Source organism: Polypterus senegalus, chromosome 9, assembly GCF_016835505.1.
Source record: "Polypterus senegalus isolate Bchr_013 chromosome 9, ASM1683550v1, whole genome shotgun sequence".
NCBI lineage: Eukaryota > Metazoa > Chordata > Cladistia > Polypteriformes > Polypteridae > Polypterus > Polypterus senegalus.
Window position 1 is genome coordinate 104,577,545 of NC_053162.1, and position 247,506 is coordinate 104,825,050.

General features: G+C 38.4%; 1 protein-coding gene across 2 annotated transcripts; it reads left to right on the forward strand.

Moving 5' to 3' along the window:
• The first annotated feature begins 34,213 nt into the window (after nt 1-34,213).
• Nucleotides 34,214-241,494, forward strand: LOC120535610 (granule associated Rac and RHOG effector protein 1-like). Of its 2 annotated transcripts, none has more exons than XM_039763556.1 (14): nt 34,214-34,386; nt 135,713-137,217; nt 171,805-172,017; nt 182,869-183,009; nt 184,291-184,386; nt 189,612-189,773; nt 208,991-209,149; nt 220,729-220,826; nt 223,101-223,226; nt 233,002-234,047; nt 234,472-234,637; nt 237,318-237,455; nt 238,544-238,622; nt 239,902-241,494. In XM_039763556.1, the coding sequence occupies exons 2-14, from the start codon at nt 136,711-136,713 to the stop codon at nt 240,235-240,237; spliced, it is 3,267 nt and encodes a 1,088-aa protein (XP_039619490.1). In that variant the 5' UTR covers nt 34,214-34,386; nt 135,713-136,710; the 3' UTR covers nt 240,238-241,494. The 2 variants fall into 2 exon arrangements, with proteins under 2 accessions (XP_039619490.1, XP_039619492.1); XM_039763558.1 differs by lacking the exon at nt 34,214-34,386 and adding an exon at nt 134,533-134,553.
• The last annotated feature ends 6,012 nt before the right edge of the window (nt 241,495-247,506 follow it).

A 247,506-nucleotide genomic window follows, 5' to 3' on the forward strand; every position in this document is an offset into this window, starting at 1 on the left:
AAAAGGATTTGATCGATCTCCTTCACTGCACTACCAGTATTGGAGTACCAAGTCCAATGATGTAGCTCAGGGCGCTGGAACAAGGATCCAGCAATTCGCAGCCCCTGACAATTTGAAAAGTCAAGGAACATGGAGCCACTTTCACCACAGTCACCAGACCCATGGAGACGGAGGCAATCCTCATAGACAGCCCTATCTGTGCCAGTGGTTGCATTGAAGTCACCCATGACCAGAGGAGTGTGATCTCACAGTCACCCATCAACCACTGAGTGAAGTTTTGAATAAAATGTCTCCTTCACCGAGACATCACTCACTGAGGTCGGAGCATACACCGAGACAACAGACAAGGCACAAAGGCTTCACCATGTTTCACAGATCATGTGGTATTCATTGGATCATAAGCCATTTCTTCTCTTCTCCACACTCTTCTCTTTTTAGCATTCTGGTATATATTGATCTTAGTTTCCTTTGTCCAAAGAAATTTGTTCCAGAACTGTTCAGGCTTTTAAAAAAAATGTTTTCTGGCAAAGTCTAATCTGTCCTTCCTACTCTTAAGGATTACCAGTTGTTTTGCACCTTGTGGTAAACCCCCTATTTTTAATTTCATGAAGACATCTCTTGGTTGTAGAATTTGGCAATGATAGGCCTACCTCTCAGATGGTGTTCTTGGTTTGGCTAAACGTTCATCAGAGTTCATCAGTGTGTTTCTTCTTTATAAGTATGCACTCAATGGTTGATTTGACCACTCCTGGGGCCTCATGTATAAACGGTGCGTACGCACAGAAATGTTGTGTAAGAACTTTTCCACGTTCAAATCGCGATGTATAAAACCTACACTTGGCGTAAAGCCACACACTTTTCCACGGTACCTCATACTTTCTCGTACACAAGTTCTCCGCTCGGTTTTGCAAACTGGTGGCACCCAGCGTCAAAGCAATGGTACTGTTCTTGTGTGATTACTCATTATTTTCATGACGCGGCTTTATAAATACACAGAAACTAACTGCATATTGTTTATTAGTGTAATGCATCTGATTGTAATTAACTCGTAACAATATAATGGTCCAGGGAACAGCCATAGTATTCCAAATGCCATAACTGCTTTAGCGTTGTTACTCTCACTTCTTCTTCTTCTTCTTCTTCTTTCAGCTCCTCCCGTTAGGAGTTGCCACAGCAGATCATCTTTTTCCATATTTCTCTCACTGCACCACTCGGAGTATTTATATCACTGTATCTGAGTGTGAATCACAGCAGCAGCTGATCGGAAAGAGAATTATCGGTATACGGCATTAAGCACACGCTGTCTCTGCCACGCAAAACGCGTTTCAAAGCCTTTCCTGTACGGACCTCGCGGTTCAAAACAGTTTAATCCCAAGAACTTTAAATGCAGCCAATCAAGTGCTCCTTGTAGAACTGTTTGTACTTATAAGTACAATCACCCCACTGTAAACTTGCACTACAGTTATAATATCTCACAACCTGAGCCACTTTATAAAGCGCGTATTTACATATGATGACAATATCATTTTAAGGTGAAATGCAGCAAAATATGTTTGTTAAATTATACAGATAAAACTTTAACTTCATTTAAATAATCTATATTCTTCACTGGGAGTGTCTTTAAGGATAGAATAATTAAACATGTACTACGAAGATATTTCAATGTTCTTTAAACGTTTTGAAGAATCGGCGCTAAGCTTACAGATGGCTTAAAGTGTATTACAGAGCTGATTGTATGGCGATCGGTTACTTGGGGAAAGAAAAGCACTGACTGCAGTGACGGCTACGCCAATATATATTGAATATAAAACAGAAAGATAAAATAACAACACAGCTAAAAACGCAGCGACAAATTACGGCAAAAGTTAAATGCTTGTGTCATGAGCACGAGGCGGCTAGTGTCTGCAACATACGTGGCCATCCACCGTGCATAAGATACTTTACTGACATTGGCGGGCGAAGGAGCCACCGATTCTTCCTCTGCCCAGTGCCACCACAAGCTTAGAGCTGCCCCTGAGTACTGCTGCAATAAATTATTTCATCGAAGTGAAACATGTTTAATAACGTGCTTTAACTCCTATCATCATGAAAATGACATCACGTATACATCTCAGTATTTTAGTTATTCAGAGAGCTGTAATATCACGAATGTAATGGACTCTGTGTCCAGTTGGAGGAAGAGAGCGGTTTAAGAAGCAAGTAGTGATTCACACACATAGAGCACATAGAAGATCAAATACAAAACAAAGCATTTAACGTGCTACTTTAATTACGATGTGATTTTAGAAACTGGTTAATTAAACAATTTTAAGATGAATTTTATGATGTTCTACTTTAATGACAAAATAAACTACGTGATTAAAGTGGAAATGTCGAGATTGAAGTGGACATTTCGTGCTTTTTCCCCACCGTGTGGCTTTTTTCTCTGTACCCTAATAAGCTTTCATATGACACTCAGACAGTGGGCTTACAACTCGGCTTTCCACGCGACTTTGATATGTGACTTCTTTTTATTTCCGCACTGTGCGATTTTGTGGATGTGAGCTTTCATGTTTCTCCAACACGCTATGCCACTCGATCAACTTCCTTTTGTTGATTATACCACGGCTTATTTGAACAAATAGTATGTTTTTCCTTTGCCTCCACTTGGTATTCGCTGAAATTCTTATGTTTCCCCCCGTGCTTTTCCCATTGTCTTTTCACAGAAGGCTGCGCTTATGGGCGATTTATATTGATTTGCATATTCAAATAGGTGTAATTCTGGGAGGATTTGGGGCGTTACATAATGCGCTGCACGAAGCGTTAGTTTTCACGCTGATCGGGATTTATGTAGCGGAAGAACGTGGAAGTTGGAGTACGCACAAATTCCTGTATCTGGATTTTTCTGTACGTAAGCACATTTCGGCTTTTGTGCTTACGCCATGTTATAGTGCGAGTTCTACGCACGGCGTTATACATGAGGCCCCTGGTGTTTCTGCTATCTCTCTAAAGGGTTTGTTTTGTTTTTTTCAGTATAACGATGGCCCATTTTTACGTGCATGGACAGCTCTTTGGACCTCATAGTAAGAGTTCACACTGACAGCTTTCAAATACAAATTCCACACTTGGAATAAATTCCAGGGGCCTCATGTATAACGCCGTGCGTAGAACTCGCACTATAACATGGCGTAAGCACAAAAGCCGAAATGTGCTTACGTACAGAAAAATCCAGATGCAGGAAAGAACTTCCACGTTTTTTCGCTACATAAATCCCGATCAGCATGAAAACTAACGCTCGTGCACGCGCATTATGTAACGCCCCAAATCCTCCCAGAATTACGCCTATTTGAATATGCAAATCAATATAAATCGCCCTTAAGCGCAGCCTTCTGTGAAAAGACAATGGGAAAAGCAAGGGGGAAAACATAAGAATTTCAGCGAATACCAAGTGGAGGCAAAGGAAAAACATACTATTTGTTCAAATAAGCCGTGGTATAATCAACAAAAGAAAGTTGATCGCGTGACATAGCGTGTTGGAGAAACATGAAAGCTCACATCCACAAAATCGCACAGTGCCGGAAATAAAAAGAAGTCACATATCAAAGTCGCCGTGGAAAGCCGAGTTGTAAGCCCACTGTCTGAGTGTCATATGAAAGCTTATTAGGTACAGAGAAAAAGCCACACGGTGGGGAAAAAGCACGAAATGTCCACTTCAATCTCGACATTTCCACTTTAATCACGTAGTTTATTTTGTCATTAAAGTAGAACATCATAAAATTCATCTTAAAATTGTTTAATTAACCAGTTTCTAAAATCACATCGTAATTAAAGTAGCACGTTAAATGCTTTGTTTTGTATTTGATTTTCTATGTGCTCTATGTGTGTGAATCACTACTTGCTTCTTAAACCGCTCTCTTCCTCCAACTGGACACAGAGTCCATTACATTTGTGATATTACAGCTCTCTGAATAACTAAAATACTGAGATGTATACGTGATGTCATTTTCATGATGATAGGAGTTAAAGCACGCTATTAAACATGTGTTTCACTTCGATGAAATAATTTATTGCAGCAGTACTCAGGGCGGCTCTAAGCTTGTGGTGGCACTGGGCAGAGGAAGAATCGGTGGCTCCTTCGCCGCCAATGTCATGCACGGTGGATGGCCACGATGTTGCAGACACTAGCCGCCGTGCTCATGACACAAGCATTTAACTTTTGCCAAATTTGTCGCATGCTTTTAGCTGTGTTGTTATTTTATCTTTCTGTTTTATATTCAATATATATTGGCGTAGCCGCCACTGCAGTCAGTGCTTTTCTTTCCCAAGTAACCGATCGCCATACAATCAGCTCTGTAATAGACGTTAAGCCATCTGTAAGCTTAGCCGATTCTTCAAAACGCTTAAAGAACATTGAAATATCTTCGTAGTACATGTTTAATTATTCTATCCTTAAAGACACTCCCAGTGAAGAATATAGATTATTTAAATGAAGTTAAAGTTTTATCTGTATAATTTAACAAACATATTTTGCTGCATTTCACCTTAAAAATGATATTGTCATCATATGTAAATACGCGCTTTATAAAGTGGCTCAGGTTGTGCGATATTATAACTGTAGTGCAAGTTTACAGTGGGGTGATTGTACTTATAAGTACAAACAGTTCTACAAGGAGCACTTGATTGGCTGCATTTAAAGTTCTTGGGATTAAACTGTTTTGAACCGTGAGGTCCGTACAGGAAAGGCTTTGAAACGTTTTGCCGTGGCAGAGACAGCGTGTGCTTAATGCCGTATACCGATAATTTCTTCCGATCAGCTGCTGCTGTGATTCACACTCAGATACAGTGATATAAATACTCTGAGTGGTGCAGTGAGAGAAATATGGAAAAAGATGATCCGCTGTGGCAACTCCTAACGGGAGGAGCTGAAGAAGAAGAAGAAGAAGAAGAAGAAGAAGAAGGAGAAGTGAGAGTAACAACGCTAAAACAGTTATGGCATTTGGAATACTATGGCTGTTCCTGACCATTATATTGTTACGAAGTTAATTACAATCAGATGCATTACACTAATAAACAATATGCGGTTAGTTTCTGTGTATTTATAAAGCCGCGTCATGAAAATAATGAGTAATCACACAAGAACAGTAGCACTGCTTTGACGCTGGGTGCCGCCAGTTTGCAAAACCGAGCAGAGAACTTGTGTACGACAAGGCATGAGGTACCGTGGAAAAGTGCGTGGCTTTACGCCAAGTGTAGGTTTTATACATTGCAATTTGAACGTGGAAAAGTTCTTACACAACATTTCTGTGCGTACGCACCGTTTATACATGAGGCCCCAGGCCTTTTATCTGTTTAACATTTAATGAAATAATGAGAGAACTGCTTACACCTGCCTATGAAATGGCTTGTCAGTCAAATGTTCAAAAACTTTTGAGCCTCTGAAAATAGAGGGACCATATATAAAAATGTCTATCATTCCTAAATAGCTCATATGATATTTTTGGTAAATCTCATTAAAATAAAGTTGAAAGTCTACATTTTAATCACATAAGGATTTCTTAATTTCAAATCCATTGTGGGTGTGTACAGAGCAAAAATAATGAGAATTGTGTCACTGTTCAAATACTAATGGACCTTACTAAATATATACTGTAAATATATATACTGTACAGATATATTCATAGGTTTGCTCACAATCTGATTGTTTGGGCGGTCATCTACCAGGTAGCGCTTGTGGTTGGTTGGGCCAGTCGGCAAACATCTGCCAGGTCATGCCCTCTCAGCTGCAAGAAACAGATTGTAGGCATGTTACAGAGTACCTGCCAAACCACACAAAGAGTACACAATGCATGTTTCACCCTAATTAAGGCTCTGCTTTAAGAGTGGTATCACCTTTTTCGTCATGTGTGACAAAATATATTTATTTGCATTTTACATAAAAAGGTCTCCTTATTTTCCATAGGATGAGAGTTAGGCAAGGCCAACTATTTGTACGCACACAACTGTAGATTGCACCTAATGAGGACATGACAGTATAAATACACACTTCTTTATAAACAACTTGATGGTCTCATCCTTCTGGCTTGTATATGATCTTTTTCTAAACCTATCACCGAGTTAACTTTGAGGCAGAAATACCACAGGAATATTTCTATGTATCATGTAAGTGTTCTTCAGCCAATATGGTAGAGCAGATTCCAGTTACAACACAGGTACATTATTAATAATTCTAGTTACTGAACAAATCAAGAACGTCACAGTTTGTCTATTTTTAATTACAAATTAGGAAAAAATAATGATTTCTAACTACTGGTGATTATTTTAGCATTATTACTGCTAATCCAGTATTCTATCAACTGCAAATTTTTTTAGTCTCCTTTAAATTTTCTTTATTTCTGTCATCAATTGGATAATCTATAACATTATTGTTTGTGAAATCTCATTCAGTTTATTTTTATTAAATGTTGTTTTTTTCCCTTAAGAGCCCAGCGCACTGAACAGTAGTAGAGTATTGCATTCGCACAAAAATTTAGATTTTGGTATCGATACCAAAATGGAATCAAAGCAAATAACAAATAATCCCCCACACATCCCCACCCCCACCCCATCATACTCCAGCCTCCCTTGTGTGCTGCACATTTGCTCACCTCCCTCGCTTTGAGGAGATAACTGATCTTTACTTCCGATACCAAAAAGCCCAAAATGTATGTTACATACAGTTTTAAAATTTGTGTTTTTTGGGTTTGGGTACTTTTCCAGTACCAGTATACTGCACAACCCTACAGTGCAGTGGGTACAAATATAGTATGGCTAATAGGCATTGCTGCATATATTATGCATCAGCCTCCTTTTATTTCCTGGTTTTTGTGTTATCCATTTTATTGCTATTTTTGTACTTTTGAGTTACATTTGTATTTATGTAAACTTTGTTCATATTGTTATGTTAAGGTATTATTTAGTATTTACAGAATGTATTGTGTGGTTAAGTATGTTCCTTCTTTTTTGTGAATGTAACCACTAGAGGCAGGGCCATCATGGCATCACTGCTGCTGCCCTTCATCTTTATTTTCGGCTCGAAGAATTTATCCCAGTACAGGTTCAATGATTGTCACGGAGTGCTTTTTGTTTCTGAGTATTGTTCTTTGAATTTTTCCGTTTTATGATTATTTTGCATCTGATTTCTGGATTTTGATTATTGGATTTCAATTTGAGCTAGTTTGTCTTATATTGTTTTTTAGGCATATCCTTTACCTTATTTTTGTCTTGTTTTCCCCGTTTTGCTCTTCTTTTGTTTTTATATTTACACTCTTCATTTATAAAATTATTTGTTCATTTTTGTTTGATTAAGCCAGACGTGTTTGGTCATCCTCTCCCTTGAGGAGCATTTTCATGTATTTGGAATATTTAAAGTATTTGTTCTGAGGCCTCAAAGCCACTATTCCTTGTTGGGCCCGTGAAGACCAAAGCCTGCCTTTAGAGTTTGGGTTCAGGATGTTCTATCTCTTTTTGTTACCAGTTCACAAAAGCACAATGGTCAGTGCTTCTGCCTCACAGAGCTAGCATCCTAACCTGAATCGAGCTCCTGGTCATTTTGTGTTGTGAAAAATGTATATTCTTTTACTCTCTCTCTGTCTCTGACTTCAGTGATTTCTCTCTGGGTCCTACAGTTTTCCTATTTCTTACCCAAAACATGTGTTAGTTCTTTTTGGGTCTTGTGTGGATGTCTCAGTTAGAACACCTTATGATGAACAAAGGTCTAATCTAGGGCTGGAGTCTATCTTTTGTGTGATGCCACAAGATTGTCTGAAGAAGCTTCCAGAATAAATAAATAAAAAATCTACTACATATTCTTAATGTCCTTTAAAAACTAATCATAATATTAAAGTACTTAATTAGAAATTTAATGATAGTATATTAAAAAAGAAATGACTTTCATTCCACAGAATGAGAGAGTAGAAAGAAAATTCAGGGATAATGTATTATAAAATTAACAAAGAAATGATGATGAACCAAACATCACTAAATCAAACTGTAATTAAGTATAAATCCAATCTTTAAACAGAAGCCCAAAAATATGTTAAAACAATAAAAGAAAGCAATACGTTAATTTCTACATACTTGAAGGAAATAGTGACAATGAACAAACAAATTCTAACATGACCATGAAATGTTAAAAACCAAATCAAATTTAAAAACAATTTCCAAACCTAAACTCTCAAATCCTAAAATTTAAGGACCATTAAGTAATTCCAAATCCAAAACTAGAGACTAAAATACAAAAGCCTGAATTCACAAATGCCAAGATAATTGGAAGAGCAGAGCCTAAACCCTGAAAGGGGCATAAGGCAATGCCAGAGGTCTGCAATGCTGCAGGACTCTCTCTTTTATTAGATCTCTTCTAGTGACCGAGATATCGGTAAGTATTTATTAACCACCATATCTGCTTAGGCTATGCCTTCAGCAACCAAACATGTAAGGAAGAAAGCTTTACTGATCAAAATAAAATAACTGAACAAAATAAAAAGAAAAAATATGAAGCCATGGATAGAGATCAGGCTAAATTTTAAGACTACTCTGACTGTCAGGAAAGTGTTCATTTATTGTACTTGCATTTGTTTCAACATGTCATTCATTTTTATTTCCCATTTTTTTGTGTTTTTATTACTATTTTGGTGACATCATTACATCAGCATTTAATGTATTTGTTTTGCATAGCATTTTGTTTGTTTGTTTGCATATACACTGACATTTTGTGATGCTAGATTTCATGGCTGACACCCTTTGTATGTTCAGTCACTGTGATGCAGTGTGATTGCTAGGCACATGATGCATGTTCCATATGACTGGTAACATCATGGCAGCCATAATAACATAAGTATGGTATTATCATCTAAAATTTTAACTTATTAAAGGAAAGATCTTTTGAGAAATTTGCTCTCAAGCAATCAACAATAGTACATTTTGAAAAGAATACTGGTATTCACTTTTGTTTTATTTTGACTACATTTGGACTTTGTCTTTAAAGATGATGACAAATACACTAGCAAGGGCGGCAAGGTGGCGCTGTGGTAGCACTGCTGCCTCGCAGTAAGGAGACCTGGGTTTGCTTCCCGGGTCCTCCCTGCGTGGAATTTGCATGTTCTCCTCATGTCTGCGTGGGTTTCCTCCCACAGTCAAAAAACATTCAAGTTAGGTGCATTGGCAATCCAAAATTGTCCCTAGTGTGTGATTGGTTGTGTGGGTGTGTGTGTGTGTGTGTGCCCTGCCTTGCACCCTGCGTTGGCTGGGATTGGCTCCAGCAGACCCCCGTGACCCTGTAGTTAGTATATAGCGGGTTGGACAATGTGAGACATCTTGTTAATATTACAGGGATAGGCAGTGGTCCATTGCAGCCCTGAATTGTATTAAGCAGGTTTCAGAATGTTGAATATTAAAAGACAAACAACATATATGGCAGAATATCACAAACTATATACAAATAAATACACACACATTCAGAGTTTTTCTTAGTTTTTAAAGTCTAGAATGCTGTTTTCCTAGGGCAGCTGCATTTTAAGATTAACACTCCAAATTCAAGTTTATTGTTATGGGCGCAAGAAAGTTCTCACATGCTTGTCTCCCCTAAATAGTAATAGTGATACAATTCCAACAAAAAGACATGCACATTCATATACTGTACATCATAAATAAATAAATTAAAAAGCAGACATAGAGTACAGCATATGTAAAATTATACATACTGTATACTGTCTAATATACACATGTATACATTATATATTTACAAAGCATGTGTACAGAATTTGTTATTATAACGGGCTCTTCGGTAACCATACACCCTGTGGGTAGAAACACTTTATGAATTTACTGAGGCAAGTGTGAATAACCCTGTACTGTTTGCCAGAAAGAAGGAGCAAGAAAAATGGCTGCGCAGAATGGCTGAGGTCTTCAATTTAATTGTTAACCTTCAATCCCGATTGTTTTAGATATCCTAAAGAGAAAGAGCCAGGTACTGGTATTGTTCTTTGCCACTTTAACTACCCCCTTCAGTGCTTTATGACCTTGAGGCCAGCAGGTCCTGTGCTTGTGGTGTGATGCAGCCAGTGAGGATGGACTTAACTGTGCACATGTAGAAGTTTGTTAGAACAGACGTAGAAATCTGAACTTTCCTCAGATGTTTGAAAAAGTAAGGGCATGGGTACATTTTTATGATAATAGCCAAAATGTGTTGCATCTACTTCAGTTCATCAATGATGAGTACAACGAGGTAAACAATTTTCAGAGCACTTCTCCAATGTGCGCTGTCTTGTGCTACCTAAAACCTATGACTAGCTCCATGATTTTTGATGACATTTAAGGTTGAGATTGTTGCCCTGGCACCACTGAATTAGCAAGTAAACATCTTCTCTGCAAGCTGATCCATTATTGTTGGTAAACAGGTTTATTATATTGGTGTCATCATTAAATTAAAAGATGGAGCTGGAGCTGTATAGATGAACAAGGAGTACAGATGGGGGCTCAGTGCACTAACCTGTGGACTGCCAATATAAAGAGTCAGAGTAAAGGAGGTGATGCTCCCTGACTGTACATGCTGTGGTCTGCCAGTTAGGAAGTTTCTTTCTCTTAAATTCACGTTCTTTGCAGTTTACGTTTTTCTCTGGCGCTGCCTTTATTAATTATCTTCATCTATGGTCTTTGCTTGAAGAGGCTATCCTCATGCTAAATTAGAACTCTAAGTTGCTGCAGTCATTAGGGACAGAGTCACCTGAGATGTTTGTAAAAGACACTCGTAGCTCTTTGTTGTTGCATTAGTTAGCACTCACTACTGTACTTTTGGACACTTTACTTCTTGGTGTTTCTCCTAAAACATTAGGTATTATATTTAGGGCTTTATCTCAATTGAGAAATATAGTTTTCCATTATGGTACTTATCACTTGAGGAACATGTAGTTTTGTATTGGTAGTGCTTAACTATTTAGAGAACATTGCTTATTATTTTGAACCCTACAGAGGGTTTTGTATCAAAGTTCCTAGTGGCTTTGCCTTTGCTTTTGTTATTAACAGTTTGCCGCGTCTTAGGAATTTTCTTCAGTTTTTCATTGTATATAATTCTGTTCCCTTTAAGTATTTAAATATTAAGTCTTTTCTTCTTAGTTATTTGCTAGTCTTTATGGCCCTTGCCATTGTTGTGTTTTTTCACATTTTGTATAATTTAATTAATTTGTATTAAATTTATTTCAGTTTATTTCATTATATTTTTTTTGTTCAATGGAAGTTTGGTGATGGGCTAAGAAATTCACTGTCATGGCCTCAGAAATTCACTGTAAAGTTAAATTCAAAAAAACTGATTTGAGCATGATGTGCCTGTGTGTCTGTAGATACCTATGTACAATGAATACAAGTCAAGACAAGTTGTATTGTGTTTTACAAATTATACATGCAATAAAGGGAGATTACAGGACAGCTCATCCATTGGAAACATCAGTAATGGCGTGGCATGATGCCCCACTGCTCACCATTTCTGTGGAAAAGTTTCACATTAAAACATACAGTGCCTGTTATTAGTATCTCTAAGTAGTTGTTGTAAAGCTGGAAGTTGTATTTGGGCAACCTTCACTGACTCTGATGGTATGAATATTTTCTTTGATGGGCCCCTAACAAAAACAACAGCCCAAGATTTTCAGATATTTTAAGGTCAAACCTGCACTTGCAGATGCATGATAATAATATTGTGTTTAAGGAACCTAGTGTGGCAAAATTACCATTAACAAGGATGTATTTAACTATTTCATTGTGTTTATTTTCAGCCTCTCTCACTCCCAGAATTCAGGGGTGCCATATACTGTGTCCTCCATAATGTTTGCAAGCAAGAGCTGAAGGTGGCAGCATTAGAGGCTTAGCAGAGCATCACCAGAGAAGATACTCAGCACATGGTGATGTCTGTGAATCACAGACTTCAAGCAGTCATTGCATGCAAAGGATATGCAACAAAGGAATAAATATGACTGCTTTAATATACCAACTATTGCTATGTCCCAAACATTATGGTCCCCTGAAACAGGGGGACCATGTATAAAAAGTATTGTCATCTCTACATGGTGAGACCGAAATGTATACAAATACCCTTAAATTAATGTCTGCAATGTGTACTTTAATCATATATCTGAATTGTTTGATTTGTAATTTTAAATTGTGGAACAGAGGGGTAAATTGCGGGGAAATGTGTCTTTATCCCAAACATTATGGAGGACACTGTATTCACTTTTGAACCCATATAAATCAATATATGGTATGGAGCAAATTCTGATGGTCTTAGATGCAAGGCAAAATTCATTCAAACCAGGTCTATTCATGGTCATCATCACATCTTTGAGATGTGGAAGCTTGCCATATAATGGAGATGGTGGATCACCTTACCAGAGGTTAAATTTAATGTTCCTTGTATTCAGGTGGTGTTTTGGCCTCACTGCTGTTTTTATACTGTTTATTTTTTCTGTTCTAACAACAACTTTCCTTTAAATACTGCATGCCCTTTTGCTTATCTGTATACCAACTATTGTGTGCTTGTTTTACTAACAAATTCCTCTACTTCAGTTGACTTAGCATGGTTGAGACAGAATCTTTTTCATGCTGTTATAGTCAAGATCAGGGACGTGTGGTCAGGGGAGGCAGGTGAGTCATCATGAAAAGTAACAATAACTAATAATGATAACATAAAATAAATGTGTGCACTGGTCTGTGCTATAAGTTTGTTTTCTGTATAATTCCAATAACGTTGATCATTTTTACAGTCAAAGTCGTTGAACTGGAGCATTTCCTGATCAAATATAAGAGAGAAACGCGAGGTGCGGCAGTGACAAGCTGAGCCTCACCTCAGACTGCGCTATCTCTCACACACTGGGTTGATGCATGCAATTGGCACGTGCCTGTTGCTGTCTATCTCTGTGTGTGTCGCCAAAATAATGTGTGCAGACACATTTATTATACACCCTGACTTTCCACAGTCTGGCTAATATCTTTAATGAATGTGTGTGACATATTAAGTCTTGCTAATTGGACATTAAACCGCAGTGAAAAGGCACAAGGTGAGGCAGACAGTACCATCCTACACCAAAGGGGGCGGATGTGAGCCCAACAGGTGCTCATTGCTGCTCTTCTTCTACGCAGAGACTGTGGGTGCCAATAAGTTAGTGACAAAAGGAAAATAACGAGGACTTTTACAAGAAATTACGGAGATTTTCTTGGAGAAGGATAGGTGGACTTCATCTATACCAATAAAAGGCAAAGCCCTCACTGACTGACTGACTGACTCACTCACTGACTCACTCATCACTAATTCTCCAACTTCCCGTGTAGGTAGAAGGCTGAATTTGGCAGGCTTATTCCTTACAGCTTACTTACAAGAGTTAAGCAGGTTTCATTTCGAAATTCTACATGTAACGGTCATAACGGTCGACAACGTCTGCCATGTTGAACTTTCTTATTTATGGCCCCATCTTCATGAAATTTGGTAGGCGGCTTCCCTGCGCTAACCGAAACCAATGTACATACTTATTTCGGTAGTATGATGCCACTGTCGGCCGCCATATTGAACTTTCCAACGGTCTTTGTTACTTATGGGCCCATCTTCAAGAGATTTGGTACGCGGGTTCCCAACGCTAACTGAATCCTACTTACGTACATATATACGTCCATAGCCTGCAGCTCAGCCACCTGTGAGGTGGCATTGTGTCCCCCATCCCAACGCCTCCCATGTTGTTGGCTGCCTGCTTATATAAGGCCGTCCCTCGCTCCAGTCTCTACATTCCCTTCCTTGCTTCGCCACAGGATTCACGTCTCCCTGCTGATAACTACAGCCTTTTTATTTAATCCACGGCTTCTCCTCTGTTTTATTGTTCATTTATTACGATTATAGTTATTGTTTAGGTATTTTAGACTTACTTTACATTGTTCAGGTACCCATTTCCTTTATCGTTCCAACCATACCCTCATTAACATGTCTATCGAGGTGATCATCATCGATCAAAGAACTGTCACTTACCGAGTGGTTTCCATGCCCGGAGATGGCACCTGCCTTTTCCATTCTCTTTGTTACATATTGCATGGCCATATCAGGCTCACTCTTGATATCCGGCGGAACATTGTGTCTTATGTATTGAATGACTGGGACAGGTTCAAGGTGTGGACTGATGACGATACAGGAGATAATTATACTACACAGGAGCACAATAAGTGTGAAATGCTTAAGCCCTTCACCTATGGTTCTGCATGTGAGTTGATGGCTGCTGCTGAATTGTTCGGTTGTCGCTTTCAAGTGTACCGAAATGGCCGAATATTTTACACCTTTCGACAACTGCCAATGCGGTTCACAGGTGACGATTTCAGTAGTGGACACTTTGATGTTTATGAATGTTTAAACTCTCAAAAGCTGGATGCAAAGTTATCGATGAAACCGGCTGTATGCTTACACCGCTTGACAGATGCCGAATGTCACTTCAATCCAAGTACTGCAAATACTGTCGTAATTGAAACAAAGCATAAAACTCAAACCGATTATGACAGCAGCAATCCAAGCTGTGAGATTTGAAACAGGATTACTTTTCACATGGCCAACTGTAGCCTACGTTGCATGCTCAAGATTAAGCTCAGCGCACAGCTTGGTCATATTAGCCTACAACCGGTGGGCCGAACTGACAACGTGGTATACAAACAGATCCTTAACAAATAATTATTGGTATATTTTCCCTCAGTTTAAAAAGGTTTACTTTTCTTCTTAATAAAAATTTAAAAGCAGTACTACCGCTGCGAAGCGTGGGTATTTTGCTAGTCTACAAATAAAGGTAAGACCATAAACGGTATTAAGGCCAAAAGTGAAATAATTTTTTTTGGTGCACTACTCTGTCATTTAATTTGTATTGAATGAGTATGAATTGTGGAATTGCAATGGCAGATTTAGAACACATGGAGGGTGCAAAGCAAATGCAATCTCTCTGCTCTCTCCCGTCGCTATAAATGTAACGATCTTTATTAGCTAAATATGTACCTTACGTATATGTGTGTAAAGAATGCTGATGTGATATGAAACAACCAGCAGTCAATGTACATACTGGCTGCCAATTAAATAGTGGATAAGCTACTCTTTTGGGTTCATATATTTGTAAATCTCACTCTGAAGGAGTCAGTGCCTTACCAGCTATGAACCTCACCACATGTCACTGGTCAGGATGTAAGTGGTAAAAGTAAAAATTGTTTGAATGTCACTTATAAACACTACTTGCCCAATCTGAATAATTTACATGTTGATTGAACCTCTGGTAGTTAGTTACACTGAACATCATTTACATATTGTCAGATGTCTGTTGCACAGTAGCCTATACTGTGGTCTTTGACTGAAACTGGAGATTTTAAGCAGATTTTAGGCAGAAAGCATGGTTTGGTACATCACAACATATAAAGATTTTCTTGAGCTTTCTAAAATTCAAAATTAGTTATTCAAAGCAAATGTCTAGAAAAATTGATTTTTAGAAAGATTTAACACACAAAGTATCAGAAACAGAACACCATAGAAAAAAAGCTAAAATCAAAGTATTAACCACCGCAGACTGATTTATTTTTATAATAAAGTTGATCAATGATAGAAAGGCAAGTGCTTGTCTCTTGTTACTTATTAAAGGTATCTGATGAAAAACCAGAGCATCACAACTCCTTCAGGATAATTTAAAAGAACATTGATAGTGAGCTGAAGGTATTCAAAGCTGATTTAAACACAATGAAAAGTGTGTAAATTAAATATGCTTTGGATAATTTTTACCTTTGAGTATATACTGTACTGTACTATTTATATATTAAAGCACCCTATCATTTTAACAACAAACATAAATCTATATTTTGTTGTCAGATTTTAAATATGGAGATTACACAAAAAGAAGAATATGCACAGCAAATATTAGTATTTGTCAAATTTACAAGAAAAAAGACAAAGTCAAACCACTGACCCACAGCACTTAGCCTTTATTTATCCTGTTCCATTCTTCTTTACTGTATATTCACTCTCCATTGTCCTGGCCCAGTTTAAAGAGATGACCAACAGATCTGGAATTACTGAAAGCAAGTACAGATCAGGGAGAAATGCGACATAGATGTGGCATAGAAAAAAATAAATGAGAATGTCTCCTAAAAGCCATTGTGATTAAGACACCAGTCATCATCCAACCAGCTCCCAACTAGCTGCACGGAAAACTATATTGGGGATGGAAGATACATTGATATGCCCACTGTGAATGAATTGTTTTTTTGCCTTAAATATTTTTTCTGTTGCTCTAGTGTGGTTTTTTGGAAGCTTCAGATATCAGAGAATGTTCATTTTTGTGTGTTTTGCATTAATTGCTTAACTGCACTTAAGCCAACTTTTATCATTTGTTTTTTACTTGCAGGATCACCATTTTGTTTTGACATAAACCGGCTGTGTTGTCAGGGCATAATACAGTATTACCAGATAGCACACTCTGCCATGTCCCTGTTGCTATCCTTCATACCTCCACACTGTGTTTAGTGTAGAGTTTGAGATTACAGATTCAGATCTTAAACAGCTTCATTTTTTGATTCCTAGCAAATCTCCTTTTGATGTTTTTAATGGTTCTAGGTTTGATAGGTTTCATAACAGTACTCATTTTAATTATCAACTTCATTTATTCATGGTTTAGCATTTAGGGCTATTGTTACAGTTTCCTGAACAAATGTATTTTGTTGCCTGGTAAGGAACTGCCTCATTCCACCTCAATACCAGAATAAGCAGAAAATTCAGATAAAACTAGAAGAAGGAGCTTTCCAGAAATTAACTTAGTCACAGAATCAGGAGGTCTCCATTATGAGACCAATACTAATTTAGCAGCAACTGTACCTACAGAGAATAGTATCTTCTAGATTAAAGTGAAAAAATGAGTAAAGCGGTCCAGGAATATTAATAGAAAAAATGGAAGACAAGTCAGAAGTAGCAGACTGAAAAAAGAAAATGGATTACAATCCCAACACATGCAAAGAAATTAATTAGGGGTAATTTAAGGGATGGACATGACAGTTGGAATCAATAGCTAGATATATAGAATGCAATTTATGAGGAGTAAGACATAAACAATGAACACATTTAAAGTGAATAAGGTGATAGTTTGGGTTTTGAGATGATGAAGAGGTGTCATTAAAGACATCTTTACAACACATGCAGACAGAAGAGAGGTCACACTGCAAGACAGGTGAATGTCAAAAGGGGCATTATGAGTCAATTTACTTTTAAATCATATTTCTCCTGAAATAAGCTTTTATATGTATTTCTGTAAGTGGTTTCAGATGTTATGTCACTATCCAAATAGTATAAAAGCCAGCATCAAAATATCTACAAGAACCTACATTGTTGGATAAACTCTTTGAAACCTGTAAAATTCTAGCTTTTTGATCATAAGCTGACTTTATTTTATTTTCTTTTAGCCTAATATTTGGTTTTGGTTGCCTAAAAACTGACTTCCCAGTTTTGACCCATGCTCTGTCGGCTTGTCATCTTTTGTTTATATGGCAGAACAGGAAGAAATACAGACTTCCAACAAGGGTGAATTTAACACAATTAGAGCAGAGTTACAGTATACCTGTTATTTTGGATTACGAGGGAAAGTGTGTGTGCATGTCTACACGAGGCCAGGTTAGGGGTAGATGTATATGTATGTATGTGTATCAGCAGGGGCAGATGAACTTCACAGCTCTGGGGAAAAAGCTGTCTTTCAGTCTGCTGGTGCGTGTTTTTATGTTTCTGTACCACTTTCCTGAAGGCAGTGGTACAAACAGTCCATTTCCCGGATGGGTGAGATCCGCAGCTATTCCTTTGGCCCTCTTCTGCACCCTTCCAGCATATACAGAGTCCAGGTCTAGGACAGGACTTCCTACGATCCCCTGTACTGTTCTCACCACCCGTGCCACATCCTTATTGTCCTGTGCTGTGCAGCTGCCGTACCACACTGCCATACTTTTACAGAGAATGCTTTCTATAGTGGATCTGTAGAAGTTTGTGAGCAGCCGAGAGGAGAATACAGCATGTCTCATCTTCCTGAGGAAGAAGAGTCTTTCTTGGGCCTTCTTTACCAGGTGAGATGTGTTCAAAGACCAGTTCAGATCCGATGTAATGTGGATACCCAAGAACTTGATGTCCACACACATTCTAGCCTCCTAATGTATGAATATAGGAGCATGTTATGTTCTTCTGGACCTCCAATAGTCCACAATTACCTCTTTGGCCTTGCTGGTGTTCAAGATGAGGTTGTTGGCTGAGCACCATAGTGCTAGGTGTTGTATCCCCTCTCTGTAATGAGTCTCATCATTGTCTGATACGAGATCCACCATGGTCATATCATCCGCAAACTTCACAACCATATTTGTGGCATAGATGGCAGAGCAATCGTGCGCAAATAACATTAAGAGTGCTGGGCTGAGCACACAACCCTGTGGCGTGCCTGTGTCCAGAACCAGTGTGGCTGATGTACTATCTCCAATTCTAACCACCTGAGGCCTGTTGGTGAGAAAGTCCCTGATCCAGAGACACAACGATGTGGACAGACCCAGATCATGAAGCTTTTGTACCAGCTTGACTGGGATTACAGTGTTAAACGCTGAACTAAAATCGATGAATAGCATCCTAACATAAGTGTTAGGGCACTGCAGATGAGTCAGGGCTGTGTGAAGTACTACTGAGACAGCATCCTCTGTCGATCTGTTCCTCCTGTAGGCGAACTGATGGTTGTCAAATCCAGCAGGGATGGCATCTTTGATGTACTTTAGGAGGATTCTCTCAAAGCATTTCATTATTACTAGGGTCAGAGCCAAAGGGCGGTAATCATTAAGGCAGGTGACTGCTGATTTTTTAGGCACTGGTACAATAGTGGAGGATTTGAGGCAGACAGGGACCATTACAAGTTGTAGAGACTGGTTGAAAATGTGCAGAAAGACTCCTGCCAATTGATCAGCACATATTTTCAGTGTCTTACCCGACACCCTGTCCGGTCCTGCAGCTTTGTTGGTGTTGATCCTCCTCAGGGTGGACCTCACTTGGTGTAGTTGCAGGACTATAGGCTGATGTTGCTCCTCCAGCCAAGGGAGATGTACAGTCTCCCTACTGCTAGATGCATCAAAACGTGCAAAGAAACTGTTCAAGGTGTCAGGGAGATTAGGGTCATAGCTGACTTGCTGATCGCTGTGTTTATAATTCGTTATGGTCTTTAAGCCGCTCCTTATGTTCTGTGGGTTGTTCTTATCAAAATACTCCTTGATATGCTAATTGTATCTGTAATTTGCCAGGTTTATTTATTTTTTTAGTTCTTTTCGGGCTTTGCTATATGCTAGCCTGTCGCCTGACCTATATGCAGCGTCCCGGGCTTTAAGCAGGGACCTCACCGTACTGTCCAACTACGGTTTCTGATTTGGAAACATCCTAAAGGTCTTCATGGGCAGGACAGCAACAGTACAGAACTGCACATAGGATAGGACAGATGATGTATATCCCTCTAGATCTGAGCCCTCTTTGAACACTCCCCAGTCAGTATGCTCAAAACAGTCCTGTAATGCTGAAGATGCCTCCTCAGTCCATACCTGTACTGTTCTGGTAGTTGGTTTCATCTTGCAGATCATGGCAGTATGGGCTGGGAGCAGCTCCACTGTGATGTGGTCTGACATGCTTAGATATAGTTATGAAATAGAAAGAGGCAGATTGCACTGATCAGTTTGGGGGAATTCTCCATATAATGTCTGGTGGCCCAAGTAGTGTTTGTCATACATTTGACAAAGAGACAAAGATTCGCAGGATATTTATGGAGTCAAGGCAGGAAGTAAAATTAACAGAGGAAATAATGATGATGATAAGGGTTGGAGATGACAACACAATCAGGAGACAGAATTAATGTCATCTGTAATGGACCGGAGATGAAGTCATGGAGTGGAGTTGGAAACACCAGAGGTTGGGAGGAATCCGGAAGTGGCTTTGTCTATGAGACCAGAACAGACGTTACCCTGGTGGACTTCCAAAAGGTATGTTCCTTAACCTTCAGTTTTTCTGCTGAAGAAGGGAGAAAGGCATTAGTACTTTGTTCTAAACTCCTAGGTTTTGTTTTTTTGCGCTTTGTCAGGCCTGTTGGTTGCCCCCTATTTGCACGTGTGTAACTATATATATACTGTATGTGTGTGGGTGGGTGTGTGTGTGTGTGTGGGGGTGTGCATATATGTTAAACATTTTTGCATGTTTAGGTGTACATACAGCATGCATGTGCATATATACAGTGTATTCAAAAAATATTTAGAACCTTTCACTTATTTAACTGTTATGTGCATGCAAATGGGAAAAACCTTAAAGGCCTGAATGATTGCAAATCTCCACTAAGACAGGAGATGGTGCTGTATAATAACACTCTCTTCTCTTCTACCTCTGCAGAAAGGAAGACTGACACCTTTCCACCTCTGATGTCACTTCCAGGGACCATCCACCTGGACCCTCTTCTTGGATGTAAATCTGGAAGAGCTGCCATCTTGGGCAGTGAACCTGAGACACTAGCCCATGGAAGAGTCAATTTTGCATTTTTACATGCGTTTATTTTTTCTTTCGATCTTTTCAATTACACATGGTTGGGCACAAGGTGCCCCAAAACTTTCATTTTGTTTGTTTCATCTTTGCATCATGTTTAGCTATGTTGTAGCCTTATGAAAAAAATCATTAAATTAATTTTTCCTTTACATTAAGCAATACTCAATACCTCAAAGTAACAAAGTGAAAACAGGATTTTAGACATTTTGGCAAATTCATTAAAAATAAAAAGTGAAAAATCACATGGACACAAGTGTTCAGACCCTTTCATATTTTCACATCATTTAAATATTTTTCCGCACATCAAGCAATTCTCAAATCCCCAGAATGACAAATCAAAAACAGAATTTATTACATTTTTGCAAATTCATTAAAAACACCTGAAATATCACATTGACACATGTGTACTGGCACATTACTCAGTACTTAATAGAAGCATGTTTGGCAGCAATTGGTCTAGAGTCTTCTTGGATATGATGCAACATGCACACCTGGATTTGTAGATGTTCTGCCAGTCTTCTCTGCAGATACTCTAAATATCTGCCAGGTTGGATGGAGACCGTTGGTGGACAGCTATTTTTTGGTATCTCCAGGGGTGTTCAATTGTGTTCAGGTTTGGGCTCTTCCTGGGCAACTCAATGACATTCCCAGAGTTGTCCCTAAAACACTCCTGTATTGTCTTTGCTTTGTACTTTAATGTCATTGCCCTGTTGGAAGGTGAACCTGATGTCCTCAGAGCAGGTTTTTATTAAGGATATCTTTATACTTTACTTACTTTAGCTTTCCCTCAACCCTGTCTTGTCGCCTAGTCCCTGCTGCTGAAAAACAATCCCACAGCATGATGCTACCACCACCATGCTTCAGTGTTGGAATAGTATTGCACAGTTGATGAATGGTGCCTGGTTTCGCCCAGACATTACATTAATCTTGGCTTTATCAGACCAGAGAATCTTGCTTCTCACAGTCTGAGAGATCTCTAGGTGTCTCTTTGCAAACTCCAAGTGGGCTTCCATGTATCTTTTACTGAGGAAAGACTTCTGTTTGGCCATTCTGTCATAATGCCCAGATTGGTGGTAGTGTTACGGTAATGGTTGTCTTTCTGAAAACTTTTCCCATCTCCACAAAGATTCTCTTGAACTCAGCCATCAAGTGGCTATCACGTTCTTGATCACATCTCTTACTATGTAATTTTGGATTTTAATGTACAGAAAAAGTAATCTGTGTCACAGTAGATGCTAAACAATTTGTAGATTCTAGTGATGGCAGATGAAGCTCAAATAGTACAATTACAATTTACAAAAAAAAGAAAAAAAAACAATTTGCAAAAATTGACAACTGAATGTATACGAATGTAATAGTGGCTTACTTTATCTTGCACTAATTTTAACATTATAATACCCAGACATACCCAGTGACAATGCAGTATTGTTCACTTCTAGACTTAACCTTTTAATATTTTTGATTGGTTAGCTTGTACCACTTTAAGTGAGCCTACAGGTTTTTGAAAACACACACCTTCCCCCATAGCATTATAGGACAGAGTTTTGTACCCTTCTACTATCCTCCTGGATCTACAGTTGCACTAAATTAGAAGTCTACAGGGGACTGGCTTTTAAGTACCACTTCCTCCCTCCCTTGAAAGTATCATTTTGCTTCTCTCCTTGTTCATTCTTAAGATACCTAACTTATTCCTAACGTATGTTGAAACTTTTTAAATCCATCATAGCAATCAAACAGCAGCAACAACATCAATGGAAATATAACTGATTGTTTTTTTTCCATTTTATTGGCTTACAATTACCATATTTAGGAGCATTTTAAATATCACTGACGCTATTCATACCTTCCCTAATGAACAGAAACAATTCCCATGGTATGCAGCCTAACTGAATACTCTGTTGACACACTTTGACTTAAACAGTAAGGCGTACCCACAAAGAAATGATTCGAGTCATCTCTAAAAATGTTTTTAAGACTCATATTAATTTAGTTCCACATGTTATTCTTTAACCACCTAGACCCAACTTCAGCACTTAAGAAAGTCCAATGACATTCTCTCCAAAGCTCTTGTTGGTTGCCTCAGGTCTCTCTCTGTATATCTCTCTGAGCCCTAAAATTTATTTAAATAGACACCCCAAATATTTCTGGTCTCTCTGTTTATTTAGTTTTTCCAAGACACTGAAATCTAACAAATAGAGCCTCCTGTAATGGATACCTATGCACTTTAGGCTCCCCATGGAGCTTCCTCTTTGGAGTAAAATAGCTCTGTAAAGTCTGTTGATCATCTTACTCACACTACAAATGAGAAAAGGTGACATCTATAAGTTAGGTGAATCGATGGTTTTAATGAGCTTTTAAGGCCTTTTAAGATGTTTATACAAGTTTTGAAGAAAAGGAATTTATGTAACTTGACTTTTTTGCTAAACATTTTAATAATATATTATAATTCAGGAGTAAATATTCTAACTAAGGGCGGCACGGTGGCGCAGTGGTAGCGCTGCTGCCTTGCAGTTAGGAGACCCGGGTTCTCCCTGCGTGGAGTTTGCATGTTCTCCCTGTGTCTGCATGGGTTTCCTCTGGGCACTCCGGTTTCCTCCCACATGCCAGTTAGGTGGATTGGAGATTCTAAATTGGCCCTAGTTTGTGTGTGTCCTGTGGTGGGTTGGCACCCTGCCCAGGGATAGGTTCCTGCCTTGTGCCCTGTGTTGGCTGGGATTGGCTCCAGCAGACCCCCGTGACCCTGTGTTCGGATTCAGCGGGTTGGAAAATGTTCAGCGGGTTGGAAAATATTCTAACTAAATATAGACTTTACCTAAACTACCCTAACCAAGATTTCTAATGTCAGGAATGTTTTAGTTCAGGTTAGTGCAGTTATTTTATGAATTAGACATTCACAAAAAGTAACCAAAATAAAATAATAAATATCCCAATTTCTAATTCAAAAATATCAAATTCAAATATATTTTACTAACAAATACTCACTTTTTAATGCATTGAGGTTAGGAGCATACACTAATACAGTGTATTGAAAAACATAAACGCTATAAGGCTAGTACATACTTACTCTACTTACCCTAAAGGACTTGCTATTACTGTAAAAGTGTCTCTTCAAATTATTACATTTTGGGAACTCAGCAGATATGAAAATGGTATATTTCTCTTTTCTTCTTAAGATTTCTTTCTATCAATGTCACAATTGCAGATGATTTGCTGCATTAACCAAAGCCAGAATAACTACCTCAGTTTCTGTAGTTGCCAGTCTCAGAAGGTGAAGCACAATATAATATGAGACAACTTCTGTAGCAATTCTTCACAAACAAATTGGAGAACACACTTTCACATTTGTATGTACTGCAAAATATTGATGTCATTACATGGGTTTGGAAAGCATTCACTTGAAAGAAATTTGAAAAAATCTGTACCTTTTCCTTACCTGAACGGAAGGAATGAATCAGCTTGCACGTCACATAATTAAAGTTTATGGGCAGCGTGTTGTGTACATGTTAACACCGCAGGGTTAGGGTTAACACCACAGGATGTTGTTTTTCAGTCTTTCAAATTCTTTAAATTGTTTGTTAAATTCATTCAGGATATCTTGGATATTTGCACTGTATTTAGAAAAGTCCAGTATGTCTTTAGGTTGTTCCATTTGTTGCCTATAGCTTGAAAAATGGACCGGGTTATTTTTTTCTAATGCTGCTTTGAACATTTTTAACTGATTATGACACCAATTTATGTTTCCCACTAAATCTGACACCAGCTTTTCCGTTCCCTGGAGCTTCAGATTGACTATTGATGTTCGTGAGAAATGCCAGCTGTTGAAGAAAGTTCATACGTTGTACTTTGATTAAGGAATGGAGAGATTGATTTTCCAAAGAATCAAGACACATTCAGTAGAACATTCTAAAGATGTAGGACATAAAATAATACAAATGCATGCATTAGAAAACAGTATAAAGTATTTATGATTTTCTATGTGGCCATGATGGTTCAATTATTAGGAAACATAATCTGTGTCTAGTTACACAAGCACTGCCCAGAAAAGGATGTCCATCAAAACTCTCTGTGCAAGCAAGTAGGTGACTTGTGAGGGAAGCCATAGCTTTACCAACAAACACTTTGAAGGAGCAACAGAACTCAGTAACTGAGGCTATAACAAAGATGCACTAGTCAACCATATTAGGAACTTGCGTGACACATGATTGTTTTGAAAGTTGGCAAAAAAGAAGCCATTACACAAGAAGAGGTATCTGAAAGCATAAAATAAGAATGAGCTGTGGTGATGTAAGAAAAGGCTTTGTGGGTCAGATAAGACCAATATACAGATTTCTGGCCAAAGTTAAAAGAAATGTTATATGTGTGGCACAAATGTAAATCTGGCCACACAACAAAATACACCATATATACACTGAAATATACTGCTCAAAAGAATTAAAGGAACACTTTTTAATCAGAGTATAGCATAAAGTCAATGAAACTTATGGGATATTAATCTGGTCAGTTAAGTAGCAGAGGGGGTTGTTAATCAGTTTCAGCTGCTGTGGTGTTAATGAAATTAACAACAGATGCACTAGAGGGGCAACAATGAGATGACTCCCAAAACAGGAATGGTTTAACAGGTGGAGGCCACTGACATTTTTCCCTCCTCATCTTTTCTGACTGTTTCTTCACTAGTTTTGCATTTGGCTACAGTCAGTGTCACTACTGGTAGCATGAGGCAATACCTGGACCCTACAGAAGTTGCACAGGTAGTCCAACTTCTCCAGGATGGCACATCAATACGTATCATTGCCAGAAGGTTTGCTGTGTCTCCCTGCACAGTCTCAAGGGCATGGAGGAGATTCTAGGAGACAAGCAGTTACTCTAGGAGAGCTGGAGAGGGCCATAGAAGGTCCATAACCCATCAGCAGGACCAGTATCTGTTCCTTTGGGCAAGGAGGAACAGGATGAGCACTGCCAGAGCCCTACAAAATGACCTCCAGCAGGCCACAGGTGTGAATGTCTCTGACCAAACAACCAGAAAGACTTCATGAGGGTGACCCAAGGGCCCCATGTCCTCTAATGGGCCCTGAGCTCACTGCCCAGCAGCATGCAGCTCGATTGGCATTCGCCATAGAATACCAGAATTGGCAGATGCACCACTGGTGCCCTGTGCTTTTTACAGATGAGAGCAGGTTCACCCTGAGCACGTGACAGAAGTGAAAGGGTCTGGAGAAGCCATGGAGAACATTATGCTGCCTGTAACATCATTCAGCATAAGCAGTTTGGTGGTGGGTTAATGATTGTCTGGGGAGGCATATCCATGGAGGGTCACACAGACCACTACAGGCTTGACAAAGGCACCTTGGCTGCCATTAGGTATCAGGATTAAATCCTTGGACCCATTGTCAGACCCCATGCTGGTACAGTGGCTCCTGGTGCACAATTATTCCTGGCCTCATGTGGTGAGAGTATGCAGGCAGTTCCTGGAGGATGAAGGAATTGATACCATTGACTGGCCACCACACTTTCCAGACCTAAATCCAATAGAACACCTCTGGGACGTTATGTTTTGGTCCATCCAATGCCACCAGGTTGCACATCAGACTGTCCAGGAGCTCAGTGATGCCCTGGTCCAGATCTGGGAGGAGATCCCCCACAACACCATCTGTCATCTCATTAGAAGCATGCACCGATGTTGTCAGGCATGTATACAAGAACACAGGGGCCATACAAAGTGCTGCGTACAATTTTGAGTTGCTGCAATTAAATTTTGGCAAAATGGACTAGCCTGCCACATATTTTTTTCACTCTGATTTTTGGGGCGTCTTTGAATTCAGGGATCTGTAGGTTGATCATTTTCATTTCCATCAAACAATGTGGCATCCTTTCGTTCCTAACACATTACCCAGTCTATATCAGTATAGATATCCAGGAGGATTTCTTTTTCCCATTGAGATCTGATGTGTTTTCAAAGTGTTCCTTTAATTTTTTGAGCAGTTTATAATGACATCAATCGATTACTATTACAATTACTATTTTAAAATTGCTGTGCACAAGCATTATCCAGTTAACCTATACAATCCGGAGCAAGTCTTCCAGGAAGAATAGATTAGTGTGCAATTAGTGCACAAATCTAGTACATACTTACCCTAAAGAACTTTAAGAAGTTGATTCTTCAAACTATTAATCTGTGTGAAAATGATATGCATCAGTTGTCTTCTTAAGATTTCTTTCTAACAATGTCACATTTTAAAAATAAATATCACAGAAAACATAATTTCAGTATAGAATTTCTTTTCCAAAATTATAGACTTTGCTAAGGGGCTAAATATTTTTGCAGGGAATTTGTATGTATGTAAACCAGAACATTCTCAACACTGCTAAATTCAATGATTGGGGAAAAGGGGGGATGATTGTTGTGGACAGATCTTACACCAACAGAAGTGGGTAAAAGACAGAAATCAACATTAGGCAAACTGTGATTCCATCCATTGCAATGTACACCCCTGCACACACACACAGACTCACACAAAGCTAATTTAACATTTGCAATCAAACTTACCATTCCTTAGTATATGGGGAGAAAGACAAACCCATATAAACTCGAGAAGAACACACTGAATGCACATAGATATGCAGTGACCGGGCAAAGTGACCCAAGACACCAGATCTGTGAGGCATTATCACTAACGACTGTGTCATTATGCTGCCATATATACTTACATACACACATAAACACAAGTGTGCCAGGTTGAATGAATAAAGTGAAATGTGTATTTACAAAGGCTCAATTATGGGGAGGAAGTTAGAGTAAGTAGGACTTGAAAAGGAATGAAGTTATTTAGAGGAAATTTCACTACTATAAGTCTATTCTTTTCCCTGTAATAAGTTTTTTAAGGATGAGCTTTGCCCATGTACATAAAATAAACCTGCCCCTGAATTTCTCCCAGCATCGACAAGATGGATAATGAGAAAAATAAAATATACTAGTAGAGGAGATGAAAAATGAAAAGAACCTCTCAAATTATGTGGGTTGACTAAATTTATTTGGACATTCACTACAAGAGTATATAACTGGTGAAGATCTCAATCCAGGATTATTCCCCATAACAAATGAGGAGAACAGGGTTTACCCAAACTATCCTTAAACTTTAGGTTTGTTTTTATTAATTTCTCTTATATTGTAGAAGATATGACAGACACAGGTAAAGAGGGACATCACTTTGGTGACCCCATATAATTGGATGTATAAACAACAAAAAAAACAAAACAAGCAGGAATAGTAGAGTTGTCTTTGCAGGCAGGAAGTGATGTCAGCAATAGAATGACTATCAGTCTTCTGTTCTGCAGAGGGAGAAGAAGCAAAGGTATTAGCACACAGAGCCAGCCCCTGGTCCAATGGGTAATTACTAACACCAAAGCCCATAAGCTGTGTCCAATGAGCACACTTTTGTAGGTTTATATACTATATATAGATTTATGTTTGTAGCTGGAAATCAAATGAATCACGTATCTTTAAAACAGTGTTTTATTTCTATGTTTTCAGTTAGTACTAGGAATGATCATTAGGGGAAAATTATTAAGACTTACAGGAAACCAATACAATATATAGAAAATAAGGAGGGTAGGATGGATGGATATGGGGGAATTAAGGTTAATACAAAAGTGACAGAGAACTGGCTGAAACATGGATATTCAATAAAAACACCATTAACAGACCTTTGGACATGAACCTGGCAAATGGAGACTTGAAAAGAAGAACATGAAAATAATAAATAAGACTTTTGACTAATACCCTCCAAACCTCATCTTATCAACAACCCTTGGTGGCAGCCCCCTGAATGACAGTGGTGCCTCGGACTCCTGCAGGGCTTCATGGGAGTTGGTTACAGCCCTGTTGGGATCCGAGGGAGCCGCAAGGGAGTGCTGCAAAAATAACTGCTGGGCCCTCTTGGGTGAGGTTTCTGCCACACTTGGAAGTGCTGCTGGAAGTAAGTCAACGAGCACCTGGAGCACTTCCGGCAAAGATTGGGTGCTTTATTTTTGTGTGTTTTACTTATGGTGTTTGATTTGTGTGGTTTTTGCGGGACTGTGTACTGCCTATGGGACACAAGGAAGACGTGCCCAACAGGTGAAGAAAAATAAATCTTTTATTTTTACGTGTGCCTCTGTGTTATATTATAATAGGTGTGGAATGAGCCCCAGACACAGGCAGGCAGACATGTTGTAAATCACCACCATACTTACAGACTACTATTTACAAGTTCAATGCCACACAACCCCAAACTCCCCCAAAGTCCAGGCCTCACACTCTTGCCTTGTCTCTTCACACCACCTCCACTCCTCGCCTTCCAGCTTCGTCCTTCTTCCACCTGACTCAAGCCCTGAATGAAGGGAGGCAGCCCCTTCTATAATCACCCGGATGTGCTCCAGGTGCTTCCCGGCAATCTTCCACCGACACGCCCCAGTGTGGCGGAAGTGCCGGCTGCATCCCCGGAAGCACTCAGGGTGTCCCTGCTTGTCTTCCCCCCACCACTTCCGGGTGTGGTGGAAGTGCTGCGGTCCAGGGCTCCAAAGACATTGGGGAGCCTCCTGGCGGTGACCACAGGGTTGCGCTTCAAAGCCCCGTACCCGTGGCCCCAAAGGCACCAGGGTGGTTACCCCCCCAGCCATCTGTGACATAGGCCAGAACTAACTGCACTTTATTGCTGGTCATTAAAGTTGGAAAAAAATAAAACAAAAATCCCTCAGTGTGAGGAAATTCTGTAAACAGAAATACAATACTGACAACTCTCAAATTTGAGGACCTGAATTTTAGCTTTAACCATCCCACTTATAATGTAGCCATTATGTTTACTATTATCTTTGCATTGGATATGCTAAATTCACCCTGATGTGTGTGTGTCTTTTCACCATGTGATAGGCAGTTGCCCTGTCCACAGATAGCTCCTACCTTGTACCTAATGCTTGTTGGGATAAGCACTAGCTTCCCTGAAACTCTGCTCTGGATAAATAGGTTTAGAAACTAGGAGGATGGATGGATCATATACACATTATTGCACTGTGACCTGTTTTTTTTTTCAGCTTAAAAATATTGTAAACTAAGGCATTTATTCACTGTGCAGGTTAAGATGCAAAAAATTTAGCTCATATATTTATTTCAAGTAGATCTGAATAGTACAATTATTAATTGTAAAACTGTTCTAAGTATTTGATTACTAACCTATAGTTGACAGAGTTTTTTGCAATAAGGATCATAAAAATAAGAAGTACATATATCCAGCTCTGGTACTCAAGTCTTTGCATTGGTTAACTAGGTATTATTTTAAAATTCCCATTATGATATGTATAAAATGGATGGGTTTGCTCTCCATCATCCTACTTCCACAGCCAACTTTGAAAGTGTAAGATGCATGGCTTTTCAGTTCTGATAATATCTAAAGCTACTTCATGTGTTATAGCCTTTAGCTGGAAAGTATCCAAATCCTGAAATAATCTGCTGGCATATATAATCATGTGGCATCTTCTAAACATTTAAATCAAGACTGAACACATATCACTTTAGAACAGTAACATGCTCCTGATAATATACTGTAATTGAAATGGCTATTATTATTGTATTTTTTTCAGCACCTTGGCTACAACTGATTATTTCCACCCAGTGTTACCTGCATGCCAGCAAAGAAAATATGCATTACCAATACCAGACCTCAGCTTCATATATCAGATGACTTAGCTATGGTTATAATACTACTATACACTGTGGAATGTCTAAGGAGAGGCTAGGCTGCCAGCTGTTCTGAGTTCATTGAACTTTTAAATTTATTTTAATGATTTTAAGAATTGTACTCCAATGGGTAAATTACAACTCAGTAACATTTATAAATACTAGATTTTACACAAAAAATAAACTAGGGAAAGAAAGAATGAAAAAGACTTACCTTGAAGTTATCACTTAAACAAATGGAACAGTTCAAAACATAAGCAGCAGTTCAACACACACAATTAATTGAAAAAGGCCAACCAGATTTTAAATAACTTTTGCATGGTTTCTACTAAAGTGAATTAGAGGCTTTTCTAAACATGTGACCCACTGAAGCATGCAATGGACAACATCTCTCACAATTAAGATCTTGACCCAGGTATACTGTATTTTGGATTGTCGGAGTCAAAAAAGATGTGTAGCCAGGAGTATCTTTATTATACTCCTTTTATTATTATATAATATAATATTATATACATATTATTATTTTATACGTGTATCTTTATTGCAGCTAGAAAGTATTATTTTACCAGTAGATCTTGAAGGAGGGTTGGTACATTCAGACAAAATTATTTTAGCAAAATCTCTATTTTGCATACAGAAGATAAAGGTTTTGATGTAAGATAATTTTGAGACACAGTTTTTCAAAGGATGTAAATGCACTGTCAATATACAAATCTGTAAGAGCTCGTATAGTGAAGCTTTTCCATATATTAAAAATGTTATAGTTTAGGGATGGTGGAACTAAATGATTGTCTTCTAAGAGTGCAAATGACAGTAAGATATCAGTTATTATGCGTCTCCTGCCTAAGTGTGTGTAAAAAAACTGAATTTCTACTTAGTTGATAGTATTCAATAATAACTAATACATTGAGTAATGCAAAAGGGCAGGAATTAGGGCAGAATTTCCTCTCTATAGCTAAGCTAACCAAGCCAGGAAAGGTTTGTGTCTTTCTGCTACCATCCATAATCTACCAGTAGTAGAACTGGAAATTAAGTTGCACAGTGCACCAATCTCCATTTTAGATCTCTAATGAATTAACATCTTTTCCCATGGCTTCTTTGTGTTCGTTGTGAATTAAGTTACACAATAATTGTGCTCAATTTCTTAAAGAAACACACATATACACGTTTGTATGCCTGTATAGTAATTGTGCAGTATTGTTATGAATTCAGTGTTATGAAAAAGAAGAAAAATGTAGCAGACCCTTTAAAACATTTCACTCAATGATTTTGTAATTAAATTTTACAATTAAATTGTTTCACTTAATTGCTGATTGAGCACAGACATGCATACAAGGAAATTAAAAAAAAGTTGAAATGAAAGAAACCATAAACTTAAAATAAACAGATGGCAAGCACACCTTTGAAATCATTGAAAACATCAGAACCCAATCAAGCAAATAATTACTCTGAAAATCTCAATAAAACGATAACAGGTTAAACCAAGCAAGCCAAACATCTGAAACTATTAGGGTCAAATAACTCTGGGGAAAAAAAAAATCACATAATAAGGGAAAGCCCCCTGAACAATAAGCAAAACCCAAATTCTTAAATACTAAACAATAATCTTATCAACAAATGTTCTTCTAAATTTATGCAAAAGGGGAAAACCCTAGAAAAAGGGAAAACTCCAATCTTCAAAAAGTAACCATAACTAAATATTACCTTTAACTGATTTTAGTAAGGACAGACCTACTCATTGAAGGGGTACTATAAACAACACAAACTATAACTCAATAGCCCATGAATGAAACCGGGGCTAAGAAAAGCCTTAAACAGTGTAGTCATTGATGACTGAAGGCTCTGTTGTTTTGTGCTGAGTAAATAAAAAAATCAATAAAGCAATTGAAAACATTAAAAAAAACTATTTCAAAACAATAAATAGATGACAATGGAAAATAAATACTTTCTAAATGAAAGCAATTAAAATGAAAAAGGAAACATTTAATTAAATCAATGAAAATAAAAAACAAAAAATTAGGGATAAAACTGTAGTGTGTTCCAAACATCCATTTGGTATTTTATTGTTCTGATTTATATTTGTAACAATTATAATAATGAGAATTGGAGTTTGGTACTTCCAAGTTAACTAATACCAGTTGGAAATTATTATTTTGGTTGAATGTCATGGTGTAATTGTACTTCAAAGTATCTACTTGAAAAATAATTCATCCATTTTCTGAAAATACTTATTTCACTACAGTTTCCTAAGATGCCACAGCTTATCTCATTAGCATCATATACAAGGCAAAAAAAAAACAATCCACTGCAAGACTCATACATACTATCCATACATACATACAGTGGATTCAGAAAGTATTCAGACCCCTTCACTCGTTTCAGTTTTTGCTATATTGCAGCATTGCACTAAATTTCTTTAAAGCTCCCAAAATCCTAAAATGAAAAAGTGAAAACAGGATTTAAATTTTTTTTACTCATTTATTGAGTAACAATTGATCAATGTTAAGATTTTTCTGCATCTTCTTTAGAGTCAACCCATAGTCAATTCAATTGACTGGATACGGTAAGGGAGGTGACCAAGAACTTGATGGCAACTCTGGCTAATTTCCAGAAAACCTGTGGAGAAGGCAAAGATTTCAGGCAAAGGACAACCATACTGCAACACTCCCAACAGTCTGGACTTTATAACAGATTGGCTAGACACAAGTCTGTACTCAGTAAAAAACATGTGCAAGTCCACTTAGAGTTTGCAAAAAGTCACCTAAAGAATTATCAGACTATGAGTATTCCCAGATCTGATAAAACCAAGGATAATGTTGTGTCTGGAAGAAACCATGCACAGTTCATCACATGTGAAATATCTTTCTAGTGGTAAAGCATGGTGGTGGCAGCGTCTTGCTGTGGGGTTGTTTTTCAATGGCAAGGCCTAGGAGGCAAGACAGGGTCAAACAAAAGCTGAAAGGAGCAAAGTACAGATATATCCTTAATGAAAACCAGTTCAGAGTACTCTGAACCTAAGATGGGGCCAAAGTTTCACCTTCCAGCAGTACAATGATGCCAAGTACAAAGCAAGGACAACACAGATGTGACTTAGAGACAACAATGAAAAGTTCTTGAGATGTCTAGCCAAAGCCTAGACTTGAAACCAATTGAACATCTTTGGAGAGACCTGAAAAAAGCTGTCCACTCCATCCACTTTTGGTCTCCATCCAACCTGACAGAGCTTGAAATGACCTCCTTTGGAGAATGGCAGAAAATCCACAAATCCAGGTATGCAAAGCTTGTCATGGCATACCCAAGAAAACTCCAGGCTGTCATACTGCTGGCAAAAGTCCTTCAACTAAGTATTGAGAAAGGGGTCCGAATACTTGTGTCAAAGTGATATTTCAAACACCAGTTTAATCGCTTTTTCTGAATAGACTAGTGTGAGGGCCTTGGAAAGAATGGCATTCTATGTATTTCTGGTGTCTAATTACGAAATTGACACGAAATAGAATATTACAGATTTAGAAGTGGATGAATGTATAATGAAAATTTAAGAAACGAATTTAAATTTGTTTGACTTAAGACTTTAGGCATATAGTATATACATATATATATAACATTTTACGGGGCATCTTTGTGTTGCCATCTGTGTATAAAATTATCCTCAAAAACGTATTTCTTCATTTTGTTATCCTGGTCTTTTCCTTACATTTTCATGATGTGCCTCGGGGATACGGCGGATTTTAATACTGGACGGGCCGCCAGTCCAACGTAAAGCACAAGAACACACCCACACGCAATCAAAACACACGTTAACCGTGTAAGTACAAAGATGTTGTATACGTGCCATAGCTGTGAGTAGGTCTTAAAATACACATCAATTCCGGTGAGTAAAATAACAGTTTTCTACTATGCGTATTTAGAGGAATGCAAAGGCGCAGTTTTCTCGCCTACTGTAACAGCTTCATTGAAAAATCGGGCCCATCGCCCTCCCCCCGAGCGCAGAGAAACTCCCTTTTAGGCCACTTGACCTGGTTGATATGGAGAAACGTCAGTTCCGCCGTACACAGACAGGGATTTGCTGTCAGCGGGGTGGAAAGCGAAGCTGGTAAGAGTGCTTTAAATATCTCATTAAAATACTAGAACTACTACTCCCTCGCAGGAGAGCAATAACGATCAACTTCGGGAGCTGAGGGAGGGTCGACTTGCTGGTGCAGCAGATGTTGATAAAAAAGCAACCAAAAACAAACAACAAGCTAACGATGCCAGTAAAATGTCAGGAAAGCCTGGTGGGAGGCGCGGCGAGGGCGCAGTTTGGAGCGAAAAGTTGTTGGTTTGCGGGGCTCCGGCGCGCTGTGTCGCAGCTCGTCGGGGAATCCAGTCGGGCGGCGTGCCTCGACTCTGCAGTGTGCGGCTTCTCAACTGCACGCAGCTCTGGCTTCTCTCCCAGCAGATCCCCACGCTCTTCCTCACTACCTTATTCGTGCTATTTCTATTTTTGTCGGAGTTTTATCGATGAGAAAAAAGAAGGTACGATGATTTAGTACGTGCGTGTGGCACCTGGCTTCCCAGTTGATTTGCGGTTGCTTCGCTTGTCTGCTGATTCGCGCACCGAAGGACTAAAATGCTCTTTCTGGGGGCACGCGTCCCTTCTTGCAATATGGCCAGTTTCGCCTCGGCAGAACTGTTGCGTCGTTGCCAGTTGCACTAACGGAGATAAGGTCCACTCGTGAGCTACGAGTTATTTTTTGCGGTGAGATAGGAAGGCGTTTTAAAGGTGTTTCGAGTCCTGCAGCGGCGACTACGTGAGTTTCAGTGAAACTGCCAGCCTTCGGCGTACAGGGCTTCATGGCACTTCCCTTCCTGCTACACAGCGATCGGCTGAAGACTCCCTGGTCGAGCAGCTCTGGCGTTGTCGTTTACGGAGTGCGGATAGAGGCCGGGCGGGGTACGGCGGTTGATCTGTCAGTTTAGGATAGGCGCGGTGCGGCCCGTGTGCTGGGGATGCACCCGACTTGTCATGTCGAACCCCCTTGTGCGGCGTAGAGCCTACACTGCGCAGTCAGTTCGAACCATCGAGGCGTTCTGCAGGAGCAGTATTCATGCACACCGCTTACTCACACTTGTTCCGTTATTGCGCCATGAAAACCCGAACTGGAGGAGTAAATCTGGCCATTTGCGGGAGCAGGTGTACGTGTTTTAATACCATCGGTAGTTCCGTTTCATCGATTGGGGCTGCATTTGAATGAAGGCTACATACAGTTAATTAACGCGGCACGTAGCTGGAACTGAATGTTGGGCAATTGTTTCGAATTTTTAGTAGTTTTCTGGATTCAAGCAGTGCAACTTACGTTGTAGCAAACCGAAACAACTTACAAGCTAAGTACTTAAATTGAATCTGTGCAGTAAGTAACGGGGGGTTGGGGGTGGGGGCAAGTGTATGCATTCCATTCATTTTTCAAAAGGCCAACGTAAGTTATAGCTTTGAGGACCGCTGTTCAAAAAATGCCTTTTCTTTTAAATGTCCATAAGCAATTGGAATGCTATGCAGTTTTATTTCACATCTGTAGATTGGATGTATTCAAAAATTCTTTCATCGGTGTATTTTTCAAATTCAGGTCTAGTGTTGCAGTTGGCCTATCCTAGTAACCTGGGTCACAAGGCAGGAATCGGGAATGAAAGAATACCAGTTCTTTGCAAGAAGCAGTTTTCTCACACATCCACACTAACTCAGATTGAGATAATCAAGCCACATTAGTTCTTGCAAATGACGTCAACATTAGCTCTGCAATGGTAGACAGTGAAGTTGTGTTTCATTGTTGGTATTCTTTGTGTTTGCATAGATTTTGTCTTCTGTGTTATGCTTATACATCTCAAAAACATGTATCATTATTTGGTGTCCCTGAATAACAATTATAGGCATTTGTGCCACAATGGCTTTGGAAAATGGATGGATGATAAGGCAGTGCCTAACCCCTTTCTTACAGCACCATTCAGAATCTGTGCATTTTATTTAAATACTTGCACTTATGTTTCCCTTCAGTCTTTTGTTGTTTACATAAATAAATATATAAATGTTCTCCTTTTTAAAAATTGTTTTAATGGAGAACATTTAAGTCAGTGATTAAGAACATGGTTGCAAAGATGATAGATAAAATCAAGACTTATATGGAAATACACCACTATGCTATTAAAGTGTACTATGTAAGTGCATTTTAATGTAGGCAAAAGTATGGAATCTGGCAAGGTTTTTACCAGATGCATCATTTTTGTTTTTGTAAACGGTGTATATCCTGAGAATCGTTTGAGCAAATACTGGAAATACTTTTGCTTCAGCATTCATTTTTTTTTTACTTTACTAGTAGAGTCATTAAAGACTTTGTAACACTATTAATTTAATGTAATGAAAATACTTTATAGCAATAGTTGTTTGCTCACTGTAGAGACGGACTATAGTCAATGTCATTCTTAAGCATTATGTATATAAACAGTATTGCATTTTGCTGCTCAATTTTGTCTTTAAAGAATGTTGTGGATGTAAACAAAATCAGTATTAAGTATCTATAAATACATTTATACATATCTTGGTAGATTTGAGTACGCAGTCATCATTTTTTGAAAGCAAATCCAAAGAACCTTATATCTGTATACAACTATTTAAAATTTGAATTCTAAACAGGGTGTTGACATTGTGTCATAAAAGACATGTCAGGCAGTTTATTTTAAGTTTATCTGGGTAATTTTTATTACACAAATCAGTAATGCATTTCTGTTGTCTGTCTGTAAAATATATAACTAGAAAGTGAAATATTGCACAAGAACCAGTATTTTATTCATTAGTGAAAAAACACAAATGCTTGGTAGATCCAAAACTAGCAGCTGTGGATGAACTACTAGGTAGCAAAAACTACCAGGAGAGCGATATAGAGTGGCAGAACAGCAAGCATCATAGCACTCTATCTCACAAAGTAATTTCATGTGTAGCCACCACCATTTATAGTCCTATTGTTAAATCATTTAAATTTAAATTACATTTGCAAAGAATGTGTTCCAAGACTGGTGAGATGTTGTTTTGGTCAAATATGCGCCCTTTTATTGGTGAAGTCAAACGTTATGAGTGAATGTTGTTTTCAGACACATTACTTTATAAAAAAATAAAAGAGACAGTAATATTCTATGCAATCAAGTCTAACTTGTACATTGAAGAAGATAACGTTACATGCAATCAAGTTGAAATTAACAAAAATGCAACATTCTTTAAAACTGATTTATTTTTAAAGTATAGAAAAAGCAGTCTGAACCAAATAGGGTGCTGAAAAGTTTTACATAATGTAATGTAAGGCTAATTTAGCCAGATAGTGCATTTTAGATCTGGAATATCTGTTGCTCTTCCAGTTTTATGAATCTAGTTGCAGAAAATTTATGCATGGCCACTACAATAGAAACAACTACTATATCTAGTTGCAAGTGGGAGTTTTTTTTAAACCTCCAACATCTTCCTGAAGTGCTATAGGCATGGGTAAAATAAGATGCTAGAAACATTATTTAATGATTTTGGTCCTGACTGGTTAGATATCATACGCATTTTGTTGTTGGCCACACATTTTTGCTACACACCCCCTTTCTATTCTTCCACCAATGTACTCTGTACAGTTGAAATCTGGGGGCTGTGCAGACCATTGCAATATACTGGAGTCGCTACCATGTCTGTTTTAGCAGATTGAGATGACACATGTTTTGTAGTATGGCACTTTTTTCTGCTGAAAGTATCTATTTAACAAAAAAAAGCTAAAGTCTGGCTATTAAGTGATATATATGGTCATCAACAATTCGTAGGTATACCTCGGCTTGAAAGTGATGCTCATTTGATATTTAAAGGCCAAGTGTCTGCTAAGAAAATATTACCCCTGCAATTCCACTGCATCCACCAGCCTGTACTATTGAGACATGATAGGATGGCTCCATTGAGTCATGTGATATATACAATGTTCTGTCTCAATGTTTAGTATATTGCAGCAGAAAATAAGATTAATTAGATCAGCCAATGTTTATCCAATGTTCATTTGTCCATTCCTGTTGGTCAGATGCCTAAATGTAGACTCATCTTCCTTTTCTTACTTAACAGGAGTGAAATTTAGTATTATCTGCTGCTGTCGTAGCCAATCTGTGTCCGTTCCTGACATGCTTTGCCTAGAAAGGCATCTCTGGAAAAAGTGGCACTGTTTTGTAGAGCTGTTATGAGTATTTTGGAATTTTTTTGTTCTCTTGAACAAGTCTGGTCATTCTCCTCTTATTGTTCTCATTAACAAGATGTTTTACCCACAATCTGCCACTTTGTTTTTTATTGCACCATTCTGTGTACGACTGTGGTGAATACGTAAGTTTAGTCGTAATAGTTTTAGTAATGTGGTTTGTATTTTGCAAGGTACAGAGTTGTTAGTAATTTTTTTCAGTAATCTTTAGAAATGCATGTACTTTCAGTAGTACTTCATTTAAAATTTGCTTTAAACTTTGTAATAACCTTCTTCTAAGGAGTGCTGCAGGTAACTGTCTTTAAAAGCTTTACCCAAAATCAAATTGTGACTCCTTAATTTCTAGCGTACTTGTGAGATGACAAATTCTGGAAAACTGTGAAAGCTGAACTAAATTTTAATCATTGCTTATATGTTCACATTACTCACAGCATTCCTTCTATTTTATAAATAGCTTATGCCAAAGTCTTCAGGAAGGTATTTTCTATTCTGGGATGGACGTGATCTGGTGTATTTAAACTTAATAACATTTATTTGGACTTTATAACAAGACCTGAGGTGGAATGGGTAGCAAATGAAAGTCCCTGTCCTCTTACAAGGCAGCTTAGCTAATTATCATGAAGCCATATTTGTTTTATTTGATTATTTCGCCTGTTATGTATTCACTGTCCATAGTCTTTACTATATGTAGAGTAAAAAGGAAGTTGTTTTTAGTGATTTTTATTGCATTCATTTCTGTTTATATTTTTTCATATCACCCATGTCATTGCTTGAGTAAGATTTGTTAAAAGTTGTTCTGGGCCTATCAGAAAAGGTGTCTAAAACTAAGAGAAGTAACAACAAAATGGAAAAATACCAAATTGGCTATCAAAAATAATAATGATGTGACTTTTAAGTAATAGAGAAGATTAAATACATCAATATTCTTAGTTTAAGTGTTTGGCAGTGAACATTCATGTTTAATGTACAGTAGAATAGTTGTTTCATGAATGACTCAGTATGAAACCCTGGGTGGGGTTACTTGGGATTAGTCACTCTTTACAAACATAAACATTGAACTATAGTAGGATATCCAGATAGGTTAAAGTATAATTTTATCAAATTATAAGAGTGAGAATTGACAACTTTAATTTTTCGTTTTTAGTTTTTATGAAACAGTGTAGAAATATTGCCAAATGTACAACTACTTAATTTGTAATTATTTTCCTGTTGCACTTTTCATTACATCATTGAGAGTTTTCTCTTCTGTGTTCTGATTTGCTTGGAAAATAGACTAAATTATTTTATAAAAAAATAAAATTCAACAGTAAGTTATTCTTTTTTTTCTTTCATTGTTGTGTGGAAAAGATTGTCAGTGCAATGAATTTAGTTTTTTTTTCACTGCATTGTTAAAACACTGTGTATTTAATGTTGTAAATATACTTAGAAATTATATTTTATTGTTGAGGTCTCCATCATTACAGTGTGGACATTTAGCTGGTTTTTGTGGTTAGAAAGATTGTAGACTGCATTTGGTGAGGTCATGTGGAATGTATTTCCTGTTTGGGTCATTGAAGCTCGGAAATGTTGGAAATTTCTGCCCTTCCAGTAATGACAGAGCTTTGGTTTACAGAACAGAGCTTGTTGAGAGAGAGAGTGTATATGTGTGTGTGTGTGTGTGTGTGTGTGCGCATGCAAACTTGTCTGTAAACCTTTAGCTTTTTTCTTTTTAACATAAACCTAAACTATTGCCACATTAGCTTACAGTGCAGATTTATTTTAATAGATATTTACTTATGATTAGCAGATTAAACATGCAAAAATTTTCAGGAAGAAAACTTAAATGTACTTATGCGATTCTGTTAGCCTGTGACAACTTTTTTTTTTTTTACATCTGTGCAGAGATGCCATGTAAAATATGCTTTGTCTTTTATTCTGAAGTGCCTGTTTAAAATGGGGTAGCAAAGTGGTGCAGCGATTACCATGTCTGCCTCACATCTCTATAATCCTTTATTTGAATCTCAGTTAGTGTTACATCTGCTTTTCCTGACTCGTATATACATTTTTTTCTCTGGATAGTTCAGTTTTTTCCTCTCATCCAGAACATGTGAAAATTAGGTTTTTTGGTTAGTATTCAGTAAATATGGCTCATATGTGTGTGCACTGTCTTGACATCTTGCCCAATTTCTTATCTTGCTCCTAATGCTATAAGGATATATACCAACACCTTTCAACCCCAAATTGTGTTAAGTAGAATAGAAAATGGATTAAATGACACATTTATATATGTATATTTTAAATGTTGTGTATATGTGGATTTTTCATGTTGTTTTTCTTTACTTACAGATTAAAAAAAAAAAACTGCAAATGGGGCAACAAGCCTTATTTGTTTTATAGCAGTATATATTATCTGTAGTGTTTTGACATTGCAGTATGTTTGGTTAGTTGTGGCATTTTATTGAAGACCCAGTTTTGGATTCTTGAATTGGTTGTGTCTTTCTTGTACATGTGTGTTGCATCAGTTAATCTTATAATTCATAGCGTTCAGTGCTTCAATTTGTAGTTGAAGTTGACATTGTCAGTGCATTTGCTAAGCATTTTGTTATGGTCTGCATAAATACTTGTAATATTTTTGTGGTAGTTTGTAGGTATTGGCCTGGATATTCAACTACTTGAAAAGCTGTTCGTGCTTGATTTTGGTTAAAACACCAATTCAAACCCTACCCCTAACTATCACAGGGAGCCTACACTGTTTATAACACCGGAACAGTTCAATTTCAGTTAGCATCCTTGTTTTTGAGATTCAAAACCATTTGAAGTCCTATTAAGGTTAAGGAGTAAGCGTGTTGTGAATAACAGAGTTATTCAATTTACTCCACGTATAACAAAAGAATAGTCAAATAAAATACACAACTCCTGAAACAAAGTGAGGGTGAGGAATCCAGCAGAAATCATCAAAAAGAGCTGCTGGTTTAGGAGCATTTCATTTGAAAACAAAATGCAGTTTTTTGCCATCACTGTAACAATAAATTAGTATATCATCCACAGCATAATGGCTCTGTAGCAGCATTTAAAAAGACATTTCACCTAAGCCTTACCTAAAAGCACAAGTTAGATTATAGCGGGTTTGTAAATGGATGGATAGATATCTACTAGGTATTTCCTGCTGTTTCATTCTACTAGTGTAAAATAATGCAATACACCTAGACAAATTTAGAACTCTTTACATGCACCTTGAATGTATTCTAACCTAGCTATGATTTGGAAGTGTTTCAATTTGCACACAATAATCAATAAAAAAGTGACCCCCATTCGCTTATTTTCTACTATAGATTCCTAGATAGATTTTTTTTTCAGTTGCCTAATCCTATAAATGAATTCTCATGACATGTTCATTCATCTTAAAGGAATAACCTCAACAAAAAATTACAATTTTCTATATGTTACTTAACCCATGTATGTTTGTCGGTTTTGGATGAGAAAAAAAATGTTAATTTTTATGTTAAAATTTTTTTTATGTTTTTGTGGAGAACAGACTTAACAATGATTCTGGTAGAATGGGTGACCAAGGATGGACAAAAGCAAATGTAACAAAAATGTTGATTTTTAAAAAAAAATAAAAATAAAAAAAAATTACATTACTCATGTTGCATAATCCACATGTCACATGTCCAGTTGTATGCTTACAGTTTGCAAAGCACTTGTATTTTTTGCTAAAATACTGTTAAATTAATACCTCCAGAATATGAAAGCAGTTCACAGGCAGGAAGCCCCTTTGTGCAGGGTTGTAGTTTTAAATTAAAGACCCAACTCTCCCCCTCTTTCATTTGTCAAGAGCCCTGTCTTCAATTTAAAAACTCAGAAACATCATCACTAAAAACTACATGGGGTAAGAAACAAAAAATCATTTGGGTAGAGTATTCCATTAATTACTTTCCCAACTTGTCAGACTTTTTAAAACTTGTTTGACTTTTTGAGCCTCAGGAAAATCTAAATCTGTTTGACTGAGTTTCAAAGAACGTCCTTTAGTTACATAACATAAATTTGAACTCTTTCCATACATGTAAGACAGAGGTGGAATTTGAGATATTTAATAGGAAAATGATGCCCTTTTATTTTAAGCTGAAAATAATCGGCTGAAATGGTTAAAAGCTAAAGCTGACCTGCACCTAATCAAAGTGCATCATGGACAACCTGTTAAACATGGATGTAAAAGCTAAACCTCACCCTTTTTTTACTGGATAAATGGTTTGCCTGTAGAAAAACAGGGAAATGTGACCCTGAGGCAAGACAATCTTTTGCATCAAGTATAACAGTAAGTAAACAAATGATTTTATGCATTTTAAAAAAGCCTTATTTTGTAACGCGCTGGTCAGACCAGGGCGTTATAATATAGATGATAGGATAACATTTTCATTTGAAGAGTCTGCAACTATTTATTTTTAGAGGATGTCTCTAGCTTGAAATGCTGTTTATATATGTTTATTTTCTCATGATCTTTTTACAGTAAAATATTTCAGAGATTTTGAAATTAAGTACCCATTTTGTTCTTTAGTTATGTAATTTATAAACATAAAGGTTTTTTTTTTGGATGACATGGTTAATTAATGAAAGTAAATAGAAACAGAAATATAACAAATGCATGATGTCCCTTTTTGTGAAAATGCACTGTTCGTTTCATTTTAACCTTTTTTCGGGCTTTGTTATTTATCAAGTATATTTGCTTTTTACTGGGTATATTGAACTTCTGTGGCTTGCTTCTACAAGTGTGTTGATGCCCTCTGTACATACAATGATCAATAACTTTTATAGTTTCCTTACTCAGCCTAAGACGCTCAGCCAGTTTACTTCAAAGCTTATCATGTTTCCAAAATCTGGCCTTGTGTCAAATCCCAAAAAATACTTTTGTTAGAGGAAAAAGCTGGCCATGCCTGACATAGCTCACATTGCTGCTTTGATTCTTGGGATTTTAACTCCTCCTACCAGATCATTACTAGACCAGTGATGTCACTGGGGTGCTGTTTCTGGTGATTAATCTGAAAACAGCTGCATTTGTTTATTCCTTGACTCTTTGAAAGTGCCTACATGAAAGAGTAGTTTTTGTTATGAAAAGAAAGAAAATGTGATATTTCCACTTTAAAATCAAGCATAACCTCCATCCTGCCAGAGGTATAACAAATAAGCTTAATATCTTGAATCCCCACCAGCTGATAATGATTTGAGCAGATGTACCTGTGTTTCACGTGACGATCTGTAAAAGTCTCCAGAGCACTAAAAGGTCCCTGATTCATGAGTTTTCTGCTTGGTAAAACCAGCATTAGATAATATTATCATCCCCTGACATTCAGGACTGTGAGCAAAATGGTCTCCCACATCAATAGCATAGCTCTAACCCTAATTAAAGGATTATCATTATTTTCACCCCTTTGGTTATAAACATGTAAAAGCACCACCATAAGATAGACCAGAAACAGAACATATATTTTCCAATAATTATGTAGTGACCACTACATTTTGGGTCACTGTCTTGGTCCATTGGCCATTTCTTTTTATTTTGAGCTTTAGATGATGGACGGGGTAATTTTCATTTCCTTTGTTCCTCTTTGATAGCAGGCCATCTAGGCGCTGAGACAGAAAAGCAACACCAAATTGTGATTCTCCTTTCATTATGCTTTAAGGCTGGGGTATGGTTTTGGGGTCAGTGTGCAGCACTTGTTTTCCATTGTGTTTGTGCACTTTTGTCAAATCTATTCACTTAACATTGTCCGAGCAGCATTGTGCAACGTCTAGGTGTATTCTTGGAAATTTGTGACGTGCTACATTGTTTCTTTTGGTGAGACTAAACTTTTGTACAGTTTTTTTTTTTTTTTAATTTTTATTGCAGGCTACAGCACCTCCAATCTCATCTTTTTGATTGGAACATCTGTTTGAATTTGGATTTGTGTTTGGAATTTGGACAAGTGTTTAGCCTAGCAGTTCACATACTTTTTTTTTTTTGTTTGTTTTTTTAAACCTTGACTATGGATATTTAAATGTTGTGTTAAGAACTAATAAAAAGTATAGTTGCTTGTGTTTCAGTACTTTAAATGGATTGTGCTTGTCTGTGTTTGTTATTGTGAAAGTTTATAATCAGGCCACATTATTATACATGATTAATGCTGAATTCCAAAGAGTTCATGATTTTTTCTTTTGACAATCCTTGTGTCTGAATGGTTCTGTATCTCTCTCCCTCTATAGTATGTATGTATGTATGTGTGCGTGTATGTATGTGTGCGTGCGTGTATGTATGTGTGCGTGTATTTGAGTGAATAACGTTTTTTTGACTTGTTAATCCATTTGCTTATAAGATAAATAATAACTGGCACTGTGTGAATAAGTGATTGCCCCTATTTAAATCAATATAGTTAAAGAAAAATTAGTTGGTTATTTGACCTCAAAAGGCCTTGATTGCAGCCAGCCCTGCTCAATTTAAATCTCACATATTTTAATCCATACCATCGCAGTCAAGTTGGCAGTGTGAAGATTTAATAAGGGCATAATACCACAGTCCAGAAATTCCTGAAGAGATCATATTTGCCTTGGTTTCATTTACTGTAGTAATCATCCAAATGGTTGAGTTTTATAGATACTTATTTTTGTGAAAGATATTTCTTCAATAAACATTCCGATATTTGGTGTTGCTGTCATAATACATAATCATACACTTAAGATTTACTTTAGAGTTGTGCCTATGTGAACATCATTGTTATACTGTAAAACACAGTCCTCTATTCCAGATTAGATTTTATTTCTTCCATTTCACACAGGTTTAGAGATTTAAGTATGATATGATTTTAGAAAAATGAAAAATTACTTTAAAATATGCAGTTATTATTTAATGGGTAAATTCAGCATTCTGAAGATTCTTCAATCTTTATAATTGTTACGTCATTTTTAATTTTCAGGTTATGCTTTGGCATGATGTTAATTGGGAAAGAAAGTGTTGAACACTATTTTCATTTTCAAATGTATATGAACAATATAATGTGGTGCTTTCTCAATATATGATAAAAAGATATAATAGTATTAGATAAATAATACAGTATGTAATAGTATAATAAAGTAGGTGAAAGTGAATCATATATTTTTTTTCTAGTGTTGTGCAGTTTTAGTCATTGTTTTATAAGCATCTCTGTGGTTGCAACCATTAATACTTGCTTTGCAAGAGTATTAAAAACATAGCAAAAATTAAAAAAAAAAATGTATCACTTGCACGTAATGTTTTATAGAGGAGTACAAAAAAGAGAGAATATTGGAGGGATTATAGGAGTTTACCGGTCTTGTCTGCACATGACATGTTTTATATAACCAGGGACAAACCTATGACAGTGTTGTAATTTGTGGTAGGTTCTATCAGTTATCATATGGTACTAGCGCAACTGCTGTTTGTCATTCAGGTCTAGTATTTGCGCTGTCAAGAGCTGGGTTCGTATTATTGCTGTTGATTGAGTCCTTTCAAAGTGGCAGTGGAACTCCACCAAGGGTGTGCCTTATCTCATTTCCTCTATGTAATTTCCATGGATAGGATATCAATTCACAGCCAGGGCTTTGAGAGTGTGTTATTATGAAACAAAAAGTTGCATCCCTACTATTTTCACAGCAAATTCAGCATTTTAACTGGTGCTTTTACATCTAAGAATCCGTATGGGGAAAAAAAATTCCAAAGTATTGATTTGATCCATCTCTGGACGGTGGATAAGCATCACTTCTTCTGGTGTAGCTTTTCAAAACTTTTGTTAATTTACATGTGGTATAAAACAATTGTTTCCTTTTTAGTTTAGCAAGTTACCGCTGTTGTGAGGCCTTTCATATTTTGATTAAATGTCTTGTATGTGCAAATACTATATTAAATCTACTCTTATGACAACTTTTGCCTTAGATGACATTTATCTTAACCAGCTGACAGAAACCACTGTATACAAATTTACTCTTAAAAGTTACTGAAGATCAGGGCAAGACTGTCTGGTGGTGTTATAATTTCAAAAGAATGTATAAGACTGTGGCATTAGGTGAACTCTTTCTTTGTTCTTTTGGCCAGAAATCAACAACAACAACAATATTTATTTATATAGCACATTTTCATACAACAGTAGCTCAAAGTGCTTTACATAATAAAGAATAGAAAAATAAAAGACACAATAAGAAAACAAAATAAATCAACATTAATTAACATCGAATAAGAGTAAGGTTCAATGGCCAGGGGGGACAGAAAAAACAAAAAAACTCCAGATGGCTGGAGAAAAAATAAAATCTGTGGGGATTCCAGACCATGAGACCGCCCAGTCCCCTCTGGGCATTCTACCTAACATAAATGAAACAGTCCTCTTTGGATTTAGGGTTCTCACGGAAGGGCTTGATGAAGATGGTCACGTAGAATTCTGCCTTTTAATCCATCCATCATTGTTGGAGCATCATGAAGCTTTGAGTAGGTGGAGGTGGTGCAGGCCACCACCACAAAGAAACCGGAAAAAGAAACAGAAAAGAGAGTAGGGGTCAGTACGGATTTTAGAGCCACCATGAATAGTTATTATGAGGAAATTGAACATATAGAGTATCAGGATTAAGTTAAATTGAAGTTATAGAAAGGCCATTTTAAAGTAATATGTTTTCAGCAGTGTTTTAAATTGCTCTACTGTATCAGCCTGGCGAATTCCTATTGGCAGCCTATTCCAGATTTTAGGTGCATAGCAGCAGAAGGCCGCCTCACCACTTCTTTTAAGTTTTGTTCTTGGAATTCTAAGGAGACACTCATTTGAGGATCTGAGCTTACGATTTGGAATATAACGTGTCAGACATTCCGATATATAAGATGGGGCGAGATTATTTAAGGGTTTATAAACCATAATCAGAATTTTAAAGTCAATCCTGAATGACACAGGTAACCAGTGTAGTGACATTAAAACTGGAGAAATGTGTTCGGATTTTCTTTTTCTAGTTAGGATTCTAGCAGCTGCATTCTGCACTAGTTGCAAACAATTTATGTCTTTTTTGGGTAGTCCTGAGAGGAGTGCGTTACAGTAATCTAGTCGACTGAAAACAAATGCGTGAACTAATTTCTCAGCATCTTTCAGTGATATAAGAGGTCTAACTTTTGCTATGTTTCTTAAGTGAAAAAATGCTGTCCTAATGATCTGATTAATATGCGATTTAAAATTCAGATTACAGTCAACAATTACCCCTAAGCTTTTTACCTCCGTCTTGACTTTTAATCCTAATGTATCCAGTTTATTTCTAATAGCCTCATTGTATCCATTATTGCTAATCACTAAGATTTCAGTTTTCTCTTTATTTAACTTGAGAAAGTTACTATTCATCCATTCTGAGATACAAGTCAGACATTGTGTTAGTGAATCAATAGAATTGGGGTCATCAGGTGCTATTGATAAGTACAGCTGTGTGTCATCAGCATAGCTGTGGTAGCTCACGTTGTGCCCCGAGATAATGTGACCTAACGGAAGCATGTAGATTGAGAATAACAGCGGACCCAGGATAGAGCCTTGTGGATCACCATATTGGATTTCATGTGTCTTCGAGTTGTAATTCCCACAACTAACAAAAATTTTTCTCCCTGTCAGGTAGGATTCAAACCAATTTAAGACCGTGCCAGGGAGGCCCACCCATTTCAAAATCAAATCAAAGAACACAACAGCTAATTAGCCTGATAAAATAATCAATAATAAATCCATTGTGGAAGATTGATGATGGTTATAATTTTTTAAAATAATGCATTTTATATGGCTGCTTCAACCTGTTTTTACATATATTTGTCATACAACATAACTTTCTCAAACCTGCTTAATATCCATCCATGATACAGGGAGTTGGAGCATGCCCTGGGAGCAACAGGCATATGAACCAAACCTGGGCTGTCTATTGCAGGCCCAGTAATACCCATTGATACTCCTATTCAACACTGGGCCAGATTAAGACAGTGAGTGAACATAACACACAGACAGGTCAAGGGGCATGTAGGGAAAACTTGGACATGAGGACAACAATTGTGCGTGGTATTTGCACGAGAAAAGTGGATACCGTGGTGTAGCAGTGCTAATCAGTGTGATACCGCTACATATTTGTAAGCTTTGGTGTTTCTTTTGTATTGATTTTAATTTGTTTTTATGACTTGTTCTTCCACTTTCTTTGAAATTAAGCTTTGCGTAGGTGTCATTGTGTTTACCTTTTAAAGTGAGCAATTAATTTAAGCAAGTGGTAAACAATTTAATTTCCAGTTTTCATTTTTCATACTTGCAATTTTTGCTTAGTTTTTTTTCTCCTTTTGGAGATTCTAATACTTGGGCAAACTGAATTGTTGGTTGATGTTTCATCATTTATGCTTTCTTTAATTGCAGTGCTAAAATTTCTGAGGAGAGGATATGACACCCTTTAACATCCTACTTTCGAAATGCTTGTTTGATGAACCTGTATATATTTTTTTTGTGTTTAACATATCTTTTAGAAATGATAAGTAAACCACTTACCTCATGAATGGGTTATGCATATCAAAAAAAACTTGGGGCTGGTTCCGCAAAAAAATGTCCTATCGAACTTTCAAATCAATTTAAAATGTTTGAAAGACCACTGCTTCCTTATGTGGGTGGTTTTACTTTTTTTTTATTCCTTTCTTGAATTACATACAGTGACATTTACATTTTAAAAATCCTTAGAAATCTCAAATCTCAATATAAAATCCTTTCTGTAATTTTCCAAAAGGTACTTGTCACTTTTACTTAGATCAATCTGAAATGTCCAAAAATGTTATCACAATTTATTTTTCCATATCATTTGATATAAATATTTATCAATAATTAATTTCCTAATGTTCAGATTTAGGTTTGAATAGTATTTTAATGAACATTTTGGCTTTTTCTAGGTTTGTTATGGTGTCATATAAAGTACCAAGTAATTTTATTATGAGAATTGTAGCCGGATACAATATCATAACATATCCTGAAAACATTATCTGAAGGAGATCTGGTAGCTTCAATGCAATGGCATCATTTGTCCAGAAGAGTCACTGTGAGAAAGAATGAGAGGTTGATCAAAGCAAAAATAGTTAATGAGTACTTGGATTAGTGAGACGTTTGTGATGCCAAAGTCCACTAAGAAAACTCTTTTTAACATTATAAATGGTCTTAAAATCACTTTTAAAACTACATTAAAGTTAAATTTGTTATTTGCTAGTCATTTGCAATGGTTTTAACAAGAGAAGAAACCAGTTGCTGTACCTGTTTAAGTGTTTGCATACAACAAGCTGCTAGTAAGTAAGCAATGTCAATTTGTGTGGTGCCGTAAAAGAGCAGTATTAGATAATACTTACAATGACACAAAAAAATGCGATAATTGATTCTAACAAGGTGTTTTTACTTAATTTAAAAGCATTTGAATGAATTTACAAGCAGGTATTTTAACTGATCAGTTCTTCATAATATAGTCAATCCTCTACATTGGAGCATTTAAGTTTTGCACGGTTTTATTAGTAACCTAATTTTTACTATTGTGTTGGCAACCATGCACATTCGCTTACATAGAGAAAAAGAGAGGCACCATATGTGCATATTTGGGTAGCGGTTAGCATCCCACTTGGTGCTTCACTGGCCTTGTCCACCTTACCATTGTAGATTAAAGAGTTCTCCATACATTTGTTGCATATTTGTTTATAAGTTTGCTTAAATCAATGAAGTTTTGTGTTGCATGTATGCCTCTAAAACCTAGTGTAAAGAAGCCCAAAACTGAAAAATTGCTGATGCGGCTTAGCGCTACAATAAATCTGTTAGATAAACTTTGTGCCAGAATGTCATCAGCCCCTGTCCACTATAACCAGCTGACTAGAGACATTGAGGCTGCCAATCCTGTCATTGATTGCAACCTTGAGGTTAAATGTCAGCTTGCCTCTGCTCTGCCTTAAGGATCTCAAGTGGCGCACAAAGTAGACGTCACTGACAGATTTTTTCCAAGTTGGTGCATCATTCAGTGCCATCTGCCAGCCAAGTATGACAGAGTGTTGGAGGGGATGTTGAGGCCTCAACAGTCTTGGCATCTTCTTAGAGCAGCAATTGAGGGTTTTTTTTTTGGAGATGTTATGCTGTGTTCCATTTGAACTGAGAAGTCAGAAGGTCCTAGTTTTCATCTGGAACACTCCCACAAGTCAAAGTTCCTACTGAGAAATATAGGCCTGGTTTGTCATTTCTGAGTATGTCCAAATTCAGATAATGACATTAATCCAAAATTACGATGAGTTACTCCACAAAGTCTTCTGAAAGATGTAAATTATACTGTTTATTAGCACTGAAGTCTATTTCTCATTAAATCAGTCATACACATAATACAGTCCAACTTCTATCTTTAGATATGTTGCTGCGGTTTTTGGGTGCAAAAAAAAAAAAAAAGTAATGTTATCATCTGGTAATTTTTTCGAAAAACCAAGCACACCCAAGGTTTGCTGGAGACATCCATATTGGTATTCTGAATATTTTACTGGAACACTGTCAACTCAGGTGTGACATCATTCCCAGCTCTTACATCCGACTTCGGAGGTAAATGGAATGCAGCATAAGTACAAAAAGTCACAGTGTTCTACGAAATTACTTGCAAGAAAAAAAATATTCTGCATTTTACTAATTTAATTTTGTGTATTGTATTTTATGTATTACTTCCTGGTTACTGTGCATGGAAAATGCATAGCATCAGAAATCTTTTGTTATAAAGAATTCATAAAAAATCTATTTTGAGCAGCTTCTGGTGGTCTCGGGAACCAAACCCCCTATTTCCTGTAGGTTCAATTTATTAAATTTTACATTTTCTAGCAACAATTTCCCTGTGAAAGTGAAGGACTGACTACTTCACAGGGCAAGATATTATTGTTGGTGCTGTGTGTAAGACAGAAGTGTTTAAGCTAAAGTGGGATGAAACCTTTACAGCACAGGCAGAAGTGGGTTTTAAAAAGAAAAAAAAACTTGTCTCTGACAGCCCTTTATACCAAAAAGAATTTTTCCAAAAGAGAAACACAGTTATTGTTACTGTTAAGTTTAAAATGTTTGATAGTTCTCTTTACTGTATTATTTACCAGCCCTAATCACAATAACTAGTACACTTTGAAATGAGCAGCCTTTACCATAGAAAGCACTTTCCCTTTATGATTATTTTGAATTGGTTAAATTTTTTGTACATTTTCAAACTGTGGATGTCTTAAAATACCAAACTGGCTAAAGTGTTTTTTTTTGTTTTTTTTTTTTAACATTTTATTGAATTTATTAAAATCGAATAACATTCCATACAAGCAAGTAAAATTTTACAAAACTAGATTTGAATCAAATCAACCCGCACCCATGAGAAAGAGAGCTAGGCCCACAGAGTAAAACTTTAATAGTAGGAAAAATAAGTAAATTGATAAATAAAACAAATAAATAGAATAAAAAAGGGAATAGAATCCGCTTCGTCAGTTTAAATTCTTATTCTAAAATGTTATTGATTGGATCCTGTCAGGTTTTAAAAAAGTTTTGCATAGATCCTCCAAGTAAGAATTAGATTTTTTTCCAATTTCAAACAAATAGAACATCACTTACCCACTGACGTAAAAGAGGTGAGTTAGGATTCTTCCGGTTGAGCAAGTCTACGTGCTAATAGTGAAGTAAAGGCAATTACAGTTTGTTTGTCCTTCTGCACTTTAAGACCATCTGGAAGTACACCAAACACAGCTGTTAGAGGATCAGGAGAGATTGTGACTCCAAGGTTGTCTGAAAGGCATTTAGATTTTGGTCCAAAATGATGTTAATTTGGTGCACGCCCAAAACATATGGCCCTATAAGGCTGGAACCTGATTGCAACGTTTGCTAATTGGATCTTGCCCTGGAAACATTTTGGACAATTTTAAATTGAGACAGATGTGGTCGATAGATGATTTTAAGTTGAATAATTATATTTGCACATATGGAGCTCGAGTGAATTATGTGTATGGTTACTTTCCAGTCCTTTTCTGAAATGTTGTGTTAGAGATCCTTTTCCCACTGTACTCTGGAATCTTTGAAAGGGAGGGACTTTAAAATGTTTGTATTAGGGGTGGGCAAGTTAACACGTTATCACTTAACACATCAATTATTTTATTGTGCATTAGCACAGTTTTTGTTATTATTATTTTGAAAGCCTCAGTCTCACAAGTGATTAATAGAGATCAGTGATCTTCTTGTTACAGCACTTTTCGATATGCTTTTGCTAGAAGGAAAGTTAGCTTTGTTGATTTGACCTCGATTCCCTATGTGTGCATGAGTAGCAAAGCGCAAACAACTTCTCAAATGGCATGTGGAGAGATACCAAAGTGAATGCTCAAAGCAAAATAATCCATGGATGACTTTTTTCATACTATCGCTGAATTGGACTCTGATTTGGCGGACTCCGATTTTGATGCAAGTGATCTGGAGATGTAGATTAAAGCTGAAAGTGAGGTACTGGCATCAGCTGATCGGTCCCCAGCTGATCATGTTGTTGAACACGTTTGTGTAGCTGATGCACCTATGGCAACGTTTGCCTGGGAGGGCAAACACTTGCAATGGCAGGAGGTACAAACCATATTGCATCTCACTGCAACTGCCAGTCGCGCACACCTGCCAGGCAGCCAGCCCACCTTGCAAACAGACATTTTATGTTGATTTATGTGTGAAACCATTGCTTTGTGTGCTTTTCAGAAAACTTGAGTTTTTTGGAAAAACATTTTAGCATCAAAAAGTTGCTACTGAACATAGACTATGCTGCTTCCTGATAAAAGAAAATGTTTCTGCTGGTATCTGTTCAGATAATAAAGAAAACAGATTTAGAAATGTTAAGTTGCTGTTGCTCAAATGGTGCCTGTTATAATGTTCTGATCGTGGCTCTGGACTCTGAGGGTAACTTGTTTTTCTATAACAAACTAGATAAAATGTTAATGCCCTGGCATTGGCAAATAGCTTTGATTTTATATTTGATTTGATTACATTAATGTTTAAGTTGAGATTTACAAGAAATATTTTTATTGCTACTATGTAAATTGAATACTACTTTTAAAAAGCACCTTATTTGCTTAGTGTCTGCAAACCAAATACATACAATACACTACTTTTGAGTTCATTATTGAATTTTGCACATAATGTGATTGTTGTGATCGTCTGTGATTAATCTCAGACAATCGTGCAATTAATTACAATTAAAATTTTTAATCACGGCCCAGCAATAGTTTTTATATACAGTAATCCCTCCTCGATCGCGATAGATGAAAATCTGCGAAGTAGAAACCATATGTTTGTATGGTTATTTTTATATATTTTAAGCCCTTATAAACTCTCCCACACTGTTAACATTATTAGAACCCTCTAGACATGAAATAACACCCTTTAGTCAAAAGTTTAAACCATGCTTCATGAGAAGACGGAGATGACAGTTCTTTCTCACAATTAAAAGAATGCAAACGTATCTTCACTTCAAAGGAATGCTTGTCAGGAGCAGAGAATGTCAAGAGAGAGAGCGCGAGAGAAAAGCAAACAATCAAAAAATCAATATGTGCTTTTGGGCTTTTTATCGTATATCATTGAGGAGTTTTATTTAGTATGTAATACATGCTCTGATTGGGTAGCTTCTAAGCCATCTGTTAATAGCGTCCCTTGTATTAAATCAACTGGGCAAACAAACTGAAGCATGTACCATAAATTAAAAGACCCATTGTCCGCAGAAATCCGCGAACCATCGAAAAATCCGTGATATCTATTTAGATATGCTTACATTTAAAATCCGCGATGCAGTGAAGCCGCGAAAGTCGAAACGCGATATAGTGAGGGATCACTGTACAGTGGAACCTCTAGATACGAGTTTAATTCGTTCCAGCACTGAGCTTGTATAGCGAATTTCTTGTATCTAGAACAAAACTTCCCCATTGAAAATAATGGAAATCCAGTTAATCCGTTAAGCACCCCAAAAAATATCAACATAAAAATCAATTTTCCTAACAAATAACACTGATAAATAAGTGTGGATACACTTTGTCTGCTGAGCGTCATGTGATCATAACTGAGCTGATGGTTCTTCTCTCTCATGCGCGTCTCCCTCTCCTTATCTCTCTTGCTCGCTCGCTTGTGCGCCCCCCTCTCTCTCTCCTTATCTCTCTTGCTCGCTCGCCTCTCCCTCTCTCTCCTCTTGAGGGTAGAGAAAAGCTAAGCAAAATGACACCTTTTATTGGCTAACTAAAAAGATTACAATATGCAAGCTTTCGAGGCAACTCAGGCCCCTTCTTCAGGCAAGATGTAATCAAACCTTTCTAGGTAGCTTGTGCGTGCAGTGGGTGTAAAACAGAAGGGGGTCAATACAATACGCAAAAAAGAACAAATCCTCACTACATTATAAGACATCGTCTGTGTACAGATCTCTAAGTGATTTCATCCCGAATGTTTTCCAGACATTAAAAATGTGTCTGTTAGAGAGGGCGGAAAAAGGTGGCTATCATGCAGAGGTGGCACAGATAAAAGCTTCTGTTTTGAAGTACTTACTATATTGGTTCCATACTCTGAGTGAATGAAGCACAACTGGGTTGTTAGTATATTGACAATAACTTGTATTTATTGTGCTACAAAGCAAGGAATATAAAGAAGTACTGCAGGATTTTATTTCTATTGCTGACCAAGCCTGTGTATATTCATCTATTTGTCTCAATGTCCAGGTTTTTATAACTTGTATATTTGCCTCCCAGTAGTAAAATTGAAAGTTAGGTAGAGCCATGCCACCTTTTGCCTTAGGTCTTTGAAGGGTCGCCCTTTGGATATGTGAATGTTTTGAATTCCAAATAAATTAGGTTATGATTGAATCTAACTTCCTAAAAAATGATTTATTGATGTATATTGGAATGCTTTGAAATAGAAAAAGAAGCCTAAGAAGGATATTGATCTTCAATGTTAATTCTTCCAGCTAAAGTGAGATGAACTGACTATAGTTTTATGTGTCTTTACAAACCCTGTTCCACAGTTTGGTCATGAGTTGGAAATGTGTTTCTTCTACAACCCACTAGTTGGGCACCGCTGATGTTAGCACAGCATATTTTTATACAAAATGCGCTGTTCATGTTTAAATTAGGATTTTACTTCATTTTGTTTTCTATAATTTTATGTGGAAGAAAGGGTTTGTAATTCACCCTTCACATTATAAATCTTGGCAGATGAAGATGCAGCATTCTGGCAGACTAGCTAAATTGGAATGTGTCTCCCCATTTCATATGACAAGAGGACAAATTCCCCTCTTTGTCTTTTTTTTTTCTTTTTGTCATTTTCAGCTGCATTGTTCACATGTAACCTTGTAAATCTGTTGTGAGCTATGATTAAGCTTCACAAGCAAATTGTATTTATTTTTGCTTATTTATTAAAATAGGGAATGAGTAGTATCACAGTAAGCTAATTATCATGGAAATCTACTACTTAACACAACAGTTTTACTAGTATGTATGGTACCCCAAATGTCAATTGTGGTCTCTATTGTGTGCTATCAAGCAAAACTCAAGTATTGCCTGTGAAGGAAAAGTAAGTAAAAAGAAAATCTTCTGTTCCTTTTCGTGAGAGTTTTACTGTTTTTTTTAAGTAAATATGTCCAGTACCTCCATATGAAAATGTACAGTATGAAGAATCTAATTATATGCTAGCTTACTACTGCTTGGTGTGCATTAGTCACATTTCATCATGTCTTAACGCAGGGGTGCCCACACTTTTTTGGCTTGCGAGCTACTTTTAAAATGACCAGGTCGAAATTATCTACCTACTTTAAAAATGATATATATATTGTGACAGGGGGCAATATCACTCCCTTGAACCCCTGTCCAAGACTCCAGACACCAGACAAAAGTCCAAAAGTTGACTTTATTTTCACATCACAGTGCTCAAAGCACCTTCTCCTCCACAATACTCATTCAAATTCACCAATACAATAACAATAAACTCTCCACCACTCCCAGACGCGTTGTCACCTTTCCACCCAGCCCTGCTCGCCATCTGGGAGCTCCCACAATCCTTTTATAGTCCCTGATCTGGAAGTGTTCCAATCTCCCATTCATTAATATCCTTATCACTTCCGGGTCAGATAAAAAGTCCTTTTATTCATCCCGGAAGTACGTCACTTCTGCTGTCGCTCTGCCTATGACGCACTTCCAGGTTATAGGGCACATATGACTCTCTCTTCCTCCCTGCAGCGTCCTCTGTTGGCCCCTGGGGTATCCAGCAGGTTTGTAAGGGAAAACTCCATGGTCCATGATTCCCTGCTTGCATCCGGGGCGCCAACATGCTGCAGGGAGAGCTCCATCTGGCGGCCTGGGGTTATTGGCCGTGGTGACATATATATATATATATATATATATATATATATATATATATATATATATATATATATATATATATATATATATATATATATATATATATATATATATATATATATATATATATAAACAGTAATCCCTCCTCGATCGCAGGGGTTGCGTTCCAGACCCCCCTGCGATAGGTGAAAATCCGCAAAGTAAAAAACATATGTTTGTATGGTTATTTTTATATATTTTTAGCCCTTATAAACTCTCCCACACTGTTTATAAATATTCCCCGCACAGTTACACAGCATAAACCCTTTGTATTCTCTTAGATATTGGGTAAGATTCATTGAAATTATGTATGTAAACACACTGTTTATATACAGTAAAACCTAAATATTATTTTAAAGATATCGAGTCTCTCCGATATCACATGTGTTACAGCCATTATGATAGACAGGCCACCAGCAATAAATATTACAATGCAAGAAAAATTGTATACAGTAAATGTGTGTACAGTGACACTAAACGCACATACATATACTAAGTACTGTAAGTAGAAAATTTAATTATGGTTACTCACCAACAATGGCACGATGACTTGTCCGATAATGATGAGTTTAGTTTTACTGAACAACAAAGGAGAGCGTTACAGCTCATCTAAAGGACCCTCTTCAGGCGACTGTGTAGCACCGCCGTTGTTCTTATTCCGGCAGTCTTCAATCCAAATCCCTAAAGCAGATTCCATCCAGACTACTGCATTATTACATCCACTTACAACTCGTTTTGCACCCTTTTTAAAAGGACACTGCGGCTGTAGATCTTATATTCCTTTACTACTTTTTAAATTAAAAGAATCGTAGCCTCATTGATGCTGTAATGGCGTCCTACAGCGGTGTAGCTTTTCCCTTCCTTTAACATATCCAAAACGTTTACCTTTTCGGCAATCGTTAACATCTTTCGTTGGCGCTTGGGCACGGCCCTTGAAGCAGGAGCAGATCGTTTTGGAGCCATAATGAATGGCTTGACTATGCACAAAGATAAACACAAAAGAGCACAAAAGTTAACTCTTTACACAGCGAAACACGTTGATGCTGAATGAGCGAGACAATACTTCCTGGTTAACACCGTGGAATCAAATTCATCGCTCCGTCGCTGAGCCATTCAGCACACAAGAACTTAACTGCATGCTCTGATTGGTTAGCTTCTCAGCCATCTGCCAATAGCGTCCCTTGTATGAAATCAACTGGGCAAACCAACTGAGGAAGCATGTACAGGAAGTAAAAAGACCCATTGTCCGCTGAACCCACGAAGCAGCGAAAAATCCGCGTTTATATATTTAGATATGCTTACATATGAAATCCGCGATAGAGTGAAGCCGCGAAAGTTGAAGCGCAATATAGCGAGGGATTACTGAGTGTGTATATGTATGTATGTATATATATAATATGAGTATACTTTATACATAAAATATATGTTGTTGTACCTTACATAACTGAATAACCTTTAAGGCACAATAACAATTCAATAAATGTATGGTCACTACAGTATTTAGATTTAATAATCTTCATGTGGGAAAAGGCTGACTCATATAAATAAGTAGAGCTCCAGATCCAACTTCAGTTGAATGTCATCCTGTAGTGTCAAAATCTCATCCTCCACTGTAGAGGAGTTTTAGGTGAAACAGTGTTGCAATTTCTGATGTGAGTGAATCACCCTGAACAACTTCCCTAAATGGATAGCACTGAAATGTAGCGATTAGCTCAAGTAAAGCTGAGTCTTGAAACCGTCTGTCAAATCTGACAGGCAATTTTCAATCTGCTCTGTAGCGTATGCTGTCAAATTGCGCCCATGCATACGCTACAGAGCAGATTGAAAATTGCGTCTCCAGCTCTAACGCAAGGTTTTGGATGTTCCCCAAATATCACTCAGAATGATGCTTTGGTGTGTCTGCCTTTGCTTTTGAATTCAGCTGAGTGAAAAATGACGGCTGTCCGATTAACTGAGATTTTAATTCCCTCTCCTTTCTCTTTCTCAGATCGCTTTTCGGAAGAAAGTCAGTTTCATAGTTTTTATGAACAGTTCAAAAGTACCTTTCCACGTTTTCCTTTTTTGGAATAGCAATGATAGATTGATAGATCAGACAAACGCACTTCGATTTTGACATTTGTGAGAAAAAAAATCCTCTTCCAATTCCACATCCAGCCCATACCCTCCCCAAACAATTTTTTTTAAATCCCTTCTTTAGTTGATATAAATTGGAATGCTAACCAGATTACAGCCGGAGTTTTGCAGTAGCTCGTGCGTTTGATCGTGCATGCAGTCTGATCAGCATGTTAGAAGAAAAGAGATCTCAGACTGGCCGCCCTGTATGTCAATCAAGTGGCAAATGCCGTAGAGAGGATATATGATAGACTAACATTTAAAAAAAATTTCTTTGAATGCAACGCGAACTACCTACACTATCTTTGCGATCGATGCATTGGGCACCCCTGCCTTAACGTATACATGTTGAATGAGGTATGTATAAACGAATACATTATACTATACTGGCACATTTTTGTCCGTAAGCATACAATTTCAGTTTTAAAATGCAGTTAAAATAAAAACAGAACACACTATAATAAACTGAAGTTTTCTGCAGAACTGAATAATACTTTTTTCTTTGGACACTATATCCTTATGTGATATTGTATCGTTGAGTCCCTGGGAATTCACACCCCTTGGGATAACCTATTATTTCGACTTTGCATAATGCATTCTTCCAACTATATCTTAATTCACATATTAAACTTGTATGTCTGATTTCTGTTACCTTAGGGACATTCCCGGGTTTGAGCCTATTCATGTTTTTAGTTTTTTATATGTTTTTTGGCAAATGCCACTATGTTCCTTGTACCGTTTGTTTTTTATCTATTCAGTCTGTGCTGCCTGAAATTGTGAAGTAAATTTAGTCAACCCAAATGCAATTTTTACTTTTGGGTGTGTGTGTGAGTGGACTAAGACACAAACTTGATTGTCATAGTCTGTGGTTTCAATATTTTATTTACAGACTAAATTTGGTTCTTTTGAAGGAAACAATCAATTGAACACGTATAAGACAGTCAATTTAGTTGATAAAAGTGAGGATAAAAATGTGTTTTAACTTTAGACCTAGTCTTTTGGTTGAAAAAAATATTAGATTACTTTATTAGCAATTTGAGTTTTATGTTCAGCATTTGCAGCATTTTAATGTAGTAGACTATAATAATTTGCAGTCATGGTCTATTTCTGCATGTCTAAGAGTTATTTTTAGGGATGCACCGAAATGAAAATTCTGGGCCGAAAACGAAACCGAAATTTTTAGATGCACTTGGCCGAAAACCGATGCGAAACCGAAAATGGCTTCATTAAAAAACATGTTTAAAATATTTTCTTTTTGTTTGTATTAAAAAAAACTACAAATTAATTAAGCAATCAAACTTTTATTGATAATAAATAACAGTAATAAGGCTGTTTAACAATAACAAAACTAAATAAAATTTCTTTCTGTAACAAAATTGTGCAAAAAAAATGCTAGCTGCTTTTTTACTTCAATTTTAAATTACTGTACCAAACAACAGTGCACAAACAGAAGAAAAATAAATAAATCCAACCTCTTACTGTAAACAACATAACTATACACACTAAATTGGTCTGCTTTTAATTTAAGCAAAAGAAGCAGGTTTATCTTTATGAACAAAAGTTTTTCAGTTTTCTGGCTGAAGACACAGTTCCTCTTCTCATGAAGAACATACTGCACTGAATAAAATCACTCAGTCTGTGCTAGCTTTTAGTGCCTTTACGAATTGTGCAAAATATTACCTGCATTAAACGTTTTACTTCAATTTTAAATTACTGTGCAAAACAACATTGCAATAACAGAATAAATAAATCAAACCTTTAACTGTAAACAACATCAAATTAGGCTGCTTTTATTTTAGCAAAAGTGGCAGATTTCTCTTTATGAACAAAAGTTGTTCAGCTTTCTGGCTGGAGAGACGATTTCTGTTCTCATCAAGAACATGAGATGCTGCACTGAATAATCTCTCACTGTCTGTGCTGGTGCTTGGGGCAGATAAGTACTTGCGCGCAGTCCATGCAAGCAAAGGAAAGCGATCTTTGTTCGCGCCAGTAGTCAAGTGGATTGTCACTTCTGCCAATGGGTAGTTCAGCTAGATAGGTTGCTACTTCTTGTGAGGCTGCGCTTGCTCTTACACCGCTGTGGGTTGGGACGCTTTCCTGTAAAATTTCGTCAAACATATCAGAAAGCGAAGGAATGTGCGCCTCATCACTTGTACGTGACCGTTTCTCAGGCACAGTTTGCTCTGTTCTCCCCGTCGCGGCTTGTGCTTCACCAGAGGTTTCAAGAGCCGTAAGCTCTGTTTGCACCATTTCGCGTACATCCTGCCTTTTCTCATCGTCAAAGTAATGGTCTTTAAAGCGTGGATCTAATATTGTTGCAGTGCCATAAAGAGGGTTGGACTCAATGTCTTGGAAGCGTTTGTTAACGGCCTCCAGTAGAGTTTTTTTAGCTGTTTTTACGCCATGATCTGTTTCGCCTCTTTTCCAAGCAGGCGCTTCAGTGCTGCGATCAGTGGAATAACTTCAGCAACAGACGCTTGAGCTGAGCTTATTTCCTTGGTTAACTGTTCGAACGAGGCGAGAAGAGAGACAATGTTTTCCACCAACATCCACTGATGTGCACTCAAAGTTGCTGGCAGGTCGTGATCTGTCATGTATGCAGCTAAAACCGCTTCTGTTCAAGTAATCCTTGCAACATATAGTATGTACTGTTCCAGCGAGTGGCCACATCTTGCTGTAGTCGTTTGTTGGCATCCCAAACTGTTTTTGCAAATCTTGTAGTCTGGAATAAGCAAGCGGAGAATGCTTAAAATGTCCCACAATTTTTCTCCCAGTTGCTGTGATTTCTGATATGCTCCGCTGACTAAGCACTCCCTCATTCACAGCCAACTGCAGCGTGTGTGCCATGCAAGGTATGCTCTTTAATCCACTGTCATCCATAGCCTTTATCATGTTCCGTGCATTATCTCTCACAATCACATGCACTTTAGACTTGTCTATGTTCCAAGTTTCAAACATGTTAGCCAAAGCATCGGATATTGCTGCTGCAGTGTGTGAGCCGACAAACTCCTGTGCATGAAGCAGAATGTTTTGCAATTTAAACTCGCGTTTATCGACTGCGCTGTCAAACTGAGCATGCTAGTTGGACTAACGTCAGAGCTCCATATGTCTGTGGTAAAACTTGGAGCAGAGATATCTGTGGTCATGAGCTCATGAACATGTTTTGCAACACGGTCATACATTTCAGGTAGAGAGGTCTCTGCAAAATACCGTCTGCTTGGCAGTGTGTAACGCGGCTCAATGTGGTGTATTAGCCTACGAAATCCGATGTCCTCCACGACTGAAAACGGCTCGTCATCTAAAGCAATGAATTCCATTACTTTCTCTGTTATGTCACGTGCTTTAGCACTGTCATTTGCAAATTTCTTAATTTTTTCGAAAAATGTGGCAACCGAGGGTGTTGATGTGCTAGTTGGCTTAGTTTTAACCAACGTTGTTTGACGGTATTCCTCAAATTCAATTGCGTGTCTTGACTTAAGGTGGTGTATTAAACCTGTAGTCGAAAATGTCTTTGCTGTTGAACCCCCTCTTGAAACTTTTGCAGAGCAAATGTTGCATATTGCAACTTTGCTGTCCTCATCTGAAACTTTGAAGTGCTTCCAAACCGCCGACATAATCCGTGTTTGATGCGTAATGACAGCGCGAACGAGACGGGAGGATGGGAGAGCGTGGCGATAATTTCGGCTTTTATTTTCGGCGCTTTACGCTTCGCCGAAACCAATAATGCTATTTCGGCCGAAAATTTTCGGCGGCCGAAATTTCGGTGCATCCCTAGTTATTTTAGAACATTAGATTACTCTGGACGAGAACAGGCCATTCAGCCCAACAAAGCTCGCCAGTCCTATCCATTTATTTCTTCCAAAAAACATCAAGTCCAGTTTTGAAAGTCCCTAAAGTCTTACTGTCTACCACACTACTTGGTAGCTTATTCCAAGTGTCTGCTGTTCTTAGTGTAAAGAAAAACTTCCTAATGTTTGTGTGAAATTTACCCTTAACGAGTTTTCAACTGTGTTCTTGATGAACTCATTTTAAAATAACTGTATCGATCCACTGTTCTAATTCCCTTTGTAATTTTAAACACTTAAATCATGTCACCTCTTAATCTTCTTTTTCTTAAACTATATAGGCTGAACTCTTTTAATCTTTCCTCATAATTCAACCCATGTAGCCCTGGAATCAACCTAGTCGCTCTTCTCAGGACCTTTTCTAGCGCTGCTATGTCCTTTTTTGTACCTGTACACCAAAACTACACACAGTACTCCAGATGAGGCCTTACCCGTGCATTATAAAGGTTGAATATAACCTCCTTCGACTTGTACTCCACACTGTGCTATATAACCTAACATTCTGTTGGCCTTCTTAATGGCTTCTGAACACTGTTGGGAAGTCGATAGCTTAGAGTCCACTATGACTCCTAAATCCTTCTCATAAGGTGTACTCTTGATTTTTTCCGACTGCCCATTGTGTACTCAAACCTAACATTTTTACTTCTTACGTGTAATACTTTTGCATTTACTGACATCAAATTTCATCTGCCACAAATCTGCCCAAGCCTGTATGCTATCCAAGTCCTTCTGTAATAATATAACGGATCCAAATTATCTGCAAATCCACCTGTCTTGGTATCATATGCAAACTTAACCAGCTTGTTACTTATATTCCTACCTAAATCATTTATATATTAAAAATAGCAGTGGCCCTAGCACTGACCCCTGTGGAACACCACTGTTAACATCAGCCAGTTCTGATGAGGTTCCTCGCAGGGCTGTGGATTTGGAGTCGGAATCGAGGAGTCAGAGACAATTTTGGTTACCTGGATTCGGGGCCTGAGTCAGCAAAAATGTACCGACTCTGACTCCTAATAAATTTTTAAATTGTAATGGAAAAAACCATACATCAAGTTCAAATGACCCATTTCACAAACAATAGTCATAATTAAGTACTTCTCTAATGTAAGAATAAAGCCCACTGCGTAGTTGTGTTACTACTAGTGTGAAGTTCAGCTGAGCTATTTATATAACCTGACATTCACATATTGTAATCTGGATTATGGTACATTACAAAAAGTGTTTTCATTTTATTTCATATATACAAGTTAATATGAGTGTAAACAAGTGTAATGATGTAGGTGGAGGTGTGTGCTATGGCCTGATGTGTTTTCAGGGTTTCTTGTCTTTGTGTTTAAACTGGCCAATACGGTAGAGAGTCCGCTTTATGGCCAGTAGTTCTCTGGTTAAATGATGTGTATGTTGCCTTCCTTCAATCAACATGGAAGATACATTAGCATATTAAATACAGAGGAGACGGAGTCAGAAGTACCTGAAACTAAGGAGTCGGAGTCGAAGGATTTATCTACCGACTCCACAGCCCTGGTTCCTCGCACCATCACCCTCAGCTCCCTGTGTCTGAGCCAATTCTGCACCCATCAAAAAACATCACCCTGAACACCAACTTCTTTTAATTTGATGCCCAACCTCATGTGGCACCTTATCAAATGCTTTATGAAAGTCAAAATAAAGAATATTAAATGCTCCACTTTGATTGTATCCTTTTGTTGCCTCCTCATAGAATTCTAGCGTGTTCGTAAATCACTGCCTCCCTCTTCTGAACCCATGCTGACTGTTCAGAGTAACTCCTGTCATTGCCAGGTGTTGCTCAATCTTATCCCTAATAATTCCTTCCATTAATTTTCCTGTGATGCATGTTAAGCTTACTGGCCTGTAGGTGCTTGGATCTGCCCTGTCACCCTTTTTATATAATGGGATATTTGCCATTTTCTAGTCCTTCGGAATCTCTCCAGTGCGCAGTGACTTCCTAAAAAATGTGTCAAGGGTTTATATATGGGAGGTTATTCTCACTTGTGAACACCTCAGAAAAATGTAAGTTTAGGGCATCCGCTATTTCATTGTTTGTATCTTTTAATTCCCCTTTACTGTTTCTGCTGCACTTGACCTCCTCCTTGACTGTTCTTTTACTGCTAAAACACTGAAAGAATCTCTCAGGTTCTTCTTTCGCCTTATCTGCTATATTCCTCTCAAACTGACTTTTAGCCTCCCTGATATCCTTCTTAATGGTTACCCTCATGTTCTCATACGCTGTACGATTCACTTTGCAGTCATTAGTCTTATATGCCTTATAAAGCAGTTTTTTCCTTTGCAATTTTTTTTTTAAATCTTTATTAATCCATTGTGGAGTTTTATTTAAATTTCCAAATTTAGGTATGTATCTGTCCGCACTTACATGTAAAAATTTTTTAAACCTGTTCCACTGCTCCTCGACTGACCCCACACTTAAAAGCTTATCCCAGTTTATCCTACTTAGACATTGTCGTATCTGCTGAAAATTTGCCCTATCAAAGTTAAGCTTAACAATTTTAGTCTTTGCATCTGCACTCTTACAAAATTGTATTATATTATGGTCACTTGACCCTAGTGGTTCAATCACCTTTACAAACTCAATTCTGTCTTGATTATTACAAAATACTAAATCCAGACTGACTTCACCCTATGTTGGTGCTTTAACATGATGTGTTAAAAAACAGTCTCTGATCTCTTCTAAAAACTCCTGCTCTCGTGTTCCTCCATCTGCAAGGTTATCCCAGTTAATATTTGGATAATTAAAGTCCACTATGACTGTACTATCTCCCTTTAAACTTGTCTTTTTGTTTTGTTGAAATTACTGTCTGAATTTGGTGTTGTCTATAACACACTCCAAAAATAAGACCTCTTTCCCTAGTATTTTCTAGGTGAAGCCACATGTCCTCACTAAGAGGGGACTCATCATACAACTGAAGAGGACTTACATTTAAATTCTGTTGGGCATAAATGGCAACCTCACCTCCTTTTCTGTTCTGTCTATCCTTCCTAAAAAATGTGTATCCCTCTATATTACAGCCATCCCCATCTTTGTTATTTAGCCAGGTTTCTGTTAATACTATAATATCATAATTATGCTCTGCTATATACAGTTTCAACTCACTTACCTTATTTGTGAGTACTTGAGTAGCAATATCTTACTCTTGTATTATAATTTCTAAATTTAATTTAAAAACACATTTTTCATGTTTTATTCTACCAGTGTACTTGCATTATCATTATTACCAACTTATTTGTAAAAACATGTTTATGTTTAATCAGATTTAGAAATGCAGTTTTAAAAATAAAAAGTTGAGTTTTATCATTTAAAAATGTCAGTGGGAAATAAACCCCTGACAAAATTTAATTCCAATCTGATATATGCAGTAACTAGGGCATTACCTGAGTTGCCTTTGAAGTTATTGGAGGAATAGAAATAGACTAGTGGCAGAGCATTGGTTATGTAAAGCCTCAACCAGAGTTTGGTTCAATCAGTGCATCCATATCTTAAAATAAATGGAACCATTATGACTGGTTTTAACTTAAATCTTCAGTGATCTGAATGTTCATGCTCTGCATAGGCTAGTGTGTAAGTTGGAGTCCTGGATCACAACAACTAATATCTGGTTATGTCCAGGCCAACAGTATACCATTCATACATAAATATGCACATAGTGTCCGGTTTCAAAGCCAGTTAGATGTGCTTTTCAGGTTATTTTCCTTTGCCTTTCTTTAAATTGCTCTTTTATTTTGGAAAACTAGTGTTGTTTTGCTGTCCTTAGTGTTTATATAAAGGACATTTTGTTAAAAATATTAATGGTAGTTGATTGTATGGAGTAAGATCGCTGTCAAAAATAACTCTTTATTTAAGTGAAATTTACATTTCACATGTGTCAATTATGCTTGCGTTTCTGAAAGTTATGCTTACTTCTGAAAATTACGCTTGCTTCTAAAAATATGCTTGTGCTTCTGAAAATTACAAGTACAATTCTCAAACGTGGATAAACTGTCAAAAATACATCACTGGACGCATAAGGCATTCTCTTTCGAAGAAGAAACAATCTGATTTTGTTACCATGCATGTGCCACAAAGGTGGAAAGTTGGAGTTATTGTTGACAGTGATCCTACTCCATATATACAGGCTAAAGCTTTGGTTGTTGATTCAGTTGCTGCGTTGGTGTTGCATCTTTATGATTTAGCTGAAGTTTCCCCTAGCAGCATTTCATGAACATCCGTGGGCAATTAGCCCTGGCTGTGATGCTAATTCATCACGGGGTGTGCCATTGGACCCTCTATTTACTTCATCTGCAAGTCTTCGGGAGGTCTGGCGTAAAGCCCATGGAGATATGGGGAGAATGTGACCATTTCACGTGAGCCTGAAGTTATTAGTTTCCAGCCTGTTTTTTATTTAAACAACTTGTGCAAAGCAATTACTTTTTCATCATAAGAGCCAGTCAGAATATTCTGCAGCATAAAAAGATATTGACATGTGTCATTAAAATGGGCCCTTTATTTGAAAAAATAAATCAGTTTTTCACATTTTATACCTGATTAGATACAAAGGAGTTGCATCAAATTGAATCAACTTAATTTTCAAAGTTTTGTGGAAAGACAGGTGATTTTGTTAAATGGCAGTTCAGTTTTGCATACATAACATAAATGAAACAGTCCTTTTTGTATTTAGGGTTCTCATAGAAGGACTTGCTGATGATGGTCATGTAGACTTCTGGCTTTTAATCCATCAATGTAGGAACATCATGGTGCTTTGATTAGGTGGTGGTGGCGCAGGTCGCCACCACAGAAAAACGGAAAAGAAACGGAAGAGAGACTAGGGGTTGGATATACAGTGCATTAGGATTAAATTAAAATGAAGTTATGAGAAGGCCATGTTAAAGTAATGAGTTTTTAGCATTTTTTTTTTTTTTTTTTTTTTTTTTTTTAAGTGCTCCACTGTATTAGACTTCCAAATTCCTATTAGCAGGCTATTCCCCATTTTAGGTGCATAACAGCAGAAGGATGCCTCACCACATCTTTTAAGTTTAGCTCTTGGAATTCTAAGCAGACACTCATTTGAGGATCTAAGGTTACGATTTGGAATATAAGGTGTCAGACATTCCAATATATAAAATGGAGCGAGATTATTTAAGGCTTTGTAAACCATAAGCAGTATTTTAATGTCAATTATGAATGACACAGGTAACCAGTGTAGTGACATCAAAACTGGAGAAATGTGCTCAGATTTTCTTTTCCTAGTTAGGATTCTAGCAGCTGCATTCTGCACTAGTTGCAAACGATTTGTCTTTTTTGGGTAGTCCTGAGAGGAGTGCGTTACAGTAATCTAATCTCTAATTTCTCAGCATCTTTCAAGGATATAAGAGGTCTAACTTTTGCTATGTTTCTTAAGTGAAAAAATGCTGTCTTAGTGATCTGATTAATATGCGATTTAAAATTCAGGTTACAGTCAACAGTTACCTCCGTCTTGACTTTTAATCCTAATGCATCAAGTTTATTTCTGATAAACTCATTATATCCATTATTGCCAATCACTAAAATTTCTCTTTTCTTTTTATTTAGCTTGAGAAAATTACTATTCATCCATTTAGAAACACAAGTAAGACATTGTGTTAGTGAAACAACAGAGTCGGGGTCATCAGGTGCTATTGATAAATACAGCTGCGGGTCATCAGCATAGCTGTGGTAACTCACATTATGCCCCGACATAATCTGACCTAACGGAAGCATCCATTATCCAACCCGCTACATCCTAACTACAGGGTCATGGGGGTCTACTGGAGCCAGTCCCAGCCAACACAGGGCGCAAGGCAGGAAACCAAGCCCGGGCAGGGCGCCAGCCCACCGCAAGGCACACACACACACACACACACACACACACCCACGCACCAGGCACACACTAGGGAGAATTTAGAATTGCCAATGCACCTAACCTGCATGTCTTTGGACTGTGGGAGGAAACCAGAGTACCCGGAGGAAACCCACGTAGACACCTGGAGAACATGCAAACTCCACGCAGGGGGGACCCGGGAAGCAAACCTGGGTCTCTTAACTGAGAGGCAGCAGCGCTACCCACTGCGCCACCGTGCTGCCCACTAACAGAAGCATGTAGAACGAAATGAGCAGCGGACCTAGGATAGAGCCTTGTGGAACACCGTATAGGATATCATGTGTCTGAGTTGTAGTTACCACAACTAACAAAGAATTTTCTACCTGCCAGGTAGGATTCAAACCAATTTAAGACACTGTCAGAGGCCCATCCATTGACTAAGGCGATTTCTAAGAATGTTGTGATCAATGGTGTCAAATGCGGCACTCGGATCTAATTAATGGACTCTGTTGCATTTACCCGCAAGTCATTTACTACTTTAACGAGTGCAAGTTCTGTACTGTGATTTGTTCTAAAACCCGACTGAAATTTATCAAGAATGGCATGTTTATTGAGGTGGTCATTTAGCTGCATAATGACTGCCTTCTCTAGTATTTTACTTAAGAAAGGCAGTTTAGAAATGGGTCTAAATTTTTCAAAAGCAGAGGGGTCAAGATTATTTTTCTTGAGTAGGGGTTTAACTACAGCAGTCTTAAGACAGTCTGGGAAGACCCCTGTATCTAATGATGAGTTTACTATGTCAAGAATACTATCAATTAGCACGCCTGATACTTCTTTGAAAAAACTTGTTGGTATTGGGTCAAGAATGCAGGTGGAGGGTCCATCCATCCATCCATCCTCTTCCGCTTATCCGAGGTCGGGTCGCGGGGGCAGCAGCTTAAGCAGAGAGGCCCAGACTTCCCTCTCCCCGGCCACTTCTTCCAGCTCTTCGGGAGAATCCCAAAGGCGTCCCCAGGCCAGCCGGGAGACATAGTCCCTCCAGCGTGTCCTGGGTCTTCTCCAGGGCCTCCTCCCGGTTGGGCGTGCCGGAACACCTCACCAGGGAGGCGTCCAGGAGGCATCCTGATCAGATGCCCGAGCCACCTCATCTGACTCCTCTCGATGCGGAGGAGCAGCGGCTCTACTCTGAGCCCCTCCTGGATGACTGAGCTTCTCACCTTATCTTTAAGGTAAAGTCCAGACACCCTGCGGAGGAAACTCATTTCAGCCGCTTGTATTCGCGATCTCGTTCTTTCGGTCACTACCCATAGCTCATGACCATAGGTGAGGGTAGGAGCGTAGATCGACTGGTAAATTGAGAGCTTTGCCTTACGGCTCAGCTCCTTTTCACCACGACAGACCGATGCAGAGCCGCATCACTGCGGATGCCGCACCGATCCGCCTGTCGATCTCACGCCCATTCTTCCCTCACTCGTGAACAAGACCCCGAGATACTTGAACTCCTCCACTTGGGGCAGGATCTCTCCCCAACCCTGAGAGGGCACTCCACCCTTTTCCGGCTGAGGACCATGCTCTCGGATTTGGAGGTGCTGATTCTCATCCCAGCCGCTTCACACTCAGCTGCGAACCGATCCAGAGAGAGCTGAAGATCACGGCCTGATGAAGCAAACAGGACAACATCATCTGCAAAAGCAGTGACCCAATCCTGAGTCCACCAAACCGACCCCTTCAACACCCTGGTTGCGCCTAGAAATTCTGTCCATAAAAGTTATGAACAGAATGGTGACAAAGGGCAGCCCTGGCGGAGTCCAACTCTCACTGGAAACGGGCTCGACTTACTGCCGCAATGCGGACCAAGCTCTGACACCGGTTGTACAGAGACCGAACAGCTCTTATCAGGGGTCCGTACCCCATACTCCCGAGCACCCCCACAGGATTCCCGAGGGACACGGTCGAATGCCTTTTCCAAGTCCACAAAACACATGTAGACCGGTCGGGCAAACTCCCATGCACCCTCCAGGACTCTGCTAAGGGTGAAGAGCTGGTCCACTGTTCCGACCAGGACGAAACCACACTGTTCCTCCTGAATCCGAGGTTCGACTATCCGACGGACCCTCCTCTCCAGAACCCCCGAATAGACTTTTCCAGGGAGGCTGAGGAGTGTGATCCCTCTATAGTTGGAACACACCCTCCGTCCCCTTTTAAAGAGGGGACCACCACCCCGGTCTGCCAATCCAGAGGCACTGTCCCGATGTCCATGCGATGTTGCAGAGACGTGTCAACCAAGACAGTCCTACAACATCCAGAGCCTTAAGGAACTCCGGCGATCTCATCCACCCCCAGGGCACTGCCACCAAGGAGTTTTTTGACCACCTCGGTGACTTCAGTCCCAGAGATGGGAGAGCCCACCTCAGAGTCCCCAGGCTCTGCTTCCTCATTGGAAGGCATGTTAGTGGGATTGAGGAGGTCTTCGAAGTACTCCTCCCACCGACCCACAACGTCCCGAGTCGAGGTCAGCAGCGCACCATCCCCACCATATACGGTGTTGACACTGCACTGCTTCCCCCTCCTGAGACGCCGGACGGTGGACCAGAATCTCCTCGAAGCCGTCCAAAGTCGCTCTCCATGGCCTCTCCAAACTCCTCCCATGCCCGAGTTTTTGTCTCGGCAACCACCGAAGCCGCGTTCCGCTTGGTCTGCCGGTGCCTGTCAGCTGCCTCCAGAGACCCACAGGACAAATGTCCCCCACCTCCCTCGGGACGTGGTTGAAGTTCTGCCGGAGGTGGGAGTTGAAGCTACTTCTGACAGGGGACTCTGCCAGCCATTCCCAGCAGACCCTCACAACACGTTTGGGCCTACCAGGTCTGCCCGGCATCTTCCCCCACCATCGAAGCCAACTCACCACCAGGTGGTGATCAGTTGACAGCTCCGCCCCTCTCTTCACCCGAGTGTCCAAGACATATGGCCGCAAGTCCGACGACACGACCACAAAGTCAATCATCGACCTGAGGCCTAAGGTGTCCTGGTGCCAAGTGCACATATGAACACCCTTATGCTTGAACATGGTGTTCGTTATGGACAATCCATGACGAGCACAGAAGTCCAATAACAAAACACCGCTCGGGTTCAGATCGGGGGGGCCATTCCTCCCAATCACGCCCTTCCAGGTCTCACTGTCATTGCCCACGTGAGCACTGATGTCTCCCAGCAAAACGAGAGAATCCCCAGAAGGTATGCCTTCTAGCAACCCCTCCAGAGACTCCAAAAAGGGTGGATACTCCACACTGCTGTTCGGCGCATATGCACAAACAACAGTCAGGACCCTTCCCCACCCGGCGGAGGGAGGCCACCCTCTCGTCCACCGGGGTAAACCCCAATGCACAGGCTCCAATTCGGGGGGCAATAAGTATGCCCACACCTGCTCGGCGCCTCTCACCGGGGGCAACTCCAGAGTGGTAGAGAGTCCAGCCCCTCTCAAGGAGATTGGTTCCAGAGTCCAAGCTGTGCGTCGAGGTGAGTCCGACTATATCTAGCGGAACCTCTCGACCTCGCGCACTAGCTCAGGCTCCTTCCCCTTCAGAGATGTGACATTCCACGTCCCAAGAGCCAGTTTCTGTAGCCGAGGATCAGACCGCCAAGGTCCCCGCCTTCGGCCACCACCCAACTCGCACTGCACCCAACCTCCTTGGCCCCTCCCATAGGTGGTGAGTCCATGGGGAGGAGGACCCACGTTACCTCTTCGGGCTGTGCCCGGCCGAGCCCCATGGGTGCAGGCCCGGCCACCAGGCGCTCGCCATCGAGCCCCACCTCCAGGCCTGGCTCCAGATGGGGTCCCGGTGACCCGCATCCGGGCAAGGGAAAATGTCGTCCAAAGTTTTTGCTCTTCATCGGAGGTTTGTTGAACCGCTCTTTGTCTCATCCCTCACCTAGGACCAGTTTTCCTTGGGTGGCCCTACCAGGGGCATAAAGCCCCGGACAACATAGCTCCTAGGATCATTGGGACACGCAAACCCCTCCACCACGATAAGGTGACGGTTCAAGGAGGAGCAGGTGGAGGGTCTCAGTTGAGAAATTATTCTACGTAAATCAGGTAAATCTATCCTGGTGAAAGAATTTAATTTGTTTATAATTGAGTACTGGGGCTTAGGAGGATCTGCAGTGTTAGGGAGATATACTATATTATTTCTAATATCATAAATTTTTTGATTGAAATATATAGCAATAACCTCAGATGTTTCACTGGAAGTATTTTGGATGCATTCCTTTGTGTTACATGGGTTTAGCAGTTGATCAATTGTAGAGAATAAGATTCTGGGATTATTAGCATTGTTGTTTATAAACTTAGAGAAGTAGTAGCGCCTCTCAAGACGGACTGTGTTTATTGTATTCTGTTATTTTAACCTTCAATATTTCATAGGGGATAGTTAGTTTAGTTTTTCTCCATTTACGCTAAGCTCTGCGGCATGTTCTCTTTAAATCAGATACTCTTTGGGTCTTCCATGGTATAACAATGCTAGAAGATTTTTTAACTGACTTTTCAGGTGCAACTATGTCAACAGCAACTCTCACCTTAGTATTACATTTTTCCACCTTACTATTTACATTATCCTTGCTATTGTTGTTAGCACTATAAACGGACTGATTGCTTAGAATGTTTGTAAGTTTTAAAGCTGCTGATGAATCAAAGAAGTGTTTTTTTAACAATATGCTTCTAATGAATGTTTTCGATCAATATTTCTATATTGAATGGTAAAAGGAAATGGTCTGATAGACCAATATTAATGACCTGCTTTACATCAACTTTTAGTCCTTTGGTAATTACCAAGTCTAACGTATGACCTGCTTTATGTGTTGGCTGATTAATGAGCTGTCTGAAATCAAGAGTCCAGGAGGTTCATGAATTCTTTTACTTTTGGGTCACACTGATTATCGATATGAAAGTTAGTCGCCGACTATTAGGAGTGTGTCATAGTTCGTAATTATAATTGACACTAAATCTGAGAATTCCTCAAAAAAAGACGCATTAAATTTAGGAGGTCTATACACGGATAATACTAGAAAGTGAGAATCTCCATGAGTAACAACGGGAAGATACTCGAAGGACTTGAATTTACCAAAACTGACATATCCTTCTTTCCCTGGCAATTCGCATGAGTAAAACTGTAATTTGGAGGCGCAGATTTGATTAAAACAGCTGCGCAATCGGATCAAAGCCATGTTTCACTTAGTGCAATAAAATCAAATTTTCTATCACTAATAAGATCAAAAGATGAAAAACTCCTTGTTGGTTAAGGCTCTAACATTTAATAGTGCCATGTTTAATGTTTCGGAGGAGCAGAGCTGAATTCTGGGTTTTTGGGATAGAAACTAAGTTATTTTTATTAGCGCTGCTCTGTGTGTATTTTTTTATTTAATCTATAATCTGTTTTTATAGATTTAATACATTGTTCATCTAAAGGTGTAATTTTAATTAAATTATTAGTGTCTATGCCGCACTGCCTAGTTTTTTTTACGTGCATTGAGATTAGTTATTAGAGTAGTAATGTAGTGCACTTTTGCAGAAGACTTTGTTGAAGAATTATCATGTCCTAGCAAAGCATTAGCATTACGGAAGGGTTTTAGAGTAGAAATATACAGTCTAGAGAGACGAATTACCTTAGCGATGTTTTTGGAGAGGACCCGGGTGCTGAATCTATTCGGATTCAGACCATCCTGCTTGAAGAAACACAGCCTCTCCCACAAGAGGTCCCAGTTGTCAATGAACCTGATGTTTTGATTCTCGCAGAAGCCTTTCAGCCAGTTGTTTAATTTCTTCAGACGACTGTAGTATTTATTTGATCTTCTAACGAGAGGTAGTGGACCCGAGATGAAGATCCTTGCCGACGGGGTCCTCTCCTTTGTGTCTTTGATTAGTGCTATGAAGTCAGCCTTGAGAATCTCCGACTGTCGGTGCCTCACGTCATTTACCCTGGCTTGTAATACAATGGATCCCACTGTCCTGTTCTTGTGTTTCTCGTAGACTGTCGGCGCACGTCTCATAACATCTTGGACACGAGCACCGGGAAAACAAGAAACAAAAGATTTCTGATTAGGGCATGTGATATTGAGATTTCTTACATTTGAATCACCCATCAGATTATATCACCCGGGGTTGAAGGCAACCTGGGGGCGTGGAGAGAGTCAAACCAGTTCTGGGTCGGGATGCTCGCCTGTGCCGATGGAGGTGTTCTACCCTTGAACGCCCGCCTGCATAGCTGAAACATGTCAAGGTCTTTGTCGGTGATGTCGTCGCTCCGACGAGGCACGGGGGTGAAGGTCACTTAGCCTTGGAGGTGAGCGGCACAACGTCGAGTCGATGTTACTGAAACCCGCTAAGTTACGTCAATTTCAGATGGTAAGGATGTTTTTTCCAGCAGCCGAGCCTTCAAATCCCTTAGGTACCTTTGTCTGGACAGGAGTTTCTGGATCTGGTTGTTGAGAACCTGGAGTTCTTCTACAACAACGGCAACGTGATTCAACTCACTGTCGGCTATTGTCTGCTTCGTGCCCTAGGAGGGAGGGAGAGAGGGAGAAGTTAGTGAAGGTGACAGCATAAGCAGATGATTGTGGATTTCTGCAAACAGGCAACAAAGCACAGCCCCATCTACATCGGAGGTGAGGCTGTGTTGCAGGTCAGCAGCTTTAGGTTCCTTGGAGTCACTCTCACTGATGACGTTAAATGGGCAAGTCACACTGCGGCAGTAGTCAAGAAAGCCCAACAATGCCTCTACTTCCTCAGGAGACTGAGTAAGGCCCGGATGTCCCCCACAATCCTGTGCAGATTCTACAGGTGTACTGTGGAATCCATCCTGACAGGATGCGTCACATCCTGGTACAGCAACTGCTCAGTTCAGGACTGCAGAGCTCTGCAGCATGTGATGAATACAGCACACAGCTCCCTGCGATCCATGACATTCACACTACACGCTGTTTCAGGAAAGTGAACTGTATCAGGTGGGCCCCCAGCCACCCTGGCACTGTCACTTTTCACCCTCCTCCCGTCTGGGAAGTGACTAAAGTACATTCGGATGTGCACCTCCAGGTTCAGGAACAGTTTCTACCCAACTGCAATCGGACTTGTGAACAATCAGTAACCTTGTGTCACCTCCACTGCTACCTGCACATAGTGCTGGCCGGTATACCGGTTCATACCAAAAACCATTTTTTATTTTTGTTATGATATGGATTTTTCTTATACCGGAACATCGGTTGAAATAGCCTAAACAACGTTCAGAACGTGTCGCAGCGGGAAACTGTTTAAAGGGGGATCTTTTCACTGCTGCACCGCTAAACAGAAATGCAACAGAGTACATGCATTACTGGAGGTATTGAGGAAGCTGTAGCAGACGATAAAGTTGAACATGATGACACAGAAGAACTTTTGACGAAAAAAGGTGCCGTGTCTGTTTTAAAAGTTCGGATGTGAACCATTATGTTCAAATGTGTGAATACTGTTTCTATACTATTGAATAATACTGAAAGCCAAGTTGTACTTGTTTTATTTCTTTTTCAATACTGTGTAATCGTGTGATGATGCCGGTCCCCTACAGACTCCCTCTTCCCACATGGGAATCTGTTAAACCAACACCGTCGATAGTTATGACCAAGATAAGCTGAGAAATCTCATTGAAGTCAGGGGATAGTGGAAAGTGCTCAAGTGCTTTTGTAAAAAACAGTCAAAAGTAAAACCAAAAGTGTTTATTGTGCAGTGCTCAGAAAAATACAGTACCCAAATAAATAGCAAATCAATAAAACCAGTGAAACATGGGGATAAAATCCATAATAAATAAATCAGTTGAAATAGAGGTTAAAATGCTGTCTCTTTTCTCACCCGATCGCAGCCCACCACCTTCTGTCTCCATAGCTCATCCTTTACGGGCATTGCTGGCGGAGCCTTTGCAGCATGAACTGCTTTCTGCCAGCTCCTGTTTTGGCTACCGCCACACTGCGCAGCCAGACCATCCGAGGTCGGCACACCTCCCGTCTTCCTTTGCGCTCACTCACTCCTCGTATCCATGGGGAGGTCTTACATTTCGCTCGCCCCACTCTACATGCTTAGTCAGTGGGATGAACCAGCCTCTCGCAACTCTCCCTCACGGAGCCCCAGCTCGTGCTGCCTTCACCTTCCTAGTGTGTATTTCGTCTCCCATGACTGCCTTTTCCCTTCTTTAACCTCCTTGTGTTCTATCTTTTCTCTTTGACCCCCCATCCTGCCGACCCATAAATGTACATCTCTGTGTGCGCAGCACCTTATTCACATGCAGCAATAAGCCGATGAAGCAATAGAGAACGATTGGGTGCGACTTGCCCCAATCACCTCATCAACCCCCCACGGTCGTGCAATCACGTTTTGAAGTAATAGTATTATTACTGGAAGTTGCACTATTATTTATTTTATTGTTCTTATTTATTAATTTAAATATTATGCAGTTTAATGAAGGTAAAAAAGTCACTTTAACGTGTCAGTGGACAGATATTGTTAACATTAACAGAAAGTGTAGTTGGTTTACAAAAAATATTTACTATTTATTCCTGTACTAAGATATGTTCAGTGCAGTACAACTTTTGATAAGCACCTCTGGATATTTTACTAAGTCTAAATGCCTCTTTGGATGGTTGACAATATGTTGTGAAAATTTTAGTTTAAGTTCTTTGCAAAATTTGTTCAGTAAAAAGGTTCTATATTTTGACTGCAACTGTCATGCAATGTGATTCCTTCTCTTCATTAGTGCCTCATTAGTATCCCCCTCCTTGAAAACTATCACTTTATGGGGCCATGCAAACCTGTATTAATACTTGTGTGCACATTATAATGTTTTTATGTACAATGGACAATTCTCATGACAGTGGAATAGGTTATTCTTAGCCAGTCTACTGCAGTAATTGCAGTGGAAAATGTGGTTAACTCATGCATGTAAAAAAAATACAATTGAATACCGTGAAACGGTACAATTTTGAAAAATACCGTGATATAGAATTTTGGTCATACCACCCAGCACTACCTGCACATATACTTCTGCAACTGTATTTATTCCTAGGGTTCTGGTTTTATTATTTTACTGATTTATATTCATTTATTTATTTAGTGTTTTTTTGTCTATGTTCACTGTCTGCGGGGGCACATGCAAGCAAGCAAGCAAGCATTTCATTGTACTTGGTACTTGTACTCATGACAATAAAGAATTGAATTAAATTGGAATTGGATGTTTAATGGTCACTGCACAGAGTTAGACGGCATTGGGCTGCACTAGTTTTCAGAAAAGAAAGATGCCTTTTGTTAAATTGTAGTTAAACGTTGGGTACGTGGGTCAAGTGGACTGGCAAATTTGTCATATTCCCATTTTTAATGACTAGGATTCATTTTGATGTCTAACGGGTGCTGTAGAGGGTTGTACAGCATTTTACCACTCTTATTTCCATAGCTTTGTGACAAGATTACTTTTTTATTTTGCAGATGACATTTTCCTGACCCAAAGTGAGTTCATGAGTCAAATTGGCTGGTAAACTTGCCATATCCAATGAATAGGTTTCACTGTGATGCTCAGTTGCCATTGTAAAGGGTTAAATGGCACTGGACCACCCTAATTGTAATAACTTTGACAGGATAGATGCTTTTTTAAAATTTGAGTTGAATTTTTCTTACTTACTGGAAAAGGTAGCACTCTAATCTGATGAATGAGATGTGTGTGATATTTAAATGGCACAGACAAAAGAAGAGTTTTATGCTTTCTGGCATAGGCTTCAGCTTCCCTGTGACACTGCCTCTGCTCTGGATAAAATGGGTTTGGAAACTGGATAAATGCATAGATAAATACACAAATAAATAAAATAAAAATAAGTAAAATTATTGTTAAAAGTGTCACTAAATAAATAATAACAACATGAAGTTCAAGTATAAATAATTAAATATGCCACTTGTTCTTTATTCCTTTATGTCAGTCAGTAATTTTCAAACCCGCTTAGTCCAGATCAGGATCAAGGGGGTCTGCTGGTCCTATCCAGCATAGGTGCCAGTCCATTGCAGGATGAAATACACACACAGTTTAGTACTGCCAAAGCACCTAACCAGAATGTCTTTGGACCGTGGGAAGAAACCACTGCAGACACAGGGAGAACTTGCAAACTCCAATATTTAATGTTACTATGTATTTATTGTCATATTTCACAGTTCTTTGATTTATTTTGCTTCTTTATTTTTGTTCTAAATATTCCTCCATTATAAGGGCGTAACATTCTCAACTCTCAGTCGTTAATCTAGCCCAGTGTGTTCATAGCAAAATCGCCAGCATTTGTTTAGGTATATCATGTCGTTCTACTTTATTTTTGGTGTACAATATTTCTTTTTGTGCACCTGTAATTCGTCTGTAAAAGTTAATTTAGATCCTGTACTTTTCAGCTTTCTTGTGCTTATCTAAGTTAGTCATTTAGGCAGGCATTTATGTTGACCCTACAGGGTCACATGGCCAAAACAAGGCCTTTCAGGTTTCTCTCCGAGATATGACAATTTAATTCCCAAAAAGAACTAGTATAAAAAATATTTGCATTTCTGTGCTCTAGCACCTACTGTCACATTTAAATTATTCTTCCACAGCTGTACGTTTAGTTAGATGATGTTGCCGTGGCTAGAAACATACCTGGAACTTTGTTTCTGGAATACACATGAGTTATTTTTTTCACATTATGCTGAATGTCACTAATACCTGTAAATCTTTGCTCTTACCTGGTAGTTTTTAATTTTGTGATGTGCCAGAGATTGCAATCAGCTAAGTCAGATGAATTGGGTGGACAATCCAATTTGCTAATTGATTTCTTAGCCAGGAAATCACAAACACTGAGCACATCATGACATGAGGCACTGTCTATGATACATGATCCACTTGTCAGGTTTTGTCAGCACTTCTACATAGCATTGTTGGTTGACTGTCCCTTTTCATTGAATTCATGATGGACTCTGTCCTCCTTGATTTAAAAAAAAAAACAAAAAAAAACGTGATTTGTACCAGTATTGGCAGCACTACACAGTCCTTCCATGAATTAAATTGTCACACCTAATGTTCGAATACCATTCCAGAGTTCTTTTTTCAGGTTAGCTTTAGAACCTGTAATGTAGCAATACATTATTTTTAATTTTGGTTCTCACTCTGTCTTAACAGTGCATATAATTAGGTGACATATGGCGCTTTTCCACTGCATAGTACAGCACGACACGGTTCAGTTCAGCTCACTTTTGGGGGGTTTTCCACTGGGAACAGTACCTGGTACCTGGTCCTTTTTTTAGTACCACCTCAGCCGAGGTTCCAAGCGCCGAACCGTTACCAAAACGTGACGTGTAAACTCTGCTGGTCACTGATTCGCCGGAGAAAATCGTCATTACTGCGTCACTGGCTATTCTTTTCTTTAAAGGTACACACACGCGGAAGTTTGTGTCCCGTCTCTCCATCGCTGGACGCAGTTTGTTGCATAAGTGGATGAATGTTTCTTCAGACATTCGAAAGTTCTCCAGCCACTGAGTGTTTGTAAAACCGGGAACAATCACATCCCACCACTCTGAAGCACAGTTAAATGTCCAAACAGATGGTCTGTTGCAGCGACTTTTTTGCAAAATGTGGAAGATCTGTAATATACAGAATCAGCATTTTAATGTTACACTGGCAGTTAAGTTCATTTTATGCTTTGCAACAGTGATAAAAGTTAGCTAGTGATGTGCTTTTTTTAGATGCTTACCCTTGCGCGTCGTCAAGCTAAAGTGTTGTCGTTGTCTGCGTGTTGTTGTAAAAGTTCCAAGGTGTCACGGCAGTAGAGGCGGCGCAACTATAACGACACGTGAATAATCCCGCCCACTCTAAAGCGGTACTAAACTGCAGTCGAAATGCAAACCGAGCCGAAATGAGCCGAATCAAGGTGAGCTGTACTGAACCGTGCTGTGCCGTACTATGCAGTGGAAAAGCGCCTTTGGTGGCATGTGTGCCCTGTGTGTAATTTTTTTCTCCAGCTAGGGGGGTTGTCAACCAGGGTTTTGAGCTGTTTTGTTGTGTGGTGAGTGCAGCAACGTGCTGTACCTGTGTACGCTTCCCAGCCTGACCTGATCTGTCTGGCTACACTCAGGAGAGGGTCTCCTCTTTATATTAGGAGGTGATAATTTGGAAGGATTATTTTGGTTCCTTGGTTATGCTCCTTTTAAAAAGGAATGAAAATTTAAGATAGCCTAGTTTGACTAAAAAAAGAAAATGAGTGAGAAAAGAAATACACTAAAACAGACACTGTGGTTACCAAACAATCATTTACAGTTTAAGACTGTATATCGGGAGCAGCCGGAAGAAGAAGATGATTGGTTTCAGGGTAGATATTATAGTAGTGCATTTATTATGCGGAGTCTACATTATTATTATTATTATTATTAAATATATCTATATTATTATTATTCTATGTTAATTAATGTTGACTTATTTTTATTTTTTATTGTGTCTTCTATTTTTCTATTCTTCATTTTGTAAAGCACTTTGAGCTACATTTTTTTTCTGTATGAAAATGTGCTATATAAATAAATGTTGTTGTTGTTGTTACATATATTGTGTTGTACCATATGCTGTCATTTGTTGTGCTCTGAAGTTATTCTTGGTAATCACTTTTTTGTTGGTTTTATTGGTTTTTGAAAATATGCTTTAGTCTTTATAGCGGAACACCATCTTATTCCTTAAAAATTATAGAGTTTTTTAAACTTGAATGGTTAGTAGCCAAACTTTTATTTGTCCATGGAATCTGACCTTGCAATGAAAGTATTACATTGAGTCCTGATCTATTTGCATGTTTCTGTTTTCCTATATCACTATTAACACCCCAAGATTATTAAACCTCAGCAGCTTTGAGGGCATAATATCAAAAAGGAAATATTTTCACTAGATTTTTGCTCTGTAATTAACTTGCAGTTTGTTTTTTATTTATTTGTGCAAAATTGACTTTTGTTTACATTTGCTTTCATTTAAATTTATATTTCAATTTGCTTGAAACTTCACTTGCTTATTAAAAGAAAAAAAATCACTGCCACTTATTAGTGGCCCCTTTAACAGGTTTTAAACTTAATGTGTCTCATTCATGAAGCATTCATACATTTATGCGTATATTTTCACGTAAGACCTACTAAAAACGTATGCCAGGTTCATAAATTTATTTTAATGATTCAAAAATATATATATTTTTTTTTTTAAATAACAAAACTGACATAATTAGATTGTGAATAATATGGATGTGTTTTGCAGAAACATAAGAAAGGAAAGTTAGAAGTTATCTGAGCTGAGGTGGAACAAAGAAAACCACTTTATTTCCCAGCTTCAATACTAGAATGACTAAATTAAAAGCTTTGATGTAGGTGACAGACACAGTTAATTCAATGCTGTTGTTTGTATGAACTGCTGAAGAAGTCTAACACCAATGGTTAGGTTTCAAACCGGATGCAAAAGAAAAACAATTGCACAAAAAACGAACTCCACAGGCACTGGGTGAAGCCATGGCATTCCGGTGTTCTCTATTAAAAATGAATGCATTACATCAATTAGATAGATAGATGTACGTTATTTGTCCCCAAGGAGAAGTTAGAAGTACAGAAACTTGAGATATTACTAGTGAAATGTCATTACTGGACATTATTCCTGACTAGCTGTGATACCCGGCTCCACTTGGGGAAAACAGTAGGCCTTGATTATAGTGCCATCAGTTTATCGGATGTATCAGAAGTGCTATGTAATAATATACTTTTCTGTGTGCAATATTTGTTATTTTTTTTCTTTACCAGGTCTAATGTTGTTAATTTGCTAGAGATTTTTTCTCTTTTTGAACATGCTATATACAATCGCAAATAAGTAAAACAGCAATCAATTGCTGCTTTTCATATTGATTGACCTTGGTTTTTGTTGAGTATATATTCTTGGTCGTATTAGATGTTTTATGATTTTACAGTAATCCCTCGCTATATCGCTTCGACTTTCGCGTCTTCACTCCATCGCGGATTTTAAATGTAAGCATATCTAAATATATATCACGGATTTTTCGCTGGTTCACGGATTTCTGCGGACAATGGGTCTTTTAATTTATGGTACATGCTTCCTCAGTTTATTACCCAGTTGATTTCATACAAGGGACGCTATTGGCGGATGGCTGAGAAGCTACCCAATCAGAGCATGTATTACATATTAACTAAAACTCCTCAATGCTATAAGATATGCTTCCTGCGCGGTGCTCGATTGTTTGCTTGTCTCTGCCTCTATCTCACCCTCTCTGACATTCTCTGCGCCTGACGGAGGGGGTGTGAGCAGAGGTGCTGTTTGCACAGAAGCTGTTTGCCTAGTGGATACAAACGCACCTCTAAGAAATGCCGGCCCTTTATCACGGTGCTTCCAAAAACACACTTATTGATTTTTTGATTGTTTGCTTTAATCTCGCTCTCTCTCTCTCTCTCTGACGTTCTCTGCGCCTGACGAGGAGATGTGAGCAGAGGGGCTGTTTGCTTAGAAGATACTGAGGCTCCTCTAAAAAATGCCTCGGCAAACTTAAAAGCACACGTATTGATTTTTTGATTGTTTGCTTTTCTTTGCGAGCTCTCTCTGTCTCTCTCTCTCTGAAATTCTCTGCTGCTGAAGAGAAGAAGATATATTTGCATTCTTTTAATTGTGAGAAAGAACTGTCATCTCTGTCTTGTCATGGAGCGCAGTTTAAACTTTTGACTAAAATGTGTTATTTCATGTCTAGAGGGCTGTAATAATGTTAACATTGTGGGAGAGTTTCTAAGGGCTTAAAATAAATAAAAATAACCATACAAACATATGGTTTCTACTTCGCGGATTTTCATCTATCGCGGGGGGTTCTGGAACTGAAACCCGCGTTTGAGGAGGGATTACTGTATTTTATTTTTTTATATTTTTCAGTCAAGCATTTCTTTTAGTGGTTTTGGTTATTTGCCATATCCATAGCCAAACATTAATGTTCTAACACTGAATCATGTTTTATTTTAACTTATTATAAACAGCAGCAACATTTACAGACTGCGCGTTTAGATGGCCCACATTTTTAATTTTGTGTTTTATTTCTCTATTGCTTGTAATGGAAAAAAATAACTGGATGTAATATGTTTTGGAGGCTTCTTAAATAATCATGGGAGCTGGGTGTGAGGGGGAAGAGGAGGTTGGATAGATGAGGTTTATTATATCTACATTCCCATCTGTAGACTTTTTAAAACTATTTTGGAGAGCAGGATTCGCAGTCCCACTTCATACTCCATAGCTGGGAATAGAATGAGTCTGGGAGGAGGTTGTGAGGGCCAGAAGGAGTAAATGTCTTTACTGTACCCACTAAAAGGTCAGTACAGTACATTTAAACAGAGAAAACCAAACTTGAACTGACAACACAATAGTCTCGGATGTAAACAAATAATGGAAGAACTTTTATATGAAGGTATGAGTTTTAAAACAGGAGAGTATTAAGGATTGTACAGAACTGAAATGGTGGCGAGAAATAATTTTGCGAAATGTATACAATGTCCAGACCCTCTATCTTGAGTCATGGGGGACCTGCTAACTGAGCTTCGCTAGCATTTAACACTAGAATACCTGAACCCTGTGAAAAAACTCGTAATCCTGAACCATCTTAAATTCCTTTGCACCTCTCCATTAGCGTCTTTTGTTTTGCAAATGTGTCTATCAGCACAGGCAGCCTGCAGTCCCATCAAACGGAGCTGAAGTCAGTTGCAAACTTCTCCCAGTTCAAGTCTCTTTATCGTGGTGTGAGGTGCCTGAAATTGTATAGAGCAAATAAAATACCGTTATTTGGAATGCATACATTTCATGTGTGTTCTGTATCTACAAAGTTGTGTATAAGTGTAGGATGACACGAAATGCAAGGCAAGAAATACTGAGCAAGTACCTAAAACAGAAACCTTTTCTTTGTTATACTAATAATGATGTGAAGTGTGTAATGTGTGAAGGCTTTAGTCCAAATATCAAATAAACGTGCGCTTTTATTCAAGAATATAACCAAAGAAAAAAAACATTCAATTTACATGTTGCTGTCAATGAGTTAAAACTCAAACTAAAATGTCAATCGAAAGGAATCTGATATGTATTCTTGGAGTATGCAGAGGTAAGGACTGCTGGTTCCAGGTTTGAATCCGGGTACTCCACGTTTTGAGTAGTGAGCTGCTTTTTTTTTACTATAATATAATAAAAACATGCATTTGATTTGAGTCTGTAACACCCGGTGTAAATTTTGGCTACTTGTAAAAATTAGAGCTTTTTTTATTATTCAGTTTTATTCTGTCAGTGACATTTACGTTGTACAATAACCTTGCCTCTCCCTCTCTGAGTTTGATGGCATTTATCTACATTGTTTTCACAAGAGCAGCAATGACCACAGTTGCTGCTGTGGTTGATGCCTGCTCAGAACTATTTGTTGTACCGGCAATCAAAGATACAATGTCCTGTGATCGCTATCAGACTGGATAAAGGCAGAACTGTAACAACAGACAGCTTCTTCACAACACTTTCACTGGCTTATAGACTGCTGCTACGCCACACAACTCTGCTTGGCACCATAAATAAAATAGGACTTCCACCTGCAGCTAAAGTCACTTTATTATGCGACCAATTCAGCATGCTGGTGTTTAGATCTGGCAGTGCCTTGCTGACCATGTAGTGCCATACTGATGTGAATTGCTGTCGTACTCATGAGCAATTGTATATATCATGTTCAAGAGTTAGCATCTCCAGTGACCTAATAATATGATTATTAATTGTTATTTGAATTGTGCTTTTGTTCAAGCCAGCTTAAATCATTTACAATTGGTTGTATTACTTTTGTGTTTCCAGTTGGAGCACAGGCAGGTGACGTGACTTGCTCATGGTCACACAGTGTCAGTACCACAATTTAAACCTACAACCTCAAGATTTGAAGTTCATGGTGAATGTACAGAGAAATCCTTATCATAAAATAGCACTTCATGATTTTCGGTACCAGAATTAAATGTCAGTTTTCTTCTTAACCTATCCCACTCCCTCATCCACCCCATCATTGAACACTCGCTGTTGCAGTTGTGTGATCATATCTTCATGGAGAACTGTTGCCCAGCCCATTGCTTTGACATGATTGGGATTTAATGGCTGTAAATGGCACAGAGCAGTAGGGAGGCTGGAGTAAGATGGGGGTTTTTGGAGTTAGCCGTTTTTTGCTTTCGAACCATTTTGGTGATGAGGTACAAAAGCAGGTATCAATACTGAAGTCAAGATTCTTGTTCTGCTGATCCAACACTAATCTGCTACACCACACTTGCTTGTGAATTATATTAGTCCTTTGTTTAAAAAAGGAAAAAAAAAAGATTCAAGTTTTTATTTGTCATTCCAGCCATTTGTAACATGTAGTGGGACGAAATTGTGTTACTCAAGACCAAAAAATATTGCAAAAGGGAAAGGAAAAAAACACACAAAAAATTGTAAACTAAGGTAGTGCTAAATTCATGAAGTTCAATCAGTAAAATAGCCAGTTAAATACTATAGCTAAAAATAAATTGTGTATAAAAACTAGCTTGTTATGTGCATGTTACAGAGACATTCCACAGGCAATAATACTGCTAAAGATGCTATTACACATTCTGGCTGTTGTTGATTTTATTGCGCGACATCTCCTACTAGATGTCAAGAGATCGAACAGTTCATGAGAGGGGTGTAAGGAGTCTCTCACAATGCAGAAAGCTTTCTTCTTGCATCTATCCTTATTGTCTTCAATGGAGGGGAGAGACACCCCAATAACCCTAACAGCCATCCTCACCCCACATTGCAGAGTCTTTCTGTCAGTCACACTGCAGTTCCCAAACCAGGATGTGATGCAGCTTATCAGGACACTTTCAATACTGATCCGGTAGAAGATGGTGAGGAGGGATTCTTACTCACTTCAGCCTCCTAAGGAAGTACAACCTCTTCTGATCTTTCTTGACCTGGTGTGCGTTATTTAGAGTCCAGGAGAGAACCCCAGTGATGTAGACACCCATGAATTTTGTGCTGCTGACCCTTTCTACGGGAAAGTCACTGTTACACAGTGGGGGATGTTCTGCTAATAACTCTTTTGTCTTATTGACACTAAAGAACAGGATTGCTGTCCCCACACCTGGCCACTAACTGTTCCACCTCTGCTTTATAAGATGTTTCATCTTCATTACTGATGAGTCCTGCTCCTCCGCATTGAGAGGAGTCAGATGAGGTGGCTCGGGTATCTGATCAGGATGCCTCCCTGGTGAGGTGTTCCGGGCACGTCCAACCGGAAGGATGCCCTGGGGAAGACTCAGGACACACTGGAGGGACTATGTCTCCCAGCTGGCCTGGGAACGCCTTGGGATTGTCCCGGAAGAGCTGGAAGAAGTGGCTGGGGAGAGGGAAGTCTGGGCTTCTCTGCTTAAGCTGCTGCCCCCTCGACCCGACCCCAGATAAGCGGAAGAGGATGGATGGATGAATGGATACTGATGAGTCCTAGTACTGTTGTATCATTGGCAAACTATGCCTTAATGCCAACATGTACTGTCTGTTATCTTTCTGGTAACAAGTCCTAGATCCAGTTACAAAGTCAAATTTTCAATCCGAGCATAGAAAGTTTCATTGTTAGCTGTTGCGTAATGATTGTATTAAAGGCTAAACTGAAGTCAATAAACAAAATCCTGCCATAGCTGTTATTTTTCTTCAGGTGGGATAGTATAATGTGTTGGACAAGTGTGATTGCGTCATTTGTGGACCAATTCGCATGATACGTAAACTGTAAGGGATCCAGTGAAGGTGCAAGACTAGCTTTAATGTGATCCATGACTAGTCTTTCGAAGCATTTCATTATTACAGAGGTCAGTGCCACAGGCTGTTATCCATTGGGGCAGGTTATAGTTGTTTTCTTGGGCACAGGAGCAAAGCTGGCAGTGTTAAATTGTGTAGGCACAATAGACTGCTGGAAAGTGATGTTAAACATGTCTGTGAAAACACCAGCTAACTCAGCAGCTCAGTCTTTTAACACCCGACCAGCTATGTTATCGGGTCCTGAGGCTTTATGTAGATTGACACTGCTTATTGTCTTCCTCACGTCAGCTGTACACAGTCTAAGCACTGGCTCACCATCAATACGGGTGGTTTCCTTCCCTGATGTATAATTCAGTGCCTCAGATCTGCCATAGAACTTATTCAACCTGTCAAGGAGGGATATATCAATGACCTTAAACTGTGGTGTTATTTTGTAGTCCGTTGTGGCCTGAATCCCTTCCCACAAGCTCTGTCTCTCTGGTGTCACAAAGTTTTCTCTCGGTTATTCCTGTGTACTCCAGCTTAGCCTTCTTGATGGTTCGGGAGAGGTCAGTTCTTGCCAACCCAAGGGCTACTTTGTCCCCGAGTCTGAAGTCCTTGATTCTCATTCTTCTCCGGACCTCTGATGTCATCCACGGTTTCTGATTCGCCTGATTTGTGAAGGTTTTAATGACTGTGACATCACCCCAGCACTTTTCAATATAGCCAACAACAGAATTGGTGTACTCATTGACATCTACAGTATGTGAAAGTCGTCATATGTGGCAGCTCCAATCAGTGCTTGCTAAACAGTTTTGAAGTACTGAGGTTGAACCCTCTGGCCAGACTCTAATCTGCTTCAATACAGTCTTACTGTGTATCAGTACAATTTTGTATGCTGGAAAAAGCATAACAGAAATGTGATCCGAGTCTCCAAAGTGGACGTATGGGAGGAATTTAGGTAGAGCAGTTCTTAAATTTGCATGACGGAAATCTCCAGCAACCACAATAAAACTGTCTGGATGAGTAGTCTCTAGCTCATTAATAGCAACTATACAGCTGCCACAGGGCCTCCTGGGTATTAACACTGGGAGGAATGTACATAGCCACCACCAGAGTGACAGTGATTTCCTATGTCTGGTAAAAGGGCTTAATCTTCACAATCAAATATTCCACCAGATGTGAACAGTGAGTTGTAACAATTTCACTTTTACTGCACCATGCATTGTTGATACACACACAAAGTCCTCCACCTTGTCTTATCAGAGCTTGATACATTCCTATCAGCTTGAAAGGATGTTAGCCTGTCCAGCTAGATTGCTGCATTGGAGATGTTGTTGTGAAGCTAGGTTTTAGTCAAAACAGCAACATAGCAGTCTCTCACTTCATGCTGCATATGTAGTTGCAGCCATAGATAATCCATCTGATTTTCCAAGGAGCAAAACTTGGTGAGTAAAAACAATAGGATGGTAGTCTGTTCAGCTTTGCTTTTAGTCTTGCCCTCACACCAGCTCTCCCCCGCATTCTTCTCCATGCATACTGTTTCTTGCATGTCCTACCCTGGTCAGCTCTATCAGATGACTCTGGAGACCTCTGCAGCTGTGCAAGACCGTGTAGCTCCTCTTTCAATAAGGGAAGTCTGTGATCTTCCACAAGCTTTTCATGTTTGCACTTTATGGTCAGCGGCGTCTCTCAATCATATGTTAATGTGAGATGGTTAGGATACTCAGGACAAACAGAACAATAACAACATGCACTTTTTCCGGACCCTGAGAAGCAGATGTGCTTACACGCTCCACCATTTTGTGTATTGACCAAAGGTACTATAACTAAGGCCCATTCTTCTTTTTTTTTTATGAAATTTTCCAGGTGAAGCAGACCAACACAGTTAGCATTTGTGTGTGTATTTGATATATATTATAAATATATAACTACATAGTTAACCTTCCATATCTGCAGGGGATTGGTTCCAGGACCCCACGTAAATTCCAAAATCCATGGATGCTTAAGTCCCTTTTATAAAATGGCATAATATTTTAATATAACTACATACATCCTTCTGTGTGTGTATATATATATATATAGCCACGCCCACCAACTCCAAGACCATTGGATACGACGACAACTCATAGAGCCACGCCCACCAACTCGGACGCGACGACACAGAAAAACCGGCGCCATTTATATTCGCCTGTCGAGGTCACATGCAGCTCCACCCACGCTGACTGTTAATAGAGGCATGTTTCTCGCGGAGGTGAATCGCTATATGCAGCATGTAAAACTGTTTGCGAGGGGTATCCCTTGGGATCCTTAAAACGTTCCTTTACAACTGAGGTTAAAACACAATGAAGTGAGCAGTCTTTAAAAAACAAGTTTTCGGTTACGACGCACGACCGCGTGCACTATAGCAAACTGTTTTACACGCTACATACAGCAATTCGCATCCGCGACAAACATGCGTCGTCTTAGATACTCCTGCACTTTGTACACACCACCCTCCCACCGTGCTCGGGTGGATTATATATAGGCAGCCAAAACCGCACAGAGCAATGATAAGTCTACGTGAGTCACAGGTGCATCTGGACTGTACAAAGACGACAACGACTCGAGTTGGAGGTGGGCACATGAGCAGGCAGTGTATACTGAACGAGAAATCAGCAGACTAGCATGACGGAGGGAGCGGAGTGGATGTCCTTCTCCTCTCCTCCCGTTCCACCCTGAGCGCGACACGGACGATTGTGTGTTGGTTCGTTCCGTGCATTGGTTAAAACCCAATGAAGGAAGCAATCTTCAAAAACCAATAAGCCCTGTGCCTCTGTTTCATTACCGTCTCGCCTGCTTCACCAATGCAGGCCCCGCAACAGGCAATCCGGTAGCGTCATTCCCATGACCCACCGGGCAGCCAACCGGGTAACCAAAGTCTTTGGGTTCGGGGGGAGTATGGCTACAAAGCTGAAATTTAAAGGAATTGACGGAAGGGTACCACCAGGTATGGAGCCTTTCGCTTCATTTGACTCAGCATAGGAAACCTCACCCGGACATGGACAGGATTGACAGATTGATAGCTCTTTCTCGATTCTGTGGGTGGTGGTGCATGGCAGTTCTTAGTTGGTGGAGTGATTTGGCTGGTTATTTCCAAAAACGAACGAGACTCCCGCCTGCTGAATAGTTACACGACCCAACAGCGGTCGGCGTCCAAATTCTTAGAGGGACAAGTGGCTTTCAGCAACGTGAGATTGAGCATTAACAGGTCTGTGATGCACTTGTATGTCCGGTACTGCATGCGCGCTACACTGAATGGATCAACGTGTGTCTACCGGCGCGGGGAGGCGTGGGTAAGCAGTTGAACCCCATTCGTGATGGAGACCGTGGCTTCCAATTGTTCCCCACGAACGAGAAATTCCCAGTACGTGCGGGTCATACGCTCGCACTGATTATGTCCCTGCCCCCCCATGGTCGGGTGACTTGGTGAATTATATATATAAAAAAGGCAGCTGAAAGAGCAATGAAAAATCAACGTGGAAACCGACTGAGGCGGTGTTTGGAAAATTAACAGTCAACGTGACTCACAGGTGCATGTGGACTGTACACAGACGAAAGCGACTCAGGTAGGGAGTTGGGGCGGCACATAAGCGGGCAGTGCGTACTGAACGAGCGCCGTTCAACCCTGTCCTTCGATTTGGAAGGAGAAAGCGCGGTTTTCAGTCACGGACAATTGTATGTTGGTTCGTAACGTGCATTGTTGCAATGTTGCTTTTCTTGGTGGTTTATTAAATTACGGATTTTTCAAATGTTTATTTTTTCCTCTGTGCTTAAAAATCATTTAAAAAGCGGCCTGATTATGCGGCGTATGCTACGCCGCGGGTTGGCTAGTACTTTTCTAATTACTTATAGTACCTAATACAATATAAATGCTATGTAGATAGTAGTTATACTGTATTATTTAGGGAATGACTTGAGCAAGTGACATGTGACAAGATGTAAGATTTTTATTTTCTTGTCGAGAGATACTATTTTATGCTCCAACTTTGTCTTTGAGGAATTGCTTTGACCACTCAGTTACTTTATATGAGCCCTTTTATTTTGTTTCCACAGAAACAACGGGTACACACAATGCGACACCAAAGATCTCACAGTAACTAACAGTCGATGACTGTCATTTACGTTTATTGATAACTGTCTGGCTTTTGTTTAAAGAAACTTGGACAGTGTTTGTTGCTGTGTGCGCATGTGTCCATGTCAATAATAATTGTTTCAGCGGTTGAAAATTTAGTATTCAATTTAAAGTGTAATGATTACTTACAGGCAGTCTGTGTCTGTCTGAGCTGTGTCTGGATTGCACAGCTTTTGGCACACACACATGCAAATAGGTAACCTAAAGTTAAAGCTGGTGCCCTTACCAGGTGTCTGTGATCTGATGAACAGACTCACTTTTATAGACTTTGAGGAGAGCAACAGTTTAAGGAAGTCTGATTTCAGTTTAACTTTTTAATTAGTGAGTATTTAGTCTTATTGTGTGACTTTCTTTATATTCTGGAATATGTGTATCTCATTTAGTTTTTGTTTAAAAGCTTCTTTACTGTGTGAAGTGTATTATGGAAACCATTTTGCATCTTAGTGATTGGTAGCTCTCAGAAGCAGGGTAGTATAGTCAAGTCAAGTTGGAGAGCATGCACTGGTACAGTGCATTGCCGCACCTATTACACGACGAAACAACTCAGGATCCCGGTTGGCAACCAACCAGGCAGACATATGGTCCAGTCCCACCCTCTGGAAATGACCCTCTGTCTGGCGATTCCTTGGCCTGGTCCAGCCACTCAGGTCCCCAACAATGAGGATCTTACAAGCTGGATCACCCTTGGGGAAACGCGCCACATGGCCGAAGTGCCATAACTGACGCTCCCTCAGGTAATGTGCCTCATTTGGGACTCCATGAGCAACCGCTCATTCAACACAAAGTCAAACCAACGGTACTCAAGAATTTTCCAGAGAGACACAGTACCAAAGGAGTCCAGACTTCATCTCAGGTCACTGGATAGCATCCATGTCTCGCAATCCTATAGCAAGACAGGAAGCACCAGGACTCTAAAGACTTGGACCTTCATCCTTTTGCATAGATATCGGGAGCGACCTCATGACCTCCCCATGCCCTTCCAATCTGTCTACTGACTTCATAGGAAGAGTTACCAGAAACATGAATGTCACTGCCAAGGTAAGTCAACCTCTCGACAAGGTTGACACTCCCTCCGCAAACAGACACACTGCTGATGGTTGTGCCCATGAAGTCGTTGGATCTTGGTTTTTATCAAGGACACATGCAAGCCCAGACACTCTGACTCCTTGCTCAGTCTCTCGAGCACCCCAATCAGAGCCTCCATTGACTCTGCGAAGATCACAGCATCGTCCGCAAAGTCAAGATCCGTGAATCTTTCTTCACCAACGGATGCCCCACAGCCGCTGGACCCCACGACCTTGCCCAACACCCAGTCAATACAAGCATGAATAGAGTAGGAACAAGAACACACCCCTGACGAATCCCAGAATCAACAGGGAAAAATACAGAGGTTCTGCCTCATTTCTGCACAGCGTTCACAGTACCAGTGTACAGGCTGGCCATGATATCCAGCAGCTCGATCAACTGAGTCGAACGCTTTACGAAAATCATCAAAGGCTGCAAAGAAACTCTGGTGATATTATAGTTTGCACTCCATGAGAACCCTCAGTGCCAGGATGTGGTTGATGGTAGACTTCTTAGGTGTAAAACTAGACTGTTCCAGTCGCTGGTAGGTGAGCAAGTGATCACGGGTAGTATGGGTGAATGAGAAAACACTTTCATTTTTTAAAGCAGGCAGTTGCCTAAGAACATGATCAATCTACAGAATACAGCAAGGGTGATTCATGTGAGCAGAGCTAGCCAACTAAATAGCAGTGTGGTGGGTTATCATTTGGCTGCCATATAGGAGCTGCACATTTATTTCTATGATCCATTTTATTCTGCTCCTCCGGCTCCAGTAGGGTATGCCTACGGTTCACTTCATTAGTGTGGAGTGAACAAAAAATTTAAACAAAACAGTTTTGGAACATTGAACTTCTTCCCCTGTTAAGGAATGTGAATGGCAAAGGTGCTTTAGGGGGATATGTTTAAGGTATAGTAGGAATTCCACATTTATCCTTGTGATTTCATATACTAATCTTGCTTTTTCCTGTTTGTCAGAATGGAGCTGATAATTGCATTTCACAACCTTCAGTACCTTTTGTTTCCTTGTGCACAATCATTAACACAATCATTAGTTTTTTTCCCACTATTATTATTTTGACAGAAGACAACTTCCCTTGCATCTTTCTACACTTTAAATAAGTAAAAAGGAGGTTCACCCATGAAAAGTATTTATTATTCAATTTAACACACAGGATTTGAAAAACTGGAAGAAACCAAAGTACAGAAAAATGTTAGAAAATGTCCACACGTCATAAGTCACTTGGTGCACAGCAACTTTAACTAATTTGTTATTAACTTTAATTTATTATTATTATATTTTATAGTTAGTCAATTTTTGTATTCTGCAAGTGTTACATTCATGAAAGCCCATCAAGTTGGAGAGCATGCACTGGTACAGTGCGTTGTCACACCCACTACACGGTGAAACAACTTGGGATCCCGGTTTGCAACACCCCAAATAGACACACGGTCAAGTCCCACCCTCCGGAAATTACCCTCTATCTGCCACAGCCAGGTGTTACGTGGGCGACCCCTTGGCTTGGTCCAGCCACTAGGGTGCCCAACAATAAGGATCTTATGAGCCGGATCAACCTCGGGGAAACGCGCCACGTGGCCATAGTGCCATAACTGACGCTCCCTCACAATGCAGGCAATGTTCCTCATTCAGGACCCCATGAGCAACCGCTTATTCGACACAAAGTCAAACCAACAATACCCAAGGATTTTCCGGGGAGAGACAGTACCAAAGGAGTCCAACATCGTCTCAGGTCACTGGATAGCGTCCATGTCTCGCAACCATATAGCAAGACAGGAAGCACCAAGACTCTAAAGACTTGGACCTTCATCCTTTAACATAGATATCTGGAGTGCCACACACCCCTTTCCAGTGACCCCATGACCACCCATGCTCTCCCAATCCATCTACTGACTTCACAGGAAGAGTCACCAGAGACATGAATGTCACTGCCAAGGTAAGTAAACCTCTCAACAAGGTCAACACTCTCTCCGCAAACAGACACACTGCTGATGGCTGTGCCCAAGAGGTCATTAAAGGCCTGGATCTTGGTTTTTATCCAGGACACTTGCAAGCCCAGACACTCAGACTTCTCACTCAGTCTCTTGAGTGTCCTGATCAGAGCCTCCATTGACTCCGTGAAGATCACAGCATCGTCAGCAAAGTCAAGATCTGTGAATCTTTCTTCACCAACAGATGCCCCACAGCCACTGGACCCCACTACCTTGCCCAACACCCAGTCCTTGCAAGCATTGAACAAAGTAGGAGCAAGAACACATCCCTGACGAACGCCATTTTCCAGTCAGTTGGGATGATGCCAGTCTCCCAAATGAAAGCAAAGATTGCTTGCAATGCCAGGAGGACAGCCTTATCACCAGTCTGGAGAAGTTCACCCCAGATACCACAGATCCCTGCAGCCTTTCCCCTCCTCAGCTAGTTCACCACCTGTGCAATCTCAGTGAGATTGGGTGGTTCACAGCTAATTGGAGGATCAGCCTCAAGAACCGCGGAACCCAGAGATATCCAACATCCTAGCCGGAGGTCCAGCTTTGAACAGCTGCTCAAAGTAGCCAGCCCAGCGGGTCACAACTGCAGTGTCATCTGTAAGGACCATTCCATCAGCTGCCCTGACTGCGACTCTCCGAGGAACAGATGCAGATGTGCGTAATGGTTCGATTCCTCTGTAAGCAGGACGTGGGTCGCTAGACCACAGATGGTGTGTCACTTGCTCACAGATTCCTCTAACAAATGCCTCTTTATCTGCCCTCAGAGCCTTCGCAGCCATCCTTCTTAGTTCCCGGTACAGACCAGAGTTGCCATTGAGCCGTGCGCTGCGACTCCTCTTGATGATATCCAGGGTGCCCTGCGAGATGAAACACACTCCTTCTGGGAACACCAGTACCACCAACACCCCCCTCAGCAACCTTCAGGGTCTTGTCACGGAAGGTCTCCCGCGTCACATTAGGATCGGCATTCGTACCTAAATCTGAAAGTTCCTCACACAAACTGTGTGCAAATTCATTAGAAACAGTGTGGTCTTGGAGTCTGGACAAGTCCAGGCTAATTTTCCTAGTAGGTGGTAACCTACTGGACCTAAGCTGGATCCTAAGAGTAGCAACAAGTCTTTGGTCAGAATTCACAAACTGGGCACTTCTGTAGACCCTGCAGTTTTGCAAGAGCCTCCAGCGTCTACCCACGAGGATGTGATCGATCTCCTTCACCGCACCACCAGTATTGGAGTACCAAGTCCAACGGTTCAGGGTGCTGGAACCAGGATCCAGCAATTCGCAGCCTCTGACCTTTTGCAAAGTCAAGGAACATAGAGCCACTTTCACCACGCTCGCACTCATGGAGACCGAGTCAATGCACATAGCCAGCCCTGTCAGTGTCAGTGGTTTCATTGAAGTCACCCATGACCAGAGAAATGTCACCTCGTGGGCACCCATCAACTCCTGAGCGAAGGTGTGAATAAAATGTCTCCCTCGCCAGACATCACTCACCACGGTTGGAGCATTTACTGAGACAACGGACAAGGCACCCAGAGAGTGCTGTAATCTGAGTCTCATACGCTTGTTTAAAGGAGTGACATCAGACACCATTGGAAGAAGCCAATCCACTACAGCACCAGCTACTCCCTGAGTATGACAGCCATCAGACCAACCAAACCAATAAAAGGTGTATCCACCTACAGAGATCTGGCCAGTCCCTGGTCTGCTCACCTCAGAAAGTGCCACCTCTGAAATGCAGAGTTTATGCAGCTCCTTTGACAGCAGAGAAAGATGATCATCTTGCCGGAGAGACGAGACGTTCCATGTGCACACCAGTATGGGCCGCCTCATGATGTGAGCAGCCTTCCTTTGGGAGGAGCAAAAAGGAGTCCTTTCTGTAGTCTCAGAGCTTTGTGAAGTTTTTTTTTTTACAGTGGCTGGAGTGCCAATCCTGCCACCTACCCCCATGATTTTCCTGCAAGTTGGAGGACCACTTGCACGGACGGATACAGTTTAACGTCATACCCAGGACACATGAAAAACTATGTGGATACTAAAAACTTTGGATACTGAAGCATTGATCCTATAGGGGAAAAATGGGGTTAGGTTTCTGCAGGATGATTGGCAGGGGGAGACAAGTTTGGCAGACCCTCCACTCTCACTCCTGAACAGTTGTTAATGATCCTTCCACAGGTTCACCTTAGGAAACCTTATTACAAATTATTTAAAGAGTCAGTTATCACATTTTTCTTTAATAAAGGTTTTTAACAGTGAGTCATATTGAAAATGAGGGTAGACAAAAGAATGCAGTTACATGTGTTACTAGACTACATTAAATACAAGCAGTTCCCCAGGTTACGTACGAGATAGGGACTGTAGGTTTGTACTTAAATTGAATTTGTATGTAAGTTGGAACAGGTACATTATTTTAATAAATGCTATTGTTGACCGACTGTAACCAAGTGCTCTGAAAATGAATTATGGAGTTTCACCTCTCTCTGACCTTTTTATTATTTTTACTTTATTTTCAATGGTGATGGTTTTTCTCTTCTTTACTGTATCACCAGCACTTGCTTCAGGTTTGTGTTTCAGAGACATTCTTGAAGGGTGAAGACAAAAGGTTATGATGAGCTCTTCTGCACAGCACTGTACACGCAATCTCAGCAGGAAGGTACCTGTCGTCAACACGTCTGATGTACTGACAAGAGACAACTTCCTACTATGTGCGTAACAGTACAAGCAGGCTTGCTATTGAGAATGAATTGGGGCGGCGAGGGGCGGTTCACCCCCTGCCCACCTCACAGTCACCTCAACTACAGTATGCTGCCTGCAGCGGCCGCCCACCGAGAACGAACATGGTGCGGCCAAAGGCGGGTAGTGAATCGCCTACCACCGCCCCCATTCAACAGGCAGCCATCCGAGGCACACTACAATGCAACCCCCTGCTGCCCCGTTCACCCTCAATGGCCTCTGTTCAGCCACAACCGGGCGACTGCTTACAGCATCACCAGCTGCCCACCAAGAACGAACAGGGCAGATGTGCGTGGTGTGAGGACAGTGAAACGCACACCCTCCGCTCCATCCAGTCAGGAGCAGTAGCTGTGGCGGTGTGGTGGGCCATCAAGCGATAGCTGTGGCCCCGGCGACTTTGGACCACGGGTCAGTGTTTGCTGCCGGGAGCTGCTGAGGGGACACTACACTGCGCGAGCAGCGAAATCGTCCCCCTTCAACCACCACTTGCAGCGTCCCCAGGCCGAAGATGACGAAGCGGCAGTTACTGAGGCGCATGCGGCGCAGCTGCGGCCCCATTCATAAGTCGTAGGTCGGATTTCCGTAACTTGGGGACTACCTGTACATGCTTGTTAACAGTACCAAACAGTGCCAGATAGGCTTATGGTGGCACAGTAGCTTTCAAAGGCAGCAGGTGCCAGTTCAAATGGTGTAAAAATGGCATTGATTGATGTGTTGCTGTTGGTTGTGGAGTGTTTGTGACTAATTGTGGTTAAAACATTTTAAGCTTAATATTAATAGGCATATATAATAAGTCTCAAGGTGGAATTGTTACTTCAGCTTTGCTAATTAATTTATAATGCAAAGAAATGCTGAATCATTATAATTTTCAGGTAATGCAGCCTTGAGGTAGTTTTTATTGTAATGTAAATATCAAATGCATATTTGTTCAGTCTAAGCTGACATAGTGATGCTTTCATATTTTTTTTCCTCTTAGATTTATTTCTAGATAAGTAAGTTATATTTTCTTTTTCTTTTATGTTTAAATTACCTCAAGCAGCAGGAAATGAGAGCTGGTGGACAAGTGGATTTTGTACACATGCGTCTGACTTTCATTAACTTGTATTGGGGATCTGTTTAGTTGTCAGGAGCAATTAAATGGAACATATCCAAAAAAAAAAAAACAAGCTTAACTAATATCTTTCAAGGTAAATTCGCAGCAGTAAAATAATCTGTAGTTTAATTCACACAGAATGTTCTCGGTTTACAGATAGACAGGTTTGCAAATTCACCAGTGCTTTTTAATAAGATACTAGCAGACCTGGCGTGCTTCGCTGCACGTTTAACCGGCTAGTTTCGGCAGCGGATCGTGGTTTTTCTAATCTAGACGTCCTGTCTTTTTCAGATTCTTTTAACCGCCTGGTTTCAGCAGCCAGTCCTCCTTTTGAAAATCTTGAAATCCTGTCTTCTTTAGATTTGTTTAACTGCCTGATTTTGTCAGCGAATCGTTTTCTTTCTAACGTAGAAGTCGTTTCTTGTTGCGCTGGTTTTGGCAGCCAAGCGCTTTTTTTCCCAACCTAGAAGACCTCTCTTGGGATCCGTTTTAATGGCCTCATTGATTGCATGTCTTTCAAGGTAGTTTCAATATCCATTTCTTGCACAGAGTTTTCTCCCCTTTTATAAGTGACTGTGTAAGTACCGCATGTACTAAACAGTAAATTAGTAAAGGAGAAAGGACTAAACACTAAGGAAAAAGAACGGCAAGACCACGTCAGCTGCAGAGCTCAGCTCGGAGCGAAATGATTTGAAGTGAATGAAATGACATGAATGGGAGGGGAGATGATCATGTGACTCCCCTACCCGCCTTAACTCTTCATCCCTCCACAAACACACAAACACAGTCTCTCGGATCCCAACTCTCCTTTATATATACAGATTTTGAAATTTCTATATTCATTATATTGCAATGAAAGTTGAACTTTCACAAGAAATTTTCTTGAAGGATAAGTGATCCAAATTTCAGCAAAAGTGGTCTACTAGGTGGCAAGTTGTTTCATGCAGACCAGGAGTCCACAGTAGGTGCACATCCTATTGTAAGCAAACACACTTTGAAAACAAAAAAAAGCAAGAAATGAAAAAACAATAAAACTAAGTTCTGCAGCCGCTCTGTGCTTCCTAATACCAAGTCTCTTCCCCTTTCTTTATAATGAAGTGGATCATTTGCCTACCCACCTTCCAGGTATCACATCAAAATAGTCCCTCTTCCCATTTGTGTCTTTCTGAATCCTAGCACTTCTTCCATCCAGCAGTTAGCCTTTGTGTGAAGTCTGTGGCCTAAGACAGCTTGATCACCTTTTGAGATTACTTCTGGGGTTAACTAAGTTCTGCTTTAGTTAAAGGAACATAATGCTGATTGTCCATTGGAGCTGTCCCGTGGAAAGGTCCTGGCCTGCTGCTCATCTTGTATAATTTCTCTCACAGAGTCATGCACCTTTGTTGTAGTTTGATTTGATTTCCCTTTAATACCAGTCCTGCCCAGGGCTAATGTGCTGCCCTCAATCAAGAGCCTTTGTGTCAATCTTATTTGCATTAAGCGTCATGCTTTTCTGTTTGTAACTGAATTCACATAAGTATGATTTAAAACCTGAAGATTGTGCGCAGTTGTTGATGTAAATATTTCTTCTGCTTACTGTCAAATTAAAAATAATTTTGTAAGGTTTACACTGTAGTTATTCACTTTTTCTGCACCGACAAACTACATTGAATGAAGCCAATAAAATTATTTAACCTTTTCAGTAAAAACAAATCCCTCAGCAACTCCTCTTTCTTCTAAACTGCTATCTTTAGCACATTTTGCTGCCTCGTGCTGACTCAAAATAAATAATACAGATTCTGTACCCAACTCGACGTATAGTATATGTTGTCAGATTCAATTTGGTTAGACAGTTCATCTTTTTATGTATTTATGGACAAACAGATTTTTATATCCTGAAATGCCAAAAGGCAACTGAGGCATATGTTTATTAATATGGTGGCTGGTTTCTAGTAAATGTTTCAAACACCTGTATTCATGGACGTAAACATGCTTTCTGTTTATTCTTTATTTAAAAAGTAATTAATATGGGCCTATGACAAATAATGTAATCTGTAATTTCTAAGATTTAGATAACGTTCATTTCTGAATGAGGCCATCAGTGTAATACAGCCTTAATTACAGATCTTAAATCTGAGTGTCAAAAGCATCAAGTCTGTTAACTAATTGGTAATTCCTCATGTCATTTGCATGGTATTTGAGCAGTGTCTTTTTTCCAAAATCTTCAACATTGTTTCAGTAGAGCAGCAGAGTTAATCTAATATGTAACCTGATCCCTAGCATGCACTTTACGTAAAATGATTATATATTAGAATGTAAGGTATCTGTAAGTGTCATGCATATTAAACACAAGAACTAAGCATTTATATTCAGTAGCAACTTTAAAAGTTAACCATTCATGTGAATTACCATTTTTAGCTAGGAATCCTTCATAAGCCTCTTCCTTGGCATATTGTGCTACAATAGCTAAAAGTAAATTTGACAATACATTTTACATTTAATACAATAAAGAGTAAAACTTGTTGGGATGTTGGTGAGTGTTTTCATTTTGGTTAATTGCCATTTTTGTTCTGAAAAGAGAATCGGTTAGTGTAGTCTCCAGTAATGTGTATCAAATCTTAGTGCTGAGTGGTTCAAGTGATCGCTGAAGCAGTTAAATGAACACATGTGTCCTCAAATAACCATATGGATATAGTTTAATTTTTAATATCTTTTTAACAGTAAAGTCAGCACTGATAAACTAATCAAAACTTTTAAATAAGCACAGTTCATCCATGTATGGTGTATCAGAGAAGCCACAGAGAGTGTCGGGGTGCCAAAAGAGTAAGCCCCTTTTAATAGGGATGGTAGCAAAAGAAAAAGCTTCACAGAGAGTAGTAAAAATACAAAATTAACAGGTAGGTCAGTCTCTCAAAATGTGCAGTGATCTGACCTCTGCAGGATCAGGGTCCAGAATGAATGTCCGGGCTCAACATCCGGTAGCTTTGCTGGGTATATATGGACCTGGTGCTTCATTTATTAAACTTTTCATGAATTCAAAAATATATGTATTTTAAAACATCCTCCCAGCTGATGCTTCAAGGCGCCACAACCTGCACTACCTTCTAGCAGCACTCTACAACCGAGAGTTCAAGGACATGCATGACATTAAAATACTCTTTCTCTGTTCTTGGGATTAGGGAAAAGTATAAGGATCCAGCATCTGAGAAGGTAGCTGCTATTACTTGTCACATATAATGTCATGATTGCTGTTGCAATGAATAGTACAGGCCATATGAAAGTGGTGGGTTCAGCCAGTTACTTTTCCAATAAGCCAGCCACCACATCCATCACCATTACATCTGTCAAAGTTGCTTTGCCTTAAAATAAATTAATCATGGGTTGACCCTGGCCACTGAGCCACAATGTTTGTCAGGCTCATCTTGGCATCACAGAGGAGTTGTGCATTAATGTAGTGTCACTGTTCATGGTTTATGAAAGCAGCTTCATTCTTGCTAGGTGTCTTTATTACAATATGAGCACTAAATTGCTCTAGTTATGTTAGGAAAGCCAGACACTGCTACAAATTGTCTTTTTATGTTGGCTAAATCATGTTATGTTTTATGTATGGGTGGGCTAGTGCCCTGCCCGGGATTTGTTTCCTGCCTTGTGCTCTGCGTTGGCTGGGATTGGCTCCAGCAGACCCCTGTGACCCTGTAGTTAGGATATAGCGGGTTGGATAATGGATGAATGGTTTTATGTATGTGCACCCACATCCTACAAAAACTGGATGGTAGTACCTTACTGCTTAATGGCTTCCAGCACAGTGGGCATGATGGAGTGAAGCTTAGCTGAGATATTCCTGACCTGTCATCCAGTTCCCGGAGAAGTGACAACAGGTAGCTAATATAAACTGACAACCAAAAAAGTTCTACAGTGCAAATACGCAGCACTGGACCTGTTAAAAGGAAACTAAAATACAAGTCTGTTTATGATATTTCTCACTTTTAAGGTGAAATATATTGATGTTATCAACACGCGTTATAATAATGGGTTGGTGTTATGTGGTATTATGCAAGTCATTATTCAGCTGGTTTAGATGCATTTCTCTACTTGTTCAGTGTTGCCATCAGTGCCGGATTTAGATTTGATAAGGCCCTAAGCTATTTGAGACATGGGGCCCTTTATAAGTATATATGACAATTGCTCACTCAGACAATTTGTTTTGGGGGCCCCCAAGAAGGCGGGGGCCCTAAGCTATAGCTTGTGTAGCTTATACATAAATCCTGCACTGGTTGCCATTTCCCAGTTTTTTCAAAATATCAAGTTTTCTTTTATAAATCCTGATGTTTGTATGGGGAGTTGTGTACACACATTTCAAGCCACTTTTTGTGTATACGTAAGCTTTATAAATGAGGGCCCTAAGCTGAAATGAGACCAGCGTTTGCCCCAATACTCCTCCTCCACTTAAAAAGGAAACATTGCTGATGTGGTTAAACGACTGTGCTTCGGTCTTATACCTCCCTGCTCAATACCAAGGAGTCGCCCCTGCGGTTTGTGTGTATGACAGTGGTTACTTTGTTACTTTGTAATAGCTGTAAGCATCTGTTTATGTTAAATAATTTTTTTTTTTAAATGAACATTTTTTGTGAAAATTATTTTATTATAAGTATAATACTTCAATTTTTCCTAATTTCCTTATTGGATAGCATAATTGGCACAGTGGTTTTTATTTCTGCTTCACCAATCCAGCATCCTGAGTTTAAGGTGCTGCCCAGATCATAGGGAACACATGAAAACTCCACGTCTGTGGATTTTCCATTCACATCCTGAAATGTGAGTGGGACCTGTAATGAAATGCCACCCTATCTATGGCTGGTTTTTGCATTGCGCCCAGTGTTGTCAGGATAGATTTTTGATCTTGGGCTGCACTGAACTGGATTGTTTTTGAAAATATGTATAATTTATTTGTAGCATCCAAAAAATGATAAACATGTTTGAAGAGACTTAAGATTTTGATTAGGAAATATATGATAAATAACTTTTGTAGCTCTGCAATATATAAATACTTTTTGTATCTATTAATATTAAAGGGTCTTGTGCCACATTGCATATCACTGTTTCATACAGTAGGTGAACAACAAAAGTAAGAATCTGTTTAACTACTAGATCCCGTACTTGCCTTGATGTGTATAGCACTGTGCTGCTCAGCTGACCTTTCAGGTTCTTATTGTAGTGGAAGCTGTGTTGCACTGTTGGTATATTTAAACTGAACGTTTGATAGTTAAGCCAATTGAATTAACTGTTTCTCCCTGACATCTCAAGTTCCTCCTCTCAGACAGGCTGAGTATCTTTCAGTTCTCTATTAATATGGATACCAGTCTAAATTTATCCTGCAGTTTTCACCATTTCTGGCTGATTGTTTATGTTAAATTGTTTTTAAGTTCAGTACCTTTTTCTATATTGATTACTGTAGAATGTGGAATTCCCCATAATTTAAGATTTACGTTTGAGACTGTTGGTGAGGCTATTTTGGTGCTATGTGAGGTAACCTTATCTTAAAATAGACTCCTAATAAAGGTTCTGACCTGTCAGCAGCTTTGATGAGTTTTCAGTCATAACATATGACAGTAATAATTACTTGTAATTTAATGTTTTCCTATGTCCATAGTATAATGGACAGCATTTTACTTTTTAACCTCTTTATTCATATTAAATTGCTTTAAACAGGAATTAGTATATGGACTATTAATTACTACTGTGATGTAGTAGTTTTCAGAAAAAATGGATCATAAACAGTAATCATGATTTGCTGGAAATTTTGTAGCTGCTTTTCATTTATATTGCAACTAGACCTTTACTGTGGTTTTTAGTTGATTCCATTTCCCAGCTCTGTTAGAACCTTAGGAAGATTTAGATGAGAACAGGTCATTCAGCCCAGCAAAGCTCTTCAATCCTATACATGTAATTTCTCCAAAATAACATCAACTTATGAATAGTATTGAGCTATGAAGGTCACTAAACTCCTACTGTCTACCACAGCACTTGGTAACTTATTCCATGCGTCTGTGGTCCTCTGTGTGAAGAAAAATTTCTTTGTGTAAAATTTATCCTCAATAAATTTCCAACTGTATTCATTTTTGGTTGTTAAATTCATTTTAAAGTAACAGTGTTGATCCACTGTACTGATTCCTTTCATAATTTTGAGCATTAAAATATGTCACTTAATTTCATTTTTGTGTAAACTGAAAACGCTAAATTGTTTTAATCTTTTCACATAGCTCATTCCCTGCAGTCCTGGAATCAGTCTAGTCAATGCAATATTTCATCAGTTTTGACCCGGGATCTGTACGTTAATGACGTCAAATTTAAATTTCTCATTTCCTTATTATACTTCTAGCAATTACACATACAGTACACCCCCAAAATTCACAGGGGTTACTTTCGTAGAGCACCCGCGAACTTGTGAAAAAACGCAAATTTTGGATGTAGTAAAAAAAAAAAAAATACCTATTTTAAACCCTAAATATGCCCCCAAAACAATTTAATTTCAAACTCGGCTTAACACATTATGTAAAAATAAAGAATGTAAAGGTAAACCTGCATACTGTACTGCTATGTCTCCCGCAGTGCTAGAATGTAAAATACCGATGTTACCTCTGTATGTGCTGTGATTTATGCTAGTGTGTTTTCATTGCCAGAAGCCTTAGACGGTGCAGCCCGTTTCGGCGGCCTCTTGGGGCTTTAACTGCCACATACTTGCGGGTTTATACATCCCTGGATGCCAAATACTTTTTTGCTGCACTTTAAGTAAATGTCACAATTAACAAAGAAAAAGTGAAATATTAATGGAACACTTTTTTTTTTTTTTTGTGCAAAGAGCATCACAATTACTGCAACACTGATCATTTTACACACTGCTAATGAACTGTAAAAACATTTAAAAAACTACGGGAACAATACGTACAAAGAGTCACTGGTGCCATGCATGTAAATCACTGAGCCAACTGCACTTGAACTGGCTGCACGCAAGCACACAGAGGTGTGCTGACGCTTGCAGGCTAATTTTAGTGCGGCTGCAGTACTGTAGGGTGTCACGCTTGGGTCACAGAAACACAGGAGATTGTAGAGACAGGAATTTTATTTAAACACTTCAAGCAAACATGTCTCTTTCAGAAGTAAAATGAGCTCAGTATGTAGTTAGTTATCGATTAAACAATAGACAAACATCATAGGGAAGCACAACCCCCAACAGGAGCTGAGAATGTCTGGGGGAGGAGAGAGAAACAAAGCAATCAGCCAAAAAGGACAGGTATTGTTAAGGCTTTTAAGTAAACGTAGCGTGAGAAGCCGCAATCGAGAAGACTGTGATTTATTTATTTTTATGGTGAAGATTCCAGGGACGCACCCAGCCTTGACCTGACCTTACATGCATGTACTCACAAACCAGGGGTGCGGAAATCCAACGCCCGACTCGTCCAACACAGGTAAATTGACCGTCGGACAAGCGTGTTTTTCTGGTTTGACTTGTCCGCAGACAACTGCAATTTTCTGGAGAAAAAATATGTGCTGTGCAAGGCACATTTTTACCACTACTTTCAAACTTTAAGCATTTACGTACTTCGTGCGGAAACAGTCTACTTAGGCATGTTCTTCATGTCACATTGGTCTTCAATATTGTTTACAAAATGACGGCTGATTTTTTCAAAGGGGAAGCACTCTTATAGTCTTACATAAGTATTTTACCCTACTATTTACACACTTGGAGATGCGGTCATTTTTTTTTCATGCCGACATTACGATGTAATCTGATAATTTTTTATTATAATTGATAACTTTTATATCTAGACTAAAAAAAGGCAAAGCACTCACTCACCACGAATTCTCCAACTTTCCGTGTAGGTAGAAGGCTGAAATTTGGCAGGCTTATTCCTTACAGCTTACTTACAAAAGTTAAGCAGGTTTCATTTCGAAATTCTACACGTAACGGTCGATAACGGTCGACAACGTCCGCCATGTTGAACTTTCTTATTTATGGCCCCACCTTCACGAAATTTGGTAGGTGGCTTCCCTGCAATAACCGAAACCTATGTACATACTTATTTCGATGGTATGACGCCACTGTCGGCCGCCATATTGAACTTTCCAACGTCACTAATTCTCCAACTTCCCATGTAGGTAGAAGGCTGAAATTTGGCAGGCTCATTCCTTACAACTTACTTACAAAGTTAAGCAGGTTTCATTTCGAAATTCTACGTGTAACGGTCATAACATTCGACAACGTCCGCCATGTTGAACTTTCTTATTTATGGCCCCATCTTCACGAAATTTGGTAGGCAGCTTCCCTGCGCTAACCGAAACCAATGTACGTACTTATTTCGGTTGTATGATGCCATTGTCGGCCGCCATATTGAACTTTTCAACTGTCTTTGTTACTTATGGGCCCATCTTCAAGAAATTTGGCACGCGGGTTTCCAACGCTAACTGAATCCTACTTACGTACATATATACGTCCATAGCATGCAGCTCGGTCACCGTGTGAGGCGGCATTGGGTCCCCCATCCCAACGCCTCCCACGTTGTTGGCTGCCTGCCTATATAAGGCCATCCGTCGCTCCTGTCTCTACATTCCCTTCCTTGCTTCGCCACAGGATTCACGTCTCCCTGCTGGTAACTACAGCCTTTTTATTTAATCCACGGCTTTTCCGCTGTTTTATTGTTCATTTATTACGATTGTAGTTATTGTGTAAGTATTTTAGACTTACTTTACATTGTTCAGGTACCCATTTCCTTTATCATTCCAACCGTAACCCCATTAACATGTCTATCGAGGTGATCACCATCGATCAGAGAACTGTCACTTACCGAGTGGTTTCCATGCCCGGAGATGGCACCTACCTTTTCCATTCTCTTTGTTACATATTGCACGGCCATATCAGGCTCACTCTTGATATCCGGAGGAACATTGTGTCTTATGTATTGAATGACTGGGACAGGTTCAAGGTGTGGACTGATGACGGTACAGGAGATAATTATACTACACAGGAGCACTATAAGAGTGAAATGCTTAAGCCCTTCACCTATGGATCTGCATGTGAGTTGATGGCTACCGCTGAATTGTTCGGTTGTCGCTTTCAAGTGTACCGACATGGCCAAATATTTTACACCTTTCGACAACCGCCAATGCCTCTTAAACATCTTAGATTCACAGGTGACAATTTCAGTAGTGGACACTTTGATGTTTATGAATGTTTAAACTCATAAAAGCTGGATGTGAAGTTATTGATGAAACCGGTTGTATTCTTACAACGCTTGACAGATGCCGAATGTCTCTTCAACACAAGTCCTACAAATACTGTTGTAATTGAAACAAACCATGAAACTCAAACCGATTATGACAGCAGCAATCCAAGCTGTGAGATTTGAAACAAGATTACTGTTCACATGGCCAACTGTACGTTGCATGCTCAAGAGTAAGCTCAGCGCACAGCTTGGTCATATTACAACCGGAGGGCCGAATTCACAATGTGGTATACGAAGAGATCCTTAACAAATAATTATTGGTATATTTTCCCTCAGTTTAAAAAGGTTTAATTTTCTTCTTTATAAAAGTTTTAAGGTAGTACTTCACCGCTGTGAAGCGCGGGTATTTTGCTAGTAATTGATAAAACTAATTGTATCTACATAAAAATGAGGTCATTTTACTTACAATGCAAATGTTTTCACCACATAAGAAAGCTTGTTAGGCAGTTAATCTTTCCTGAAATTTGCGATTTTGCGTAGGTTGTGATATATTGAGGAGTTAAGAAATTTATTGCATGACATCAGTTTTGATGAGCTGTCTATAGATTGTCGAAAGTTTAAGACCAATGTAGACAAATTAATTAAAAAAAAAAATCATTTTGATTAATTAACACTAGAATGACCAAATCCTGCAGAAAAAACGTGTATATCCGTCCCACCTTAAATCCCTTTGCACCTTTCCGTCAGCGTCTTTTTGTCTTGTAAATGTGTCTAAGCAGCAAGCAGCCTGGCAACACAGACTGCTGTGACTGAATGCAAAGAATGCACACAATGCTAAAATCACATATAGTGTAAGCATTTATGTTCATTATCTGTGGCATAACTGCTTTTGAAATGGAAGAGTAGGTTTACTATTGTGTAAAGAAAGGATAAAGCACTGAATGTTTGCTGGTTATGGTGAAATCGTTTTCCGGGCTTATCTAGAATCTATCGTTTGACACTGGCATTGTGTACAGTATGTACACAATGTATATATTTATTCCCTAATAACAAAATAAGTCTTACCTACTGTATGAAATCAGGAATTTCTTAACTACACTTATCCCCACTTTGGGAATCATACCATTTGTGTGTGCACCAAATCCTGCACATTTTGACAAACTTTGTCACTCAACATGCTGCCGCCTGATCGACCCCTGCTCTGCAGCACTTTTACTGATGCTGATTGAGCCCCATTATTTACCAGGCAGATTGTGATTAATTAATAGGCTGTAATGCACATGCATAAAGTTACAGATTAATTTAAAAACAAGAAAACACAAAGCAATTCTAACCTGATTAAAACAAATGAATCCTTGCAAACTATGTCTAATCCAGTTTTCAAATGAGGGGATTGAAACAGAAAAGTGTGATGAAGAGGCCAAAAAATCATGAAAATGAGTAGTGGTGACACAAAAAGGTGTATTTGGAAATAATCTGTCTGATAGAATGACAAGCACCTGCAGAAATTTACAATGCAGTATTTACTTTATTTCACCCATTTTAAGCAGTGAAACAAACTAATTTATACTTTGAGATTAGCGTGCAAAGAAGAAAGGAAAAAAAAACTTGGAGTTGCAAGTAAGATTGACATTGTGAAATATAGTATTAGGTACTTCAGTATCCATGTGTTGTACAAACTGGGAATGAAGTCATGACATTGTTTCTGGGTCAGAATTTTAAATGTGACAAATACTGTACAGACAATTATAATTATTAATACAGATATTTATGTAATTTGTAAAATGTTTTTTGTTCCTTTTTAATGATGTTAGCTTTAATTCAATAAATGTTTGCGATATGCCATTTATGTAAGTAAGCAGATTCACTCATAAATACAGAATGCATTTTGGAGGTTTTGATATCGTTTTATAGCAAAGAATGGGTGGAGCAGAAATACTTTTGTCACAACACAACCTAATAATAATTAGTAGTAATGTCATTAATGTAGTGACCATTAATTGATACAAATGCTATATTTTGGTAAAATAAATACTTTTTATAACTTCATTATTATTAAATACAAACATGTTGACCATTTGGGTTTTTATTTTTAATCAGATGTATCTTTAATTCTCATGCTCACCTCACTTCTAAGAATAAATTTGCAAACAAATAGAATGCAAAACACTTCTCAGATTTAAATCTGGACACTTGTTGCCGTGTCAACTGCCCTAATCTGTAAATTGGTATGTTGTTATACATATACATATACATATACATATACATATACATATACATATACATATACATACAGGGTGGTCCAGATCTAATTATGCACATCCAAATCATCTGGATGACTTTAATTTATGCAGGGACATTTCCAGTTTGGCACAAAGACAATTCTTCATGTCGTCAGTTCGCACACTTCTCGATGGTCTGGGATTTTTCGTGTCATTTTCTATGTAATAAACTTAAGTTCTAGCGTAATGCAAATTGCATAATTAGATCTGGACCACTAATATATATATGCCTGTCTAACGGACATTATCTTAATAGTTGTTGAGAAAAATGCTTGCGTTCAGCTGTGGAATCAAAACATTTGTGGTTCAGAACAGAAGTCTCTTTTATCATTCACATTGGTGGGATTGAGTCATTCAGGTGAAGTTAGGAGCAACATTTGCTGCTGATGACAGAGCGAATGCACTGTGTCCCAGGAGATTTCTGATCACATATTAGACAGCTAAAGCAACATTTTGCTTAATTGGTATGGCATGCAATCATCTGGTGTCTTTCTGAGCAGCAGTTTACATAGCCGCAGTTGTCAACAACTATGTGTTTGTTTTTTTTCCCTCAATGCATTTTGTTTTACATTTGCTTGCATCCTTTAAAATTATGTTACAGTATGTTGTAGTTTCCAGGCCTAACTAAATGTCTTCTTGCCCAGGAACCTGTCTTCCTTGTAAGCTTTGATCATGAGTTAAACAAGAATGCATGTTTGTTTTTGTTTTTTTTTTTTATTGTTTAAAATGAATGGTTTCACACATTTTGGAGCTTTAGTATGTTGATGTTTTACAGCCTTTACTGTTGCTTAGGAATAACAGGATATGTTTATGTAGTAGAGTAGCTGTACATATTTGCATATAGTATTTTCATTTAGCACTGCAGTTTAATATTCAATGCGTGTAATCTGAACAGTTTCTACCATTAAGGCACTTTTATTTTTTTCCAGTATTTTAAAACACTGGAAAATTACTGGGACCAGTGATGCAAATTTGATCGGACTGCATATTTGTCATTCAGCACCAATAAAATAAATAAAACTATAGCCTATGGTTTGGACACATCTAGAGGTAAATCATCAAATTACATAGATCATTTCTTTTTAGGTATATTTTGTAGACGGAATACAAATATTTAAATAAATGCAATTGACACTGACACTTGAGTATATCTCAGTGTACATCAGTAGTCTCTATCTGCTGTTCTGAAATGGAATTTCATAGAGCTCAGAGAATCACAGAGGCAACATCATTTAAAACACAATGGATATTTTATTTTTATCTACAATGGTGTGAAAAACTATTTGCCCCCTTCCTGATTTCTTATTCTTTTGTATGTTTGTCACACAAAATGTTTCTGATCATCAAACACATTTAACCATTAGTCAAATATAACACAAGTAAACACAAAATACAGTTTTTAAATGATGGTTTTTATTATTTAGAGAGAAACAAAATCCAAACCTACATGGCCCTATGTGAAAAAAGTAATTGCCCCCTTGTTAAAAAATAACCTAACTGTGGTGTATCACACCTGAGTTCAATTTCTGTAGCCACCCCCAGGCCTGATTACTGCCACACCTGTTTCAATCAAGAAATCACTTAAATAGGAGCTGCCTGACACAGACAAGTAGACCAAAAGCACCTCAAAAGCTAGACATCATGCCAAGATCCAAAGAAATTCAGGAACAAATGAGAACAGAAGTAATTGAGATCTATCAGTCTGGTAAAGGTTATAAAGCCATTTCTAAAGCTTTGGGACTCCAGCGAACCACAGTGAGAGCCATTATCCACAAGTGGCAAAAACATGGAACAGTGGTGAACCTTCCCAGGAGTGGCCGGCCGACCAAAATTACCCCAAGAGCGCAGAGACGACTCATCTGAGAGGTCACAAAAGACCCCAGGACAACGTCTGAAGAACTGCAGGCCTCACTTGCCTCAATTAAGTTCAGTGTTCACAACTCCACCATAAGAAAGAGACTGGGCAAAAATGGCCTGCATGGCAGATTTCTAAGATGGAAACCACTGTTAAGCAAAAAGAACATTAGGGCTCGTCTCAATTTTGCTAAGAAACATCTCAATGATTGCCAAGACTTTTGGGAAAATACCTTGTGGACTGATGAGACAAAAGTTGAACTTTTGGAAGGCAAATGTCCGTTACATCTGGCGTAAAAGGAACACAGCATTTCAGAAAAAGAACATCATACCAACAGTAAAATATGGTGGTGGTAGTGTGATGGTCTGGGGTTGTTTTGCTGCTTCAGGACCTGGAAGGCTTGCTGTGATAGATGGAACCATGAATTCTACTGTCTACCAAAAAATCCTGAAGGAGAATGTCCGGCCATCTGTTCGTCAACTCAAGCTGAAGCGATCTTGGGTGCTGCAACAGGACAATGACCCAAAACACACCAGCAAATCCACCTCTGAATGGCTGAAGAAAATCAAAATGAAGACTTTGGAGTGGCCTAGTCAAAGTCCTGACCTGAATCCATTCGAGATGCTATGGCATAACCTTAAAAAGGCGGTTTATGCTAGAAAACCCTCAAATAAAGCTGAATTACAACAATTCTGCAAAGATGAGTGGGCCAAAATTCCTCCAGAGCGCTGTAAAAGACTCATTGCAAGTTATCTCAAACGCTTGATTGCAGTTATTGCTGCTAAGGGTGGCCCAACCAGTTATTAGGTTCAGGGTGCAATTACTTTTTCACACAGGGCAATGTAGGTTTGGATTTTTTTTTCTCCCTAAATAATAAAACCATCATTTAAAAACTGCATTTTGTGTTTACTTGTGTTATATTTGACTAATGGTTAAATGTGTTTGATGATCAGAAACATTTTGTGTGACAAACATGCAAAAGAATAAGAAATCGGGAAGGGGGCAAATAGTTTTTCACACCACTGTATACAGTAAACAGCATTTTAAAAAAATATTGACATAAACATACACACTTACTTACTACTTGCACAAACTTCCTATGGTATTTGAGAGTTGTTTTCGTATTATTGTCCTTTTAAATGAAATAATAGAGTAGTGGTACCATATGCCGCTAATTTTACATTTCTTGTGTTGGCTAGAGGAAAGACCTAAATGCTCCCTGTACAATATGGTGTTACATCACTTGTTTGTTCTGATTCATCCGTAAAGAGAAGCATTTCATCACTAACAGCTGGGTATTCTATCAATGGGATGCTATTGAATAATCCTGCTCTGCCTTTTTTTCTTAAGTAAAATAGCATACTTTTTCATGTCATTCAGCACAAACCTTTTTACAACCACCTTCATAAGCAATACAGACATTTATGTTCTTTGATTGATGATCTAAGCTACATCTAGGATTTCTGGCAAAGAAAATGTGCAGGAGTTTATAAAAAGCAATGTTTTCAGAAAGCTATTATATTAATCTGTTGCTCTTTGCAAATAAGATAATATTGTTTAAACATGTTATCTGAAAGTAAACATTAATGTGTCTTTCAGAGACAAGTAGCTTTGTTAATTTCTTAAATTATCATGGGGAAACAAAACTCTTTTGCCTCAATATACACAACAGTCTCAAACCCATTTGTAATGCCATTCACGTTTGCAGTGCCAAGAGGTCTGTTGTGACAGAAGTGGGCACAAGGAAGGAAACAACACTGGATATGTCACCAGTCCATTGCATGGCCCTCTTGTGCTCAGATAACTGCTCACCCTCACTCGCAAGGGGTGGTTTGGAATCCCCAGTTTCCCTAACTAGTAACACTAATACATATATGAAAACCCCGCAAGCCACAGTTCAAATGTACAGACCCCATAAAAACAACAATTGGATATTGGATTCAAAACCAGAATGTTCGACTCCATACTTTATATTGCTTTAAAACATGAACGCACCTGGGTGTCACAAGCTGCCATTTACCTGTTTGCTTATTAGACTGGTGAGGCAGCTTACTGTTCTTTACACTCTATTTAATAACAATTCAATAATTTTTAGTAAAGAGGTTTACAGGTTAAGCTTGTGTAAAGACACCCAACTTTGAATATACAATAATTAGTGTCTGTCATGGCTCTGAATGTTTTTGCTGAAATATTTTCTTCTAATAATAATGCCTTCATGCCATTATGATGTAATATTTGGATTGCACTTATCTATTAATTATACAAGGTGTGGCATTAAATTCAAAAGTTAAATTATAATTTGTCATACTGTCTTAATTGATTCTTTCCTAACAAAAAAGCTGCTTGAACAATGGTCATAAGTTTAGCATTCATACTGATTGTGGATGTGCTGTAGCTTACTCTGATGGGCACACTATGAATCATTACCTGCCCAACACAATATATTCTTTCGTGTGTTGTAATGTAGATGTCATCTTTAAGAGGTAAAATTAAGCCACGTTTTCTGTTTTTATGTTGGAGTTAACCACGGTGTTGTGTCTTTTATCAGTCAATGCAGACAAACTTTCCAAAGTGCAGTTTGCTTTTAATCTTTAAACTATAAGCCCAACTATGTGTGCAATAGCTTCAGCATCTTAAAGTTAGCACTTTTAATGCAATGTATTGCAGCCAGTGATAATGCTGGAAAATTCTGACATGTACAGGGAGCCATATTTGCCCAGACTCTAACCTCACTTATGCTTGTTCGGTGACCTCAAATATGTTTTCAGCATAGACCTACAGACTGGTTGAAGTTCTATATTAATGTTGCAGTAAAACAATAATTTAGAAGAAATACCTCGGACAGAAATGAACAGATATTACTACATTGTGACCTTCACAGCTGCCTAATACATTTGCATGCATAAAGATGGAAATGGTGTAGGGGGATTTTACTTTAAAATGACATCATACAGTCTTGAATTTTACATCATTTTGGAAGTTACTTTCTGAAGTCTGATGTATATATACATCATGAGGTAGTGAATTTTGGAAAAATCAGGGGAAAAGTAGACTACAACAATTATTGGCACTCAAAATAAATTGGAAGAAACAAACACATAGTGGTGCAAATATTCCTTGAAAGCTTTGAAGACTTTATGTACCATTAACTCGTTCCTACAAAAACATTTTTGTTTTGAGAATAGTATTCACTGTTAATAGGTGGAGCTCAATTATTGGCACCCCTAAAGAATAACTAAAATAAAACCAAATACACCTCTAGATACGATCACCTCTGTATACGAGAAATTCAAGATAAGAGGAAAGTATGAGCGAAAAATTCGGATCTAAATACGAGCATTGGCTCGCGTAACGAGCCACAAGCCAGGCTGTGGTTATGCGTGACGCTTTTCCCGATCCACCTCGACTCGGGGATTCACCCAAGCTGACGCTGCCAGCCCATTAGTTCACTCAGTGTTCCTTGTTCTCCCGTAGTGTGAGGATCTACGCGTTTGTGCACTTGTGATTTCATTGTTTTGCTGTAGCAGTTCGCTGTATAAGCGTATCCAAAAATATCACAGAAAGAGAGAGAGAGAGAGAGACGCAAGCGAGATAAGGAGAGAGAGACACACGCAAGCGAGATAAGGAGCGAGAGACACACACACGTCAAAGCGAGATAAGGAGAGAGAGAGACACAAGCAAGAAAAGGAGAGAGAGACACGCACACACACACACGCGCAAGCAAGAAAAGGAGAGCGAGACACACACACACGCAAGCAAGATAAGGAGAGCGAGACACACGCGCACGCATAAGCGAGATAAGGAGAGAGACACACACGCAAGCGAGAGACACACACACACACGTACACGTGCAAACAAGATAAGGAGAGAGAGACGCGTGCACAAGAGAGAAGAACCATCAGCTCAGTTATGCTCACATAACGCTCAGCGGACAAAGTGTATCCATACTACTTGTATTGCAAGACATCGCCCGTTTTATCAAGTCAAAATTTAAAAATTTAGCTTGTCTTGCAAAACACTCGTAAACCAAGTTACTGTACTTGCAAACCGAGGTTCCACTTGTATATATTATTTATCAGTGTTATTTTTTAGGAAGATTGATTTTTATGTTGATATTTTTGGGGGTGCGGAACGGATTAACTGGATTTCCATTATTTTCAATGGGAAAGTTAGTTCTAGATACGAAAATTTCGCTATACAAGCTCAGTGTTAGAAAGAAATAAAATCGTATCTCGAGGTTCCACTGTAAATGTTTATCCTTGGTGGGGGAGAAAAAGTTTTTATTGCTCCCATTATCCAGAAATTCCCTTGTTTTATATGGCCACTCTTGTGTTTTCCTGTGGGTGTGAATATTAAGTTGAACATGTGTAAAACCATTTTGTCATCCAGCAACATATGATAACCCTAAGAACTTTTAACTCTGAATACTAAAGGTTGTTGACCTCTACAAATAAAAAAGTCACAGGCAGCTAGTTTTGTGGTCAGATAAATATTATAATTTATGGTCAGGCACACCATTGCCATGTTTAATGAAAAAGGGGGCTATATCAAAAGGAAACCACCTGATATTCTCTGTAAATAAGGTTGTGTGTTATTTATGTGTCGGGGCTGTTTTGGTGCAAGTGATCAAGAGATTCATGTAAAGATAAACGGAATAATGAATTCCACTACATAACAGGAAATTTTAGCCCAAAACCTGTATGCCTCTGCAAGAAGGTTAACTCTTGGATATGGATGGACCTTGTGGCAAGTTAATATCCATCAAACACACATCCAAGTCAGCACAGAAATGATTGTATGAACACAAAATCAAACTTCTCTAGTCGCCATTTCAGTCTCTAGGTTTGATTCCAATTAAACTTATATGGACCTAATGTGTTAAGGAGTTAGTGAGTTCTGAAACTAAAACTCAAAGGTTAATGGGATATCGTGGTGCTTAAGTCTTGTGATACTAAAAAAAGGCATTTACTGTATGTGCCCATCAGGGTGTCCCAGCAAATGACCAGTGCAACTACTGTCATTCTACTTCTCAGGTGTTCTTTTAATAATTCATGGCCTTTGGGGGGAAAACCCTGAGCTTCTTTGCCCTGTACCATTCCGTTTTTTATTGTAACTTATTCACAAAATATTATGCTATGTGACAAAAAATCTCTTTCTTTGTATCATCAGGTTTAGGTTTGGTCATGACTGTAAGTAATGGTCTGACTGTACATCTCCTCTTGTTTCCTAAATGCACTCATTTTTTTTTTTGCCTCTTTTTTATTTATTTAGGGAAATTGTGTGTGTGAATATGTATATATATGCAAGTGTGTACGTACAATATTCACTTTCTCTCTCCCTCACACACACACACATACACAGAACAACATTTATTTATTTATATAGCACGTTTGCATACAAATGATGTAGCTCGAAATGCACATACACATATATAAAAATACATGTATAAATATTCCCACAGACACAGTCATATAGATATATTATATATGAGTATAGTTGGGCACAATTATTTAATTTATGTTTGTTTATTAGTTAATGTTAGTAAACATTAATGCCAAAGTCTTAGTCTTATTGCCCCTAAATTGTTTTAGTAGTAGTCTTGCATTCTTAGGTTTATTCAGTCTTAGGGTCATCAAAATGCATACTGTACATAGGATGTGCCATTTTGTTTGTTTTACATTATAAATTTGACCGTCTTACAGTGTAGACTACTTTCTTGAACTATTTAGTAAAATGCTATTACCATGTGGTTAGACACATTTAGTCATATTTAGTGAATTGAAATGTATTTCCCTATAGGAATGTTGTATATTTTGATTGATAAATGGATGACTATGAATTTATACTAAGAAATTGACAGGAGTAAAATGTCTTATGGCAGTTTACTCAAATCTGCAGTTTAAAAAAAAAAGTACTATTTACTTACCTTGAATTACTTATACAATCTGTAATTGCATTAAAGAACAAACTGTTACATTAAATCTGAGATAGGGTACAACTACCGTGTAACAGCTGCTTGCTTTTCAAAGCTGAGCTGGGATATATTTGAGATTCCTGCTGTGTAATAAGCGTGCCTTCCTTTCTTCAGTAGGAGGAAGTTCCAGAAGGTGACGAGTAGATATGCACTTGCCATCAATGTTTACTGCTGAGAAAGGTCAAAGTGTGGATTAATATCTGTAAAATTCTTTCTTGAATAAAATATATTTTTTAGTTGTTTTGTTTTTTGCTTAGTTCATAATTAAATCACAGTATGCCATGAATGAAGTTAATATGTATTGTAAACATTTATCAGATTCATCCATCCATCCATCCATCCATTTTCCAACCCGCTGAATCCGAACACAGGGTCACGGGGGTCTGCTGGAGCCACAGTATGCCATGAATGAATTTAATATGTATTGTAAACATTTATCAGATTCATATACATTATATATCCATCCATTTTCCAACCTGCTGAATCCGAACACAGGGTCACGGGGGTCTGCTGGAGCCAATCCCAGCCAATACAGGGCACAAGGCAGGAATCCAATCCTGGGCAGGGTGCCAACCCACCGCAGTATACATTATATATGTATGATATAATATAATAGCTTCAAAAGGCATCATACTGTAATATTAGTTTCAGGAAATCAATTAAGGCTTGCACTTATGTGTATTTCTGTTTCAATGCATCCCCAGTTTCTGTTGGTGTGGCATTTCCTTCCTCATCGCAAAATATGTTAATTATGTTGATTGCAGGCACTGTGAGAGTGTGTGTTATTGTGTCCTGTGAAGCCATAATGCAGTGTGAAGGGTTGACCCCATATTTCACTCAGTGTTGCCAGGAATGGCTTTGTCTTCCCACAACCCCATATTAGGAAAAAAAAAATTTAGAGAATGGATGATGATCAGTTAGTCTTATTATTTTCTGTGTCCTTTTTTCCTTGTGGTCACTGTCACAAATTGCCTTGCTATGTAATCCAGATTACAGTACAGTGCAATTTTGCAAGGCAGACTAGAGAATAATTCATACTTAAAGTAAACAACAAAGAATCATTATAGAGCCTGCTGATATCCTGGCACTTAATCAAAGGTTTTTATTAGGCTGCAGGGATTTGGGTTTGATTTCTAGCTTGTGCTTCCTGCGAAAAGTTTGCATTTTCTCTGTAATTTCTTGTTTATTATCTCAGTACTCTGGTTTCCTCTCGTATGTTATATTGCTTACATGGTAGATTATTTGACAGTTGTACATTTGCCTTAAAAGAATGATGATGGTGTATATTTGAATGTACCCCAGGTTGTTTCAGGCCATGTACCAGATGCTTAGGGTGCCAGTCCATCACAAGGTGAACAAACACCCCAGCCACAAACTAAGGTTGTTATAGGATCACCAGTTCATCTAGCCTGCATGTATTTGGACAGTGGGAGGAAAGGTAAAATGTAAGTTATTTATGCATTTATTTAGTTAATTCTAAATTGTGCCTGTACAGTAGTGCCAAAAGATGCAACAGGTTTTGATCATGACTCTCTTCCGAAGGGTTGTTAACTCGGGTAGTTGTACGGTTGCTATTTCATTTCTCCACGAATAGTAAATAAGACACTAACAATAATAACAGCTAACATCATAATAAATATATTAAAAAAGTGTATGTATGTATGCATGTTCCAGCATCACTTCCGAATGCCTGGAGCGATTATTATGAAACTTGGTACACATGTTTCTCATTGGTAGACTAAAATTACTGTAGGGTGAAATCAACCCTAACCCACCCCTTCTGTTTAGGGTAGGGGTGATCTTGCTTTCTTGTATGCATGATATCATCAAGTTGGCACTCGGAACGACCACCAGAGGGAGAACTGGAGGTGACTGTTGCTTTTGAAATTAAATAGAGTTGGCTGGTTCCGAGTGTCAACTGGATGATAACATACATACAAGACTGCAAGACGAGCACATTAATAAGTCTTCATTGTTTACTATTTATTTTTAAAGTTTTTTTTTTATTATATTTTTCTCAAACAATTTAAAAAGAAACAAAAAAAACCCACTTTATTTTCCAATAAAAGTCAACGTCAGGTATTTCAGCTAGTTGACTATAAGTAGAGAGTTCAATACATATGATAAAGATTTTTGTCAATATAAAAATGAACAAATTACTATTTTATTTGAATTAAGTTTTTAAGGAGGAGAATGTTTGACTCATTCAAGGACAATCCTGTAGAAATTCTCAAATGATATTCATGATAAATTGTACTACTGATAACTCGAGAATACCACAATTCATGCATTTATAAATATGCAAAGAGATGTGCAGAAAATTCTCAGTGCTTATTGTTGTGTTTGCCTTGTTTATAACTTTGATGCTGCAGTATTTTGCAGATAGCTCGATAGTGCTTTGGCAGGCAGTGATGTAAAGTGCCTTGAATCTTTCAAGTTGAGCAATCAATAAAGGGGTCTAACAAATAAATTTGCCATTTTACGCATCACTTTGTTTTGCTTTTTTGAACACAGAAACAATGAGGTATCCAGGAAGTGCATAAATGTTGCTCATGAATAGAAACACACTCCTCATTCCCATTGATACAAAATGGTAAGCTTGAGTACTGGAAATGGGCAAGCTTAGCAAATCACTTGTTCACACAATAATTATGCTCAGGCTTGAATGTACAGACAGCAAAGCATTTGTTTATCACAGCAAATTCTAAATATACCAGACTGCTTTACAACAAGCTAAGATATACTCAGTATTCCATACCTAGTACCTAACAATTGATTTGTGTTCTTATATGGCATTTACAAGACTAGGCATTAATGGATAGCATAGTGTACTGCAACTCAGTAGATCTAGATACTAATGGTAATATTAGGCAGATTGACTTCACAGGACCTCTCTTTTAAATTTATTACATTATCCAAGGCTTAGACTTCACTTAAAGTACAAAACAAATCTGTGGATATTGATAAAAACTTTGGAACTATAATGGGGACTAAAGGAATTTAGTTGTTGAATTTAGTAAATTATTTTTCTGAAGAAAAAAGTAAGGTGAGATTCTGGAGAAAGCAGAATGACAATGTAAATAACCTTGATTTCAGTGCTGGGTTTTAGTCTAAAGGCTGGGAAAGTGCCCATATAAGAAATATAGCAACAGACAAGCTTCAAACTTTTCTGGCTTATGACAGAACAAGTTAGTAGGTACTTAAGTCATGACAGATAAAATATAAAAAATAATCTCGGGCAGTTTAATATTTAATAATAATTGCCCCTGCACCAGTGCTTCAAAGTAAGACTAGTTGAATTTTGAGTATTTTATGTATGTTGAAATAAGGGCTGGCAGTTTTTGCTGAACATTTGTGATGAATGCAATGCTTCAGTGATTAAGGTAGAAATTGAGACATGTCAAAAGTAAAGTTTTTTTTTCCCCCCTAATGATGGCCGCTGCCACCCGAGAGGATTAATGTCCAGCCGTAAAATAGATTGAAAGATCTATTTTTTTCATATCTTGTTGATTTTGAATTAACTTTGATAGTAAATCTTGAAAGTCTGCAGGTAAAAGTGTATTTAGTCTAATTAGCAAGTTCCAGTCTATGTTTGGGCAAAAGTGTGTCCTGCAATGAACTAATTGGACACTGTCATTTTCCCAAAGCAGCCTACTGTAACTCAATAATGTAGATGGATGAACTGAAAGTGATAAATATTCCCCAATTAAAATAGAAATAAAGTAGAAAAGGTTATTACTTATTTCTATGTTACTGTGTAATGTTTTTAGGTGTATTTACATATAATGCAAAAATCGCTTACTGTTGTCATCATAGTTGTCTGATTGATTGTTTGTCTTCCTGTCCACAGTTCTGGTAGAACACAAGTTCTTCAAATTTGTCAGAAAAGTTCAATTTTCGATGAGATATAGTGAATAGAGCCCATTGTACACATTTTTTAAATTTCAAAAACTTCTGTTGAAAAGTATTGTCAAATTTTCAAAGTCATCAGTCTTTAAACTTAGAAACATTCTGTGGGGCATCAATTATTGATTAATTTACTATTTCAGATCAGTAGATATTAAATGGATCAAATATACTGTACATAATTTATGCAAAGCAGCATGATGTTGGCATAGTAGTTACCACTTCCTCCGTACAGCCACATGACCCTTTGTTCAAATCTCAGCGGTCACCATGTTTTTACTTGAAGCTTGCATGTTCTCCCAGTGGCTGCATGGATTTTCCTCACACATCTCAAGATGAAATTGATAGCTTTAAACAGAGTCATTATATTCAGTGCACATGCCTTTGTTGTCCTGGTGCCCTGTTTTAACACAATTAGTAAGTTGAAATTTCACATTTCTCCCCTCATGACAGCTATTGCCAAAATCTACCTGTGTATTATATTGAATACATGGGAAAACTATTAGTCACAGAGTTGCATCTGTGAAAATCAATGTGATAGTGTTTCTCTATTTCATGAAGTCCAATCCTTTCCAGTCTGTTTTTTGTGTCATTGCCCTAAGGTAGATGATAGCTGAATGCGTTCATAGAAACTAAATATCACTGGAAAAATTGAGGCATTTGTGGGCTTAAAAATAAAATCTTGGCAGAGCAAGTTGTCATCTTTTGCTCAACACACTGTTTACCTTGTGTAGATTTCAGGAATGTACCATGGTTGAAGGTAAGCTGCTTTTCTAAAAGGTCTTCTGCAGTGTCTTAAAGAATAGTTTACAACCAGAAGTTTGAGGATGTGCTCTAGTATTTTTATAAACCTCGTTGACGCTTAATAATTTGTATGCTAACTTTTCCTTGCTAAACTTATCTATAATTCAAATGAAATAAAAATGTAACTAATATATAAAAATAAGATATTTCTCTTTTGATTTAAAAATCACTTTTTTTTATTTCAACTTCATTAACCATCAACAGGATTAAGAGGTTAGAAATTGGATGAATGGTCTCTCATGCATGATTTCTCCTATGGCTATTACCTAAATGTCTACTGTTATGTATGTAATACATTTATTCTTTTTTTTTTTTTTTTGGTTTAATTTGAAACCACTGTTAGGTTCCCCTCCCTTTTGAGTTCTGTGTCACCACTCTTGGCTTCCCATAGCATTTTATGAAATGAGAATATCCAGAAAATGGATGGATGAAACTTAACTCTACAGCTAGTTCTTGTATATCATGGGTTAAAGGCTCCATTGTCCTAAATGGTATCCTGCTTCTGGGAGTGAAAGCTTTGGAACAAAGGATTTCAGTTAATTTGCTTTGTATTTGGTATAGCTGGCGGCAGACATTCATGGTCATGAGTATCATTTCCGCTCCTCATCTCCCCCTTAATTTATAGCTCTAGGCCTTGTGCATTGTATACTTTGTGTGTGTTAGGCAGACATTTATTCATTCATTCATTCTCAGCTCTGTTGCATTTGCCTCTAAGTTATTAGACAAGTCAGTGGTACATTTGAAACACAAATTTTTTTTTTTTTTTTTTTTAAAAACATCTAGGTCTATACTGTATATTGGTAGTTGGAAATGTAGAAGTAAGTTTAATTTTCAAGCTGAGTCTATTATTATTAATGTATGAGATTGTGTCAGAAATGCTTCAAAATAGAAGAAAAAATGTAAAGAGTGGGGAAGTTCAGCAAAGGAAAAATTTTACCCATTGATCGGTTTCTCTATGCATTAATGTTCTTGAATTGGATCACGATTTGACTTGGATCTGTTATGGTCCAAAGAAATTTTGTTGGGAAAGAGTAATAAGTTTTATCTTTTTCATCATTATCTCATTATGTTTGTAATGACCCACTATTGAATAATCACCCAGAGACTTTCTCACCAAGACATCAGTAACACCTTTGATGCACTGTGAACAACAATTTAAAATCCATCTGTCCTTCCATCTTCCAAACCTGCTTTATCCTCGGCATGGTCATAGTGCAGCTGAAACCTATCCCCACAAGCAATAAGGGTGCTAGACAAGAATAGACCCCAGACAGTGTGGTAGTCTCCAATTGTAACAATGGAAACAAATCCATTCGAAGCGATATCTACTCACAGTTCAGTGCTTCTAATTAAACAGTTTAATTAAATTACACTAGCTCCATATTCCTGTTCACTGCTATCCATTTATCTGACTCTATATTTGTTCTTTTTTATTTTTACAGTTAATGCCATCTTCATGTCTTCATTCTACATTCACACAAATATTATGCTTCCCTTCTATTCTGTAGGATGCCATTTTAATAAGGTTGTTGGATGTCTGACATATATGCAAGACATTTGCAGTATAAACTGGGTATTTCACATATAAGTGAGATATTTGCTGTCTATACTGTATGTTAGACATACAAGTGAGACATTTGCTGTCTATGCTGGATGTTAGACATACAAGTGAGACTTTTGTCAAATAAACTGGATGTTTGACATGTGAGACATTTGTCATTTAAGCTTGATATTTGATATACAGTATAATTTAAGTTAGATATTTGCTGCTTATACTATGTGTGTGCTGGTAGGCTGTTCATTTTATTCAAATGATTATGAAAACAAACCAGCGGTTACAGTAGCATATTACAGTCATTTTTTCATGTAAACAAATGGTTTAAATGCAGCTTTATTTAAATGCTGTGAATTTGTTTTATTTAAACAGAGCATTTTTAATTAAATAGTCCAAATCACTTTCCTATTAAAGGTATCCTACGTAAATATGCAGCTGTTTAAAAAACTTTTTTCCCTTATTTAAGCAAATAGTGTGATTTAATTGCTACTGTTTGATTATATTTTACAAACAAATTTTTCCCATAAGAAATAATGGAAAAATGATTAATCCGTTCCCAAGAAAAAAAATCCTATTGTTATTGGCATATTATACTTTGATGGGGTTGTATAAATTTAAACACTGCTTAATACTAAAATACATAAATACCAAAGCAATTAGATGAAATAAATGGAAATTTAACCTTGCTTTACCTTTTAATAACGTCTTTGTTTTTAATAATCGTAGATACCGTCGTTCTCGGCATACGCTATGCAGCAACCATGTCCCGGATACACATGCCACCTTCATACTTTTCAACAATCAATTCAAATATATGTGAAAAAACGCAAAATCACGTTGTGATAATGCGGGTTTGCTGTATGCTCCCATCTGCTGCCTGGGAGCCCTTGAACCCTACACTGTCGGTAATGTTACCGATGAGCTTAGCAGTGAAGGCACAACAAAGCATGGGATGGTGTAAAAGTGCAAAGTGCTTTTATTAAAACAATCAACAAAACAAGGTGTTCAAATTAAAGTGCAGTGTCCAAAGTCCTAAAATAAATCCATATAATCAGAAGTGAAACATGGAGGCTAAAAACAATATAACAAAAATCTTCTTAAAAATAACGAGGTTAAAATACACAACAAGAAGCCCAGTACCTTTTTACCTGGTGGCACCCCTGCTTTCCCCCTCTGGGCTTCTCAACAGGGGAGTCGCCCTACTTGCAGCTGATCTTCACCCTGCCTACTTCAGCTGTTCAGTTGACTACCCCGATCCCTGGCTCCGGTAGGCTCCTCCTGCCAGTGAATTGGGATCCACAGCGACGTCCTTCCGATCAATCCCGCTCCTTGATCACGCAGTGGGAGTTACCGCTACTACTATTCCCCGGGTGTCGACCTAACACCCAGGCTCCATGTTCAGCTTCAACGCAAGCCTGCCTCTGCGCTCGTGCTCTCTCCTTCTCTCCTACTTCCTCCTTTCTCCTGCAACCTCCCGTCCGTCCGTTCTTTCTTTCTTTTTCTTCCCCTTCTAGCCGACTCTCGCTTCTGTTTATCAAGAGGGCATGGCAGCTGAAGTCAGCAGCCCCAGGAACAATCACGAATGCGGATGGTCTGTCACCTGTGCACTTAGGTGAGAAACGCCCACATCGTGAGAACCGCTTTAGTCCAATACTATCCACTTACCTCACCAAGCTGCGAACGTGGTGATTATTTATTTTAAAACTGGCCTTTGACAGGAGCTGTGGACCCGCTATACCACACACATAAAAATTCACAGAGTTACAGCGTGGGTAGTTCACTGAATGCTAGCAACTGATGCTCGTGGGCAGTTGTGGCTTTGTCTCGAGAGAGGTAAACAAGGGTAGCACGCGAGTCGTATTCCAAACAAAGGTCGTATAGGTACGTTTCACGTCCAAACAGGATGTATACCAAGTTGGACTTATTCCAAAGCGGACGTATACCGAGGTATATATATATGTATATATATATACACGTGTATATGTGTGTGTGTATATATATATATATATATATATATATATATATACACACACACAGATAGAGTGGGTACGGAAAGTATTCAGACCCCCTTCAGTTTTTCACACTTTGTTATATTGCAGCCATTTGCTAAAATCATTTACATACATTTTTTTCCTCATTAATGTACACACAACACCCCATATTGACAGACAAAAAAATAATTTTTGAAATTGTTGCAGATTTATTAAAAAAGGAAAAACTGATATCACATGGTCCTAAGTATTCATAGTTTTTGCTCAGTATTTAGTAGAAGCACCCTTTTGAGCTAATACAGCCATGAGTCTTCTTGGGAAAGATGCAACAAGTTTTTCACGCCTGGATTTGGGGATCCTCTGCCATTCCTCCTTGCAGATCCTCTCCAGTTCTGTCAGGTTGGATGGTAAACATTGGTGGACAGCCATTTTTAGGTCTCTCCAGAGATGCTCAGTTAGGTTTAAGTCAGGGCTCTGGCTGGGCCATTCAAGAACAGTCACAGAGTTGTTGTGAAGCCACTCCTTCGTTATTTTAGCTGTGTGCTTAGGGTCATTGTCTTGTTGGAAGGTAAACCTTCGGCACAGTCTGAGGTCCTTAGCATTCTGGAGAAGGTTTTTGTCCTGGATATCCCTGTACTTGGCCGCATTCATCTTTCCCTCGATTGCAACCAGTCGTCCTGTCCCTGCAGCTGAAAAACACCCCCACAGCATGATGTTGCCACCGCCATGCTTCACTGTGGGGACTGTATTGGACAAGTGATGAGCAGTGCCTGGTTGTCTCCACACATAAAGCTTAGAATTAAAGCCAAAAAGTTCTATCTTGGTCTCACCATCTCGGAATCCTTCAGGTGTCTTTTAGCAAACTCCATGCATGCTGTCACGTGTCTTGCACTGAGGAGAGGCTTCTGACAGGCCAATCTGCCATAAAGCCCTGACTGGTGGAGGGCTGCAGTGATGGTTGACTTTCTACAGGTTTCTCCCATCTCCTGACTGCATCTCTGGAGCTCAGCCAAAGTGATCTTTGGGTGGTTATTTACCTCTCTCACCAAGGCTCTGCTCCCCCGGTAGCTCAGCTTGGCCGGATGGCCAGCCAGCTCTAGGAAGGGTTCTGGTTGTCCCAAACGTCTTCCATTTAAGGATTATGGAGGCTACTGTGCTCTTGGGAACCTTAAGTGCAGCAGAAATTTTTTGTAACCTTGGCCAGATCTGTGCCTTGCCACAATTCTGTCTCTGAGCTCTTCAGGCAGTTCCTTTGAACTCATGATTCTCATTTGCTCTGACATGCATTGTGAGCTGTAAGGTCTTATATAGACAGGTGTGTGGCTTTCCTAATCAAGTCCAATCAGTATAATCAAACACAGCTGGACTCAAATGAAGGTGATCTCAAGGATGATCAGAAGAAATGGAAAGCACCTGAGTTAAATATATGAGTGTCACAGCAAAGGGTCTGAATACTTAGGACCATGTGATATTTCAGTTTTTCTTTTTTAATAAATCTGCAACAATTTCAAAAATTATTTTTTTTCTCTGTCAATATGGGGTGCTGTGTGTACATTAATGAGGAAAAAAAAAATATTTAAATGATTTTAGCAAATGGCTGCAATATAACAAAGAGTGAAAAATTGAAGGGGGTCTGAATACTTTTTGTACCGTTCAGTATATGTGTGTATGTATGTTTCAGCATCATGTCTGAATGGATGGAGCGATTTTCATGAAAATTGGTACACATGTTCCTTATTGGTCGATAAAAATACTGTAAGGATAAAATCAGCAGTAACCCACCCCCTTCTGGGTAAGATGAGGGTTGATCATGCGCTCTTGTATGCATGTTATCATCCAGTTGACACTCGGAACAAACACCAGAGGGCAAACTGAAGACAACTGCCAGCATTCTTTATGTTTGAGCGCTACCGCGCCCCTGTTGCTTTTGAAATTAAATAGAGTTCTACACCTGGAAGTGTTTGTGTGTCTGTCCGGCCCGGAAGTGAGACGTAGAGTTGGGGTGAGGGCTCCAGCTCTGAGGATATGCAAGCGAGGCCAGTACACCGGCAAAATGAAATCTTCTTAGAAAGGCAGTCGCTTAGCTGCTAATGCACAAATGATGCGTAGCACTTCAGCAACATGAATCCTTCTACAAGAGAGATGCCCAGAGTAGTTCTGATGATTTAAATACCTTCTGGGATCCTGTGCTTTTAACAGCACAGGCTTGCACAGTTATTATATACTGTACCAGGCGACTGCCAGCATGCTTTTTTTTTGAGCAGCACCACATCCCTGTTGCTTTTCAAATTAAATACAGTTGGCAGGTTCCGAGCGTCAACCAGATGATAACATACAACACCACAAGACAAGCACATTAGTGAGTCTTTATCCATCCATCCATTATCCAACCCGCTATATCTTAACTACAGGGTCACCGGGGTCTGCTGGAGCCAATACCAGCCAACACAGGGTGCATGGCAGGAAACAAACCCCAGGTAGGGCGCCAGCCCACCGCAAAAAACCCAGCAGACACGGGGAGAACATGCAGACTCCATGCAGGGAGAACCCGGGAAGCGAACCCAGGTTTATTGTTTGTTAATTTATTTTTATTTTTAAAGTTGTGTTTTTTTTAATTATGTTTTTCTCAAACAATTAAAAAGAAGTTATTTTCCTCCCGGGCAATGCTGAGTATTTCCGCTAGTTTATTCATAAGCCTGCATAGTCCTCTGTGATACAGTAGAAGGACGTTTAGCAGCCAGTTACTGTATATTGTGTTATATATGTGTTCTTTACAATCAACAGTATAATGCATCTACTGATTTAGTATACAGTCATTTAATTTTTTTTATTCTTGTGTTTGTAATAAAATAATCACTGTCTAAATTGGCTCTGTATGAGCAACTGATGAGTGTGCATAATAATTTACTGGTGCTACCATCCAGGGCTGGTTCCAAGTGCTGCCAGGATAGGCCCTGGCATATGACCCACAACTGGATGAAGTTGGCCGGATGATTGATTGATTGATTAGATTTATACTGTAATTTTAACATCATAAAATGTCCAGAAGTAAAAGACATAATAATTTAATGCTAGACACATTTTTAAAACTTACTTTAAATGTTATTTTTTTCTCTCCATTTCCTTCTGTATAAACATCAAGAGTCCTGATAAAATTTTTGTTGTGTGGAAAGTGAAATCACTATACAGAAGAGATTTATATACAGTGGTATTTTGACAGCTGAGCCGAGCTGCATCTTAATTGCCTAGCATAGACGTTTCTGCTGCACTTTTTTGATTCATTGGCTAATCTTTACACTCCAGTACTTCCGTCTAAAGGCAGATCCTCACAAGGCACAGAATTGTTATCAAAAAGTATAATTTTGTTACGACGCTTTGATTCACGTAAGAATTGGAACTGGCTTCTGATAGCTGTGGGATAAAATAAATAATGGAAAATATAATTCTGCCTTGCAGAATGTTTTTTTTCCATTTCCAGCTTCTGTGCAAGATAAATATGCATTCTACTAATTATCTTCCAGTGTGCCTGCTACATACTAACTGTGCAGAATTTTTAGAATAACAAAGGTTTTCAAATGATGCGAGATTTAAAATACAAACACACCTAATTAACTAAGAATTTTTGTGTAAATTAGGTCATTGAATCATTTCAACAAAAACTGCTTGACTACTCATTTATAAAAGGCTGTGTTGGTTGAGAGTTTTTGCACCATTTTCCAAGTGCCACCTGCTCTGTTCTGGCAAATTTATTCTGACACTGTCCTTTGGGATTGTTTATATATCTCAGAAAGAGAGATGAGGAAGATTGGTATAGCCTGAAACTTAAAGCACTGTTGATAAAATAAAAGAAGATGAAAAAAAGGGATTGATGGATAAAAACTTTGTTATAATACAGAACATAGACAAATACAGCAGAAAATAATCAGTACGATAAGGTATTAACAATGATAGGGACAGATACAGAGTTAGGTTGCTGTACACCACAAATGACATTCATATGTCTAAATTTTTTTTTTTTTAGGTTTTCATTGCAGGTGTCATGATATATTTTCATATCACAGGTATTTGGTTTTCATTAGTCCAGACTAGAGATTGTAAATTGTAAATTAACAAATTTTTCTGAGCCTGGTTATTCAAATATAAAAGTCATAAATTGTCAAAGCTTTTCTCACTTGCAAACAAGACAAACAAGAATGCAAAGTCTTAAAAGAGCAAATTGACTAAGATTGTAGATTTAGACAGATCATTCTATAATCATGAAGGGTTTTATTTGTGGTTCACATTAAAATTATAAAGTCAGTCATGATACGATATGTTTTACTCGTGTCACTATTAAAAATTATGATTTTAAATGCTAGCTATTCCCATAATATCTCAAAATGTGACCCAGTTCAGGAATACAGGAGATGGAGCTTTTTCTATCAAACACAAGAGAGGACTGATCCCTAGATTAGGTACCAGGGTACACTATTTGTCAACAATTCTAGTGCTTTAGTGTTCTCTGAGTATTGACCGGTAATGCAGACTAGAATCTTAAACAGTAATATTTTGTTCAACATTGTCTTTGAGCAAGTAGTGTCCTTAGTCTTTCCCACAGCCAAATGCGACAAGGTTTCTTTATTAGATAAAGACTGATGATGGTGGTATGTTTGTTCAGTGATTAGTGCTGCTGGCTCCTGGGTCCAGCATTCTGTTTTCAAATCCCACACACTCTCCCTGTATATGTGTGTTTTTATGGCTACTTTAGCATTCTTTTTGCTTCCCAAAGATGTTTAGATTATGTTAATTGGTGACCCTAAGTTGACCTCAATGCAAGCGAGGTGTGCACTGGTGTCCTGTCCACTATTCTTTTCTGTGTTGTGTCCAGTGTTGCTGGTCCATTTTCCCACATGGACCTAAATATGATTATCAGAATGTGAGAATGTATGTACAGTATGTATACTGTATGAGAAACAAAGCTTAGCACAAGTATACTTTTCATTATGATAAATTTAAATATCTGACAAATCTTTGTGTGGAAGATATTAAACTTTTTCACTACTAATGCAAAAAGACAATCATGTTATTTTTGGCAACTCAAAAGTGCACATTCTAAAGCTAGATGTGGATCTTATGGATAGATAGGCTGAGGGAGATGTTTTAATCAGTTTTGCATAGTGGATATGATGTTCTTATAAATACTTTGTACCTCATCTGCACATATTTCAGAGCCAAAATGAAATGTCTATATAATGAGCATATTGTATGAAATGCACATAATATATTTTTTGACATTAGCATGTTGAATTTCTCCATTGTCTCATACTTGTTGGAGTTATATAGAGCTTTCAAATTTTTCTGTTCTCCTTGTTCTTTCATTTACTTGTACTGCAATGGTATTCTCTTACACCGATCAGTGTTCTTTTCACATTTTAGCCTTGCTTGGCGCCATTTGTTTCACATGCTTTGTAGTCACCCTAAACAAGATAATTCTGTTAATATGCAGAGATGTCTCGTAATTTGAATGCAAACTGGCTATTATTATTTAAATAATTATGGGATTTGTCCACAAATACGATCTTTAATTCCCAAAAATTCATCACATTAAAGTGGAGAAGTAGATATCCAAAGAAGGTGCTAACACAATAATGGTGTAATGACAGTTCTTGGCCAAGTGAAGGAATTCAACACAGGTTATTGCCAGCACCTGACATTGACAATTTACTGTACACAACAGACAGACTTACATGGAAGAAATACTGGATCTTGGTATTAATAAAATAGAAAACCACTAACATTTTGACAGTCTGAGCATGGGTGTGGATCACCTATAGTGATGGCTGCACAGTAAGCAGCCATCATTAACTTTAAAACCACTTCATACATCAGCATCACAAAGCACTGGATGGGCAGTAGCGGAGTAAGGCTTTCCATACTAGAGCTTTGGTGTGTTCAGGAAGTTGAAAATCTTAACAATACTAGTTGGCTGCAATTTGTGTAGAAGTACACTCAGTTTACTTTCTCAATTTTAAAAACTAAGGATAATAAGCTATACAGGTTGTGTAGTCCCTGTGCAATACTGAAGGTTAGCTATTTTCCAAAAGCTTGTATAAATAGTGTGAACCCGCTATTCATGCTTAAATGTTTTATTACTCCTATGAATAATCGTTTAAGCTTATTTTAAGTTTGATGTATGTTTATCTATTTTGTCCAGGCTCAACCAAATGCTAGATTGTTGTCTTTGAAAACATAAATAAGTTAAAAAATCGGGTAAAACATTTGGTTATCATGTCCAAATCACACCATCACTTTTGATTTGTGTCTAGATCTCTCTTATCTTTAATATTATCCATAGTCTATCTAATGAGTTGAAAATCTGCTGTTGTAATTGTTTTAACACAAGACTGAAAAAGTTGTTTACACAAAATGTCTGTGCATCCAAATCTTAAGTAAAATGATCCCCAACTAAATTTTCTCATAACAACCTAACTTGACTGACCGATCCATTACAACTTGGGTGCAGATGCACGGAACATGAAAAGGAAATCAAAGTTATTGCGGCACAGAGGCACACAGGTTATGCATACTGATAATAATTTGAAAGTAAGTTTAATCAAAACGAAAATCTATCCATCCATCCATCCATTATCCAACCCGCTATATCCTAACTACAGGGTCACGGGGGTCTGCAGGAGCCAATCCCAGCCAACGTAGGGAGCAAAATACCACAGGGCACACACACACACACACACACACACACACACACACCAAGCACACACTAGGGACAATTTAGGATCGTCGGTGCACCTAACCTGCATGTCTTTGGACTGTGGGAGGAAACCGGAGTACCCGGAGGAAACCCACGCAGACACGGGGAGAACATGCACGGTTTACTTTAGGCATTGTTGTTTTTATTTTAGGAGAGTTTTCATTTTTCAGAAATTAAGTAATTTTTTTTTTTGCATTGTTTTAGTTTCAGGTTTTTCTTAATGGAAATAATCTTTTAGACCAGTGTTCTTTCTACTAATATAGAAATTATTGTTACAAAGGCATGAGATATAAATATCCAGCATTTAATTTTGCTGGTCATATCTGCCCCCACCCGCCCCAAAGAAATGGATATAACTTAATGCTTGCAGTTTTTGAGGGGGTTTGGATGGATGTTTGCTTAAGATGAGATGGTTAATTGCATTTTTTGGCTTTTAATGATGTTAGTTTTGCTTGTGTGACAATATAGTCCTTCAGAGTACAACATTGTAGATTTTAAGAAGGTTAGATTGCTGGTAAAGAGCAATTTAGCTCTTTACAAGGCATAATTAAAGAGCACCAGAACAAGAAATATCTCTGTGTACTACCTGGTGATACTTTTGAAAGCAACTTTCTTTTTTACAGCTGTGGCTTACAAATGATCATTTCTAATCATACTCATAGATTAGCTATCTCGGCACCTAATTTTGATTTGTGTTTGGGGGCTAAGACTGGGCCTGATTGGACCTGGAGTGAAAATTTCCCCAAGTGTAACAATAGTAGTGCAGATTGTACTTGGGGTAGGATTTTGGGCTGTGCATGTCTTAAAAGTTCACATTGTCATTTCAAAACATCAATGATGTACAATATCATTGCCAGATGTGTGGGCATTTTAACTTGTTTGGCCAAAGCATAGGTGAACGGCTACATTGTAATGCATGCTGCCTAGAGTTACAATCATGATTGTTTACTCTCTAAAATCAAGTGCATTTTCATCTGCCCAGTAACAAAGTTAGTACATCAGGATGAAGTGCGGTAGCCAAGCTATCGGAGTAGTGAATAATTGATTTTTGACAGGTTGCACAGTATTTAATTACCTTGTGAGTAAAATAATTACTCACTGGTATAGAAGAGTATAGAGTTCATTCGGGCAAATACTCGTATGGATCTCGATGCAACTCTGTTAACTCTCGGACTTAGAAATCACTTCTCACCCCATCCTTAGCATAAAGGAAATCATTGCACTGAAGGACTCAGTCATGACTATGATTAACATGAAGATTTTTACCTGCCATGAGAATTCACATAATTTATGTTGAGACCAACCTTAGCATGGTCACCGACCTGATTCATTTAATTAAGGGTCATGAGATCTAGAGCCCATAATGTTGGCAGTGAGTACAAAGCAGGAAACAGTCCTGGATTGGGCTGCAGTCCATCTGTCCATTGCAGGTTCATTAATGGACTCTCCATACTTGCATTCACACTCAGACAGGGCCAACTTGGAAAGAGTATGTCATTTAACAAGTATATGTTCTGGGGTATAGAAATTACACCAGAAGATCTGGGGGGGACATGCAAATTCCACAGAGACAGCTGGGGAGAGGATTCAAACCCAATACACTAGGTTCCTGAGCGCTACCACTTCCACTTTGGTAAGATAGTAAAAAAGATTTTTTTCTGTTTTAACTTTAATGTGATTCTGCCTTCTAATTTTTCACTCAAAATGATGATGTACAGTATTATTAGATGATACATGTTACTGCATAATGTGAGAATACACAGATAAGATTTAATTGTAAGTTTTACTTAATAGAGAACAGTTTAAATATAGTGTTTGTGAAGGCACATATATTCCAATGACATCAAGAGAAGTGTACTGCCAAATCTGATTTAGTCCTTAGTTTAGGCTCTTGTTCTTATGGAATTACTGTTGTGCCCAGATGGTGCCTCATACTTTATATTTTTATGGCATGAGCTGTCCATGCTGAAAGTCAGGCATGTTCATCATTTTATTTATTTGCCAGTGCTACACCTGACCCCTCACTCATTTGTAAATATCTGAAAATGGTTTACTTGGCATAAAAAAGATGATTTCAAAATTGATAAAGCATAATAGACAATATGTATTTAGTAAGTAGTAGACTTCGACTTAAGGTGTGGTCCTTCCTGAATCCTAATTGCATTGTGGTAGTTCAAATCTGCTTTAACAAAATAAAGAGAGTAATTAAGAAGGATGTTTTTTTTTTTTTTTTAATTAACATACCAACATAGCATATTGCCACACTAAATGATAAATGATCCACTCCAGCTTTGTGCTTTCATTTACCCATTTACCATAAAATGATTTATTATTTTTTCCCCTATTATTACATTATACAATAAATACCGTAAAAGTAAATGGACAGAATTTTTACTTCATGAAAGAATGAATAAATGCCCATTTTTCTTGTATTAACTCTCCAGAATTGTATGTAGTATATTGTGAATGGCAAGCAGGGAGAGTTTATTTTGTCTGATCTTTTTTAATCTTTTTACCAGTTTACTGTAACGATTTAATGGATTTTTGTTGCATCTTTCAGTATTACATACTGTCTCTGCCTGTGCTTTTTCTCATTAATATATAAATGATTATTTATATTTCTTAATCTCTTCCTGTGTTTAGGAGTAGCTTTATCTGTTTTCTAAAGTAGACTATCTTTACCTAAAAGAAACAGGATAAGAAGTTACAATATGAAGGAAAGTTACTCATTGTTCCATGACCTTAGTAACCTATTTTCTTCATTGTTTTTTTTTTTTTTCTCCTTTTCTAAGGAAATGACCTAAGAGGCCTTACAAATACATTAGTGCTTTCTTGCTTCAGACTACAATTACGGAGAAACTCAATCTGGAAGCAGCACTTGTTTCCGTCGTAACATTAATAACTACCTCAGAAAGAAGAAGGGAAAAAAGTGGAAGGCCTGTGAAAACAAAGTCCCACCAGTTTTTAATAACTTGGAGCGTTCTTTCAGAGCTGAGATGAAGTTCTAGAGAGCTTTCACTGTACTATAAAGAAGCTTTAACAGACTGGCTCTGTTAAAATCCTTCAGCTACAAATCTCTCCAAAATTCCTAACATACAAAGAGGGCTTGGTGACTTTTTCAAAAGGAGAACCTCTGTACCAGAATATTCTTTTTGTTATTTCTTTATTCAGTCTTTATTTTTTATTTTTTAATTTCATATTGTCGCTGTTGATCAGTGTAGTTCTGGAATTGATTTTGCCTTCAGTTTTTAGATACTTCTACTTTTTAGAATAATTTGAAATTTAAAAAGGGTGATAAAATATCAGGAATAAAAGTCAACTTATTTTGTAAAGGCATTGGAATTGTCCATAAGCAGTTATGAATGGAATAAGTGAGTATAAGTAGCAAAGAAAAAAAATTATAAAGCACACCGAAAATAAGGAATTCTTTCTTGTGAATGCTGGTTATCAAGCAGTAATTATATTTCACAACCGAATTAATCTGCTTGAAGTAAATTTCTTTATAATTATAACTAAAACAGGAAAGTACTTTTTGGAGTTAGTTATTCTTACTTGGATTATTAGATTGTGAGCTTTGCAGCAGGGCTGCACAGAAACTAGAAATAACACTACGTCAGCAAATCTGTTGCTGATACACAGTGCAGAGACTGCTGCTGCTGCTGGAAATGCCTCTGAGGGACTTTTCACACATAGTCTTCAGTTATCTTTTCACTTAACGGAGTGTTTGAAAAAGAGCTCAACGCAAGGCTGCTATCTTCAAATTGGGAGCACAGGAGACGTCTGAACACTTATGTATTGTTGCAGCGCACAAGAAAGTAAAATGGACTACAAGCGGCGCTTTTTGCTTGGCGGGTCCAAGCAAAAAGTGCAGCAGCACCAGCAGTATCAGATGCCAGAGTTGGGCAGAACCCTAAATGCACCCTTAACTTCCACCGCCACAACCTCGCCAGCATCATCCATGGCTCCTACAGCTACTAGTGGTAGTTGCAGCAATCAGCAAGTCCCTCACACCACCCCAATTGCAGACATCCAGCAGGGAATATCTAAGTATCTGGATGCACTCAATGTGTTTTGCCGTGCTAGCACTTTTCTTACAGACCTCTTCAGTGGGGTTTTCAAGAACTCGCACTATTCCAAAGCAGCTATGCAACTGAAAGACGTGCAGGAACATGTCATGGAGGCAGCAAGTCGACTAACGGCAGCAATAAAGCCAGAAATAGCCAAGATGCTAATGGAGCTGAGTGCTGGAGCTGCCAATTTCAAGGATCAAAATGAATTTAGTCTGCAAGACATAGAGGTAAGATAACAAACTGCAATGAATTATTTAGATTTTGTTCATAGGAATGGTGTTTTTAATTTTCCTTATTTATATAATGTGATGAAAGGTATTAAGGACAAATGATGCTAGAAAGTAGAGTCCCCTGCTTTTGAAAGCACTTTTTTACATTTTTGATAGAATCGTACTGTATATTTTAACCACCCTGTAGGTCAAAGATAATGTTTTGGCAGTTTAAGCAAATTTACACAAATAACCTAGAAAGCGAAGCAATGTCTAATGCAATAAATCTTGACGGGGCAAGTTAAGTCTTGATGTAAATCACCGACTTGTTACTGGGGTATGAATAGACCTGGCCCACTAACACTCTATAGAAAATCTAATAACGAATGTACATGGACTTTCTTTTAATCCTCTCTCTGGTTGCTCTTATAGAGGCAAAAAAGAATACATACATTTTCTACAGTAAAAACACACCCATGAGAAAGGCATACTTGTATATTTTAATTGAATTGCATTAATAAAAGTCATCTCCAAAAAAGGATAGACGTTTCTAACTGAATGACAGTCTCCTAACTTGCTAAAAGAAGGAGCAGGTCAGAACACTTTAGTTTGCTTTACATTAATTAAAGGGAATTTATGAAGGAGGTCAGATTTGAGAGAAGGCATTTGCCTTGGGGGCAAGGCGTGGTCTTGTTTTTGCCTAAAGGCAGAGTCAGACTTGCATTTCAGAATAACCTGCATTCAATTTTAGATGGAAATCCTTAAAGGCATTTCACATTTAAGGACTGTAATTGCTAAAATCTTGTTACTTGTCTTGTTGTGAATTTCCCCTTGGGATTAATAAAGTATCTATCAGTCTATCTCTATCTACTCCTCAGTCTGTGGAGCTGTCACGAGAAATGAATTGCAGCATGTGCCAAATTATAATATTGTTACTGCGTTTTCACCACGATTGTAATATGCCAACATGTAGCAAGTGAGGGATATTTTGTTAGGCAATCTACATAAAGAATGCCAGAATATGAACAGGAGTATCACATGATAGTAAACATACAGTACAGTCATCATGACCGTTCATTTATGAACAGAAAAGCTTATAGAATACTAATGATGTGTTTATAAACTGTAGTGATAAATTTAAGCACTCTTCTAAATAACTGTGCATGACCACATCAGACCCAAGTTCTAATAAAGATCACCGATAAAGAAGGCAGTAGTTTTCCTAGGGAGCAATGGTCATATAATCAGTACAGATTACATATTGAAGAAGTTGGCAGTGGAAAACTGAAAGAAAATCAAAAGGTTTTGTTATGCTTCTATTCAAATAATATAAAATAAATGCATATCTTGAACCTTAAAATGTCTTTGACCTGGTTTTGACATTTAGTCTGTTCAGAATGAAAGTTTGTAACTTTTCATACATTTCTCCAAATTAACAAACAATAAAAAAATTGTAAGGACCCCAGTAAATTGTGCAAATTCTAAGAAATGTTTACCCTGCTGTGACTTTTTAGATATGCTTTGACGTGCCATTGATTTTATTGGATTTAACATTTATGGTAGTTTGTTCACAACATATAAAAACACCCAATTTAATCTTTTCTAAAACTTCATCTGTAGTACCAGCAATCTTGGGATGCTCAAGCTGTATATAATAGATCAATGGTGAAATATCTGATGTCTAGCACAGCTAAGAATGAGGTGCCAGAATCATGTCAAAAAAGACCCCTAGGGCACTGCATTGAAGTCAGCATTGAAGACATTGTAAGGGTTAATACATAAGAAATGGATAGAAGTGAAGAGTGAACGGTTTTAATATCTTAAATGTTTTAGAACAATGTCGGATAATATTTTCATTATGACCAGATATCGTCTTGTAGTAAGAAACAATACATTTTTATTTGTTATAGCACATAATTTTGGTAATTTTTCTGAGTATGTTTTTGTTTTATATGGAGCAAGACTTTGTGCCACATAGTTGAAATATGGATATACCTTAACATTTAAGCTATTCTGCAATGAAGTAAAAAATTAATTTGACATTCACAATTAAATATTCAGTCATATGTGTGTGCCTGCTTGATATTCCTAAACTAGATGGTCTTAGAAACGCTCACCTGCAGTATATTATTTATAAATTATATTTTTTTACTGAAACTGTGTGTGATCAAACATAAAAAAAAATATTGGCCAGATATTATTTTAGTTGTTTCACTTTGTGTTGCCAGCAGCAGAAATGCAACTCCTATCAGGTTTTTCCTTCCCGCCTCTGATAGTTTCCTTTGCTCGGCCCAAGACATCACATAATCTTTCTGTCTGACCTGTACTACTGTACTCCACATAAGGATATTTTCATTTTCGCCGCAAATACGGAATTAAGTTATGATTATTAGAATATTTTAAGTGCATTCCCAGGGTCAGTGAAATTGAAGTGCTTGTCAACTTGACTTGTGGTTTATTGCCAATGCCAAGACACCAAATGGTTGCGTGTTTTTGGACTAGTTTCGGGAACTTGTTGCAAACTTAAACATAAGCTCTCATGTTTAAAATATTGTAACTACAATCCTGTTTCGACTTTAATGATCAATTACAATCTAGTTATTCTAAATAGGTTTTTGTGTATCCTTATGAATGTTTAATGCAGAAAACGCATAATGCAAATTTGTGTATATGGTTATCCAAAGCCACGCTGTTGACCTTTCCTTGTGAATGAAGTGTTTTTAACTAACATAACACATTTTTATTTTTTGTGTCCACTTCCCTTCCTCTTTCCAAATACAGTAGGTCTTTAGATGTCTTGTGTATTGCAGTTTTTTGTATTTGTAGGCTACCACGTATACCATTTCAGGTTCCTCATTAACTTCCAGCCAGATCTTAGCATTTCTTTGGGGTGTATAAAATAATGCGCATATTTGTGCACTAATTTGCAAATTACGACTGTGCCATAGAAGTGCTTTCAACAGGACAGCTGTGCTTTAGGTAGTGAGCCCATGACGCTAAAGAAACAAATGTCAACTCCTGGTACTTTTTTTTAAGTTTATTTATTTATTGTAATTCACTTTTTAATTACAAAAACAGTGAAATCACAAAAACATGTAATAAGAATTCCTAAACAGAACCTTACCCAACACAAAACTGACCCCTCCCCCTTTCAGCAATACTCCGTGTAACCCATTGAATGATTCAGAGGAGGAAGAAAATGAAAAGAGAACTTTGGTCATCCCAAGAGGACGTAATAGTGCAAAAACTCCAAAAGCAATTTAAAAAGTCGAGATAGAGAGAGAGAAGGAAAAAATATGCTTTTTTATATTTTGTAATATGTCTGTTACCCCATTACCTCCTCCTAGAAAATAAACCATTAGCATTTCTCTATGCCACTCTTTGATGTCCTTGTTAAGCAGTCACAAAATAAGCACAACTATAGATAGCTGTTCATGTTGACTTTGAAATGTGAGGGTGATGTGTGAAAATCTATACTGAGGTGTTAAAATACATTGCTTCAAGACTTAAATGATTCTACCTTGCATATTTTGGAACATTGAAATAGACAGCTAACAATTGTATGTCTTTTATGTGTATATTTTTCTACAGAGATTTGCGTTCTACTAATGATACAGAATGGCTATTAAATTTTCCCTTGATATTTGTTACATCACAAGGGGTTGAATTAACAAACAGTGATCTTGTTTGAAATTTGTTTGAAAGATGTTTAAATCATTTTTAATCTGCTTGACTTATTTGCATTTGATATTCTCACAAATTGAGCAATTTAGAAGAAAAAAAATAGTTTGTTAAGAGGGTTAAAACAAGATCATTTTTTGATGTACCACTTCCCCACCAAATAAAAAAAATCTAAATTATAAATATTCATGTAAATAGAAATTAATCTTTATCTTTATGGATTTGTTCAAATTGGATACACAATGTGGCAGTTTATTAGAATCTAAAAATATAATTGATTAATTGCTGCTGTTTTCACCATTTCTGTTTGACTCTCTATCAGAGTTTATCTGACAGAGATAAACTCTAAACTCAGAAACAACTTCGCAGAAGCTACTGATTTTTATTTATTTTTTGCTGCGTCTCTTTTTATCTCCAAACATTCCAATATACATAAATAAATCATTTTTTAAGCAATTAGATTCAACAATAACCTCATTTATTTGAAAACCAAAATATCCATGTATCTAAAGAGCGACCCTACAAAGACCTAAGGCAGAAGGTGGCATGGCTCTACCTAACTTTCAGTTTTATTACTGGGCAGCAAAAATACAATCTATAAAAACCTGGACACAAGTAGATGAGCATACAGGCTTGGTCAGTAATAGAAATAAAATTCTGCAGTACTACTTTATACTCCCTGCTTTGTGCCCCTATAAATGCAAGTTATTGCCAATATACTAATAACCCAACTGTGCTTCACTCACTCAGACTATGGAACCAATGTAGAAAGAATTTTTAGATGGAGAATCTTTTATCTGTGGCACCTCTGCATGAGAACCACCTTTTTCATCCCTCACAAACATATGCAGTTTTTAATATATGGAAAACATTTGGGATTATATTGCTTAGAGATCTTTATATAGACAACATCTTTGTATCCTATGAACAATTACATTCCAGCATTTCTACAATATTTAAAATTATTTTATAGTCCCTCCCTTTCAAAGATCCAAGAGGACAATGGGAAAAAGATCTATCACTCAACATATCAGAAAAGGAGTAGAAGGCAGCAATGCAGATAATTCACTCGAGCTCCATATGCGCAAAGCATACAATTATTCAACTCAAAATTCTACATCAAGCACATCTGTCTTACTTAAAACTGTCCAAAATGTTTCCAGGGCAAGATCCAACCTGCGAATGCTGCAATCAAGCTCCAGCCTCACTGGTCACATGTTTTGGTCCTGCACCAAATTAACATCATTCTGGACAAAAATTTTTAAGTGCCTTTCAGACAGCCTTGGTATCACAATCCCTCCTAACCCATTAACAGCTGTGTTTGGTGTTCTCCCAGATGGGCTTAAAGTGGAGAAGGACAAACAAACTGTGATTGCCTTCACTACGCTATTGGCACGCAGACTTATTTTGCTAAACTGGAAGAATCCTAACTCTCCTGTTTTAAGTCAGTGGGTAACTGATGTTGTATATTATTTGAAATTGGAAAAAATCAAATTCTCAGTTAGAGGATCTGTGCAGAACTTTTTCAAAACCTGGCAGGATCTAATCAATAATATTTTAGAATAAGCTCTTAAAGCACGGAAGAGGTAGATTCTCTTCCCATTTCTGTTTCTTCTCCATTTATCTTTATCCGCTTATTAAACTCATCAATTTATGTATTTTTACAAGTTTTACTCCGTTGCCCATGCTCTCTTTCTCAGGGGTGGGGGTTGATTTGTTTTCAATCCTATTTTTTGTAAAAATTGATTTATCTGTATGGAATGATTACAATAAAAATCAATAAAATAAAAAAATATTTGTAAAATAGTATATCACACCATATATTAAATTGTTTGTATGGGCATGATATACAGTTATATTGAAACATGAAAAATGAACACAAACATTATATAAAGATAAACACACACTGTATAATGCACACAACAAGGGAGAAAGAGAGACAAGTGAGTATCCAGAATGCTGAAATGATTTAAACCAAATGATTTTGAGTTATGACATAGTCCACTGTGGTGTGGAAATAAGCAGTGTAGCCAATTGAGTTAGGAAAGCATCATGAGTTTTGCTTAGTGTATTCGGTATTCCTGGAGAAAACCAAATTGCATTTCAAGGCAATTTCTCCCTTCTTCAGAGCTGTTAATACAACTGTTGTGTGTACCCAATTATGGAGGAATATTTCAGACAAAATGAAATAAATATGCAAATAAATAAAAGTGCTATGAAATGTGACAATAAAGAAAAACAGCATGTGAGTGTAAATAAATAAATGTGTTATAGAAAATGTATATTTGGACTTCAGGCTTCGCACATTATATACTTCATGTCTACATTTTGTCAATTATTACTAAAACATGATAAACGTTTCTGTTTTAACGATGTGTTTACATAGATTGTTGTAAACACGGAACACACATAAAATGCATGTGTTCCAAATAACGATATAGTGTTTATAAAAGGTGTAATTTTACTTGACTTCTCACTCTAAGCTACTGACATGCAGGTAAACAGACTTGAGCTGAGATAACTTTGTGTGGTGGTGGGGGGATGTGATAGCAAGCTGTTTATCGACACATTTAAAAGACAAAAGACGCTGACGGAGAGGTGAGAAGGGATTTAAGGTGGGATGGATTTACGAGTTTTTTCGTAGGCTTTGGTAATTCTAGTGTTAAGGGATACATTGAAGTATCTTTGACATCATATATATGATGTGCGAGTCTGTCTTGCAGCCCAAAACATGAGGCTTAGTCTCAGTACTTTAGCAAAACTAACTTTATTCAGCTTGAAATAGGAACAGCGTGGTTATTTATTGTTGCGGGATCTACCATTCTCCTATACACAGTCACAGCAATCAGGCTGGGTCATGGCCAGGTTAGTGGCCAAGTATTCGTGTTCCTAGCATTTATAATATTCCTTGTGTCACCCATTGATGACAAGCGCTTATAACGCGACCGCAATCAACTTGGATCTGCTTTAGCTGCGAGCTCCTACATTTTTGGGAGCATGTGGTTGCCCCAACAACTGATAAACTGTCTTCCTCAGGCTCGGCGATCGCGCTTTGGGACACACTTCAATGTGTCGTCCTGTTGGGGGAAGTCCCAAAAGAGTTTTGAAACCTTATAATATATCAAGGAATTAACCTACTTGACTCTAAATAAGATTAATAGAATTCAAAGAAGAATGGATTATTAACTGCAAAGTTTATTACAGTAAACAACAAGTGAATAAATGTACAGTACTTGAAATGGATCATCTGCCTGTGACATGTTCAGATATGCCTAAGTTACTGGTTTTGCCTGTATTCAGAGTGAAGGAGTTACTGAATATGAAATTATGCATAAAGGTAGAGAAAATAAATAAAATTAGAAACAGAATGAGACTCTTATGGAGAACCACCAAAGTAACCTGTTACATCCATGTCCCAGAAGTGATCTGGGAGAAACTGGGAAATTATTTAAAATAAAAAAAATAAAAAAAATAAAAAAAGACCTGGTATATACTTATAAGACCCTGATAACTTGCTCAGTCCGACAAGTAAGGGAAAACGTTTCACTGCATGGAAATTCTTTTGTTGTAGTCCTCACCTCTGAAAATAAGGATGTATAATCTCCAAAACAGTATACCTTTTTACTTTTATTACATTTTTCTGTGATATATTTGTTTACACTTATTTACATAGACTTTTTGATTGCTTTTTTCTTTTAGCTAATTTGATTGCTTATTGTTTAATACTGTGTATACTTGCTCATTTGGTAACTTGTTTATTCAAGCACAGGTTATTATAGCTTTATAGAATGTTAGTGGTGGAGTAAATATATAATAAAACATAAGGCATAAATTATAAAGTAATTCAATGTACTCATTTTGTGTTCGTTTCTACAGACATTCAGGATTTGTCAGTTTTAATCTTACTGAATACTACCACCAAATCCCACATCATCTAGTGAATATGTTAGAGATTAGGTTGATACCGAAGTCCTGGTTTGTTTTGGGTCATGTTACTTTACCCTAGAATTAATGTTTGTAGTAGCAAAGGGACCAGTATTACTAGCTTAAACTATGTAAACCTCTCCAAAATTAATCTTGGTAGCCTTGCCATACAACCAAAATACAATGATTGTTAATTAGACAATTATATGACTAAAATTAAGTTATTTGTTTTTTTTTTTACTTTGCACATGCAGATTTGAAAGTGTGCTATTAACAAGAAAGCAAACATGTTTTACAGAAACCGAAACTTGAACATTATATACATCATGTACCATACCACTCTCGCATTGATAATGTGCTTCTAACAGAAATAGACTTTTGACTTAGTTTTGGGTTTTACATAAACTACCTAGAGTGAAAATTTACAAATATGCGCAACATTGTTACAAGATCAGATCATTTAAAGAGAAAAAACACTGTTAAAATAAATTAATAAACAAAAATCAACATACAAAATGTTCTGTTTTACTAGTATTAATGTACCTGCTAGAAAAGCCTAGAATAACTTTGCCAAAGCACTAACATTTTAAACCAGTGTCCACAGATGACGTCAATGATTGGTTAAGAAGAAAAAAGGTATCTAGTAGTTTTTTGTGTCATCTTGAGTAGAAGGGTCTAAAGAAGAGTTGAAAAGCTGGGAAGTATAAACTAATCAGTGTGTAGAGAGAGAGAGAAAGAGAAAGAACTGCAGGAGTGTATAAGCATAGAACTAGCAGAAGTCGGTCTTCCACAGATCCACCTGGGGTTTCCTGTATCTGCATATGCAATAATGGTCATCTTTTACACTGAACTACTTGCTATGCTGATCCTAGGTGTGCATTTGTGGCAAAATGCACTTGACCTCTGGTGCTGAGGTGCATTTCTTCTGTTTTTTTTAAGAATGCTATCATTAAAAAAAATAATTAATATAAAAAGAAATAAATTCAGATTCTGGCCATTTTGTAATTGTAGTATGTAATGAGACATTTTTGTCCTAATAAAAACCTCACAATTTTCAGGTGATGCTGTACCACCCAGCATCCCAATTTGAAGGCCTTAAAAGAGCAAAGGCCTGCTCAGAGAGACAGAACAAAGATGAATAAAGGACTCTGGTGTCAGAAAATGATACTAGAACTACCTAAAAACTTAAACCTTTTGAATACACTAAAACCACCTAGTGTCATCTGTATGTTTGAATCAGAAGGCTTAATTTGTATTATTACAGTGTATTAAGTAAATGAAAAATAGAGATTGAATCTTGATGTTGGTTATTGCCAGAATATACTTCCATCACTCTGTATTCTTTTAGTTAAAACTTGGATGACCTCTACAGGAGTTTATCCCCTCTTTCTTCAAGGTTACAAACTGCCTTGGCATTCCTCAGGAATCCTTTGTTTTTGGTGGATGGCTAGGCAAGTGTGGCATACTCTTCACCAGTAAGGAATCCTCTAGTGGGGGTATTAAGTGACTTTCATGGTTTTTTTCTCTAATATTTCCATTCCTAGTAGAATACTGTTGGCTACAGCCCCAACAATACAAACTTTTAGAGGAAAAAAATGTTTTTGATGTGTATGTGTATTGCTGGAGTTGACAGTGAAATCCGTTTTATTATTTGTACTGTAAATTCAGCCATGATTTGTGGAAGTGATGGATAAATATCATCCTTTTAGTATCTTTATGCAAAATATGCTTTTGCGTTTTAAAATAATACAACTGGCTTAGGAGTGTATCTTGAGATGCCAAACTAGAATTATACAGTGGAACCTCGGTTTGCAAGCATAATTCGTTCTGGAAAAGTGCTCGCAGTTCAAAGCACTCGTATATCAAAGTGAATTTCCCCATAAGAAATAATGGAAACTCAGATTATTCGTTCCACAACCCAAAACTATCCGTATAAAAATGATTAATCCAAAATATAAAGTAAAAATACATAAAACAAATTAAACTGCACTTTACCTTTGAAAAGAATCATGGCTGGTGTGAGTGAGTTTCTAAATTCTTGTGGGATTCCACCCAACAGGACGACATGCGGAAGAACGTCCCAAAGCAATCGCAGTCCCCCCCCTGTAGCAGTTCGCTGTAAAAAGCGAATCCAGAAAGACATGCTATAAGCACCTGCCATCAATGGGTAATACAAGGAATATTATAAATGATGGAAACAGGATTACTTGGCCACGACCCTGCCTGATTGCTGTGACTATGTATAGGAGAATGATAGATCCCGCTACAATAAATAACCACGCTGTTCCTATTTCAAGCTGAATAAAGTTAGTTTTGCTAAAGTACTGAGACTAAGCCTTTTACACATTTTGAGCATATGACTGGATAACGGACATGTGGATTATTAGGACCGGATAACATTCTTTTTTTTTCCCATTGATTATTTTTACATCATTTGCTGTTGTACACCACTGGCCACCCTAGTACAAGTTTATTTAAAAAATGCTGTTTTTGGGTAGAGCATTCCTTTAACTACTTTGGATTCTTCAAATACGTATTTTTTGAAGTCCTGAGTTGGACCCTCATGACTGATGTCACACTGAAAAAAGCACAAGAGTTCCTTTAGTTTATGAGGAATTTGTTGAAATGTGAGCAGATACTTTTGAATTTTTATTGAATAGCTTTACTGAGTGAAAGTAGACTATCCAAACTGTTATATCTTTTTATTAAGCCATAAAGATGTAGTGAGGTAGAGAGTATTTTATATTTTCCTAACTGAATATTTAGCTTTTTACTGATGTTCAAATACAAATAACAACCCTTAAACACATATAAGAATTACCAAAAAAAAGGAATTACACTGGTCATAAATTACAAATAACCTTTGATGTGGTGTTGGTTCATTGTAGGGCCTACACACCCACCGTCACACAGGGCTAATTTGGGTTGTGGGAGGAAAATAAGAGTACAGTGATCCCTTGCTGTATCACGCTTTGACTTTCGCGGTTTTGCTCTATCGCGGATTTTATATGTAAGCATGTGTAAATGTATATTGCGGATTTTTCGCTGATTCGCGGATTTCTGCGGACAATGGGTCTTTTAATTTATGGTACATGCTTCCTCAGTTTGTTTGCCCAGTTGATTTAATACAAGGGACGCTATTGGCGGATGGCTTAAAAGCTACCCAATCAGAGCACGTATTACATATTAACTAAAACTCCTCAATGCTATAAGATATGCCTTCTGCGCGGTGCTCGATTGTTTGCTTGTCTTTGCCTCTATCTCACCCTCTCTGACATTCTCTGCGCCTGACGGAGTGGGTGTGAGCAGAGGTGCTGTTTGCACAGAAGCTGTTTGCCTAGTGGATACAGACGCTCCTCTAAGAAATGCCGCTTTATCGAGGTGCGTCCAAAAGCTCACTTATTGATTTTTTGATTGTTTGCTTTAATCTCGCTCTCTCTCTCTCTCTCTGACGTTCTCTGCGCTTGACAGAGGAGATGTGAGCAGAGGGCTTTTGCACAGAGGCTGTTTGCTTAGAAGATACGGACGCTCCTGTAAAAAATGCTGAAAGGCTACCTTCGCATTGATCCCTTCATTGCCGCTGCTTTATCGCGGTGCTTGCATACTTAAAAGCGCAACAGCCCTATTGATTTTTCATTGTTTACTTTACTCTCTCTCTCTGTGTTTGCACAGAAGCTGTTTGCTTAGAAGATAGGGACGCTCCTGTAAAAAATGCTGAAAGGCTACCTTCGCATTGATCCCTTCATTGCCGTTGCTTTATCGCGGTGCTTGCATACTTAAAAGCGCAACAGCCCTATTGATTTTTCATTGTTTACTTTACTCTCTCTCTGACATTCTCCGCTCCTTACACGCACTTTGAAGAGGAAGATATGTTTGCATTCTTTTAATTGTGAGAAAGAACTGTCATCTCTGTCTTGTCATGGAGCACAGTTTAAACTTTTGACTAAAGGGTGTTATTTCATGTCTAGAGGGCTCTAATAATGTTAAAAAACGTATTTAGAAGGTCGTAAACAGGTTTTCTATGCTCTAACTGCGAAAATATTAGATTTATAAATAAAGAATCCTACGTGGAAATTCATTTATCTGTCTGGAGCGGATTAACCGTGATAAACAAGGGTTTACTGTATAACTGTGCGGAGAATATTTATAAACAGTGTGGGAGAGTTTCTAAGGGCTTAAAATATATAAAAATAATCATACAAACATATGGTTTCTACTTCGCGATTTTCACCTATCGCGGGGGGTCTGGAACGCAACCCCCGCGATCGAGGAGGGATTACTGTACATAGAAAAACACCCACACAGACAGGAGAAGAACATACAAACCACACAATGACCAGGCACAGTATTTGAACCCATTATGCTGTATTAGGCTGTGAACCTCTATACTACCTTGTCACACCTTATTTGCAAATGTCAGTTCTAAATTGTACTATGATAGTGTGTCATGGTTTTCTATCACATGCCACATTTATTGTCCTAAATATTGCACATATTTTGTATGAGAATGATTGCAGTTGAAGTATTCACTTCAATTTAGTGATTACAGTCATCAGTCAGCTGATAGATCATCTGTAGTATAAAATGACAAAAGAGGCTCAGATTGCTTTTACCTTCTCCTAGTTTTTGTTTTATCATACCCAGTTGTATCTGAAAGCAGTTGCAATGGCAAAATGGATGGTAGGAGAATTTATAAACCACTGTATTGTGAGAAAATCATTAAATTAAAGTAAAAAACAATTCTTGGATGCCTGCCTATTTTAGTATTTTTCTTCATTCGCATGCGGTTGTAATCAGTGACTGTGTGTTGGAGTACAAAAGAAATGCCCCCATACAGCAACATGTGGGGACTGGCAAGATCGGTGCGAGAGCAAGTGTGCAAGCGAGAACAGGCTCACTGGGAAGATGGCAACTGAAAGGAGAGACCTGGTAGGAGTGTTAGGCCAACACTTGATAAGGGAAGCAGGAAGCGGTTGCTCCAGCTGACCGATCTCATGAGCTGGAGTGACCAGCAGAGTGAATGACTCGCCATATAAGACCGTGAAGGCAGCGGGAGTCAGAGATTTGGGATCGGAAACCCCAACGTGAGCACCCTGGCCGTTGATGGAACCCAAGTCTCTGGTCTGGGTGAGTGCTGAACGAAGCCAGTGTTCAGGAAGCTACCAGACCAGCAGGCAGAGAAGGTCGGCTGCAGGTAGGACAACTCCCCTGGTGCATGGCCCGAATGGGAGAGTGCAGGGGTGCCACCAGTTGAAGAAGGCACAGGGTTTTGTTTTTAAAGGACTGCTTCCAGACATTATTTTAACTTTGTTTTTAATGGATTTATTTACTGGATTTTAACCTCCACATTTGCACTGTTTTTAATGGGTTCTTTTTTTATTGACGTTTTGATGCACTGCACTATTTATATTGGACACTGGTTTTGTTGTTGTAATACAATACAATACAAGGCAGATCAAAAAGAAACCCCATTCCAGGTAGGTTGGACATGCAGTGGGTGTCAAAAAGGGGGTCAATACAATACACAGATCCGGACAAATCCTCAATACAGTATAAAAATAAAAATTTTACAAGTACGGACCAGAATTTAACAGTAGTTGATATCACATAATATAATAAAAGCACTGTTTGCACTTTTGCACCTTTCCCCTTGCTTTGTTAGTGTCCTCATTGTCCAGCTCATCCTGTTACATTACTGATGGTATGGGTTTCAAAAGCTCCCAAAAAGTAAGGAAGGGAGCATGGAGCTGAACCCACATCGTCACAACATCCATGATTCAAAAGGTCACATTTTTGGCTGTAATAATAATCGGTCCAGTATAGTCATCAAACACTTCCGCAATCCTCTGGGATACTTAAAAGAACATTTCACCTTTATAATCCAGTCAAAATTAGTGTATTACTGATTTAAATGCACTTGACAAGAGTTCTGTGAAATTCCTAAACATTTCCACGATTTTGCCCAAATTCATAGCAAAGCAAACTCTTACAGTTAACCATGGACACGAAAGGTTTAGTTTCTCCAAAGCTGCTGCTGTTGTTGTCTTGAGCTTAGTTTAACAATTAATTAATGGACAGATATTTGGTACCCAAATGTGGCAATTGGTGCCACGGCCCACCTGCCAAGTTGTTTGCCTGCCTATGGTAAAGTCATCCCTGATGGAGGATCACAGGAATCATGGGAAAGAGGGTCCTTTCATCGGAGCAACGTTTCAGCCGTGGCATGGCCAAATGGGGAGGCAGCTAGATGGATGAGGTCTCCAGGACTCTTAAAATATCCAAACCTAATTATGTCATATCATCTACTGTTAAACCGCACTTCTAAAATTTTTATTATTATGCTGTCTTAAGGAATTGTTCTGTTCTGTATATTGTATTGTATTGACCCCCTACTTTTGACACCCACTGCACGCCCAACCTACCTGGGAAAGGGGTCTCTCTTTGAACTGCCTTTCCCGAGGTTTCTTCCATTTTTCCCTACAAGGTTTTATTGGGAGTTTTTCCTTGTCTTCTCAGAGAGTCAAGGCTGGGGGCTGTCAAAGGCAGGGCCTGTTAAAGCCCATTGCGGCACTTCCTGTGTGATTTTGGGCTATACAAAAATAAACTGTATTGTATTGTATATTTTCCAGTTATGTTAATTAGCTTCAAACTACTTAGTTTTCTTTTTTATTTAAACAAATCTGTCTCCTTATGTGTACTAATTCTGTATGTGCTAAATTATAAAATTCATACTTGCATTCTACCTGTAATCCTGCCACAACGCTTATAGGGAAGAGCACTATACAAAAATAAACTGATCTGAATTTATTTCAATTTTGCAAACTGATGCTATCAACCATTTGAAGAAAATATGAATCAGATGAAAATAAAAAGATGTTTGCGTAAACTATACTGTAGCAAGTGGCGCAACTGCCATACATTTGATATGAAACCATGCAAGTTTTTTTTTTTTTTCCCTTTTGTTTTTTAAGAAAACTTTGGTAAGACATTTATTATTAGATGTTCTTAAAACTTTACGTACAGGAGCACTTATAAGATAAACTCCAGGCTATGCATTGCTCTCTGTTGATTCACCAAAAGTATTTTGCTGCTGACAGGTTATTGTCTTTTATTAATGAAAAAAACAGTAGTTTGATATTAAAGAGCACCTGCTCATAAATCACTGATTCCTTTCACCTATGAAGGGTCATTTAATTCCTTGAATCTCAGCAATATAATTCTTTCTAAAATACAAAGAAATACCCAATGTGTGCTAACTTTTTGCTTTACTTCAATACCATATAGATAGTTAATTTAAGTTTCAAGACAGTTAATTTAATAAGTTACTTCTCACTGCAAAATCATTCCTGTCTCAGCATTCTAATCCTTGACTGGGCACCAAAGGATTATATGACAGCCACTTCAGTGGTCACATCTTTATTTAACATCTATGGAAGGCACTATTTGACTGTGTCGTAGCTACTTTATTGTAATGTATTCTGACCTTCTAATTTACATTGGATAACGTAGAGATGCTTCGATTGATCGGTCACTGATATGAATCTGCCAATTTTCACTAAAAAGACTCTATCTGTGATAAGTACATTTGCTGATCACAAAAAAGTTTTTTCAGACCCTGTTTTTTTTAAGCTTGACGGTAATTTAGTTGCAGTGCTCCTTTACGTAAGATATACAGCTAACTTCCTGTAGTGTAAACATAGCAAAGTAAGGCTTATTTTTAAGAGAATGAGCGACAGTTTGAATATCAGCCTTTATGTTAAAAAAGTGAAGTAATAACATGGAGTAGCTTACTTTTTCAATTGGAAAAAGAACGATAAAGGTGTATTTGAAATTGCTGCTTAGTTAACAGTCTTGATAGTTTAACAGCAAAATGTGTCTTTTAAAAACTTATAAACCTGTTAAGCATGTTAGTGTTTTGACTTTTTGATAAACAATTTATGAACATTTGATCAATTTGTGAGTTTTTTGTACTGTGTTTAATATTTGTTCCTGTGTGTCATACAGTGTTTGTTTTGGTTAGAAATAAGTACTGCATTTTTAATATGCTAATCTATATTTATAATTACACCTCAAGAATTATGAATGTCTAGCTGATACACTGAAAAAAAGGCTGTATAAATATAGTAAATGTATACTTGTGGAGAGCGCTTTGAGTAGTGAGAAAGCGCTATTATAAATGTAAAGAATTATTATTTACCATTAAATAAGCTGTAGTGCAATTTATTATCAAAAATAATTAAAAACTAGAAGTACAGGTATACTTTCATTTAATTTTACATTACATTTTCCATTAGTGATTTATTGGCAATACCAATTAATTGATTGAGTGAGTTATATGGTTGAGTGTATGTATGTATGTATATTATATATATATATATATATGTATGTATATATATATATATATATATATATATATATTGTCACACACGCGCATGGGAGGCAGCTAAAGGGCTTGAGTGAAGGCAGTTGGAGGCATGCCGGGTGTGGCAGAGTGCACTGACTCTTTTCTCCTTGCCTGTAGACCATCCCGGGGGATTTCACCTGGATCTCCTGACATCACTTCCGGGACTGAGCCAATGGAACTCGGCCACACCAGCTCCAGTCCCTCTGATGTCACCTCCGCTCTGAGCCAATGGTGGAAGACCACGTGCCAGATCCATACGACCTCACTTCCTGTCTCCCCTTTAAAACCTGCCCCTTTCCTTTGTTTCCTCAGTCTTGTTTTGGACTCGGTTGTATGCACTTCAGTGCTCTGTATTTTACAAGAAAAACGACTTTGCAGCCAGGATACCACAATATACGGGTGGCTGCCCCAACTCTTTATCTGTCCATGTCTCGTTCTTGTGACAGTGGCGTAGTCGGCAGGATGGAGAAGTCCCAGAGGAGAAGGGGACAGGACCTGCAATATACCCAGGTGGGAGCGTACGGGCCGAGTCTTCAGGCGGGAGGGTGCCCGCGGTCCGGCGTGACCCGGTGCGGGCTCCGCTCCCAGCACTCATAACTAGGCCATCTGGAGAGGCCAGGGAGTGTGCGGGTGGGGCTCACAGAATTGGGCTGCCCTGGAGGGGGGAGGCAAAGGGACTCAGTATGCTCTCCTGGGGAGAGTGCCTGCCTCCCTCGAAACCAAAGCCCCATTTACCACCTAGGGGTGCCCCAGACTGGCAGGTGAATAAAATAAAAATGGAGGTTGGACCCTGAGCGCCGACCAACAGACAAGCCTGGTCCTTATGGGCAATGGTAGGGCATTGGCTACGGCCATTTGAAAACACGCCCTACCAAATAATAGAGCAGGTAGCTTGCTATCTGCTCCTGGAAGCGCTTCCCCGTGGCTTCACCCAGCCGGTTTGGGGCGAGCAGTTTAAGAACATGTCTGAGCTCATAGAGCTTATGGAGACGCAGAGGGCGGCCTCACACTCTGGGGGAGCAGAACCGTCCTCATGTCAAACCCAGCCGGGTACGTTCCAAGACCTAGCCCCTCCCTGTACAATCCGGAGCTCAGACGGCGCCAGCGTGCGCTGGCGCAAACCGCTTGGGGCAAGGAGGAATGCAGGTGGAGGCGAGGAGGGTTGGTGTGCTCTGCTAATCCGTTGGCGGTCCCACATACTGGCGTGGTGATCGCCAGCGGACACAAGACCACAGGTTTGTTCGACGGCAGCAACATTTCCATTGTTGCCCGCCGCTTTGTGCAACCGCAACAGTGGCTAAAATTTAAGACCGGTATAACCTGTGTCCACGGAGACATCCGCTGGTACAGGTCCGCCGCTGTGTCATCAGTTACGGAGGGTCAGTTCAGTAAACTCACCGTAGCGGTCCTACCTGATCCTCCACACCCGGTGATACTAGGGCGGACTGGTCTAAAATCAAAAGCGGTGAGACACATACCACTCCGGGGTTAATTTGGGCCTCGTTATGGGCGGAGATAACCCGTCTCAAGCTGCCTCCACGCCGTGTAATCAGCCGGCAGAGAGACGAAGCGTCGCCCTGACTGGCGTGGCAACTCCCGGCCGTCGCGGGCTAACACGTCATCCACCACGACGCCGGCGGAGCGGGAGAAACCACGCCCATTGAGGTCGACGCTGACCCTCTCTCCGTGTTGCGGTTCCAATTTAAAGAAACGCCGGCTTCTTTTAGAAGGGAGCAATGGAATGATGACTCCCTGAAGTTTGTAAAAAATGCAGTGGTCCTTGTCAATGGCCAGCGCACTAATCAGTCGATGCCACAGGGCCCCTACTTTGTGCTAGATAATGACCTCCTTTACCGTGTAGCAATGCATGACGGGCAGGAGACGAGGCTGCTGCTGGTGCAGCGTACCTTCCGCGGCAGGTCTGCGAGCTAGCACACGCCCACCTCCTAGGTGGCCACCTGGGCACCGAAAAAACTCTGGAGCGGATCAAGCTCCGTTTCTACTGGCCAGGAATTAATGAGGAGGTTAGCCGCTTTTGCGCTTCCAGCCAGGAGTGTCAACTGCGACAAATTCCTAGGAGGGACCGTGCTCCTCTCGTTCCTATTCCACTGATTGGCGTTCCCTTCCACAGAATCGGGGTCGACCTGGTGGGTACCCTGGAGCCCTCAGCCCGAGGACACAAGTACATTTTAGTCCTCGTGGATTACGCTACACGATACCCGAAGCTGTTCCGTTGCGCTCAGCTACCTCTAAAGCCATCGCACGGGAATTACTAGGGGTATTGGCGTGGGGATCCCCAAAGAAGTCTTGACAGACCAGGGGACCCCTTCACCTCGGAAACGTTCAAGGAGACTGCCAGATTACTGAAAATAAAGCATTTAAAGACCTCGTGTATCATCCTCAAACCGACGGATTAGTAGAGAGGTTTAATCAAACTCTCAAGCAAATGCTGCGTAAGGTGGTCAGCGAGGATGGAAGGAACTGGGATCAGCTCCTCCCCTCGTCCTTTTGCCTATCGGAAGTCCCACAAGCCTCCACGGGTTCTCCCCTTTTGAACTACTGTACGGGCGACAACCTCGGGCATATTAGATATTTTGAAAGAAGGCTGGGAAGAAGAGGCTCTTCCCTCCACAAACATACTGGAGTATACCGCAGTTACGCGATAGATTTGGAAAGATTCGCCTGTCCTTAAAAGTCACATGGAGGAGCTCAAGCAGCACAGGCCGGTACTACAACCGCGCACGTCTCTTCGGGAGTTCCGCCGGAGATCGGGTCATGGTCCTAGTGCCTACCTCCCACTCTAAATTGCTTGCCCACTGGCAGGGCCCCTCTGAAGTTAAGGAGAGGAAGGGACTGGTCGACTATTTGGTGAGTCAACCCAATCGCCGGCCAAAGGAGCGGTTTATCATGTGAACCTGCTGAAACCGTGGAAGGACAGGGACCCCGATCCCTCCTCCGCCAGCCCGCTCACTCTTCGCTCACACACGACCTTAACTTCGCACGGACTTAAGTCCCAGACAGCGGCAGGAGCTGGAAACAGTTATCCGGACCCGTCGGGAGGTAGTCAGTGAGAACCCGGAAGGACCTCTCTGATTGAGCACAACATCGTGACAGAGCCCGGGGTTGTTGTCCGAGAACGCCCGTATCGTCTTCCCGAGGCAAAAAAGGCTGAAGTGGAGCTTGAGATCAAGCGCATGCTGGAGCTAGGTGTGATTGAGGAAAGTTATAGTCCCTGGTCCAGCCCCATTGTGCTCGTCGGTAAGCCTGACGGAAGTTGGAGGTTCTGCAATGACTTCCGTCGGCTTAATCAAGTCTCCCAATTTGATGCTTATCCAATGCCACGCGTGGGCGACCTCCTCGAGAGGCTTGGACAGGCTCAATACCTGACCACACTTGACATGACGAAGGGTACTGGCAGGTTCCTTTAACGGACTCCGAAGGTAAAACGCGTTTAGTACCCCTAGCGGACACTGGCAGTATCGTGTCCTTCCATTTGGGTTACACGGGCTCCAGCAACCTTTCAGCGTCTGGTGGACAAAGTGCTTCGCCTCATAACTCATACAGTGCTGCCTACCTGGATGGCGTGGTCATCTATTCCAGCACATGGAAGGAACACCTACAGCATGTCCAAGCGGTATTACGGACACTTGGTGAGGCGGGCTCGGATTAATCCCAGGAAATGCTTCTTGGATTAAGCGAGGCCAAATATTTAGGCTACCTGGTGGGTGGGTACCGTAAGGCCACAGTGCTCCAAAATTGATGCCATTCTGAAATGGCCCGTCCATGAACCAAGCGGCAGGTCCAAGCCTTTCGGCTTAGCGGGTACTACCGCCGGTTTGTACCTCGGTTTTGGAGAGAGCGGCGCCTTGACTGATTTAACAAAGAAGAGGCCCCGAACATTGTGGCATGGACTGAAAAAACAGGCGCATTTGGTGACTTAAAGCAGGCCCTTACGTCCACACCTGTTTTGATGGCACCTAACTTTTCTTTGCCTTTCATCCTCCAGACGGACGCTTCGGACACAGGCCTGGGCGCCGTGCTGAGCCAAAGCGTCGATGGTGTGGAGCACCCCATCATGTTCCTGAGCGGAAACTGTTGGACCGGAGACCAGGTATGCTGCGGTGGAGAGGGAGGCTCTGGCGATTAAATGGGCGATTACTCAGCTGAGGTACTACCTGTTGGGCCGGGAATTCACCCTTGTCACGGACCATGCACCCTACAGTGGATGGCCCTCCACAAGGAGTCGAATCCGCGGGTCACCCGGTGGTTTCTTGACCTGCAGCCGTACAAGTTTTCGCTCGTTCATCGCCGGGCGCTCCACGCCAACGCTGATGCCCTTTCTCGGGTTCACGACCTCTCGGTTAGGTCGCCCGACCCGCCGGGTCTGGGCTAAGGGGGCCTTGTCACACACGCGCATGGGAGGCAGCTAAAGGGCTTGAGTGAAGGCAGTTCGAGGCATGCGGGGTGTGGCAGAGTGCACTGACTCTTTTCTCCTTGCCTGTAGACCATCCCGGGGATTTCACCTGGATCTCCTGACATCACTTCGGGACTGAGCCAATGGAACTCGGCCACACCAGCTCCAGTCCCTCTGATGTCACCTCCGCACTGAGCCAATGGTGGAAGACCACGTGCCAGATCCATACGACCTCACTTCCTGTCTCCCCTTTAAAACCTGCCCCTTTCCTTTGTTTCCTCAGTCTTGTTTTGGACTCGGTTGTATGCACTTCAGTGCTCTGTATTTTACAAGAAAAACGACTTGGCAGCCAGGATACCACAATATACGGGTGGCTGCCCCAACTCTTTATCTGTCCATGTCTCGTTCTTGTGACTATATATATATATATATATATATATATATATATATATATATATATATATATATATATATATATAGTGTGTGTGTATATGTATTTGAATTTTATTTTCTTTTATGCCATATGTATTACGGATAAGTATTTTTGTACAGATTTTATTTGTATGTATTTTAAGGAAATTTTATTTCAGTTTTTTATATTTACTGAACAATGCACCTAAAGAATTTCGTTTTGTTAATAGAAATGAACAGTTAACACGTGTGGTATTAAAAACATTAATATAGGACATAAGGCTTTTTACGTGTCTGGATAAAGAAAAAAAAAAAAGTCTGTTTCGGAATCAACCGATAAAGTAACCTGAAATCTGTGTTCAGTCTCCGCATTAAAAAACCTGATTGGTGGGGGATGAATAAAATGTTAAAAAATTTAATAATAATCCAAATTATACTGAAGTTGTCTTTATATTGTGGAATTTTTTAATTACAACCAGATACTACTACTGTAATTTTTGGCTAAAAAGCATTAAATCAACCTAATGATTCCTACTTTTGCTAAGAGAAACCTGATGAAATATCAACCTTTTTTCCTCCTTGAACTTGCAAGTGTCATTTGAATAGTTAAAATAACAAACTTCGTGTACATTGAATTTGACTGACTGTTTGGGGTAGCCACCCTGTATATTGTGGGTTGTTGCTGGTCAAGCAAAGAAAAACACATGTCAACTGAGTTTAAGATGGAACTGATGTGTAGGTGAAAAAATGACAGCTTTAAAGTTAGGCTGAGGAAATGAGGTCATCCGGACCAGAACCGGAAGTAGTGTCTCCAGGGCCGAAACCAGAGGTAGCTTTGTTCGGGGCCAGGTGGGATTTCCAATGACTGGTCTGCAGGAAAAAAAAAAGAGAGTTAAGGCACTCTTCCCGCCCCTGGTCCAGCATGGAATTACCCTCATTCAAGCCTTTTAGCTGCCTGCCATGCACACATGTGTGACAATATGGAGAGAAAAAAAGGTCAGGTTAATCAAGAGTGAAGGTGCTTCCCAGCCGAATGACCAATGAACAGAGTAAAAGATGCATGTCATGGAAAGTGTGTTTGACATTTTCTTGATAATGCTTTTAAGTTGCTTTTAAATTTTCTTCCTCGACCAATCAAATGGTTACTAAATGTTATAAAGTAATCTTTGAAGAAGTACCTGTATCAAGGTATACAATACTGAACATCACAGCAAAAAAAAAATCGGGAATAGATATTACATTACACTACAAGTTAAGCCATTGTAATCCTTGTGGAGAAGGAGTTATCCAATAACATAAAATATGTGGAAATCTCATATGAAAACATGGACAAAAACCAAATTGGTCTTGTAGTGTCACCAAAGTGAGTGTGTCTTCTGTGGTTTCTGAAGAAGCATTGGTTCTTGATGACACACTTATTCTAAATTGACACATTTGAAACAAACATTAAATAAAAAATGATTAGTTAATTCAACAATGAGCATGTTTTTGATATATGTTGGAAGATACTCAAAAATGTATCTTATTGTTAGTTGTGTTATATAAGGTATAAAGGTGTTGAGGTTCCAAATAAAAGGTATAAGAAAAATAAACCTTTCAGCTCAGGATTTTAAGGACTCCCAGAGCAGTTGTGTTAGGGTTGTAAAAGTCTTAAGGCTTTCAAAGGAATTCCATCCTGACAGCAAACCATTTGTGGATTACATTTATTTACTCCTGGCGCCCAATTGGTATTGCTTCAGTTCAGATGTCAGATGTGCAAGCCAGCTTTGTAAGCAGCTGAAACCAAATGTAAAGCTAAATTCAGCCTGTGTTTAGCAAAGTGGACATAGCCAATCCTTTTTTTAAATTGGACCCTAGTAAATCTATAAATAAAGTCTGTCAACAACATATTTTGGTATAAGGAAAATGCACAAAGCAAAGCCTTTCTCTGTTATGCTGAATGTGTACTTACTTTGAATCATTATTAAAATGTATGTCTGTGTTTTTCTTGTTGACTTTAAGTTACTTCTTTTTCTTACATCTTCTTGGCAATGGGATTAATTCATACTTGGAGGGGATGTGCTTAAATAGACATGAAAATGTGCTTAAAATCAATTAATTCTTCAAAGAAAGAGGATCACTCAGAACAAGTCATACAAATGTACCTCCATGTTTTCTGTGTTTGTATTTTCATGAAAAGCACATTTTCATATTCACTAAGAGAAACATTATAAAATGAAGTACATCATCAATGAAGAAAGAAAATCCCAAAACTGAACCCTTTACCTAAATTAAAATCTCATCTATTTAAAAAAGGGAAAAAACAAATACAGTCAAAGCTTGGGTTAAATTGAGCCTGAATAATTTGGAACATGATTCTGGCATTTTCTGCTGTCAAGCAATAAAATTGAATGTAGGCTAACAAGACATTTCTCACCCTGGTATGTCAAAAGCTTTTTTGTTAGAAAGTTGAGTGGTGATTTTCATTTCTTTCTGTTGTACTGAATTTTATATCAAACCAAGCTGTTTTTTATAGTTGGGGTGGGTATTAGCCCACGTCAGTCAATTAAAAAAAGCCCTTTGACAGTGTAATGTTTTTAGAGAGTGTGGAGCAAAAGGCCTTTCAGTGCCTTCCCACTGTCGGTTCAACTCTTCAACACCAAGTGAATTCATTCCTGATTTATTAAACTCAGTACTTAGTATCGTGGCCAGTAGGTGCTGTTGCAGAACCGTAAGCCCCAGGCACAATTACACAACACTAAGTCCCAGATGCAAATAATAACAACTTAACATGCGTCTGTTCACAATATACAGTATTAACAGTCCACAGTTTCTCTTTGCTGTGTCTTTCCTTCCTCCTTCCACTGTTCTCAACAAGCTTTATCCACCACCTCCCTACTTAAACTCCCTAGGCCAAGTGGACGGTCTCTTTTAACTCTGGACCTGGGCTGGACTTTCAGAGCTTAATCTATTTCCTTCAGGATCCACTAACGGGCCAGGCAGGACCCCAACTGTCCTTGTGTCTTTAGTATCCAACAGCTCCACTCTGGCTACCCCCACACAACCCAGCAGAGCCGTATTCTGGGACCACAACTGCTGTGCTGCTCTAAGAATGTCCATATTGAGATTCAACAGATGAAATACTGCCATTTAGTGTAGGGGGAAACCTTCCGCTCGTACCAGGCAGTTACTCACTGTCCCAATGTTCTAGGTACCGAAGCCCAACCAGAGTTTCCATCGATGGTCGCTGGGGCACCAACCCCGTTGTAGCTACTGCCGGAGTGTCTTTTCTGCGTGGGAGGTAAATATCACCACTCGCCAGCTGACCTTCTTTTATCATGGCCTCTTGGCCAGGCAAGGGAGCAGAATTCATCCTGGCAGGGATCCCTCACAACATATTATTACTGAATAATGTATTATTGTACAAAAATATTGTCTTTCTTGTAATACATATCTTTTTATCGGGTTGCTTGCTAGTTAATAGTGACAGCCCAGTCCTAAATGTGCCATTAAATGGCATTTGTTGTTTCACCACAACGTACTTCACAGATAAGGATTCATAGCATTCTGGATACAGATTTAGTTGACATGTTTAAAATGGAGTATGGCATGGTGGTGCATTGGTTAGCACTGCTTCCTCACAGATTTTAAATTGCATGTTCAGCTGTTGTCTGTGTGGCGTTCCTTCAATGTCTGTGTAGGATTTAATCATTCCCAAATATATGCAGGAACGAGGTGGGTGTGTTCATGCCTATCCCAAGCAATGCATGGTGTGCTGTACAAGGTCCAAAGCAGCCAGGTTAGGCATTGTTTCCCTGTAACCCTGAATTGGATTTTGTAGGTTTGAAAATGTTGGCATGTATATGGTTACTATGTCACTTCTGTATTCCAAATGCACTTAAGAGATTCACAACTTGCAAATGCACAATTGAAAGACTACTTAATAAGGTTGGACTTTGGTAACACCTCTTTCTAATATCTGTGCTGCTTTGCCATGTTGTTAGGAGATGAGGGGCCAAATGTGAGATCATTCACATATGACACTGGCATTTAACACTATATAAGGCAAAAAAAAAGCTGCTTTAGGCAATGTCTACCAAAAATGAAAAAATAAAGTAAGTTTTCAAATGTTCATGTTGGTATTTAATGTTCTTAACACAGCTTCTTTTTATCCTAAGTTCCTAACCTCTGGGTCAGAGTACAAGTTTCAGAATGTGCACACACACTTCTGCAGGCTCGCTCTTCAATACCCAGTATTACATCAAACCCTCCTACAAGTCCCCCAGTTACATTTCTTGTGAAAAAGAGGGGACAGTTTTTGTCACCCTGTATTCAACACTCTAGTCAACAATAAAATGCCTTTGAATAGTAGTTTATGTGATGGGAACTTGACCAGACAGTTACATTTACCTTCTCAATTATGTTTGTATTTCTCACCAGGATATTTTAAACAGAAAAGCTGAATTCTACTGCAGGTGTAGGTTACAGTTATCAAACTGTGGCTTATAGAGGATTGTGGCGTAGTGGCTAGAGCACTGGACTACACAATGCAAGACTGTTCGATTAGTTGTTGCCTCTATTACGTAGTGTGATCCTAAGCAAGTGACTTAACTCTTCTGTACTCAAATTAAAGGAAAAAAATCATTTTAACAATTGGAAATCATCTAATCTTTTGCCTTGAATATAGGGTTAATGTTGATTTCAAATGCATGTGTATTTCAATGATTCAAGTATTGTTTCAGTACATGTTTACACTGCAAGTATCTAACAAATTTTATATCATATAATCACATAAAATTACAAGAAATACAGCAAGCTATAGGTAATATAATTTGTTGGAAGTAAGATCTGCGCTGAAAATTAGTGGGTTTTATTGTAATTATCTATTGACTATTTTTCCGTGCATGTGTCAAATATGCAGTAAATGACTTGCTGATCTTGGCCTTTTAGAAAAGTGCCACAGATATTCTTGACTTTATTGATGCACATGCAGTAGTGTGCACAACTTCAGTTTGACTTTATGATGTTGACCATATAGCAAGTAAAGCACATTATTCAGATGTGATGGGGACATGAACCCAATGCAAGCACTGCTACAGTTGACATTTATAGCAACATGATGGGCTTTAGATAATAAATGGTATTGGCATTCTGATGATTTGAGATGTGTCCTACAATGTTTTATTTTCCTTAAAACATTTTCAATTTTTCAGAAAGTGAAAGTAATATCTATGACATTGATTTTTTTCACTGCACTCAGAACAAGAAGTTCTGTGTAGAAAGAAAAGTAATTCTTCATGAGAAAGATCAAAACACCATTACTTGATAAGATAACAGCCATCAGCCAGTTACTTTTTACTCAGTAGCCACAACTTAATTTTATTGATTTATTGAGCATTGTTGACATGGAATAGCAGCAGCACTCTCCCAGATGGACTATTACTTTGAAATGTGGCTGCTTGTTAAGGAATGGTGCATGAGAAACATTTAAAAAAAAATGTTCTGCTTCTTTTTAAATATTGACACATGTTTGAATTAAATTTTAACTTTCAAAAATATGAATTTAAAAAGGAAAAACTCATCTATATTTTTGAAGTATCACTTGCACAAACTGAGGTTGTAATTATATTTATTTTCAGTGTGTATGGCTGTAATTAAAAGTACTGTGTAATGATAAAAGAGATCCGGAAGTAATGCTGCATGGGATTTGGCATAGTCGGTCTGTTTATCCATCCTTTTCTGGAAATTGATTATTCCAGTTCAGCTTTACAGGGAACCAGAGCAGACCCAGCCCTGGAAAAGATGCTAATATAAATTCTAAGGTATATTCTTTCATACACAGCAAATTTAGATTTACCAGTTAAACTAATCCATAGTTTTTTGGAATACAAATGGAGAACCTAATTACCCAGAGTTGAAAAAACAACACCCACAAAATATGGGAAAATTGCTGTAACTATACACAGACAGTGAATGGGCTGTACTCTGGTCTCCTAATAGTTATGGGTCAGGAATGCTATACACCAGTGCTTCCCAAACTTGGTCCTGGGGACCCACTGTGGCTGCAGGTTTTTGTTCCATCCATGTTCATAATCAGTGACAACTGATGGCAGTGATCACATTTAATTAGCTGATATTTTTTTCTCTTATTCAACATTTAGAAAAGCACAGCAGAATGATTTTTACATTTATAAGACACTAGCAAAATACCCGTGCTTCGCAGCGGAGAAGTAGTGTGTTAAAGAAGTTATGAAAAAGAAAAGGAAACATTTTAAAAATAGCGTAACATGATTGTCAATGTAATTGTTTTGTCACTGTTATGAGTGTTGCTGTCATCAAGGATTTGATTATCATTATTTCTTTCAATCAGGTTCGTATTTGTAGGACGTGTTGTGTTCAAGTTACATTCCGTGTTTGTCAACCATTGTAAAGATAACAGGTTTCATTCATCAAAGTGTTCACTACCCAAATCGCTACACATGAATCTAAGATGTAACAGCCATTTCCGGTATTAACTTGTGGATTTGCCTGCAAATATTTAGTTGCAGCGTGTCTATGGACTTGTAGAATTGCCTGCGAGTATTTAGCGACAGCGTCTCTATGAAGTTGTGGATTTGCCTTTGAGTATTTAGCGACAGCGCCTCTATGAACTTGTGGATTTTTCTGCAAGTCTTTGGCGGAAGCGTCACAAAGTTATTTTCGTCTAGCTGCATCAGAAAATGTACCACTACGTCTGACATGCCTCCTTTTTACTGTTTTCTCACAGCTTGGATGGCTGCTGTCATAATCGGTTTGAGTTTCATGGTTTGTTTCAATTACGTTAGTATTTGCAGGACTTGTGTTGAAGTGACATTCGGCATCTGTCAAGCGTAGTAAGCATACAACCGGCTTCATCGATAACATCACATCCAGCTTTTGAGAGTTGAAACATTCATAAACATCAAAGTGTCTACTACTCAAATCGTCACATATGAATCGAAGATGTTTAAGAGGCATTGGCGGTTCTCCAAAGGTGTAAAATATTTGGCCATTTTGGTACACTTGAAAGCGACAACCGAACAATTCAGCGGCAGCCATCAACTCACATGCAGAAGTATAGGTGAAGGGCTTAAGCATTTCACTCTTATAGTGCCCCTGTGTAGTATAATTATCTCCTGTACCATCATCAGTCCATACCTTGAACCTGTCCCAGTCATTCAATATGTAAGACACAATGTTCCTCCGGATATCAAGATTGAGCCTGATATGGCCTTGCAATATGTAACACATAGAATGTAAAAGGCAGGCGGCATCTCCGGGTATGGAAACCACTCGGTAAGTGACAGTTCTTTGATCGATGGTGATCACCTCGATAGACATGTTAATGGGGGTACAGTTGGAACGATAAACGAAATGGGTACCTGAACAGTAAACTAAGTCTAAAATACCTATACAATAACTAAAATCATAATAAATGAACAATAAAACAGCCGAGAAGCCGTGGATTAAATAAAAAGGCTGCAGTTATCAGCAGGGAGATGTGAATACCGTGGAGAAGCAAAGAAGGGAATGAAGAGACCGTAGTGATGGACGGCCTTATATGGGCAGGCAGTCAATTACTTGGGAGGTGTGGGGATGGGGTACATAATATAGGCAGGCAGCCAACTACGTGAGAGGCGTGGTGATGGGGGACGCAACTGCTCTTACTCAGTGCAGTTTTCCCCCTTCATTGTATCTTATTAACACTAGAATTACCAAGGCGTACGAAAAAACTCGTAAATCCGGCGCACCTTAAATCCCATTCTGCGTCTTTTGTCATGTAAATGTGTCGATAAGCCCAAGCAGCCTGCTATACCATCTCATAGCTTTAGAAATGACAAAAACCTCTCCCAACTTAAGCCTTGCTTATCATAGAGTCCAAGAGCTGTATATATATCGTTATTTGGAAAATATGCATTTCATGTGTGTTCCGCGTCTACAAAGCTCTACTATCTATGTAAGTGTAGGATGACAGAAATGTTGAACACATACCTAAAAGACAAACTTTTTTCCATGGTTTAGTACTAACAATACAATTTTCACATGAAGTGTATAAAGTGTGAAGATTGAAGTCCAAATATCAAATAAGCATTTTCACAAATGGAACAAGTATAACAAGACTTTTTTATTATTATTATTATATTTTTTATTTCAGAATCATGTCAATGAAAATTTGTGTCAATTCATAAAATAATGTTATTTAACTTTAATAAATGTAATAATTTTAAACTGGATAATTTATAAGTATGATTTTCTAGCACTAGAGAGCAACACAGCTTTGAAGGTTTACCACACCTAATGAATACTTTATAGTCCCCTTCACATGTCACACTCGAGGTGGGCCACATATTTCTGTGGTGGCAAGATGTCTGTTGAAGATGGTCAGACTGGACTCTGAAGAAAATATTACCAACATGGAACAAATCATCATAGGGAATCAAAGAGTGATAGTGCATGAAATAGCAGATGCTAAGGGAATTCTTTGGGCTCAGTTGAATCCATTTTTCATGAACAGTCACACAAATGGAAGACCTCTGCACACCAGGTTCCCAGAATTTTGACTTCTGAAATGAAGCATCACCACATTAAAGTCTTCTAAGGAAACTCCTGAAGTGATGAATTTGGACTGGAAGACACAAAAAGTATTTCATAACTGGAAGATGATTCTTGTATGCATCACTCAGATTCAGACTCCAGTCAATAACTGAAACAATAGAAGCAAAATAAACAGGAACCAACCCTGGCTGAGGTGCCTGGTCTTGTGATGCCCAGGTGCCCACAGTATTTGGCATAACCTTTAATTCCTGAACATCGATAGTCATGACTGAGGATGGACCAGGGTGACTGACCAGACAAACAAGACTTTTTTTTTTGTTTAGAATAATGGCAGTTAATGAAAACAAAAATGTTCAGAATGCGTAAACAGTGCATTTCCACAAGTTAATAAATAATGTAATAAAAAAATCTGGTCAGGTCAGGTTGGGAAGCATGCGCTGGTACAGTGAGTTACCGCACCCTGCAAATGACGAAACAACTTGGAATCCCGGGTTCGCAACCCCACAAGGGGCAGACATGGGGTGTTACATTAGTGTCGCCTTGGTCTAGTTCTGCTGCTCAGAACCTCAGCAATGTGAATCCTGTGAGCCGCATTACCCTCTGGAAATTGTGCTGTAACTAATGCTCCCTCACAATGTAGATGATTTGCCTCATTCGGGACTCCATGAACAACCGCTCATTTAACCCAAAGTCAAACCAGCAGTACTGAAGGAGTCCAGCCTTTGTCTCAGATCACTGGATAAATAAATGAACCCATAAAACTACACCTTAAAACCAGGCAGTCCCATGGGTGCAATAAATAATTAAAGCCTATAAATATGCTCAAAGTTTCAAAGGTTGACAGGATTGTTGTCATTCATTTTATCATGTACGTTAGGACACAGGCTGATGCATCCTTTTCTACCATGCAAACAACAAGCTGCCACCTCCATTGGTAACCCATATTTATCCGGAAGTGTGCCCTCCATGGGTCTTCACAGCTTCCCAGAATGCCTTGTCTTTTGCACAAAGCTGCCGCGCTTTGCTACTCCCAGGAGCTCCTGTCGCCTCTCTCCATCGGGTCTGCTCCACCACTCAGCAGACATGATTTCTGCCACAACTCTGAACCTCTTTATCTCCCTCTCTGATACCTCTCCCACCCACGGTCACTCTCTGCTTTTATTTCAAATAAACCTTTTCCAGAAACTCTACTTCCTTTTCATCATGCTTGTTCTGACTCGCAGTTGGTGTCTGCTGCTTAATGTGCTAGTCAAACCATTATTATCTTTTAAAGTTGTGCACATACTCATGTGTACATTCCCTAGCAGCGTGAGCTATGCTAGCTATTTGTACTAAAAATCGATTAAAATCACAAATAAATGAATACAAACCTTGGAGATAATCTTAACACAGTCCATCACAAGGCACAGTTCCCACGCATGCCCACACTCCCACATCTCTGGCCTCTGAAGTTGCCAGTTATTTAACACACGTCTTTGGAATGTGGGAAGAAAACAGAAGCTCTTCGAGGGAAAAAAAAAATCTACACACAACTTTAATTTTATTGATTGATTGTTAAATGTAGTGATCTTTGAAGCCTGGACACCCATAAGTCTACCTGGGGTACATTGTGGGTGCCCGTACAATGTATTTTCTGCTACTTCCATGATCAGCCTTCTATACTTCAAAGATTTCTGGATTGAGTTATAAACATCTAAAAAAAAAAGTTCTTCCGGGATCGAGAGCCTGAGTTTGTAATGCATTTCACATTTCTTTCAGAGATTCTGTTTTCATCTGATTGCTGCAATGATTGGCCTCTGCAAAATAACATGCTATAAATAGGGTGTTGGCAGAATGGGCCAATGGAAGTTAGCAGTCATATCCTAATAAAAAGAATCACTTTAGTTCGTGAAAGAGAACTAATCACTTAAACCTAAAGCATAATGCAGAACAGTGCATATTTACTTTGAACAATATACCTATTCTTATTTACTTTCCACTTTTGTTATGTTTTTTGAAATACTTTTTCATAAACAGTACATAGTACAATCCCTCTTAACCGGCCACTTCAGGACTGGACCCATGGCCGGTTGCCATTTTGGCTGGTTAATCCAACGCATACCTACAGTATTTTCATGTAGAAAAATATTTCTAAGGTATGTACTGTACCTCTTCGACGTTCCTGAAGAAACCATATCCACAAGGCTTCATCCATGATTTTGCACATGAGTTTTTTTTTCTCGTACAACGACTGGACAGTGTGGTGTAGCGGGACCACAGCTCAAGTCAAAGAGGCCACTTTTTAAATAAATAATCACCACACTCACGTCTTAGCGATGGTAGGTATGTGTGGCCGATCGGTTCCCGGGGAATTTGTGATGCCGTCAATCCCAGCTTAAGTGCACAGGTGAGGAGTCGTCCGCATCCGTAATTGTTCCCAGGAACTGCTAATTGCCACATCTGATCCACTTCCCTGTGATAAATAGAAGCATGAGGCGGCTAGGGGGAGAACAAGAAATAACGGGGAGGTTAATGGAGAAGGAAGCAGGTAGAGAAAAGCCGGTGCAGGAGAGCAAGCGAGAGAGAGCAGATTCGATGGAGCAAAGGCAGGCAGCTGGGAGGTGAAACCCTGCAGAGGAGTGTTTGGCCAACGCTTGGTGGGGCTGAAGAAAGCGGTCACTCTAGCTGAGTAATCACGACAATAAAGACAACTGACCGTTGAAGGTTGAAGCTTTGGGCTGGTTTAGTCCCAGCTTGAGCGCCCTGGCCGCTGGGGAACGAACCCAAATCTCAGTCCGGATGGAGCCCAATGTAGCCAGGGATCGGAGGGCTACCGGACCAGTGTGGAAGGCAGCTGCACCAGCAGGTAGAGCGACTCCCCTGTTGCGAAGCCCGATGGGAGAAGCAGGGGAGCTGCCAGGTAGAAAGAAGGCACCGTGCTTTGGATTTTAAGAGACTGCTTCCAGCCATTGTTTTAACCTTGTTTGCATTGTTTTTAAAGGACTTGTTTTTTTTTTACTAATGGATTTTAACCTCCACTTATTTCTTCATTTTAATGGATTATTTATTTAAAGAAGACTCTTGATACACTGCACTTTTTATTTAATTTGAACATTGTTTTGTTGTTTGCTGGTTTTAAAGTACCTCTCATCTTCCAGGAAAGAAGGAAGTGCATGCATATAATATAGAGAACTCAGGATTAAAAAAAAATATATATTTTATTTTATTTTACCAGGACGATTAATCCGTCGGCCAGTTAAGAGGGATTATACTGTAATATAAAGTAACAATGGGAAGATTAAGTCCTGCTCTTAGAAATGTAAACCTTTCATATTGCCAAAGTAAAAACCAATTAGACAGCTGAAGCCATGCACCCATATGGCTTTCCATTGTCATGCTGGTATTTATCACTGTTAACTAATTCTTGCATCGTGTAAGCATACAAGTAAAAACTACACACAGTACATTAATTAGGTTGACATAATTGTGCAGTAAGATGTACAGAATTGCAGCTTGACTGGTGCATCTTTGTAAACGTAGAATGTCAATTTATTAATTGTCATTTAGCTTTTAATTTCAGACAGGATACTTTTGTTTCTGTAACCTTGGACCAAAAATGTATAAAGCTGAAAAATGTATCACATTATAATCTCTCTATTATATTAAAAAATATATATATATATAAATATCTTGGAAGAAGAAGAGATGTAATTTTATCACAGACACTTTAATGTCCCGCGAGACAAGGCTGTGAGACAAAAGGACAGCTGCCGTACAGGCTTTTAAATATTCAAAGTGCTATGCAACATGCAGATCGCACAGCATGGCAGCAGCAAGCCAGCAACTGATCGAGCAAAGTGGAGATAAAAAAAACTACTTGTTTCCCATTGTAACACCGTTTAAGAGGGGGTTTCGGAGGAGCGACCACATCTCCGTAGCGTTTGTTCAGTCCCCCTCTTTACAACGCGTGTGGCAGAGATGCAAAGTGGCTGGTGCATAATATGTCCAGGATTAGAGGGTGGGCGAGTGAAGCAAGTAGTGGGCAAAGCCCCCTAGTTTTTCCTCTAAAAAAGTGAATTAAGTTTGAAAGAACAGCATAAAATATCAAAGAAACAGAACACAACAATTAAAGTTCAGTTGTCTTAGTAGACCTAGCTATGAGAGTCCTGTACAGTTTTTCATTTCCAACACTAATCCACTATCTAATAGAGTTAACACTTAGCCTTCATTCTCCCCCTCCCCATCTCCCTTTCCTTCTTATAGTTACCGCCTACCAGACCAGCCTTTACCTTAACTTGCTTCCCATCTACCAACCCACTGGGGTCCTGGCATGGGAATATTATTTCATCCTAAACAAGGATTAATTTCCATCATAGTTCTGAAATTGTTAACAGAGTCAGGGACTCCTAAATCCCTGAATTACTGAATTACATTCCTTGCTAGAATACCCTAAAATATAAGGCAATGATCTGTAATAGGTATTATCCTCTGTGTCTTAGACTGGAGCTTCTCTGCTAATGCATTTTGGGTTTGGCTTCTTAACAGGCCCTCATGGTCTTTTTCATTCAGCATTTTTAGAGTATTGACTTTCCTGGGCACCTTGTGTCATGCCAGCCTGTTCACAGTGGCATATAGAAAAGCTTTTCAAATGATAGTGTGCGCATCTCATTCTCTTTATGGCCTCTGTGAGACCCTTGAAAGCTCCATTTCATTTTTAATGTACTTTATGCCCCTTTGCCAGCAATGTAAGCAATCACATACCCTGTACTTACAGTTTAAAGTTTGCTATGATGGTCATGAATATTTGGTATGGTGTTTATCATGAGGTAAGGTGTAACAATATAATGCCAACTTCTTCATTAATTAGCTTCTCAAAAAAAATCTTGAAAAATACAAAAAATTATTCCAGCTAACTCGTATCAATTTATATCTTTCTGTGCATTAGGTCACCCACTTGTTGTGTATACTGTAGCTATAATACTAATTGTCATGCAATGAGTATGACATTTTTAACTTAGTTGCTTTAAATTTTATTAATGTACTCCTTTTATCATGGTTTCAGTTTAAATTTTTAATGGTTGGTATAGATTTGCTGAAATGACAAAATGGCTGAGGTCTGAATCCATTACTTTTTGTTTTATTTGTATTTTGAGGTGTGAATTGATAGTTGTTGCTAATTTATAACATTTTTGGTTGTTGTTTTTTTTTTTTTTCTCTCTCTCTCACCGGTCCATTCCAGGTGCTAGGCCGGTGTTTTTTGACAGTGATGCAGGTACATTTCCAGTTCCTGTCTCAGGCACTACAGAAAGTCCAACCTGTGGCACAGTCGTGCTTCTCTGAGGTCTTGGCCCAGGCTCAAGAGAGAAAAAACACTGTGAGAGCAGACAACTCCAACACAAATTCCTTGCCTGAGCTGGAGGAGGCTTTAAGGTCATGGAAAGGTGCTACAGAGGTATGTGCAGTCTCTATTTTTACAAACATTACTAGCTTTTACTCTGACCAGAATTCCCTTGTGTATTTATGTTTGCATTCCTGTTCTTCTAGATCATTTTCTTGGTGGGGCGGTGGAGCTTGTTCACTCTGCTCTTTCTTTTTTTTTTTTTTTGGAGAAACAGGCTGTCAAAGATCTGCAGATTAAGGAGTCCAAGATTAGAGGTTTAAACTTTTTGTTTTCAAAATATTCTTTGGACCACAGTGATTATGCAACTATGCCACAACAAAAGGGGAAAACCTTTACTTTCAATTCCTCTATTGTTTATTGTTTAACTGTCCATCTTGATATTTCACTTGACAGATAACAAGGATGCAAACATTACATCAAGGAGTAATCTTAACAGTGTTTTTAATATCTTCACCAAAGGCTAATACTGTATGCATGTCTGTGTATAGTGTGTGTTTTTATGTATTTGCATATATATATATATATTGTATATACACTTTATATATTGTGTGTGTGTGTATTTATATAGGAAAGTATCAAGAATGGAAGACGCCAAAGTTGCGTCCTTCAAAGCTAAAATCTGCTAAAAAAAAATCTTGATGGTGCTTTGGCTTCAAAGCTCATCATTGGTTCTTCTTCATTATACAGTGGGTTTGAATAAATGCCTACCAACAAACACAATACCAGTTACTAATTATCACTCAAAAGCACTGTCCTCCGCAGTTCTCTTTCATATTCTGAAAAACAGCATGCGCTATAGGAAAAATTGTGGTTAATTTTGTTCCATCGTGGCCTAGCACCATCACTTAATTTGCTTTTTTTATGTATTTTTATTAGTGCATTAGAAATATTGCTTCAAAACCGCTTAAAGCTAGTTGTTTGGTGTTATGAACTTAATAGTGGTATACAGGTGGACAGCAATGTTTGCTTGTTCAAAAACACAAGGCCATTCATTGATTAAAAAAAAATATAGTGTAATCTGTTTATTTCTGATTTATTGCCATGTGTGGTGTATACAGTAAATTTGCGTGCTTGACTAAGTGTATCACGCCGTCACTGTGTGGCCACCTTAATCACACTTTGTAAATTATGTCAAATAAAACATCATATAAAGTAGTAATGAGTTTACTTTTAAATAAATCACATTCCACACTTTTGTTTTTTCCAAGTTCCCAAAGCCAGTCTTCATTGCCAGGGTCTAGTCCATCTTCCTGCCCATCCCTGCCACTAAACTGCAAGCGCACCCTACCCTCAACCCTTGTCTTGCAGGCAGTGAGCACTCAAGACAACTCCACATCGTCATTTCAGGCTGAAGCCAGCTGGGTTATATGATGTACCGCATCACTAGGTGCATGCTAGCAAACTCCACGTATAACCCCGGCTCAATAACTGGGTCTGGGTAATCCTATTCTGGGCAGATTACACTGCTTTTTAGAAGTACTTCCATGAGGGTCATTGTGAATCGTTCTTTGTCTGACATTTCACTTCAAATCTGCTCACTGAGGGAGACCCTACCAGAAGCAGAAAGCTCCAGACAACCTAGCATCACTAAATTGCACAGACCCTTACAACTGCCCTTAGTCAAGTATCTCATTGTTCATAAGTGACGGCAAAGGAGAATGTAAGAACAACAAGTGGATTTGAGGGGAGGCAGTTGTTTTTTTGGGAGCTGTACCAGTCTGTGGTGGTGACATGGGAGTGGAGTCTAAAGACAAAGCTCTTGGTTTATCAGTTGATCTAATTCCTTGTCCTCACCTGTGCTCATGAGATGTGGGTAATGACTGAAAGAGTGAGATCATGAGTACAAGTAGACAGAAATGAGGTTTCTTTACAGGGTGCTGGGCTGACAGTCTGTGACAGGTTGATAAGATGAGTGATTTACGAGAGCCTCAGAGTTGAGTCACTGCTCCTCTGGATTGAGTAAAGCCTTTTGAGGTGGTCTGGGCATGTCATAAGAATGCCCCTTGGGCAAATCCTCTAGGGTTGTTCTGGGCACATTCGATTGAACAGAGACCCTGCGGCAGACCCAGAACATCCTGGAGGGATTATATCTCGCAACAATCTTGCGAATCCCTGAAGATCTGGAATCTGTAGCTGAGGACAGGGAAGTCTGGGCTGCCACCTTGACCCTCACTAGGAAAACTGGATGGGAAGATGAGATAAAAGAGCATTGCTCCCTAATGATTTGGCAACAATGCATAAGCAACTTTTCGACTCCTGCATCACAGAGTCTGTTCATGTATATATTCATATGGGACCAAGTAGACAGGTCAGCTAACAAACACAGATGTGGAAAGAAACCCAACATACCTTGAGCATAATGGATACAGATATACAGGAACCTGGGTATGTAAGGTGGCAGTGGTACCCACTGCACCATTGCTGTATGTAAAAAAAAAAATGTTTGTGTGTTAAATATAGATAGAGACATACAGATATACTTGTACATAGGTATGGTATGCATTTGTAGCGAGGTGGCATAGTGGTTCACACCTCATAGCTCCAGTGTCCTAAGTTTGAAATCAAGCTTAGTGCAAGTCTGTGTGAAGTCTGCACATTCTTTATTTGCAGATATGAGTTTTTCTCCAGGTGCTTTGGTTTTGTGAGTGGCATCCCATCCAGTGATAGTTAGTCCCTTGCTCTTGGTACGGCCTGATAGGCTTCAGTCTATGTACTTATGAACTGAACTTGATGGATCTGATAAATAATAGTTGTAATAGAATTTAGAAATACAGTAATCCCTCCTCGATCGCGGGGGTTGTGTTCCAGAACCCCCCGCTATAGATGAAAATCTGTGAGGTAGAAACCATATGTTTTTATGGTGATTTTTATATATTTTAAGCCCTTATAAACTCTTCCACACTGTTAACATTATTAGAGCCCTCTAGACATGAAATAACACCCTTTAGTCTAAAGTTTAAACTGTGCTCCATGACAAGACAGAGAAGACAGTTCTTTCTCACAATTAAAAGAATGCAAATATATCTTTCCTTCAAAGGAATGCGTGTCAGGAGCAGAAAATGTCAGAGAGAGCGAGAGAAAAGCAAACAATCAAAAAATCAATACAGTAATCCCTCGCTATATCGCGCTTCGACTTTCGCGGCTTCACTCTATCGCAGATTTTAAATGTAAGCACATCTAAATATATATCATGGATTTTTCGCTGTTTCGCCACTTTCTGCGGACAATGTGTCTTTTAATTTATGGTACATGCTTCCTCAGTTTGTTTGCCCAGTTGATTTCATACAAGGGACGCTATTGGTGGATGGCTTAGAAGCTACCCAATTAGAGCATGTTAACTAAAACTCCTCAATGATATAAGATATGCTTCCTGCGTGGTGCTTGATTGTTTGCTTCTCTCTATCTTTCTCATTCTCTCTGCCTGACGGAGGGGGTGTGAGCAGAGGGGCTGTTTGCACAGAGGACACGGAGGCTCCTCTACAAAATGCCGCTTTATCGCGGTGCTTCTGTATACTTAAAAGCACGTATTGATTTTTTGATTGTTTCCTTTTCTTAGCGAGCACTCTCTCTGACATTCTCTGCTCCTGACGGCGCTCTTTTGAAGATAAGATATGTTTGCATTCTTTTAATTGTGAGAAAGAACTGTCATCTCCTCTGTCTTGTCATGGAGCACAGTTTAAACGTTTGACTAAAGGGTGTTATTTAATGTCTAGAGGGCTCTAATAATGTTAACAGGGTGAGAGAGTTTATAAGGGCTTAAAATATATAAAAATAACCATACAAACATATGGTTTCTACTTCGCGGATTTTCACCTATCGCGGGGGGGTCTGGAACGCAACCCCCGCGATCGAGGAGGGATTACTGTACATGCTTTTGGGCTTTTAAGTATGCCGAAGCTCCGCGATAAAGCGGCATTTTTTAGAGGAGCGTCCGTATCCTCTAGGCAAACAGCCCCTCTGCTCACACCCCCTCCGTCAGGTGCAGAGAATGTCAGAGAGAGTGAGAGAGACAGAGAAAAGCAAACAATTAAGAACCGCGCGGGAAGCATATCGTATATCATTGAGGAGTTTTAGTTAATGCGTAATACATGCTCTGATTGTGTAGCTTCTAAGCCATCCGCCAATACTGTTCCTTGTATGAAATCAACTGGGCAAACTAACTGAGGAAGCATGTACCATAAATTCAAAGACCCATTGTCCGCAGAAATCCGCGAACCAGCGAAAAATCTGTGATATATATTTAGATATGCTTACATTTAAAATCCGTGATGGAGTTAAGCCGCGAAAGTCGAAGCGCGATATAGCGAGGGATCACTGTAGATGCAAGAGTATTGTAAATTTTTATGCTTTAGTAAACTGCTTCAAAGGTACATGGAAGTGTTTTCTGCCAGTTATACAGCATATTTAAATTATGTGGGCCTCCGAGGTAATTCAAGTATTCCTGTCCCGTATAACAGTTTGGTGCTAGAGGCTACCAGGTATTGTTTCTTTCACTGGGCTTCTTCAGTGTCTTTGTCCTTACAAAGGAATTAATTCCCTCAAAAAAAACACTAATATCTGCTGTGATTAAATGACTGTTTATACTAAACTAAGGGCCCCATCATAAAACTGAGGGTATATAGTTTTTTACTGAAACCATTTGCTTAATTAGGAGATAGTTATAGCTCTCAAAGCAGCATGTCATAAAATTTGATGAATGTCATGGTTATAAAATTATTAGTGTTGATTTTACTTGTCTAGGAAATTGTGAAAGACGCTTGCAGTCTCAACCTTTATCAAAGTTGCATCGTTCTACAAAAGTTTTGTTTCTTTTTTTGTTCACTATTTGTTCCCTTTAGCCAACTGGTGATTTAACAGTAAGTTATAATTTGCAAGGGTGCTAGTATTACACCAGCAAGTTTTATAACCATTTTACTTTCATGTACTGTAATTGAATAAAATATTTAGAAAGAAATGATGTGGAGAATGGATTAAAAAAATGAATCTACTATTACATACTAGAAGTTTTGTTAATGTTTCTAAAAAAAGTAAATTGTATATACTTGTCGAAGTTTCTGACTTGAAAGACAAGGAGTCAGGAGCATGCCATCTAATTAAATGACATGTTCATCAGCAAACAGGTTCAGACATTTTTTGGAATAAAATCTTCAGCCCACCATGGCTGAATATTGGAACACCTAATCCAAATGATTTTCTTGAACCAAAAAAAAAAAAAAACCCACTTCTACTCTAAGCACCCTTTATATGTCACATCCTATTTTTAGACAAAGTGTATTATTTACCTTTGTTCTGAACACAGACTATGATGATAGTACTCGTTCTAAGCTCTGTGGTTGCAGTTTACAGCTTCTTGTGGCTGGTTTTCATTTTGGGTAGTAAATTTGCACACACTGAATGGTGTTTTACACAAAGGCTGTATTTAAGTAATAAGACTGGAATAGCTGAATCCTTGGGTTGTAATTATGATGGAATGCTGTGCCTTGTTTTTTAATGGTCCAAAGTTATAACATACTACTTTTCACTAGTAAGTTTGTTTTTGTTTACTTATATGTTACATAGTTTTAAATAATTTTTGATTATTCAGATTTCATCTGAATACAGTTTAAGGAATTCTTAGACTGTTACTTATTACTACTGGCTATTAACCCATTGGTATTATAATGTTTTTTTTCCAAATTCACAAACCAAAGTTAGTTTTTCAAGAATTTTGATTTGGTCAACTTGCCAAATAAAAATAAGTTATGCATTTTGCAGCAAGTGTCCACATAATAACATCTGCTGTTATGCAGAAAAGTCAAATTTGGTGGAAAACGTGGTTTAAATTAGTGTCACAATCTTGGGAAGCCTTGGCATTTCAGTAGACTAATCAGATTTCTCAAAAGAAAACTGCACCTCTACTGAACAAGGAGTACTTCACTTACTGGTTATGTGGAGGACTGAAATGGTTAACATTATTAAAAGTTTGCTCTGTACAGGGAAGAAATAATGCAACTGTTGTAATATTACAATCCAGAAAAGTGTCAGTTCATGTAATACCTATATCTTTGTTTGCGACAATGTTTCATGTTAAGTTTTAGGAAACAACAACGTTTGTCAGAATTAATTAAAATCCTTATGAAAATGTTTTAAAATAAATGAGTTGTCACTTTTTGATTTTAAAATAAGAAAATGAACATTTTTGGTAGTGGAAAAAACAGTTTAATTAGAAAAGGCCTTTTTTGAATGACATAGAACTGAGATAATAAGAGAAGGGCAATCTTGATATCCATCCTAGTATAGCATTAACAGAGCAGAAAATGTAATCAAACATTTCAGGTTACAACCTTACCAAGTACTGAATAATGAAGAATATTTTTGTTTGTAAAATATCAGATGAAAAAGCACCCATTGTAGCCATAATGCAGAGTATTCTATTTATGTAGTATTTAATTAACAGTGTATCCTGTATTCTTTTCTATGATCTACCATTCGTAACTGTCAGCTGCCTTAATAAGAACAATTAGCAAAACAATAAAATTGCACAATAATGAAAAAATAACATAATGACAATGATTTCAGATTTAATTTAATTACATACAACTCATTGTGAATGTAGTGAGCATCTGTTGTAGTGTTCAACACAATGCATATGTTTTTGTCATAGTTGTGTACTGAGCAATGGCAGAGTTTAAAAAAAACTAAGTTTTATAAGTTAGGGCATCTTTTGTATATTGTTCAATTTTAATTAAAATTTCAGCTATTAATAATTCAACTTAGCTGTATTAACATTTTTAAGATGTTTATATAAGTAATTTTAGTCAATAGAGGGCAGCATTAATAATGTGGTTTGCGCTCGTACTTTACTGCTAAATGAACTTAAGTTTTATTTCTATCCTAGTGGCTGTTTGGATGAACTTTACACTTTCACCCTTTGCTAAGTATTTTTATGTACTTCAGTTTTCCCCTCTCATCCCAGACATCCATCCATTTTCCAACCCGTTGATTCTGAACACAGGGTCACGGGGGGGTCTGCTGGAGCCAATCCCACCCAACGCAGGGCGCAAGGGAGGAACCAATCCCAGGCAGTGCGCCAACCCACTGCAGGACAAACTCACACCCACACACCAAGCACACACTAGGGACAATTCAGAATTACCAATCCACCTAACCTGCATGTCTTTGGACTGTGGGAGGAAACCGGAGTACCCGAGGATACCCACGCAGACGTGGGGAGAACATGCAAACTCCACGCAGCGAACCCAGGTCTCCTAACTGCGAGGCAGCAGCGCTACCACTGCGCCACTGTGCCACCCCATCCCAGACATGTCCGCTTTGGGTTACTTACTGCCTTGTGCCACATTAGAACAATCTAGATGAGAACAGACTATTCATCCCAACAAAGCTTGTTGTTCCTATCCACCTAATCCTTCTAAAATAACACCAAGTCTAGTTTTAAAAGTCCCTAAATCCTACTGTGTACCACACTACTTGGTAACTTACTCCATGTATCTGTGGTTCTTTATGTAAAGAAAAGCTTCCTAATGTTTGTGCAAAATTTACCCTTAACAAGTTTCCATCTGTGTCCCCATGTTCTTGTTGATCTCATTTCAAGTCACTATCCACTGTACGAATTCCCTTCATAATTTCAAACACTTAAATCATGTCATGTCTCATCCCCTGTAGCCCTGGAATCGGCCTAGCTGTTCTTCTCTGGACTTTTGTAGCCTGGAGACCAAAGTACTCCATATGAGGCCTCACCAGTCCATTATAAAGCTTGAGCGTAAGCTCCTTGGACTTTTACTCTACACATCGTGTTATATAACCCTAACATTCTGTTGCCTTCTTAATGGCTTCTGAACACTGCCTGGTATTTGATAGTGTTGAGTGCACTGTGACTTCTAAATCCTTCTCATAAGGTGTTCTTTCGATTTTCAGACCTCCCATTGTGTATTTAAACCTAACACTTCCAACATGTGATACTTTACATTTACTTATATTAAATTTCATCCGCCACAAAACTGTCCAAGCCCGTAATGCTGATCATGTCCATCTGTAGTGATTCAATGGATTATACAGGGTGGTCCAGATCTAATTATGCAGATCCAGATTGTCTGGATGACTTTGATTTATGCGGGGGCGATTCCAGTTCGGCGCGAAGACGATTCTTCATGTTGTCATTTCGCACACTTCTCGACGGTCCGGGATTTTTCGGGTGATTTTCTATGTAATAAACTTAATAAGTTATAGCATAATGAAAATTGCATAATTTGACCTGGACCACCCTATAGATTATCTGCCAGTCCACCTAGTTTGGTATCATCTGCAAACTTAACCAGGTTGTTACTTATATTCCTATCCAAATCATATATATATATATATATATATATATATATATGCATTTTATATATACAGTATATATGCATTTTATATATACAGTATATATATACACACACACACATATAATACATAAATAATATATACACAATGGTACCTCGGTATACGTCCTTAATCCGTTCCCATGAAAAAAAAAATCCTATTGTTATTGGCATATTATACTTTGATGGGGTTGTATAAATTTAAACACTGCTTAATACTAAAATACATAAATACAAAAGCAATTAGATGAAATAAATGGAAAATAAATAGCAGCAGCCCTAGCACAGACCCCTATGGAACACCACTCATAATATCAGACAATTCTGATAGGGTTCCTCACACCATAACCCCTTGCATCCTGTTATGAGCCAGTTTTGCACACATCTGCAAACATCACCCAGATCTCCCACTTTTGAATAATATGAATATGAATAATATCATATACCCCATTTTGATCATATCCTTTTGTTGCCTCCTCATAGAATTACAGCATGTCGGTAAAACGTCACCTTCCTCTTCCGAACCCATTTTCTGACAATTCAGTAACCGCTTTTTGCCATTCATCGCCTTAATGCAAAGCGCCTGTCTATGTGCTGTTGAGCCCTTCTCTTTACTGCTTTGAAGCCAGCTGCCACCCCTTTTTTTCCCCAATAAGACACTAGTTATTTACTTACAGAGATGCTGGTGTCAGCTACTGCTACTTACTGGCCTGCTACATTGACATTAGTCTGAATAAAAATAACAAATGCAAGTAACTTATCCAAACACTTACCCAAACCCTCCTGCTTTTGCTCCTGTGTGGTGAAAAAATAAAAATTTTAAAGGTGAAAAAAAGCTTTAAAAATTTCCACAGAGCACCTTAGTGGCAACCAAAACACAAAGTTTTTAGGAGCAAAATGTATTTGTTAATTAACAGGGCACACAGCTCCCCAAACCAGACACATACAAATGCAGGACACAAGTTCAACACATGCTTTTAAAAAATTTTTTTTTGTAAGAAACATTTTCCCTGTTTTCCTCACCTGCTCAGAACAGTACAGCAAGTACAATAAACACTTTAGCACAGAACACAGCACTTTCTTCTCTCTTTCTCATCTTCTTTGTCTTCCTTTCTCCTCCACTCCTTCTGGCCAGCTTGGTCTCCCTTCCTTCTGACTCTGGCTCCCCAAATGGAGTGAGGCAGTTTCTTTTATAGAGCATCTGGAAGTGCTCCAGGTGTCCCATAATCTGCTTCCTGCAACACTTCCGGGTATTGCATTAAGTACTGCAATAAAGGGTTCAACCATTCCTGAGATGCCTATGTTGCCCTGAAGAAGTCTGAGGCACCGTTGCAACCCAGGGGGCTGCCATTTATCGTTCAGGGAGAAATAATGCCCTGTGCACATTCTCTACTCCTGTTCTTCCATTATATAGGCGCCCCAGCCTGGTAATGGCCCTGGCCATCCGCCACAACTGTCAACACAACAGAGTACAACACTCTCAGCTGCTTCTCCTTTGTTTGCAAATAAGATGTTCATATGTCATGGTTTTCAGTCACAGATGATTCTTGGTTTCCCTGAACTCTAAATTCTTAGTTGGGTTTTGGAAAAGTGTTACTTGTTCAACAAAAATGCAATAATATTTCAAAAAGACATTAAATAATGCAATGTTTAGTGTAGTAGATGTTTAAATTAATGTATAAAGTAATTTTCTCCAGCATAAATATTGTTATGGCTTTGGTCTCCGCATCTGTTGACAGTTAGTGGTCTTCATTTGCCATTGATACAGGAATAGCATTTAGGTGTTGCAGGCTCAGTGTATTGTAGTAGCTTCTCAGTCTAAAACCACTGCATCAGTTTGCCTTAAGAGAGGTTGAACATACACCCATTGCAAAAGAACAGGTCATTAGAAGAAAAATCAGGTAATACTTCAAGCAGCATGTTATCCAGAGGTGACATTTGTTAGGTGAGTAGATGGATGGTTCAACTTGATTTTCTTTCTTAGTCACTCTCATTTGGTTTTTCTTACTACTGAGTTCATACAATGCATGTATGCAAAGCTGCACTTTTATTAATCATGTTAGTTATAAACAGTAGTTATGAGGAGTTTTTCATCACTATGGAAAGATTGAAATTTCTGTAACAATCATGTTGTATATTTTGTAGATACAAGTGACTTACAGAAAATAACATGGAATCAAATAAAACTGCAAAATATGTCATTAAAAGTGTGTTAGTGTCAAAAATATTGTGTACTCAGTTTAATTGTATTTTATGCCATAAATGATTTTGTCTATAGTGACACTGTGTTGAAATATTTTGCACAGGAATATCCTTTCTTACTTAGCTAGTTATCAATATTTAATGTTTAGAAGTGTAAATATGACAGCTTTCTTTTTCATAAAAGAGAAGTAATTTAGCTTCATATTTATTATTTCTTTTCCATCAAAAATATCAACAACCATTCCTTTGATGCCTGCCCACATGTGTTGTGAGTTTATTCAAATAGCCAAGGGCAGATGTTCCTCTTTCTCATTTTGACCATGTCTTTTGTCTTTCTATCCCCAAGGCCACTTCTCGACTTCGCGAGAGAGGACGTGATAGCTGCCTTTCTGGCATTGAAGTGCAGCAGCTTTTTTGTTCTCAGAATACAACTATTCCTGACCACCAGCTGAAGGAACTAAATGTGAAGATTGACAATGCTCTCCAGGTCATTACTGAGAATTTTGTTTGTGGATTTCTTTTTTTTTTTTGTTATTTAATGCAATTTTTCTTCTGGGCCATCAGATGTAATATTAAATTTAGGAAGCTGATACTAATTTGTAATTTAAATAAGGTAGTAGTGAAGCACAATTTTTATGAGGAATCAATCAGTAATTTTGCATGTCATTTTTTTCTCCACATACACAGATTACTGACTGGCTTTTAAAATATAAAGTATTTACCATGGCCTATTATTTTTAGTGTACATTCTTAAACGAAGATTAATGAGAAACAGGAGCCAGATATAATTTTCATTAACTGACTAGATGAACACTCGCCACTTAAGCTGAGAATTAGAACTCATGCAGCACAGCAGTTAACTATCCCCACCCCCATATGTATATGCAAGTAAATTATACATTAAAGACTCTAGTGGCAGCACTTTTAAACTGAGTAATTTACTCAATTATTGTGTCACAAAAAGAGCACAGAGTGAAAGTAAATGCTCTTCCAATGTGGACTTCCAGATAAATCATTATTAGGCAGAGGTGGACAAAAATGATTGAAGAGAAAGGTACAGATTAACTAAAATCCAACTAAAATTCACAATAATTAGGCCAGTCATGTTGCCACAGTTATTTTTGAATAGTTTATATAAATGTGAAGGGGCTAACATTTCCTTTAAAGAAGTTGCAAAAGTCAACCAGGTGACATTGTCAGTTGTTACTTTTGGATGAACTCTGGCTCCAACAGATCATTTTATTGTGGTGCCAGCACACAAACCATTCTTCTTTCCAATGGATCACTCCTTGCAAATAACATAAAACCATATCCCCTACCCAAATCCCATGGCATGTTTGATCAACTGACTCAACCTTGGTAACCTTAATAAGCTGTGAAATTCTTACTTAAATTTTTTAGATTTTTTAGATTAATAATTATTTATAATTTATGCTCTAACATCATAAAAATATCTGAAACAAAGTGTAAACAGAATCACTTTTAATAATTAATTATGCAATATGCAAATGATCATTCACACTCATTAATGTAGAGTGTGTTAAAAATAACACACATTTATGTTTGAGTGTCAGAACAGGTGGTGTCAAATTAAACGAAACACTTTTTTAATTGCTACCTTTTTTGAGCAGGTTTATTATTTTCTTTAAAATATGGCATTTCTTGCTAAAATAAACTCTGTAAGGTATCTGAGGACAAAATACTGAAAATCTAGTAAAATGGAATTCAGCCAGCCATTAACATCTTCTCCTATTTTTCTTTATTTCAGGCATACAAAGCCGCCTTAGAAAGTCTGGGACACAGTGAGTATGCATTGAAGGCCGGTTTCCACTTCAATCCCAAAGCTGTTGAAGCCACTTTGCAGGTATGTACCCCAACTATGATCCCTCTTCCCAGTATCTGTCGCCCTACAATGGCAAAACCATGTTTAATATGTTTCTGTTGTTTCTCTGTGTGTTGTTTCTCTGCTCCTAGTTTTGTAATTACAGTATATACTTAAATGCACATTTCATTATTTCTTAAAGCCAGTTTATGTAAAGGTGGGAGATTTCCTGCAGTCCTTTGAAAGGCACTCTGACCCGGCTATTGTTAGGTCAAATTACACCCTCTCACCTAAATTGCATGTGATATTACTGCAAAAATGTGCACCTCTGCTGTGCTTCTTACTGATCTACATGTTTCCATCCATCCATCCATTTTCTAACCCGCTGAATCCGAACACAGGGTCACGGGGGTCTGCTGGAGCCAATCCCAGCCAACACAGGGCACAAGGGAGGAACCAATCCTGGGCAGGGTGCCAACCCACCGCAGGATCTACATGTTTACATTGTGTAAAGATTTTCTTATTTTAAGCATTATCTCAGAAACCACCATATGAACTTGCAAACATTTTGACAAGAGAAGGCCAGTAGGCAAACACATCTCACCAATTCGTACTCCACAGATATTAAAAAATATATATATATCAGTTGTGATTTACACAAGTACATAAGAAATTTGACAAAGCAGGAGACCATTCAGTCCATCAAGATCATTTGTTTAGCTTATAGCTAAGTTGTTCATTTACAGTATTTCATTCAGGTACTTCTTAAAGGTCGTCAACATATCTGCTTCAACTACATGTCTCAGTAGTTTGCTATAGATTGCCACAACTCCACTTAAAAGAAGTGTTTTCTGGCTTCAGTCCTAAAAGCATTTCCCATTTCCCCTTAATTTTCACTGGTGCCTTTGAGTATATGATTCACTCTGAATCTGAAACAGTTCTACTGGGTCTACTTTATCAATGCCTTACAGAATTTTGAAAACATAAATTAGGTCCCCATCCAGTCTTCTCTGATGAAGACTAAGCAGGATAAATTTTTTGAGTACATCGCAGTACAGCTAGTCTTTAATACCTTTGGTACACTTGTTGCTGATCTTTGCACTCCTCTACTCTGTATTTAAATGTTCCCAATGTAACATCTTCAATCCGTCAGTATGAAGAAACATTTTGTAACACTTCTGTGAATTTTGAGCTTGACCAACCCTACATCCCTTTTAAAAAATGTATTTTAAAATTAATGGTGCCATCAGCTAACTATTTCTAGTCAATCACTCTTTTGTACCCACTTTTTTAGGACAAGGAACAAAGCAACAGTGGGTGTGATACGGGAACCAGTCCTGGATGTCAGCCAGTCCATTACATGGTTCTCTATACCATCACTTTTTCCAGAGCAGTTTACAGTCACCCATGAAACAAACTGCATGTCTTTAGGAGTAAAAAGGCAGTGTCTTTGGTGGATATTTGCACTAATATGAATGTTTGACGTTCTTCTTTCACAGTTATATATGCTGTTTTTTGGACTCCTAATCTTCAGTTTTACAATGTGTTTAGTAGCCATTATCTTTAGTTTTTGTAAAGGTATGTCTCTGTATCACTAGAAAGACATTGGTTACTTCCAGTATCATAGATAAAGGCATAGCAATACAGCCATATTCTTTTTAAGAAAATAAAATACATCAGGTTTGAGTAAATGTGTGACACTAAGTAGTATTTAAGATTTAAACAAACATGGTCTTTCAAAATTTGTGTTATATATTTTAGCACTTTACAATTCTGTTCATTCACAATTCGTGTTATATACTTTAGCAATTCACAATTCTGTTCAGTGGAACTCAATTTACAAATACAGTGAAAATATTCTGATTAGCATTAATATTACATTGTGTGCACAATTATTAGGCAAGTGAGTATTTTGACCATATCATCATTTTTATGCGTATATTCCAACTCCAAGCTGTATTAACTTGAATGCTTTTTGGATTTAAGCACGTCAGGTGATGTGTATTTGTGTAATGAGGGACGGTGTGGCCTAAGGAGATCAACACCCTATATCAAGGTGTGCAGAATTATTAGGCAGCTAGTTTTCCTCGGGCAAAACGGGCCAAAAAAGAGATTTAACTGACTCTGAAAAGTCAAAAATTGTAAAAAGTCTTTCAGAGGGATGCAGCACTTTTGGAATTGCTAAGATATTGGTGTGTGATCACAGAACCATCAAACATTTTGTTGCAAATAGTCAACAGGGTCGCAAGAAACGTGTTGAGAACAAATGATACAAATTAGCTGCCAAAGATTTGAGAAGAATCAAACGTGAAGCTACCAGGAACCCATTATCCTCCCGTACTTTCATATTCCAGAGCTGCAACCTACCTGGAGTGCCCAGAAGTACAAGGTGTTCAGTGCTCAAAGACATGGCCAAGGTAAGGAGGGCTGAAACCCAACCACCACTGAACAAGAAACATAAGTTGAAACGTCAAAACTGGGCCAAGAAATATCTGAAGACAGATTTTTTTCAAAGGTTTTATGGACCGATGAGATGAGAGTGACTCTTGATGGACCAGATGGATGGACCTGTGGATCAGTAATGGGCACAGAGCTCCACTCCAACGTGGAGGTGGGGTACTGGTATGAGCTGGTATTTCTAAAGATGAGCTAGTTGGACCTTTTGCATTGAAGATGAACTCAAAATCAACTCCCAAACCTACTGCCAGTTTTTCGAAGACACTTTCTTCAAACAGTGATACAGGAAAAAGACCATGATTTTTATGCAGGCCAATGCTCCATCACTTGCATCGAAGTTCTCCACTCGTGGCCAGCCAGTAAAGGCCTTAAAGATGAAGGAATAATGACATGGCCCCTTCCTCATCTGACCTAAACCCTATCGAGAACTTGTGGGCACTTCTTAAACGCTAGATTTACGGGGGAGAAAAACAATACACCTCTCTGAAGAGTGTCTGGGAGGCTGTAGTCACTGCTCCACAAAAAGCTGATCGTCAACAGATCAAGAAACTGACAGACTCCATGAATGGAAAGGCTTATGACTGTTATTGGAAAGAAGGGTGGCTATATTGGTCATTGATTGATTGATTTACTTTTTTTTAAATGTCAGAGATGTTTATTTGTAAATTTTGAGGTGTTTGTTTATTATTTTCACTATAACAGATGAAAATAAACAAGTGAGATGGGAAAATTTTCATTTTTCCTTTAGTTGCATAATAAATCTGCACACTAATAGTTGCCTAATAATTGTGCGCACATATGTATTCCCCTGATGATGTTCACACTCACATTTCCGTTGTGAAACATTCAGGTTTCAGGTTTATTAACATTTTGGATTGACTGATAGCACTGTGTTTGTTCCATATTAAAATTAATCCTCAAAAATACAACTTGCCTAATAATTGTGCACACAGTGTATATTAAGCAGTGAAGTTATTCAAAAAAGTATTTTGATCAGATTTTGATATTTCAACCACTTACACATTGGCCCACCTGTTCCATTCTAATATACTGTATAGTATTTTTGTACCTGATGACCCTCCTACTTGTACTGACTTGAAGCCAAGGTGTGTAGGCTGGTTTGCACCTTATCACTAGCAATGCCATTTAAAAATTGTTTTAGAAAACTCAGTAAAGGAGCCTTGTAACAAAATATAAAAGACTGTAAACATCCAGCATACATCATCTGAAAATATTTTGAGCAGTGCAAAATGAATTGTGTACCAGAAACATGCTACTGTATGTAAAGTCAGTCATGTCCATGCTTCATTCATCTCCTTACCATCAAAACTTTCATAAAGATTTTACATAATACAGTGATCCCTCGCTATATCGTGCTTCGACTTTCGTGGCTTCACTCCATCGCGGATTTTAAATGCAAGCATATCTAAATATATATCACGGATTTTTCGCTGGTTCGGATTTCTGCGGACAATGGGTCTTTTAATTTATGGTACATGCTTCCTCAGTTTGTTTGCCCAGTTGATTTCATACAAGGGACGCTATTGGCAGATGGCTGAGAAGCTACCCAATCAGAGCATGTATTACATATTAACTAAAACTCCTCAATGATATACGATATGCTTCCCACGTGGTGCTTGATTGTTTGCTTTTCTCTGTCTCTCTCACTCTCTCTGACATTCTCTGCGCCTGGACGGAGGGTGTGAGCAGAGGGGCTGTTTGCACAGAAGCTGTTTGCCTAGAGGATACGGACGCTCCTGTAAAAAATGCCACTTTATCGCCGTTCTTCGGCATACTTAAAAGCTCAATAGCACATATTGATTTTTTGATTGTTTGCTTTTCTCTCGCGCGCTCTCTCTCTCTCTCTCTCTCTCTCTGACATTCTCTGCTCCTGACATGAATTTCTTTGAAGAGAAGATATATTTGCATTCTTTTAATTGTGAGAAAGAACTGTTATCTCTGTCTTGTCATGGAGCACAGTTTAAACTTTTGACTAAAGGGTGTTATTTCATGTCTGGGGGCTCTAATAATGTTAACAGTGTGGGAGAGTTTATAAGGGCTTAATATATATAAAAATAACCATACAAACATATGGTTTCTACTTCGTGGATTTTCTGGAACGCAACCCCCACGATCGAGGAGGGATTACTGTATATTTAAAACAGATCAACAGTTACTGTCAGTCTTGTTGTATAGAGCCTAATAGTAGTGGATTGCTGTTTCTGGAGTCATTTTTTCACATTTTAGCAAGCTTATTATTTTGATAGTCTTTATCCAAATCCACCCAATAAAAAAGCATAATAACCAAAAAAGACAATAAAGGTGATATGTTGGACATGAGTATTGCCTAAGTGAACATTCAAAGACTTTTGTCCAAAATGTAAATATTATTAGTGCAAAACAAACTTTATCACTGCTGTTTTATACTATAATCATTTGAAAGTTTGCAGTTAGTGTTTCTCATTTTGAATAAGTGATTTTTTTTTCTTTTGAAATGTTGTCTTTTTAGTGAGTTTGTGTGATGCCTGAAATAATATTAAATGGATGAGTAAATTAACATAGAAAAGAATAGCAAATGCTGTCTTCCACTACATTACCTCCCCCTGCAGTTATTGAAATGGTTCTGCAGATTATCAATGCAAATTAACTCTCAAAAGAAATTGGAATACAATTTCCAGAATATAGAATATAAAATCAAGCCATTCATCATACCATTTATTCTCTAGTATTGTTTTGTATGTAGCAGAATATTAATTCAAATGGCTATTGCTACTAATAAATATAACATATCATAATTTTATATTTTACAGGGTTGCTGCAGTGAGGCGGAAGCTCAGCAGGCTGGGCGAATGCAAACTATTTCTCAACCCATTCATTGTGAACTGCCTACAGTCCCTGTACAGATTGGGTGCCACTTTCTCAAAGGGGTCTCATTTAATGAATCTGCAGCAGAAAACCTCAAACTGAAAACGGTACGGTTAGTCCAGCAGTATTGCTTTAATGTCTTCATTGTTTACTTAGGTCACATATGTATGGAGTGTCACTATTTAGATTAAACCACTGTTATGGTAAAGTCAAAGAGATCAGAACTGACATATTGCTTTGGCTGAACTCAGCAACTTTTCTTGTTATTCTTGAGAGAGTGGCTGGCAAACCAAGCAAAAACATTCAGCATTGCGGTATCATGAACAATATAAAATTGAAATTTTGGCTTGTTTTTTGTAGTGGTCTGAAGCTATTGAGGCATGAGGCAGCATTGCTTTCCTCCAGAACAGAAGAGATAATTTCCAATAGAATGGAGGCGTTATGATTTGTCAGGCAACTTTACAACAAAAATCTGAAGAATACACTGAATAGGCTAGTGTTGGTTTGTAATCAGTGTTAGATATGGAAAAGTGTAATTATCTGCCAACTTAAATTTCAACTGAGTTCAGATTATTATTTTATAGCGCTCTTTAGTGAATACTGGCACAGAGTGATTACATTTAAAAATGTGATATGATAACAATAAAATACAAAACACTACCCTATTTACATACGTGAACACCTGTCATCTATACTAATAAAAGGCAAAGCCCTCACTCACTCACTCACTCACTCACTCACTCACTGACTCACTCACTCACTCACTGACTCATCACTAATTCTCCAACTTCCCGTGTGGGTGGAAGGCTGAAATTTGGCAGGTTCATTCCTTACAGCTTCCTTACAAAAGTTGGGCAGGTTTTATATCGAAATTCTACGCGTAATGGTCATAACTGGAAGCAGTTTTTCTCCATTTACTGTAATGGAGATGAGCTTCAACGCCGTGGGGGCGGAGTTTCGTGTGACATCATCACGCCTCCCACGTAATCACGCAGTACATAGAAAACCAGGAAGAGCTCAAAAAAGCGCTTAAGAAAACATGCATTATATAATTGAGAAGGCAGCGAAACAATAAGAAGCGAGCGAGTGACATATACAACCATATTCATGAGTTCTGCTACTGAAACAAAGCACGATGTAAACCTACACTTTAAATTAAGTTCATAGACAGGCTGCCGCTGGCGTTTGTAATTTAGTGCCTGCCCATATAAGGCCGTCCGTCAGCGGCAATCCAATAGCAAACTGCCACGGGTAAATATTCACGGGTGAAGGACTGTGCTTATGGAGAGGAAGATGAGATGGTCAGGGTGGTGTTTGACACAAACTCAGCGAAACTGCGAGAGAAAGGACTAAGGTAACATTAAATACAGCCATGGACATCGCACGAGACGGCACCAGCACAGCTGGGAACCTTCGATGCATGTACACCGAGTGGCTCACGTGAACTGACGCAGTGCACAGATAAAAGCAACAGTTCCAAAGAGCGCTGAACAAAACTGAATTACACAATTGAAAAGGCAGCAAAAATATGAAGCGTCTGATAAGCATATTCATAAATGCAGCTACTGTGGAAACAAAGCACACGGTGGAAAAAGTCAATGTCCCGCTAAAGGAAGACAGTGTAAAAAACCCGTGCATGCAGTGTGTCAGGTCTCAGATAAAGAAGAAGACGAGCTGTTTATTGATGCAGTAAGAAACGAATCGATGAATGAAACCTGTCATCTTTACAGCGATTGACAAACACGGAATGTAACTTGAACACAACACATCCTACAAATACGAACCTGATTGAAAGAAATAATGATAATCAAATCCTTGATGACAGCAACACTCAGTAACACTCACAAAACAAATACTGTATATTGACAGTCATGTTACGTTATTTTTAAAATGTTCCCTTTTCTTTTCTAGCTTTTTAACACACTACTTCTCGCTGCGATACGCTGGTATATATATATATGTATATATATATATCCCGCTCTACATACTCGAATAATGGATACTTTATTCGCCATCAATGATTGTTTTGGTAAAGCCATACTCGGTGTATTCATTAGATGAACGGTAAAAAGTAAGAGCGAGGAGGATGACTCATTGAGGCATGCAGGCTGTAGTCTTGCGTCAACTCTATCTGAATTGCGATCACATTTGAAAAATATATCTTTTCAAGTTCTATTTAGTCCATATGTGTCAAACTCAAGGGCGGGCCACATCCGCCCGGCGTGTAATTATATCCGCCCGAGATCATTTTATATACTGTATTATTGTTATTAAAGCCCGGGTATATGAAGCGCTGGTAACACAATAAACTACAGATCCCATAATGCAGCGCTTCAGCTGCCTTGCATCAGGGTAACCTGAATGCAATTCAGAAGATACAGAAAACCGCATAATTAAATAAGACGTTTTAACCCGTGCACAATCACAAAGTGATTTCAAGTGAAGCTGCTTTTATGGGAGACACAAATGCACCAGTTCACCTTGCCCCACTTTCCCTGTTGCCAAGTACTGTTAAACCAAGTCGTCACTACGGTGTTCCCAAATACGCACTTTGCTGATAAACTGAGCGCACTGAGTTTGCACGGCGCTTTGGTGACTTTGAAGAACAAAAAAAGTCCGTCTACATGCGGCTCGAACATTGTGCATGTTTGGTAGCACATATCTGTGTGAGAAGCTCTTCTCAGTGATAAAGACTAACAAAACAGCACACAGGAGTCGCCTCACTGATGAGCACCTGCAATCCATCCTGAGAATCTCCACAACACAGAACCTCACACCAAACAGAAACGAACCTGTGGCCAAAAAAAGATGCCAGGCGTCCAGCTCTAAAATGACATATGAGCAAAGAGAACTGAATGATTTGATTTGTTATTGCACGTAAGAGCGGGAGTCAACCGTTTTAACAAACAGCGTATTGCACTGATACGAAATAGCTGTGTGTGTATATATGTAGATATGTATGTATATGTATATATATGTTTATATATATGTGTGTGTGTATATATGTATATATATATATATATATATATATATATATATGTGTGTATATGTATTTGTGTGTTTATGTGTGTGTGTGTAAATATATATATATATGACAACAACACTCATCACTCACAACAGTGACAAAACAATTACATTGACAATCAGGTTACGTTATTTTCAAAATGTTTCCTTTTCTTTTCATTGCTTCTTTAACACACTACTTCTCCGCTGCGAAGCGCGGGTATTTTGCTAGTGTTTAATAAAATGTGAAAAAAAATGAATTTCAATAATTAACATAAACAGGAAATGGCTGTTACCCATATAATTGAGATATGAGTAGCTGACAACAAAGAAAAAGAAATAAAAATAAACTGCACTTAGTAGTATTCACGAAAAAATGAAGCAGGCAAGTCCATGGTCAGGTATAACCATCACAGATCTGCTGACTGAGGCCTGTTTGCCTCCTACCCCCTTATGGGTATTTGTCACATTTAAGAGTACATCTGAATTCCATAAGTATAAAAATGAGGGATTTGGTCTCGTCTGTTACAGGAGATGGATGTCTAAAGCAGAACTCCATTAGCAGTGGTGTTATTATTTCTCATTTCTTTAATCATACCGAGGTATCCTATATTTACCCAACACAAGGAGGTTCTGTTACAGTATATGAAAGTATATATAAACATGAGCGACAGGAGACGGGCTCAGAAAGAAACGGAAACGAAAGCTAAAGCTTCATCTAAGCCTAGACAGGCATCAAGTTCAAGGTATGGCCTTTCAGAGACTGACCTGGAACAGATAGGCGAAAGCACAGACTTCCCGGGACCTGCCGCCACTGTATCGTCTCCAGCCGAGAGTGAAAGTGGGAGTGAATATACAAGTGATTCAGGTCACGATAGCTCAATTCCAGAAGATTCATTGAAACTGAAAATGGCCCTTACTTCCACATTGTCATCTACTCCTCGTGACCTGGGAGCATCGACTTTAACTGGGCTTGCCACTTCACTCACAGAGCACAAAAACAAAACAATCTACCTGAACTGAAGTTAAAGATCGCCGCAATGGCCAATGACATAAAGGAGCTCAAGAAAGATTTAAATAAAGAGATAAATGATATAAGGAAGGAAATAAATGATATAAGGAAAGATTATATAAATGACATGAGGAAAGAAATAAAGGACGTAATACACAAAACAAACTAGCTGCTGCAGGATATTAAAGATCAGGAAAAACGTGTAAATAATTGCTTGTGGGGAGCCTTCAAACATATGCTAGAAAAAATTGAGGAACAAATTCAGCAAAATGTGTCTAAGTTTGAAAATAAACTGAAAGCACTTGGCACTCATTTGGAAGATGTTAAGCAATGTTCATGACTTGAATTGAAATAGCCGAACAACTGGCATCTACCACTAACGGAAAAGCAACAGCTGCAAATTCTGTGTACAAAATACTTGGAGACAGACTTGCTGCACTGGAAGATGGATGCAGAAGGAATAATATTAGAATCGAAGGTCTCCCTGAGAATAGTGAAAGTCCAAACCCAGTGAAATTTGTAGCTGAACTATTCTCTAAAATAATTGGAGAGAACTTCAAATCAGACACCAAGATAGCAGCAGCTTACTGCATACGGGGATCAAATACCTCTAAACCTAGGACTCTTATCATGCGTTTCCAAAATTACAATCTAAATTACATATAATGTTAACTTCTCGGACAGAAACAAGAGATGGTATTTGAAAATATTCATATTTTCCTGATTTCTCACCTTCAACAGCTGCTAAATGTGCCGGTTTTTACAACATTAAACAGTGCTTATGGAAAGCCGAGATCAGATACAGCCTCTTATATCCTGCCAAACTGAAAGTGGACATTCAAGGCAAGCACTTAAATCTTTACCTCTACGGAGGAAGCAGAAAAAGAGCTAAGAAAACTGATCCCGACACTTTTTTGAAAATATGATCGTAAATCGCATCGCCATAGTATGGTAAAAAAGATCTTACCGGCTGTTTGATCCGCTTGCAGTGATACCGGTTCCGTAATTATATATCCTTTTCCCTTCTCCACCACTTTTTGTTTATGATTTAACTAAAATTATATGCGTGTATGTATGTTTACATTTTTTTTTTTTTTAATGGAGACTGTAGAACATAACACCCTTTGTTTATTTGTATTAGGGCTTACTATGTTCATCCAGGGCTACTTTTTAACATCATTTCCAGGGTTTACTATCTCAAGATTGTTTAAGATCATATTTAATGCTTATAGTTTTTGGACTGTATTGTAAATAGATATCTCAATTTTAATCCTCATACGCTGCTGCTGGGGGGCCTGTTCTGTCTCTAGGTATGTCTGAGCACTGGGACTTTGTGACTCCTGGAAAAATTGGAAATTAAGGTCAAAGCTGTCTTATTTTCAGTTAAGACTAAGTCTCCATGACCGAACAGTTAACTTTGTGAGCTGGATTCTTAAAGGCCTGAATCACGAATTAAAGAGAGAGAAAGTGTTCTTTCACCTAACAGGTCTAAACGCTAAAATAGGATAATTATATAAAATAATTATAGGAGACCCACTTATTAAGCAAGGATCAGTTTTGGACTGGCCAAATATTCCATTCCAGCTTTACAAAGAAAACTAGAGGTGTGGGAATTCTTATACATAGAATAGTCTAATTTGCAGTATCAGATGTAATATCTGATCCTGAAGGGAGATATGTGATTGTCATAGGTAATTTATTTTAATGTAAAGTGGTTTTGATAAATATCTATGCACCCAATGTAGATGGATAGGGACTTCAGTCCCAATGTGAGCACTCATAAAATTATAATGGCTGGGGACTTTAATTGTGTTTTATATCTAGACCTAGGTAGGTCTCCTGCCACAGGGTTGATGACATCTAACACTGCAAAGACAATTACATAGTTAGTAACTGACCACAACTTATCAGACCCCTGTATATTTCTAAACCCAAAAAGAGCATATTCCTTCTACTCACCAGTGCATCATTGCTACTCAAGAACTGACTATTTATTTGTAGATAACAACTTCTTCCCTACGATTAAGTCTTGTAAGTACAACACTATTGTTATCCCTGACCACGATATTGGAGCTAAAATCATTATGCCCCACATGCTCATCTCACAGATGGCGTCTTAAACCACTTTTATTAGCAGACGAAAACTGTACAGAATTTATATCCAAACAAATTGATTTTGAGGTTCCAGCAGGAATACTCTGGGGAATTTCTGAAGGCTTTCTTAAGAGGACAGATCATCTCATAACTTTCCCACATACCTTCTTGGTTTCCAATTTATTTATCAGATCTAATCAGTGAAATTACTAGAATAGATCAAAAACATGCCTGGTGTCCAAGTGAGGCAAAAGATAGGCTCTACATTCAGAACTCAGCCTCTTAACAAGTAAAGAAACTGAACAACTCATTTTAAAATCAAGACAGCATCACTATGAACATGGGGAGAAAGCTAATAAGATCTTATCTGAACAAATCCACAAAGAGGAAGTTCGCAATGCAATCCTAGTAATCACCAACACAGACCATAAAAATATAATGCACACATTTAGAGACTACAATAAGTCCTCATATTATACGAAGTTTAAAGAAGACAAGGCACAATCTAATACACCTCTGGATGCATTACAGATACCACAAATAGATACTGTCAGTGCATAGGAATGTAATAAACCTCTGGCACTATCAGAGTTACTAGATGCTATAAACTTACTTCACAGTGGGAAAGCAGCAAGCTCTGATGGTTCCCCTGCCGAATTTTATAAAAAAAGTCTCAACTCAGCTAGCTCCCCTTTTATTAGCAACATTTACAGAAGGTAGAGACAATAAAATTCTACTTCAAACTTTTCGCCAAGCATTAATTACCATCTTTCGTCAACAAAATAAGGACTTGTTACAATGTGCATCATACAGACCAATTTCACTTCTGAATAATGATGTTAAGTTACTTTCCAAAGTCCTAGATAGAAGGATTTGAGAAAGTGCTTCCTTCAGTAATATCACAAGACCAAATTGGATTTATTAAAGGCAGACACTTTGCTTCCAATCTTTGATGCTTTAATGAATGTTTAATGTAATATATTCACCCACAAAATCTAACACCCCGGAGATGATATCATTGGATGCAGAAAAAGCATTTGATGTGGTTGAATGGAACTACCTTTTCACTACATTGGAGAAATTTGGGTTTTGCCCAAACATTTGTGCATCTATCAAACTACTGTATATCGGTCCAGAAGCTTCAGTTTGTATTAACAACATTAATTTAGACTGCTTCAGACTAGAACTTGGTACCAGACAAGGATGCCACTTATCACCACTGCTTTTTGCAATTGCCATTGAGCCACTGGCAGTTCACTGTCGAAATGCTTATAAGATAAAGAGGATTATTAGAGAAGGACTTGAACAGAAAAATTCTCTGTATGCAGATGATATGGTACTGTATATATCAGATCCACAAAATACTGTGCCTGCAGTCCTAACAGCACTAACAGAATTTCAAAAAATTTCTGGTCTCAGAATTAATTTGAATAAAAGTGTGCTCCTTCCAACGAATATATTAGATTGGTCTTCGATGATAAAAGGGAAAGTGTTCAGTTTAAATACCTATAGGTAAACACAAAGCTCTTCATCAACTAAATTTTGCAGTCTGTGTGGGGAAAAAATTAAGCAAGACTTGCTATATAGATGGTCGCCTCTTATTTTCACTTTAGCTGGAAGAATTAACATTGTTAAGATGAATATCCTTCCTATGCTTCTTTTTTATTTCTAAACATTCCAATATACATCAATAAATCATTTTTTAAGAAATTAAATTCAACCATAACCCCATTTATTTGGAGTTTAAAACATCCACGTATCCAAAGGGTGACCCTACAAAGACCTAAGGAGGAAGGTGGCAAGGCTCTACCTAAATTTCAGTTTTATTACTAGGCAGCAAATATACAAGCTATAAAAACCTGAACATGGACACAGATAGATGAACATACACAGGCTTGGTCCACAATAGAAATAAAATCCTGCAGTACTTCTTTATATTCCTTTCTCAGTTAAGTACAAATTATCGCTGATATACTAACAACCCAATTGTGCTTCACTCACTCAGAATATGGAACCAATGTAGGATGTTTTTTAAGTTAGAGAAGCTTTTATCTGTGGTACCTCTGCATGAGAACCACCTGTTTCCACCCTCTCAAACATATGCAGGTTTTAATGTCTGGAGAACATCTTGAATTAAATCACTTAGAGATCTGTACATAGACAACGTCTTTGCATCCTATGAACAATTACACTCCAAATTGAACTTTCCAGCAATACATTTCTTTCACTACTTGCAAATTAGAAACTTTGTTAAACAAAACCTGCCCAATTTTCCTCATCTCCCACCAACCTTTATGGCGAAAAGAATATTGATCAGTCTTGAGGAGACTGCATCTCTGTAATATATAAAACCATTTTACAGTCCCTCCCTTTCAAAGATCCAAGAGTATAACAGGTGTGACATCCGGCCGGTGCTGCGAGGGGGCGACCTCCCTGGTTATGTTGGGGGCCATGGGTAGAGGGCTTGGAAGCCCAGCCCTGTAGGGACCCGTGGCCACCGCCAGGCAGCACCCTGGTGCCTGACCAACCCTGAAGCCCAGCACTTCCGCCACACCAGGAAGTGCTGGGGGGAAGAAGACAGGGGACACCCGGAGGGCTTCCGGGTGCGCAGCCGGCACTTCCGCCACACTGGGGCGTGTCTGCGGAGGAGTGCTGGGAAGCAGCTGGAGCCCATCCGGGTTCCTATTTAAGGGGCCGCCTACCTTCAGTCGAGAGCGGAAGTTGGGTGGAAGAGAGACGGAGCTGGAGAAAGGACTGGAGGCGGCCAGAAGGCGATTGGACTGTGTGCCCTGGACATTGGGGGAACGGTGCAAGAGGCACTGGGGAGTGCACGTAAATACTGTAAATATTGTAAATAAAGGGTGTGTTGGGTGAACTAATGATGTCCATCTGTCTGTGTCCGGGTTCAAGTTCACACAGGAAAAGGATCTCTCACTCAATATCTCAGAAACAGAGTGGAAGGTAGCAATGCACAGAATTCACTCTAGCTCCAAATGAGCAAAGCATACAATTATTCAACTTAAAATTATATATTGGGCACATCTGTCTTGTTTAAAATTGTCCAAAATGTTTCCAGAGCAAGATCCAACCTGCAAACGTTGCTATCAAGTTCTTGCCTCACTGGGCCACATGTTTTGGGCCTGTACCAAATTAACATCATCCAATCTTTAAATGCCTTTCAGACAGCCTTGGTGTCACAATACCTCCTAATCCATTAACAGCTAATGTTTGGTGTAGTGCTGGGCATTATACCAGTTCATACCAAAATCCGTTTTTTATTTTTGTTATGATATGGATTTTTCTTATACCGCAGCACTGGCTTAAATAGCCTAAACAACGTTCGGAACGTGGCGCAGCAGGAAATTGTTTAAGGGGGGATCTTTTTCACTGCTGGACCGCTAAACATGCATGCAAAGGAGTACATGCGTTAGTGGAGGTATTGAATGGTGAAAATGATGACATAGAAGAACTTTTGCTGAAATAAGGAGCTGTGTCTGTTGTCTGTTTCGCTACGTGCTTCTTAAAATGACTTCCTCTGCACTAACAGGAGGCACAGGCAGCGATCGCTGCACAGAATACATTCACTTCATGATATTCCTGCTCTCTGAAAATTTAGAATGCTAAGAATAATACTTGATATCATTTTCATGATGAAATGCATTAAAGCATGTATTAAACATGCACGGTAGTGTGGCAATAGTGTTGCTCCCTTGCAGTAAAAACCCCAGTTCCTACCCTTCCTTTTTTTTCTCCACATAATCAATCGCCACACGATAAATGTCTTTGGGAAATTAAAACTAGTTATAAACTTAGACCATGGAATGTTCAGAACTTTAAAAAAATCTTTGTTATACATATATTTTTTTCCCCTTGGGATTAATAAAGTATCTATCTATCTAATGCACCTGGGCTTGAAGTCTTGAAGTAATAGTATTATTACTGGAAGTTGCACTATTATTTATTTTATTGTTATTATTTATTACTTTAAATATTATGTAGTTTAATGATGGTAAAGTTGTTTAAAAAGTCACTTTAACGTGTCAGTGGACAGAGATTGTTAACATTAACAGAAAGTGTAATTGGTTTACAAAAAATATTTACTATTTATTCCTTTTCTAAGATATGTTCAGTGCAATACAACTTTTGACAAGTACCCCTGGATATTTTAAGTCTAAATTCCTCTTTAGATGGTTGAAAATATGTTGTCAAAATTTTAGTTTAAGTTGTTTGCAAAATTTATTCAATAAAAAGGTTCTATATTTTGATTGCAACTGTCATGCAGTGTGATTCCTTCTCTTCATTAGTGCCACCCCCTTGAAAACTATCACTTTATGAGGCCATGCAAACCTGTATTAATACTTGTGTACACATTAAAATGACTTTTGTACAGTGTACAATTCTCATGACAGTGGAATAGGTTTTTCTTAGCCAGTCTACTACAGTAATTGCAGTGGAAAATGTGGTTAACATCCACTCATGGGAAAAAAATACTGTTGAATACCGTGAAACTGGGATAATTTTGAAAAATGCCATGAAATAGAATTTTGGTCATACCGCCCAGCGCTGGTTTGGTGTACTTCCAGATGGGCCTAAAGTGGAGAAGGACAAACAAATTGTAATTGCCTTTACTACACTATTGGTACGTAGACTTATCTTGCTCAACTGGAAGAATCCTAACTCTCCTTCTTTAATTCAGTGGGTAACTGATGATATATGTTATTTGAAATTGGAAAAAATCATATTCTCAGTTAGAGGATCTGTGCAGAACTTTTTCAAAACCTGGCAGGATCTAATTAATAATATGTTAGAATAAGGTCTTGAAGCACGGAGGAAGTAGATTCTCTTCCCATATCAATAACATTTTAGAATAAGCATTTCAATTGAGGAAGCAGATTCTCTCCCCTCTTTTTTCCTCTGTTTATTTTAAATTATTTATTAATTTATCTATTTACTTATTTTTGTTAGCATAAAGTTTACTCTGCTGATCTAGCTCTCTTTCTCATGGGTGTGTGTTGATTTGTTTTGAACCAAGTCTTGTAAAGCTTGACTTATTTGTATGGAATGTTAATTGTTATTAAAATCAGTAAAATCCAAAACAAAAAATGAACTATTGTGAGAATCAGGTAGAACTGCATTGAATCTCAAAGCTCCCATTGTCACTGATTTAAATATAATTGACTTCAAGTTTACAGCAGAATGTCGAGAAGACAAAAATAGTAGGGAAGGTTTAGTAACAGTTTATATATGTGATTTTTTGAATAAGCACAATGAATTTCAATGTAAAAATATTAATCTGCAAACCTTTATAGATCTCTTAAAATAAGAAATAATACAATGTTTGTAGAATGAAAATAATGTTACTGCAGAATGTTGGAAGTATTGAAATCCATACAATTACAGTGGAAGTTCACTAGTATGATTAAGTGAGAGTTCTGCTGAGAGTTATCCATTGTTCCAGTTTGTAAAATGGAATAACTTAAACTGCACAACAACTACAATACAAAGGTGTTTTTTTAAGAGGTGAAATCATTGAGTTAAATTAGAATTGTGTGGAATTTTTTTTTTTTCCTCCACATTCTCATGTCTTGGCCATACTGACAAAGGCACTAAGCTATGTATGCCGATTTAATAACAGATGCTGCACTTTGTAACTGTTTCTTTGTCTGGGGGAATAAAAAACTCCTTAAAAGGCAGCACTGAATGTCTGTAGAAAAGAATGCTGGATAATGTTTCATGCATTGCCACACCTGGAACAGTGGAGAAATTCCATACATAATTTCCAATTGCAGATCATCTTGGTCTTTTGACAAGACTAAATCCATGCAATATTAGAATAATTTAAGTTAAACAGTTTAACTAAAATATAATTGGTTGTTCTCTTAGTTGTGGTGAACTTAGTAAAGACTGATCACATGGTGAGACAAAAGTTAAATAAATCTTTGAACTGCAGTGTTGTATTACAGTTTTATATATCTTTAGTATTTAGTGTCTTATGGTAAGCCAGAATATTTCAATATCCTTTTTTAGAAGTTTTAAAGAGCTTATTTCCTTATATTTACTTACCACCCACCCCCCAAATTATGTTCTCTTTGTTTGAGAGAAAATGTTTAAACGCAGTACATTTGTTTTGTCTGCTGTATGATTCGGAAGCTGGCAGATACCCACTTTTTCATTATCTCTTATTTGTTTTACAATTGTTTTTAACAATGTTCTTATAAAAGTCGTGACAAACATTTAATATACAGCAGATGCTTCATCAAATTTGGTTTAGAGGTGCTGTTCTCGGAAAACATGGAGAGCATTTGGCAAAGCTCAGATAATTCAGATAACGCTGAACAGGATCATCTGCAGACAGAGGAGCAGCTTCAGCAACAGACTGCTGTGACTGTCCTGCTCCACTGACAGACTGAGGAGATCGTTCCTCCCCCACACTATGCATCTCTTCAATTCCACCTGGGGGGGTAAACGTTAATATTATACAAAGTTATTCTCTGTTTTACAACAGTATGATGCTGCTGGAGTATGTGAATTTCCCCTTGGGATTAATAAAGTATCTATCTATCTATTTATCTATCCATCTATCTGTCTGTCTGTCTGTCTGATCATTTGAACAGCCAGTACAACAGTGTCATTTTGTCTAGATTTTTCCTTTTTATGGATAGATGTTTTTTTCCCCATCCTTTTCATAGACTCAAAAAACTTGTGTGTTAAACAGAGACAGGATAAAACAATTTTGAAATTGAATGGATTGGTGGACGTACAGTATGTTGTATTATTTTTAGTTAAACATCACTTTATGGTTCAATGGCATTTAATGTGTAATAGGCATGTCTGCATTTCGGCATGAACAACTTGGCTCCCAGTGGACTGAATTTGTTCAAACTTGGCATATTTATTCTTCAAGGAAATTTGTCAAGAAAGTTCCATTTTCACTGAGATATGTCAACTTTTGAAATTTTCTAAATTAAAAAGCATTGTGAATTTACAAGCTTGTTTATCTTAAAACACAGAAATATTCCATGCAACTTCGGTTATGGACGAGTTTTCTGTTTCAAATTGACCTTGAGAGAGATCACACAGACTTGTATATTTTCGTTTTGTTCGTCTGACAGCCACTACTGACAACAAAACAGATCCCCAATACAAGTTAATCAAATGTGGAGATAGGTGTGTGTGCACAAGCTGCTTATACAGCAGCTTTACTGCTCTTGCTGCTTCAGAAAAGCTAACCATAAAAGTAAATTTTTTTATTTTTTTTTTATATATGTAAGCCTCGCTTTGTAGGCATGGGTTGAATAAATACGTATTTATTACTTTATGGTAAAGGCAACCTCACAGCTGCATTTTCTGTGTAAAATTTACTGCCAGAGTTTCACATCTGATCTCCCATCATTGTCCAAAGCAGCCGACAATTTTATGTTGAGGCTTAATGGGGATTTTAACAGTGCATTGGAAAATTATTTTAAAAAATGCCATGTATAAGAAATTTAAACTACATAGTTAGTCAAAGACAATTTAAAACAACTACCACCACTAGGACATCAATCAATGCCATTTTTATATCACTTGAATTGCCCTCTATTATATATGAAAGCTATTGAGCCACCACAAATTAAAAAGTATGAATTATGAATGTGACTCATAGGTACAAAAACATTTAAAAAAACAAAATGTGATAGTTGAGTAACTAAAAAATTTTAAATGCTCCAACTTTAATCAGTTAACTATGTCATAGAACGCACCTGAATGTTATGCGAATTATACATTTTCTGTCTTGTTTATAACTTCTTCTTCTTTCGGGTGACATGAACCAACCCATGCCATAATCCCAACTGTTACAACAATAATAAACTCATCCCTTGACACTGGCTCTGCGCCGCTCACTTTTAAAATCGCTTCTATAACCCCAATGTTAAAGTCTGGTCTTGATGCTGACTATCTTAACAATTTCCGGCCTATTTCCCATTTACCTTTCCTGTCAAAAGTTCTTGAGCGTGTTGTAACATTCCAACTCACCAATTACTTAACCACTAATAACTTGATGGAACCCTTTCCTTCTGGTTTCAGGACATGGCACAGCTGTAAAACTGCGGTGCTACGGGTAACTAGTGATTTGCTTATGTCAGCAGACTCTGGACAAACCAACATATTAATTCTATTAGACCTCAGTGCAGCATTTGACACTGTCAGAGATGACATTCTACTGCCCAGAATGGAGAACATGCTGGATATCTCTGGCAGTGCCCTCCAGTGGTTCAAGTCCTATCTGACTGATAGGCAAGAGTTTGTTAGTCTTGGCAACAGCAGATCCAGCTTGGCGCCAGTCACACAAGGAGTTCCTCAGGGCTCTTTCCTCGGCCCTCTTCTCTTCTGTATTTTATATGCTTCCCCTTGGCCATATTATTCGTAGCTATAGATTGGGCTATCATTTTTATGTAGATGATACTCAACTCTACTTCAGTGTTAAAAATGGAACTTCATCAGAGCTTTCTCAGCTCACAACCTGCCTTAGTGAAATTAAAACCTGGATGGAGCAGAACTTTTCAAAATTAAATTGCAACAAAATTGAACTCCTTCAAATTGAGACTAGAATGCAACTTAATAAAATGAACTCCTTCCCAGTCCATCTTGGCGGTGATCTCATCAGACCTGCCTCTATTGCAAAGAATCTTGGTGTCATTTTTGATTCCTCCCTCTCTTATTCCACCCACATAAATCACATTAAGACACTTTCTTACTTTCACCTCAGTAACGTATCCCGTGTTGGCTCCTTCCTCTCCTATTCTAAGGCTGAGAAACTTGTCCATGCTTTTATCACATCCCGCATCGATTATTGTAACTTGCTCCTGGCAGGTGCCCCTTCTAATCTAATGTCACAGCTCCAGCTTATTCAAAACTCACTGCAAGAGTCCTTACTCAAACCAGCAGCAGTGAGCACATCACACCCATCCTGCTTCGTCTTCACTGGCTCCCTGTCTCAAACAGAATCGAATATAAAATCCTACTAATAACCTACAAAGCCTTAAATAACCTCTAGTGACCTTCTCCATCACTATGTGCCTGCCTGCCCACTAAGTTCCTCTGATGCTGGCAATCTTGTTGTGCCCCACACTAATCTACACTCCTTGGGTGACAGGGCCTTCAGCTGTATAGCGCCCAGACTCGGGAATGACCTACTGAAATTAATCAGGTCACCTGACTCCATGAATTCTTTTAAAAAACAACTCAAAACTCATCTGTTCAGGAAAGCTTTTAGCTCTACTTGACTTTATTACCCATCTCTCAGTTTACCTCTATGTCAAGATGCTCATGTAACCTGTATGTGTGTGTGCTAGACCATCAATTATGTTGTCTGTTAGGCTTTTTTTTTCTCTGAATTCACTGTCGTAATCTTCTTTATTTATTTATTTGGTTTGTACAAAGTTATATACTGTATACCCTGCTGTTCTTTCTTATGTTCTGTAAGTGCCTTGAGCATAGGAGAGACGCTATATAAATAAAATGTATTATTATTTTTTTTTTTTTTATTATAGCAACAGATATTTTTAGGACCCACTCCCCCACAAATTTGCAGTCACACAGAGCCAGTTTAGTATTGCTGTTTAACTTAATATGAACATCTTTGGAATGTTAGAGAAAACCAGAATACCCATAGGAAGAATTAAGGTTGATGTGATGTTAATGTGTCTGTCACATACTTAACAATAACTTGCATCTGTCAGTCATTTCAAGAGACTATGAAATAGTGTTTTGTATGTCATTTAACACTGTTTTGCATTTCCTAGAGAGAACCTCTAATTTGTGTAACACAAGTTTATTTTGGAATTGCTAACACAAAGGACTTAGTTTGTACTAAGTTAAAGTGCTCAATAAACTTCTAAAATATTGATTTTCATTTTAAGTGAGTACACATCTAACAGCATTTGTTTCTTAAAAGGTACAAAATACATACATAAATATAAAATTTTACTCCTTGTCCTTTCTAATGATGATATGCTGACAGCCTTAACTGCCAAACACATCCTCAAAGGAGACCTATAGAATAAGCATCTGAATTAAGAATCCAAAATGAAAAGGCATAAGTCCTGAACAGTAAGCATGTTTTTTCATATATTTTAACATACTACTTTGATGACCTAATTTTTAAAAATACTTTCTAATAAGCAGTCTCCAGTCCTAAATATCCATCCATCCATTATCAAACCCGCAATATCCTAACTACAGGGTCACGGGGGTCTGCTGGAGCCAATCCCAGCCGACACAGGGCACAAGGCAAGAAAAAATCCCCGGGCAGGGTGCCAGCCCACCACAGGGCACACACACACACCAAGCACACACTCTGGACAATTTAGAATCGCTAATGCACCTAACCTTGCATGTCTTTGGACTGTGGGAGGAAACCGGAGTACCCGGAGGAAACCCACGCAGACACGGGGAGAACATGTAGACTCCACGCAAGGAGGACCCAGGAAGCAAACCTGGTTCTCCTAACTGCAAGGCAGCAGCGCTACTACTGCTTCACTGTGCCACCCAGTCCTAAATATGGTTTAAGAAAATCAGAAAAAACATCACAGATTACTAAGATAAAAGGTGCTGCAGTCAAATCACACAGTTTGTTATAATATATTAGGTAATGTTTCTCAGTAACATCAGAATAACCAGAAAACAAGTTGACTATGTTTAAAAAAAAAAAAAGAAAGAAATTTAATTATGTATAAAAACATTTTCCAAATCTTATTTTTCGTTATTTATTTTGACTACAGTCTGCTGATAATTTCATATGAGGTGCACTAGCATATAGAGGAGGGACATACCGAAAAGTGTTTTTGTTAGGGTAAAAGTCACTTTTTCCACTAATGGATACAGCTCAATTAAATGGATAAATAGTCATCTACTGGATTTTTAGAATAGGTTAAAAATTCTGGCCTGATTTAGACCCAGTCTTTCCAGTGTAAACCTGGCTCCCTTTGGTCTTTTCTTTCCAATTAAAGCTTTCAACACCTAAGTTCAAGCGGTACATAATGACATTTTGTCTGGAAAATTTATGTTGGTTGGATTTTAAACATTTTACATAGCCATTTCAAAGGCTAAGGGCCTACAGTATGTGAAGTCTCTGCCATAGTAGCCATATTGATTAACTTAACATTGGTTGAGGTGTGTCCGTCCTCTCAAGATTGGGTGAAACCTTTCTGAATAAAGCACTCCAAGAGCAAGGAGTAAAGTTATGAAGTTGCAAAGATAGGGTTCATCAGCTTTTCTCGGTTGAACTGTGGTCATTGTTCAAGATTTATGGTAAAAAATGGAATTCACATCAGACCACTGTAGTAAAATTGTCAGACTTCCCATTAATGAGAATAAAGTAGCATTAAAACCTGGATAATAAAATATCTTGAATGTCCTGTACAGATAAAATTATAAGTGCCAGTCTGTCATCTGTAATTAACACTGTGAAAGGTATAGGAAATGTCCGCTTGCATGTATTGCTGCAGTGTGAAGATTCAATTACTTTCCGTTATAAATGATTTAAGTGTCACAGTTTTATTTGATCACTCAGGATGCCTTTTATTTAATTCTAGGTTTTAGTTGAGAATATGGTTACGTTCACTGAGAAAAATATATACCAAGATATTTTCATGCCACACTACTTCCATAAAGTCATGATGTGTATGCCCAGTGCTGTGTATATCAGGGTTAGTCATTTTAGACGTAATGAGAAGATGAGCACATGAAGCTTAGTGGTATTTTGTTCCTTAGCTGATGCATTTTGTGCCTTTCATTGTCTTCAGAGTTTGCATACAGCAATTCCACTACCACTCCATGAATCAAGTTGGGACTGCCCCTGTCTTCTAGTTCATATGTAACTGTAACATATAAAAGAAAATGCAAGCTAATTTTGCCTTGTTTAAATACTGACCAATTCTTTATATTAAAAAAAACAAAAACAAAAAAAAAACCAGGAAATTGGTGCCAGACCACATGTGTAGAGAGCACAACAACTAATAGCATGCTGTTGATAAATCTGTTTTCTTTATCTTTTTTCCTGTTTCTCCAGCACATTACCATAACCTATGAATGCTTTTCAAAAAAATATCCATTTGTCATTTTGTTTGACTTCTTCTATTTTTAGTTCGATGGGGCGTTGTTTGTTTCCTTATTTGTTGGCTTTATGTCTTTATTTTTATGTCTGCGTCCCATGAATTGTAGACCGGTTCAAGTCAAAGGGTTTTTGGTTTTTTTTTTGGCTTGTTAAGGTCAAAGAATATTTGTGACTATTCATTTCTTCTTAAGTAGATCCTCTACATTGTAGTTATTAGTGGATGTTTTTTATGTGAAACATATAAAAATGAGTTACATTAATTTGAATTATTGATAAATCAAAACTTGATGGCATCCGCTTCAAATTGTACATACAAAATAATAAATTGATTATCTTTTGAAAGGTGTTGCCTTTGCTGTCACTACTAGGCAATTAGTGTACATCATATGGCATTCACAGCCTGCCAGACTGTTTTTTCATAAAATATGGAAGGGGTCATACCCATCTGATCTAATTCATCTGATCAATCACCACCTGAATGCTGTGTCATCATAAATACACTGCTTACAAAGTAGTTATATGTAGCTGACAAATGCCTTGGAAATATGTTGTTTTTTTCCCTCTTCTTTGAAAGAAGCTTACTATGTGATAGATGGCCACCATGCCCTTTCTTATCACAGAATGGTAATAGGGCACCACCACCCCCAAAAAAAATAAAAAAAAACCCATGTACTCGTATTCTATTTTAGTAAAATAATTATATTGCCAATTTATAGGGTCAACAAATTTATTTCCTGTAGGCTGATGTTGAGGTTATCTCTATACAGTATATTGTACTATATGTAGGTTTTGTATTACATAGTTTAAGGTTCTGATATGTCAACATACTATTATGTATAAATACAGATAACGTCATTTTTAAATCCGCTTAATCCATTTCAAGGTTGCAGAGGAGCTGGAGTCGATTCTGACAGCATTGGGTGAAGGACAAGAAACAGTCACAAATGGGAATAGTTCAAAGCATACACGCTCTAGTTAATTTCAGAGGGAAGCTGTAAACATCCATCCATCCATCCATTTTCCAACCCGTTGAATCTGAACATGAATTTTGTATTTAGCTATTTTGCTAGCAGTAAAATATGATTTTGTTTTTTCTTTCTTTTTTTGAATATCAACAGCAAACAATGCTGCAACTTATTAAAGAAGCTGCCGGTCAGAACGGAATAATGTCTACAGATGACTACCCTGTGACTGAAGTTCTAAATCAAGTCTGTCCATCTACCTGGCGTGGGGCTTGCAAAACTGCTGTGCAGTTGCTATTTGGTCAGGCTGGCTTGGTGAGTTTGACTTTACTATTTTTCAAATTCATGTCATTAATATATCAATGCATTATTAATACTAATACTTTTGTTTTGAATAAAAAAATAGCAATAAATTTATATGCTGTTATGTTCTGAGGTGCTGTGCTGCAAAATAACATGGTGACAGCTCTTTGCAAGTCAGACCTTATTTAGGATTCGGTAGAAGAATTGCAGAATTTCTGGAATAACTTAAAAAGCAGAAGCGAAGCTCGTATTATGTAACAATTCAGGTTTAATAATAATTATTGTGTGTGATGTGGTAGTCCTTTAATTATGACGTGGCAGGATGAGTCACACTTCACTAATTAATTGACTTTTTATTTATTTATTTATTTTTTTAATATATATAACTTTTAGGATGTTTGCGCTGATTGGGAAAGACTCCCTTTTGCTTATTATAGTTCTTGGACCATCTTGATATTTTTTGTTCATATTACCATGAATTTGCACCTGAGAGAAGAGGGTGTGGCTGGGATACCATAAAACCCCTTAAAGTTGGGCCATCATTCAGCATTTAGTTGATTAGGTGGAAGTTGATGGTCACATCACGGATCATGTGACAGTATTACTGTGTGATTAACCTGGTTGCATGCAGTGGTAGGTTGGGGGATACCAGACTATTTTTTTTAATATGTACTGTACAGAATGCTGGCAAAGATCCAAACAGCATTGTGGATGGTATCAATTTTTATAGACACTTCATGTTTTATTTATACATTGATTAATGTCTAGACCATTGCCCAATATAATATGTTTAAAGCTTTTATATTTTCCTTGAGCCAGGATGTTTTTCTTACATTTGGGTTTATTAAGACAATATAGGCTGAAACCCAAAAATAAACCATAACCTATATTAGATGATGACCTTTTGTATCTGTCTTTAATATAAAATAATCTGGGGAACTTTAGATTAGTTATTTAACAATTGTGTCCTTTACTATTCAATTTAAGGACTGGGCACTCCTGTCAGGACATACAACGTTCTTAACAGCCTTCTCAACTTTGCTGATTTTGCTAAAGCCTATCCCAATACCACCAGGCACAAGGCAGGAAACAGCCCTCAATGGAACACTAACATATTTAGTTAGACATTCAAGGACATTACCAGAGTATTCCATTTTCAGGCAACACAGTTCCAGTTCTTTTTTTCTTATATATCAAATGCTGGGCTGTGGCATATTAGAACAAGGTATTTTCAATCTCTCCTTTTGATTGTGGTCTTTTTCATGCTCCTCAAACTTGTAATATAAGTCTAAATAATTACCCAGCTTCTGTCTGGTTCTATGTACTACACACATTGTGTTCAGAAGGCCTGATGTACCTCACAGGGACAGAGTCTCATAAATCATGGGGTAGGTAAGCGGCAACCCTATCGTGTTAGGGAGCACTGAGGTGATTTAGTGCCGTACCTAACTCTTGAGAGACACAGCTTAAAGGACAAAATTAGAAGGAAAAAAAAATATTCTACGTGGGTAAAGTGAGCATAAACATCTTTCTAATTCTAAATAAGTTTTTCTAGGAAGTTCTGTACACAGTGCCAAAAATATGTCTAAAAACACAGACATCTTTTTTTTTGGACATATTAGTGCTGTGCATTCCACACATGAGCAGACACTGATTTGAAATTAATTGAAACAACATGTCTCAAAACAAAAGTATCACAGCAAGGGTAGAGGCTGAGCTTCCCTCTCATCACAGTTGATCTCTTTTAATATATATATATATAATTTCACAGTCCTCACAGGATTCACTCACACGTTCACCTCCAGATTCATTAATCATGCAAGGAGCAGTAAAGTTTTGGCTGGAATTGTACCAGATAGAAACGGCCTGACTCAATGAATTAAAATATTTTGTGGACTCCGCCAAACCCAGAACTGACGGAATTTTTTTAGTTTTCATTACTTTCTAGTTAGACTTTGCTCTGGATTCCCATAGCCCCTGGCAGTACTCATCTGCTGATCTGTAAGATGACAGTTCTAGGCAGCTATAAACACAAATTGATGTCTCCTGACTTCCTGCAAATCACAATTCCCCGGGGCTCAGCTGGAGTACTGACATTTTGGAACTTTATTTAATATTTGACTTCTGCCACCTAGTGGCACCTACCTTTTCTCTGATACTATTGACCAATCTTCCCTGACCAGAGATCTTGTAACATGGAGACTTTTCCATTGCAGCACCTTATAACCCTTTCATTTTTCTAGGCTTTCTTCTTCTCCTCTTAACCTGATATTCCCATTCTTTGGGTTCAAGGCATGTTTGTTGAGTGGTTTGTTTCCTGACTAATGTGTATATAAATGTGTACAAAGGGTCAACTAAGTGTGAAAAAGTGGATAAACACAATGAGAGCCAGGAAGACGAAGAGCAATCTAACCCATTACATGTACTGCTAGCCAGGCCTCCTTTCAATTGTAAAACATGGAAAGGGGGTGTGGATTTTGACTCATATTCATCTAAAGTTTATTGTTATACATCAACTTGAGGTAGTACTGTAGTTCTTAATGTTAAGATTTATTTGTGTAGCTTTACAGATGGAACCTAGACTGATATTTTTGTTACACTCTTATCTTTAGATGGTTTATTGTAAAAATACCATTGTACTGAGAAGTTAAACAGAATGACACCTTTTATTGGCTAACTAGAAAGATCTTGCATGAAGAAGGGACCTGAGTTGCCTCAAAAGCTTGCATATTGTAATCTTTCTAGTTAGCCAATAAAAGGTGTCCTTTTGCTTAACTTCTCACTACATCCATAATGGCTAACATGGTACAACACCCTAGTACTAAATACCATTCTTTGCCTCTCCTTCAATACAAAAGTCATCCAACCAACTGGCAAATGACAGCTGCAGTAACTAGATCTTTGGTGGTAGTGATTTTTTCCTGGTCATTTCCCAGTAAATAAATACTTTTTTATTAATTTGGAATTATAAAATTGAAACAGTTTAAGCAATTAATTTCTATACCATTACTACCAAGGCCAAATTACGAAATTAATGTCAACTTGTACATGTGTGAAAAGTACTAGTTTATAAATTTTCAATTTTTCAACGTTATTTTACACCACTTATTGATACGAGTCTATGACAAGTAAGAATTCCTGACAATTTTAGTATTTACAATTCAAAACGTTAAATTTTTATTTTATTGCTCAAAAAAAAATAATACAATATTTTACAGGTTTACATTACTTGTATGATTTTTATGTTTGTCATGCTGTACTCATTTAATAAGATTCACAACAAAATTCAAACAAATTATAAAATTTTAACTTAATTCAACCTGCAGGTATAAATATACATAATTCTAAAAAATGGCAATAACTTGCACAATAAAAAAAACGTAATGAAATTAAAAAAAATATTCAGTAATAACTGTGACAGATTTTTTTAAAATATTTCAGTCCTTCTGGTTCCCCACCAATTAAAAATGCCAATCTGTTTGATGGGTTTTATTTACTTTTTCCATTCAAGTTTAATTTTTATTAATTTTAAAGTTCAACAATGTTTCACATGACAGTAGTATTCTGCAGTTTTATTTTGTTTCGTACAACATGGCACTTCTCTGTAAACTTACATTTTTAGTTTTAATTCACAGCTGCTGAAAAAAATAAGTTGGTGTATCTACTGCAAATAATACAAGTGGGTGGAAATGACTCTTATATCTCAACTTCATCAACAGTTGTTGATATCTGTGTTACGAAATAGTTTATCCAATATTACTGCAAATCTTCTGTCTGAAGATTTCCCTGAACCTGTTCAAAATTTTTTTTCTTATCTCAGTAAAAACAACACAGTTTCTGATGTTTTCATTTTCTAGTTTTCTTAGTGGACATAATTATTTCTATGACTGCTTCAGTATTTCCTGAAACCACCAGATACATTGCTGCGCACTCGTAGACTGAATCAGCTTAATGTACTGAATTAACAATGTACTTGGAACCCAGTCAGTTAACCTGTTAAAATTTCTGTAGTGTTTTTGGCTGCCCAAAAACATTACTAAAGTATTATATAACAAACTACAATATATAATGTGCTCCAAAATTCAAACTTCTGTATATGGTGGCAGTGACCTATATAACTCCATCTCTATTAATAAAGCATGTTATCACATCATGGGGATACTTCTTTGTACTGAAAAGTAAATATTACAGTGGAATACTGTATCGAGAAATCTGTATCAGCCCAATGAAAAAGTGAAGCTGATGCACACATTCTGCTTTAAAAAGATCATACACATTAAAGAAGTGAATGTTTCTGAATGGTCAAGTTAAAGCTCTAATCACAGTGCTGTAGGAACTGCTGGACCCTGAGAAAGTGTAGTCCAGGGAACTTGAGATTTTTAGCAGATGCGTCAAGAATAAAAGGAAGGTTCTTCTGTGTCTCTGAAGAAAGACAGACAGACATACAGTAAGCAAGCATGTTATCTGTCCCCAAGGAGGATGAATTGCATGAAGTAAGTTTGTTTACATAGTTTTTTTTTTTTGGTTGTTTGTTTTGTGCCTTTAAATTATACTATATTTGTTATTGCAGAGTTATCTTTTAAGTAATAGTGCATTTAATTAGAATGAAGTACCACTGAACTAAAATCTGAGTAACAGGAATATTATTGCAGCAATTATAAAGGACAGGATATACAGGAACAGCTATTTGGTAAAGGGCTGTTAGTGGGCAGTCAGTGTAGCTTTAGATGGGAAAAACCTTGAGTTTTATGATGAAGCAACAAAAGTCCTTGATTAAAATGAAACACACAATATTAAATATTGTTAATTTCAAAACCCATTTAAATAAAAGTGAACTGGATAAGTTTAGCATTTAAGTAGCAGCTTGCATAAAGGTGAAAAATTAACATAAGCACATAAAAAAAACTACAGTACTAGGAACATTGTCATAATTAGTTAAAGTCAAAGTGGACAGCCACAGGGCTGTGTGCTGATTCCACACCTTTGTACAAATTTGTATATATTATTTAGGTTGGATTGTCAGGTACCCATGAGTCAGCAGAGTCGTACACTATTAGATGTGTCAAACTCTGATCCTGGAGGGCTGCAGTGACTCTACGTTTTTGTTTCAACCCCTGCTAAAATATGTTAATTATGTTATAATTCAGCATATAGATTTATATCCGCATAGAGATTGTTGTAACTAACATTATTGACTTTTTTGAATAAAAATTTAGGGTTTTTGTTTAGTGGTTAACATCATTTCCCTTTTAGTTGTCATTGTTGGTTAGCCTTTAGTGTACATTTAAGGTAGCATATAAGGCTGTGCAGGGTCCTCTCCTAGTTCTGTGAAGTTGCTTTATGGTGGAACAATGTTATTTTACAGGACATTTTGCTTAAATAAAAAAGATACAATCATTTGCATTTTAATTCCTCTATTGAAGCAGGAGAAGGAGCCAAATGGCAATCTTTGCTTTAATGTTGAACTTGGGATAGTCACATGTGTCACACAGTAAAACTGGCATCCTAAGGCAAACTCAGAGACACTAAAAACTTCCAGTGTGACAGAAGGGCTAAAACACTTTAAGTTCTTTATTTTCTAGTTACTCATATTCTGTGAAAATAGATCCACATCATAGTGGCATTGCTTTTTGATCCAACAAAGCCAGCTTTTCCTTATTATGAAGCAGAATACACCAAACTTTGTATGGTTCACCCTGTAATAGGGATGTAAGCTAGGACTGGACTGTTGTCATGCAAGATGGTGATCTTACCCTTCTGATGTTGCTGGGGTACTAATCCTACTCAGCACACATGGGCGTGCATGTTCAGACTTACACTCAGTCACAGGTGGCTCAGTTGCCTGCATCTAGTCAAGTCCCAAAAACACACACACACACATGCTTTAACCCTCATTATTGATAATGGATTGATAGATAATATAAGATGTTACATATATTAAGAGATATTGATCTTTTCATCTTTTTAGCATACTGTATGTCACACTTTCATTTCATACATCTAATAATAGATTAAATCATGAAACATCAGTCAGATGGGATTGGAAATTGTGTTTCTAAGCACGACACAACAGAGGTTCTATAAACACTGGACTGAAGGTTTCCTGGTGTGTGTGAATTTTCTCACCACTGTACAGAGTTTCAGATAAAAGGAAGAATTACTGGAAGAGGACAATGTCACAGGGCAAGTCGGCTCTTGGCAGTAAGAAGTGCCCAGTATCGTTTTGAAAGATTTATATATTTTCCCATCATAGTAACCTTAGGATTTAACTTCTGCAATGTTTAGGGATGTTTGCTTTCTGGAGGATACACCTGCCTAATTAACAATACTATAAAACATGCATCCTTTGGTTCAGGAAATCATTTCCTTCAGATCTGGCAAGTTGGACTTGCATAGCACATCACATTTTGCATTTGCTGACTTGGCTGAGATTATCTTGAGCCATGCTTGGTAGACAATACTTCATTGACTCTTCCTTTTAAAGGCCTTTTCATGCGGCCTTCTTTCAGAGGAATCCATGCTAATTTTCACATCTTCTCCAGGCAGGGTGAGTGGCTTTTAATGTTTATAGAACATGAACTAAGAACTCATAAATGCATTTGAATGCACATTTTATTTGTAGTTTTCTCACTTTTAGCCATATGAACAGTAGCTTTATTTTTTTCCTTTGTTACATTATCCTTTTAAATTGGTCAGTGGTTAGTATGGTGGCAACCTACTAAGCCAGAACAACCAGGCCACCATGTCCTCAGCAAATTTCTACCTGCTGTTCCTGGGGAATTCTCAGAAACTCCCAAGCCAGTTAAGGGGTTTAATGTCTCCAATATGCCATTGTTCTGCCCCCATAAGGGCACCCAAAACGTATGCCTAATACATCTTAGCTGGCTACTTTAGATCTAAAGAAGAAGTAGTTCTACACTAGGGTTCTTTCATTTTGCTGAGCTCCTCAACCCTACAACTCTGTCCAGGAAATTTGTTTTTGCCACTTTTATCAGTGATCGTTTTTTTTTTTTTTGATCATTGCCTAGAGAAACCATGGGTGAAGGTAAAGGGATTGTGTGACCAGTAAAGAGAGCACTTTAATTAAATAATCACAGGATACAGTGTAGCTCCATTTATTACAGTACCATATAGGAGTTTAGGCTACTGTTGTATTTACATACAGAGAATTCAATGATTATCTTTTCCATCAGTTTTATATCTACTTCAAACCTGTGACTCCTATCTCCCTACCCTAATGTTACTGAAAGTTGGCCATTACTTTGATGGAAGACCATCTAGGAAAAGTTTCAGTTGCTGCTGCAGAGGTGTTGTTGAGGTCTTCAGTGGGTCCTTTTCTTGTGATCGGTGTATGGACCCCAATGCTCCAGTGCACTGATGGGAATACTGTGTTATTAAAATGACACATCCTTCAGATGAGACATAAAACCAAGGTTCTGATTCTGTGGTCATAAAAATTCTCTGGGCTTCATTTGAAAAGAGAAGGATTTTTCCCATTGTCGTGGCTAAATTGCCCACCACACCTTGGTCATTCTGGCCCCCTAATCACCCCCTTTTCTAATTGTCTAATTATCTCTCTCACCCCTTCACCAATTAATAGCTCATATGTGTGGTAGGGGTACAGTTGTAAGAATGGCTGCCATCCATCATCCAGATCGATGCCATGCATTGGTGGTTGTTGGAATGGTTCTCTCCTGTTTATGTAAAATGCACTGAGTAGGTTAGAAAAGTGCTCTATAAGTGTAAACAATTATTATTAAAGTTGCCATGTCCATATAAATATGTCTATCACATCAGACACATCTAGCTCCTCCTCATATATATGAATGCAGGTTATGACACTTATGTCTGGGGCCCCCAGTGCTATCCATACAGTGCCATTAAGCTGTGGATTTTTTCCTGTCTACAAATTAGGATGATCCGGAGGGGGACAAGAGGTCTTGGAGTTACTTTTGGTTCTTTCATTATTTCTTTCTTGAATTCTTGGGGTAACAGTGCCATAGGCAAATGGACTGCCACAAAGGCTAGCTTTTATTTTTTTACTATTTGAAGTTTATATTTTCAAAGGAAATCATAACTCCTCCAAATTGCCTGTGATGGTTGCAATGCAAGGTAGTAAAAGTCTGATACCGTTTAAGTATGCACTACAGGTTAACTGTTGCTTTTTCTTATAAATTGTGTAATAAACCCATAATCTAATTTTTAAACAGATTATTTCTGTTATAATTTAAAAATTAAAGTTGACTGTAATATCACAGCAAAACAGGCTTGAGTAAATGTTGCGTTTCATTCATGTGACTTATTGGTGAGAGTCGGAAGAGGACATTTAATTGCATGTCATATTGGAGAGTCACCTGTATAGATGAGAGCCTGATTATTATATATTTTCTTTTGCTTGTTCTCATTTTATCAGGGTTATTGCTTTGCCTTCTGTCACATTGTAGACTGTGTATAACATTTTCATTTAAAACTTTCATTTTCTCTGAGGCCTCTGATTTGCTGAGCTCACCAAATCATTTGTTAATGTGCAGTTGGTGAGATGTGTTTGGAGCGGTTTTAGGAACACTGCCCAGGACCGACACTCTCTAAGCCTTTTGATGACTATACTAGATGTTGACCCGAGGTCCTAACTGAACATATTTGCATAAATATTAAAATATTAAAATCAAGTCTTTTTATAGGTATCATCTATAAAGTCTTGATAGTAATTTCAAATGATTTTGATATAAAATACTGACCTGGTTGTTATATTGAGGTTGCTGTTCCTCCCTGTTTGCTGCTGGGTTTTTTCCTCCAGATCTTCTGGTGATCTCTCATATCCTGAAGATGTACAGGAAATCAGTGACTATAAATTGGCCAAGTGGGAGTGTGGGAGTGTGTGTGTGTGTGTGTATGCTGTGATAGGTAGAAGATCAGTCTTTTTTGGTCCTTGCCAGTTGGATGGTGCTGCAAAGAAACAGTTAAACTCTCAAGGAGCCTAATTTGGAATAAACCGGTTTAGAAAATGATGGAATATATTGGAGGTATTCACCTTGGGTATCCTCATGACAAGAATATTGAATGTGCAAAGGACATTGTTAAAGGTTCATATCAAGTCACGATTTGCTGTATTATTTTGTGAATTCTCATAATGAATTGTCCTAGTGGACATTTAATTTGCAGTTAATTTAGTCATAAATGCAAATTACAAAACACATAGTAACATATAGTGCACTTTCATTATAATTTTCTTTTGTAGAAAGAATATCAGACTCTTTGCCTAATTCAGTTCTCCGGAGGCAAGCATACCTGAGACACTACTAAGAGATTTATATTTCATTAAAGAATAATTGTTCATATTTATTAAACCAAAATGATGAGTTTGGCAAGATCTCAGAACTTAAAATTAATCAGAGCATCCATTTTATTGTTTCACATCTGTTAACTTGTCTTGGAGTTATTATCTCACAAAGTTAAAAGATTTATTCATACTGAAGTTTAACATTCTTTTGGAGCGTATTAAATAAGATTTCTCTGGTTACTTTCAAATACACCTGACATTACTTATAAGAATCAATATAATCATAATGAATGTCCCACAACATTCTTACATGTTTTCCAGTCCATATCAGTTTATTTACATTAAAAAAAACTCCTTTATAATACTGAAAGCAGTTGTAACATTTATATGCAACAAGGATAAACTCTAGCTGAAAAAAATCGCACACCCTTAAATAATCTAAGACAGTGCTATAAACGTAACTTTACAATTAGATTCTCAGTTAATGAACAGAAGTCTGGATTGGTGTAGTTTGGGTCCAAATTTCTCTCTGTCTCTCAAATTAGCCTGTCCAAAATGTATTATGAATTACGTCCTTTTGAGATACATGTACCAAGCTTCCTTGACCACAATTTTCATTTTACACTTAATTTTGACTTTGATAAACAACACTGAATTATATTCTGCTGTTTTCTGTAAAGACCATTTTTTCCCTCAAGAGTAAGTTTAAATATGCTAACACACCATTTGCTCAGAGTGTTCTCAAGGCTGCTTCCAGGTTAATGCTGTGTTATTGTACTACTAAAATGGGTGGAGAAAAATGTATTCATGATAGGAGTCTTGGTTTAAAATTTAAATCCAGTGCTATAAAATCTGAAAAAAAAATGCATCAAAATCTGAACAGATTTTGGGCATTAAATAAGAGAAATGTTAAATTCACAAAAAATAAGCCTGGAAAAAAAAATAATGTACCCCAGCATATATAACGGACATAGAGCGTTACCAAGTTAATTAATTTTTTCATTAGAAAGCCTGACCTTACCACAGAGCAGAACCCCTCATTATGAGGTGTGCAGACAAAACAACAACCTCTACTGGACCACCAGGCTTCTCACATCAACATTTACATTTTTGTCGCAGATGTTTCCTGATTTGGGCTCTGGCTCATCCAAGTTCTACATAGCTTGTGAAACTTCTATAATAAAAATGACTGAAATGTTTAAATTAAGCCACAGTATGTAACATCTAGTAATTTTGGTAGAACTCTGAAGTAATCCTATGGTGTGCACTGTGACTTCCTGCGCTGCACAAGTATACCAACCTGCTGACTGTCAAGTACATGGTTTAAAATTTGTGTATGTGCGCTTTAATCAAGGCCTATGGCGTTCTTAACTGCACTGTAAGTGCTAAGAATAGCTTGTTAAAGTAGATGATGCCTGTAGTGTTAAACATGTCTGTGTTGCCAAAATGAAATACTCACGGCTCTAATTGGAACCATCTGTTATTCTGCTTATCATATGATGTGAATGTTTTTAAATGATGATACGTTTTGCAAGAGCTTCTATCATTAGTATCAGTTGTCTCAAATTCGCTTAGAGGTGCAGAGAGAAACACCCTGAGAAAATGTGAAAAAGTAGTTTTCAGTAGTGAATAAATATGGCTTTTTTGTGTTTTAATTCCATCTTTAGTATTAATATGCAGTACCTCTCCTACTGATCACAATGTAAAATATTTCAGCCTTCACTATTAGTACCCAGACTCTGATTAAAATGGGATTTGCTAGTCTCTGGTCACATTTTGAAAGCTCCTAGAGCTGTCTACCAGATTTATGGGCCACTGCTAATGAAGCCCTGGCTGCCATGATATCTTTTCTCTTATTGTATTTTATGGTCTGCGCTAGTGCCATTCATCCTGCAAATACAAATCTAGTAGGACTCTTGCCTGGTTACCATTTAAAAGACAAAAACATGAAGACAAATGTGCCACATTATTTAAAATCCCATCCTCCTTTCTTTCACCACATTACGCTACCTTACATTAAGGTCTTCAGGGACCTGGTGATCATGAAAAGTATTTGAAACACTGATGGGATGTCTCATTGTATCAGCACTGTGCATAAACATGAGTGGCTTTGACTCTTAGTTGTTCAGTATTTAAAAAGATAAATAGTCCAAGTCATTTCTAATTGTTTTTTTTTTTAATTCAAGTATACTGCATTTATTACTTGGCCTTTACAATGGGAACAAATCCACTCCCCGACTATTGCACTTACACTTGGGGATATTTTTTTCCCTTTGTATAACTAATTAGTTTTCTGTTTTTCTGCCTCCAGGTTGTGGTGGATACAGCTCAAATTGAAAACAAAGAAGCATATGCTCCTCAGATTAGCCTGGAAGGTTCCAAAATTGTGGTTCAAGTTCCATCAACATGGTACATTAAAATGTTTCTGCCTGATTTGCATTCTTGAATTAAAGGTGTTGTTTGATTTTGAGATTTGAAACATCTGCTGGGATGGAATCATTGCCTTCTGTACAATGTTTACTAATAAACCGGCAGACATCTGCTCAGAAAGATGACATTTTTTAATGAAGTCTTTGAACTGTCACTCCTGAAATGCAGAGCACAATTTAAGTGTGACTCTGCAGTTTGATTACACCTGAGTCAAAAGATGAAGAGAGTACACTTGGCATATTGAGCACAGTATTGGTAAGGGCAAAGGACACAAGTTTGCCATGTATCTTCTATGCAAGCGAGATGAGTTTCATAAACTGTGTTTTTCCATGACAGCAGCCTTCACAGTGGTTTATTATTCACTTTAAACTCCCCAAAAATAGACCATTTAAATTGTAGACACTACAAAATCGTCATATTGCTTTAACCTGTATCCTTGAAAAGTCAGAATGTAATACATTTTTCAATAAGAACAGTATGTATGACAGTTTTAAGTCATTCTTTTTCTGATCTCCACCAGATACAAGGTTAAAGGAGACTGGTGTCTCTTGGCAGGATCCCACCCTGGACAGGGGCACTAGTGCCTCAAAGGACACGGTTGCTCATAATCTTTCAATTTAGAGACAGGAACAAAGCTAACCTACATGTTTTGACGAGTTCATAAAAAGGGTGATTGTGTAAAGTCCACTAGATAGTCCAGCTATGAGGTAGTACCACTAACCACTGTGCTAGTATGCCAAGCTTTTTATGATGTAATAGTCCAAATTGTTTATCTTTACTTCACATCATAAACAATTTTATCAATAAGGTCAGCCTTTTTAATAGTACTGTACATTCTTGCAGTTAACAACTTTAAAATAAGACTTCAGAAGTGGGTATTCACAACAGCCTTCCATTCCTAGGCTAACACCATAGAGACAAAAGGTAAATAATTATTAGAGATAAACCACACAGGAAGAACACAAAATACCAGCACAAACTGAACAAACACAAGACTAAATGCTCCTTGGTGCCTCTGTCTACCTGGTGTTGAAGGCTTACATACGTAAGTATTGTACAAAGCACACCAAGTGTTACCTTCTGTCTCTATCCTAACGTCCATATGTCAGCTGAAATATTGCCCCATCCAGTCTCCCAACTCTAAACTTGAATGGTCTGTGGCCATGAGGTGGCTTTAAATCTGAACTCTCTTCCAGCCAAGCCTCAGAATCACTTCTAGGGTCAGGTGCCCAGGCTAGAAACTCCCTCCAGTGACACTGGATATCTATGCTGAACCTTTTGCTGCCATTACAGGTGATTCATGCTGCCCCATCTCTTAAACCAACAGTACTATCCATATTGGATTACACCCCATTACCCTTCAACTTATTAGTCATACCATTTTGTCCTCTGACACACAAAAACTTTGCATCAAGGGTTTAGTGAAATTAATATTAACAAATGCAAATAGGATTTCAATATATTGTGTTTTCTTTTATAAACTTTCTGATTATGTAAAAGATTTATTCCGTAGCCATTAATACATAAAAGTACGGGTACATTTTTCAAAACACAAATTTATAACATATAAAATCAGGCAGTTTGTTACAGCATTAGTCTTTTTCTCTCCCTTTCTGTTAAGGGCTCAGTAAGGAAGCGATGACAAGCCTGTCTGTTATACTGTAGTGTGGCAGTTACTACAGTCCTCCTTGCTCTCAACCACCTTTTTAGGCTTTGTGTGAGACTTGTGTTAACTCTGGCCTTTTTTATTGTAAACTTGCCAGTCTTTTTAAAGTGTTTTGTTATTTACACATATTATTAAAAAAAAATGTATTTTATACAGCATGTTTCCATAGTGTAAATTATTCCAGGGGATTTCCAGGTATAGCTATAATCTAGTCATTTACTTCTATTCTATATACTTAAAGATACTGACTTGCTGAGGGTTACATAGTGAGCTGGAGGTGAGCACTGAACAAACAACCAGACCTGATTCCTGGTTGTTTAAAAGTGGAATTAATTAGCTACCTACAGGTTTGAATTTTGGTCATCCAGAGAACACTGTAGTCTCATATGTGTAATGCCCTCCATAATCAGCAGGATCAGTAAAGTGACAACTTTATACTCAGAAATATTCTAATATAGAGGTTCATAGAGCACATAGAAATGTAACATGTTTTTTTAAGAAACAGCTTCTGGAATTCAACATAAATGTACAGCAGTAACTGTAAAAAATAGAAAAAGTTTATAATTTAAAATCCTTATCTTTTCCAGGTGTCTCAAAGAGGACCCTGCCACGATGTCACTGCTACAGCGAAGTCTTGATCCAGAGAAGACGCTAGGGCAAGTTGATGTGCTCTACACTGCAGTGTTCGATATAAACAGATGGAAAGAAAGGAGGTAAAGAAGGCAGGGCAAAACCCATTTAACTTGACATTCTTTCTGCATGAGGGTTTCTTTAAGAATTTGCACATGCAGCACTCTGTGGAGAGAATACATTAAAACAGGAGCATTTCTCTTGGAGTGATGTTTAAATCTGATTATTCAATACATAACTGAGCTGTTCATTCAGAATAAACAGGTAAGCTTTGCTCTGAAGGCATTCAACTGCTGGCCTAAAAATGTACACATGCCACTCATTGGCCCTTCAATCAAGTATGTATTAGCATTACAGAAGGTTGAAAGAGTTTTGTGACACAAGTTCAGGCAAAGGGTCCAAACTCCTGGTCACATCTACTTACACAGGGTGGTAAAACAGTCATAGGGTGGTGGTAGAGTGACATATAATGAAGATTAAAAAGGGACAATGAGAAGACCGAATAAATATCGGCTAACCTGAAACAACATAAAAGTAGGGGGCAAGGATTCTTTAATAGCATACAATAAATTTCTGAAATGCTTCTATTAAGTGAAAATAAATATGGGTAGATGAAGAATATAAAATCAAATTTGTATGCCTAAATTGTTATGTTGGATAGTAAGACTTAAATTTGTCTGTTGTGTGCATGAATTTGTTCTCCCACATCTAGTGTTAGTTTCTGTCTCTCTCTTGACATTGCCAGGATACACTTTGTAAATGAGTGAGTTTAGAAGATAGATGATTACAACCCCAATTCCAAAAAAGTTGAGAGGCTATGTAAAATGTAAATAAAAACAGAATACAGTGATTTGCAAATATCATAAACCCATACTTTATTCACAATAGAACATAGAAAACAGATTTTGAAAGTAAGATATCTTACTATTTCATGAAAAGTATTAGCTCATTTTGCATTTAATGGGAGCAACACATCTCAAAAAAGTTGGGACAGGGGCATGAAAACTCTGGAAATTTGCAGCTAATTAGGTTAATTTGCAACAGGTCACTAACATGATTGGCTATAAAAAGATCATCTTAGAGAGACAGAATCTCTCAGAAGTAAAGATGGGCAGAGGTTCCTCAATCTGCAAAAAAATGTGTCAAAAGTTGCAAAGACTTTGAATATCTCATCATCTACAGTAGATAATCTCATCAAAAGATTCAGAGAATCTGGAGAATTTTCTGTGTGCAAGGAACAAGGACGAAAATCAATATTGGATGCCTGTGATCTTCAGGCCCTCTGGCGGCACTGCATTAAAACCAGGCATGATTCTGTCATGGAAATCACTGCATAGGCTTAGAAACACTTCCAGAAATCATTGTCTGTGAACACAGTTCACCATGCCATCCACAAATGCAGCTTAAAGCTCTTCCATACAAAGAAGTCATACATAAACTTGATTCACAAACACAAAAGGACTGCGGCAACATGGAAAGTTCTCCTGTGGTAAGACAAATCGAAATTTGAAATTCTTTTTGGAAAACATGGACCTCACATCCTCCAGACTAAAAAAGAGAAGGACCATTCCGCTTGTTATCAGCGCTCAATTCAAAAATATGCGTCTCTGATGGTATGAGGGTGCATTAGTGTCTATGGAAAGGCACCATCAGTGCTGAAAGGGATATGCAGGTTTCAGAGTAACATATTCTCCCATCCAGACTACGTCTTTTTCAGGGAAGGCCCAGCATATTTCAGCATGACAATGCTGAACTGCATACTGCATCTATTACAACAGCATGGCTTTGTAGTAAAAGAGTCCGGGTGCTGAATTGGCCTGCCTGCAGTCCAGACCTTTCACCAATTGAAAACATTTGGTGTATTATGAAACAAAAAATACAACAAAGAAAATCCAGGACTGCTGAGCATTTAGAATCCTATATCAACAAGAATGGGATAACATTCCTCTCCCAAAAGTCCAGCAACTGGTCTCTGCAGTTCCCAGACATTTACAGACTGATGTTAAAAGAGTAGGAATGCTACACGGTGGTAAACATGGCCCTGTCCCAACTTTTTTTAGATGTATTGCTGCAATCAAATTCAAAATGACCTTATTCTTTTCTTAAAATGGTACATTTTCTTAGCTTAAACATTTCATATGTTTTCTATGTTCGGTTGTGAATAGAAAATGTGTTTATGAGATTTGCAAATCATTGCATTCTGTTTTTTATTACATTTTATACAGTTTTTTTGGAATTGGGGTTGTATTTTTATACAGACTTTTGTACAATAACCCGCCATTTAACATCATATTCAAGTTCTTATTATCTTTACTTAATTTTGACATAATTTTCATTTTTATAGAAACATGTGCAAAGGATTATGTACAACACAAAACAATGATGTAATATAATTTATATTAGTTATATTATCACATACTGTATATTTATGTTTGCCTTTCTTAAGTCACTAAAAGTATCATAGTATGAAGAATGCTGTCTGAGCAGTCCTATAAAAGTATATTTAGATCTCTTTTGAGCTTTTCCATTTTGATTTCAAAGTTTGTAACAAATACTGAGAAACTGTCATGACTGATGGTTTTAACACCATTAATACATAAACATGGCTGGTTGCCTCCTTAATGTTGTCTCCTTAGATTTAGAGTCCTTTTTGCCATTTTTACAAAGTACATTATATGTAAAGGTCCATGTGTAAAGCAAGTGAGGTGGTGAGCGATACATTCTTGGGCAGTAAAGCCATTGCTCCACTTGATCATTTTCCCTAGTCATGATTGGCACCTGTTATCACAAAGAGAAAGATCTTCAATTTTAAACTGAGGAATGCATGGTGCAATTACTTACCCAGAGAGCTTCTTAGACTCGGTGTCAGAGACCCACCCTGTAGTGGTGCCACTCCATTCTCAAAAGCACTTTTGCCACAGTCAACTTCTTTGCTAACCTGCACTATGAGGCCCTTTTGCAGGAATTTGGTTCATATGAAAGTCACAAAGTAGCAGGATGTTTTCTCACCCATAGCCTGTAGTTGCAATGCCAGTAACAACTGAGGGATTTATAGTATCGGATGTGGCCAACTCTGATACTGGAGAGATGCCGTGGCAGCAGGTTTTTGTTGCAGTTGCTTAATAAGAAGCCAATCCTCAACAATAACAGATCTTATTTAATTTCATGGCTTGTATGTGTTTTAATTCTACCATGTCAGTTCATTCTTAAATCATAGATTTCTTTTCCTTTCTAATGATTCATGTACTGTCCATGTGATTTGAAGCTTACACGTTCTCTTCAGTTATATTCTTAGTTTTAATTAAACCAATTAGTGAATGATGCAAACACATTGGTGGGAATGGAGACAAGCTAGATGTAGAACTACTGGTTCTTTTGTCATTTGCATCTTATTGCTAATAAGAAGCAGTTAAAATGATGAATGCAGCTGTTTAAGACCAAAAAGCTATTAAGGATTCAAAATCTTAGCATGGGAGACAACTGAAATGAAGCAGAAAAATGTGACATGAGCAGTAAGTGCTTCATCAGCAATGAATGAATTCTCATGAGGCAATTAGTTTGGAACAAAAACCTGAAGCCACTGCGTCCCTCCAGGACCAGTGTTGCTCATCCTGATTTAGAGGGTCTGAGTCTTAACTAGCACATAAATTAAATGAAGATAATTAGCAAAAACTAATAAGAAAACCTAAGAATGAAAACCTGTACACACTTGGCTGTCCAGGATCAGAGTTAGCCACCCCTGCTATATGTAATAGTGGGTAGCTGTTCATTTCATTGCATGGTGTGTGTGTGTGTATGTAAGTAAGTAATTGCTTACATACATAGCCCTGCCATTTGAAAACAAGGGTTTCCAGCAGTAATTCTTTTACATATTAAGTGGAACCTCTAGGCAGAAGTGAGAGCTTTTGAGAACCCCTGAAAATTATCTCTATTCCTGTATTCATTTTACATAAAGTGGTTGGGTTCTTTGCCCAAGTGTAAGAATAGCAGTCCAAATATTCTACGCTTAAAAGTGATTTTATGAAGGTTGTCATTACTAAGTCTAAAAGGTCAAACAGAAAGACATCACTACAGATTCATTCCTGAGGTGTTAATTCAATAAAAAAACCTCTAAGAACAAGATGTACAATACTCCTTGATCACTGAGATCTTCAGAGTAATGGCTACAAATATATTGGACGCTTGTCTTTGAATATCCCTTGTATATTGTACATGGCAAGATAATAGGGAGGAAACCTCTAAAGTTTGATACTGAAGGCTTGGATAATCCAAAATCTTACAGAAGGAATTCCAGCAAAACATTTATTCCAGTTATATATAGATAGATACTTTATTAATCCCCAAGGAGAAATTCACATACTCCAGCAGCAGCATACTGATAAAAACAATATTAATTAAAGAGTGATTAAAAACGCAATGCAAGTTAAAAAATGCAAGGAGAGAGTGCGAGGCAGGTATAACAGTCTATAATCTTGTATAGTGTTAACGTTTATACAGGGAGTGCAGAATTATTAGGCAAGTTGTATTTTTGAGGATTCATTTTAATATGGAACAAACACAGTGCTATCAGTCAATCCAAAATGTTAATAAACCTGAAACCTGAATGTTTCACAACGGAAATGTGAGTGTGAACATCATCAGGGGAATACATATGTGCGCACAATTATTAGGCAACTATTAGTGTGCAGATTTATTATGCAACTAAAGGAAAAATGAAAATTTTCCCATCTCACTTGTTTATTTTCATCTGTTTTAGTGAGAATAATAAACAAACACCTCAAAATTTACAAATAAACATCTCTGACATTTCAAAAAAAATCAATCAATGACCAATATAGCCACCCTTCTTTCCAATAACAGTCATAAGCCTTTCCATTCATGGAGTCTGTCAGTTTCTTGATCTGTTGACGATCAGCTTTTTGTGGAGCAGTGACTACAGCCTCCCAGACACTCTTCAGAGAGGTGTATTGTTTTTCTCCCCCGTAAATCTAGCGTTTAAGAAGTGCCCACAAGTTTTCGATAGGGTTTAGGTCAGATGAGGAAGGGGGGCCATGTCATTATTCCTTCATCTTTAAGGCCTTTACTGGCTGGCCACGCAGTGGAGAACTTCGATGCAAGTGATGGAGCATTGGCCTGCATAAAAATCATGGTCTTTTTCCTGTATCACTGTTTGAAGAAAGTGTCTTCGAAAAACTGGCAGTAGGTTTGGGAGTTGATTTTGAGTTCATCTTCAATGCAAAAAGGTCCAACTAGCTCATCTTTAAAAATACCAGCTCATACTAGTACCCCACCTCCACGTTGGAGTGGAGCTCTGTGCCAATTACTGATCCACAGGTCCATCCATCTGGTCCATCAAGAGTCACTCTCATCTCATCGATCCATAAAACCTTTGAAAAAATCTGTCTTCAGATATTTCTTGGCCCAGTTTTGACGTTTCAACTTATGTTTCTTGTTCAGTGGTGGTTGGGTTTCAGCCCTCCTTACCTTGGCCATGTCTTTGAGCACTGAACACCTTGTACTTCTGGGCACTCCAGGTAGGTTGCAGCTCTGGAATATGAAAGTACTGGAGGATAATGGGTTCCTGGTAGCTTCACGTTTGATTCTTCTCAAATCTTTGGCAGCTAATTTGCGTCTTTTGTTCTCAACACGTTTCTTGCGACCCTGTTGACTATTTGCAACAAAATGTTTGATGGTTCTGTGATCACACACCAATATCTTAGCAATTCCAAAAGTGCTGCATCCCTCTGAAAGACTTTTTACAATTTTTGACTTTTCAGAGTCACTTAAATCTCTTTTTGGCCCATTTTGCCTGAGGAAAACTAGCTGCCTAATAATTCTGCACACCTTGATATAGGGTGTTGATCTCCTTAGGCCACACCCTCCCTCATTACACAAATACACATCACCTGACGTGCTTAAATCCAATAAGCATTCAAGTTAATACAGCTTGGAGTTGGAATATACGCATTAAAAATGATGATATGGTCAAAATACTCACTTGCCTAATAATTGTGCACACAGTGTAGGGGTGGAATTGAAGAGTCGCATAGTGTGGGGCAGGAGCAATCTCCATAGTCTGTCAGTGGAGCAGGACAGTGACAGCAGTCTGTCACTGAAGCTGCTCCTCTGTCTGGAGATGATACTGTTCAGTGGATGCAGTGGATTCTCCATGATTGACAGGAGTCTGCTCAGCGTCCGTCGCTCTGCCCCGGATGTCAAACTGTCCAGCTCCATGCCTACAATAGAGCCTGCCTTCCTCACCAGTTTGTCCAGACGTGAGGCGTCCCTCTTCTTTATGCTGCCTCCCCAACACACCACTGTTATCAATTATCAGGGCAGAAATGTAAGTCTCGGGGTAGCTTTGCAGTCTTAGTACCTGGATAGCATACAGATATTATGCTGCTATGTCATTGCTATGAGCAATGACTTTTCAACATGCAAACTCCATAGGAGAATGTCGTGATATTCATCCATATGAGTGATGTAGCATAATGATGATAGTAGACAAAAACATGTTCTGCAGATTGACTGAAGCAAAAAAAAGTTGCATTTTTAGAATTGCTGGATCCGAATCTTGAGTTTAACTGGAATGATCAGTCTGTCCAAGAGTCCAGATGTGAGCTAACTTATCAGCCAGGACATATTGAAGGGGATTGATCAGATATAGGAAATATTTATTTTAAATATTGATACTAAAGGAGACACCATAAGGTGCTAAATCTAAGGCTGCACATACTTTGCCCAGCAAAGACAATAAGCAATGAATAAAATGCTGATATGATTATTCAACATTATCAATAATGTGAACAATAAAAAGAGTGTTGACAGATATTTCTGTTTATTATGCATATGCATTTTTAAATGCACATTCATCTTCAGGTCTCTATAGGACTGAGCCTTATAAATCATATGTTATTTATAGTTGTTTTTGTTACAGTCATGTAAAAAATGAAACTGCCATGGGAAATTGTGTTCTTAAGTGAAGCATTGTTTTACAAATTTTCATAAATGCATTGTCTGTTCTTGTGGTTTTAAAATGGAGTATACAGAGCAAATGTGATTTAAAAAAAAAAACCCTCAGACTTACAAAATATGTCTACTTTCAAACCAAAGATGCATTTTAAGATCTCATGTATGACTCCAAAATTAATCGTATACAAATTGCAAAAAAATGGTGGTTACTGCCTTCTGTGTAGTATTCCAGCTATATCAGGGAACAAGCTTTCCCAGTTACAGTCAAATCTTCAGACATAAACCAAGAATTCACTGCATTAATTATGAAGTAAGCATGGCACATGTGAATCTACGTCCACCATAATGAAAATCCATCCATCTTTGGTACCTGCTTTGTCCAGTTTGGCAGCAGCTGCCTTTACCAAGTGTAGTGAAAAATTTAGCGCACAAAGTACTTTGATTTTCGTAGAACTCTAAATTCAGCACCACCAAAAAAGCAGGAAATGGACCTGGACAGGACACCAGTTCATTTTATAGCACTTGGACATACACATTCAAAATTTAGTCGTCAGTCTCAAGCAGCCTGCTAGTTTACAATGTGACATTATGTGCAACCTTGACAAAGAGAGAGAGACAGATTGGGTAATTAATGAATAAATAGATAATATTATTTGTAACTATAACCAAAATCTGAAAAATCTTATTTGCCCAGCAAGTCCAGTATTTGATGAGAAAACTGCTTCTGCTCTTTGACACCAGTACTTGTCAGGTCATGACTCCTATATATCCATTGAGCACAATAACTCTCTGTGCGATTGTGCCATTTTAAACACTTTAACTTAACGAAAGTCTTAAACCACAAATTAATTTTTGTAGTGTCCTCTTTATTATATTGCCAATCACAACCTTTGGGCGCTGTGCCTGCTTGTGCTGTTACTCTGCTCCACACCGGTTTGTGTTTGTTGTAAATGCAATTCTAGTTTGTTCTTTAAAAACAACGCATTAACTACAAATAACTAATTAGACAAGCAGCAGCCAAGTTAACTGATATGAAAGTTACAGCATTTCACATTTTTATTTACTTCATTCAGGAATCACATTTAAGGTTTTTGATTAATAAATAGTTTTGTAACAATGAGTCAAATTTAGAAGTAATAGCGATAATAGAATGCAATTACATATTTTAGTAGACTACATTAAATATATGCTTTTTAACAGCACTTCACATTAAAAAATGTGGAGTTAAAAATGGAGCACAAATAGGCTTGTGGTGGTTTAATTGATTTCATACACGAAAGAAAGAAAGAAAAAGGAATGAATGAATGAATTGTATTTGTCCCCAGGTGGAAATTTTGGCTTTTTATGGAAGCTCTTTAAATAATAAATAGGCAAATAAATATACATACACACTTTGCTCTGAACACACACCAGAATGACTGTAAAGCAAGAAAACTAAAAAGAAAGAAAAATCCTGACTTGGCCATCACAGTCACATTGAGGTATTATGCAGATGCAATACGGGTTGGTATTACGAAGCCCCAGTACTGTTTCTTGACACACTTCTGCTGAAAAAGTTTGTGGCTGAAAGACCTTAATGTTAGTGTGTCAGAGAGAGGATGTGCAACATTTTTCATAATGGCATTCAGTTTTGTTTTAACACTGTCCTTGTTTACTTTTAATTAGCTTGTTGGTTCAGTGGGCCTCTCCTGAAGTGATGTTACCAGCCCAGCACAATACAGCATAGACAACTGGCCGTCACAGAGTTATAGAAGATGTGAAGGATGTCACTTCAATATTAAAGGAATGTAGTTTCCTAAAAAAGAAAAAGAACCTGCTTCACCCTTTCTTATACAGTTCCTGTCTGTTCCCAGACCAGTCAAACCTGTCATTAATGTGGAACCCCCCCAGTACTTGTTGGAGTGGACCACCCCAACATCTACTCCTTGAATAGTGACAGGACATAGTGGCCCTTTGGTGCCGCAAAAGTCAATAACCAGTTCCTGGGTTTTGCTGTTTTTAGAATGAAGACAATTCTGTTTGCACCAAAAGCAAACTTTTCCACCTGTTTCCTATACTCTGTCTCATCCCCTTTATCAATACACCCTATAAGTGCAGAATCATCTGAGAATTTCTGTAAGTAACTTAACCTGCTCTTATATTTCTAGTCTGAGGTGTACAGAGTAAAGAAAACAGGAGAGAGGACTGTCCCCTGTGGTGCTCCAGTGTTGCTCACATCGATATCAGAAACACAGTCCTTGAATCTCACAAACTGTGGTCTCCCTGACACACCGTCCAGGACACCACAGGCTCATCCACCTGCATATCTTTGAGTTTACCCCTTAACAGGGATGGCTGGATGGTATTGAAGGCGTTGGAGAAATCAAAAACATAATCGTCACAGTGCTGCCAGCTTTGTCCAGGTGAGAATAAGCCTTGTGGAGAAGGTGGATAATTGCATCCTTCAATCTTTGATCAATAGGCAAATTGCAGTGGGCCCAGGTGGTCTACCACAAGAGGAGTCATATATATTCCAGGGCCTGCCTCTCAAAGGTCTTCGTGATGTGCGACGTAAGTGTAACTAGGCTGTAGTCATTAATTAGATGAAGATGCCCCTGCCTTCTTTGGAACAGGAACAATGCAGGTTGTTTTCCACAGCAGTGACACTTTCTGAAGCCTTAGGGACAAACTGAACCCATTGGCAGAGGACACCACAAAGTTAGTCAACACAGGCCTTAAGAACTCGAGGGCTGACTCCATCTTATCCCATTGTGTAACATCCTCACTTGGTCTTCAGTTATGAGCAGTATTTGGGTTTTTTTTTGTGAAACTGTTAAATAATTGCATGCTTTGTTTTTAACTTTTGTTTTGACTTCCTATTTGTTTCATAATGTTATGCATCCACAGAGAGCAAGCTCTGCCTATTATTCAAATCCAGCTTCAGCGAGAAAGCTCTGAGTATGGAAGTCAGGTGGATATACCTTCTGGCAATGGAGTGAAGACTTCAAGCGGACTTCCAAAAACTATCTCCAAGCTTACCTCAAAGTTTACCAAGAAAAATTCTTGCAGCAGCTCCTCTAGCAGTGGAAGCAGTGGGGGCTTTTCAGTTCCAAATACCCCATCAAGAAATATGTTCACTGGTTGCTCAGAGGACAAAAACAAGCAGACCACCTCCATGGATGTCAGGTTGCAAAGTATCCTGAACATTGGCAGCTTTCCAAGGACAACTGAGTCTACTCAGCCTATCCCAGGCTCTCTCAGCCAGCTGGTCAATGGATATCCGTTTGACAGAAGGGAACTGACCCAAGAAGAGAAGGGCATGAACCTGCCTACTGATCAAGAAATGCAGGATGTCATAGACTTTCTTTCAGGGTTCAACATGGGCAAGTCTCAACAGGCATCACCGCTTGTGAAGAGAAGAAATTCTATTGCATCCTCCACGGGAGCTGAGCAGAAGCCCCCAACAGGTGTGCAGCCTTCTCAACCACTTTCTCACACCTCTTTACAAGCTTCTCAGCAAGCCTTGACTCAGCCACACCAGTCCCAGAAACAGCCTCAACAGCAAGCACTGCAGTACTATCAAAATCTCCTCCAGCCCATTTGTCAGCAGCAGCCGCCACCAGGGCAACAACAGCAACAGCAAGCACCACAACAACAACAGCAGCAGCGAGTCCCAGCAAAGTGGCTTAGCACTTCCTCCCAGCATCCCTCAAAGCCCACTATAGCTGGACTCTCTCCTATTGGTCAGATTGGACAGTGGGGAAACCCTGGACTTGGTGATTTAAGCTCAGATTTGTACAGTCTAGGGCTTGTAAGGACTTACATGGATAATGTAGTGTCTGAAATGCTAGGCCAAAAACCCCAAGGTCCGAGAAACAACACTTGGCCAAATCGGGACCAAAATGAAGGTGTCTTTGGAATGCTAGGAGAAATCCTTCCATTCGACCCAGCAGGTATGTTTAGTTAATTTACAACTGCATTCATTTGATGCGGAAATATATATATATATATATATCTATATATCTATATCTATATATATATATATATATATCAATATATATATATATATATATATATATATATATATATATATATATATATATATATATATATATATATATATATATATATATATATGCAATAATGATATACTGACATTAACTCTAATAAATATAGAATGTCCATTTCAAAGTTTTCTTTGTTTAGCTATGTGGTACTCACAAAGGCTTGTTCAAAAGCCAGCTGGAGCCTGCTGTTTGATTTTGCTTTGGTAGACAGCAAGGCTTAAAGGCTTCAGTGCAGGGATAAGTACAGTGAGAATAGCTGTGGATGTCAGCAACCGAGTTGCAGATCTCACTTTTTTCTTTTTTAATACAGTTGGCTCAGATCCAGAGTTTGCCCGCTATGTGGCTGGGGTCAGCCAGGCTATGCAGCAGAAACGGCAAGCGCAGCACGTTCAGCGCCCCAGCAATGCTCGCACTAATTGGCCTATTCCTGATGAGGCTCACAGGACCTGGCCACTCCCTGAATATTACACTGAAGGGTAAGAAAGACGTACTGTTAAGTGTCACCTGTTATGAGAACTTAGTAAGCAGAATGCTGTTGCCTGTGTATTTCAAGAAAAATGGCGTTTTACGGTTGAGGAAGTGTTTACCATAATGAATGTTTTCTGTTTGTTCATTAGTCAGAATTGAGTCATTCTTCACTATCTCCCATCAGCAGGTGTCTTCTGGCATGCTGGGCTATGTGACAGTGACTTTTGTGTATCACCTTAGAGAAGCACAGACCTGTAGTTATTTTGTAAAACAAAAGGCTGAGACTAAACACTGACCTTATAAGAGTTCCCTTTTTAGAATTTCCAAGTAGCATTGACTTGTCACAGCGAAAAAGATTTTAGTAGCAAGTAAGAGACATTACACTGCTGGTAATATTAGGGGTTATGCCTAATTATTATTATTATTTTTTTTTTTTTGTGAAAAATCTGTTTTTAATTTTCTTTTACCCTTCTGGTGTTTTCAAGCACCACCATAGCTGATCCCTGATTCAAAAGTGCTGTCACAGATTCAAGCGGACTCTCTATATGAATATGTGCACACAGCAAATTCTGCATCATCTCAAGCTTGCATTTGCAAAAAACTTTGATCAGTCAACTGTGTAAGATAAGTAGATTAGAATAAGCAAGGATAACAATAACCATGAAAGCACTCAAGTGTGGGAAGTTGGGAACTTGGATGTCTGCAAGGCAGTCTGGTAAAGGTCGATAAAGCATAAAAATATGAACTGGGATGACTTTACACAGTGTGTATATAAGCAAAGTAGCTTTATTTATACAGCTTTGCCCAGAAAATGTTATGAGAATGGGTGTCAGTTACAGTGTCAGTAATCGAGTAGAGTATATCAGAATTATTATGTAACTAATTAAGTGCTTTTCTGTAAATATTTGTGAGTTTTTACCAAAGGCTAATATTATTGGCAAGCAGTGTGGTGAAGTGCTTAAGGCTTTCAACCTAAAACTTCAAACCCTGGGTTTGGGATTTCTAATCCTGCTACTGACCCTGGGTGACCATGAGCAAGTCATTTTACCTGCCTGTGCTCCAAAAGCAAAAGAATAATGTAACCAGTTAGATCTCCGCTATTCTAAGTTGGCTTAGATGAAGTCGTCCATCAGATAATATGTAATTTAAACAAGCTATATACAATTGCATGAGGTGGGTGACCTTGGCTTTTGTTGATGGTCAAATTTTACAGGAAAGTGTATCAAAACAGGTAATCATTAGAAATAATAAGAAACTGGAGTATATATTATCATTATTAGATATTTATGATTTTCATTTATTTATGTCATTCACTCAAGTGTTTCTTGTCATGTTTTTGATCAGTTGTGTGTGGTCCCCCTTTAAAGTCTGTAGATGCTAATGTATACAGATGGATAGATATAAAAAATTTTGCAAGAGCAGGAGCAAGTGAGGTATTCCTGTTCAAAGTAAGCAGATGCACATGTAAATGCACGTCCATAGATTTAAATGTATGTTACAAATGGAGTAGCTTGTTGGGGATCTGTTAAGTTTAAACTGACACCAACAGTCCAACACCACTTCCGCCTGTACTTCTCTCTTCCCTCCCTTTATGCTCCTACTGAAGTAACACCTACAGTTTGCTCACAGCAGCCGCAGCACCTTGCACCAGCTGTTCATGTTTAAAACGAACTTGCTAACCATCGAGCTTTGCATCTTCCATGACCTTTACTGAACTTTCTTCTTCCATTTAACATCCCACTGTACACACCAAACAACACCATGTCTCTTTTTTTATGTCCAGAACACACTACCCTTATTCAGGCATCCTTCCAGCCTTTTGGCTAGTGATGCTGTCCGGCCTGTGAATCACTTTGTGCATTAGCATGATGTTAATAAATATAGACAAATACAAAAACACGATATGGCTCTTTTTTTTTTTTCTGTAGAGTCACCAAAATTCAATCAAATCAGTCAGAGCATTTTTTAAATTTTATAGAGAGTAATTTTTCCATTGTGAGGATTTTTTTACTCCTAAATATTGATGTGAATAAATCTATCTATCTATCTATCTATCTATCTATCTATCTATCTATCTATCTATCTATCTATCATCATGTTTTTTCTTAGCAGATGCCTACAGCCCTAGATGTACAATCCCAGCTTTTTACCTCAACAGGAAATTGTGCATCAGTCAATCATCCTTGCATTTTATACATATTGGCCACCAGGGGGCCCTAGAGAACTGCAAATCCAAGACAGTCCAACACCAGACATTTTATGAATAAAATTAAAATAAAAGGTATCCATTTACACCAAGCACCTCTGCCAATCCTCCAGTAATCAGCCACATGAACAATACTCGTACAAATAAATTCAACAGTTACTCTTCCTCCTCTCTACATCCCACTGAGTGCTGCCCACTGCCTTCCGACTCAGACTCAGAGTCTGGCACTTAATAAATATATAAATATATATAAAACTCCACTTTGAGTTTCTGATATAAAAGAAATTCTAATAGTCTGCTGCCCTTGAAAGGTGTGACTAAGTGCCACATCAGTGCACTGCATTTCTGGAAGCTCCCACTAATTTCGGCATTTTGTTTCTCAGTATCTCTAAGGCTAAGCTTAACTCATTTGTAAATTTCCATGCATGTGGGACACATTTTTTCATTCTTTTATTTATTTTATTTTTTTTAATTTTTTTTAGGGATGTAATAAATAGCAGCTGGTCTGGAACTCAGGGTGACTCTGCAAGTTCAAGTGATGAAACATCTTCCGCTAATGGTGATAGTCTCTTTTCCATGTTCTCAGGACCTGACCTTGTGGCTGCTGTTAAACAAAGAAGGTAAATCGTCTTTTCATTATGCCATGATAAAACTCGCTTAAATCTGCTGCTGGGTTGTGAGGTGCAGCAGCACAGGAATCAAGGTAGGCTGCTAGTCCATCTCTGGGTCTTTAGTTGCGTGGATGAACAGCACTAGTATTTACAGTATGTATCTCTTTATAGGTATAACCACCTAAAAGTGAATGTAAAACTCTTAGTGCATTACATTTAAAACCTGTCCTGAAGGCTTCATATTATGTTGTGGTGCAAGTGAAAACCCAGTAGTTTTGGACATAGATTATGCTATACTAATTACTTTTTTAGATAATAAACTGCAATATTTTTTGTATGACTTTGCCTCAGTGTGTAATAATTCTATATTACAGAATCTTTAACTAGTTATATGTATCTTCACCTTCAGATCATATACACATACACTTTAAATATGCGGAGCTGAACAGATACACAGTGATAGGTTTCCAGAATAAAACACTCGTAACTGTGTAATGCAAGGTAAGATATGGCCAGCTAAACAAACAGAAGAGGAAAACAAAATCTTAAATGGCTTAGAATCCTCTCGAAAATAAATGCCTGGCCAGTGAGTCCTTTCAGTCACAAATATTATATTCACCACGTCAGTATATTCATTGTAGACTCCTTACCGCCTCACATCCATTGTAAACTTTGGTTTGGGTGACTATAGCCGGGTAGATTGCCATCAGGTGATTGTCATGTTTCTCTGATATTTGTACCTTAGTGCAGCGGGCTAAAATCCTGTGCCTGGTTTCTGTCTGTATACAGTATGCATGTTCTCTCCGTGTTAGAATGGACTTTTCTCAGGCTTCTCCAGGTTTTCCTTTCACATTCCAAAAATATTTCTGTTGGATAATTTGGAGATTATAAACTGGGCCAGTATGAGTGTGGGAGTGGACCTGTCCAGGGTTGTTTCTTGCCTTGTCCCTAGTGCTGCTGGGATAGGATCCAGCCCTCCATGACCCTAAACTGTTCTTTAGCACACAGAAGTCTGTCCTAAATTAATGACATAAAATAAGTGTATTATATTTTTCAAAGCCTCCAAATTGACTTTTTCTTTTGGTCCTATTATGCAGAAAACACAGCAGCGGCGAGCAGGAAGCCTGCACTTTGCCATCACCTCCGCTACATGTATCTGGAGAGGATATTAATCAGGTTGGTGTCCAGTCCTGAAGTCTGACTCTCGTACTCTGTTCTCGAGTTAGGTAAGACACCGCAAGGCCGAGCAAGCCTCAGTCTTACGACCTGAGCGTGCATCTGAAGAGACTGCCATACTGGAGGTGAAGAAAACACAGCCTTGAGTTTTAAATGATGGCTTTGGTTTTACCAGCATTTCAGAAATACTACTTAGGTGCTACCTCTGAGATCACAATGGTTCATCTGCTCAACATATCGCTGTCTTTCTTAAGAAAGAATTCAAAAATGCATAAAAGTGCAAATGACAGCATTGGCATCCACAGGGTGTTGTGTTCTAGTAGTATTAAATGTCTGCGTTCCGGCACTTACCATTTTTACTGACAGGTATTAAAATGACAAACATTTTGTTAATATGACCATTTATTTTTCTACTCTTTTCATTATTAATAAAAAGAGGCCACCAAGAAGGTGGGGGGGAAATCAATTACAACTAAAAAGCTACCCAATTGTCTCCTCACACACAGGGTCTTCCTCACGATTGCTGTTTCTAGTATTGTTTTCTTGCACTTTGGTGCAAGTGACCGCTAAAATGTGTTATTGCGTTTGTCAGAATTACTTATGAACGCTTTGAAATCACTTCTGCTTTATTTGTCTGTCACCTCCTGACTCGCCTGTATGACAAAACCCCACATATGATGTACTGTTTGACTCGCATTAACGTCTGGATATATAAGATGTCAAACTTAATGGACTTATTAAAGAGTACACCAGTAGGCCAGGCCACCACATCAACTGACCTCAGGGGTTCACTCCGTAGTGGGATACGTGGGGTCAGTGTTAGTCCTTTTCAGAAAATTTTGAATAAATGGAAATTGTTGTTTTATTCTATTTCGAGGTTGCTGATCATGAATATTTTTGATATTTGATGCATTACTGGTGACCCTGTCCCTATTCCAAAAAGGTTAAAAATGACAAATTTTAAACATACACATGTGGGGTATAGTGTTAGACAATTTCAGGGATGTTTGATCCTTTACTGGGGGTCTCACCCTCTATAGATCTCTACCAGAGGGTGAAAAATGATAAATCTCTGTTACGATCGAGAATATTTATGTTTTAAACATTTCAGTTGAAGCACACACTTTAGTATTTCATATATTTGACACGACTAATCTTGTTATGCACTTCTACCTCATGAAGTAAATCGATACATTTCCTATGTATGTAGAGTGGCTAATTCAGACTTCATTGTTTTTTGTTTTTTTTTTTAATAACTAATAACTCTGTCTTCCAACAGGAAAATAAAACTAAAACTTGGCCTCCAAAGGCTCCCTGGCAGCACTCCGCACCCCTCACCAACACACTGCCCAGTCAGAGCTCTTCCTTGTACCAGATGACCAACCCTGTCAGCCAATGGAACGATTCCATGCAGATGCTCCAGTCCCCGGTGTGGTCGACGGCCAGCGACTGCGCTGCCTCCACTGGGATTTCTTCCAGCTTTTCTTACAGCCAACAGCAGCAGCCTCCATCATCCAGCCAGCAGCCAGCTTCACAGCACAAGCAGATGACTAAGGGCTTCAAATCGTTCCCACTGAAACACGAGCGGAGGCCTTCTTACCTGCACCAGTACTGATTGGGGCAGATTGTGTGAGGTTTGATTTAGGTGTTCATCTGCAACTTAAGCTGTATTTTTTTGCTTCTTTATAGTGGAGTGAATTGAAACGAACTATTAATCCTGTGTGGGAAGCAATTAGCAAGCAATCCGTAACTAGTCTAGTGAGTTCTGTCTTTCAGCACTGTTCAAGTAAAACACGGCCATTTTATTAGGCGTTACTCCATTTGAGCAGCTACGCAGAAAACGATGCAAACAATTGCTGCATGAGGACTTTTTTTTTCCTAATCATTTTGTAAACCAGTGCTCACCATATGCAGTGCAGCTTCATTCTCATACAACTAATATAATGGCCAAATATTTTCCAAAAGTGTGTGCTTCTATTTATGTATGTATGTGTGTGTGTCTATGATGTGTACATGCATACATGCACTAAGTGCGGGTGAGTGCGCGTGTACCTTTTTGCTAAAAATGGCATGAAAAAGTGCAAGTCTTGGGTGTAACCCTCAAATGAAACGTTCGCCCATACCACAGTTATCAAAGATTGGGAAACGGAACGTCTGTTTTCGTTGCCCGTCCTTCGACGCAGGACTGTGTTAACTGCAGCAGAGCCAATGAGCTAAAACTGCCAAATTACATTTTGAAGAAACGTGCAGAAAAGTCGAGGCGCTAGCAGCAGTCATGCGCTGCAACTCTGTAGTTGTAGATTACACAAAATGGGGGGAAAAAATACAATTATAAATAAATTCACTTTTATTACGAAGCTTTGAGCAGGCTCAGCAAAAATATAATTTTAACAGAAATTGTCATGGAAAAGAAGAAGACACTACTTTTTTATTTTATTTTATATAACTGACATAATAGCAGTAATTATGTGCCATGTTGTTTATCCCTTCTGTGGTATAAAGAGTATTTTTTCCAAGCAGCATTCAAATAAAACGGAGTGGTGCTTTGAAGTACGGTGAAAAGAATCCCACCATGTACAGCTGTCCTCCTCCCTGTCTGTATAATAAAACGTATAGCGAAGAAAGAGTCTTTATAAGGTTGATTATTTAATTTTTTTTCATATTCACAATTGGCTGGATTGTTCTGAATGAGAACTGAACTCTGAGTGAATCTTAGCAATGTGTTCCTTTAAATACAATATTTTCTTGTATAGCATTGACAGTATTAATCTTATTTTTCTATTTTCTTAAAGCATTATACCATTACTGTATATGTGTAATGTTAATAAACACAAAAGCATATTACACAACAGATTTCTAATTTCAAGAAAGTTAAAGATGAAGCACATTTAAGGTCATTTTTTTGTTTTTCTACCTTCATTATATCTGTGGGTAACCAAATATGCTGTTACAGAACACTAAAATCAGAAGATATGGGTGTGTTTATTTGTTTATTCTTTTTTATTTTTTTTGTGGTAAACCCCCATGTCTCTCCAGTTTGTATGGTGATGGGCTCTGTTTGGAAGCCCAGAATGTTAACTTTTTGTGATGTTTGCAGATGCCAATGTTGCCTGTATTTATGATATGACACCATGTTTCCTGAAAACTAACATACTTACATGTTTACAAGAACCATTTGCTGTATATAGACCTTTTTCTAGTTTTGTGCTTTGCACAACAAGACAAGTATGTGTTGCTTTTCGTTTACGTGAACTTGACTCTTCTGCAGCTCTTTGATATGAAGACCTTGAACTGTAACTGTTAGTACTCGTCAGCCATGCCAAACGGTTCGTCCGCACCCTCCACTAGTTGGCGCCGTTCTGAGAGACCACAGCGCCCCGAGCTCTCCGCTCATAGCAGTTTTATTATTCATGGGGATGCCGCCCAGTTTGTTGGTCCAGGGGTTTTGGTTAACTTTTGCTTTTTGCTACATCCGTCAGTGCAGGTCCCACACTAGACTCACTACTGCAGGAGGGAAGCGGATGATGTGCCCTTTGCCATGTCTGCCATTCAGTAGGTGCTGTCCATGTATGATCTCTCTAATGCTGGTACCTGTATGTTTTTCTGAGATTCTTTGACTTCTCTTGCACTTGGTCCTGCAAGTCTTGCCATGGAAGGTTTCTTTCTCACAACGCCCAAGTGCTCCGGCTAACCTTCCCTGGGTGCATTTTGCTTAATGTGAGTAGTACAATGTTTTTGAAACTGGAATTGTACATTTTGTATTTACCTTTTAAAAGCTTCTGTAAGTAAAATTAATATTTGCTTTATTAAAGATGTACATTTAACAAAAAACAGTTGGTTTTGCATTATTATGTGGTTACTCTTTGTAAAGTGTGATACCTGTTGCTTTTTCTTTTCTTGTAATTCGATATTAGGTGGTGTGACTAAAACTGCAAATGTGGCGTTGCCTTTGGCCGACATGAACACCCGTGCCCCGAGTCACTCTTCTAATTCATTTGTGTGTTTTCTTCTAACATTTCAACTGTCACCGCCATACGCCATACACATGTAAACAGTTGTTTGTTTAGTTCCTTAGGTGACTCCTCTCCCATTAGCCACCTTAATCCTGCTCTGTTCTTTAGTTTTCTGTCACACATCATCAGTGCCCACAGGTTCATTTTAATTGTGGCAGTGCCATTTTACGGTGCTCTTTCTGTTGATTCTCATGACCTGAGGCTTATTGTTTTACCTCCTTTCCCATTTCTGAAAATGTTTTCATCCCAAATATTAACATTGATGAATGCCAATACTTAAGTCTGAAGTGGGTACATATTGCAGTTGTCAGCCCTTACCTTTCATTTAAACACTTCTTCACAATTGCTCCAGTTGACAAAGAATGATGAACTCAGTGAGTCTCCTTGCTTTAAGCTGTCATCCATCCCAAATGCTATCCCTGCTATCCGGAGGACTCCTTACATGCTACAGTACTCTCCCTGGCAACATATCCAAAGCAGTTGTTAGGATGAGAAACCCGAGGTAGAAGTCCTCTCCATACTTTAGCCTCTTTTCTGCAAACTCCTCAGAAAGTAGATGACATCCTGTGCATCTTCCTCTCCTGTAGGCTCATTGTTCCTCCTGTGATCCTCCTCCCATTTAAACTCCTCTTACCGTTGCTTGAATACACTTTCAGACACACTTCTGATAAACAGATGGCTCTGTAGATGTTACTGCCGAAAGCCTCCCCTTTCTTGAACGATCAATCACTTCAAGAGTAACAATAATGATTCTTTCATTTATATAGCCCTTTTCTCACTACTCAGAGCACTTTAGTGAGTGAGGAGCCACGTCAGCCACCACTGATGTGTACCATCCATCTGGATGATGTGACGGCAGCCATTTTTGCACCAGTACGCTCACCACACATAAGTGCTGAGAAAGCCAATTAGATACCAGGGATGATTAGGAGGCCAGAATGATTAGGCCATGGAGGACAATTTATCCAGGACATCAGGATACACCCTGCTCCTTATGAAGGATGTCCGGGGATCTTGAATGACCACAGGAAGTCGGGACCTCGGTTTTACATCTCATCCGAAGGACGGTGCCATTTTTACAGCAAAGTGTCCCCTTCACTGCATTGGAGCACCACAGGTTAGGCATCCACTGCTGGCCTCACCAACACAGCAGCAACCCAAGTTTTTCCTCGATCGGGATGGACAGTGTTGGTCCTGGAGGGCCGCAGGTTTTTTTTTCCAACCCAGGTTCTTAATGAGAAGTCAGTTATTGATGATGACGCACTTATTTTGATGCTTTTTAGTGGTCTCACATGTTAAGCTTCCCAAACCCTTATTTGCTTATTTCAGTCTTAGTTGCATTCACTGTTTTAATGGCTCCTTATTAACAATAAGAAGCAAATGTCAAAGAGGCAAGCAGTTCTCCATCTTGACCATGATATCTATCTATCTATCTATCTATTTGGATTCATCATGCACTATTGTGTTTAATAAAACACCTAAGAGAAAAATGTGACACACTGAAAAATGACCCATTTTAGGCTTCAAATCGTTTGGATTATATTCTTGGAAAAGAAAAAAAAAACTATGATATAAGAAACTTAACATTGCAGCCCATAAAATTAAATAAGGTCCATGGCTGCTGGCTTTCTTGCCTATTCAGTTGGTAGTTCTTCCTCCTGCTATATCTTTCGGAATAATGTACAGGGGGTCCTCGGGTTACAACGTTTCGAGTTTACAACACTCACTCCCATAAAAACTTAAAAAAATGGAGACATGAGAAGGAATAAAGGTAAGCATTTTTTACGCTCATTCTTTCTGTTACTACAGTACAGTATATTTATGTCCTTTTCCTTTTTCCCAGGCTTAGATTTTGTGTTTTTATGTTCTAGATTATGATTTTGCAAATGTGTTAAGATAGGTAAGTGACTTAGACAAGAGTGTGTTTCGACTTACACCAAAATTCGGGTTACATCACTGCTGTAGGAACAGAGCTGTGTCGTAACCCGAGGACCCCTGTAGTCCTTTTCTTCCACTAGCTTTATTCCTGCTTTCTTAGTGTCGCCCGAGGGGACCGGAGATGGGCTGGTGCCTCCGCCCGACCACGAGGGGGCGACCGCCCTGGTTTTGTTGGTGGCCTCAGGTAGGGGGCTTGGAAGCCCAACCCGGCCAGGGTGCTATAAAAGGGGCCGCATTCGAGAGCGGAAGTCTGGTAGAAGAGGACGGAGCTGGAGAGAGGACTGGAGGCGGCCAGAAGAAAGGTATTTGGGACTGTGTAAAAGACCCGGACCTTTGGGGAATCGGTGCTGAAGGCACTGGGTTTGTGCACTGCAACATTTGTAAATAAATGTGTGTTGGGTGGAAGAAACGATGTCTGTCTGTCTGTGTCTGGGTCCCGTTCCACATTAGTCATCCGAAGAGGGTACTGCATCCTATCCTGCTGCCTTTTTTTTTTTTTTAATTTGTATTTTCTATTTCCGCTGGTATCAGAGCCTCCATGTTGTTGGTATTTCGGCCATCTTTCGCTAATTTTTCTATACCTTTCACTGTTACTTTGAATTCCTTTATGAAACATTTCCTCCAAGCCTACAGGACACTTCCCATATATAGCTTGTCATTGTTTCCCATACTGTTGTACCAATTTAAAATTGTATCTTGTATAGTAATAAACCTCATGATTTAAATGCCAACAGCTACAAAAAAGAAAAGCAAAACCGAACTCTGCCACTCTAAAATCTGAAACAAATGTAAAACCAAATGCAGTCTGATGTGATCTACTGTATTCATTAATGTAGCCATACAGTAATACCTGTCAACAAGTCCTCCAAGAACGAAGCTCCTTTATAATGATGTCCGCATAAAATGCACAATGGCAGGTAAGAGCAAGTGGAAGTCATCGGGCAACTTCCGTATACACAGTAGACCTTGTCTGTCTTTGGTGTTATGTGTGTGTGCGCGAAGGCAAAGCTGTTATACATGACCCTTAGTTACTTTGTGTTTACTGCAGTACACACAGTGTTACAGGGCAATAAATCTAATCATTGGGGTCAGCAACGGGTCTTGAGAGGAGTTGGTGCAGAGCTGGAAAGAGGGCTACAGATTGACAGCATTCACCTGGGTCTCCACTGTTAGTCCTTTAGTCTTGGCACATGGTCGCCAGCCAGCCAGCCTTCTTAAGAGTTACGGCTCAGATCGACTCTCACACAGTTGAGGAGGGTGAAGCAGATGGTGTTGAATCGTCTTGGGCAGTGAATGAGGCAGATGAGAACACACTGAAGAAGTTAAGCAGAATTGGGCCATAACAAGTGGCCAAGGAAGGACGTGATTGACAATAGACAGTCCGAGACCTGTTAACACCAACCCCAACCACCACCTTTCATCCCTTTTGTTTGTTAACAATACTCATCAATTGCAGAACTCATCTACTTTATTAACTGAGGTATTACTGTATTCATAACAAACAACAACTTGTAATTAAGGTATGTTTGCTTTCCAAAATGGAAAGTGAACATCCTTGTTTGGTCTTACCATGAGTTGCCTCAGTATAGTGCAGCCCAGTCCAGGCGATATTAGAGAAGCATCTTCCCTTGAAATATGAAGACTTGAGGGCTGATTTCAAAATCCTCCTTTAAACATATAAAGCATTAAATGGCCACGGTCCGGCTTACATGTCTGAACTAATCATGACTTACAAACCAGAGCGCACATTAAGATGCCAGTCTGCTTATGATTCCAAAGATTAATAAAATAACAGTGGGAGGTCGAGCTTTTAGTTACAAAAAGAACTAATTAAAAAATAGGAAAAAGTGAGTGGCCCTTGGGAGCTCTTCAAGCTTGTGCCCACCCAACACGCCCAGAGTTGTTCAATCCCCCAGTTTGAGATGCCTGAATACCTGCATACTGTATGATGTCAAATAGCAGATAATCACAAACATCCATGTTAAGTGGCCACAACAGAGGAAACTGCTGGGTGGTGTGAAGGTAATAAGGGAGCCCATGAAGGAATCGTCATTAAAAGTTAAAAGGCTTCCACTGCACTCGGGAATATCCCGTCTTCTGCCTCCTGCCTTTTAAAGTCCCAACACTTGTGGCCGAGTGCGTATACCACCAGGCCTTAACAGCACCTTGACAGATTAATAAGAAAAATACTGCTCCAGATAGCCATGACTGAAACACTAGCCTTCAAAGAGGAGTCGTGGTCAGATACGTTGGAACTTCTAAGGATTTGTGAAACAAAATCCAAAAAAAGAAATGAAGTACAAGAGTCATCTTCAAATCTAAACAAGGTCAGATTCTAAGTTTGATTATAAAAAGTTTATGTTGAGATGTCAGGCATCAGAATGCACATGGAGTTTATCGCTACTACTTGTTCAGAGCACCAGCTTTTCCAACTACATCTAAACTGTTTTCAACAAAAATCTAGTGATTTATTATTCTTTGAAAGGGAACAGTTGCATGACGTACCCTTTTTTATTCTGACTCAGATTTGGCACAACTGGCAGAAACCTTAAATGGTGTGTGATTACCGCTGATGACTGTGTGCTACAAGTTAAAAAAAAAAAAGTCTAACTTGTAAATCCATCCATTATTATTAAACCTGCTTGATAGATAGATAGATAGATACTTTATTAATCCCAAGGGGAAATTCAGATAATCCAGCAGCAGCATACTGAGAAAAAAAAAACAATAGCTGCTTGGTCCAGTTAGGGGTCACAGGAGCTGGTATTTACTACTATGGAAAATAAAATGAGTATATTCATGTATTAGCATAAATAAATATAGGAAAATATACAGTGCATCCGGAAAGTATTCACAGCACATCAGTTTTTCCACATTTTGTTATGTTACAGCCTTATTCCAAAATGGATTAAATTAATTTTTTCCCTCAGAAT

What these genes read in the sequence shown, in the direction of transcription:
- LOC120535610 (XM_039763556.1), top strand. Translation starts at nt 136,711, where the DNA reads ATGTATTGTTGCAGCGCACAAGAAAGTAAAATGGACTACAAGCGGCGC. An exon ending in TATTTGGTCAGGCTGGCTTG is followed by an intron (nt 209,150 to 220,728) that starts GTGAGTTTGACT and finishes TTCTGCCTCCAG; the next exon opens with GTTGTGGTGGATACAGCTCA. An exon ending in CTGGAGAGGATATTAATCAG is followed by an intron (nt 238,623 to 239,901) that starts GTTGGTGTCCAG and finishes GTCTTCCAACAG; the next exon opens with GAAAATAAAACTAAAACTTG.